This window comes from Epinephelus fuscoguttatus, linkage group LG17 (genome assembly GCF_011397635.1).
Source record: "Epinephelus fuscoguttatus linkage group LG17, E.fuscoguttatus.final_Chr_v1".
NCBI classification, from domain to species: Eukaryota; Metazoa; Chordata; class Actinopteri; order Perciformes; family Serranidae; genus Epinephelus; species Epinephelus fuscoguttatus.
In genome coordinates this window covers 14,256,045-14,544,402 of record NC_064768.1, presented here as the reverse complement: position 1 = coordinate 14,544,402, position 288,358 = coordinate 14,256,045, and the positions used below count along the sequence as shown (strand labels likewise).

The 288,358-nt window shown below is 40.3% G+C and overlaps 8 protein-coding genes and 2 long non-coding RNA genes across 22 annotated transcripts in view; 4 read left to right on the top strand and 6 right to left on the bottom strand.

Annotated features, from left to right (window-relative positions):
- Nucleotides 1–2,628, bottom strand: part of LOC125904948 (uncharacterized) — a 4,617-nt gene extending 1,989 nt beyond the window's left edge. The window contains exons 1-4 of one of the 2 annotated variants that reach the window (XM_049602654.1): nucleotides 2,541–2,628; nucleotides 1,677–1,789; nucleotides 1,096–1,162; nucleotides 1–917 (exon numbers count right to left, since the gene is read on the bottom strand). The exon at nucleotides 1–917 is cut by the window's left edge and continues 1,989 nt beyond it. In XM_049602654.1, the coding sequence (XP_049458611.1) occupies nucleotides 1–917; nucleotides 1,096–1,156 (978 nt within the window). In that variant the 5' untranslated portion in view covers nucleotides 1,157–1,162; nucleotides 1,677–1,789; nucleotides 2,541–2,628. The remainder of the gene's footprint in view (nucleotides 918–1,095; nucleotides 1,163–1,676; nucleotides 1,790–2,540) is intronic. The other variant, XM_049602653.1, reaches the window with a different exon arrangement.
- Nucleotides 2,629–2,708: 80 nt separating this feature from the next.
- On the top strand, nucleotides 2,709–11,245 carry fbxl6 (F-box and leucine-rich repeat protein 6). Of its 2 annotated transcripts, none has more exons than XM_049602657.1 (10): nucleotides 2,709–2,755; nucleotides 5,028–5,644; nucleotides 6,330–6,488; nucleotides 6,612–6,675; nucleotides 6,950–7,081; nucleotides 7,970–8,077; nucleotides 8,200–8,313; nucleotides 8,745–8,976; nucleotides 9,223–9,466; nucleotides 9,662–11,245. In XM_049602657.1, the coding sequence occupies exons 2-10, from the start codon at nucleotides 5,103–5,105 to the stop codon at nucleotides 9,789–9,791; spliced, it is 1,725 nt and encodes a 574-aa protein (XP_049458614.1). In that variant the 5' UTR covers nucleotides 2,709–2,755; nucleotides 5,028–5,102; the 3' UTR covers nucleotides 9,792–11,245. The 2 variants fall into 2 exon arrangements, with proteins under 2 accessions (XP_049458614.1, XP_049458613.1); XM_049602656.1 differs by lacking the exon at nucleotides 2,709–2,755 and adding an exon at nucleotides 2,977–2,998.
- A 337-nt stretch (nucleotides 11,246–11,582) lies between these two features.
- eppk1 (epiplakin 1) lies at nucleotides 11,583–34,564 on the bottom strand. The gene is given in 11 exon segments (XM_049602658.1): nucleotides 11,583–12,521; nucleotides 13,596–14,557; nucleotides 15,629–15,756; nucleotides 18,964–19,128; nucleotides 19,130–19,218; nucleotides 19,221–19,280; nucleotides 19,283–19,362; nucleotides 19,364–19,546; nucleotides 19,654–25,114; nucleotides 27,223–27,353; nucleotides 34,445–34,564. Coding segments are annotated over 9 exon segments (7,278 nt in total). The 5' UTR covers nucleotides 25,101–25,114; nucleotides 27,223–27,353; nucleotides 34,445–34,564; the 3' UTR covers nucleotides 11,583–12,357.
- On the top strand, nucleotides 12,801–17,398 carry LOC125904951 (uncharacterized). The gene is made up of 3 exons (XR_007451601.1): nucleotides 12,801–12,912; nucleotides 13,987–14,091; nucleotides 17,298–17,398. It is a non-coding gene; the product is annotated as an uncharacterized LOC125904951 (long non-coding RNA).
- Nucleotides 34,565–53,505: 18,941 nt separating the features above from the next.
- pleca (plectin a) lies at nucleotides 53,506–195,130 on the bottom strand. 11 transcript variants are annotated; one of them, XM_049602641.1, is made up of 38 exons: nucleotides 194,956–195,130; nucleotides 194,214–194,251; nucleotides 187,505–187,675; nucleotides 177,611–177,824; nucleotides 99,571–99,632; nucleotides 96,588–96,602; nucleotides 94,145–94,234; nucleotides 91,851–91,928; nucleotides 90,480–90,572; nucleotides 86,487–86,653; nucleotides 83,695–83,810; nucleotides 83,444–83,550; nucleotides 82,430–82,549; nucleotides 82,235–82,330; nucleotides 80,837–80,964; nucleotides 80,112–80,205; nucleotides 79,854–80,008; nucleotides 79,120–79,456; nucleotides 78,127–78,204; nucleotides 77,694–77,855; nucleotides 77,495–77,599; nucleotides 76,808–76,903; nucleotides 76,478–76,603; nucleotides 76,244–76,396; nucleotides 75,834–75,988; nucleotides 75,605–75,731; nucleotides 73,941–74,124; nucleotides 73,704–73,724; nucleotides 73,018–73,175; nucleotides 72,655–72,833; nucleotides 72,423–72,561; nucleotides 71,947–72,303; nucleotides 71,617–71,700; nucleotides 71,429–71,533; nucleotides 70,005–70,103; nucleotides 64,053–67,400; nucleotides 55,961–62,991; nucleotides 53,506–54,459 (listed from the first exon to the last, which is right to left on the bottom strand). In XM_049602641.1, exons 1-37 carry the CDS (start codon nucleotides 195,113–195,115, stop codon nucleotides 56,803–56,805), a joined length of 14,106 nt encoding a protein of 4,701 aa, XP_049458598.1. In that variant the 5' UTR covers nucleotides 195,116–195,130; the 3' UTR covers nucleotides 53,506–54,459; nucleotides 55,961–56,802. The 11 variants fall into 11 exon arrangements, with proteins under 11 accessions (XP_049458598.1, XP_049458604.1, XP_049458607.1 ...); XM_049602647.1 differs by lacking the exons at nucleotides 177,611–177,824; nucleotides 187,505–187,675; nucleotides 194,214–194,251; nucleotides 194,956–195,130 and adding an exon at nucleotides 167,093–167,403; XM_049602650.1 differs by lacking the exons at nucleotides 177,611–177,824; nucleotides 187,505–187,675; nucleotides 194,214–194,251; nucleotides 194,956–195,130 and adding an exon at nucleotides 115,906–115,960.
- LOC125904952 (uncharacterized) lies at nucleotides 181,806–194,314 on the top strand. The gene is made up of 3 exons (XR_007451602.1): nucleotides 181,806–182,161; nucleotides 185,344–185,440; nucleotides 193,984–194,314. It is a non-coding gene; the product is annotated as an uncharacterized LOC125904952 (long non-coding RNA).
- Nucleotides 195,131–197,037: 1,907 nt separating the features above from the next.
- Nucleotides 197,038–208,597, bottom strand: eif3eb (eukaryotic translation initiation factor 3, subunit E, b). Its single transcript, XM_049603074.1, has 13 exons — nucleotides 208,470–208,597; nucleotides 207,874–207,991; nucleotides 206,424–206,541; nucleotides 206,224–206,266; nucleotides 205,421–205,525; nucleotides 205,149–205,274; nucleotides 203,367–203,491; nucleotides 202,858–202,984; nucleotides 202,649–202,750; nucleotides 199,433–199,542; nucleotides 199,032–199,134; nucleotides 197,810–197,944; nucleotides 197,038–197,333 (listed from the first exon to the last, which is right to left on the bottom strand). Exons 1-13 carry the CDS (start codon nucleotides 208,557–208,559, stop codon nucleotides 197,295–197,297), a joined length of 1,341 nt encoding a protein of 446 aa, XP_049459031.1. The 5' UTR covers nucleotides 208,560–208,597; the 3' UTR covers nucleotides 197,038–197,294.
- A 30,207-nt stretch (nucleotides 208,598–238,804) lies between these two features.
- Nucleotides 238,805–242,587, bottom strand: LOC125904369 (transmembrane protein 74). Its single transcript, XM_049601722.1, has 3 exons — nucleotides 242,562–242,587; nucleotides 240,628–240,717; nucleotides 238,805–240,249 (listed from the first exon to the last, which is right to left on the bottom strand). Exons 1-3 carry the CDS (start codon nucleotides 242,585–242,587, stop codon nucleotides 239,412–239,414), a joined length of 954 nt encoding a protein of 317 aa, XP_049457679.1. The 3' UTR covers nucleotides 238,805–239,411.
- A 20,049-nt stretch (nucleotides 242,588–262,636) lies between these two features.
- On the top strand, nucleotides 262,637–269,604 carry trhrb (thyrotropin-releasing hormone receptor b). The gene is made up of 2 exons (XM_049603204.1): nucleotides 262,637–263,707; nucleotides 264,481–269,604. The coding sequence occupies exons 1-2, from the start codon at nucleotides 262,925–262,927 to the stop codon at nucleotides 264,904–264,906; spliced, it is 1,209 nt and encodes a 402-aa protein (XP_049459161.1). The 5' UTR covers nucleotides 262,637–262,924; the 3' UTR covers nucleotides 264,907–269,604.
- Nucleotides 269,605–284,237: 14,633 nt separating this feature from the next.
- Nucleotides 284,238–288,358, bottom strand: part of nudcd1 (NudC domain containing 1) — a 68,973-nt gene continuing 64,852 nt past the window's right edge. The window contains exon 10 of the mRNA XM_049602492.1: nucleotides 284,238–284,768. Within this exon, the coding sequence (XP_049458449.1) occupies nucleotides 284,479–284,768 (290 nt within the window). The 3' untranslated portion in view covers nucleotides 284,238–284,478. The remainder of the gene's footprint in view (nucleotides 284,769–288,358) is intronic.

The window sequence follows — 288,358 nt, the reverse complement described above, 5'->3', positions numbered from 1 at the left end:
CAGCTTCTGGACAGACAGCATTGCAATGTCAAGCAGGGTCAGGGCCTCTTGTTGGTTATCTAATGTTTCTTCTTCACTGTTGGATTGATCCGTATCCTCATCACTTTCGTCACGTACAGAGACATGATCTTTCCGTATTATTTTCCTCACAACTCCTCTGTTCGTCCCAGACTGCTCGCCTTGCATGATTTCATAGGTCTCATGTTCCTCCTTGATTGCAACTTTTTCGTAATTTCTGGTGTCGTCTTTTTTCGGGCGTTTCTTCACAAGAAATTTTGGTGTTTTTTTCCTCACCAGTTCAAATGGACTTTGAAGCAGATTTTCCATTGCTGCATTCCTCCTGTGTCTCCTCGTTTCATGATTGCGGTAAAGCTGTTTTAACTTTTTTATCTTGGCTCTAAGGACTTGATATGCCCTTTGAATATTCCCATTCTTACAAAACTCAGGGTTGAAGTTTCTCAGCCACTGAACTAAAAAGACTGGCGTAATTCGTTCCCTGGTGACAAAGTTGCTCAACTCTAGGATCAATCCATTTGTGACTTCAATTGACTGCGCTCGCTCGGAAAAATCTGTCATTTCCAAAAGATCTTGTCGTTCAACTCCGATGCTGTCACATATCGGGCCAACAAAGTTGAAGTTGACATCTGATTCCAGGAAGGTCAGCCTCGCTTCACTTCCAAGACTCAGTGTAGTCGCGATGCCTCTTTCGACCAAACGACGAAAGTCAGCTGACTGGTGACTGGGGAAGATTTTCTTGAGCCAATCTATGATGGCAATCCATGGAAAATTATTGTCCTCTATCATAAGTCCTACTTGAATCAAAAGTCTGTTCTTGCATGATGCCCAGTCAAGCTCTAATCCTTCTCCCGTCTGAGGACCAATGAAGTCTGCAACAAGCTTCCAATAATACTCATCTCCTGAAAAACAGAAAAGTTGGCACGTGAGCAGAAAAGTAGTGCTTGACTAAGAGGTTGCAAACGAATGGGTGGAAATAGGATTGCTAATGCTAGAAAACTCAAGTGATACATGTATTATACAGAGAACTGGGTCACAGTCATCTTAATAACAGCTTTATTATGTGTGCATTTTACTTACTTAGATGAGCTTCAGTGACGACGGCTTTACCACAAAGGGAGAAATCTTGGCCCTCCTCCATTGTCCGCTGTTTCAAAAGAAAGACCATGTAAAAAAAAAAAAAAAAAAGATGCAATCCTCAGCACCTAGATGCATAACCACTTGAAGAAGAAAGAGGATGTGTACAGTATGACTGCAATCATACCTAAAATCTGGGTGAAACTGAATAGTTCAATTGTGATTTGTGTTTTAATGTTCATATCTGGCACCTGGTCACTATCTTTTTATGAAGTCCCAATCTAAACTGAGCGCTGTGAGGGTCACACCCATTACTGTCCCGAACACAGAAAAATAAGAAAATACAGGTAGGGAGTCTCTGCAGTAAAATACATCGCCACTCACTTCTAGTTGGTCATGGGTTACTTCTGTATGAGTCTATCCATTGTTTTTTCTTTTAGTAAAATTCTGCATTGTATATCTTTAAGGACACCCACTCATATATCAGTTTCCATGCCTCTGTGTTCATTCAATCCTAAAAAGCACAGTAAACAAGTCTAAAAGCTATCACTACAAATGAAACAACACAGGAACAAGTTTCATACCTACAGTGTTATCCTGGAGAGTGCACCCCTGCAGAATAATGCCTCCTCTTGGCATTAGCATGCACAGCAAGTCGACACTGAGGCTCTGTGGGAGACGTAACTTCTTTCCTTTCCTGAAAAAGACGATGAGTTGAAAACATTTTACTCAATCTTATGGTTAAATTGGTGCAGTTGAATTGTATTGTGTTATGCTGAGAGGTGTTTCTAACACGACTAATATAAATCTTATTGATCTAAATAGGGTGGACACAATTTTACTAAACGCCCCTCGTCATAACAATACATTACAACAGCAGCGCAGACTACAGAGTTCAAATGACAATAAAGCGAAAAGGGCTATTGTATTAGACTGTGGTGTTTTTTTTTGTTGTTGTTGTTGTTGTTGTTTTTTTAGAAAAGTGTATCTAATAAACTGGTAAAAATGAGTGTGCATCTGTGTTACTTTGTGCCACTTTGTGGAATCCGGGGCTCCATGCTATGCAGTGAATCCCTCCCCACCACACTTGGATATTCCACATTAGCTGTACACATGCAAAAATAACACTGTTTTCTCTCTTTGCCATAAATAAGGATATCAATAACAACCTGAAGACTATCTCTGTGGTTTGCTGGCTCTAACTTAAAACAGAACTCACGCATTACCGCTGCATCTGCAAATCAATGCTAATGTTGCTCTTTCTCTGCATGCTAATGTTAGCCTTGTGAGTGTTAGCACCAACTTTACTTACAGGAAAGTCAGCATACTGTACTACAATCGTCCGTAATTAATACCAGATAGAAGTGCTGTGCTGCGTGCTGTAGCATGCACAAATAATTCGACATTAATAAGTGGTAAAGTATTATTTTAAAAGTGTAAACTCTTACCCCAAAACTAATGTTACATCACCGTGCAGTGTATCTTCGCTCCTCTACACCACAACACAGCGTGGTGGAGTCAAAACAGTAGGTTCGTCGGTGATTGGATAGTTTTACAGAAGGCGGGCTGTTGTCGAAATCTCCACCAATCACAGGGGGACATGAAATGCATTGTGGGTCTACTGCTGAGGTTGTTGTTAGCCGACTTGGTGAACTAGCAGCAGGTACTGTGAGATAACGAAATACTATTTTTTTTATTTGAGAAAATATTTCTGTCAGTAGTAACGTATTTGTTGTCAGCGTTGTAACAGTCGCCATTGTTCTGTTTCGTTATATTGCACGGCGAATCTCTAACTATCTAGTTAATTGTAACAGTAAGGTTAGCTTGGTCAACGTTAACAGACAATATGATCGGTTTGGCGTTAGCTAAGTAACAAATTAACGTCACCATTGATGCTATTGAAGAGGTATAAATGATTAATTTTTAACTAACGCCACAAAAATGTTAAATGTTGTATTTGATTTATTCGATAGTCGTTTCCCCCCTCATTGTATACAAATCTGGGATGAATGTGACTGTCCTTTCCTCCATTTACACATAATCGAGGACGCAGCTTCGAGACGGACAACACATTTTCAAAAACGCAGAAATCGCTGTATTTCTTGTCCTCGTATTTTCTAAACTTTTCCCCACTTCTTACATGTTAATGGACCATTAACAGCACATTATCCATGGATTCATACAGTTTCCTGGCTCACAAATGGGCCACACACGCTTAAAGAGAAACAAACCCCTCACTCTCAGTACTGGCAGATTGCATTAAACTCTTACTGTATATTGTTACAGTTGCACTAACGTAAAGTTTATTCCAACATGATTAGAACCATGAAATAGCATCAATTAGAAAAAACTCATTGGAATAAGTAACTGCACCTCAAATCTGTGCTCATCTAGTGACATTTGAACCACTGGAAAGCACTGTTTGCTAGCAAAATATGCTAGATATGAGATAAATGCCACATGTGACTTGTAGTGCAAAAACTTAAATATCAGAAATGTAGGAATGATAATGATAATGTTTTACTCATACAGCAATGTGCCACAAGAAGTCTCATTGGATGCAGGGAAGTAAATAGAAACTCTATACACCTGCCAGTTACTTTGTGTTTCTGCTTTTCTAAGTCATACCTTTTAAAATCTCAACCATTTATCCACCACTTTCAACAAGCCTCAGCCATTAGCTGTCACACTAACTCTTAGCAATCCTACAAAAGACTTACATATACTTATGCACTTTTTATAAAACCAGCTTTAAAGTTGCAGTAACATTACCTTAAACCTCATATATATTTCTTACCAGTCTATGGGCAAAACCATCCACTGAGTTGCTTAAATTCAGTGCTTTGAATAGATCAAAGCACTGACTGTGCTCTGTGTTGAAAGGGATGTTTCCATATCTAGATTTTGAGCATTTTCCATACATTATTTTGGTAATCTGTGCAGCTAATCACATAACTCATCATCATGGAGCAGTGTAGGATTCTGTTGTCTTATACTGTCCCCTTTAGCAGTGACTTAGTTAAGAAATCTGGACTTTTATGTGTCATTTCCAATATACTTATATAAGAAAATCTGCTTTTAAGGCATCAGTGTGAGATTTAAGTTTTGCGAAAAACATGGAAATTTGTACTGATCTGCTGTACGTAAGGATGCACAATATTGGATTTTTTGCCAATATCCGATATGTTGATATATAACAACTGATAACAGATACCGATGTTGATGTATTCACTTTTTTCCCCCCGCCAAATTTTAGTAATCATCAAGTCTCTTCTGCAGCAGAATTAACATCATGTCATACATGCATACTCCTATCATGATGGCCCACCAGCAGATGGAGACATGAAATACAATACTTTCCACTGTATGTAATATCCATTCATTATGCAAAATAAGAAAAAGCATGTTTGGCAGTTCTGATAGTTAATTTTAAAGCCAATATTGGCTGATACAGATGACATGCCAATATTATTGTGCATCCCCCACTGTAAGTAAGGCCCTGTTTACACGACAACGGTCTCTCTGAAAACGGAAAAGTCTGTCCTTTGCGTTTTAAAAAACTTCTGCATTTATATGTCATTGAAACGATCCCCGTTCACACGGAACCGCAAAATCTACTGGAAACGCTGTAGTATGCACGCCAGGCCAATGGGTGGCAGTGTAAATTTTCAAATGTTTGCGGTTTCAGGTGGCCAGATCGCCGTTCTCATATAAACGGACGGCCAAACCGCAACAAAAGTTTGCCGTTTTATCCAAGAATCGTTGCCGTGTAAACGGCCTCTAAGACACAAGATAAGATTGCAATCTTTATAGTTATTCTGTTATATTTATTTACTTTCTCTCCATCCACTCTGCTACTGTGTACTTAACATCCTTATTCACATTAAATCACCCACACAGATGCAAATTGATCTTATTTTTTATCCTATTTTCAGATGCCAGTTTGTCACTTCTCAGCCAATGTCCAGTTGTCTTTGAATGACGCTCATGATAAGACAAATTAGTAGTGGATGATGGATTCCCCGGAAGCAGAGGCTTCAGCCCACAGTGAGACAAGAGGTGACACCACACCAAGCACATCAAATACATCAGGTCAAGGAGAAGATGGACCAAAGCTGAAGAAGGCAGCTTTAAAGAGGACCACTGGTAACCTTACAGATGCCAAAACCAAGAAGCGTAAAAAGGCCAGAGTCTCCAGGCCTGCCCAGCTTGGCTACACTGTCCATCAAGGGGAAGATATGCTTCTCGTCATTTCAAGTTCTACCTCTCAGTATGATGGTTCCGCCTGGACTCCCCCAAAGAAGGGAAGCAAAAAGAAGAAGAAGCTAACTAAAGGAAAAGTGAAAGCTAGTCAGATTAAGAAAAAAAAGACAGTCCGTGCCAAGCCTAAAGTGGATAATAGTCCTGTTGCCAAGGAAAAAGAGGACGTTGATTTGTTTGTGCCAAAGGGAGCAGCAGACAATAGATGGGGTCAAAGTCTTCCTGAGGAGGTGCTAGTCAATATATTTCAGATGGTTGTCGTACAAGATGGTGCTGTACCATTTCTATGCAGGTAATAAACACATTTTTGATTTGATGTATCTCAGTGAATACTTAAATACCAAACATTTATACTATGACCTGATTGAGATCTAGCATACAGGGCTGGAAGATCCTCTATTTCAATATTATCGTTTGTTAACTTTCAGTGGAAATATAAAATGAGTTTTGTCTGTTTAAATGCGTAACAGTTTCACACATTCCATTGCACTGAACATACATTTCATTGTTTTATGTATGATTCCATATAAATTTACTAAATTTTCTTAACCATATCATCCATAAAGTATCAGAACATAGTGTAAATACAGATAATAATTTCACAACTTCAAGGGGGCATCTGAAGATTGGCCCGAAGAGTCTAAAGTCCACATATGTTCAATTTAATAACGTAGAAGACAAAATAAACCAGCAAATATTCACAATTTATTTCAATGAGTTTTTGACATTTGGGCTTTGGACAGAACAATACTTTACACATCTGTTTCGAAACATGCGTTGCAGAGGGACGTGTAGGAAACATTTTTCAGTCAAACTCCCGTATGCTGTCTAACTTTGAAAAGAAATAAAAGTAATAAATAATAATATAGGTGTCATGAAAATGATTTTGTCATCCAGCTTGTAGTGTTGTGTTTTTTGGGAACCGTAAATTCCCCACTGAACTAAATCCATGCATTTCTACACTGTTTCTGGCGTAGGGTGGCAAGAGTATGTCATCTGTGGAACGCCGCTGCCTCCAGTCCAGTTCTGTGGCGCAAAGTGACTGTAGGTCACTGCTGGATTGCACCAGGGAAAAGCCAGCTACCTAAAACTGAGAAGAAGGTTAAGGACACTTTCAGCTGGCTGGCACAGAACAGGTGTGTGTCGTTAGATTCATGACAAGATTTAAAATACACATAATGGGAACTGTGATTTAATTTGTGCTTAGATTTTTTTTAAAACCTTGAAAAAGAAATAAACTGCACTCTGTTGTTCTGTAGATTCTCTCGCCTACGAGACTTCTCTCTCTGTCACTGGACAAAGAATGTTACCTATGCAGTAGAGGTAAGTCATCAAGACTAGATATCTGTCCACTTAGATGGATAATTAATCAGGCTATGTGAGGACTTGATTGGAATTATATTTTGGCATTTTATAGACAAAACAGTCGAGACGATAATCAGCAGATGAATCATTATGGGCCAGTGTTTAAAGTCAGCAGTTTTTTTGTTTGTTTGTTTTTACAAATTATTGTCTGATACATTATAGGTTGCTGTTTTTATTTACACATTTTGTATTCACCGAATCTTCTTTCTGCTTATGTTATGTTCAACTTTAGGTCGTGTCGCAGTACTGCCCCCACCTTTGCTCCCTCAAGCTCTCCTATTGTACAGGTCTGACAGCGACAGCCTTCCACAGCCTTGGTCTGCACAGCCGGTCTCTGCAGAGCATGAATCTCCAGTATTCAGAGGTACATCACAGACCAGCTCAGTTAACTTTTTTTTTTTTTTTAAGATTATAAGTTATAGAATTAGTTATACAGTAAAAATATTTTGTTGGTGGTGGATGCATCGTCACATGTATCATCTGCTGTCAACTTTAAAGCTGACAGCATCAGGTTAAGAATATTCATTCAGTCAGTCAACCAGGGGTGTAAGGGTACACAGAAGTCACAGTTAGGTTCATATTCTGGTTTATGGGTCACAATTTGGTGCAAGTTCGATATAGTGGGAAAAAAAATACATAAGGATAAGTTTGTTTTCATTTGCTTTGAACAAACAATAGTGCAGGTATCAAAGACAAATACAGTCGTCCTGCTGAGGACAAAAGCAACTTAGGTAAACTCTTTTCATTAATATTTCACAAACAGTGTCCCAAAAGGCAACAGGTCGCTACAAACTGTAAAACTGAAAGTTGTCTTCTATGATATGAAATCGAAAATACATAAAATGATAAAGAATAAAACTTGTGCAGTAGGAGGAGTGTTTTAATTAGTTTGACCTTCCCTGCTAATGTAAATGTCAATTGCTTCAGTAATTGTTCTATCTAGTTCTGCTTTTCGTTCTAAAGCATTATGTGCCGCGGTAAAGCAGTTAACCTTTATTCATACAAGGTGATCCAATGAAAGCAGTTAACACCCTTTTGCACGGGGGCTCTGTGTAGACAAGACAATTAAAACATTTATGTTTGTCTACTTACAAGACTAAATGAAGGATAAGAATACAGTAGGATAGGATGTTTAGTTATGGGAAGCTATTGGCCAATTTGATACACCAGTAATTCCCAGCAGGTGTTCATTTACCCCCTGCTTAGTAACACAGTGAACTGTAAATGTGTCGACAACTTGCTCTTGTTGTAGTTTCAGGTTGAGGGACTCCTGGAGTACCTTGAAAATCATGGGAGCCAGATCAAGCAGATGTTGTACACTCATGGACTAAAGAGTGACAGACTTCTGAATGCCATCACCGTAAGCCCCCCAACTCTCCTTTTCTCTCCAAATCCTGTTTTTTTTTAATGTATACACTCCGCACAGCCCAAGCTACAGAGGTAAGATAAACCTGGTGTACACTCAACATATTGTATTTTCAGAGGGGAAACTGTCCTGATTTGGAGTTGCTGGAGGTCAACACAAAACTCGACAGTAAACATTGCGAACTTCCCATTTGCATCCAGGCACTACAGATGGCATGCCCTAAACTCAAGGTAAAAAAGATGATCTAATATTCCAAGTCTCTATGCCATTGTAAATAAGACAGAATTACTATGGTAATTGTATGATAATTTTTTATGTATCTGGCACAGTAATTTCTTTGCTTTGGAGGTGGATCACTGCTGAATGAAGAAACTAATTCTTATAAATGATTAATTTTGCAATTCTTGTGTACATGTTAGGTTTAACAATTTTAAAGCTGAAACAATTGCAATGTCAGTCAACAACAAAAAAAGAATTGGCATCACTGAGGAAATAATCTACAGATTAATCAATAAGAATAATCATTAGTTGCAGTCCTAAATTTTGTCTTGTCCCTTATCAGTAGTACATTTTGCACTTTGCATGTTATGCGTCAGTGTATATTGTATGTGCATACTGTTTTTACCCATGAAACTTGTACATCTGTTGTTCATCCCATCAGACCTTCCGTATGCTGAATGTCAGACCTCTGCATAAGATGATGCGTAGTGGTGCCGATTCAACTTCAGGCTTCCCGTTACTGGAGGAACTGTGCATTGCAACTGCCTCTTTTTCCTACATGACAGACAAAGATCTGTGGGACATCCTCTTCGGCTCCACCAGGCTGCGGGTTCTGGACCTGCGAGGTTGTTCTCGAATCACACCATCCGGTCTCACAGCTTTACCCTGTCCTGGTAACTTCTGCAATGTATACTTAAACTTTGGTCAATTAGGGTTTATGAAGTCACTTAAATGTGATTTAAAAAGGGCCCATACTGAAAAGTTTAGTTTGATCTTTTCATACTTAATCCACAATGACCTGAACCATTCTTTCCTACATAATACTTTCAAGCTCTTGTACAATAGTAATTATTTTGAATTCCCTAGTAAAATACCCATTTATTAATCAATGCCTCCTTTTGCTGTCTGTGATTTGGCAGAGCTTGAGTGTCTGTTCTGGGGACAGTATTTCAGCAGCAATGTTGGGTTGTCATCAACTAAGAAGGGGCTTCATATGGTGACCCAGAAATGGAGGCGAACACTGCAACAGCTTGACATTGCAAATCAGCTCTTCACTGAGGAGGACTTGGAGATAGCAATGAGTCACCTTGCACATGCCACAGAGCCAGATACCTTACGTTCACTCAACCTGAGTGGGACCAGGATCACACCATCTGCCCTCAGGTACTCCCTCTTAACTCTACTAATCCAAATACTCAAACTATGCACCAGCACTGCAGAGACAATCTTGCATGCAGAACTGAACATGAATCAAACATTCACATTTGTAAATCCTGAGTGCTGCAGGTTTACCATTGTCACTATCTTTCAAAGGAATTCACAGGAAAAAAAATGGTTATCTGTATTGTTTTTTTACAGGCCAGTCATCGTCCATATGACTGCTCTAAACTACCTCAACCTTTCATCCTGCCGTTATCTTCCAAGAGGGCTAAAGAGAATTTACCGGGGCCAGGAAGAGATTCGCCAGCTGCTGGACGGATTGGAGTAGTTGTCATATTCATTTGGTTCAGGAAATTGTAAACTAAATTTGCAAGGCATATGTGGATGTCTTTAAACACACCTCTTTGTGGAATAGCTTCTTTAAGTAATGTTGGTATTCTTACCACAGATGCTTTTGTAAATGTTGTATTATATGTATACAGTTCACAGAAAACAGGCAGTTCATGCAAAAGCCCTCCTTACTGTGCTAGAAGGCAGAAACCAAGGGTTGGGATCCAGTTGAAGAACCTGCTGCTGCTGTATTAAGGGGGGAATGTCACCTAAATTAAGATTTCCAATATGTTGTCTTCATGGTCTAGAAAAGGTTCATCAGTATGTGTGAGCATGAGCTACTCTCTCTCAAAGCCAGAAACCAGAGAAGTAAGTCTCAAACTTGTGATACCATTAAGTAAAAAGCTGCCCATAGACAATGAATGGGAGTCTTATTTTGTCAACCCACAGTTTCTTTTTTATAACCATATAAGCTTTCATCTCTTGTGGTGTTTTCAGTTGTGAAACAGAAATTGTACCCATATACTCAGAACATTCACCTGGGTCCTCAACAGCTGGTCTGCAACCCTTAGGTGGTCCTCGGAGTGACTGAAAGGGGGGTGCCAAATTATTTTATTAGTGTGATCTTTTTTTTTTTTTAATGAAAATATGTCTGAAAATACACATTAATACAAATCCAACAAACTTTGCCTTTTACAAAAACGTACCTTTGTGGAACTTGATTTTCCTTTCTCAACTACCTGAAAATCTAATTCAGATCAAAACAGCAGCCCGGAACTGATATGGCCCTCTGCCCGCCAACCTCCATCCACCCTTGGAAAGACAAGCTGTGCGCCACTAACCAGGGTCAGGCATCTCGCTAAGGTAGTCATCCACAGATATTGCTAAGCTTAAGGATTCACGATGCCTCCACACATGTTTACCATCAAAAAATTATGTATAAATGTATGAATTTGTCAATAATTATTTTAATGGCTTAGTATTGTACTTCAGGCAGATATTTGTTATTGTAGGCCCAATATATGTAGCAGTGGGTCCCCTGCTCTTAAACATCATTCCCAATTCATTTCATGGAGCAGCTATAGACTTTGTAATTGATGACATCAAAAATTTGAGTTTTGGCACTCCAGTTTTCAAATGTGAGTGAGAGTTGTTCATGTTACCAATATTTTTGGACTATCTTAGGCTATAAAAATAATGTATTCATTTTGAGGAAAGAGCAGTGACTACATTGAACTTGAGGGGTGACATTGGCATGTTGGTTGAATCACCTTAACTATAAACCTACAGGGACTTTCAGTTGTGTGTACCAGGATTTATTGGATGCAATTTATAACTCTTTTATATTTTTTACACCATGTTACAGTAATTCAGACAAAACTTTGTAAAGAAATATTTGAAATTGAAAATAAATGTTCAACGTCACTAAAAAGTTGGTTATATACTTTGTCTCCACTAGAGAGTGCTGTACTCTCAAGCAAAATTTACAGAATGAACAAACGTGGTGTGTTTCTCTGCTGAAAATGTACACTTGAATGTTTCCAAATGAGAGACATATTTTACACCCCTGTATGAAAGCACAATGTATGAATTTGACTTTCTTTATTGTTGTTTAACATAAAGTGTTATGGTGCTTTAAGGACTCCTTACGTTTTCCAACCCATGTGAGGAATCAGGACATTCTTTTACAGTATGTGTTGTAAAACTGGTACACATCAAGACCAGTGATAGATCCAAAACTTTCAAAATGTTCAAACCAAATTCTTGAAAGAAAAACGTGATAAAGTACTTAAATCTTAGTTGTTTATTGTGCAGCACCAATTAAACTATTCAAGCAAGAAAGGTTATACAAAAAAAGTGCATGGCTGGCTTCCAGGTGAGGTCAAGTCACAGCACAGTTAGCAAACAAAAAAGATTGCAGAAGGAAAAGCTTTTGCCTAATTGCTAAAAAACACAGCTTAAGTTGAGTTTCTACATAAGTGGTAAAAACTATGTTCAGCAGAACCCTATACTGTTAAATCCATGTTAAAACTATCAACTCCGTAGACCCCACAAATACCATGAAAAACAACATTAAAACAGGAAAATAAGTACATGAATCTGAAGTGTTTGACACTGCAGTTTCTGCCATATATGTAGTTAAAGGACGTCATAATTTGGTTATTACAAAGAGACTAAAAACAAGAACAAATACATGCTGTACTTTTTATGTGTTAATTCTTAAAGTCCAGTGGGTTTTTTTCACAGCAGGCATTTGGCACATCTAACACAGCTTTAACTAAGTTACTATGTGTAGAAGTTTTATGTGATTATTAAAATCTTCAAATGACAATTTTTCAATCACTCTTCTTCAACCTTGAATAACTAACAGTAACACTGTACAATATGCATGTATCCTCTTAAGAGGACAACCTAAAATTCACTTAAAAGGAACATGCAGTAAAAATATGTTCTTCCTAACAGAGAAAATGAAATGAATTACAATTTTGACTCATCTAAAGGTTTTTAAAACATAATGCAAGCTAAACATCAGAGTAAATGCTAGTAGAGATGTTTTCTTTCCTTCACTTGTGCAAAGGGAGTAAAGTGAGGCCTGTCTTGGGATCTGTGATGCACCTTTCGACCAGCTGAAGATAGGTGAGATTTTCTTGAGTGTTTGGATCAAAGAAGCCCTTGGTGTCATCATCAGGGTCAGACAGAATCTGATTCATTTCTTCATTAAAGTAACCTCTCTCGTATGCCACCTGTACAGGTACTCTGTGACTGTGCACTGGGTCAATTATGCCTCCTGTGGCAATTTGTGCTTCCAGGAGACGAATTCCATGATCTTTGACGATAAGATCCTTTTGCAAGGCCTGGAACAAAGAAATTGTGTTTCCAGTGTAGGGATCTTTGTATCCTGTAACTCCTCTTTCTGCTGAAAGCAGTTTGTTTTTCCACTCACTGCCAACCACTCTTTGAGCTACAGCTTCCTCTACAGAAAGTTTCTTGTTGTTCACGGGGTCAATGACAAAGCCAGTGGCAGCTTGGGCCTCCAACAGAATCAGAGAAGTACCAGGGGTCAGCAAGCCTTTGCTTTTGGCTTCATAGATGCTTAAGGTCTCTTTGGTGGACTGCAGGTACACTCCTGCAATGCAATTGGTCCCCTCAAGGTATTTGCGCACTGAGTCCATTTCACTTACTTCTGTCACTGTGACTTTTCCAGCAGTAAGATCTTTGTAAAGGTCCTCATTGATGATTTCTGATTCAAGCAACTCAGTAGCAGTGACATCCTTTCTGATTCCATGGAATTTTTTAACTTCAGTTGTCTCCGTGACTGTAGTGGTGATGGTAGATTTTGTTGTGCTGCTGTCCACTTTTCTTTCTGGTGGTTGACACATGACCATTGATGGTGGTGAGGTTGTGATGGTCTGCAGCTCAATGATTGTCAGGATGATTTCCAAGAAGCGTTCAATGGTGATTGATCCAGACTTGTACTGTTGCACTAGCTCTCTTCTCTTTTCTTCAGTGATGTATTTGGAGTAGAGGAGATCCCACAGAGACACTGTTGTCCCTTGGTATTTCCCTCCTGCCTTGGTTGTTGTTGTAGATTTCAGAATGAGTTTTGTTTTCTCATCAACAAAAAAATAAAACTCGCCTTTCTTTACAATTACCAGTAAGCTAAGGCCTGTGATGGGATCTGTGATACACCTTTCAACCAGCTGAAGATAGGTGAGATTTTCTTGAGTGTTGGGATCAAAGAAGCCCTTGGTGTCATCATCAGGGTCAGACAGAATTTCATTCATTTCTTCATTAAAGTAACCTCTCTCATATGCCACCTGTACAGGCACTCGATGGCTGTGCACTGGGTCAATTATGCCTCCTGTGGCAATTTGCGCTTCCAGGAGACGAATTCCATGATCTTTGACGATAAGATCTTTTTGCAAGGCCTGGAATAAAGAAATTGTGTTTCCAGTGTAGGGATCTTTGTATCCTGTAACTCCTCTTTCTGCTGAAAGCAGTTTGTTTTTCCACTCACTGCCAACCACTCTTTGAGCTACAGCTTCCTCTACAGACAATTTCTTGTTGTTCACAGGGTCAATGACAAAGCCAGTGGCAGCTTGAGCCTCCAGCAAAACCAGAGAAGTACCAGGGGTCAGCAAGCCTTTGCTTTTGGCTTCATAGATGCTTAAGGTCTCTTTGGTGGACTGCAGGTACACTCCTGCAATGCAATTGGTCCCCTCGAGGTATTTGCGCACTGAGTCCATTTCACTTACTTCTGTCACTGTGACTTTTCCAGCAGTAAGATCTTTGTAAAGGTCCTCATTGATGATTTCTGATTCAAGCAATTCAGTAGCAGTGACATCCTTTCTGATTCCATGGAATTTTTCAACTTCAGTTGTCTCCGTGACTGTAGTGGTGATGGTAGATTTTGTTGTGCTGCTGTCCACTTTTCTTTCTGGTGGTTGGCACATGACCATTGATGGTGGTGAGGTTGTGATGGTCTGCAGCTCAATGATTGTCAGGATGATTTCCAAGAAGCGTTCAATGGTGATTGATCCAGACTTGTACTGTTGCACTAGCTCTCTTCTCTTTTCTTCAGTGATGTATTTGGAGTAGAGGAGATCCCACAGAGACACTGTTGTCCCTTGGTATTTCCCTCCTGCCTTGGCTGTTGTTGTAGATTTCAGAATGAGTTTTGTTTTCTCATCAACAAAAAAATAAAACTCGCCTTTCTTTACAATTACCAGTAAGCTAAGGCCTGTGATGGGATCTGTGATACACCTTTCGACCAGCTGAAGATAGGTGAGGTTTTCTTGAGTGTTTGGATCAAAGAAGCCCTTGGTGTCATCATCAGGGTCAGACAGAATTTCATTCATTTCTTCATTAAAGTAACCTCTCTCATATGCCACCTGTACAGGCACTCGATGGCTGTGCACTGGGTCAATTATGCCTCCTGTGGCAATTTGCGCTTCCAGGAGACGAATTCCATGATCTTTGACGATAAGATCCTTTTGCAAGGCCTGGAACAAAGAAATTGTGTTTCCAGTGTAGGGATCTTTGTATCCTGTAACTGCCCGTTCTGCTGAAAGCAGTTTGTTTTTCCACTCACTGCCAACCACTCTTTGAGCTACAGCTTCCTCCACAGACAATTTCTTGTTGTTCACGGGGTCAATGACAAAGCCAGTGGCAGCTTGAGCCTCTAGCAAAACCAGAGAAGTACCAGGGTCAGCAAGCCTTTGCTTTTGGCTTCATAGATGCTTAAGGTCTCTTTGGTGGACTGCAGGTACACTCCTGCAATGCAATTGGTCCTCGAGGTATTTGCGCACTGAGTCCATTTCACTTACTTCTGTCACTGTGACTTTTCCAGCAGTAAGATCTTTGTAAAGGTCCTCATTGATGATTTCTGATTCAAGCAACTCAGTAGCAGTGACATCCTTTCTGATTCCATGGAATTTTTCAACTTCAGTTGTCTCCGTGACTGTAGTGGTGATGGTAGATTTTGTTGTGCTGCTGTCCACTTTTCTTTCTGGTGGTTGGCACATGACCATTGATGGTGGTGAGGTTGTGATGGTCTGCAGCTCAATGATTGTCAGGATGATTTCCAAGAAGCGTTCAATGGTGATTGATCCAGACTTGTACTGTTGCACTAGCTCTCTCCTCTTTTCCTCAGTGATGTATTTGGAGTAGAGGAGATCCCACAGAGACACTGTTGTCCCTTGGTATTTCCCTCCTGCCTTGGTTGTTGTTGTAGATTTCAGCATGAGTTTTGTTTTCTCATCAACAAAAAAATAAAACTCGCCTTTCTTCACAATTACCAGTAAGCTAAGGCCTGTGATGGGATCTGTGACACACCTTTCAACCAGCTGAAGATAGGTGAGATTTTCTTGAGTGTTTGGATCAAAGAAGCCCTTGGTGTCATCATCAGGGTCAGACAGAATTTCATTCATTTCTTTATCAAAGTAACCTCTTTGGTATGCCACCTGTACTGTGACTGTGCACTGGGTCAATTATGCCTCCTGTGGCAATTTGCGCTTCCAGGAGACGAATTCCATGATCTTTGACGATAAGATCTTTTTGCAAGGCCTGGAACAAAGAAATTGTGTTTCCAGTGTAGGGATCTTTGTATCCTGTAACTCCTCTTTCTGCTGAAAGCAGTTTGTTTTTCCACTCACTGCCAACCACTCTTTGAGCTACAGCTTCCTCCACAGACAATTTCTTGTTGTTCACGGGGTCAATGACAAAGCCAGTGGCAGCCTGAGCCTCCAGCAAAACCAGAGAAGTACCAGGGGTCAGCAAGCCTTTGCTTTTGGCTTCATAGATGCTTAAGGTCTCTTTGGTGGACTGCAGGTACACTCCTGCAATGCAATTGGTCCCCTCGAGGTATTTGCGCACTGAGTCCATTTCACTTACTTCTGTCACTGTGACTTTTCCAGCAGTAAGATCTTTGTAAAGGTCCTCATTGATGATTTCTGATTCAAGCAACTCAGTAGCAGTGACATCCTTTCTGATTCCATGAAATTTTTCAACTTCAGTTGTCTCCGTGACTGTAGTGGTGATGGTAGATTTTGTTGTGCTGCTGTCCACTTTTCTTTCTGGTGGTACATGACCATTGATGGTGGTGAGGTTGTGATGGTCTGCAGCTCAATGATTGTCAGGATGATTTCCAAGAAGCGTTCAATGGTGATTGATCCAGACTTGTACTGTTGCACTAGCTCTCTTCTCTTTTCCTCAGTGATATATTTGGAGTAGAGGAGATCCCACAGAGACACTGTTGTCCCTTGGTATTTCCCTCCTGCCTTGGTTGTTGTTGTAGATTTCAGAATGAGTTTTGTTTTCTCATCAACAAAAAAATAAAACTCACCTTTCTTCACAATTACCAGTAAGCTAAGGCCTGTGATGGGATCTGTGATACACCTTTCAACCAGCTGAAGATAGGTGAGATTTTCTTGAGTGTTGGGATCAAAGAAGCCCTTGGTGTCATCATCAGGGTCAGACAGAATTTCATTCATTTCTTCATTAAAGTAACCTCTCTCATATGCCACCTGTACAGGCACTCGATGGCTGTGCACTGGGTCAATTATGCCTCCTGTGGCAATTTGTGCTCCAGGAGACGAATTCCATGATCTTTGACGATAAGATCTTTTTGCAAGGCCTGGAACAAAGAAATTGTGTTTCCAGTGTAGGGATCTTTGTATCCTGTAACTCCTCTTTCTGCTGAAAGCAGTTTGTTTTTCCACTCACTGCCAACCACTCTTTGAGCTACAGCTTCCTCCACAGACAATTTCTTGTTGTTCACGGGGTCAATGACAAAGCCAGTGGCAGCTTGAGCCTCTAGCAAAACCAGAGAAGTACCAGGGGTCAGCAAGCCTTTGCTTTTGGCTTCATAGATGCTTAAGGTCTCTTTGGTGGACTGCAGATACACTCCTGCAATGCAGTTGGTCCCCTCGAGGTATTTGCGTACTGAGTCCATTTCACTTATTTCTGTCACTGTGACTTTTCCAGCAGTAAGATCTTTGTAAAGGTCCTCATTGATGATTTCTGATTCAAGCAACTCAGTAGCAGTGACATCCTTTCTGATTCCATGGAATTTTTCAACTTCAGTTGTCTCCGTGACTGTAGTGGTGATGGTAGATTTTGTTGTGCTGCTGTCCACTTTTCTTTCTGGTGGTTGGCACATGACCATTGATGGTGGTGAGGTTGTGATGGTCTGCAGCTCAATGATTGTCAGGATGATTTCCAAGAAGCGTTCAATGGTGATTGATCCAGACTTGTACTGTTGCACTAGCTCTCCTCTTTTCCTCAGTGATGTATTTGGAGTAGAGGAGATCCACACAGAGACACTGTTGTCCCTTGGTATTTCCCTCCTGCCTTGGTTGTTGTTGTAGATTTCAGAATGAGTTTTGTTTTCTCATCAACAAAAAAATAAAACTCGCCTTTCTTCACAATTACCAGTAAGCTAAGGCCTGTGATGGGATCTGTGATACACCTTTCAACCAGCTGAAGATAGGTGAGATTTTCTTGAGTGTTTGGATCAAAGAAGCCCTTGGTGTCATCATCAGGGTCAGACAGAATTTCATTCATTTCTTTATCAAAGTAACCTCTTTGGTATGCCACCTGTACAGGTACTCTGTGACTGTGCACTGGGTCAATTATGCCTCCTGTGGCAATTTGCGCTTCCAGGAGACGAATTCCATGATCTTTGACGATAAGATCTTTTTGCAAGGCCTGGAACAAAGAAATTGTGTTTCCAGTGTAGGGATCTTTGTATCCTGTAACTGCCCGTTCTGCTGAAAGCAGTTTGTTTTTCCACTCACTGCCAACCACTCTTTGAGCTACAGCTTCCTCCACAGACAATTTCTTGTTGTTCACGGGGTCAATGACAAAGCCAGTGGCAGCTTGAGCCTCCAGCAAAACCAGAGAAGTACCAGGGGTCAGCAAGCCTTTGCTTTTGGCTTCATAGATGCTTAAGGTCTCTTTGGTGGACTGCAGGTACACTCCTGCAATGCAATTGGTTCCCTCGAGGTATTTGCGCACTGAGTCCATTTCACTTACTTCTGTCACTGTGACTTTTCCAGCAGTAAGATCTTTGTAAAGGTCCTCATTGATGATTTCTGATTCAAGCAACTCAGTAGCAGTGACATCCTTTCTGATTCCATGGAATTTTTCAACTTCAGTTGTCTCCGTGACTGTAGTGGTGATGGTAGATTTTGTTGTGCTGCTGTCCACTTTTCTTTCTGGTGGTTGGCACATGACCATTGATGGTGGTGAGGTTGTGATGGTCTGCAGCTCAATGATTGTCAGGATGATTTCAAGAAGCGTTCAATGGTGATTGATCCAGACTTGTACTGTTGCACTAGCTCTCTCCTCTTTTCCTCAGTGATGTATTTGGAGTAGAGGAGATCCCACAGAGACACTGTTGTCCCTTGGTATTTCCCTCCTGCCTTGGTTGTTGTTGTAGATTTCAGAATGAGTTTTGTTTTCTCATCAACAAAAAAATAAAACTCACCTTTCTTCACAATTACCAGTAAGCTAAGGCCTGTGATGGGATCTGTGACACACCTTTCAACCAGCTGAAGATAGGTGAGATTTTCTTGAGTGTTGGATCAAAGAAGCCCTTGGTGTCATCATCAGGGTCAGACAGAATTTCATTCATTTCTTTATCAAAGTAACTCTCTTTGGTATGCCACCTGTACAGGTACTCTGTGACTGTGCACTGGGTCAATTATGCCTCCTGTGGCAATTTGCGCTTCCAGGAGACGAATTCCATGATCTTTGACGATAAGATCTTTTTGCAAGGCCTGGAACAAAGAAATTGTGTTTCCAGTGTAGGGATCTTTGTATCCTGTAACTGCCTCTTTCTGCTGAAAGCAGTTTGTTTTTCCACTCACTGCCAACCACTCTTTGAGCTACAGCTTCCTCCACAGACAATTTCTTGTTGTTCACGGGTCAATGACAAAGCCAGTGGCAGCCTGAGCCTCCAGCAAAACCAGAGAAGTACCAGGGTCAGCAAGCCTTTGCTTTTGGCTTCATAGATGCTTAAGGTCTCTTTGGTGGACTGCAGGTACACTCCTGCAATGCAATTGGTCCTCGAGGTATTTGCGCACTGAGTCCATTTCACTTACTTCTGTCACTGTGACTTTTCCAGCAGTAAGATCTTTGTAAAGGTCCTCATTGATGATTTCTGATTCAAGCAACTCAGTAGCAGTGACATCCTTTCTGATTCCATGAAATTTTTCAACTTCAGTTGTCTCCGTGACTGTAGTGGTGATGGTAGATTTTGTTGTGCTGCTGTCCACTTTTCTTTCTGGTGGTTGGCACATGACCATTGATGGTGGTGAGGTTGTGATGGTCTGCAGCTCAATGATTGTCAGGATGATTTCAAGAAGCGTTCAATGGTGATTGATCCGGACTTGTACTGTTGCACTAGCTCTCTTCTCTTTTCTTCAGTGATGTATTTGGAGTAGAGGAGATCCCACAGAGACACTGTTGTCCCTTGGTATTTCCCTCCTGCCTTGGTTGTTGTTGTAGATTTCAGAATGAGTTTTGTTTTCTCATCAACAAAGAAATAAAACTCACCTTTCTTTACAATAGACAGTAAGTTTAGGCCTGTATTTGGGTCTGTGACACACCTTTCAACCAGCTGAAGATAGGTGAGGTTTTCTTGAGTGTTTGGATCAAAGAAGCCCTTGGTGTCATCATCAGGGTCAGACAGAATTTCATTCATTTCTTTATCAAAGTAACCTCTTTGGTATGCCACCTGTACAGGTACTCTGTGACTGTGCACTGGGTCAATTATGCCTCCTGTGGCAATTTGCGCTTCCAGGAGACGAATTCCATGATCTTTGACGATAAGATCTTTTTGCAAGGCCTGGAACAAAGAAATTGTGTTTCCAGTGTAGGGATCTTTGTATCCTGTAACTGCCCGTTCTGCTGAAAGCAGTTTGTTTTTCCACTCGCTGCCAACCACTCTTTGAGCTACAGCTTCCTCCACAGACAATTTCTTGTTGTTCACGGGGTCAATGACAAAGCCAGTGGCAGCCTGAGCCTCTAGCAGCACGAGAGATGTGCCAGGGGTCAGCAGACTTTTGGTCTTGGCTTCGTAGATGCTCATAACTTTCTTTGTAGATTCAACTCTGACGCCTGCTACACAATTTGTGGCCCCAAGGTACTTCTGAATCGATTCCATTTTGTTAACATTCTCCTCAGTTACTTCACCTTGTATAATTTGTGTAAAAAGCTCCTTTGAGATAATCTTTGACTCATACAGCTCACTAGCTGAGACCTGCTTTCTTAGTCCTTTGAACTTTTTTTCTTTGGATGATACTTCAGTAATGATAACGGTGAGTATTTCAATGATCTCCTCTATTGTCATGGTTCTTGTTTTGTACTGTTGTATGAGCTGCTCCCTTTTTCGTTCTGATATGTATTCAGAGAGCAGCACTTCCCACAGTGTCACCTCTTTGCCTTTAAATTTTCCTGCATCAATAGTGACAGTTTTGTTTTTGAACGCAAGCTCTATTTGCCCATCTGTGTGAAATTCATGGGATTCGTCTTGATACAAGGGTAGCAGAAGTAGCCCAGTTCCAGGATCTTTCTCACATCGCTTTATCAGCTCAAGGTAAGAGAGGTTCTCTTTGGTGTTTGGGTCAAAGAATCCCTTTGCATCATCAGTTGGGTTCACCAGAATTTTGCTCATTTCTTCATCCAGGTATCCCTTTTTAATAGCAACATGAACAGGCAGCCTGTGACTTTGATTTGGGTCAATGATTCCTCCAGTTGCTATCTGTACATCAAGGAGACGAATGCCATTATTTCTTTGAATCAGCTGCTCATCCATGGCTTCAAACAGTGATATTGTTGCATCTGTGTATGGATCTTTGTAGCCAGTGACTGCTCGTTCAGCTGAGAGAAGCTGCTCAAGTACATCTGGTCCGATTACTTTCTCCCTTGCTGCCTCATCAACAACATAGAACTTATTTGTGAGAGGATCAATGACCCATCCTGTTGCAGCCTGTGCTTCAAGCAGTTCAAGTGCAATGCCAGGTGTCAACAGATCCCCCTTTTTTGCTTCATATATGCTCATTACTTTCTGTGACGGATGAACCTTAATTCCAGCAATGCTTCCAGTTCCCTTTAGGTATCGTCTCACAGATTCACGTTGGATCAGTGCTTCAAGGGATAGTTTTCCTTCTTTCACTTGTTCAAATGTATCTGCATCAATGATATCAGAATCAAGGAGTTGTTGTGCAGAAACAGGTTTTCTCAGGCCCATTATTGTTTTGGGAATTTCACTCTCCAGTTTTTCAATGGTGGAAATCACTAATGTGGTTATGGTTTGTGTGGTTATCTTCCTTTTTCTGTATTTTTCAAAGAATTCAAGCTGCTGATCCTCTGTAAAGTACCCAGAGTGGATCAAGTCCCACAGAGAGACAGATTTTCCTGAGAAGCGTCCTACTGATACAGTCACAGCTGTCTTTTGAAACTCTTGCTTTATCTCTGCATCAGTGTACATTTTTGGCTTTGTTTCTGTAGCTTTTGGTTTGTCATTCAGTGGCAGGAGAAACAGTCCTGTTTCCCTATCTTTTACACATTTACCCAACATTTCCATGTATGTCAGATTTTGTTGTGTGTTTGGGTGAAAAAATCCCTTTGTGTCATCAGTTGGGTCTGATAGGATCTGATTAAGTTCTGCATCAAAATACCCTTTCCTGTATGCAACCTCAAGGGGTAAGTGAAGACACTTCACAGGATCAATGATACCACCTGTAGCAAGCTGGGCCTCAAGCAAACGGATGGCGTGCTGCTTAACAATGAGATCCTTTTGCAAGGCTTGAAAGAGTGAGATCTTTTGACCAGTGTATGGATCTCTGTAACCAGTGACAGCCCTCTCTGCACTCAAAAGCTTTTCATGCATCTGTGGACCAATGACCTTCTCTCTGAGAGCTTGTCCCACTGTCAGTTTTTTGTTTTTCAGAGGATCAACAATGAACCCTGTGGCTGCTTGTGCTTCAAGGAGGCAAAGGGCAGTGCCAGGTGTGAGAATGCCAACTCTCTGTGCCTCATAGATGCTTAGCTTCTGGTTAGAGGGTTGCAGTACCACCCCAGCCACACAACTTTTCCCTTTTAGGTAGGCTCTCACATCGTCCATTTCCATCACATCAGCACTTGTCATTGTTCCCTCGAGCAAACAGTTGTATGTTTTTTCATCCACGATTTCAAGATCCAGAAGATCCACAACAGAGACATTTCCTCTAAGACCATCAAATTTTAGCCCTGTTTGCTGTTTTATCTCTTTAGTCTCAATTATCTCTGAAATGGTGACAATGAGCTCCTCAACTGTGATTTTCCTTGACTTGAAGAGCTTGAAAAACTCCTGTCTTTTGTCTTCAGTCAGATACTCTGAATTGATAAGATCCCACAGTGTTGTGTGCTTGCCCTTGAACCTGCCATACTTAACAGTAACTGTTGTTGCTTTGAATGTTTCCCTAATATTGTCATCTATGTTGATTTTTTTACTTTGGCTTTTGAGTGGCAAGAGGCACAGACCTGTACTAGGATCTCTGACACATCTCTCCATAAGCTGCAAGTATGTCAGGTTTTCCTGGGTGTTGGGATCAAAGAATCCTTTGGTGTCATCACTCGGATCACTCAGGATCTCATTCATTTCCTCATTGAAGTATCCCTTCTTGTAAGCCACATGAACAGGAATGCGATGGCTGTTCACTGGGTCAATGACCCCACCAGTGGCAATTTGTGCCTCCAGGAGTCGAATGCCATGGTCTTTTACGATGAGATCTTTTTGCATGGCTTGAAACAAAGAGATTATTTTGCCATCATATGGATCTCTGTATCCAGTGACTGCTCTTTCTGCTGAGCGCAACTTTTGACAAACGTCAGGCCCCACTATTTTTGCTTTAACAGCATCATCCACTGAAAACTTCCTGTTTCCAACAGGGTCTATGATGAACCCTGTTGCTGCCTGTGCCTCCAGTAGAATTAGGGCAGTTCCTGGCATCAGTTTTCCTTTTTGTTTGGCCTGGTAGATGGTCATAATTCGAGAATCAGGAAGCAGAATGCCTGCAATGCTGTCTTTCCCCTGTAAGAACGCATTTACATTTTCATCTTCTATCACTTCCTTCACCGTCATTTTCCCCTTTTTCAGATCCTCCAGAACCTCATTACTAATGATATCTGCCTCCACAAGCTGTTTGGCTGTGACAGTTTCTCTGATGCCCTCAAAGACAACATTAGTTGTTTTCACAGACTTCTCTATGACTTCCAGAACCATTGTGACAATGGTCTTGATATTGAGCTTCCCCTCCCTGTACTTTTGAATGATGTCTCGCCTCTGGTTTTCATCAAAGTATTCTGACATCAGGAGTACCCACAGAGATACTGTCATCCCCTCATATTTCCCACATGTCACGTTCACCTTCTCCTCTTTGAAGATCATTTTAGTTTGGTAGTCAATGAAGTTGAAATTCAGCCCATCTGACTTATCGAGAAGAGGGAGGAGGCACAGTCCAGTAATGGGATCAATGACGCACCTTTCCATCAGCTGAAGGTAAGTTAGATTATCTTCTGTGTTTGGGTCAAAAAACCCTTTTGTGTCATCTCCTGAGTCCTCTAGTATGGCATTCATTTCTTCATTGAAATATCCCCTCTTGAACGCCACTTCTGTTGGTAGTCTGTGACTGTTGATCGGGTCTATTATTCCACCTGTAGCAATTTGTGCCTCAACCAAGCGTATGCCATGTTCCTTTACAATGAGGTCTTTTGACAGTGCTTGAAACAGGGATATAGTTTCACCTGAGTATGGGTCTTTGTATCCAGTTACTGCTCGCTCAGCAGAACGCAGTTTTGCGTGATATTCTGGGCCAACAAGTTTGTTTTTGACGGCCTCATCCACAGTGTATTTTTTGTTTTCTACAGGATCAATCATGAATCCAGTTGCTGCTTGTGCTTCTAGTAGAACTAGTGCTGTTCCAGGCATCAGTATACCTTTCTTCATGGCTTGATAAATGCTCATTCTCTTATTAGAAGAGAGTATAGCAATGCCTGCGATACAGCCTTTGCCCTCCAGGTACTCTTTCACTGTTTCCATCAACATCACATCCTGTGTTGTGGTCTTTCCCTTCTGAAGGTCATTGAATGTTTCTTCATCAATGATCTTTGATTCAAGGAGCTCGGTGGAGGAAATACCTCTACGCAGACCTTTGAAGGTGATGCAAACAGGAAGGAGCAACAGGCCTGTTTCAGGCTCCACAGTGCATTTCTCTAGGAGGCTTTGATAGGTAAGATTTTCTTGCAAACTTGGATTGTAGAACACTTTGAGCTCTGACATCTGTTCATTGAGCAAACCTTTTTCATAGTAGCCCTTTTGAATCGCCGATTCAACCGAAATATTTGTCTTCTCAATAGGATCATACAGGCCTTGTGTAGCGATCTGTGCTTCCAGCAGCCTCAATCCATAATCTCTTGGGACTAAATCTTTTTGCATGGCTTGAAATACAGATATCGTTTGGTTGGTGTAGGGGTCTACATAGCCACTGACAGCTTTCTCTGCTGCTAGGAGTTTCTCTTTCATCTCTGGTCCAACTACTCCTTCCTTAACAGCATCTGCAATTGGAAGTATTTGATTATTTATCGGATCTACGATGCCCACTGTGGCTGCTTGTGCTTCAAGCAGGGCCAATGCTGTTCCTGGCTTAAGCAGGCGTTTCTTCATGGCTTGATATATGGTAATCTTCTCCTTTGTTTTCTCCAGAAATATGCCAGCCACAGGTCCGTGGACTTCTGTGTGGCCATTTTGCTTAGGCTCCATCTTGGCCTAAAGGGCTGTGTAACACAAAAACAGTTGCTTAAATTGGTTTGGATATTGCATGCAACAGAAAAAATGTTTGGGTCCACTTCAACATTTTAAACAAATTTGCTTATAAAGAGACTATTTACAGGATTGAAATTACATGCCTTTTACCAGCTGCACATAATGTTAAGAAATGTTCTCAGTAGCTGAGGCTGGAGTTTATGTTGCTGTTGAATTGCACTGCGTTACACAGAGAAGTAGAGAATGATTTCATTTAGAAATATATGATACCATTACCAATACCAGTGCTCTTGAAGTTATACTGATACCAACAGAGTACTTGTATGGATAACTGTAATGTTAGCAGTGAGTGGTGTGTAGTTTAGCCATACTTTCGAACAGTTTGAATGGTTTGGTGGCATCTCAGCATTTTGAACTGCCAACTGCCAAACATCATGTTTGACTTCATCACACCACAGACTGTATGGGTTGTGGCTGCTGCTGCGGCAGTTGTGTGAGTCCATCTATTTTGTAGAAGAATATACTATTTTGGAAACCTCTCTCTTTGTAACATTATACAGTTCAACAGCACAACTAATTGCAGCCTCCAAAATAACCAAGTTTAATGGTCACCTCTCTAAAACTGTCTCAACAAAAACTGATATATAATTTTGACAAAGGTAGGATTTCTTTTCATCTAAATTTATATTAAATTTATAAAGTGCATATCAATAAGAATTTCTCCAAAAACGATGTAGTAAGAAGTTTTGTAAAATGATTTTTTATTTCACAGTTATGTCTCTGTCTTTCTTGCACTTTAAGTGGACATTAAGGTCCACCTATTTATCTCATTGAAAGTGTAGGGTGTAGACTGCTTTTAAGGTTACTGCGGTATAGAATCTCCCAAAAGCCACAGTGGGAGTTCCCTTTAATACTTTTGCATTATCTTGCAGTTGTTTTTCATTTCTTTTCATTCCCTTGAACTGTGTTCCCTGTGTTGGACACTGTTTATTTCTAATTGTGGACATATTGTAAATCCTGTTTACATTGTTGTGCTGACTTTTATTCCTCCCTATATGTCGGCATACATAAGTTAACATCAAATGCAAAGCTTGCTTGATTTTAACCTTGTATTGTTTGGCTAAGAATGTACAATTTGTACTGTTGGTTATTGGTAGGTTATTGGTAGTATTGGTAGTATTGGTTAGAAGAAGCCAAAGGTAAAGTGTGTTTTTGGTCTAGACCAGGGGTCTGCAACCTTTGCCATTAAAAGAGCCATTTTTGACCAAAAATAATTTGAAAAAATCTGTGTGGGGCGCAAAACATGTTTGAGCCTTATAATCAAGGTAAAGAGCCTAAGTCTAAATTAGCGTATACTTATGGTCTAAATAAGCATTTGTTAATATGTTTTACCACAAGGTGGCCACTGTGCAGGGCACAATTTATGATTATTTGGTACTTAAATTTTGCAGAGCTGGCAGTGAGAGCAAACAAATCTGTTCACGCACTACTACATTCTCTATTTTATTCAATTTACTTTTTGGGATTTGGCATCCATAGCTAACCAGCCACTGCTATTGAGGTTCAGCAACATTTGGATTCATAGAATGAATTTTTATAGACTTCTTTTCTCAAAGGCTCAAGGAGCCACTGGACAGGGGCTAAAGAGACACATGTGGCTCCGGAGCCACAGGTTGCCTACCCCTGGTCTAGACTAATGTGATGTATATACCTAAATTACCTAGAATACCTTGCAAATGCTTCTTGAATGAAGGGAGGAGCCGCTTACATCTTTAAAGCATTTCAAACAGACAAATGTGAACATGATGTTTACTAAAGCTGTCTTATGCTAATTTAGAATTGCAGCATATACATATATATATATATATATATATTTCCCCCAGGTAATGCAAGCACTTTTTCGGGGAATGCAGATGAACTACAAACAAATGTTGCACCTTGGCCCTTGAGTGAATATGGAATATACTGCGGCAAAATACTTTCAGGTACACAGCCTTCAAATCAACAGTGCCTGTGCAAGAACAGAAGGTAAAGTTTTTTTTGTTTGCTTTAAAGTAAGAAGTGAACTTGAATGGATCCCAAAAGATACGTTTTACAATATGTGGTCTGTCTTTCGAACCTTTTAGCTTCCTTATGACTCTGTGGGCAGCCTCAGATCCTTGGATGCTTCTAGCTGTACCAACGTCAGGATGAAGACCAAAGGTACCTCGGCTATTATGGTCTGAGCCCTGAGACTTTGAAACTCCGTCCCTGTAGAGATAAGGCAAGTAAAAAAACTTTTTGTTTACACAATCTCCTCCTCACAAGCATGATTATCATTTGGCTTTGTTGTTATTTAATAACTTTATTTTTTTATTGTAGTTGTAATATATATTGCACCCTTTTATTTACCTAGTTTATTTATTTGGTCCAAAACAACACCATAAAATCATACCAGATATCAGATAAGTTATCAACAAAGACGAAGCGAGATAATAACAAGGGTTATATTCGGGGTAGGAAATCAGCATCAGCCAAATGCTGGTAAAATATGCAAGTGGCTGCTAGATCTGCTTCACTCACCAGCCAAAAAAAACCAATGATAATCTGTTAAGTTGCTGGTTGACTGTTGAATCCAGTGATAGGTGGTCAAAAATGTTAATTTCCAACCCTAGTGACATTTATATTGATGTTGTATACAGTAATCTCAATTGATACAAATGCTCTTTCGCTATTAAAGTAAATTGCCCGGCTAACAGAAAAGAGGAATTAAATGTTTTTGTCACATGAATAGTATTTTCACTTTGACAGTACAGAGGCATTTTGGTGTAGACAATAAGTGTGATGCATATGGGACATGTGAATAAAAGTATTAATTAGTTTAAAATTATTTGAAATACCTTTAATTCAATGAGAAATACATAAAAAGATATTTATCTAGTGAAACATTGTACAGTACTGTCACAGTAACTCAAATTGAGGCCTTTATTCTACATAGCTTGCAGCACCTGTTTTTTTGAATTCGTATTTTAGCTTTCCTTATACATAATCCCTGCATTAGTCAAGGGTGCACATAAATTAAATATAGTAATAGGTATGAACTTTTTCTTCTCATTTCATCACGCCCTGGCACAGATTAGAAATGATTCTCTGACAGGTAATGAACTCGCTTCACAAGAATCATGTATTTGCTTTGGCATTAGTAAACGTAATGCTTTGAAACTGAAACAGCCAGACGTCCTGTGTTGTGACAACATGCATGGAAAAAGCTGAAACACAAACACTGTGCAGGTCTTAAGGCTTCACACCTCATCATTACAATCCTCAATATTCACCCTCCCTTTACCTTTGTGTCTCGTCTCCACCAGCTCCTGCCTGTCTATGTTGTTGTGAAATACTCCACTATGTTGGAGTACTGTAGTGCAGTGGAGTGGCATGTACAGTGGAGTTAATAGAGTTCTTTTTGCTGAAAGCAGCGTTACGAATAGTGAAAATGAACTAGAATGAAGTGAAAGATGCTTAATTGCTTGTTAAGCTGCAGAGTTGGGATAATTTTTGGTGGGATTTCCCTGAGCACTTCCTTTCACAGACAATTAGTCTTGTGATCCATTGGTTATGGCTATAGCCACTTGTGTGTGTGTGTGTGTGTGTGTGTGTGTGTGTGTGTGTGTGTGTGTGTGTGTGTGTGAGAGAGAGAGAGAGAGAGAGACTGTAGATGGCTCAATTCCGCATCAGTTACACAGCCACGTTGCAAATTTTCTACCAGCTTAGTATCATAATGATGTAGATGGTATGTGTGAATCAGCTGCACTGAAGGTGAACCAGAAGGAACTGAAAGATGCTAAATTGCTTGTTAAGCTGCAGAGTTGGGATCATTTTTGGTAAATTTTCCCTGAGAGCACTTCCTTTCACGGACAAGTAGTCTTGTGATCTATTGGCTTTACTGTAGACTGCTTAACCTACAGACTGTACTTTTGCATTTTATTACTCATGCCGCCACTGCGAACACAATGAGTATAGAAGTGGATCAGTAGACAAACCCGCCCCCCTCTCTCTTAAACTCTGATCAAACTGTAAAACTAGGTGGTGCTGATCAAATATAAACCATGATTCTGTTACTGCACTGCCTATTTCTCGCCTAACATGTTTTCAGCTGTAATTGTGAGAGTTTATAAACAGGAAGCAGGCGCCATACTGTTTCCTGAAAATTGAAAATGGAGGCTAAAAAAATGAGATCAAACTGTGAAACTAAGCAGTGCTGATTAAATATGAACCAAGACTCTGTTACTGCATTGCCTGCACCTGAACTGTTAACTGTAATACAAAATTGTTTGTTACCAGCTGGCCGCCATTGTATTAAAGGGACGAGTTTGCATACATCACCTACCAGTGGGAGTGTTTAGTGGTCTGGAGTCACGTTTTGCATTATGGTCATTGTGGGTTTTCTACCTTTCAAGCAAAAGAGAATGCCACAGTCTTTGCTCTCTGTTTCCCTCTTGTCATGTAGCACCAGTTTCAAAATATTTGCATCTGTATTTGCATCTATATGAAAGGGCCATCTTTCCAGTGGCACATTCTTTGAGGATGTTTTTCTGTTCTGGATCCTTCAAAACTAAATAAGAAGATACAGTTATACTGTAAAAGACTAACAGAAATCTCCATCACAGTCAAGTTTGAACACATCCACCTCTTAAATGACCTCACACAAATAAGTGGTGTGAAGAATACAGTTTCATATAAACCAGTGGCATTTTCCACCCCTTTTGTTGATAGGTTAATGACTGTGTTTTATATGATACATGATGTCATTGCCTCCAGTAGGAGTGATGATGTCACTCTCCGAAAAAAAGGGTGTGGAGGGAAACTCAGCCTTAAAGTTCACAAACCTGCTCACTGTTTTAATGCACAACAGAGTGGGTACATCTAGACAAGGCTCCATTCTTTGCTTTATTATTTCCACATGTTACTCACTGTAGGAATTTTGTCAGAAAATCACCTTCATTAGCTTCGGTGCATGGCATGGAAATCACCAACTGTCATTCCAGCATTTTTGCACAAAAACTCATGAGTAAAAATTGGACACTCCTGTCATTCATAATCTCAGTTGACTCAAGGTGTGCACTGGTTTTCATGCCATGCAACACTTGTGAGGTCACCATGCTGCAGTTGCGACATCATGACTATGAGATGCTGCAGGCCAAGTAACACAAATGTCTTCTCAAGTAAAGTGAACTGAAGCCTGCCAATTTGTACAACAACAGCAGTCACACGGTGCAGCAGTATCTCTGTGCTTTGTTTGAGACCGTCACCCACTTTGTAAATGTTTGAATGATTTTAAATATGCGGAACATTTATTTCACATTTATTACACCATGGGAGCTCGCTTATCATATCATAAAGGCAAATACATTATCTGCATTAAGCTAAAGAGTTACCAGAGTGTTAAGATACCGTTGCTTCACTGTATTGAGTCAAATTCACTTTCCTGCCCTGAGGGAGCATCAGTCAAGTGCAGTTAGCATACACCTCTTTTTGGGTCAAGTAAACTCTAAAGTACAAACAATAGTTAAACACTCAGTGGCCACTTTATTAGGTACACCTGTACTATCTAATGCCATAACCTCTATCTTTGCAAACCTCTTAATGTTCTTGTGTTGTTGACATTGTCAGAAATGTGTAAACTCAAGTATGTGTTAAAAATGAAAGATGGTAAGTTTTATAATAAAAATAACCATTTGTCATGTTTGATGAAACGTTCATCAATCCTGACAGTAGTACAGACAGACAGACAGATAATCTGTGAAAAAAAAACAAAACACGTTTATCCTCCTCCTCATAGTATTCCTAATGGCATCTGCAAGAACCTATCGCACCTAAACAGAAACAACCAATCAGAGCTGAGGAGTCTCTAACGCACCTGTCAATCATGTCAGTTGCTCCATGAAATGCATTAAAACTGTCAGACTCGGCAGAGCTAATAAAGTATGAATCAAGATTCGGTTAAGAAAGTTTTTTGACCCAGCCACTGTGTTGGAAGCAGTTGAACAAAGCTCTGAGCACCGTCAGCGGGCTGGGTCACAAACTTTCTCATTTTACAACTAAACAGTACATTAAAATGTTTCTGAAAACAATATAGGTGAGAAATAGTCAATGCAATAACAGAATTTTTATGGATGTTTGGTGGTTTGAGTTCCAACCCAGTCTCCTAGAAATTACATCTGTGTGTAACTAAACTGCTTTCTTTATTACCTTGTTATGGCAATGTAATGGCTGCCTGGATCATGTTCAGGAGACAGTGTTTCTTCAGGGTATAGGTATGGGTAGACAAAGTGTAAGACTTTGACATCAGAACTTCAGGTTTGTGTTCAATCTGTCTCAGGTTTAGACAACACAAGCACTTTGGTTAATATTAAAGACAGGTAGTGTTTTCAGTTAAATGTTAATAAAAAGGTATATCAACAATTCTGTAGTCACTAGGAGTGAATAGGAGTGATTGACATGACTGACAGCTGCGACTCCTCAGCTCCGATTGATTGTTTTAATGATTCTTGCAAATGCCATTAGGGGCACTAAGAGGAGGCAGGGGGGTTATGTGTCTCATGTACTACTGTCAGGATATAATTACAGCTTCAGCAAATATGACAAAAAGTTATTTTTGTAAAAGTTACCAACAGTAGCTTAAAGGTCATGGGTAAAGGTGTTGTACTGGTCTACATTATATTGAGATGTGTTTCTATTTTTTTCCTCCCATTTAAATACATCAGTTGGGGCTAGAAACAGCTCTAAATATACCGCAGTCCATTACAACACCACAGTGCCAAAGCTTATAATTCAATCAACACCTCTGTGACAGTGTCAACAAAAAAACGTACATGTAGGCTTTATGGCAGAACAATTGGTTTGCATTAGATTGTAGGAGTACAGGAGTGTAGACACACCTCATTATCTGTTTGGAATATGTTTATAAAGAAATCCTAATTTGAGCTGCAGCTAATTATTAATTTGCCAGTTATGTTCTTGAGTATTCATGTGATCTCCTGCTCCTTCTGTTTCATAAACTTATTGAACCCATCCCTCTGGACTGCCCCAGCTGCTGTTTCACCATGCTCACCCCCACCAATAAAAACAAGCTCCTAAAATAATTGGCCTCCCCACCTCCAACCTGCCAGCCCTTACTGACACTGCCACCACTTGCAAAGCACTGAGCAGAGCACAAAACCCCTCGAACCCTGCTTCATCCTCCTCCCCTCTGGCTGCAGGTGCAGACAACTACCATGCAAGAAATCTCGCTTTGACTGTGACTGTGAAAGCCAAGTTCCTCTAGAGCAGTGGTTCTCAAATGATGTGCTGTGATGCCAATCTCAGTGTGCCGTAGGATTTTGTGATAACCACACATTATTATTGCAATATTCAACTGAGCCTACACAAGAAGTTATGAATTAATTTTTAATTGACTGTATCAGTATGTTGTGTGCACCCATTTCCTAATAAAGAGGCAAACTCTGGCTAAACAATGTAATGTAATTTAATTTAATATAAAAGACCTTAACGGGGAACCTATTTGTCGCCGTTCTTGTGTGGGAATTTTAAGTGCGTGACACATAAAAAGCCCCAGTTGGCAGCTAGTGTGAGAGATGACAACATTTAAAAGGAGAAAACCGTGAGTGGGACATTGGATCGCTTTATTGTACGGAGAAAATTACAACAAAGCACCAGCAAAGACGACCTATACCATCGAAGGAAAGACAGTATCATGAAAGGTCTTATTTAGTCTTGTCATGTATTGTCTTATGTCGTGATAAGAGTGATAACACATGTTATAGAGGCTGTTGTGCACAGATAAATGCAGGTGTGGCTTGAGATTTTGGCTTGCTCTTTGGTGTGCCTTGGGCACAAAAAGTTTGACAACCACTGCTCTAGAGGACCATAAAGAATGACTGAATCTATAAAACAGCAGACAACATCTTGTGACATCATAAGATATCTTAGTCTGACCTATCAACAGTCCAAAACCAAAATATTTCATTTACAGTAATTTAAACAAGAAAAAGGTAACAAATTCTCACATTAATTTCCTAACAAACATTTAGTCAATTAATCATTAAACTTTACAGTTTTAATTTTGATGGCACCACAGTTACTTTAACGGGTCATGAGACAGCTAAATTACGTTTGCATTCATTCTTTCAATCCAGTTGCCTTTGACTTTGACCAGGTGTTTCATGACATAGACAACTTTTTAAAATACACTTGATACCTGTAGTTTAAAGGGACAGGTCATCCCCAAATCAAAAGTGCATATTTTTCCTCTCACCTGTAGTGCTGTTTATCAATCTAGATTGTTTTGGTGTGAGCTGCAGATTGTTGGAGGTATCAGCTGTAGAGATGTCTGTCTTCTCTCCAGTGTAATGAAACTAGATGGGCACTTGGGGTGGTGTTCTAGGGGCCCAAAAACCAGAAATTTGAAAAACTCAACAGCAATGTCTCATTCCAGAAATCATGACCCGTGACCTAATTTGAGGGTGAACTGTCCCTTTAATAAGAAAAAAGGCATATATTCTTGCACTGAGAGAAAAGTAAAACTGATTCACTGACATTGATTTACTGCAAAAAGTGAAACTTTTCTCATGAACTGCATAATGACTGACATGTTACACCTACTTGTCTGGATGTGTTTCAAGGCTTCTAACTGTAGCTTCTTCTTAGCCAAGAATCTGTCTGAATAAGACATGTATTGCCACGACTCAGTGGACCTGCCACCTTTGTACTTTGAAGAAACAGAAGTTGTAGACCAATCTTAAGATTAACACCTCTCTGCAAATTTCTCCTTCCCTTTGGGTTACACACAGTATAAGTGGCCCGTTGCGTCACATCTTACAACGCTCAAATCTTTATCACGGCATTCTTGACACCCTTGCAGCAATAAAAGACACAAGACTGGATGATGGCATATCATTTGTTGCGTAACAGTTTCTGTAACTGGAAAATGTAGGATTGTCATTATGTGTGTCAACAGCCTTGAGGTGCAGACACAGTGTTCAGACTTGTTAGCGGTGACATGCAGCCTACATTGCATCAAACTTTGTTTTAACAAGTGTGGTCAAAGGTAATTGGTGAGGAATGTTTGCTTTCCCTTTTTATCAGAGGGGTGTTGGCTGACAGTACAAGATATACAAAGTTATTCTTTCACTCTTGGCTGTTTTGACACTATCTCTTTCCCACCAACAAGAAACTAAGCTGCACTTTACTTTCACTGAAAAGGTTAGCTTTTCCTGGTGAAGACTGATCCTTTTCTTTGGAACTCAGAAACAAATAAAACTACTGAATTCTTAATCATCAATATTTATAAAGTCTGCTCTTACCTCAACTCTCACTGTGGTTAGCGCTAGTCAGCAGTTGGTCTCAGCTGGTGTGCGAGACATTGTGAGGTACTCCCAACATCTCTGAGGGAGTCCGCTGTGCTCACTGGTCAGATATACAGCAGGTCAGGCTTTTAAGTCCCTCCCCTTCTGAGGAACACCCTCCTCTCCTCAGACTGTGAGGGAGTAAAGGCTAGAGATCTCTTTGCTCTGAGCTCAGGATGTCAGGAATTCCTGCAGACTTCCTCAGTGTGTCTCCATTGTGCTCTTAAACAATAACAAGCAACTAGATTTAGCTTTTCTTACTGTACTTTAGGTGAGTGATTTATTAAACTGATTATCATTTAACCAGAGCTCAAATAATGGATTGTAAGTAGTGTAAGTCTTAAAGATTATAGGCTCTTCCATCCTCTTTGTCTTTTACTGAAATGATTTTTCTTTTAAAAGTGAGCAGCGATGCAGACACTCATCTTCCTTATCTAATTAGCCAGGCAGTGACGAGGGGAGCCGGATGCCCTGTGGTTACACAAAGCTTTGTCTTTGTGTGTGAACTTCCCACAGGTTTGGCAGGTTTTCAATTTTGAACAGCAGAGACTTGACAGATCAGGAGAGCCAAGGGGCTTTTTCTCCTCATTAAGAAATCAATTGCGTCACTAAACAAGACAACTTGAACAGAAAACATCTGCTATGTGTTGCACAAACCAGATGCAGAGACATAAGTCATGTTATAATGACAATGCTGAAGTCTGACAGTAATCAGTGACTAATGTACAGGTGGAAAAAGGTGTCTACTGCAACAGGTGACAACGAAGTTTGCTCAATCAAGCGTGAGAACACAAGAATGGCACCTAAATGTCATGTCTCACAGTATATCCGCCCTGTGATTGGGATCTGCTTCATAAATTAATGGGTTCTTTCTTAGCCTGTATGCTACGCCCTTTCACCAAGTTCACTGACAGTTGGGTCAGTAGTTTTTCTGCACTCCTGCTGCAAAGGGACAAACAAACCAAAAAGAAAACATGACCTCATTTGCAGAGAAAATTAGTGGCTCATAAGAGCAGGAGTCAGTCTTTTAAAAAAATCCGATTTTCTACAGGTAGGGCTCCACATTTGTTCTTAAAATTTGCTTATTCATGGTCCATAATTGTGTATTTTTATAAAACAAAATGAACCCATTAGCAAATTTATTGTAAATGGCTCAACATATCATTGAAAATATCACTGGAAAAACTCAATAAGCTAGAAAGGCACAGACCTACCCCAATGTTAACGAAAGTGAAAAATAATTAGTGTATCCACCCAGAGATTCAGATCCACTCAAAAATAAGTACCTTCTTGCTCCATGCTGCACCCTTCCACCGAGATTACAGGACATCAGGTCAGTAGTTTTTCTGTAATCCTGCTGACAAACAGACAAACAAAAAAACAGAACAGGAAACATTACCTCCATGGTGAAGGTGAAGAACTCACTCTTTTGAAAAATCTGATTTTCTACAGGATGGGCTCCAAATTTGTCCTTTAAAATTAATTGATTCATGGGCCATGATTGTGTATTTCCAACCCAGTCTTACTGCCAACTCATCAAATAACACCACTTGGTCAGTGGACTGTCGACCTTAAACAGTGACACACAGAAACACATTTAGTGGCGGTATGAAACGACCCAGGTGACGGCATATGTTGACACTCTGGGCAACTACTGCTAATATAAATAGTGAGAAAGTCCACATTGGACTGGTAAAAGGGGAGGTGGATGGGTCAAAGAAACTGGACTTTCACCCGGGAGCCTGTTCTTTGTGTCCAGCATGAAACCAAAAGTCAATCTGGTTGTCTCGATAACGACGACAACTCAGTAAACTAGAAGAGCACCTAGAAAGCGCAGAGGTGAAAAATAATAAGTGTATCCGCCCTGTAATTCAGATCCGTTCCAAAATGTCTGGGTTATTCCATGGCCCGAACTATATCCTTCCACTGAGTTTCATTAAAATCTGTGATTCAACATATTGATCACTGATGGACACTGTTGGAGGGTCACTCTGACTCTGTCCAAGGACAAAGGCATCTAAAGTCTTGTTTGATGATAAACACTGTCCGCATTGCTGCTCTTGATCAGGTCATATCAAATGGGAGTAGCAGAGAGGATCAGGAAGGGTTACTTCATAAGTCTATTGTAATTGGAGGATGGGGTTCCAGCCACCAATGAAATGTGATATAAATTTGTTGAGCACATGCGTAAAATTGTGTCACTTTGCAAACTGATTCCCATCTTGTTGCTGCAAAAAGACCTTTGTTCATCTGCTGACTTTGCCTCCAAAACTGTGATTTCTACCATTAAAGATTTTCCATCAAAAATAGCACTCTTCTAAAACGACAGAACAACCAGTTAAACATTTAATTAACACTTATGTCAAAAACACTAATGATCCTAACCTTTCTGTTACCTGAGAGTTGCTTCATAAAAATGTCAACTCAAGGCAAACATGACATGTATGGTAAAATGTCAAATGGCAGACAAGTGATTAATTCACTCCCTGTGGTAGATTACTTGAGCCAATGCTTTTTTGGCTACCAAGTACATTCCTCACCTGTGCCAAACTCTTTTGCAAGCTGCCTTCTCACATTTATCTCCCTGCATCATTACACTCAATGGGTGCTGTCGTTAAATCTGGGCGCGGTAGCCAAGAACTCCTGAAGAAGTAGTATCTGTGAAAATCACAGGAAGGGGGGTGTTTTGATGACATGTAGGAACACAACTTAGCCTGACTTGGAACTAGATTGATAAATTCTTGAGGGTTCACAGGGCACTTAATTAAGATTTGATTGATTGAATTAAGATTTCTTTTGTAGACCAAAAGGGGATATAAAGGATACGCCCTGACAGCTAATATTTAAATGTTGGCAAAGGCTGATTAGGATGACAGCAAACTTGCCACACTGAACTAGGGCAATTTCGATAATAAGTTCATGCCACTTTTATGGGTTATTAAAGAAATGTCAAGCATATTGTTCTTTGTTGCCACATACTTCAAACAGTAAAAGCACAGATTGTTGCAATTATTGTGACCACCTCTAATCTCACTTTACCAACCTGTAGTTCTATAAATCTTTTCACTGTTAAACTTTGTTATTTGTCAATAACATATTTTAGTGCATTGTGTAACTGAATATGAGATCTTTTGTTACCAGTCTGCTGCCATATTGTTTACAGACAGGCAACTATCATTTCATCACTCCATAGCAGGAGCGTGTATTGGTCTGGTGCGGCGCAGTGCATTCTGGTAGTTGTAGGTTTTCTACCTCTTGAACAAAAACACAGCCCTTTTATTCTGTTTTCTGTGGTCATGTAGCACCAACTTCAAAAGTATTTGCTTCTTTCTTCTGCATAGGCAGCCCAGTTTTATGTGAAAACCATCTTTCCAGCAGTGAAATACTTCTTTAAGTACAATACAAGTTCCTCAAAACTGTACTTGAGTAAATGTACTTGGCAGTACTTAAATACTACTATAGTTCTTGAATTTCAAGACAAATACCTTTTACCGCTTCAACCTTGTTTTTTAATCCTACTTAAAATATGTACTTAGGTGCAGTGCTTTGCTCCTCACATGCTGTTTAAACAATCAGAAACCACACAGGCTGCTGTTTTATGCTTTCACACAAACAGGGACATGAATTACAACTGCAGTGTTTATACAAGTAATTGCCGTTATGAAACTGTAAATAAAACTTCAAAGTGCTGAGCTGCACACTCTGCATCTAAATTAGTGTGCATATTGATAGTTTTATATTACACTATTACAGATCTTTGCATCAAACCAGAACAGACCTGTGCCAATGCTGTGGACCTTTAACAATGAACCATTTGTTTTTCTAACTTCTACTATCTACTTGCCAAACATCCTGCACACTTCCACTGAATTCTATAGAACAGGTTTGGGCAGGTTTTACACGAGTTATTTGTTTCATACACACAAGCTTAATCAGCCTGCTGAATACACAAAACACACAAGCAGAAATACACATAAACACATAGTTCTGTTCGACATTGTGGTCCAGTTTTCTATTTATTTATATATTCAGCAGACAATTAGGATTTATTGAGAATTGTGTTTCTGGCCACCTGGTGAATGTAAGACCAATATTCATTCTGATTTCTGAATAAAATAAAGTGTCAAAAATAAAGTGAGCACATATTAGTAGGTGCTGGGCTACTGGCCCATGTCTGATAAGCCAAATAGCGTAGGAGAAAAGCAGACTCTAAGCGCCATTAAATCCCCCTAAATCTTACACACTGCCCCTTTTATTGCATATTTACTTAAGCTGAATTCTAAAATAAAAACTTTGGGTGTTTATTTTTAACAGTCTGTGTGGGCATTTTCACCTCTGCTAACTTGAAGCTCTCAGACTTGCCACATTAAAATGGCCATTGAAATGAGACATTTGAAATCAAAGCAATAAGAAAAATCCAGCATGCATCTACTGTGTGATTACACTGCAGAATGGAAGTGGCCCTGACATCAGGTGTGTCTTCAAACATTTTTTTCAAGGGAGATCACACCTATCGTGTTAGGTTCTGTGGAAGTTGCCTCATGAACAAACATAAGTCTTAAACAATTGTGGTTAAATCCACTCATCACAAACACTAAAGAGAACTACTTGACCAGATTCTGTTTTGACAGAAGAGAAATCTAATAGAATGCTGAACCTCTTTTTATTTTAGGTTTGAGTTTGTACCTTCAATGTGTTACATTTTGTTCGAATCACAGAGCTAAGTATTTATTTCGGTTAAAAATACATACCTGTTTATTTAACAAGACTTAACGCTATTCTAAAGATATTTTCAGAATGCTCAGAATTAGAAATCTTGTTAGCCAATAAAAGGATTTCATTTAGTTTACATCCTACATATGACCTCTAAGTCATTTACAGCTACCAAATTTATTTGGATTAAGAAAGAGAAAGAGTTGTTACTTGGGCAAGGAGTTAAAAACTGTGGGCTTTTGTGCAGCAATTGGAATATTCTTTTTCTTTATCCAGATGGTCAGAAAAGCTTTTGAGGATTTTGGAAATTCCCCTCAAAGAGAGGTTAGTGTTGTTAAAGCTACTCTTACCTTTCTTGGTAATGCAATGATTGGTTGGAGTTTTCTTAAAACCATATGAGAATGCATTTTAACCTAAACAAAGAAATGCGTAAAATTTCCAGAAAGGTAAATGTCTCTTTAAACCGTATGTTTGGTTGCCATGTTTTTGTTTTTTTCTTTTTCAGAAAAGCAGGTATTTAGCTCTGTGAAAACAATGAGCTAATAGAAGCTAAAAAACATTTATAAAGCTGGACAGAACTGAAGGGTCAGGTGGTGCTTCTCTTTGGGTTCATTACTAAGAGAAACACCTTTTTCCATTACACATATTGATCCATTGCTGATATATGGAATATTCATTAAGGCCTGGCTGCATAGATGCAGAATCAGGAGGTAGATTGAGGAACCCACCTCAGTGATTCTTGGCTTTAGCACAGCACAGATATGCTGTGGCAGTTGGAGGCTGCTGTCATTGCTCTGAAACCGAACCAAGTTTGGGGCTTAAACTATAAGCTGCATTAATCAGACCTTAGATGCCAATTACAAAACTGACCACACCGGGGCAGGTTATCAGACAGAGATGTAAAATGACCCCCCCACCTCTCCTACACAGGAGCAAGACACACATTTTAAAGTTGTTTAGCCTCTTTTTGTGTTGTTTTGCATCTTTTACAGTCCTTATGAATCTTATTGTGTTTTTGTGTCTCTTTGTGCTCATTTTGTGTCTTTTTGGTCACTTTGTGACCCTCTGTGATGGTTTTGTCCCTTTTTTTGTAGTTACTTTATGTCTCTTTGCAGTTCCTTTGCATCTCTTTGTGGTCATTTTGAATTTCTTCCTGGTCAGTAGATGTTAATTTGAGTGACAGTGAGGTGACAGTTTGAATGAAATTTTGCACTTTCCTGAGAATGGAAGTGACCCTCACATAAGGTGTGCCTTATGACAGGCCAGACATTTTTCAGAAGAGATCATGCGTATCTTGTCAGGTTTTGTGGAAGACACCACATGAACCTGACTCATCAGTTCTGATCACTTCCTTTTTGTAACAGCATATGTATTCATATTAAACTGTTCAGTGCGAGGCTTCTGGGTTTTTAGGCTTTGCATTAAGTTATCCTATTACATTTGGAAATAAAATATACAGCTTAAACTGTGTTCAATATGATTTTGTCAGCGTCGCTCTCTCAACAAGGCTGCACATACAACTTAACACGAAACATGTTGCCTGTCCCTTCCACCCTCACACCAGAACATTCTACTCCAGTGAGACATACTGGAAGGCAGCTACGCTAATGCTAGCTCGTTGCAAGATGGTCAGTAATACCATTACCAGATCCTCTGATAACATTCAGGTCTGCTGTTTAGAGCCACTTTGGATTTGCGAACTTGCCGCTGACAGACAGTACGCAGTTTTTCCCCGTTAAAGGGTTTTTTTGGGGGGAGTTTTTCCTTATCCGCTGCAAGGCTCATAAGGACAGAGGGATGTCGTACGCTGTAAAGCCCTGTGAGGCAAATTGTGATTTGTGATATTGGGCTTTATAAATAAAATTGATTGACTGATTGATTGAAATTAAACAACACCGATACTATGCACTCTAATGTCAGCTCTATTGTCAGTAGTAATGGGATTCTCAGGTACAGCTCCATCATTATTAAAAGTAAAAAATGATTATACTTTATGATGTTAGTTTAAATAAATAAACAAATTAAAATAACAGAAAATCAAAAAGTAAAAAAATCAAGGACATTTCTCTGGCCTTTCTACTTTTTTTGCCATATTGAACCAAACCCGGGGCGGCACGGTGGTGTGGTGGTTAGCATTGTCGCCTCACAGCAAGAGGGTTCCCGGTTCGATCCCGGGCGTGGGAGCCCTTCTGTGCGGAGTCTGCATGTTCTCCCCATGACAGTGTGGGTTCTCTCTGGGTACTGCAGCTTCCTCCCACAGTCCAAAGACATGCAGATTGGGGATTAGGTTAATTGATAACTCTAAATTGTCTGGCACCTTATCACATATCTTTATGCAATTAAGTGACTGACCTGCTGATTTTGGAGGAACTTAACATAAAACTGCTGTCACTGTTAGTATCCGCATCTCTTCCCTCATAATCATCTGATATCCTCAGATTGCTGTCTCGTTCCTGCCAACAAATACAGGAAATAACCCTGGCTTTAAGAGAGCAGAGACAATCAAACTCTAGTTGTCATGGAACAGTACAAGTTACCCTCAATCATTGTTATCACCACATCTGCTGTCACTGCAACAGATTCTTCTCCTATCATAACATTGTAGGGAAAGGCAGAAGGGTAGAAACTCTGAGGACAGACAAATCTACTCCCACTCACAGTTTTATGTTTGTACTGACATGCTTCTTTTAGGTGTGTATCTTAAAGGGTATTTTTAAGTGTTCTGGTAAGATGTCAGGCTTTTTCTGGAACAGTTTTGTAAGTTAATACAAACTGCATTACTTTATTGAGGGAGGTGGTGGCCAGGCAGCCTCCCTAACACCCTGGGCCCCTGGGCCTGTGCATCTTAGGCCCATTCAGTAATCTGTCCAGGACCCCACCTACTTCCTGCAGCGATTTGGCAGGAATGAAAATAGGTAGAGCTCCCAAGTTTCATGATGAGAGAAGCAGTTTTCACTTCATCAAGATAAAGAAAGTTTTGAATGACGATAACATTATGGGACATGGAGACATTTTGTTTTGATTCAAATCTACCTAACTGTACTTTTTAAATGACACTAAATTAACACGTGCTATCAACAAAAAAATACTGTGTAAAATCGAGGCTATTACAATATGGATAGATAGTATTTAGACAAATACGTTTTTTATTTGAGTGTACTCTAGTTAGCCGTCCTCATATATCTGTCATTGCCTACTTGAGAGCAAAACATTTCTTACTTAAGGCTCCTGTACTGCAAGATATTGCTCAGTGTGTTCCCAGTCAGCCTGAAACTAATGCAGCAGGCCAGGAATGTTTTTCTATTGTCCGCTCTTGCCAGCACCACGCCCATCTCACTCTGCTCTGAGAGCCCCTGGCTGCCTCACCTCATTAATATCTGTCCTCTGTACTTTAGGAGCATGGAAAAGTAAGTTGCCAGGATTGTATGCTTTTGTGCTGATTATTTAAAATCATAAAGACTCCCTCTATTGACAACATACTCTCTTCACTGCTTGCGTGCAAACCCTGTCCCCCACTAATCCTTGTCCTAACTGTCACTTTAAGTCTATACCACAGGGGCATAGGGGTGGATTGTCCCAAATATCCTAATCTGAAACTCTGAAAGAAGTGAGAACCAGTAGAGATCTGGCTGCGCAATAATGTTGACCTCACACATAGTTTGTTGTCTCAGTTCATTTTTAGTTTTAACTGAAGAATTTCCTGCACTGATTCTTGAAAACACTCATTATCTGTTGACTGTTGAAACGCTTTAATCCAGGCAACGACACGTCCCCAAATGTTCTATGTTCTGCATTCCAGGACCACACTGGACAGGTTGTATCAGCCTGTGTTATCTCAGGCGCACCCAGCCTTTCTCTTCACATGCATCAATAGTTAACAAAAGTCCTGACAGTTTTCCTACTGGCTGGGCGCCCCCTGACAGTGAGCTGTTTGCTCACTCCTTAATTACACATGTCAAAAGCACTCAACTGTGAAACAATGAATAGAAAAGTAATCGTTAACTAATTTGGGGTTATCTACTCATTCTATATTCTATCTTGAATTCATCAAGGTGACACCACCCCGATGGAGGCAAGATAGCTGACAATAGATAAGGGGCATGAAAGTTAAAGGAATAGTTTTACAATTTGAGAAATATTATAAAATAAATACATGTACAGTAACAGCCACTCATTTTGATATGTGCAACTCAGTTCACCCCAAAATCAAAAATACATAATTTTCCTCTTACCTGTAGTGCTATTTATCAATCTAGATTATCTTGATGTGAGTTGCCGAGTGTTGGAGGTATTGGACGTAGACATGTTTGCCTTCTCTCCAATATAATGGAACTAGATGGCACTCGACCTGTGGTGTTCAATGCCTTAGAAAAACAAAAAAAAATAAATAAATAAAACTCAATAGCAATCAGAAATCATGATCCAGTTACTCAAGATAATCCACCGATCTTGTTATGAGCATGCGCGTGCTTATGACAGCACAAGATGTAAATATTAGTGGCATCAGCTGAGCTGCAATGTTAGCTACCTCAGTGGTGCTTGATGTTAGCAGTAGACAGACACCTCCTGACCAGGTTGGCAGGTGCAAAATATTTTCTGCATAAAACTACTCACAACAAGGTCTGTGGATTATTCTGAGTAATCCGGTCATGATTCGTGGAAAGAGACATTGCTGTTGAGATTTTCAAATGTATTTTTGGCTCTTTGAGAACCACAAGCTGAGTGCCATCTAGTTCCATTATATTGGAGTCAAGGCTGACATCTCTACAGCGAATATCTCCAACACTCTGCAACTCACACCAAAACAATCTAGACTGATAAATAGCACTACAGGTAAAAGGAAGAATATGTATTTTTGATTTTTGGATGGACTGTCCCTTTAAGTGACTTATATGAATCCCAGGTAGTATAAAATCTGTTTAACCACTAATACAGGATATCTAAATATTCAGAGTTGAGCTGGAAATATATACAAAAGGATCACTTTTCATTTTTCATAATAAAAAGTTATATTTATCAATAACTTTTAACCATCTAACTTACCACTCATACTGTCATTTTTCTCTTGGCTGCTAGTACTATAATATTTTACTGTAGCATGTTATATAATTGCATATTTTTTGGATTGTGTTAAAATGTTGGGTGTTCATATTTTACAGCCTGCATGCAGCATTTTCATCTCTAGTAACCGAAATGTTTAATTTACAAGTGGCTCATTTCCATGAATCAACTGTTAGATTTTGATCAGAAGCTCTCAGACTGGCAACATCAAAAACGGCAATTGAATGTAGAATTTAATATCAAATCGTCAAAAAAGCGCTTGCATCTATTGTATGGCTGTAGCTGCATGCATTGATGCCAAAAAGGAAGTGACTTTCACATCAGGTGTGTCTTCCAACAGTCCAAAACATTTTTCAGAAGGTAACATGCCTTTCTTATCAGGTTCTGTGGGAGATGCCACATGAACCTGGTTGATCAGTTGTGATAAATATCACTTTCTTTTTCAAGAGGAAGGATGTTTGTTTGTAGTGATCCAGATCAAGCCCAGATTCTGTTTAACAGAAGATAAATCTAATAGAACCTGGAACTCAGATTACAGCCTCATGCCAACACATACAAGAAATAACAAGGAGAAGGAGTTAAGGAGAGCAGAGATAATTAAACTCTAGTTTCTGTGGAACAGCACACATGACTACTTAATGACAATTAATCATGGTTCTCACCACATCGGCTGTCACCATCACACACACACACACATCGCACTTGTGATGAAACTGATCCAACCAGCCCGCATCAACACATACAGTATATTTGGGATCTGCTGATGACAGTGGCTCCTGTGGCAAACTCAGGCTTTTCACAGCATCCAGTGATCTCTGATAACCATCCAACTGTGAACTATGTCCCAAAGACAGATACTTGCACCTTATTTGAACATTTTTAATTTGAATTTTTATTATACCCGTTGGCATTTGATGTTAATATCAAGTGGTAACTTCCTGGATCGGAAAAATTAAGCTAATGCTAAGTGCCAACAACTGCAGTTCCTTCAATGGCCACTTGAGGCGGGCTCCAAGAGTGAATCAGTCTGTGAATGAATATGCTTACAACCTGGTATAATAACAATATAATATTAAGCTAATTTTCCTGTTAATGAGAACTGTACAAGGGATGACTTTTTATATAACTCACCCGTTTGCATTATTACGGCTTAAAGTTGTGCATAACAAGTCACAGGTCACTACCATGGTGAAAACTTTGGTTGGATAACTTAACCATGGTGTAACCCCAGATCCACAGACTATAGGCATAGCCATAACTGTCACTACTTTAGTGTGTCTCCAGTTCATGACAGTTACGTTAAGAGTGTACTAATGCTTTTGTTGCCTAAAAAAGTCTTGTTAGCATTAGCATTTTCACAGTTAATCATAGCTGTAAATGCACCATGCTAGCCAAGCTAGCAGCAAGCAACAGTTATCTCCACCCTCTCGTCCAAATGTTGTCACTTCCGGTTCAACAATTCAAGATGGCAATGGCCAAAATATCAAACTTTAAGGTTGAAAACGGGAGTCCACAACAGGCCCTCAGGAAGTGCACTGAACTTTGAAGCCAATTTTCATATTGTCCAAACAGTGGAATTACAATGTCAGAGTCCATGATGTGAATCAATTGGGCCAAAAAAAAAAACCTTTTTCCCATAGACTTATATTGTAAAAGAGACATCTGTAAATCAGTGGATAAATTTTTTTGAGTGTCACAACCTCTGCAAAATGATTCGTTTCACTATCAGGATTTGTTCCATTCAGTCCAATAACATTTGAAAAGTCTAGAAGAGTTGCAAGAAGCCGGCAGAAGTCTCCAGTGTGCTTGCTCTATGGGTCCAATGATGTGGGCCACTGAGCAACTTTCATATGAACAGGGTATCACCTCCAACCATAGACTGTAAAAATAATGGACGTAGCTACCATGAAGTCTCCCATTGGTTTGTGGGCTGCTGTTTTGAAGCCTCAAGTGCAGAATTTCTGCCATCATGGTCTTGATTTTTTTGGAGCCAGAAGTGACCATATTTGGGCAAGAGGCTGGCACTATGGAGGAGTGAGGGGTGAATCTGACAGAGAAGCTGAGGGCAGTATCAGCAGACAGCCTGTCAATCAAAGCAGCCTGCCCTTAATTATGTATAACTTTAAGCCTTGATAAAATGCAAACAGGTGAGATTTTTAAAACTTCACCCCCTGTACAGTTGCTATGATGAGGGAAATTAGCTGTAGAGACCAAAACTGTGTTTTGTACCAGGCTGTAAACATGTTTAGTTCTGCTGTTACGTTGGAGATTTTCACATGACGATCTATGGGGATTAACCAGCTTCTGGAGCCAGCCTCAACTGGCCATTCAAAGAACTGCAGTTTTTGCAGCTGCAGTTTTTTTTTTTCACCCAGGCCTCACAATGCCACGGCTTCTCACTGACTGTGTTTACAAGGTCTTTAGTATCCCGGTTTTGAGGCTTATCCCGGCTTTGAGCATATCCGGGATATGGTGTTTACATGGAACACAGAGAAACCCGGTTATTCATATCCCTGTATAGATGATAAATACCAGCCACCCATTTTCTGATCACTGCATCCTATCTGCGCAGGTATGTGTTACGTCTTTTACGTCTTTTGTTTACAACAGATTGAGTGGGACATGTGATATATTTATTATATTTAGAAGTAAGACAAAAATGAGACCTCTTCTTGGGGCTTGTAGCGGGCTTAGCGTTAGTAAATACTCACGTCGCATTACAGCTATGGCTCATCCACTTCATCTGTGTCTTCTGCTGTCTAAACACGTCTCTTCGTCACTCCAAAAATGGGAAGCTCTTGTTGCTGCTATGTTGCTTGTATATCTGGTGCGTCACTCTGGCACCTGCGCACACAGCGGGCAGCCATCAGAGACCGGGATAAGGCGTATACATGCTCCAGTATCCCGGCTTCTATCAGAGTACTCCAGGTGGCAAAACCAGGTTCCTTGAAACCAGGAAAAGGGCATAACCAGGTTTCTGAATTCGGGATATGGTGTTTATATGCACAAACACATAAATGGGATACTTAAAAAACCCAATCAAAACTGGGATACTGAAGACCTTGTAAACACACTCACTGATGTCTGGTCTGAAAAGACTTCATGATTGGACAGGAGCTTGTGAGGACTAAAGCTGTGGCTGGCTCAACCTTTACAGAAATAAAGCAGTGAAACATTTGCCAAACATTTTTGGAGTATTCCAGTAGCTTCAGCCATCTGTAAAATAAAAAGCTGCTTATGTGTGCACTGTTACAGAGTTACATAACCGTCTTTAATGGTAGCCTGTCTGAAGTTATGAATTTCCTCAGAACTACTTACACAAGCCAGACAGGCATCTTGGCACTACACACAGAAAACCCACACATACTGGACTGTGTTGGCGTGTCTTTACCAGTTATATTAAATTTAATTCTGGAAACCTTCTGCACAGTATAAATACTAATTATAGCCCTGATTTGGCCATGGCTCATTTTCAAGATTGTGCACTCTGTACTGCTAGTAAAAGCAGACCACAATAGAACATAGGAGTTTTATTGATTGACATCTCTCACCTCCAGGGTGTCAGACCTATGTAATATAATATGTAACATATTATTCACCTGGAATCTGGACAGAGCTGAATGCAGCCCTTATGTTGGAGGTGGTGGAAATCAGTACAAGGTCATATGTGAAGGTCAGGCATTTGCCATAGTTAGTGTTGCTCAGTAACGTAGTAAGAATTTCAAAAGTCTTAAATCTTGAAGACTGATATCTTTTCACTCACATTATGGAGTTTAAACAAGTAAAAAAAACCTACTGAGAGCAATGACAGACATCCTCTTACAGTAAAACTTGATGATCAGGGCTGTGGCAGGCGAGGGTGGGTTTGATGCTTTCATCACCTGCTTCAACAAAGACGTAATGCGCTGGCAGTGTTGAACTCTGTAACCTGTTCTACACATGTGCATTCATACACCAGTGTTGACTTAATGTATGTTGCATTTAGTTTGTGCTGATTGATAGCTGTTCTTTTCTTTGTCCTCCTAAAAAATTCTTTCATCCTAATCCCTAATGTTTATACTAATCCAGTGAAATATCTCAACATTTCATGGCTGCAGCTATGAAGGTAGAACATGTGGTCAAGCACATCAAAGGCAGGTGTGTCTGGGCCTTGCCCAGGCAGAGCCAATCCACCCCACCCTATTTGCAGAACATTGTTTTTTTAAAAACTCACGCAGGTGCCATATTTTTTATTCTAAATGCCTGCAGCAGTAACATTTACCAGATGGATTGGCAGCACTTTGTTTTAGATATTCATAGTTCCCAGATGACTTGGGTAATCATATGACCTTTACTTGAATATCACCATCAGGTTGACACTTGTAGATTTGCAAAAAATGTCTCAGTAATTATTGGTTGCACTGCCATGAAATTTGGTACACACATTTATGTTTCCCTCAGGGTGAACTGTATTTACTATGGGTAATTTCCTAACCTTTTATCTATTATCATCCTCATTTAAAAAAAAAGACAGTCCCATTAGCCTTAGCCGTACTGTGTGTTCATCACAGACAGTGAACATGGTAAACATTATGCCTAAAGTATGCCTTAAGTACAGTCTGTCTTCTTAATATGACTAATTAAAGGTTCAGTGTGGCTTTAGAGGGATACTGTATATAGGCAGAAATACAACATAATATCATAAGATTGTTTTCCCTAGTGTATAATCACCCTAAAATAAGAATCATGTGTTTTCGTTACCTTAGAATGAGTCGTTCTATCTACATAGGAAGCAGTGTTTTTACCAGTTTAAATCCATTCATCCATCGATCCATCCATCTTCTAACCGCTTCATCCTCTTGAGGGTCGCGGGGGGCTGGAGCCTATCCCAGCTGACATTGGGCGAGAGGCAGGGTACACCCTGGACAGGTCACTAGACTATCACAGGGCTGACACATAGAGACAGACAACCATTCACACCTACGGACAATTTAGAGTCACCAATTAACCTGCATGTCTTTGGACTGTGGGAGGAAGCTGGAGTACCCAGGGAGAACCCACGCTGACACGTGGAGAACATGCAAACTCCGCACAGAAGGGCTCCCACACCTGGAATCGAACCAGGAACCCTCTTGCTGTGAGGCGACAGTGCTAACCACCAGACCACTGTGCCACCCCCAGTTTAAATCACCAGGTCCATTTGTTTTGGAGAGGAAGAAACCCTTGTGGATAACTTAGCTCCTGGTTAAAACCTCCCGAACAATGAACACTGACGGAATTCTAATTGGGCGAAGTTTCAGCTGTTTGCAATTTGCAGTCCTTGCCACTAGATGCCAATGAATCCCCCTAAATGTTACACAATGAATCTTGTAGATCTTTCAAAGGTCTTATGTTCTCAGTAATGTTTCTCCCTAGGTCAAATGTTCAGTCTATGTTTGCCTGGGTCAACACATTGAAAGCCTCCACCTATAGTTTATAGCCCTCTAATCTCTGAGAACAGTTATCTGCATATGCCATGTGATGTCATACTCCTTAAAACCTACGCCCTCAAATTTGTGGGACAGACCCTTTACTTGACTTTAGATGTTGGTATCTCCAAAGTAGCTGAATGGATTTTTACCATTCAAACTGCATCAAACATCCATATCCATTTATTCATTTGCAATTTGAACTGTGGAGAAAAACCCTGACTCCGTTTCTTACTCTCTGTCCTATGTTAGTTCAAGAGACATATGGCCCTGAGAACATAGCAATGACCCTCTCAGAGCTGCTTGTGTGGTATGGACAGCAAAATGGCAGCAAATAGTTCATTTAAACTTGCTGTATGAGTTTTTTGGTCATTGGCCTTTCAGACTAATAATGAAACTGAAAATGGTGGCGGTGTGTACAAAAAACAGATGTTTCCACAGTAAAACCCACCAGTGATAGCAGAGGGAGACAGACAAAGACAGAGGACGTGACTCATTTAGTTGAAGAATTCTCAGGAATTCAGAGGCCCGCATAGACACACAATCCTCACCTCCTGGCAGCTGCACTTTAGTGAACTCCTTGTAGTTGCTGATGCCAACATTATTCAGTCTGATGAAAATCCCACCAGCATGGTGAAGCCAGAGGGGCATGGTGTCAAACCGTACGCCTCCTCCTGGAATCCTTCATAAAGCTCCAACAGTATAGTGACAAATATCAGTGACCAGCAATAGACCAGCAGGATCCATATGATAGAAGTAGTAATAAGAAATATGAACATCTTTTACTCAAGTAAACATACTCATAAAAGTAAAAGTACTCCACTACAAGTAAATGTCCTACTTAAATAAAAGGACAGAGGTATTATCAGCTAAATGTAATTACAGTTTCACCAGTAAGAGTACTTTTAGATGTTTTATGTTTTAATATGCAGCTAAACTCAGACAAGACAGAGGTATTAATCTTTGGCCCCGATCACCTAGCAAGGAAATTACAATCCTTTACTGTTCCTCTGGCAACTAATATACTATCTACAGCGAGAAATTTAGGCATCACTTTTGATTCTCAATTGAACTTTGAAGCACATCAATAAATCCTGCTATTTCCACCTAAAAAATATTATATATCTATATATAATATTATATATTATATATATATATATCAAAATCAGATCAGCTGTGTCTTCTCCTGACCTAGACATGCTTATCCATGCTTTTGTATTCTCGCGCCTAGATTACTGTAATGCTCCGTTTACATGCCTCAGTAAATCTTCAGTAGCTCAGTTTCAACTAATACAAAATGCTGCAGCTCGTATTTTAACTGGGACTAATCGTAGGTCACTTATCACACCAATTCTCAATTCTATCCATTAGTTGTCAGTCAACTTCACAATTGATTTTAAGATTCTTTTAAAGCTCAACATGGTTTTGTGCCGAGTTACATAGCTGAGCTTCTGACTACCTATGCTCCAAGTCGTGACCTGAGATCCTCAAGCCTACCCTCACTAGTCGTCCCTAGATCAAGGCTGGTAACTGAAGGTGACTGGGCTTTTGCCATCAAGGCCCCAAGGCTCTGGAATTCTCTGCCTGAGGTGATTAGGCTGGCTAGCACATTCCCCATTTTTAAATTGTTGCTTAAAACCTATTTTTTTATAGGATAGCTTTCCTGTTTAATGCCTGATTTGTACTTTTTGACTTGTAACGTTTGTGTTTTATTTCCTTTTGTTCTATTTTTGCTTCTGTAAACACTATTTTCTTTAGCTCTTAACATTTTTTTTAAATATTGTATTGCTATTGTTATCTTATTTTTATGCATTTTGTGAAGCAGTTTGTAACCTTGTTAAGATAAGTGCTATACAAATTATTATTAATATTCATATTAATATATGTTGTATATACAACAACAAAAACACCTTACACGGCATCTCACAAATTTTCATACTGGACCACCACAAAAGTGCAAGAAATCAAATAACTAAAGCTGTTAAGTAAATATAGGGGAGTAAAAGTATAAAACTGTGTGAAATTAACACACTTCAGTACAAGGACCCTAAAATTGTACTTAGGTACAGTATTACAGTGTTTGACAAGTTTCTTCCCACTGATTGAATATTACAGTAGTGTGGATTTGATGCTTGACCCCTCTTCACTTTGCATAACAGATCTTAAATATCACAGAATAAACCATCTCACCCTAGGTTTGTGCTTCTCGTACTCCTGGACAAGCCAGTGAAGGGGAGTGAAAGATGTTGGGCCAGGAGCTCAAAGTGTGCTGGCTCCCCCTTGTGGACATTATTACAACATGTACAAAACATGAGTGAAAGACAGAGGATGAGAGCAGGAAAGGAGCCAAGGGGGAAAGTGTAGTGTACCATGACTGTTTGATGACATTTTTAATGATGTACTATACTATAACTTTTTAGGAATTTTTGATGACATACTGTTACTATGATTTTATGAGTTGTTTTCATGACATACTATTCTATGACTTTTTTTTTGTTTTAGTTTTTATGACATAGTATACCATGACTTTTTAATGCCCTTTTTTGACAGACTTAACAATGAGTGCTGTATGACATTGTTATGACTTTTAAGATAAGACTTTTAGTTAAGACTTTTTATGATTTTTTAAATGATATACTGTTATGACTTTTTTTTTTTTCACAACATACTATATTATGACTTTTTAAAATGAATGAACTATAACTTTTTTAATTCTTTCATGGCATTTCTTTGTGACATACTACACTATGACTCTTCTGTGAAATTTTTACAACAAACTATTGTTGTATTCATGTCATCCTATACCATTTTTATACTTTTTATGACACTATAAGTATTATACTATACTGTACTATACTATGGCTTTTTACAAATAATTTTTTTGACATACTATGACTCTTATATGAATTCTATAACATACAATACTATGACTTTTAATGATTTTTTGATGACATATTATGAGGACTTTGATTTTTTTCATAGCAGACAGTACTCTGACTTTTTAATGATTTTTTTTATCATTTATTAATTTTTTATTGTTCCTTTCATTGCATACTATAATATGCAATGAAAAATGAAAGGAATACTTTTATGACATACTATAGTGTGACTTTTTAAATAACATTCTATACCCTGACTTCTGATTAATCTTTGTCATGGTGTACTATACTATGACATTTTAATGATTTTTATTTTATGGACAGATGTGAATTTCACCTTGATTTAATAAGTAAGAGTCTTTTAAAGTATGAATTTAGGGGTGATTTTCCCCGCTGATGTAATTACTAACTGATGCTATTCTGCCTAATATGCTCTATTTTAATACTTGGCAGATAAATATTGATGTACTTTCACTTGTACTAGTACTTGTAATGGAGTATTTTCACATGGTGTTATTTTTACTGTTACCTAATAGACCTATCTAAATACATATAATTCTTCCACCTGTGTTTACAGACCATCAGTGGATGGCTGGAGTTGAAATGTACAGCCACTAGATGTTTGTCTTATACTGCCTTTCAAAAAACCCCTTCCCTCATATGTTACATGTATATCATTAAACTGGAGGAGATTCATGTTGTCTTTTTGTGTGCTGTAATTTGTACTTTCTTGAAGGAAGCATCTTTCTAGGCGATTAAAGAATGCAAGGAAACTCTAAACCTCTAAAGTAAAGCTGCATGTACAGCTGTACTGGATAATCGGTGTTGATTCAAATTAATCCATCTAATAGAAACTTAAAGATATATTTGTAAAGCCTAAATATCTGTCGGCATTTAAAAATGAATAAACCCGAGAGAGAACATTTCATTTCCATGTTTATTTACATAGCATAAGGTGTTACAATAAAATTCCATGTCACCATTTTATTATAAATACACCCTTTTCAACAAGGCTTGACAACCCTCATTAAAATACATCCTTCAAACCTTTTGAAACATAATAATAAAACAAACGCTTTAATGGATACTATTTCGTTTTTGCACTTTTTTTAAATGTTAGTAAATCATGCAAAGCAGAAATATAGAGTACGAAAATAAAACGATATAGATCGTATGTGTTGCTTTACAAAGGAGAATTAAAATCAAAACAGTATATGTGGTGGAAAATACAAATACTGGGTCTGGTGGCAAAGCTTAAAGATCTTTCTCAAAGAAATGTTAAGTCATGGCTTTTAGCAATAGTGCTCTACATAATCATCAATATACAATACGTACATTACTTACTGTATCTGTGTAGGGAAAAAAAATATTTAAATCATGTAAATCTTCGCTATTAAACATTCAAACCACACATTTTAGCCCTGTGTAACTGCCAGATTTATGACACTGAAATGAACATTTATTATTTTAAAGTTAGATCATGGCATACTGTTTTGGGACTGTAATAAGGCTTACCTGATAACACAGTAATCATACCATTATGGGTAGCATTGCTCATTCAGTCATGCATCAGTCAGTTTACATTATAACTGCTGTACCGTCTTACAACACTCAACACCCCACTGAAGTGTTCAGAGTATTTTGCAGGCACTTACAAAGCATGGTTTAGGCCTTTAAATGAGTTCAAGATTAAAGTTTCAAAATGGTCCACAGTTAAAAGAATCTGACAAAACGTTGAATGAGCAAGAATGTTTCCGTACTGTTGCATAAAATCATAGATTGCAGTGAAGGTCAAATTCCAAATTAATGACAAGGGACTCTGGAAGACATCTGAGCAAAGAGCTGGAGACAAGATGAACCCTGGAGATGATATCTGAAAAATTCAACATTGAACAACAACATTAGGACATTCAGGACATCAAAGACACTAAGAACCTGTTTACACTTGGAATTAACGTGTATCAGTGATCTGAATACAGGTGAACAGCTGAGGCACATCACTGTTCACACCTGTGTCTATTTTTCGTCTCCAACTGTGTATTCAGATTTCATCATTGCCTATGTCACTAGAAGGTCAAAGGGTCCAGCACAGTTTATACGTCCACGGTCTCTGTAGGCCCTCGCTAGTCATGTTAGCAGTTGTGTCAGTACAGCTGCAAATATCACTGTCAGCAGAATTCAACATGTACTGAGACCCTACATCCTAATGAGGTAAATACATGTTAGGTTTGCTGCACCTTCTCCTTCATTTTGCTTAAATTAGACCTGTTGTCCTTGTTCGTGGACACTTTTTTGTGCCGTCTAGTGATAGTAAAATAACAAAACACGAATCCCGACACTTATGTGGACAAAGTATAAAACCTGATCAAATTTATGGTTGAAACTTATTTATTAATGCTCAATAGTGTTTGTAGCTTGATGTGGCATGCAAATTTAAACAATTTAAGCAATAGTAACAAGCTGAAATGCTGTTAATTAGGAAGTACTTGTTTGAGGACATTGGAAATTAATTATCATCTCGTTTTAGGACATTGTTTGCAGCATTTCACACAAGATAGGTATGGCAGACTTTTCCTACAGCCAAAAAGGACATTCCTGGCTTGGACTACGGAGCAATGAAAGGTCATACAGGGTTACAAGCTGAACAAATCACAGGGCTTTCAGATATGTTGCATTATTTGCAATTCTGTGTTTGCACAGCCATGTTCAGGCACCGAAACAAACAGTTTTGAACAGTTTTAGACATAAACAGTGACCCCTAACCCATAGTTACAAAACATTGAAGAAACGCAACATTGTTAGTAACTGTATTATTGCACAACAATGTTCAGACTATGCTATACCTTTTTACACACTTGTGACTTCGAGGACATCATTTTTTCCCCAAAACTACTTACTGTTCAAAGACAACTCTTAGTTTTTTAAACTTATCAGGTTGTACTAATCCCAAATAACTAGGTAAAATTAAAAATGCATATGAATCGATGAAAGCTCGGGTCTCAGGAGGCTAAAGGGCAAAAGGACAGATGGTCACCCAACAATTCATCAAACTACTCATAAAATGGGCAAATTATAGTGCACCAAAACAACCATCTTATTCTACACTGATGACATAGTCCTTGTTGGAACGCATCAACGTTTACACTATAGTCAAGTGCGTCCCAGACCATCTCCGCAAGTGGTTTGCGTGATCGGATCACAATGCGTCTTGATGGTTGTTAGCACTTGTATTAAGCACTGTCCATCTGAGATCAAATCACCCGATACACGTTAATACTAGGTCAAAGCAGGCTCTAACATGGCACAAACATTTCAAGACACTGAGAAGAGAGAAGAGAAGTGAGACATTACATAAAAGTATTCTCTTAACATACCTTTTTAAAGTGTGCAGAAAGGCAGGGGCTTGTATGTGTTGGTCTTGAGATTGGATGTGTAAAGTCCAGAACTGTCAGATGGTGTTAATGATCATAATAGGCTGCATAATCCTTCCATTTACGCAAGCTTGCACTTGAGGTCCATTTCACAAGGTTAGGATGTTGCTGTAACTCCAGGTTATATGACAAACATTTGGGAATGGTGTAGATATTGGGAGATTATATGTGGCAGTGTAGCCCAGGGGGGAAAGATCTTGAAGCTTGGCATTCTTAAAGCAGACACTTTTAGTGTTTATTCCTCTTAAGGAGAGACTCCTTATTCTGCTCAGCAGAGTGGCATTTATCTTTCTTTAGTTAACTTTTTTCCTCCAATATTCAGAAATATACACATGTACATAATTTTTTTTGTTTTTACACCCAATTTGGTTCTCCTTAACAATCAGACTAATGAACAGTTTACAGTTTACAGTTCGGTTATAGTGTAACACGCACAATATCGTAAATGCTTATGATACTAAATTTTAAAAACCAAAAAAAAAAAAATCATGTACACTTGAAACTTTTGTGATAGATAATACAGCTCTTGCGTATGCTGCTTACAGTACGGTAATCAGAAAGTCTGATAAGATATCATGAACATAACTAAAAGTAAATGTGACACATAACATTAAACAAAATTATTCAACTTGTATAAAATTAAATATTAAAAGTCCTGTAACAACCACATGCAGAGCAGAATGAAGGTAGTCCTTATTCCACTGAGAAGTAGGCATCTGGTGAGCACTGTGGCTTTATAGTGAATCCTTCCCTTAAAAAAACTCATTCGTTAACTTTCAGACTCATCAGAATCGGCGGCCATAGGTCGTTGAACTGTAGACGGTAGAGGAAGAGAAGGTTGCTGTGGCGTCAAAGCTGCCTCTTCTGGATCCTGACCTGGAACCAGATCTGGAGCCAGAACGTGACCCAGAGGCGGAGCCTGACCCGCTGATGCTGTAGGGACTGTAGAGGCCTTTGCTTGATTGGGATGATGCCTCCAGTAGTCGCAGACCAGTCCCCTCCTCTATCATGCTTCTTTCCATAGCATCCTTGTAAGAGATCTTAAGCTTGGTTTTAGGGCATGTGAGGTATTTTGAGTATGCGCTAACATCTCGTAACTTCTGTGCAGTGCGTGCATCTAAGGTGCCCTTCTTCACAGCCTCGTCTATGGAGACTCTGCCCGTAGCATCCGGTTCAATTAATCCACCAGTGAGATACTGGACCTCAAGGAATCGCTGCCCGGCCTCATAGTACAGCCAGCCCTTCTTTAGAGCTTGGGCTGCTGACATTTTGGTTTTGGTTCTGGGATCCTCAAATCCATTGCACGCCTTCTGGGCTAGACTGATGCGGTCCACCATGATTTTATCCACAAGCCCTTTGTTCATTGCATCTGCAACAGCAAATTTCTCTCCGGTATTTGGGTCAATAATACCTCCAGTGCAAGCCTGAGCTTCCAGCAGCCTTTGACCTGTTATATTGTCCACAAGGTTTCTGTGTATGGCCTCTGTGATGGACACCTTCTCCAGTGTTTCTGTGTCTAAGATTCCAGCCACAGGTCCAGTCTCCTCAGTTGGGTCGTTCCATGTGGTTGCTGGTGTTTTTATAGAAGGTACTGGGCTCATGGGGTAAGAGGAAGAGGAGCCAAAGGAGGATGAACGGGATCTGACACCACTCATGTTTCCAGAAAGCATGTCTGCAAACTCTGTGATGGACAGAGTTCCTGCACGGTACTGGTCCAGAGCCGACTTGTCAATCAGGCCCTTTGTGATTGCATCGTCAATGTCGTACTGCCGACCAGACCTTCTGTCAATGATCATAGATTTCACAACCCCATCTGATGAGGTGATGGTAATTTCCTCCCACTCACATTCCTGCTCTGCAAGCTCAAGATAGGTCTGGTGGTCAATTAGCCCTTTCTGGTATGCTTCGTACACGGACATCTCTTTGCCTGTCTCTGGATCAACGATGACAACCCTACGTTTGCGAACGGAGGACTTGGATGATGTCTTCCTCTCACGCTTCTTCTCTTTGAGCAGCAGGAGAGAGAGGCCTGTTTCTGGGTCTGTCATACATCTCTCCATCAGCTGCAGGTAGGTGAGATTTTCCTCAGTGTTGGGGTCAAAGAAGCCCTTTGTGTCATCAGATGGATCAGTGAGGATTTCATTCATTTCCTCATCAAAGAGGCCACGCTCATATGCTGTTTCAACTGGCAAGCGATGGCTCTCCTGTGGATCGATGATCCCACCAGTAGCGATTTGAGCCTCAAGCAGACGAATGCCGTGGTCTTTCAGAATGAGTCCCTTTTTCATAGCCTGGAACAGTGAGATGGTCTTGCCAGAATAAGGGTCCTTGTAGCCTATGACAGCTCGTTCGGCTGAGTGAAGTTTATCTTTAAACTCAGGGCCAACAACACCCATCTTAACAGCTTCAGTGACATTTAGTTTCAGGTTCTTGATAGGATCAATTACATATCCTGTGGCGGCTTGAGCCTCAAGGAGCTCAAAGGCGGTCCCTGGTCTGATCATGTTCTTCTTCATTGCTTGGTAAATAGACAAACGGTCTTTGCTAGATTCTACATACACACCAGCTATACAGCTGGTACCCTCCAGGTATTTTTTCACGTCTCTGCTGACCTCCTCCACTGTGATGACACCATCATTGAGTTCATTGTATGTCTTTTGGCTGATAATCTGAGAACGAAGCAGTTCGTCCACAGTGACTTGCTTTCTGAGACCCTTGAAGAGAAGTCTTCTGTCTGCCAGTGAGAGTAGCCGCAAACCACTTTCTTTATCAACTCTGCATCGTTTCAGTAGCTGGGCGTATGACTGTTTTTCTTCCGTTGTTGGATCAGTGTAACCTCGCACATCGTCAGTAGGTTCAGATATTCTGTCAAGTGTCTCCTTGTTGATGTAGCCACGCTGCATGGCAACATCTGCGGGCAGGCGGAAGTAATATTCTGGATCAATTAATCCACCAGTGGCATTCTGGGCCTCCAAAAGCCTCAAGGCATAATCTTCAGGAACAAGGTCTTTTTTCACTGCCTGGAAGAGAGAAATCACTTTGCCGCTGTACGGATCCTTGTAACCTGTAACTGCTCTTTCAGCAGAAAGTAGTTTATCATGGAGTTCAGGGCCCACAAGCCCTTTGCGTACGGCTTCATCAACTGTTAAAAGTTCATCTTTTATTGGATCGATCATGAATCCTGTTGCTGCTTGGGCCTCAAGGAGATTCAAAGCAACTTCGGGCTTGATCTGTCCATTCTTCATAGCCTGGTAAATGCTGATCTTCGGAGGACTGTCTGACATGATTCCAGCAATGCAACCAGTGCCAAAGAGGTACTGCTTGACTGATGGCATTTCCATTACCTCACGAATTGTCATCTTTTCTTGTTTCAAGAGGTTGTATGTGTGCAAGTCAATTATTCGAGCACTGTAGAGCTCCTCAATAGTAATTCTCCTTCTGATTACATCACATGACATGGCCTGCTCTGACTTTAGAGTCTCTCTTTGTTCAATGATTTCAATGATGATGATTAGCATTCTTTCTTTTGTGATTAGTCCAGAGCGATACTGCTCCATGAGGCGCCGTCTCTCCTCCTCTGGAAGCATATTTGAGTTCATGACTTCCCAAATTGTCATTGTCTTTCCTGCAAAACTCTTATGAGGGATCTCAATTTGAGTGTTGGCCAGATCTGTTTGGGCTTGCTCCTCTGTGTACTGATAGGATTTCTCAACAGGAGCAGGAGCTTCAACCTTTGAAAGAGGCAGGTAACACAGGCCAGAGTTGGGATCTCTTACACATTTCTCCACCAACTGCTTGTAAGTGACACTCTCATTGGTGTTGGGATTGGTGAAGCCTTTAACGTCCCCTGACGGTTCATTGAAGGATTTGGACATTTGTTTACTGCAGTAGCCACGCTGAATGGCCACATCGATGGGAACACGGTGGCTGCTGACTGGATCAATGATCCCTCCTGAGCTGAACTGAGCCTCCAGGAGAGGAATAGCGTGCTCTCTCAGGACAAGCTCTTTCTTCATGGCTTGGAATAGAGAAATCTTATTGCCTGTGTATGGATCTTTGTATCCAGTCACTGCTTTTTCAGCTGAGAGAAGTTTCTCATGAAGCTCTGGGCCAACAACTCCATCCTTCACGGCATCATCCACAGTGTATTTCAGATTTTTGACCGGATCAGTTATGAAACCAGTTCCAGCTTGGGCTTCAAGTAGCGCAAGCCCAGTATTTTGCTGCAGAGCATTCTTCTTCATTGCTTGATATATGCTTAACTTCTCATTTGTGTCTGGCATAGTGATACCGTCAATGCGGTCTGTGCCCTGCAAGTACTTACGGACCTTATCAGTTTCACTCACTTCTTTAGGCGTCTTTTTACCCTGCTGGATTTGGTCAAATGTAGCCTTATCAATGATGTTGGAATCAAGCAAAGAGCTGGCAGTGACTGGTGCCCTAAGGCCTTCAAAACAGGCCTCCTCCTTTGTTTTGTCCTCTTTTTCCTCAACCATTGTTGTCACAATCGTTATCAACCTTTCAATTGTCACGTGCCCCATTCTGTACTGGCGAATCAGCTCTATTCTTTGCTCTTCAGTGATGTATTCAGAGTGTATGATCTCCCAAATTGTGACTTTTCTTCCTTTGAAAGGGCCATACTCCAGCTCCATAGTTGTATGGTTCAATGTCTCTTTTGTCTTAGCCTCTGTAATCTGTTTGTCTTCTTTTGGCTTTGCAGCCTTCTTTGAAAGAGGAAGCAATGGGAGTCCAGTTTCTTTGTCTGTGACACATTTATTCATAAGCTGGGTGTAGGTTGAATCCTCTTGTGAGTTAGGATCATAGAACACCTTTGTGTCCTCAGTGTTTTTGTTCAAGGTCTTGCTGATTTCCTCATCAAAATATCCACGCTTGCAGGCAACCTCATGTGGGATGCGATAGCTTTTCACAGGGTCAATAATCCCTCCTGTTGAGAGTTGTGCCTCAAGCAGACGGATGCCATGATCTTTCTTAATGAGGCCTTTGTTCATTGCTTCAAACAGAGACACCTTCTTTCCAGTATAGGGGTCTTTATAGCCGCTGACGGCTCTCTCTGCTGACAGAAGTCGTTCATGCATTTCTGGGCCCACAAGACCCGACTTAACAGCTTCATCAACAGGGACCCTCTCATTTTTGATGGGATCAATTACAAATCCGGTCGCTGCCTGAGCTTCAAGAAGGTTCACTGCAGTTTCTGGTGACAGTAATTCCTTCTTCATGGCTTGATAGAACGACATTTTCTCCTTGGTTGGTTCATTCAAAAGTCCGGCAATGCTTGGTGTTCCGTGTAGTGCCTTCTTCACGGGCTCCATCTCAGAGATCTCTTTAATGGTTATCTTGCCATTGCTCAACTTGTTGAACAAGTCTTTGTTTATAATCTTAGACTCTAACAGTTCACTGGCAGAGACTGGAGCCCTCAAACCAATAAACACATTTTCATTATCCTTCTCTTTGTCTTCCACAACTGTAATGACAATTTTGATAATCTTCTCTACAGTAATCTTGCCTGTCTTGTACTGACGAATCAATTCTCTTCTTTGCTCTTCAGTGAAATATTCTGAATTTATGACTTCCCAAATAGTGACAGTTTTACCTTTGAATTTTCCAAAAGGTACAACAACATTTGATGTATTGAACACGTCTTTAGTCTCCTGATCTGTGTATGTTCTCTCAGTCTGAGCAGCTTTCTCTGTTACTGGTAATATCAGCAGTCCCGTCTCTGCGTCCTTAGTGCATTTTTCGAGCAACTGTTTGTAAGTGAGTTGGTCCTTAGTGCTGGGGTCAATGAATAATTTACAGTCATCACTGGGATCAGTGAGTCTCTTGTTCATGTCAGCATCAAACTGACCCTGCTTGTATGCAGTCTGAAGTGGCACTCTATGGCTATTGATGGGGTCAACAATCCCACCAGTTGCAAGCTGTACATCAAGGAATTTTGTGGCTTGTTCCTTTTCGATAAGTCCCTTCTTCATTGCCTCAAAGAGGGAGATTCTGGCTCCAGTATAGGGATCTTTGAAGCCAGTGGCTGCTCGCTCTGCAGAGAGCATCCTGTCATGGAGCTCAGGGCCGATTAACTGATCTTTAACAGCTTCATCAACAGTGAGGAGTTTATTTTTCACCGGATCTACGATGTAACCAGAAGCTGCTTGAGCTTCCAGCAGCATGGTAGCAGCGTTAGGAGTGATCTTGTTCTCTGTCATAGCCTGATAGACACTCATTTTCTCTTTGGATGGAGTCAAGATACCTCCAACACAGCTCTGACCCTTAATACAGGACTTAACTTTATCAGTCTTTCCGAGCTCTTGCACAGTGACTTTGCCCTTTTTCAGTTTGTCAAATTCCTTTTTGGTCAGGACACCAATGTCATGAAGCCTTTCAGCAGGAACTTTCTCTCTAATCCCATCAAATGCAAACGGTGATTCTGTGTCTTTCTTTGCTCCATCTGCTTCAACAGAGCCATTAAAAACTTTCTTTGTTGTTCCCACCATTGTCATGGCAACTAACTGCTCCTTAGGAACCTTATCAGTCTGGACTTCAGTTTCGTTCATTTTGGATGCAGTCTGTTTGGAGGCGAGCTCAAGACTCTGAAGTTTCTCTCTGAGCTTTTTGTTTTCCTCTCCCAGGAGTTTTTCTTGTTCAAGCCTTTTCTTTTCAAGCACGTCCATTTCTTTCTGCTTGTTTTTCATCTCTTCCTCAGCCCCCTTTTGTTTCTTTACAGCTTCGTCCATAATGGCCTGAAGCTTCTTCTTCTCCTCTTCCATTACCTTCAGTTGACGTTCTTGTTCATCCTTGAGGGCTTTGGCCTTGTTCACTTCATCCTCAAACCGCTTCTCCAGCTTCTTTTTCTCATCCTCAACAGCCTTTTCTCTTTTCAACAACAGCTCCTTCTCTGTGAGGAAGGACTTCTGAAGAATGGCCTTCTGTTGCTCAATTTGTTCTTGTTGGGCATTTTCCATCTATTTGGAAAAATAAGAACAAAATCAGTCGACAAAATATAATTCAGTCATTACATGTAACAATTCAGCAATTTTGGAAATATCATTGTTTACATGATTCTGTTTAAATCAATCTATAATAAGAACTACAATAACTAGAGCATTCATTCCTTTTTGCAGCAGAAGGATAAGACATCCATCTTTCCTGTCATCATCTTAGGTTACATTACCCTATGTGTTGCGCAAACATGGTATTTTGCCATAATTATGCCAGTATTATCCAGTAATGGCCATGGGAGACTGTCGTATGCGTAACCCTGCATATATTGATCTTAAATCAAAACTTAATAGCTAGAGCGTTCATTCTCTTTGCAGCAGAAAGCTTCAGCTCCTGTCTTAGTTTCATCATGTTTGTTTGCTCATGATGATGTCATTACCCTATGTTATTTGCAGTGTAAAACCATGCAAAAACGCACAGTGCCAGAGGAATGTATGATAAATCTATCACAGTGCCTTTTCACGCTGCTCATAAAAATGAGCATAATTCAAAAACAAAATAATGTACATAGTTCAAATAACTTAAGGAGTTAAGATATGTTTATGTTTATACATTTAGAAATCTTTTGGATCAGTACGTTTGTGTTTCAAAACTTTTAACAATTATTATGCTTTATTGGCTTACATAACCTTTTAGCATAGGTTATGCAGATTTTAGGGATATGAAGCATTTGAGGATACACCAATAAATGACATCACAATAAGCCAAATACTAATCTAGGCACTGGCAACACAGCTAGCTGTTTTCCCGTTTCCAGTCTTCACGATCAGCTTGCGTCTCCTCATGGTAGCTTCATATTGAGCATACAGACATGAGAGCAATATCAACCTTTTCATCTGACCCTTATCATTCCTACAGTGTTGTACATGTGACCAATGAAATACTGCAGTATTGTGTTTTAATGACATCCATATAAATTGCTGGTTGTTACTTTAAGTCTCAGCAATTTACATGAAAAGTTACATGTGCTCTTACTAATACTACTGTTAGTGTTTTGAACAGTACTATGTTTATGTCAAAATACCTCTTTAGATTTTTTCTGAAGCTCCTCTGCCTCTTTTTTCAGTCTCTCCTTCTCTTTCTCGAGGTTAGTGATGGCTCCCTTCAAGTCATCGGCCTCTCTGGTGCTCTGCAGCCTTTGTGTCTCTAACTTCTGCACAACAATTTCTGAGGTCTGTTTTTCTGCTGCCTGAAGACGATCTTTCGCTTCATCAGCTTGTTTCTTGAATTTCTTAGCCTCCTTTTCGGCTTTTGACTGAGCGTCACTGAGCTCTTTCACCCTCAATTTCAGTTTCTCTGCTTCAGCTGAAACTTCGAGTTGCCTCTTTCTCTCAGCTTCCAATGATTTTTGGAAGTCCTCTGTCTCCTTATCAAGGCGCTGCTGAATCTGCTGTTTGTCCTCTAGTAGTTTTTTAGCCTTTTCCTGTGCCTGGTTCTTCTGTTTCTGGAGCTCCTCTGCCTCAGCTTTCAGTTTTGAAGCCTCTTGGATGGCCTGCATTTTCTCCTTGAGCATTTTCTCTGCAAGTGCTCTCTGTTCAGCTAAGTCAGACTCAGCGATCTGTCTCTGTCTGGCTGCTTCCTCAGCTTCTACACTAAGTCTGGCAGCTTCCTCCGCCAGGCTCTTCATTTTCCCTGCTTCCTCTGCAAGCAACTTCTGTGTATTATCTTTGTCTTTCTGCATGAGGCGCCGGTTTTCTTCCTCAAACTTAAGCTTAAGTTTCAGGAGCTCATCCATCTGGATCTTAACTTTGGACAGTTCTTCCTCCACCTGTGCCTTTTGTTTGACGGCATCATTTACTTCCCCTTTAACCCTCTGAAGCTCCTCATCCAACACAGCTTTCTGCTTATCAGTCTCATCAAGCCGCAGTTTAATCACTGTAAGTTCCTTCTCGACCAGAGACTTCTGTTTAAGTGCTTGTTCTGCATCTTTTTTGTGCTTGGCCATGTCTGCATCAGCCTGCTTTTTCTGCTTCAGGGCTGCTGCCTCGGCTGCTGCCCGCTTCGAGGCCTCCTCCTCTGCTTCTTTCTTCAGTTTTTCTGCATCTTTTTGAGCTTTGGCCTGTTTTGCAGCTTCATCCTCTGCAGCTTTTTTCTGCTTTTCAGCCTCTGCAGCTTTTTGTCGGAGCAGGGCAGCCTCTTCCTCTGCTTTCTCTTTGGCTTTCTCAGCTGCTTGTGCAAGTTTCTTAGCATTTTCAAACTCCTCTTTCAGCTTTTCCTGAGCAAGGTTGCCTTCTTTATTCTTGCTGAGAACCTCTTGGGCTTTCTGCTCTGCGGAGCTGCTTTTCTGTGCTGCCTCTTTGGCCAGAAGTGCTTGCTTCTCTGCCTCTTTCTCAGCCTTCTCTTTCTGTTTATTGGCCTCAGCAGCTTTCTTTTTGAGGCGCTCAACTTCCTCCTGAGCGGCTTTGCATTGTCGAGCCGCCTCCTCTTCTGCTGCAGTGATCCTCTTCACCTTCTCCTCAGATTCTTTCCTCTTCTTCTCTTCCTCTGCAGCAAGCTTTTTCAGTTTCTCAGCCTCTGCCTCGGCTTTGAGTTTGCTTTTATGTGTCTCCTCCGCGATGCCCTTCAACTTCTTCAGTTCTGCCTCCAAATCTGACTTGCCTTTTGATGCTTTCTCAAAGTTGATCCTAATGATGTTAATTTCTTCTTCAACCACCTTCTTTTGCTTCAGAGTTTCTTCCACAATATTTTTTTGTCTCTGTAACTCAGAATCAGACGAGCTCTTCAGGTGTGTGATTTTCTCTTGTATGTCTTTTTTATGCAGAGCAGCTTGATCCTCCAGCATCTTTCTCTGATAAGCTTCATCCTCAGCTTGTCTTTTCAGTCTTTCGTTTTCTGCTTCTTTGGCTTTCAAGGCGATCTCAGCTTCAGTCTTCAGACGAGTTGCCTCGTTGATGGCAGCCAATTTTTCTTTCAGTATTTTCTCAGCTTCAGCTCTCTGCCGTGCTGCCTCCTCCTCTGCAGTCTGCCTCTGTTTCTTTGCCTCTTCAGCGACTGATCTTAGTCTCACTGCTTCATCGGCGAGTTGTTTCATTTTCAACGCTTCAGACTCGAGAAGCTGCTTGCTCTTTTCTGTGTTTGACAGCGTCTGCTTCTCAGCTTGAATCTTCATCTGCAGAAGAGCATCCATTTCACTTCTGACTTTAGCCAGCTCATCCTCCAGTTGTTTCCTCTGTTTTTCGGCAGCGTTCACTTCATTTTTTAGACGCTGGAGCTCATTGTCCAGCAGCCCTCTCTGTTGTTCAGCATGGTCAAAGTCAGCCTTGAGTCGTATACATTCCTGTTCTGCAGACAGCTTTTGCTGGGCTACTTGCTCTGCAGTTTTCCTCTGTTTTTCCAACTCCTTCTCTGCATTCTCCTTCTGTTTGAGAGCAGCATCTTCAGCCTTAGCCCTTTTCTTGGCATCACGCTCTGCCTCAACTTTCTGCCTCTCTGCTTCCTCTTGAGCCTGGCTCTTCTTTTGAGCTTCCTCTTCAGCTTGTAGCCTCAAGCGGAGAGCCTCATTGGCTTTCTGTCTCCATGTTTCCAGCTCTCTCTCTGCTTGCTCCCTGGCTTTGTTAGCCTCCTCTTGTTGCTTCCTGAGCTTTTCAGCTTCCTCCTGCAGCTGAAGAACAGTGCCCTGCTCTTTCTTCAGGGATTCTTCCAGTTTTGTTGCCTTTTCAGTGAATGATTTGGAATGGGTTTGCAGCTGTGTGGCAGCAGTCTTTTGAGCCACCTCCTCTGCTACCATAATCTGCCTCAGTTTCTCTTCCTCCGCCTGTTTCATGCGCCTCTCTGCCTCCTCGGCTTGCAGTTTGAATTTCTGCAGGTCATCCAGTGCTTTCTGCTTCTGCTTTGCAGCCTCTTTTTCTGCCTCTGATTTACGTTTCAGCTCATCTTCTGCGTTCTTCTTTTTCTGAGTCTCTTCGGCTACCTGCTTGCGAAGTCTTTCTGCATCATCCTGAGCAGCTTTTCTTAGCTTCTCAGCCTCGGCAGCCTTGTCTCTGAGCTGCTGTAACTCAGCTTCAGCCGTACCCTTCTGTTTTGTTGTTGTCTCTAACTGAAGTCTTATAATATGGATCTCCTCCTCAATTTTGGTCCGACTGATGAGTGCCTCTTCCAGCTGCTGATTCTTGGACTTGATCTCCTGCTCAGACAGACTCTTGAGATGCTGCAGCTCGTGTTGTATGTTTTGCTTCTGTTTCTCAGCATCCACTGCGACATCTTGCCTCTTGCTGGCTTCTTCTTTCATCTTCAGCTTCAGCTCCTGGGCTTCTTGTTCTGCTTTAGCCACAGATTTAGCATGAGCCTCAGCCAACTGTTTCTGTTTGTCTAACTCAGCTTGTATCTCCGCCATCCTCCTCCTCTCCTCTTCTTTTAGTTTTTCTGAAGCTTTCTGTATTAGTAGAAGCAAAGAGTAAAGGGAATTGAGAAAATGTTAGAGGTGTTAGACTACACAATAAAACTTCAATATTAAAGTAGTTATAAAACATGTAGGTACATGAAAATGTAAATACATGACAGCATGTTACAGTTAATTATCTACAACAAATACAGTTTTTTAAGATAGGAGGAAAATGCTGTATTGGGAAATGCTTGTCATGTTTAATTAATGTGTGGCACACAGAATGACACTTTACTTCACAACAGCACAGCACGACACTACACTTTGCTTTCATGCAGTTGAGGTATTTTATTTGACTGATGTTTTTTAAAGTGTGATCACATTTTAGATACTCAGTGTTGTATATTATGGGCTTTTTACAATTAGACATTTAGAGATACTGTGGTGTCTTCTTATCCTAACATTCTCAAAATAAAGCAGCTTTTTGTAAAATGTGAAAAGTCATTAAGAAGAGATCAGCAGGGAATAAATAATTAGCAGCATGCAAAAAGTATAAAGCGCAGTGGGAAAGATACTAAAGACAGTAAGCATGAATTTAACCAGAATACCCCTCACTATGAAGAATAGCATAGTGATGCAGCAAACACAGCAGGATTTAATGTACACAACCTAATCACCAGAAAAAAAAGTGTTGGCATTGTACGTTTCTGCAAACCACAGATATGTTAAATTTGTACATTGTTTTGTGGTGTATACATTGAAACATTGCGTTTCATCAATGCTGTGGTCTATGTGTGGTTAGGTTTAGGCCCAAAAACACTTGTTTATTTGGTTAGGAAAAGTTGTTTAAGGCTTTGGTTCAAAATACCTGTTTCTGTCGCACTATCTGCAGGAAACACAGTTATGTCACGATAAGAAACAACTGTTTTTTGTGCAATATCCCCAATGGAAAAACAGCAATGGGTCGCTAAAAAAACCAATCAGATTTGGTGCCTAAAAAGCTGCTGGAAAATGGCAACAGGTCGCTAGAAACACCCAGGTTTGGTGCCCCCCCCAAAAAAACCCATCTGTAAAACAACCAGGGATCTCTAAAAACACCCATGTATGGTGTCTAAAAAGCTGCAGGAAAAAAAGTAAGGGGTCAATTAAAAACATTCACTTTTGGCCATTCATGCCATAAAATGTACAAACGTAATGTATTCGTGGTTTGCAGAAATGTACAATGCTATGATTTTCCTCTGGTCACAGGACTGAATGTAACACGGAGTAATCTTGGATTAAAATGCAGGTGACGGGACATAAATCCAAGATCAAAGTAACAATAAAAAGGCAAACATCAAGAGATGAGTTGAACTCTTCAGTAACAATGGGTGATTGTGTAATTTGTACAGGTGATTGACACCTAAAAGGAAGGTCCAAAACTTTAGAAACCTGTCATATTGATTTTTATTGGTTTAGGACAGTTATATCTGATATAGTTACATCAGCCTCCTAATTGCTAGTGCAAATCAGTGGTGAAAAAACAGCATTAGAGCTAACCTCAAACTATTTGATAACTGAATTCAAATAGATTATAAGATTATTTGTTGCTCATCTTTGTCATGTATCATTGTAAAGAGAATATCTTTGTTTTTTACATTTAAAGATGCTATTGTCTGCTCTGCAAATTCATTTTTTTTTTACTATTTTTCATTCATACACTAAAAGATCTATTGATTAATCACTGAAAAAGCAAAAAAATAATCAGTAACTGCAGCTCCAAATAATATTTAAAAACACCCCAATAGTTCTTCAAAAAAAAGTGCAGGAGCTTTTAAGTCTCATTATTATTTCAAGACAATAAAAATATGCAACAGTTTGTATATTTCATTAAAAGTTGACATTTACACAAGCAAAGTACAAACATGCTTAAGGAAGCTGATGCAGAGTGATAAAAGACATTTTACTGAACTGAAAACAAACTCAACTATGAAAAGTCTCCAAAAAAAATCCTGAACCTTCCCTTCACTACAGACAAGGGTCTGATGTAGAGACAAAATGACATGAGACTGAGAGGATCTTTTTTAAATACCTGGTGCTTTGGGGTTAATTCATCTCTTAAGCGTGTGATTAATATTCATCATGACAAAGCACTGGCGAGCAGGTCAAAAGGATCAAACACAATAGAAAGTTAGAAAAAAGGAAAAGGGGAGAAAAGTAAAAAAAATAATATATCTGAGAAGGCAGGTAGCCAAAGTGAAGCCTTCAAATCACAAGTCTGGGTGATTTCAAGAGGAAATAAAGAAGCAAATACTGAATTAAGCAGTTTGAAAATGTGACTGAGGTCAGGGTCAGAGTCAAATGTGCAACTACATGACATGATTTGACTAAATACACAGTGTAGGGGAATGAGAGACATATACTGTAGTGGGGATGTGATGTGCTGAAACACTAGGATGAAACAGTTTGCTTCACCACTGTCCGCTGTCCCATCGCTCTACACAGATCTGGACTTAAGAATCATATGTTTTGAGTGCCAACATTTTGGTTATATTTGATGACAAATTATTTCCCATACATCCATCAGTTAACAGGTGAGAGGGGCATTGTTTGTGTTAGTGGGACTTTTTGACAGAAACCTGCTGCAGCATATCTTGAGAGTTTGTGTGTTATTACCTCTTCATCCTCCAGGCGGCGCTGCGTCTCTGTGATGAACTTAATGTACTGGCTGGTGAGAGTCATCAGCTCACTGTAGCGGGTTCTCAGAGTAACATACTGAAAGGAATGCAATTTATTTACTTGACTTTAAAAACATACCATTTTCTATCAATTTCTCTCACTTATTATACACCATTTTTTATTACTGCTCGGTTGCTAGGGCAACAAATTTGGTCGTAAAAGGGTCTATTGCTGCCTTCAAATGGGGTCCATACGAACGCCCCCCTCTTGTGTTATTCTCCACCTTGTACGTGAACATTTTCAGAAAGCTTTGAGTTCTCACGAGTTGTGATGTTTTCAGAAATGGTGGAGGCCATGGATGTTAAAGGCATATTATGCAGGATTGCCGGTTACTGTTTGCAAACACGATTACCAGCAAAAGTAAAAGCCATCTCCAGATTTGCTCTAGTTTGGCAATTCGCCTCATTATATTTGCATTTTTCATTGCTGTGTCACTTGGATGCCTGCTGCTTACAGTCTGGCATCTGGTCGCTACCTTAGCATAAAGCTCCTACCTCGGCTGAACGCTGTCAATTATGAATCATTCATTTAATTTAGCTCCAACAGACAGCGCATCAGAGAGAGAGAGTGAGTTACTGTACTCGAGGATTATAGCATCAGGCATATCAACTCAACATCACTTTATCCTGTTAAAACAATCCCCAAAACTTGGATTAATTTGAATGAAAAATGATCTGAGGACCCTTACGGACTAAAGTAATATGAATAATTTACAGGGTAATCGAGAAATGGACAAATAATTTGTGGTAGCCAACAACCCGATTTTATACATCCGAAGAACTTCTATAATAAAAAAATGAACTGCTTGGCAACCAGACCAGGTGTCTAATTGAGACAGGCCTTTATTGTCAAAAATGTGTAGCCACACTGGGCTAGTAAGAAGGACTGGGCGTTTAATTTGGACGAGGCTTTTAATTGAAGTTTTACGGTATTGTAGTTTAACTCATACAGAGTTGTTCTTTGTAATTTAACAATATGTCTGAGTAAAATGCTGATATACTCAGTGGCCTCATCTTTTTACTTTGTCATAATGCTTTTGCATTTCCTGCTCACTACCTTGCTAAATCATTAGCCTTGGTGGCCTCTAGACACCAACAATAGCGTCCATGTTGCTGCTGCCTAGCTGCCTGCTCTCACAATGTAACCACTTGAACACCAAGCATATTGTGTACACGACTTCCAGTGCCATTACTATGAGCTCAGGAGTTCCAGTTGAAGGCAGCATATAATGCATTTAGCTCCCTGGATTATTTGTATAATAGTTATGATATAACAGTCATGATAAACAGGTAGCAGTCAGTCAAACTAAACTGGATGTATGAATAATTTTGTTTTTCTATGGTGATGTGTGGTCAACGTACCTCTTGAATGATATTATCAGATGCACACTCCATCTTGGGTTTCTTTAAGGGAGATGCTATGGGATCCTGGAGAGCTTTATAAGTCAAAATCTGGAGCTCATAGTCCTAAAGACGAAGAAAATAATCTTAATTCAAGCCAGAAAAATACATCCCTTTCTTACAATTATTTTAAAAATATAAGTACATACCTTGACTGAATCAATGTAAGCCTTTGCATTTTTCTGGCAATTTTCAACCTTGTCCTTGTTTTTCTCGATCTCATCCAGGAGTTTCTGTAAATGAAAACATTAAATCAGACAGTAATTCACTATTCAGTGTATCTTTTTCCAACAAAATTAAAACCCACAGCTTCTACTCTCATTACTATAACAGACAGTAGGTACTTAAATTCAGTAAAGAAAGATTGTTGTTATGAGAATTCAGCACACTTGTACTTTATCTGTACTATCTGTGTGACCAGCAGAGGGCATAGTGACACCTCTTTACCCCACATAGCGCATTATTTTCTGTTACAATACCTTCTCCTCTTCCAGCTGCTCCTTGAGAGCCTTGCTGTCACTGATGGGCACAGCTTGAATCTTCTCCTGCTTCTGCCTCGCCTCTCCAAGCCAGCGCATGAGCCACTCGTAGTTTCCTTGGTAGGAGTTCATGTTGCGCCCGAGGAGGTCAAGCTCCCTCTCCCTCAGGTCAATCTGAGCAAACACAGCTTGCCAGCGCTCCAGGAGGCTGTTGACCAGCAGACGGTAATGCTCCAAATCGGCGTCGCGCTCACTGTGGATCCTCGCCATCTTGTCGTTGATAGCAGTTGCTCTCTTCAGCTCATCCTGCAGGCGGTTGAACACCACCTGGTCGGCCTCGGCTTCAGCACGCATTGCCTATCAGACAAAAAAAGGTATCACTTTGACGCAGTGCAGGTTTAGAATTAAATCATAATAAAATATCAAACAAAAAAATTATAGATATGAGTGAACATCTCTGTAAAAAGAGGAAATACCTTCAGCTGATTACGGTGTTCCTCCACCTCTTTCTCTTCAGCCGGCACTTTGCTGACATCACGCAGGCGAGTCTCATAATTCTTCAGTGTGTCCTCTGCGTCTTTGGTGTTTCTGATCACAACGTCAATGGTCTTCAGCCTGGAATCAAAAGTTTTACACACAATAAACACAATTGCACAATAACAGCTTGGAATTCATCAGGAAGCGCTCAGAGAGTCGCAAAGGCCTCACTTGTCCAGGTAGACGGAGGAGAGGCCGTAGACGTGGTCCATCTTCCTCAGCGTGATGTCCAGTTCGGAGCGCAACATCGGGGCGGAGCTGGACTGCTGAGGAGACGCCAGAACCTCCTCCGTCTTCTCAGTGATGGAGCTCAAGTCTTTCTTTAAGCCTTCCAGCTCAGACTGGACTTTCTGTCATTGAAAAGGAAGATGTTTCAGTGCTGAGTTTAACTTTATAACTAAGTTTATAAAGCACTGCCAAGTTATCAAACTGTTGAACATAGGAAGGAACACTTTGTTTAATTCGGGTAAATCTCTTTCCTTCCTGACTTTGTTTTATGTTTTAAATCTCATTTTTTTATCCTCATGTCGTTACCATTTGCTCTGCGGTCTTCAGGGCACAGGCTTTGAGCGGCTCCTTGTCCACAGGCTGGCGGAGGCGTGTGACTGTTCGATTTTCACAACCCTCCAGCTTCAGACGGAGATCCTTGATCTTGGTCAGGTAAGTCCTGCACATGGACTCGTCTTGCTCTCCTGGTTGGAATGGAAACAAAAATATTATTCGTTTGTAGAGAACACAAACTTGGGATAAATAAAGCGATGATTAGTCCGAGTCAGGATCTTCTTTAACAGTGACCTTGTACAGAATCATTTGTATTTGAGAGCAGTGTTTTTGACTGACTTCAAAACTTAATACTCAATCTCAAACTACAGGTGCTTTTGTACAATTACTGTCTATGATTTGTTAATACATTTGTCACACTGTACACAATAAATTTACATCTTCATGCTTGATTGGTTTCACATTAATTATCCATCACATTGGTTAATTGATCAGTTAATTGTCATTCGGTGATGAAGACTGGAAATCAGCTGCCATTCAACCCATGCACAGAGACAAGAATGCAACGATGAGTGAAGTTAGGAGGGATACCAAAATCAGTGGGGGTGATGAAGCTGATTGAGTTAATGAATGAAACATGGCAACACAACACACACAGTCCTGTTCAGCCAATCACAAGCTTCTACTGCACATCTGGCACTGTAACCGAAGCACCTTACCTGCTCTGGGTGGCACATAGCCTGTAACGTGAATCCAACAGTCAACTTACACACTGATGACCATGAGTGAGTTTCAACACAAATGTCTGAGAAATTATTCAATGAGAAAATGTTTTGTGCAACTTATATAACAAAATAAATGTGCCGTGCAATCCATATCAGGTCCTTTCAGAGCATGTTGGGGTGATAAGAGAACCCACAGTGGGTCATGGAGTGCAATAACCAAACAGTACACACCTTGTTCTGCAGAGCTGACCATTGTGTTGTAGTGCTGGTTGGCCGTGTTGTAGTTGGACTCAACCTGCATACGGTCCTCTGCTCCGAACATCTGGGAGTCCTGGCTGTCTCTCAAGAAGTCCTGGTAGTGCAGCTCCAGGTTCCTCAGTGCCAGACGGTACTCCTCCACCCTCAGGGTCTTAAACTATGAAGGTGCAATTAGAGACAAGCCAGAAAGATGAATATTAATTTTTACAGAACCACGAGTTTAACACAAGCTGTACCTTTAAAGAATGTGGTAAAATATTTCTCCCTCTGTAGTGAGCACCCGCAGAGTTCAAAGCACATGCTTGCCCAGGCCACTACTCGTACGCAGATGCATACAAAAAGCATACTACTCAGCACACGTCACTTTTTTCTTCTTCTGTTTTTACAAATTTCCGATGTCCCCTAAATGACTCATATATTACTGATAGCAACAGACCAGGAATACTCAACTTGCTTTACCCAGGGGCCACTTTTGCAAAATGACAGGAGGCTAGGGGCCAGTCGCAAAAGCCCAGCATGGGTCAGGTATACATAGGGGTATATCTAGGATGTGAGGACATTCAGGGCTTAGCCCGGACCTCTGTCGTGAGTCCAGGGGATTCTCCCTCTGGCACTTTTTTGATTAACAGGCTCTATTTTGATGCTTTATTGTACCTTGGCACCTTATTTCCAATGCAAGTGAAAAAAAATAATTCCAATTATGAATCAACTGTTTTTCATTGTGAATCAGAAAATGGTTGCAGGGCCACCTGACACCCTGTTGCAGGCCAGATTTGGCTGATGGGCTGCTAGTTGAATATCACTATGATGATAGACAACTGTTGTATCCAGCGACTCTACATGGCAGCCTGAAGCAACAACATGAGGCTACTGCTTCAAAATCAAAGAATATATTTATTAATCAGGGCACTTGCATAAGAATGTAGCACAAGCATAACACAAAATATTTTTTGTATTTATAAATGATTCCCTGTCACAATCAGCAGATGGAGGCGCGTAAAAAACAGCTGCAACGGCATCATGTTAAGTGTGGCACATGCACTACCTAAACACAACAAACGTCCATGGTTCTGAAATACCATCTTGTCGCTGTCTAAACAAGTTGGATTAATATTGTAAATTAGCATCGGGAGCTGAAAGTTTACTAGTTCTGTCATTTGCTGTGTGCATCGGGATAGCTACAACTGATAGGCAGCTGCTAGCATAACTTGTGTATTTCATAACTAGGTTCAACTGTTGCCAGTGCTAAAACAGTTTTTGCTAACAGCTACAGTATTTTGTGAATCCACAGATATTTTCTGAGGTGACTATGATTTGATTGTTTGTGCCTGTTTTTGTATGTATTTGATTTGTTCACTCTTAACTGAAGGAATTAATTGTGCTGTTGTTGCTGTGTAACGTTTTAAATTTAGTAATGTCCATTTTAATTATGTAGCCAATTAGCACAGAATCACTGAATCTAGTCTTCCTGTAGTAATGTTGGTATTATTTTTTGTTGTCTGTTGTGTAAAAAAGATTCTGAATATTTAAAAGTAAAATGAGTAATATTTGGTGGCAGGTTACATTCACGGTTGATAATTAATCTGTCACTGTCTGTGTGTTCATTTTTCCTCTGATAGTATGTCCTGTGTTGTTACCATGGTGATGTTCCAAGTCTTAATGATCTGGATGTCTCTCATCAGGTACTGCCAGGACAGCAAGCTCTTCAGGTCCACAAACATCGTCTGCCACATCGTCTGCAGCCTCTGAAGGTTTCCATCCAGCCTGAGGAAGGTCAAGTGGAGATTAGCACTTAAAGAGACACTGTGTGCACGTCAATTTAGATTTTATGTAATCACGGACACCCCGGGGTGATTCTTAGCTCACCCAGCAACGCTGTTCACAGCGTCCTTATTGGTGGGTGGAACAAGGAAGCAGACAGATGGTACAGACGACTCGTTGCCTTTATCATTCAGCACCCTCCACTTGTACGGCTGTGAGTTGTTCAGGAGAGCGCACTCGTCTCCTCTGTGGACTGTGATCTGGAGGAAGGTGAACATAGGTGTCGGGCTGACTCAAAGAATATTTCTCACTTTAGTAGAGTGAACTAAAGTTGGACAGCACTTTTGAACTCCTTGATATTCTACTCATAATTTGGCACCTATAAATATATTTAACAATATTTAAGAATTGAATGATTTCTGGTTTTATGCATGTAGAAATCATGGGTATTTCCACCAATATTTGACAGAATTAATGAGTTTAGAATAATGATTCCAGGCAGATAAGATGCCTACCTCCATCTGTTTGAAGTCGCAGACAGCCTGGATGGGCTGTTTGCCCTTGATGGCGGTAGCAGGGTTACGTGGTTTCAGTTGGACGATGGTCTTGGCCCTTCTCTTCAGGCCTTCCAGGTGAGTTTTGAGCTCAGTCAGTTGCTCTTTCTCATCCTGTGAAGAACACAAAAATTATTTGTACTCTTCCACAGAACACGTTTGGTACGTAAACAACATGATGGTGAGTAAACCCACAGCTGCATCCTGCAGTAGATCTTCCAGCCGTGTGACTGTGATGGAGCGGTCGCAGGTGTACTTCCTCTTCATTGTGTCTTGCATCTTTTTGATCCTCTCTTCCGCTTCCTTCACATCAGAGAAAAACTAGACAGGGAAGACAGTGGAATGAATTAAGTTGCAGTGAGTTGAGAACTTGTCCTGCATATACAGGCACCAACAGCAGGACAAACAAAAAGAGCGAAACATTTGCTGATGGTCAGGTGAGCAAAGAAGAATAACTGCTTTGGTGAAGTTAACTCTTCATGGATTAACATGTACAGAGCACAGAGTGAAGGTTTGTAAATATACCTGGTAGTAGGCAGTGTTTTCTTTCAGGTGGGTTTCGATGCAGCAGCACAGCTGGAGGATCCAACTCCACTGAGTCTGCAGCGCTGCAGTGAAGGCCTGAGGTGGGAGTGAGGAAAAAAAGGTGTTTTGATGAAAAGGACAAACACTCTGATTTTAGCCTGGGAACCAGACAAATCTGTGAGCTCATCCTTTATTTGCTCTGGCAGATGCGTCTGGTTCCCCTCCCACTCAAACAGATTTCAAGCTGACATGCCTCGCTAAGGGCTAATCAAAACCATTTATCTAATATGTGGCAGGTTTGATATGATGACTGACACAAAATACATGATGCTGCCATTTTGTGGCTCACACATTCTGGTGCCAAGGGACACTACTGCCACCATAAACCTAGCTTACTAAAGAGAAGCCCCATTGAGGAATTTTTAGAAACAACCAAGATGGCTGCAGCTGATGAGGAACTTTGTGTCGAAGTACTTTTTTCAAATTCTGATGGCAAAAACTGCGACATTCATTCACAGACATATTGATGCTACACCATCACAGCTCATCTCTACACGCTGTAGTCTCTTTACATCTGTCCATCACTCAGCGCTACGGCACATTTCGTCACTCTGATTGGTTGTAAGTCTATCCAATTGATGTCTACAACCTGATATGGTGTTTACAGACTGTAGTAGTCAATCATACCTCTACAGTCTTCCTGGCTGGGTGTCCGTCCCTCAGCAGTTTGTCTCCTGTGGCCTGGACAGTGTTCATCTTCTTCTCCCTGAGCTCCAAATCTCTCATCAAACCCTGCTCAGACACAATGACAACAATCACACCACTATCATCATCACTAAAAAGCACTGTAGGTAAACACTAAAACAACATCGCACTGTTACTCTACCGAGTAGTTGTCCTTCTTGGCTGCCATGTTGGTGTTTCGTTCACTCCAGTCATAGTTGACCTCCTCTTCCTCTTTCTCGTTCAGCCACATCAGCTCTTTGGTGGCTGCCACGACGAAGGCGTGAAGCTGGTCCAGGTAGTGCAGACGGGCCTTAGAGGCATTCTGCAAGCAGAGCAGATGACAAAAATGTTATGATGCCATTTGACCTATTCAGAAGAAACTGGAGGGGGAGAGACAGCTGCAGAGTGACATCGTGGTTAATTTTCATGTTGTTTTTCACTGTTTCGGCTTCACTGAACCTCCATCAGAGTGCTGGAAGATTGGTGTTGAAATAGCTCAGTCTCGACTCGGTGCCTCAGTTGAAAAATTAAGGTCTTTATCCAGGATTTCTGCCGGTTTGCTTTTTTAATTTCAGTGTCTTTTTGTAACTTACCAGGAGCTTGCCGTACAGCAGCTCCAGTTTTCCCAGATACTCCCGGTAGGCAGCTTTACTGGCAGGTGAGACCTGACTCTGGAGCAGAGGGAGGCAAACAATACAAACAGGTCAGTCAGAAAACAATCCATGGTAATAAATGAAACACTGTTTTGTCTGCTCTAAAGAAATCCCTTCATTCTAATACTGATATATTATTATTTGAGCTGTATTTAATTAGGTTCCTCAGAATCTTTTGAAGTGGGGTTGCTTGATCCAACAGTGACATCACTGCTTTTGCCATCAGACAGCGATTTCCAACAAGAAACAGGAGCCGTTATATTGCTCTCTTCAAAGCCAGATTCCATTGAGAAGAACAGTGGTTTATGATAGCTGAACACAGAAGCTGCTGGTCTACCACTACCTCAATCCGTAAGTTTGTTTGTGTTACTGTGTGACTCTAGCAATTCAAAGGGTTAGTTTTGATTCACTAGAGTCACACAATAACACAAATAAACTAACCGATTGAAGAAGTGGTAGACCAGCAGCTCCTGTGTTCAGTGAGCCAAAATTATTGTTTTTGTCAATGGAGTCTGGTGACTTTGAGGAAAGCATAGATGAGAAACTGAAGCTGTTAATGACTTCAGTTCCCTGTTGGCAGGGTAAAAAATTGAATATATTCTCATAGCGTACACTTAAACTGATATAGATTTTTTTAAGGTGGTCTGTTTTTTAGATGGCTAAAATATGTTTTGCTGCTGCCCGCCGTCCACAGCAGTACTTTGCTTACCATGTCGGACTCTAGCCTGGGTCTTCGAACTGGGGGCGACTGCCAACCCACATCTACTGTATGTAAATGTCTGACTATAGACAAATTGTAAATGTCTTAAAATGCTTGTGAAACACACTGTGGGTGACCATGCTCCACCCAGTAACCTATGTTTCCTTGCAAGATAAAACATCCCTCTGCTCTAGCTGAAATATCTCCTAATGCTTCATGTCAGCTGTTTGTACCTCATCGGCCTTTGCCCTTTCGATCTTTGAGCGGAACTCCTCCACAGACTGGTGAAGGCCACGGTGGCTGCCCAGCTGAGACTCCACAGTGGGCAGGTCGGAACCCCACTCCCCATCGTCCACCCGGCGCTGGTTCTCCTCCACCCAGCCCAGCAGATCTTGGATGTAGCGCATTGTGACTTCATCCAGCTCGGGCCGCACCCTCATGGGGGCCTGCTGCAGGACCTGGGCGGTGTGGATCTGAGTCATGGGGATCTGTGTGGCGGTCACACCGGACTTGAGGCGGAGGTTGTACTCGCTGCGGAGGTTGACCAGCCTCTCGTGGAGACGATACACTCTAGAACCAGATTACAGAACGTCATGTCATGTTGTGTTGACATAATTAGTTGATTAAAGGAATACTTCATCCCTAGAAAATGATCATTTGTATATTACTCACTCTCCCCATGTTACCATCAATATGTAAAGACAACTTTCACATGCCTCCACGGTGAACAACAAATCCAGAAACTGAGAAAATTCTAATAATTCATAATAATAATGAGTTTTTGATCATTTAAGTTTGCCTGCGTTAAATAATAATAGATTATTATCTTTGAGTTTTAGACTGCTGGTCAAAACAATTGTTTAAATAATTAATCAATCAATAAAGAAAGATTATTAGATCAGTTGATAATGAAAATAATCATCAGTTGTCGCCCTAAGGTCAAAGGTTGGTGAGTTTTTTTTTCCACCTGCGATACATCTGCTCAGCTTGAAGGTGGCGTCCATCTTTAAGCAGCTGAACATCATTGAAGAGGAAGCGGATCATTCCTTCTGCTTTTTCCAGATCTGCCTCCATCTCTGCTGAGTGCTGAGCAGGTTTCCCTGAACTCAGCATCCTCACGTCCTGCAGCACACACACACACACACACAGATGTTATAGAATGTGCCTATAGCGATACCTCGTGAAATAGCATCAGTTTGGTCTGTTACAAATGTTTGTGTCTCACCGTCTGCAGCAGAGTCTCCACCTGGTTGAGCTGCTCCTCACACACCCCTGACTCCATCTGGACCTTACTGACGATCCTCTGAAGCCGCTCCAGCCTGTAGAGGGAGAGAGTGGAGGTCAAAGGTCAAAATGCACTTGAGACACGGTAGACTACATGACAGGCAGCTACTTTTTGCTTTGTCTGATGTGATTAACTAAAGTAAAACCTCTTGACAAAGTAAAACTAGTAGACTGATAAGTTAAATGAAAAAAATGAAAGCACTCACTCCGTCTTCTGGCGGAATAAATACTTTAACTCGTATCCCTGATGCATGAAAGCCATGATGAATCTCTATCTGTCCACTGAAGTAGAGAAGATATTTTTTAAAACTCTCCACAACTTTCTAGAGTCGTGGAAGAAACAAAACCAAAAGCTACGCCCTAACAACCCTGTGATTAAATAAACAGTTTGTGACTGACTATCAGAAGATCATATTGTTGTTGCTGTGGCGATGGCACCACTGTCATGTGTTTGCCCTGATACGACTTTTACTTCCCGCTCCACAAAGCCAACCCAGTTCCATTTTATTGCCAAAGTGGACTTCATCATTAGGAAGTGAGTCATCCTCGTGGTCAAACAGTAACCAGTTGTCTGATGATTCATTCTTGATCTTTATTTCTTAATGTCTTGTGTTAGTTTGCTCTGGCAACAGAGCATGTGACGAATTTAGATCGTGGCCTACTTACCGCTCGAATTCTGTCCTGAGGAGGCGCTCTCTCTCCAGTATGGCAACGTGCAAACGACCCCATTCCTTCTCAACATCGAAGGGATGGTATCCTGGCGGCACTTTGACGTGACCCGCTTGAACTGCACCCTGCAAAATAAGAAGTCGATTAGGGCTGCAGCTAGCAATTATTTTCATTATCATTTAGTCTCCCAAATATATGTTATATTTGTATTGTTTTAATGTGTGTAAATGAATTGTCTATGTGTATTTCAGTTTGCATGCTGGCTTGCAATCATTTTGTCTACAAAATATCAGCACAAAAAAAGTAAAAATAACAATTTCTCAAATGCCAGGTTAACACTTTCAGATGTGTTGTTTTGTCTGACCCTGGGGGGGGGCAAACTTTTTTTTAATCAGGGCCATATTAGATAATGTTAAAAACAACTGCAGGCCAGCTGCTTCTCTCATCATATAGCTTGTTTATTGTGGACATGTCCGCTATCTAGCAGGAAATGTTTGCTGCTATGTAACCGTTTGTTCGCTTGTTTACCGTCCTTTTGTGAAAACACATTTGTTCTGCCTGTATAGTTCCTAGGTGATGCATGTCTACAAACTGTATGATAGCCCTGCCATCGTGGGGTAAAAGGCAAAAATGCAAAGTGAAGTTGCTTAATTAACCAGTACTGTGTGTTGGGCCACATAGTATATTTTGAAAGACAAACAGCTCATGGGCCACAATTGGCCTCTGGGCTGGACTAGAAACTGTTACCATGAAATTTTGACTTTTTTTTCTTAAAAATGACTTATCAAAACAGATGCAGTATTCAAATGATTGTTTCAGCTCTAAACTGGAGTTTGACATATCTGTTACAACTCTCTCGAATGATACATATCTCTGGTGACACATCACCAGAATCACTTTCACCTTTAAAGAGACGCTTTTGGGGGTTGGCCTCTTAAAATGAAAACAAAAAACAAACTATTTCTGAACCTCTTTAAAAAGTTGTCAGGTATATTTCACATTATTTAAAAGCCAGAGAGTTCTGAAGACAACAAGACATGACATCATTAAGGTTTCAAGATAAAATGACTAGACTTTAATCTGCTGATGAATATTGCATGTTTTTATTTCTATTTTCAGACCAAAAAAAATTCTAAATTCTAATTCATGCTGTGTCCATTAAGGTTTCACAAAGGGCTACTGCCCCACAGGCATTAGTAGTTGGTGGTTAAAAGTGAATGCTCAGGTTTAAAACTACAATTTGTCTCTGTTATATTCATACAAAGACATATTGATTACTTTAAGTTTTGCACATGTTACAAACATGGCTGTACAGCACAAAAACACCCCTCAAATCCTTCTCCTGACAGCTGTCTCTAATGACTGACCGTGTGTAGATTTATTGGAGCTGCTCACCTCAAACGATTTAAAGATGTGTTTGGAGCGGTTCTTGTCCGCCTCTTTCGCAGGCAGCTCTGTTTCCTTGAACTTCAGAAACTGGCGCCAAAGAACCTGCAGAACAGTGAAAGGGGTGATTAAATGTATCATCACCTTCGACATCATTGTTATTCAGACCTTTTTATTTCTAAGTTATGGCCCAGAACCACTCACCTCGATCTCCTCGTAGCTGGTGGGGAACTTCCTCTCCTCAAAGACCAGGATGTGGTGTCTAATCCACTGCAGCAGCATGGTGACCAGCTCATAATACTCCTGCCAACGCAGCTCCAGCTCCTGAGGCACAGAGACACACACACACAGGGTCAGGTTTAATTAGTACAGCAAAAAGTTTTCTTATAAAGTTTTTTTAAATCTCCAAAGCTGCTGATACTTTGACATTAAGTCATGAGACTCTTCCTTTCTACATTTTTTTTTATTTTGAAACTGGATTACAAATTGAATTTTATATCCTCTTCAGCTTTGTAAATCTCTTATAGCCTTACTTTTATTTCCGATGGACTTTAATCATGCTTTATGGTTTCATGGTGATAATCTTAACACTAAATGGGATTTCCATGCTCATTTTCAGGTTCTTTTATGTATTTTGGGTTTCTACTGGGGCATGTTTACAGGCTTTCATTTTCAAAAACACTTCGTTGATCCTTGTACTGTCTGTGTTGGAACACCTGTATTCACTCCCTGTCTGAGACGCTCTGTTTTAGCAGTCTGTCTCTTTAAGCACCCAAAAAAGCCCAGCCTGTCCTCAATGGTCAGTGTTTCCACTTCTGCTGTAGCTCTGTGCACTGTCATTGGAGCTGGGGTATGACTGTATCGGAGAATAACAGCACTTTGTACCATGAAAAATCACCAGTAAAAGCTTCTTAACACAAACGGACATGTTCCAGCAGGAGTATGATCTGAAATCTGGAAGATATCAACAATATGTCAAGAATGACTCCATGTTTCCCTGACGTTAGCAGTAGCTACATGTAGCAGTGTAGGCTAAGTGATGTAAACACTTGCAGTAGTGTGCCTGGAGCAGATGACCTTATCAAGAAATCCATCATACCTCCAGTATTCAGAACAATCTGCTGCCTGAGGTTTTTGTTCACAGGAATTACTGCGGATATCTTTATAGTGATTTGGAGGAAAGATGAACTGATGATGAGGAAGAGGAGGAGGACTCACATTTGCTTTAACACCATCTTGAACATCTGGTACTCTGGGCATGGCATCGTACAGAGAGGAGACATATGTGATGATGGATTTCTCATCTGGGTGGGGCACGTCCACATCTGCAGAGGGAGGAGAAAAAGATTTTTGAGGAAAATGATGTTACTTTACTAACTGTAATGGTGTGAAATTCACAAAAAGAATGCACAAAAGCTCAGATATTCAGAGTAAACTGTTCAGGGTGCTGAATATGTGACGTGTCTCACCCTCGGGGTCCAGAAGTCTGGTGACGCCCAGGTCTCGCTCTGCCACGCTGAAGGCCTGCTCCAGATTCTCCTGGTTGGACTGTCGGTACACCTGATTAATGTCGATCAGAGTGGGCCTGCGGAGAGCAACCAGCCAGAGAGAACATGGAGTGGAAATGGGTCATTGCGTTGTTATTACTGTTAGTTAAGACTTTCCTTAAATCATGTGTGACGGCTGAAAATGTCAGAGAGAAAGATCCTCTTTAATTAACTCTCAACATTACCCTTACTTTTATGTTTTTGCAGTTTCTTTCAATTTTTCACCTGACAGGCATAATTCCATGACAGCTGCCAGGTAAATTTCATAAACATTTCATATTTTACATTGCTGGAGGCAGTTTGATCTTGAGTAGTATGTGTCTTTCCTGATACCAGAGAGGGCAAGCAATAACAGGAGTCCTCACTGCCAGAGAGGCTTAAAATTCCTCCATCATTTTATACACAAAGCAGACAGACATATCGCCTAAAGTGCACTTTGCCAAGAAGATAACTGTGGTCTGATAACATGTAGGGACAAGCTCAGAGCATAAAGGATAAAAGTGCATCTCATTTCCACAAATACCAAAAAAAAAAAAGAGATAACATTGAGGAGTAAATTCTGCACGTTCAAGCTTTTCAAAACACCAAAGGTATTCATACACTTGCACAACTTTCTGGATGTAGTACTCTTTGGGTGCATGCGATGGTTCTTCCTCCACAAAGCAGGCTTGTCTGTAAGACAGTCTGTCCCTACTCAGGTGGATGATGGGAGGATCCAATCCGTGCTCCTCGCTCTGGGATCCTCGACTGGAGCGACCCCCGGGGCTGGTGGAGCCTCGGCCCGAGTCGAAAGAGTTCTCCGTGGGGAGGTCCTCACACAGCATGACCACCCGGTCCTCCAGGTCGCTGACTGAGCCCACTGTGCTGCTGGAGGCACTGCGCAGACGCCTCTTTGAAGAGTGAAACTTCCTCTTTAAGTTTAACATTGTAGCAACTGTCAAGTTCACTGCAATAACGGTTTCCAACTGGGTGAGGTCGAAAATTCAGCTTTTATTTAGCAAAAAGTTGTTAAAAAATATCACTGATTTAATCCTGGTTGAAGTCCACTAATAATTCCTGATTATATCCATTTCTCTTCTTATTTTGAGGTCAGACTTCTGTTGCAGCTGGGACTCCTCGCTGCAGCTATTAAATCTCTGCACATCCTGTTCTTCCTCCGCCGAGAAGGTATCTATGGCAGAGCGGTTCGCGTACCTGTGTTTTGCTACAACCTGCTGCGCCTCCAGTGAGCACACCTCCAGGGCAACCTTTTCTCAAATGAGTATGATACACCCAGACTGTCAAAGATATCGCTCTCTCTTTTCACACCGAATGATGCCAGCTTGGGTTGTACATGTTATTTTTGTGTCTTGTGGTGAGCCATCCTGCAGGGCTTGTTTGCCTTTGCAAGCACACACACTTAAAGTGGTGCTCCACCCAAAATTGATGGTTTGAGAATAAAACGGTTGCCTGCTGCAGGCTTGACAGGTGGTTGTTTCAGTTTGTAGTTTTTTTGCTGAAAAGGAGCTGCGGTCAGCTAAAATTCATAAACGTTAGAATGTATCTTTATGATAAATGACACGTTTTTACTGCAGGAAAATGTTTTAAAGAAGCTATACAAACTTTTCAAACTTTAGTTCTTTCGCTGTTGATTTGTACACCTCAGTATTTTCACACAGTCATATATTTTTTTCGAATATGGCTGAATAAACTGCTTCTGTCAAAACTGCCCATGTTACCTTATCAGGTCAGAAACCATTTGAGTGAAACTTAATTCACAGAATGTAATGAATGAAGGAGCTGCAGAGTTAAAGTTTGAGTTAACAATTCATCTTGATGTGTGATTGACAATAACTGATCCACATTTTGTCCTGACAAGTCAGGTGTGCTGCTGTAAAACTCAAATATAAATTTGGCATTCCTGCCTCTGAACCAAATGCCATAAATAATAAAAGACACTGTGACATGTGATATGAAAACGTCACAGAGAAGACCTTTAACCTGTTAAACTGTGTGTAAAATTCATGTCCTACGGTGTTATAAAAGATCCCAAGTCCAGGCAAGCTTTCCCAGCCAGGATTTTTTTGTGCATGGTTTGAAAAAAGCTTCAGTGCAACAAGTCTCCATGACATCTTTAGTACATTATTACTGCTGTTCATTGCATCAGATCTATGTTACATTCTATGACTCGTCTTTCTTGCCCTTTTACTTTTAGCTTACCATTTTTATCCAAGACAGGGTTCCCACGAACCCATAAAAAGTCTTAAAAAGGTACTGAATTCAGTTATCTAAAAAGTAGGCCTTATTTGGTATTAAAATATCTTAAATCAATCTTATAGAGGTCTTTAACATCATAGCATTGCTGTCACTCAGACAGGACAGTGGAAACATCAAGACTCATGTTTTGTTTGTGGCTGGGATGCTCAGAGCAGAAGATCCCCTGCCTGTTAGCTAACTGCCACTGCACCCTGGACCACGTGGGGGACTACAAAGTCAATAAAAATTGGGTATTTAAGCAAGATTTAATTTTAAATTTTAAAAATCAAACTTAAATTCCATTCCAAGAGGCATTACAAAGGTCTTAAATACAACTTGTCTTAAGCTGTAGGAACCCTAGAAGACACCTTAAAGTAAAGTACATATGTTTTAATACTACAGTATATGCTTTGACTTGAACCCCTGAACCTTGTCATCTTAGTATTCTAACCTTAATCTACTGAGGATCAGTGTCTCACCTGTGTTTGTGTATGATGGCGTTGAAGAGCTTGCCATCCCTCCAGCTGGTGGTGAAGTTGTCGCAGCGCAGGCCCTGGTATCCCTCTACCATCCTCTGAGACCAGAGCAGCAACTTCTCTTTGGCTGTCATGTCGTCCGACTGGCCATTCACCTGAATGTCGGAGATCTGATGTGGGGAGACGATGCAACTGGTTAATGACAGTAAACTAACTAGCTAAAAAAAAGAGCCCTGAGCACTTGCACTGTGGCTTTTATAGTTGCCTTTTGGGCAGGGTTGCAATAACAATTTTTGATGATATCTAGCAAGTCACACGCAAAAATCGATGTGTGATAGCTGAAATTACAGCCATTGATCCTGTGCAATATAGCTCTGCACTGCCTGTGTATGAGACAGTGCCTCCTCCTTATTCGAGGTGACGGTTTGTGCATGTTTGTGTGTGAGGTGAACCGATAGTGTACAAATATTCTCTCATTTCATCTAAACTGTGTTCAGACTCTTGAAAAGCTGTCACACTAAGCGACCCACAATCAAAGCAGCATCTTTCTTAATCATTATATCTAACGCCTCCATAAACAGTGTTATACTTATTTAAAGGTTTTGATGGTAAAATGACCTTTCTGTTCTGTAATATTCCTGTATTGAATATAATTGAAGTGTTGGTTGAAGGGCAGGAAAACTTTTCCCAGTTTGCCTGCTGATTTCTTCCAGACTTGAAATGAGTCACATTTCAAACATCAAACAACAACCACCAATTTTACTTGGAGGGCAAATCAAACAACTCACTGTTTTGGAGAGAAACACAAAGGCTTTATGATTATACGCCAGCAAAACAGAAATCATAAGAGGGAAAGCGTCTATGAGTCACTGATCTTACAAAGTTACACTGTACGTTTCAAACTCAATTTCTCAATAAATACTCTGGCAGCTGTAAATGAATGTTGGACTGTGTACCAGAACCTCCACAGGCAAATTCCTCTTTTTTAAGGAGCTGCAAGGCTCAGCTATGAGTCACAGGAACTCACTACTGAAAAACTCCCTCAGTAATAAATCTTTTTTTGCATTTAAGATGAGAGACTACAAAATAAACCACAGATTTAATCAATCCCGATGTCCTTCAAGGTAACTGTGTTGTCACAGAGGGACTTAACAGGATTTTTACATTTTGATTTGCAGGCAGTTGACTCACTGTGTCTATTATGCATTAATCCATCACCCAGTAGTTGCTGTCTGTGCCATATCTATAATCAGATACACAAATGGTACTTATGAAAAATCTTTGGTGTTTGTTTGGTCTGCTTGAGGTACCACATGTGCAGGACTCTCTACAAAATATGGCACACATTGTAAAAAGCTGCAACAGTCACTGGAAACCTTTTGAAAATTAACTGTATGTCTTTCTTTTACTTGACTTGGGCTCCAATCAGTTTGAAAGAAATGTTTGCAACCTGTATCAAATATATGGTGTCTGTGTATCACTACTTAGTGATTTTTACTAAAAGAAATGAGAAGTAATGTAAATCTGAATCTGAATGAATGAATTGTGCATTAAATCTATAGTTAGTAACTTATTACAAGTTTTTGTCATACGTAATAAAAATGTCAATACATCCTGACAGCCAAGTTGCCAGAAAAAAATGTTTATATTGCACGTTTCTGCAAGCCATAAATGTGTTACATTTACAGTTACAAACGTGGGTGTTTTGTAGCAACCCATCCTGCTTAGCAGTGGGGATAAAAAGCAGCTGTTTTTTACCAAGACATCTCTGCCTTTCCTGCCGGGATAGTACCCCTAAAATCAGGTATGTAACGTCAAAACATGATCATCTGCTTACCATAACCATGTGGTTTTTTTTCTCCTACACCTAACCACATGTTAGGCACATCCTTGCTGAAATGTAATGCTTTATGATCTGCTATATAATAACGTGCAAATGTAACATACCCGTGGTTTGCAGAAACCTTCAACGCCAACATTTTTTTTCTGGCGATCGGGTTGTTAAAAAAATCATGTCCCTCCTCATAGTGCTCCTGATGGCATTTGCAAGAATCCACCATAGCTGAACAGAAACAGCCAATCACAGCCAAGGAGTCTCTAACACAGCTGTCAATAATGTGAACTGCAGTCAAACTGTCAAACGCTGATCAAATATGAATCAAGACTCTGTTACTGCATTGCCTATTTCTCACCTCAAATGTTTTCAGAGACATATGTCAGTGTACTGTTTAGCTGTAAAATGAGAAAGTCTGCTCCAGCCAGTTGGCTGTGCTTCGTTTATTGCAAATGCGATTAGAAGCACTAGGAGGAGGCAGAGGAACGTGATTTTTGGACACATTATCTGCCCAATGTTTGACTGTCAGGAAAAAGTGACAGTTTCTACAAATATGTCAAAAAGATTTTTTTTTTTATAAAAGTAACCAACTGTAGCTTTAAGTGAAGGTTGCACTTCCAGTCCTGATAAATGTCACGGTCTCTTACTGGAACAGAGCGGTTTTATTACCACAATATACTATTTTCAGTGTTTTTAGGTATGCTGATGAGTCATAGCAGAACTAACAATTTCACTTACAGGCTCTTTTTTCTGCAGGAAAGGGTGGAGGAGGGAAAAAAGAAGGCATCTCTTCCTTCTGCTATTTTCCCTTCAGAAGGGAAACCCCGGTGCTACAGTGTGGACGTGGGCACAACGTGACTCAGAAACCGAATGGAAACTGGACCTCCGCCCCTGCAGCCCCTTTTTTAAAAGTGTTGAGAGAATCCCGACTCCCTCTCTGTCACGAAACAGGCCTGTTATTCATACTGGTCACCTGTGTATTAGTCAACTGTGACCTGCACCTGGGGGGCTCAGAGGAAATTCACCATTGTTTGTGATGATGAGCATGTGCCAAGACAAAGAGATTATGGGTTTGTTTTGAAGAAAATAAGAGCTTTTGTTTTATGACTTGAGGATGCTTGAGGGAATAGTTAATTTTTATAACATTTACAAATGATTGTTTCTCTTCTTTCCACTGCAGTTTTTCGAGTCTTGAGCTTTCACGCCCACGTCTCCTTCGTGCTTTCTCATGGGAATCACTGAGTCACACGGGATAGGGAAAAGAATCCCACATCCACATCCCGACATAACCATCACACCCATTATAGCATCAAAGAATCTCCATGTATTCCCACTGTTATTTTTCCAAAATCTACCAAACCATCTGCTAAATGAATATCCAAACACGCCTCCTCCTAATCAGGAACACATCTGCCCACTGACAAACGCTTTCCTCTAATGTGGTTTTTGCCTCCATAGGTGGTGTAAGCAATCTTATAATGTTTATATTTGTTTGAATAAAACTGATACATTTTGATCTAACGGCACCCAAAAGAGCTGCACAGAACTACAGAAAAGAGTGAAAAAGGCTGATAGCTTGACCGATGTGTGAACATCCCTCTTTAAATATGAATGAATAGCTTTTTTCAGTGTTTAGTCTTTGTGCACTCAAGGACAGGACAGGGGATGGTAGTTGTGTATAAGAGCCTAAGCACTGCCAAATGTCCAATAAAGCCCATTTGGAAATGATTGGCTGTTGGACTCCACTGTACTTGAACTGCTGTGTCAACACCAGGATAAACTCAGGCTGATGATTGAGCCCCAAAGAGGGAACGGCACTCTGATTTTCCTTACCGTGCTGTGGAAGCAAACTAATCGCGATGTAATGAAAGTAAGCTGTATAAAATGCATGTTACTCATACAATGGAAGAATTTGATCTTATGCAGTTCAGTGCCAGTGTGCAGTTTAAAAGATAAATACCACATGTAGTTCAGGAAATGTGAGTCAGCTGTTCCAAGCAGGGCTCACTTTAAATACATGCAAAATGCAAGTAAATGCAATTCAGATAATGGACGACTGAGTTTTTGTGTCCAATATTTTTCGTCCCTGCTTAACTTAACTGCTGTAATTATAGCAATTTATAGCAAAGTTAGCCATTAAAAGTGTCTGACCAGACACTTACCTGGAAGTGAAGGATGATGGTCCATATCAGCCCCAGGGTCAGCTTGGGGTTTCCATCTGCAATGTCATCATTCCTGATGTTGACCAGTTTGACCTGAAAGGTGCACAGATACCATTAAAATGTAATGGTTAGTTTTAGGGTGTTTTTGCAATGTGAAGAGTTGACACAAAGAAACAAAACTCATATATAAAAGTGTACTCAATAGAGTGCAGATCTCAGCTAGACAGTTGCCCGGGCTGATCGCAGTTACTCCAGACAGTTCTTGTAATTTTAGCAGATATGCCGCAGTGTGTCTCACAAGGTTCCAGAAGCTATGAAAAAATACATGCATACATAATACACATACATAATACATGCATGCATACAACTTGTCTATTTCTGAGAAAGCCGCAGTGCGTTGCACAGAGCAGATTAAGTTTTCAAGTTACAATAAAAATATGAGGATGAACATATTTTCAATAACTAAAATACGGGCAAATTTTTTTGATCCATGTCATAAAAACAGGATTTTTAACAATATTAACTTTGTAGGCTATTGCACAACAAAGTAGGAAATAGCAACAATTAATACAACTAAAACAGACACAAAGAAATAAAGAAATTTAATTACATAGCCGACTTGCTTACTAATGGTAGACATACAAATATCAAGAAAAACTCACTAAATCAATTTGCAAGTCTACAAAAACAAGCAGGTAAAATGCCCTGCTTCTGAAAAGCTCCCAGTGTGTATGACGCTATGCGGTGGATGGAACAAAACTGGATCGCATCTGAGCCCTAAGTCATTTTCCCCCTTGGCTCCCTTACAGTCAGATTTCAGAGAAGCTAACAAACACGTAGCTTAATTCCTCTTGTAACATGCTTAACTTTGGTGAATTGTAACATATCAGGTATGGCATTAATCTGCAAAGGCTAATGTTCAAATGAGACCAAACTTTTCTATCAATGTCCATTCTGAGCCATGATGAAGGCCATAACTTGGCCTGTAACAGACGGCAAGGCTTGTTGTTTTTTGCAAATACAATTTACGGAAAAATTGCAGCCGCTATTGCACACGTAAGTAGAAGTGAGGAGTGAGCAGTCAATGGCGGGATAAAACAGTTAATTTAACAGGTTTTTCCAACAATTGTGAGTCACTGCAACCACAACAGATCCTTGAGCATACAGTCATACATGTGCACACAAAATATTAGGCTGAAAGGTCCAGTAGTTTGTGAGATGAGCAGCAGACAGATACACACATGCACACACACTCTGAAACACAACCAGAAGCGTGATCCCCTCCAGGCTTATGTCTGGCAGAAATAACACAAAGGAAGACAGAATAATCTCAATGCTCCTTTGTTGTAAATGTGTATTAAAATATCTTACCTGTCTGTGTTTGAGAAAGTCCAGGGCAATCTGTACATTCTGCAGCTTGTGGAAGCGCATTCGGCCTTTCTCCCGCGGCTGCAAGAGACGAGAGGACACCAGACATCAGTAGGAGGGAACACATTAAGGTCTGAATGATCAACAAACAGCAAGGCCCCATGACTGAGGGACGGGTGTTTTCATTGTCCAGCAACACCCTTTGTGCTTAAAACAAAGATCTATTCTACTTTACAAAAATCATTACAGTCATGGTCTTAACTTAAAATCAAAATGCAGCAGATTTGAAGTGTGACTCAAATTCTGCGTGATTGTGATCAAAGCGTTTGGCCAGACCTTTGACCAGATCTGACCCTACATGACCCTGAAATGCATTAACAAACCAGCCAGGATGTCTGCAGGTGAGAGCATGATAATGAATGACACATGATCTCAGTGATTCCCACAATCGTCAGTAACAATCCTCATTTTCTCTGAGACCTACAATCAACTTCTCTTCTTCTGAAACACCTTTTACATCTTATGCTGTCTAAGATTTTAACTGTAATGCAGTCCAATCAAGCAGAAACCATAAACATATGACTTGTAAACCTGCACAGTGCAGAGTAACTCCAAGTGTGATGGCCATGACATGCATCAGTGCTTCACATTTTAAGCTTGAAGCTGGTAAGAAGCTTTGTTGCAGAATTAGTCAGCACATCAGCTTGCAGTGATGAAACTTTGGCCTTTGCTTTGAACATCGTGAGGGAACCCAATACTTTAACTCTGACAACTCAATTCAACAATTTTAAAGGACCATGCTGGTGGTTTGTATGTGTAACTACAACTTATGTAGACTATCAGAGCATAAAATACCTTAAGATGATTTTATATTTTCTATGACTCCATCTGTGTCTATTCAATAAATTTCAGTTTGGTATTGAACTAGCACAGACAAGAAAATAATAAATATTATCATTAAATAATTATTTTTGACCAATGTTTTTGGTTAAGCACTTAGTGACCTTGCTCTGTGAAAGGTGTGATTCAAATACATGTTACTTACTTACAACAAAATGTACAGGTACAATATATACTTTTTAAGGTAAATTTAAACTGCTACATTTAGCTGCCCCTGCAGTGTTTCCTATACATTTATTTAAATGAGACAAGTTAGCTAGCTCATGCACCTCTAAACCCCCATCTCACTCTGCGCTGCTAGGAGACAATTTGCCAGTAGGAGAGCGGGCAGAGACTCCAGAGACAGACCTTTAGAAGTGGCTGCAGCAACTCGAATTCGGCCAGTGCAAACCCCAGTGCCAGGGTTCACTGTGGGCTGAGCCTAATCTGTGTAATGGCAGCAACAGAAAGTTTGCTGAGCTGGCGGGGAGTTCACGCTGGGCTGGCTGAATTAAAGTTGTTATTCGAGCAGTATAAAGTCCATCCTCGGACTGTCTGCCATTTTCTGCTTTCTCGCTTTAGCTTTGTTTTTCTTTAAACTGATATGACATCACGGTTACTCATAGATTATCACAATAAAACGACATCTTTATTTCTGCATTTAAATTACACTAATTCAGGCATTAAAAAAATCTTTGAAAAAAAAAATCGCAATACTAAAGTGAATGGATTTTTTCCCACCCCTACTAGCTCACTGATATAATGGAAGAGGACGATGTTGACACAGAGAGGGGACAATACAGGGAGTGTGATTGTCATCATGCACAACCCAGCAGCCACCTGGGGTGTTGACACATGCCACGCCCGACGCCCACAGTCCAGGCGCCACTCACCAACCGCACGTTCCTCACAACGTCACGTTCCCTCGGCTACCACAGCAAGAGCATCGCAAGAGAGGAAGGCAGAGGCACAGGGGCAGAGGTCAGGGCAAAGGTCAGCAGGAATTAGATAAAGGAAAAACCAGGGGTCAAACAAGTCAGTGCAGAAAGGTTACGAGATGGAAGCAAAGAATGAAAATTAGTGTTTTAAGGCTACATCACCAGAAGGTGTGTTCCCAATAAAACAAGTAGTGCGCATAACCTCAGCATGTTCTGAAATGTCCAAAAAACCTCCAAAGAATCAAAGTCAACACATGCAGGAGTGGAGACAAGAGACCCAGCAGAATAACAGTTGACTCAGATAAACATGTAGAGCAGTTCATGTTACAACAAGTGGACTGGACATTAGAACAAATATGATGGCAAATTAAGTCAGTAGGACAGGGGAGCAGGGGCAATAAGACAGGTTTGGACAGGACAGGGGGTTACAGCAGAAGCAGATGTCCTAATATCTGAAGGTCAAAGGTTGCCAAAGCTCACCAGTGTCTCTCCAGAGAGCACCTCCAGCAGGGAGATAAGGTTGTGTCCATCTCTGAGGTCCTCGTACAGGTCTGTGATGTGTCTCTGGGCCTGCGGACAAAAGAGAAGAGACAAATATTTAAGTTTTTCAGTGATATAATATTGATTGATACATTTAGTTTTCCATCACGTCAGCAGCAGTGGTGAACCACTGCTTTTGCTTTAACACATAATAATACAAAGAGTGGTGGAACTGCAGACCACCTCAACACTCGGCACAGACACGTCTGACTGAATCCCATAATGGCACCTACAAATAAACAAAGCAACTTAAAGGGAAGGACCTACACACAGCAACAACAACTGTCCACATTCTGCAGTGGCAACTAGGTCCACATTTGGGGCTCTTTTAAAGTAGTTGTCGATTTTTATTTTCATAGTTTTGGCAATCATTCCTATTGGATGAAGCATCGATTGACACACAAGGTTAAGAATGGCAGTAACATGAGTGGTTAGATGATCAGTTTTAAACCCGTTTAACCAGATGTTTTTAAGACACTTACCTATAGTAGGGCTGCTAAATGTACTGATGTTATATCAATATCGTGATATTAGACTAGACAGTGATTGACATTAGATTGACTAGATTCTGGATATTGTAGATTTTGGATATTATATATTATTGGATATCTTAAGTGTTGTCTTTTCCTGGTTTTAAATGCTGCATTACAGTAAAGTGATGTAATTTTCTGCACTTACCAAAATGTTCTAGTCATTGGGCGTTGTCAGGCAAAACATTTCTGGGGACTCCCTGAAAGGAACGGCCCACTGTGGAGCTCCCCGAAGAACTACATACGTTGAAGGGCTATTTTTCTGTTTGCATTCACACCGCAAATAGAAACGCTGAAGTGACATAAGCCGAATGTGGTTTATCAACCATGCAACTTTAGTTTGACGAGACATAATCATGTGAGAGTTCACCCTTTCACACAGGAATACGCTCAGTTAAGCCTAGGCTTCTGTCAGTCTATTTGTGTGTCCTCCCATTCATTTCGTTTTAAGCTTTTGTTTGTACTTTATGTAGGCTGTCATTTACACAGCTAACAGGTTTTTAAAAATGACTGCTGCCAGTGCTGCATTGGCTCATGTTCGACCAATCCCTGCTCACGTCACTCAAAATTCCTCTTGTGCTGGGAGAGTACCTACTCTGAAGTAGGAGCTAAAAAAAAGTCCCTCAAAACAGCCTTCTAAGAACTGTGACCGTCCCAAGTTTTTGCAGTGATAATACAATAAAACTATGTTTGTTAAAAGTTCAAGAACACCTATTATACCCCCATTACTGATGATCATCAAAAAGTTATTTTGTCAAAAATGTTCTATTTTCCTAATTACCTATTACCTAATTTAGAGGTGAAAACTAGGGCTGCCACTAACGATTATTTTCATTGTCGACTAATCTGTCGATTATTTCTTCGATTAGTCGACTAATCATTTCATCGAAAAATGTGTTAAAATGTTGAAAAATGTCGGTCTGTCTTGCCCAAACCCCAAAATTACGTCATCTAATGTCTTGTTTCATACTCACACCAAAGGGATTTAGTTCACTGTCACGGGAGAGTGTGTAAAACTGCCAATATCTGAATGTAAGAAGCTGCAGTAAGAGTATTTTGGGGTACTTTTATAGTACTTTTCTATGAAAAATGACTCAAACCGATTAGTCGACTACTAAAATAGTCACCGATTATTTTAATAGTCGATTAGTCATCAATTAGTCGACTAATCGTGGCAGCCCTAGTGAAAACTAAAGTGAATGCATTAAATTAATCATTGCATTATAGCGTTGTATTCTGTAGAGATAAGTGTTGTAAGTATGACAGGTCAAATCAGGTCAAAGTCAAACCTGAACAATGACATTGGATGTCACCAATGTTTTCAGTACATTTTTGGGTTATCATTTCAATATTTGCCTTCATTTTCTCTTCCTGCGGTTTGTTTGGTGCGTCTGATTATTTGACTGTTTATTTCCTATCATGCTCTAGGACACAGTGATGTTGCCGTGTCTGTGTTGATAAGTAAAATGTTATGTCATAAGCAGCAGAAATGATATGATAACTATGAAAATGAGCCCAAGGTTGCAAATAAAACTTATAAACTTGACAAATACGGATCACACTCCTGAAACTACCTACTACTACATAAACTTTATTCTGTTTCTAATTTGTTGTTTTTTTTAGCTGTTGTAAACAGTTACAGAACATGTAAAGACACACTGCACTGCAAAAAAAAGTCTCTTGCAGCAGTTAGAAAAGAGTCCAAGTGTTAAAAAGAAGTGAAAAAATGTCTAGGGTTAGCAGCTAAGGAGCCCAGGTAACAGATGGGAGTGAGAGAGGACATAAATGTTAACACAGACATGCAGGCTGAAATTAATGTATGTCCACTCAGCACTCTGCTCACTGGCACCTACCTCTGCCTTCCAGTGCTGATGGGAAAGGATGGGAGGACAGGATGAAAGATGGAAAGAAGAAAGAGTTTGATGAGAGGAGATATAAACTGCAGGGACTCGTGAGGGAAAAGAAGAACAAAAGACAAACACGCAGACGCTGGTTTGATTTGACAGACAAAATGTTCTTTATATTTTCAGCGTTTTTTTTATTATTTGATGTGAGTGATTCAGTCCAAAACTATTTACAACTGTTTTTCAGAATTGTTTTTATGAATGTAAGTCTGTTTCTGGTCCGATCTGGATTGCAATGGGATTTATAAAACTTGAAACACAGAATAACATCTGATTTTCATTCTCTGTAATCTGAGGAGATGTAAGACAGTAGATGGCACTTTTGAGACGGCTGACTACTAAAACGGAACGCTCCTGGCCTCACAGTCTAATCCCATGACTCTGTTGTGACCACGAGTCCAATAGCCTCGAGGGCAGCCAGATTGTCGACCCGCTAAAGTTCTTTTGGACCCATATCTGAGGGATTTCCAGACAAAGAAACAACGACTGACGACAAAAGCCTGTGAGCCGTCTCGGACGGGACAGGACGCGCATGGAGGACAGCAGACATTCCTCTCAGTTTAACACACTTCAGTTCCTGTGTGAAAACAAGGATTTGTCAACCTGAACGTGTTGGTGGAGCAAAAGTAAGACAAGTGGAACCCTTCAGGTAGAGCAACGCTGTGCTTTGGTTTAACAGATGCTAAAAACATTCCCTAAAAATATGATCGACAGTTTATAAATGCAATTCAGTAAACAAACTACTGCAATTTTGGTGTTTGAACTATGTAATTTAACTAGTCTGTTATTACTTGAGACCAGAGAGATCCCTATTATACACAAAAATACATGTTGGTTGCAAAATGAGCATTATTTTCTTGTTGTCTTGTCATAACACAACACTACATTACAGGAGCTAGTTTTAAGTACAGTCTTACACTCCCCTCTCCTTTTGAGGATGTCAAAAGATAAGTCATAAATTGTGACCACTTATGAGTATGATTCTGCATTTTTCTTCGCGATGAAGACTTAATCAAGACTAGAGCTGAATCAGTAGGTCAAAATCAGCAACTTATTTGGTTTGATCATATGTCATTTTTCAAGGCAAACATCCTTTGGTTTCAACTTCTCACATAATTCAGGATTTGCTGTTTTTGTTGGCATATATTATAAGTAAATATGTGAATATATTCATGTTTTGGGCTGGGCTATTTTTTTAATATTTCATAGACTAAAACAGTGATACTCAAATCTTGCCTGTAATAGGATGCCCTGTGGCCCACCGACCATTTTCTAATTCACAATGAAAATAAACTGATTCACACTGGGATTTTTTTGTACTTTGAATATGAATAAGGTTCCAGAGTGCATGAAAAACATCAAAATACCTTTTTTGTCTTAAAATTCCACAAACACCTATGCGTACACATGAGCTGCATGGAGCTGCTGCGACTTGATTTGCCTCTTGGCAAAGGTAAGTGAGGTCAACAAAGGTCAAAAGGTTGAAAAAAGGCAATTCATTTATTACATGTACTAATAAATATTACTAACGTTTGTTTATCATCTGGCCCCTGGCCTTCTGTCATTTTACAAAATTGGCCCCCAAGCAAAGTGAGTTAAGTATAGAGACTAGTAGAGACTAAAGGAGTGATTGATGAATCACAAAAGAATGTGGTAAACCACGTTTCTACTCAGGTCTGTGATTAATGAGGCAACAAAACATTACGTGATCATTCTTCTGATGACCAAACACTGACTGATAAGAGTTTAAAATCATTTGTTATTATTTGTGACATGTATTGGACTAAATAATTCATTCATTTAACTAAGAAGAAAAACAGATTTAGTGGAGGAGAAAACAGATTAATTGTGCAGTTGCAAAGAATGACTAGTTTTGTAGTTTTGTTGTTGATTAATCTCTTAGTGGATTCATTCATTCATCTTTTAGTCTATAAAATGAGACATAACAGTAAAAAAAAAAAAAAAAATCAAGAGATCCCAGAGCTATAGGTGATGTCTCCAAATTGTTTGTGTTGTCTAATCAAGAGTAAAATACCAAAAAATATTCAATTAATTTTGGATTAGGAAACATAAAAGCAGCAAATCCTCAAATTTCAGCAGCAGGAAAAAGTGAATGTTTAGTGCTTCTTTGCTTTATTAATCTCTCATATAATAAGTAAATTATTAAAATGGTTTCAGCACTTATTAATCGACATGGAAAACACTTGTTACCGTGGCTGCAGCCCTTTACTCTGCACCTGACTATCTAGATCAGGGGCTTGCACAGAACACACATGATGTGCTTCTGTTTTAAGGGCTCACAGGCCAGAACATTTTGCATGTATTGCCTTACAGTGTCGTGGCTGCAAACACATTTAGCACTGGCTCCCACATTCAGAGCAGGAGTTCAGTCCCGGCGCTTCCTGTTCGCCTGCAGAACCCTGAGAAGCCGCCCAGTCTGGAGTCCAGATGTGAAACCTGACCGAGCCCGGCCCACAACGCTGCTGTTCCTAAAGCGAGGCCAGGTGGTTGTAACTAACTCCCTCACATGCATACACTTAACTTAAATATCACGTGTAGCAATTTGTTTTATGTTTTTCACCTTATCCCAAAGCAGCACTTTCTTTGAAAAGAGGTGTAAGGAATCAAAAATCTGTTTTTGCTTTGTGTTCTGCTTCCAGTTTATAAAAGTTGTTGCTTTCAGGTAACTATTTCCAGCAGTGAGACTCTGTTAGATCAGACAGTCTAATATCTCCAAAGGCAACATTTCTGTGTAATTTAAGCTGGGTGGGATCTGAATTAAACAAAACAACCTTTAGGGTCGTTTAAGGACAGCTGGAGTCCTTCTTATTGAGGTCTGTGCTCCCAATGAGCTGATGTGAACATATTTTTGAGTTTCTTAATACATCATTAAGTATCAGTATTAGTGAGTGTTGTTGAAGTGGGATCTTACCTTCATCAGGTGCTTGTTGACCCATTTTGTGAAGGTCTTTTTCTGAACTCGATCCCGTTCATCTGTGGAGGGACAAATCAAACAGAAGCTCGGGTTAATCGGCTGTAACCATGTAAGAGTTTTTGCATGCTTTAACCTATTAACTACAAATTGTGTACCTGACATTACTCTGGAATATTTTTCCAAAATGATTTTACAGAGACATACTGTAAAACTTACTTCAGATTATGATGATCTATAAATGTAAATATTTTGTCATCTCTATTTCTTTCAAAGTCAAGTTACTGTTGCACATAATCTAACTGCTTTAAAGTGGTCTGCTTAGAAAAAACATTGCAATGCAAAGAGACTATCAATAATGTATAGTCAATCCAATCACCAGAATAAATATTGGGGTTGTACGTTTCTACAAACCACAGATAATTTACATTTGTACATGTACGTATGTAGCAGATACATTGAAATTTTACGTTTCAACAGCATTGTGGTTAACATGTGGTTATGTTTCAGCACAAAAACAACTTGGTTATGGTTAGGAAAAGATCAGGTTTTTATCTGGTTTTGGGGGCACAATCCCCACTGGAAAGGCAGCGATGTCTCAATGAAAACAACTGCTTGGTGGTACTATGCCCGCCGGAAAAAGAGCCATGGGTCGCTAAAAAAACACCCACGTTTGGTGCCTAAAAAGCTGCTGGAAGAGGCAGCAATGACTTCGTAAAAAACTATGTTTTTTTTGGTTTGTTGGTTGTGAACAATATTTTGCAGTTGCAACTTGCCCATCTGTCCCGCCATCCACCATCCCCTCCAACTTCCAACAACAAAGTCTGCTGTCCTCTGGTGTTGCATCACTTAAGAAACATTGATATGATGCGTGTGAAACATGTAAATGTAAAGCAGTCGTGGTTTGCAGAAATATACAATGACAACATTTTCATCTGGAGACTGAGCTGTGAAATTAATGGAAACACACAAACTGTTCGGTCTATGACTTCTTCATAGAAAGGAAAGTCAACTTGTTTCCCATCATTATAGTAAAAAAATAGCCAAAGGGTAACTTTGACTTTATAGTTCTTAGAGGCCTGAGGCAGTACAATTATCTGGTAATCCACAAGAGAAAAAGAATAAATTGGAGCACAGTCATAGAAAATAAACATAATTTTGTGTTGCAGAAATAATAAAATATCTATTTCTGCTTCTTCATCATCCCACAACCCCTGAGATTTACTTTGTGACCCCATAGAAAGGTCCTGACCCATGAGTTGGGAACCACTGCTTCAGAAGATAGTTGGATGTAAACAGAATTTCTATTTAATGAGCTGAAACATCTACAACCACAGTAATGGTCCCACATGGAATCATCACTTAGATTAAAAAAAAGTTTTCCCAGAGTTACAGACAATAAATATTTGTGCTCCCCAAAGCCTGAAACTAGAGCGCTGAGCATCTGACGTCAACACAGACTGCAGAGGACGCTCCAGGTGACACAGAAAGTGACTGCATTCCCTCTTATGTTGGTCTGAAACTAGCCCATCAAAGCAAAACAAAGAAAGGTATCGTGCTTGTCAGGTGAAACATGAGTAAATTACCTCCGACATCCCTCAGATTAGCACCTCTACTGGAACATGTTTCACCTTGTACGACTGGTGCTGTTTTGGTTTTGATTTTACAGTCTGATTATCCCAAACACCACTCACATACCAGCAGGTACTGTACATGTTATGTAACGTTTTCCCTAAATTCTTTCCACCCCATGCAGCAACTCCACCACCAAAGCAACACTTTCACGTCTTCACTGAAGTGCTTCAGCAACTGATGAGGGAGGCTGTCGACACAGAGTGCGGCATGATGTAAGGAAACAAGCCTGTCTTTGAATACATGTGATCAGGATTCAAAACAATGTGACTTTATTGTTATGAACTTTAAAATCTGATGAAACAATGAAACCATTATGTTCTGATTACTTATTAGTCACATCAGTCACACAGTGTTTAAGAGCTTCATCACCTTATCTGGATAAGAACTTTTATCAAAGCTTGTGCAACAGAAGATGTGATCAGATAACGAGAGAACAGAGACACCGAAGAAGACAATATCTCATGGTGCCAACGCCCATTTCAGGGTGGCATTCAGTCAGTGAGTCACAAACACGCTTGTGACTGTCTCTGAACAGAGAAGTGAAATAAAACCACAAAAGCAGAGAAATTCTACTTCGTCATTTCATCATGAGTGCATGACTTTGCATCTAGATTGAACAGAAGATGGATTGTTCTGCAGAAACGTTATTCCTGCCACTCAGGGCAATGTTGTTTCTTCTTGCCATGAAATACAACGAAAGGAATAAAGGTCAAACAGACACTTAACATTCCAAAACCAAAAGGAATGACACAGAAAAGCAAACTTCACTGATCCCTCTTACAAATAATGTGTTTGCTTGGCTGAGGTTTGTAGCCCGGAGCGGCACGCTGAGCTCTGGATGTTTCCTTTCATCTGCTCGGTCAAAGAAACTTTAAAGATGAGGTGTGAGATATCAGGTCGCATGAATGAACATTATTGTTCGTTCACCGTAGTACAGCTGTGTGATATCGGCAACTCATGCTGTCACTCTGTAACTGAATAATACAGCTGTAATGTGGAGTGTCACACAGAAGGAGACAACATGGTGTTTTAGCACTTGAAGAAAAATACATCTGGTTGGAGTGGTGAGTTTTGAAATTCTTTGAAGATAAAAAAACAGATTTACAACTGTTGTTGATTGAGAAAACAAAAAGTCACTTTGCAAGTTATAACAGGCTTTCTGCTAAGCTGCAAGATGCAGAACCAAACTAGTAACATGAAACAGAACGTATCCAATATTCTCACTGCTCAGTCTGTCTTTCGTCTCAAAATGGATGTCAGCACAGTCGACCAATAAAAAGAGGAAAAGCCATGACACATGAAGGGGCGTGGCTCGTTTGATTAAAGGGAGGCAGAAGACCCCCACAGACAAAAGTAGATTCTACACATTAGACATTGAAGAAAACTGAGAAAAAAAAATCTCAATTCACAATTGACCTATTTCTACATCAAAGAATTAAAAATACACACAGATACATACACACTTACAGTCCAGTACTGCTGAAGCAATGTAAAGACGACAAACTCTACCTTTCCTGTGATCCATGGCCTTGAGCATCCCCTGATAGTAGGAGTCCTCTAGGAAGACCCCGTCACTCCCCACACTGTCAGAGGAGTAGTTTCTAAATCTCCGCTCCACTGCCATGCTGGCCTTATCTCAGTGATCAAAAACAAATCAGAAGCCTCTGCAGGTTGAGAGGCAACGCTGTCTACTTTATAAGACTTCTCCTTATTGCCTGAAACACTGCTTCACAGTGTGGGATCCTGTAGTTAAGTGGGAGTGTTCGAGCCACTGAATCAGTTCCTGAACACAAGTCTTACTCCCTTTTTTCCTCCCTTTCTCCCCTTGCCGTCTCTGACATTCTACAGTATGCTCCTCTTTTTTTTTTTCGTCAGCTCTTGCAAAATGCCTGCCTGCGGGCTGCAATGTCAGAAGTTGTCATTCATCATACAGTGATCTGTGGAAAGAGAGGGAAGAATCTCCCCCTTGGCCCGGCCCTCTTATGCACACGCCCTGACCCCACCCACCAAACCACACCTCACCAGAGACCCTCGCTGAGCACCCAACCAAAACAGACCTCTGCACTGATTACATCCAAATGCACAGGCTTTAATTAACATCTGTGAGTCTCTATGTTTATTTTACAGTTGCACTGAAGAGGTATCACAAACCTAACACTGTGTTACTGAGGTGTACTGAGATTTTCTCACACCCCTACGTATATTAGGAGATTCAGGGAGAGGTCAGAGGTCAAGCTAATGTGCTTAAAGACAGTGTTCAAAAACAGGAGCTTTAATTCAGGTCATCTTTGGAAGGATGGTACTAAACACAAAGTGTCTTAACTTGCTTTTCAGAAAGATTGCACAGATCACTAATCAAGAAAAGGGGGCATTCTCTCATTTAGAGCGAGCTGTACTCAAACGGCCCACTGGAGCTTGTTAACCCCAGCTGGACTCCAAGTGCTCAGCCTAGCAGTCACCAGTGTGTGGTCGGAGGCGGGAAGGCTGGACGTGCCACACACAACACCACAGACCCTCAATGAAAAGCCTGTTGCTGAACACAGAGGAGATGGGGCAGTGGAAACAACGCCATTTCTCGACATGGTGCAAGAAAACCTTGAGCATGAGAATCTCTACGTCCATCAGGACACAATTAGGGGAAACTGGCGCTGAGGGGTTTGTTTCCGTACATTAGGAGACAGCAGATGTTTGTTTTGGGTGCGTGGGTGGTGGGGGGTCTACAGGAGCGAATCCAACAGTAGGAAGAATAGAAGCATTTAAAGGTCTCTAATGAGAACAACCTGTGAGACTAACATTTTATTTGAAGCATTTGTTTTGGACTATTTTTCTTAGATGAATTTCCAATGTTGAATAAAGGCTTCAGTGAAGCCAGTAACCAGTGGGTTTCCAAAAACTCTTAATGGAGTAACCACACTGCTGCAGAAAATTATCCCAGACACAAAGCAGCTATTGTGGCTCTCTGTGGATTGACTGGACAGAGTGTCTATGTGCATGGGTGGTAAAAGAAGATTTTTGCATCTTTTTTATGCAATAAAACTTATGTTCAGCTGCACAAATAATCTCTGACAAAAACGGCATTGCTTTTTTGCAAGTGAGGCGTTCAGGTGCTCTAAACAAACACCTCCGCATTTTTCACATTCATGTCCCATAGCACCTAAATACCTGTAACACCTTTCACCCTTGGAAGCATCAGTTTTCCGTGCAGATACATAAGACTGCAAAGGAGAAAGATTTTTTCGATGCCTACACGCAGAGGTGGCTTGTCAGGACTTGAGGAATGAAAGCTGCAGATATCACACCTCTGCCAGAATGCAACTCCATAGGCTGTGTAAGTGGCTCTAGAATCAACAAAGTATACTGTGTGTAAAAAAGAACGTGTGAAAAATAAAGTTTGTCCAAACTACAAATTTTACAGTGTTCTCTTGTAATTGTTTTTCCTTGTCTAACTAGATTTCAACTGTTGCCCAACACTACAGCAACAGTTGTAATTGTTTTTCCTTGTCTAACTAGATTTCAACTGTTGCTGTAGTGTTGGGCAGCTCCCCAAACACTGGATGCAAACTCTTGAATGTGTGCTTAATTCAAAAGGCTCTTGACACAATCACATACAGTAAAATTGGTTTTGAGTTACTGACTTAAAATCCAATTAACAAAGAGCCACAAGCCCTTTTTATGTGATGCAAGATATGACTTTAACAAAAAGGTCTCCTATCAGCAACATGTTGGTGTGTACATACAGTGCAGTACTGTGTGGGTATTTCTGCTTTCCCTGTTACTGATAAGATGCAGTGATAAACCCGAGCACTGAGAGCTGATAGGAGTTTTATGATGACAGTTCTGGCGTGAGAAGCATGCGAGTCTATGCATTCCTGAGGGCGCGCCCACCCTCCTCACAGACAGGGGGAGCCGCCTCTCTGCGATAACAGCACCCCAGCCCGAAAAACTGTCTGCCTGTTCATTTGTGCAAGTGACAGCATGCGATGCCAGTCCCACTGAGGACAGGAATGTTAACTAACACTGAGTATCATCTGGCTTGCAGGTACTGATGGGGTTTGTGATGGAGGAATGATGGTATGAAAGTTGGATAGTTCAGGGAGGATCTCTGCCAAGGTGAGGAATGAAAGCCCCAGGGCATTGTGGGGCAGATCCAACCCAGAGTTGGCAATGAGGAAGGCATGAAAGCATGCACTACAACAGTATAAGATAGAGCTCTGTCTGTTTTTATAACTGTGAGGAATGTATTCCTCTTCACAACAAACTCAGGTGCTGTCAGATGGTGGGAAAAAAAAGCTTTGTGAGATGTGGATGGACAATAAACCTAATGAAAGCAAAAAGCAACAACGCTGAGGCATTTTGCTCTCCGCATTGTGTCTTCTCTCTGTAATTACAAAAGACTAATGACTCCAAGTCACTTTTGCAACAGTGAGTTTTACTGTCAGGGAGTATGCATTCAGAAACGCATGTAATTAGCCACAGGTGGTTTTTACAATCTTGCGGTTATGAATTATGCGAATTAGATAATTACTGAATTTATGATCAGACATGACAGCCAAGGCCAATTAAAGACATGAGCTTATCGCTCAGCACGATTTGTCTCCCTCTTCTGTTGGATAAGCTGCACTACAAAAGATGAGAGAAGTCTGTATATGTAAAACTCTACTATAATAATTTAAAGTGTAAGTAGTAGCTGACAACCCTCTTTGCTCTAAGTCCCAAATCAGATGGTTCAGACTACTGTTAAGAAAGTCCAAGGTCACTTGGGGCCCTGCAGTGTTGACTTATGCTCATGGACACTCACTTTCAAATGTGGAAAGAGTGATTTGTTGGGAGAGTGGTTGCCGTGACAACACAGCACAAACACACAGACACTAAGAGTCCATCAGCGTACTGTTTATAGAGGAGTGGTTTTGGCCTCAAAACTCTGCAGAACTCTTAGTTTCAGAGGAAAAAAACATTTCTCATATATCAAAGTCCATTAAATCAACAGACATTTACAGGACACATTTTCTTTGTGACACATTCAGTGGCTATGATCATTAGGTAAACAAACATTTGGTAAAATTTCCATCAGGTTGAGCCTCTGTCACTGACGGTTATTCAAATGCCAACAGTGATCATGTCATGATGAGAGGTGGGGCATTAATGACATACAGGAAATTGTGGAAAAAGTTCCCAGAGCCAAGGCTGGTATGTTTAAATGGCTTGTTTTGTCCAACCAGCTGTCCAAAGCCCAACAATTTTTACCCTGGTATTATTACCACAAAATATTTGCATTTAGGAACCTGGAAACAGAACTGTTGGCCCTTTTGCTTCATAAAGTACTTACACAATTTGATTATTAAAATTGTTGTCACTTAAAGGGATACTTCCCCTACAAATGACAATTTGTACATCAATTTGTTATGCCTTGAATTTGTAAACTCTGTTTTTCTTACATGCCTCCACACAATAAAGGGCAAACATTGGAGTTACTGAAAGACCATGTTTAGCAACAGCAAAACTGTATCGAAGGATCTGTTGACGCACTCTCTGCAACTCGTCCAGCATAATCCAAGTCTCGTTTATCCAGTCGTATGTTCAGTACTTTCCAAACAAATGCATTTTTGTTAAAACCTTACTATTTAATGGGTGAAATATTCCTTTAATTTTCTGTACTTGAATAACTAGTCATTTCAGCTCTACTTTACAACACAGTGCTCTGTGGGAGGAAAGTTGACCAGGATATTGTCATTATTAATAATGCTCACATACATCTTTGTGCCATCTTTTATAAAAGTGCAACAAAGGTTAATAAACAACGATAAAATTACGTAAATATCAACAACGGGACGACATAAACAAAGCTTTACTCAAAGATCTCCTCAATGCCCACTGTTTTGACCCTCCGGGCTTGTTGTATTGTGGGTGGAGGCATGGAAAAGGTTAACACATCACCATCAGCACCCCGGCAGCCCCTCCCAACCAGAACCTCCTCTTATTACAGACGCTGGGAGATGAGACCGCGGCTGAGCGCCCACACCTACCTGCGCAGCACATTCGGCTGTACAGATGCGACCCCACTTCTCCACAGCTCATTTCATGGATGTAATCATGTCGTCGGTATATCAGTCCCTGCTCCAGCCCGACACACCAGGACGGCACAGCAGCGCGCATCGTATCCTCCACCCCGGCCATCCTGCTGTGTGTTTGTGCCGCGCGTAAACCAACGGCGCGCTGGACTTTTTCTGAAAACGCCCCCTGACTCGCGTGTTTATTGTAAGTGATCCCAGCCCTCAAAACTTTTCTCTATCCGCGCCACATGAAGGAGAAAAAACACAGGGTCGTGTCAGGTTGCAGACACTTTGTCACAAGCCCAGCCCACTTTTGTTCCGTGTGGTGAGATGAACTGGAGAGCTCTCCGCTGCTCCATCCTCCTCTGTTGTCGCTTTCGTGCGTAGCGCGTTATAAACATTTGTGCCATTAAAGCGCGCCTGGGAGGGACATCCCCGAAATAAACACACCGGAGGGTTGTATATACTACGGAGGACTCCACGCTACATCCTTATTTTAGCATGTGCCTCTCCCCAGATTACATAACCCTGCAGGCCCCTTAATGCAAAGCAGAAACTAGAATCAGTTCTGGAAAGTCACATTTGGTGCGATCATTACAAGCAGTGAGAGTCGCTCCTTTCTTTTGTCTCACTGCAGAGAGAGACCTGACAAAGGGCAGAGTGCAGGTTACACATGCAACGTTTGCCTGGGGGTCATAAATTATCACTCCCCCCACATGTACAACAGCTGTGGGTCATAAATATCTCAGTATAGGAGTCTTGTTTTCTGTCCTTACGTAACATTAAGAAATACTGCACATTCACAGCCTTATTACACTGGCTTTTTTTTAAGTTAAGGCAGCATACAAATCACTGAGGCAGTTACCACATTTTATGTCATGCCATAGGACTGTAATTTAAACAGATAAAGAATAACAGTAGAGCTTTTCACGCCAATGAATAATTACCTGTAAATTTCAACTTAGAACATGAAAAGAACATATATATATATGTGTGTGTGTGTGTGTGTGTAAATTGTAGCTTTGTATTTTAAGAAATATTTAGCAAGAGTAAAGATCTCTGTTGCTACACATACTATTGCATCTGTGCACATACAATACCAACACATGCTTTTTGCCTTTAACTGTTTGGCACAAAATATTTAAAAGTCTGGGAAAACAGAATCAATAGCATTCATTAAGTTTTATTAGTATAAGCCAGATTTGGAACCAGTTCATTGTTTTGCAAAACAAATTTTAATTCTTTGCACTAAAGTCCCCGGGGCTAAACTTTGAGCTTTGATTCCTAAACAAATTATATTGCGCTCTTCACCAAATGTAATGTCATTTTAACAAAGATGTAATAATATCTTAAAGGTACAAATATCATGACTGCTTTATAGATTTTGTATTTGTTTGTTAAACAATTGCAACTGCACTTAATTTGTAGGATAACAGAACGAATTTTGTATGTTGCTGTCCTGTCTTGTCCTATAATATAAATGTTGTAAAATAATAAATAGAGTACTTTCATGTTGTATAATGTACTTTTTAATCTTTTGACTTGGGAAATGGTATCAAGTATTTTCAAGTCTAAAGGCTCAAGTCGAGTCTTAAGTCATCAAATTTGTGACTCAAGTCCAAGTCCTGTGACTCGAGTTTACTCCTCTTATAAGCTATAGACTAAATCACAATATTTGTTTACAATAACTTCCAGGCAGAAAACCCATGTCAAATACATACATACATACATACATACATACATGTGGACCTAAAAAAGATCCACCTAAAAAGATCAATATCAGTGTAAGTGTAAGCTATATTTATACTCTACTGACAAAAACAGTAATTTTACTTTGCAGAACATGGAGTTGCTAGTTTAGTGCTGCCTTGATTGGTTCGTGTATAAAGTAAAGCAGTATAAATATTCTACATAGCGTACACTTAAACTGATATTCATGTTTTTAGGATGCTAAAATACACTTTGCTGCGGCCCCATTCACAGCAGTACATTGTTAAACTTATTCTGTGCGGGTACATTTGGTTCATTAAAGATGCTAGCAAAGCAACACTGTACATAAAATTTCAGATAGGTTTCACCATTGTGTTTAACTTTATATCTTTACACGTTACAGCTGAAAATGACAGCAGAAATGATTTTACATATCTGTGATCAAAATCGATTGCAACTGTCTACCTACGTAGAAGTGATTGTTGTTGTCTGCACAGCATCACAGTGATTCAGTCCATTGCCTTTTATGCAATTTCAAATTCTGCTGTGGGTGTAGTCAGTTTTTAAAAAAACGGGTTTGCATTTCTGACAGTGATACATAGAGCAGGAATTTTAGCTATCCATCTGCGTAGTTCTCTGGATCACAGCTGTATTATTAAATGGCACTCAAATGTTGCAGCAAACCACAGTTTGTGTTTAAGAGCGAGAAAACTGATTTCAGTATCACCAATATATAAAATCAATACGTAATTGAGAGGGTTTTCGCAGCTATACCGTCACACCACCTGGATGGCATTACTAGCGACAATCACAGAATGACTGCTGCAGCGAGCTAACTCCCACTCGCAGTGGCCATGATGCATGTTATCATGGCTAGAAGTTGTTCTGACAGCAAAGCCAACACTGTATAACATCAAAGGCGAGACAACTACATCGCAAAATATTAAAATTTCACCACCTCTAAATTGACCCTGATATGAAATGCTGTACTAAAGCTCACTGAGTCAATGGAGTGTTCGACTAAAACACAAGTACCTCTTGTATTTCACGTAATGTTGCATTTTTTTCTTAAATTTTTCTCAGTTAGTTACCAGTCAATGGGTGTTGGCTTTCAAAAGCAAAATTAACCAAAACTGCCATCCCTTGCTCAGAATTTTCTGAGTTGGTGCCAATTTTCCTAAAAGGAGGGATCCAGACTTTATCCCAAAGCGTGTCGAGGAGACACGGTCACTGGTCCTTCACCCCCTGAAACATAAACACAGATCAGGGCCGAGCTTGTGCCCCAACATGGGCACACGGAGTACTGTGTGACACAGTGATAAGCCTCGTTACTATGGTTTACCACTCATGTGTTTCATGTTTCGTTGGTTATTGTAAAGGGCATGTCGGGACATAGTGGGCGTGCATTGTTTTCAACACTTGGCATCCTTCAAGGTTTTTTACTGTTAAGTTAAAGCAGAGTAGGCTGTCCTCCCTCCTCAAGTCTGTTATTACTGCCACAGTGAATGGAGACAGGAAAGTGAGTCACAGCTGCACACCACCGGCCAAAATCTAAACCCAATCTTACAATGTGCTGTATGCGGCATGTGGTTTTGCAGACACAGCCGCCAGTCTAGTGGGTCCTCCATGAACACTGCTGTAGATTTGGGTGTGGCTTCCTAAATGGATTAGACATATTCAGTGTTGTGAAGTGAATAGAGCTTCCTAATCTTTTTGAATCTTCAAAGAACCTTGTGCAAAATCATTGACGGAAATCTCCCGAAGCGTCAGACACAACAAGAGACGGCATTACAGAGTGTTGAGGAAAAGATCAACAGAAGCCTTGGGCAGAACTCGTAACGGTTTATGATTTATAGAAACACATAATCACTTAGTACAAATGACTCTCATTATCTAGGCACCAACAGAGTGCTCAGATTCTCTTAAAGGTCCCGAGGATCAGTGTGAGGCCCTGTGAAGGAAAACCATAGACCTCCTCCTCAAGTTTGTTATGACTGTATCCAGGATACACAGTCCGCTGTCCCCAGTGTTGAGTTTACTACCATTTGCCGGCCGCCATGTGTGACGCTCTGTGAGCTTTTTTTAAACCTGGCCCTGGGTAAAATCCCTTTTACCTACTTTCACCTTCCCACTGTGTCAAAGGCACCTTGATGCTCCTGCAAACTATAACCCTGACTTACGTGACTGGACAAGCATTACATCAAGCATGTGACATTGCAGATGTTTGGAAGTGTTGTCATTATTTACATTACAGGTCCGGTACAAATCAAACAGCCAGAAATCGATCGCAACACCTCCCCCTCTACTGAAAATACATCATTGAAGTGCAGGCAAGTGCTGGGAAGAGGGAATATGACCGTTGCTGATGTACAGGGTGTAGACTTATTGTCTGCACTGCGGCAAATACATGGCTGAAAGCAGAGCTCTTCAAATGCAAATCGGCCGGATATTGACAGAAGGTAGAGATAGCATGCAACCTTGTTTTGCAATGCAATGTTTGCCCTCAATTTACCAGTCAAACCTCTCTTCTAGGCAACCTTTATTTGATCAGTGCTTCAGCTGTGCACTTAACAGAATAATGTATTTTTCATTTTTGCTTTTTTTCCTATATGATTTGTATATTAAGCCCCCTCATTTTCCTTTTAGGAGAAAGTTCTTGGGTCTACTTCTTCCTTTTGTTGCTACTATCAAAGCCACTCATCCTGTCATAACAAACTCGTCAAATCATTGTTGTAAAAATGACTTATCTACTCAAGGTGTGTCCTCCTTGACTTCCTTTAAGGGAAAAGTACTGGCTTCAGTTTAGCAAAACAGCTAGCCATGTCAGGGTGGTGTGCATCCTGTTACGAACAGTTTTAAATGCCAGCTCTGTGCAGGTAGAGGAGTTATGATGTGCCTGTGGGCTACTTTATCGATTTTAGGCTGCTTCATTGTCCAAAGTTAATTTCAGAGTGTCTGTAAGCCAAACTGGTTTCTCCCCATACTTTTAGGTGGTAAAAAACACAACTGCCCTTTATCTTCACCTGCACACCGTCAGTCAGTCATCCTTTAATTTGCCTAAGGGTTTGTCGTCTGCAGAGGTGTGTTTGACAGCCACCATTGTGCCAAGCTGTGTCAACAGTAAAACAGGCCTGTGCGGGGTGTGTCTGGTAACATTAAAAGTCACACATGCCTGCAGGTAACCTTCAGGCTATTCAGTGAAGCGAAAAGAGAGTACCTCTGGCAGCACATGTTTGGTATGTAAAGAGGATATGCTTAGCTTTTAGCAATGGGAGCTTTCCAAAAAAAAAACTGGCTGAACAAGTCTACTAAACAATACATGAGTAAATATTTATGAAGATAGATAGTCAAGGGCTAAATCACCTTAAAGGAGCCACACAAATAAAGCCAGATCTCTACCAATACACAGCTTGGATGAAATGATGGAGCATTTCTTTAAAGGCACTATTCAAGAAAAAAAAAAACCCAAGAGGGAGAGCAGAGCTGATGCTGAGGTGTGCACATCTGAGCTCTGACAAAGCCAAAAAAAACCCTCCGGTCGACCAGAATACTCCACCTCTGACGTCATCACATCACAGCCAGCACTTACAGGGTTAACTGCAACATCTCCATACCACAGGAAACTGAGACGTGTGAGGGAAAAAGAGGGGGGAGTGAGGAAGAGAGAGTGTGTGTGCCACAAAAACACACAGTACAGGAGAGAGCAGTGACGATGGACGTGAACAGCCGGCAAGAAACTATTTCTACAGAAAAAGCTTTGAGCTACCTTCCTCTTAAGGCACTACCACAACCTCTCCTGAAGTAAGCCTCGTATAGCGATGAGTTCTCAGCTTTTCTTACCTTGCTTCTTCCGCACTCTCCACTGCCAGGCAAGGATTAAGGTAACAATGTGTCCCACAACCACCAGGGCTGGGAACGCATTTCCAGGGGGGCTTGCCGGCATCTGGCCTGGTACAAAGTGGACAGTCCCAGGCTCTGAAGACAGACGGGAGGGCTGGGGAGGCGGAGGAGGGGGGGCTGAAAGGTGAGGGGGGAGTGGAGGGGGGTGTGCGCCTAGGCGTGTGGTGCCATCCCGGACTTTAAAACCAGCGCTGCAGCCAAGTTGTCCGTGACTTTTTACGACAGAGAGAAGAACGAAACAGCACCCCTCCCTCTCCTCTCTTCCCTGTGACTCAGTCCTCTGGCAGAAGTGGCTGGTCTCCCTCCCTCCCTCTCTCCCTCCCCCTTTTCCTGGTACTTTACTCTAACAATTCTGCTCTTTCTCTTCTACACACTCTTCTTTGTCATTTTAAGTTGTACTTATTTTAAGATTAGTTCTAATTCTCCCAGCACGAGCAACTTTGCAGCCTTGAAGTAGTTAGAAAGAAGTTTTGTCCTCCATGGCTCAAGTGACTCCGCTGGTTTTGCCCAACAGGAACTGGCTCAGTGCTTTCCTCGCTCGCTGCAGCCTATCTGCAGGAGTTAATAATATATGAGGCCGTTTTGTGTGGCACACACACACACACACACACACACACACACACACTCAGACCAGTCAGCCTTGATAAGAAGCAAAACTAAGCACGAGTGAGATCCACCTTGGGCCAGTGTCAAAGTTTCCAACTCATTCACTCCATAGGATTTTCTTCTACCCATTGAAGCCCCTTCAGTTATTTTCCACCATGCTTTATGAGTCACAGATCATCCAGGGCCAACCCCTTCCTCCTTTTCCATAATGTTTATACTGAAACCATGCCTCCCACGTTTATTTTTCCCCTATGCAGAATAATCCACTCGCTATCAATCCATTCTCATTATGCAACTTCACTATGTTTCCCCCGATGTTAATTGCTTCCTTATGCTTGGACTGCACTGCCAGTGCATATAAACTTCCCAGAAACCTATTTAACTGGATACTGTTTTACCACTAACTGTTTCAAATCTCCCTTATTTTTAACCCTTAAATCGGAAAGTGCTTTTCATTTTTCCTCTAGACAAGCCCTGTTATTAAAACACTGGGGAGCCTTGGAGAAAAATATATGCTTTAACTAGAGTGAGCCCCTCCTGACAACGTCACTTTAAATACAGAGATTCTGAACATTTTCAAACCTGCCAGTCAGCTGGAACTACAACCTCTATGTCACTGTGTGCTCACCAGTAAATTCCTCTTTGAGCATCTCACCTGGCTGTAAGCTGTTGACACTTGGCAGATCTTCTCTAATAAGCCTAACTATAACAGCACACAACACACCTGCTTGCATCACTCTTGAGACATCAAAACCATATTGCTGCGGGCAAAACGACATCTCTGTCAGAGTTTGTGTTGCCAGAACATCACAGAGGGAACATTAGTTGGTGTGCACTGGAAACAGTGTCACGCAGAAACCCAACACCAAGACTAGTGATCACGCACTGACTGCAATGCCACACGCCAATCGTGCTCCATAAAACAAGCAGAAATAGACGTTAAGCCGCCTGGACCTCAAGCTGCCTTTGGGATGAGCACAGCATCAACTTATGTACGGAGGAGAATTCAGAACAGTCTTTTGATGTACAGGCCTTTGACATAACAAAAAGCACAGAGTATGCCCTGACAGAATTAAGTTAATACATTTAAAGGCATACTTCACATGCAAAATTATCATTTGTGTATCAATTACTCCCCATGTGTTACGTTATATTCGTGAAGAAAACTTTGTGAACGGAGAATCCAAAAAAGTCGAACATTCTTCATGAATTGAAGTCACTGGGGTCCGCGTTTAACAACAGCAAAAGTATATCAGAACATTTGTTTACAAACTCTCACACAACCCATGCAGTATAATCCAAGTCTCAGTTATCCAGTCGTACACATCATTTGCATTTTCACTAAAATTTTCACAATATAAAACACTCCCACCTGGAAGCAGCATACCTTGAGTGTGTGCGAGCACACAGAGTTCAAACACATGCACATGCTAAGGGACATGTGCATGAGACTGTTTGTACTGACGTGTTTAAAATCATATTGTTTTAACCGAAATGCATGTGCTTGGGGAAGTACTGAGCTTTAAACTGTATAAATGAACTTGGATTATACTGCGTGAGTTGTTTGTAAACTGATGTTTTCTATTTGTATTGTTAGATGTGTTCCCCGACTACTTAAATTTATTAAGAATGTTGAGCATTTCTGGTTTGTCAGGTGAGCATGGAGGCACACGAGAAAAATAGTTTTCTTCATGAATTAAGGTAACGTAGTGCATAGTTGTTATACAAATGGTCATTTTGTGGTTGAAGTATTCCTTTAAAGTCTCCTCAAAAGTAGTGCAGTAGGGAACAGAGGCTAAAGTACACTCTTAACAAAAGAAAGGGTGATTGTATGAGTGATTTTCATCTGGCAGTTAATTCTGGGTGAGACCTCATATGATCCCAGTTTCAAAATGTCAACCAAATCCCCAAAGCTTTAGAAAACTGGCAGCATAATTTGGCAATTACTAACAGTGAAGACTGAGTAAAGGGAATAAAACCAAGGCAGCAGTACAAACGTCTGGAATAAATTCATTCCAGCACTCCTTTATGGGAGGAGTCAGCCCCCTCCCACTCTCTTCACATGGTATGTGTTTGCTCAATGATTCCCATATTGTGATGCATACTCTGCATACCCACACGGAGGCAATAAAGCCAAACTTCACATCCATACACAGTCTGTTAAGTAAAAAGTTCTTTTGATTTGACTTAAAATGCCTCAATCACTAATGACAAAGATTTCCCAAAGAGCACAGGTAAGTGAGCAATGATAGGAATGTCAGAGATGTTTTTAATCTTCTAACAAGATACTGATGCCGGGAGTGGCACTATCCTCAGATGACATGCATAATAATGCAGGAAATTCAACTCTGCTTAGTTTTCTTCCTGTCACAGCATCCCCTAATGCACTGATATAGAGTTTAAAATGAAAAGTTTCTACAAAAAGCAAACCTACCATCTCGTGGTCCTGGACAAAAACAGCAGCATAAGTCCATCTTTGCTCAGCGTCTTCACAACTTTTAGAGAAAATACTGAACTGCCAAGGAGTCAAATCTGACCTCACGACATTGTGTTCTGATGAAAACCAGGGGGGCGTGCTAAAAAAGCACGGAGAAAAAATAAAAAAGAGAACCAGAGGCTCGGCTGGGAAGTGAAAACTAGACAGCGTTGCGAGTTTGACTTAATTTGTGAGGCTTTCCTCAGTGGAAACAGCATATCATGCGTGGTGGTTTCTGACGAGCGCCACTGGATGGAATCCATGTGCAGAGCTGCAGAAACTCCCAGGGACACATTTTCTTACAGGATTTAGACAAAGAGCGGAAAACATGATTTATGCCAGCAAGCTACTATAACAAAGGCTTCTCTGTGGAAAAACTGGAGACAGTTAAAACATGCCCCCACATCCACAGGATATGGATCATACTGTTTGACTATAACAGCAATGACTTTGATTTAAAACTAAAACGTGAGAGCTGGACCAGCTTACTGATATTAGAAAACAAATCATATTAACATATTGGCTTTATTAGCACACATCTGTACAGCTCTGTCTTTGTACAAATATAAAGCTTTATGTTGGCCGTATTTCTTGTTATGGTTTAGTTACTGTGATTTAAGAACATTAACTGAATACTATTCCTCGTACCACCCAGTTACAGTTAGTTTTATGATACATTAAAGATAGACAGTGTTAAATTATTAATCAAATGAAGAAAATGATCATTCACAAGCAAAAATGCAAAAAATATTTACTACAATTCAAGTTTCTCAAATATTATTATTTACTGCTTTCTTTGTTTTATATAACTGCATCATGAATATCTTTAATTTGGGACTCTCAGTCAAACAAAACAAATTAAAATAAATATGTGTTCTTGGGCTCTCATCTTGGGGCTTCACTATTCTTTTACATTTTATCAACAAAATGATTTATCCCTTCAGTATTGGAAGAAAAAAAATCATCACTTGCACGCAGATAAATAATAATACCAAGCAAAACTAAAATGTTTTATCTACTCAAGGCAGCATACAGTCTGTGCATCTTTAGGGCGTGTTATCTATGCAGCTGTGCATAATTTCTGAGCCCACCCAGGCCTGGTGCTTCACTCTGATGCCCTGTATTCACCCGTAAGAATCTTAATCGGGGGCGAGACGCGGAGCAGCCAGTCAGGGGCTCTCCTTGCTGCCCACACCCCCTGGATTAAACACCAGGGAACATGATCCCAGACAGTGCCAGGCGGCGTGGGTGGTGTCTACCTCAAGGTTTATGGTGTAAAGTTATGAACTATAATTTGCTTCAGTCTTATTCTCTACATAAACACTTGCTGTACGCCTGAGCTCAAAATAAACCAGACACAGTGTGCAATTCCGGTGAAAAATAAATAAATACAATCTTAGGTACACTTAAAACAATGTGTTGTCACTTCAACACAAAGGCCTGTCCCAGACTGTTATCTGATACAGTGAGAGACACACCCATACCTGCTTCATCCTCTTTGGTCCTCTACACAAGCTCAGACTCACCATTAAGTATTTCTGTGCTGACACCTTTTGGTAAGAAGACAGAACTGTTCCCTACCTTGGCCGTGTTGAATCAAAGCCTCCATGAAGTCTCTAGTATAACTCACTTCCATCGTAGCTCAGTGGTTTCTTGTTGATTTCTCTTATATCACGTAATAAATGCCACACATAGTACTATGAGACAGCGGGTTAGTGACTGTGTGCTGCTGTGGCTGCTCCATTCAAATACAGTATGGTCTTTTTAAATGTTGGAGTTTACTTTCATTGCAGGCTGGGCTAAAACACAGGAGGGCAGATGAAAGGTGGCAACTGCCACATGTTCTCATCTGGACTGCTTCTGCTGCTTCGCCCTTCTTGCGGAGGCACAGGCAGGAAAAGCTGAGTGTGGCTTAATTGGACTCACATTTCCCAGTCTCTCTGCTTAGTCATATATCAGCCTCAACAATGGAAAATTCTCAGGCAGGCTGCATATTAAGGTAAAGCCTGGAACTTAAATATGTGGCTTCTGTACAGGCACTGATCATCATCAAGCTGTGTGAGGCTTCATAAATATTTATATGGGAATTCTGGCAAATGCTGCACGTTCTGCAAGATGAAGAGAAAACCACTGTACGATCTGTGCACGTAAATAATGTGCAATTCAGTAGCAGGACAGTATTTAAAGCAGATCACTTTTCCCCCAGCAGGTGGCAGAATGAACTCCATCAGTCATTTATGTGCAAACATAACTCAGTATCAACAATATCTACATAAACGTACAGGATACTAAAGTTAAGTCCCAAAATTCCAGTTGTTTAAAATCTGCAAATTTGTTCATGGATTTAATTCTGCACAAGCCATGAAAAACAAACTAAAGGCTTGACTAATACCTAATATAGGCCCAACTTCCTTGAACTAAACTGTATGTGTATATGCATGTATATCTATTTACATGCCTTGATTTTGTTAAAGTTGGTCTGACTGGGTGCATGCGTTCATGTGTCAGTATAGACTATAAATAAACACTCTAGGATAACTGCCTACGTCTGTACTTGTATGGAACAAGCATGTATCAGCATTACTAAACTGATGATCTGCTACCTTGGCCTAAATAAGCATGAACTAAGTCACAGCTTCCGGTTTTATTTCACCCCTAAACATATCTTAGGAAGCACTTATAAATATTTGCCGTGTAGATAAAACAGAGGAGGCCTGAAGCATCACAGGCAACACTAATTGCAGGCAAAGGACACTGGCTCAGTGACCAGTGCTGTTGCCAAAAAAAAAAAAAAAAATAAAAAATTTAAAGGGTAACTTTTGTATTTTCCAACTTGGACCCTATTTTCCTATGTTTTTGTTTCTAAGTGACTGATGTAGGGTTGCTGTGATATACCGGTTTCAAGGTATATATATAAAAGCTGACAGTTATCATATCGTGTACATTTGCTTATCTATGATATTTAAAAAAAAAAATGTTTAACTGGATGGAGAATCTCCCCTTTATTTTTGTTATTTTCACAGGGGAGACTTTACACATACTGATTCTCATTAGTCACTTAGACAAAAAAATATAAGAAAACAGGGTTCATGTTGAAAAATATTTCAGTTACCCTTTAAATTATGGAAATCTAAATCCAAATCTGTGATATTTAGTAAATTAAAAAACCTTGATATCTCAATATGCAAATAGGTATGTGCTTTGTTTAAAAATCTTGCCTAGACACATGGCCCTTTTTTTTAGCATTGTGCAGATGTCTACATAAAAACAATTATGGGATTTATATTATATGAGATTCAAATTTAGATATAAAACTACACTTCATAACTTGTCATGCAAGTGAGCCACAGGCTGGCACAATTCCGTATGCATCCAGTAAAATGACACCTAATTGGCAGTCTGGTTGTTGTTTAGCTGTATGGAAAATGACAAGAGCATTACTTGTATTGCTAGATGATCAAATTATCTCTCTCTCTCAACCTCCCAAACAGAAGCAGTGCCCATAGCAACACCAAGATAGCCTTTATTGCAGACAAGAGGAAAGAGGAGGAAACAGAGCAGGAAGAACTAAGGCAAGCTCAAACCTTCTAAGAAGTCAGGCCAGACCCTCTGATCATCCTGTTCCTCCTCAGGGTCCTCTGTGAGGAAGCTCTGGTCTCCCTGATGCAGATTGCTCTTTAGAACAACAACTGGACACTCTGAAGGGACAACAGGGCTGGGACAGTCTGCCTTAAAGGCTGCACTGGTGGAGATCTTGGAGATTTTGATATGAATGTACTTCTCTGTGACTTTCTGGGTGTCCTCTATATCAACGTTGTCATCATCCACCACTTTTTCTGAGGCTGTTGATGGACAGGTTGCTGAGTCATGGCCAGGATCAGACATGTCAGTTTGCCGGTCAACCATCGCATATTCACCAGGCTCAGCTTCAGGCAATACCTCTCCAGGTACATCCAAGGCTAGATTAGCGGTTTCTCGTCTTGTTAGTTCTGTGGGCTCCTGCATCTTCACACATTCAGAATCCTCAAAAGCTTCAATCGAGTGAGCAGCAGTCAGCTTAACAACTTCCCTCACTTGGGCACAAGGACCCATATGAACAGTCGGCATCTCTTTGGAGAACTCTGGTACATTTAAAGAAGAGGGAACTGAAGAAATGGCTAGCTTGGCCTCCTTGAGTGAATCAGAACATCTGGTGGCTCTGTCGTCAGTTGGGAGACAAGAAGCTCTAAAACTTTTCCTGTTACCCTTCTTAGCCAAATGTTCCTCTCCTCTGTAGAAATCCTTGTCTCTCTTAAAAAAGGGTTGGGTCTGAACACCAGGCTGGCCAAGTGATGCATCAAACTGGTAGGTGCCTCTAAAGTTTATTGGAGGCCTCTCAGATTGTTTGCTCTCTTCAGCTCTCTTGTGGCGGTAAATGTACCTGTCCATCATGGTTTCTTGGCTTCCTCTTCCAGGCTTGGGTTTTGGGATGTACGATGGGGGGCCTTTCACCATATGGACTCGTGTTGGGGATGCATGGCGACGAACACGTTGAAGGGGGGCTGGCACGATCTCCGGTGGCAGGTGCAAGTAATCTCGCAAGTATGCAATCCCTTCATTGGTAAGGTAGTAATAGGCATGTTTCCAAGCAAAAGTCTCCCTTACACAGCCCTTAGATTTCAGAGAGCCCATTGCGCAGATCACCTTTAGGTTGGTAACCCCCTTGACATCAGGGTGCATGGAATGTGGACGCTTATCCTTCTTGGCTACAATGACACCATCTCGAAAGAGAAGCTCATAGATTGCCCTCAGGTCGGCTAAGGGCATTACCATTCCAGCCACCATTTTGACTTCAAGTTTTCTTTAAGATCTTCAAGGAATTTCTTCTTGAAATATCTCTGACTACCACCGCTTCAGTATATAGTGTTTGCATGCGGTAACATCACACGAACAAGACAAAAATCTCTCATCTGCATCAGTTTTACCTCACTGTAATGAAGGTTCTATCTACCAATTTGCCATCATGAGTCAGCATGAAAAAACAACGATGCTCACAACCCCTCCTACCTTTTTCTGTCCCCAGTCGAAGGAGAAACTGTGTGGACGAGAGGCGAGAGGCAAGAAAGGAGGAGAATTCAAGGGGGTGTGTGCACACAGAAAGAAAACAGAAACCAAAGGGATCAGAGTGCGTAGAGAAGCTTTGTACCCTGTGGGACTGATGGGCATTACTGCTACAAACCCAGCACCATCTCATTAACCAGTTTTAAGCCAAATATGAGATAATCTAACATAAATACAAGTCAAACAAAACCTCATCTAAGATTTTCTTATACATAGCTCATAAATAGGCAAAATTGCTTGTTTTAGCAAATACAAATTTCCTTTATGTATTTGGAAAGGATAAATGAAATAAATATTGTAGTTTTAGTACTCATAGTCTCATTGTTCTGTATTTCTTACAAATCAACAATCTCAGTATTTTCTAGAAACTGGATATTATTAGTCTCTTCATCTTTTGCATTTTATCTTGAGATATTGACAATAATTTTACAAAAAAGAAAATCAGAAAAATGAATTTAAATTTGGTAAATCACTTGCAAACAAGTAGAGTTATCTCTCCAATGGTAGAACTTTGTCTAGTTTCCTAAATAATGTATAAGAGTTTAAATACAAATACATAGACATATGATACAACAATTTAGGACAAATTCCTGAAACAATGTACAGGTCTGTGTTTCAGGCCTGAAATGAGTCAAAAACATTATTTTCCAACTGACGAAATTAAACCACACTCAAAAAGCATGCTGTTATACAGATGCACATTAAAGGCTTTGCTCCTCTCTTTCATTTAGTTGTGCTAGACAGCACTCAGAAACTTTACATCTTTCATTGGTGTAAAGATTTATATTAGAAAACTAACAGTGTATACTGAGACAGTTGGTCTACAACTGATGCTCTGTTTGTATAGGGAGGTCAAGTGTGTCTCTGGGAGGAAGAGAGCTGACAGATAAAAGGTTTATCTTATGACATCAGAGATGACTCACAACCAGCTATCAACAGGTCTGAGGGGAAAACCACCATCAACACAAAACACAACAATACAACACAATTGTAGCCAGTCTACAACTTTTAAGAACAACAGATTGGTGGTATTTAACATGTCACTTTGACAAAAAACAAGGGTAAAAATGTACAGCACTCTTTGTATATTAAACCACTGAAGGTGCTTAATGTAACATACTGTCAACACTACTCATTTTCAAAGGAAAACTCTGACATGACTCCCAACCTTTGAAAATGAGTAGTAGTGTTGAAAGACCAAACCTAAGACTCAACCGCTGAGAGAATCCATGATCTCTGGTCTCCCTATTTTTTCCTGAGCAGTCATAGCCCACATCCCCAACCAGCCAACTCTGCAAACCTAAATGGAAAAGCCATCAAGTCATTTCTTTCCCTTAAGAGAGGACAATTGTGCCTGTGTTTAATCCTGTTACTCAGCCTCCTCTGTGACTGATCGCCACTGGAAAGCAAAATGGAGTCCAGGATAACCACTGTTGCCAGTGGGGCTAAAAATACAAGGAGGAGGTTGGAAAATGTTTGCAGGGGATGGTGGTTTTTCCCATTTGCCTTTATTTAAGTGGTACAACTGTGCCCTCCTCTGACAGATCCATTTCTTGACTGTCATCCCGTAATTAATATCAGAATAAAGCATACACTACAGTATCCTCTGCAGACCCTCTTAAAGGGACAATTCACCCCCAAGTCATAAATAGATATTATTCCTCATATCTCTGGTGGTATTTATCTATCTAGATTGTTTTAGTGGGAGTTGAAGAGAGTTGGAGATATTAGCCGTAGAGATGTCTGCCTTTTCTTGAATATAATGGAAGTAGATGGCACTGGGCTTGCGGCATTCAAAGCGCCAAAAAAAAAAGTGGCAACATTTGGAAACTTAACAACAAAGGCTCTCTCCAGAAATCATGACTCGTATACTCAAGATAATCCACATATTTTGTTGTGAGCAGTTTCATGTTTGAACTATTTTATTTTTACTGAACTACGTCTGCCAACCATATCACTGTGCAGAAGGAGGTGTGCATGTACTCTGCATGAGGTGTAAAACTTAATGGCATCCTCCTTGGCTGGGCTGTTATGTCAGGTACCTTGGTGGATGCTACGCTAGCTAGCAGTAGATGCATGCTACTAAGAGATAGTGCTGTTGAGCACCACAAGTCAAGTGCCATCTAGTTCCATTATAATGGACAGAAGGCAAACATCTCTGAGTTGATATCAGCAACACTCTGCAACCCACACCAAAACAATCTAGACTACTAAATAGCACTACAGGTAAGGGGGAAAATACATAGTTTTGATTTTGGGATAATTTTCCCTTTTAGAGTCCCAGACAGTGCACAGCACCTGATACAGGGAAAAGTGATGAGCTTACTGAGAAGCTTCAAGTTCTGCAAGTACCAGAGAACATCTGTTAGCACTGTTTATGGTAGTTTGGAGGAGTCACCATTTGAATAATTCATTTCTTGCAACCATCTTGTAATCCCCTTAATGAAAATCACCTTTGGCCTGTTTGTTTGTCACTCTATTTGTCAAGAAAATGAATGTGAAACAGATTCCTGCTCCACTGGGAGCTATGTTTCATAACAAATGTCTGGGAGTAAAAGCATGCAGAAGAGGCGATAAGCTTAGTAAGGACTCCAGGAGGTCTGGGTTTAACAGTATTAGTCAGTAATTCTTACAGTTAAATGGGGGCTTTCTTCAGTATTTAGTGTAGGCCACATAAAATGCCAAATACAATAGGATATTTTTAAAAGTCCTGTTAGTCACACTGAACACCGCAGATAGAGATAACCCCACCCTTTTGGGGCAAGACAATATTAAAACAATCACTGCAAATAATTTGTGCGCCAGACAAGAAAAGGCTCCACTGCTGATCATACCAGGCAAGGCAAATGATGTGCTGCCAGTTCCCTGGTATTTTGATAGCCAAGAACGATAAACTGAAGCAGTAAGTGAAGATATTTGGAAGAAAGAATCACAAATCATAAACACAGCTGAACTGCTGCTTTGCTAGCACGGGCAAAGTCTTGATATATGGCACAGCAGATAAAATCACTTATGGTAGAAGAAAACAGATCTTTCTCACAGTGCAAGAAATCAGCAGTATTTTGATTCATCTAAAGCCTTGAGACCTGTGTTATGTTGATTCATTGGATGCAGAGACTTTATCACCATGTGCTCTTCATTACCTGTCCTTTGGCTCTAAATCAAACAAACCAACAGACGTTTGTTTGGTTATTTCTACCAAACTGCAGATGGAGAGAAATGAAACAGTCTGTACCTGCGTCAAACCTCCTCTAGCTTCACCTCTCAACTAAAGCCTTTCTTATGAAACACAGTACACAAAGTATTGGCTATAATAAAACTACAGATGTATAAACTAGAAAAGTCGAGTGCAGATCTCCGCCAGGTGGCTGCGTTGCAGCTGGAAATAAAAATACAAGTGGCTGCTAAATTTGCTTTACTCACCAGCCCAAAAAAATAATTGTAATCTACTGAATAGATGATGTTGCAAGTGAACAAAGATGTAATTTGTGCAGTGTAGTATGACACCGTGCAGGGGACAGAGCAAAATCGGGTTGCAGCCATGGAAGTCGGACCATGGAGAGCTGCAACTGGTAGAATTTTCCCTCCCAGCTCTGTTACAGTCAAAATGGCGATGAAGGTTACAAAATCAGGGGCTCGTTATCCCGGTATTTTACCTTACTTTGGTGGATCATAATATAACAGGTACCTACCCACTTCAGAGGAGTGAGGAGTCAGCAGTCAATGACAGTATGAAACAGTCAGTAAACCAGGTGTTTCAGCAATTATGAATCAACGCAACCACAAGATCCTTAGCATACAGTCATAAATGTGAACACAAAATATGAGGCTGATTGGCCCAGTAGTATGCGAGATCAGCTGCAGACAGACAGGTACACCGATGCACACACACATGACCAAACGCATGATCCCCTCCAGGCTTATGCCTGATGGAGACAATAATAAAAGCTTAGAATGAGTCATGAATTAATTATCCACCCAACGGGAATTAATACAGTATGTGGAAACTTTCCAAAATGAAGACAGGATGGGAAAATCACCAATACATGGTGGTTATTCTGAGCAGCTACCCCATGAGAATATGTGTAACCAGGAGGAAACCCTAGCATGCTTAACCTTTGCCTGGATATAAATAAATAAGGTGGTTTTATTGTGTCCCTCTTTAAACCGTGATGAAAGCTCATTGCCATGGTGGAAGCGACGGACGACGAGAGAATGGAAACAAGTCAAGATGACAGTGGCTGCTTTAAAACCAAACCCATTCAACTCCTCTGGCAGTTGAACTGGTCTCTGCATTCCAGTACAGACTTTATAGCGAGTAATTTAAGCTGTATGGTTGTCTTCCAAGTCATTAAATGCAACTTTGCATTTTGACATTGGAAACAGAGTGGTGAGAAAAATGCTTGAAGACACACACACACACACACATCTGCTGATAAGCTAAATGTCTATTCTGCAATGATCACAATCTAGCATGCACCCAATATGCTGATCAATAAACACCAAAGGCCGTTCTGTTTTCTAAACTGTCTGCAGTGAAATAAAAGCCAATTTCCCTGCATATCGAAGTATCAGAGGGTGCCACTTGATCTGTCTTCGTCTATGTTCAATCTGTTCTCTCTGCTCTGGGGTTGGATCTTACATCTGTCCACCTCATGTCCACTAAATTTAAAAAACCCTTTTACTGACTGGAAGAACATATTTTTCCAAGGAAGACTGATGATCACCTGATGTGCCTTAAAAAAAGGTTTAAAGATTCAAAAACAACAAGCAGTAATGCAAAACACCTATTTCATGATGACTTGTTGGAAATCACAGATAAAAACACCATTATTAATTAAGCCAGGGTCTCACTCTCTCTATTTATTTATTTAGGAAGACAAAGAGTCAAAGACAAAGAGAATATAAGAGAGAATGGATGAGCATAAAATACAACTGAATCTTAATATTTCATCATGTTTTCTTACTGAATAAAAAAATAGAAATATCAAAATATAAATATAAAACTCTTGGCAACACAGACTCACGCAGACTTCATGTATTACTGGATTCTAAAATGATGTTGTCGCTCAACAGAAATTTAACAGACACACATCATTTTTAATTTATGTTTTAGCAAATGGTTTTAAGTCATCTCCATGATTACCAGAGACCTATTTTCCTAAATACGAAAATATAGAGACATTGAACAACATTTCCCATTTGTGACATTCACACTGAGGCAGTACTTTTAGTTAACTGGTGAACAACGTTTCACCTTTCAAATGGGGAAGAACTTTCCTTTTCTACATGTGGAAGCAATAATTGTCCACCAGCAATTATAGCTGGCTTTTACAATTGTGTTTTCCATTACTGCGCTTGTGTTTTTCAAATTTGCAAAGCATTTTGGATATGCAGTTCCTTCAAAAGATCTCAGCTACTGTAAATAAGACCCTGTCAGAAAAGTATGATGACGATTTGATTTTGTCCCATCTGAGACTGACACAAACCAGCTGTGTCTGTAAAGGAACGAGCAGATGGGGCGAGGTAGGCCAGTGAAGCCACCCAGGTTTTCCCTGGTTTTATACGTTCATAACCAACAATTGTCCAAGAGCGAGATGCTGAACTCACCTGCAGGGTGTTGTTCTGTTGCTGACAAGTGAAGACAGACTGGAACTCAAATCAAAGTCTAAAGGATGACAAGTCATATCAGCCAGGTGGTGGTGCAATGTATGAAATGTCTGACTGCAAAAAACTGATGTATCAGTTAATTTGCTACACCCATGAGATGTTTTTAATTTGGGTATGAGGAAAGTACATCATAAATTCAGTCTTCAACAGGATGTTGACATGACAAAGCAGAGCATAAAGTTTCAGCTGGTATTGCACAAACCACCCAGGCTATAAATATTGTTCAGCATAAAAGCATTGAGTTGTCTAGAGGGCAATTGAGGTAAAATGGCTGTCAGTATGAGCAGCTAATGGATGCTCAGAGGACTGTGCATCATGAGTTTGGCTGAACCACTGTAACTTTATGAGAAAACCCCGGGAGGCATCTCAGGGAGGCATGGAGCAGCTGCGGTGTCGACAGAACGATATAAAGCATTTAAAGTGGAAATGCTGCTCAGTGCAAAGGTGACAGGATTTTGTTTGTCTGAAAGATCACTGAGCTAAAATGGCCGACTTGGAGAACGGTTAATGGATGACTGCACTTTGCCAGAGTTGCCATTTTGCCAAATCAGATCATAAGAGCATCTTGTGATTAAGAAGAACAAATCCATAGCAACAGAAGAGTAGGAAATATGGGAGTTTCCGTGTGTGTGTGTGCTAGAGACTGGCTACTGCAGTGAGTCATCAAAAGCCCATGGCGGGGTGTGGTCGGCCAGGAATGCCTGTAACCATAGAAACATGACACACCATAGAAATATGAGTAAATATATGGGGCCAGAGCAGCGGTCAGAGGAGATAGCATTGCTACTGGCAACACACAAAACAGACAGACTCTTCCTGGAAGTGAAAGTCACTCAGTGGTTTTATCACCACTCAACCATAACTGACCATCCAAAAGTTTCAGATGATAAAAACATCAAAAGACGGGCAAACTGGCAGCGTGGATGCGGGATGAGGTGAGCACAGGCTGGTTTTGACATTATTTTGGAGAGGGTGTTTTCCATGTTTCCATGCACACACATTCCATCTCCAGTCCATAAAACCTAAACTCAAAATATAAATCTGACCACAGACACCCCCAGTTACATTATTAAAAGAATACTTAACTGTATCTGAACTGTTTCCTATCTTCCAAACACTCATAGCTTCTCTCACAATATAGCTATTTACACCACTCACATCAGTGCCTCCTTCAGAAGCTCTGCTGGAAACAACATTTTGAGTTATTCATTGGCAAAACGAGGTTTGTTTACGACATACTGAACATACTGATCAAGAGAAGGGAGTTGATCACACTGCAGGAGTGGTGTGAAATATTTTCATTTTGTTTTTTTACTCTCTGACATGCATTTTGTGTGACTCTGGGTCACCACTGGAATCTACTGTAATTGCTGTTAATCCAAACTGACAATAGCCATATTTTATGCTCACAAGGAATGAAAATCCAAAGATATGTGGGAGTATTCCTTAAACTTTAAGCTGTTTTGGCTTTCAGATTCAAAACCAAACTGATAAATAGTGATTAGCGCTGTAACAGTGTGTGCAAATGTGCCTAACTGTCCTGTGCACACTACCGCATGCAGGATAAACAATCTGTAGATTGATGCACACAACATGGACCGTAAGTACACAATCATAATTTCCACCCAGGAACTTCTACAGGAGTTGCAAATTGTTAGCAACAAGCTGATCGGTGTGCGAGTCATTTCACACTTTGGCCAGCGCAAATAAACCCACATGCGGGTCCCCAGTCAGCTATAACAACAATGGAGAGAGAGCTGTGAAAAAGATGAGGACCATGTGTCAGCTTTGCTCCACAGTTGTAGGGTCTGTGAATGGAAACAGATCCAACATGCTAACGCACATTTAACGGTATCACCCAGATGTGCCAATCACCAGAATGATAAATGTTTGGTTGCTCTGAATGTTTGAATATAGCCAGCGTGGAACTAATGAAAATACTGTTCCTGATGCACAAGTTTTATTTCTTATTTTTCTATGTCTCTTGCATTTTCATTTTCATTGCATAAGAGATGCTTTTCATTTTTATAGCCTGTTGTGACCTGTCGCATCTCAGGAGAGTGTTTGTTTTTACAGTGCAATATATAAGTGTTTAAAATGTTCCTAATTTTCATAATGAAAATAATTTACCAAAGTAGTCAGTGGGCAAAATGTTATGGTCAGTCCCCAGCAGGAGGAATGTGTCTGTCTTTGACACTTGCACCACTGTCTGTTAAAAATAAATGAAAAGAAACTGATCCTTGTGTAATGGAGTTGTTTTCCACTGTGCCGAACATGCACCAAACCGTGATTTCTAAACCAGGGTCGTACCATTATGCACTTAACAGTTCTTGCTTGAATTTTAACAACAGAACATATAAGTTGCACAGAAACTGGGAGCACTACACTGAACTTCACAGCCACATCGACAAGTCTGGCATGTGGCAAAAGGAGACTGGCTCTACATCCTGAGGAGAGAGTGTATATATGTAGGTTTGGTAATGGCTGAAGCTGTTATATAACTCTAGGATGCTAATGAAGATGCAGGCTGATTGAAACTGGTCTGTTCTCATCATAATTAAAAAAAAAATATATTGAACATCAGTGAGAAATTAGTGTAGCATGTTGGCTCTGAGAAACCTAATTAAAGGGAAATTTTGGTTTATTTCAGCCTGTTTCCTATCGTCCTAAATTTGTTTCAAGTGACTAGTGACATAAAAATAATAGTTAGCATGTTAGCCGTTAGCCTAGATACAGCCGGGGTGCATAGTAGCGTCAGACCTGTTAAAACGTAAGTGAAAGGGCAACCTTCAAGTGCAAAGTTAGTCCACTAAACAAGCTTTTTTTCCCACAAAGACTGCCTCATATCGTTAGGATAAATGTCAGAGAACATATAGAAAACGACATGTAAACGTGTTGTCTTACCTTACCGGTGTGGTGCCATGTTTGTTTACCATTTAGCTTTGCTTTCCAAAGCGCGGCCAAAATATCGCGAGAACAAGCAGCAATCTCATACCGTGGACTAACTTTGCACTTGAAGGTTGCCCTTTCACTGATGCTACTATGCGCCCCGGCTGTATCTAGGCTAATGGCTAACATGCTAACTATTATTTTTATGGCACTAGTCACTTGAAACAAATTTAGGACGATAGGAGACAGGTTGAAATAAACCGAAATTTCCCTTTAAGCAGCACTTTTTCACCACGGAGGCTTTAAGGGAGTTCCAGGGCTCATTAAAATACCCTTATTTTCAGACTTTGAGCACAGTCTTCTTAGATGCTAACTAAACTTTGTCTACACTGCAGTCACTGTGAGGATATCCCCCAAAGGGAATTTGGGGTAATGGGTAATATATCCACTGTGACAACAATGATGTTTTTCACTGCCAGATAAGCAAGAACAAAACCTAAAGGCACTTTGGCAAAGCCCATCACGACACTCCCATAGATACAAACCTCCTTAGGCCAGGAAAGACTCTAAGGCCACTTTGTCAGCATGATATGTGTGCGGTGCCATTAGTGGAGTCCTATATATCCGTTTTGCCCTCCTCATAAACCCAACCGTGACAGTATGAAAGGGGCTACTTGAAAATAAACCCTTTCCACTGAGTGCTTCACTTCCCCTCTGTCAAGCTCCATCGCCCTCTCATCTGTCCTCTTCCAGGTCACTCCCAGACTTTGCATAGCCATGACAAAAATGCATGATAGTAACTATGAGGTGCCTGGAGGACGAGTGGCAAAGGAGAGGTCTCATGAGGAAAGAGCAGATTTTTTCATATGCTGGGGCGCCTTGCTGGCTGTTGTCGGCTGTTTTGCCTGCGGTGAGGGTTGGCAAACAAACAGCCCCTGCAGCTTTTATAACTTCGTCTCATGCCAGGCAAGTTCTGGAAACGGCACAAGGACGATGGCTTTATAACTTACAATTACTGACAAACTTAAATGTCAGTCGAAGGGTTGCCTGAATATAACCTACTCTGGAAAGTTACATAAGCAAAATATAGTATATGTCTCATGTGTAGGAAACTTTAAGTACTTGGAGCTTTGCAACACAAATCTAAGAAGGCATCAAAGTCATTCAACAAGTTAATTAATGCCAAAACAATCATCTTCTTGTTCAAGTAATTTAGGAGGGAAAAGGCCAAATGCAAGGATTTACTGATGAGGATTATTGATTTTCTTTATTATCATAAATTGAATATCTTAGGGTTTGGACTGTTGGGGCATGTGTCCATATAAGCACTAAGCATTTTTTAAGGAAGCGCTGCGTGTTTCTGTGACACCAACATCTTAACATTAATGTTAGCTATGTAGATAACGGAATGCTATATTAATAGAGGGTTGACTACACAGCTAACAACAAGTGCATAATGTGTATGGTGATAAAAGCACAACATTCACCAGCAAGGGTGCATCATCAAGAGAGGCAAACAAGGCAAATGTTTGGGGGGGCTCCAAAAGAAATTTGGAAAAAGGGACCCTGGTGGCTCTATCGGCATTATGTGGACAGTACAGATGGGCCTATTTTTCAGTAAATAAATGCTACAACTCCTCAAGACCCAAGCCAAGTTCCTGTGTCTCGCTTGTCACCTGCTGACTAAAGTGAAGGGGGTTAGCCCCCTTGGGCTTCTTTGCCTGGAGTGCCCCAGAGTCTAGGTTTGCCACTACCCAGGGTCATTCAGTGTCTGGCCGAGCTGCTCCCACACATGGGCTTTTCTGTCGTGTTGTCATAGTTCTAACTGCATATGCGGCCTCATATGCTCTCTCCTCATAGGAACAATTGAAAAAAGACGCTGAGAGCAGCACCTTTCCTCTAGGCAGCCTCATGCAGCCACATATGCTCTCTCCGCACTTGGAACAACCGAAAAACGGTACTAGCCAGTTATCATAAATAAGATGTCACCTTGGGCTCTGAGAAGTTGTGATGATCATTTATCACTTTTTTTGTATATACTTAATGACAGATTGTGCAAGCCATTACAAAGAATAGATTAAAAGAAAATAACAATTAGTTTCAGCCCTAATATCACACATGAAGTAGACACTTTTGTAAAAATGACTGTGCATCACATGTGATTCCATCCTTTCACCAAGAGGTTAAAGATTTCATTTGAGATACAAAAGTACAGAAGGAAAGACAGGGGCAAAGACATAGACACCCTCGAGCTGCAGATCAGATACAGATGCAGTTGATTCAACTTGGCATCAGAGCAAAGAGTATGTCAGACATGATGACGAACATCCTGCAGCCTCTCATGCCACCAACAACCGCAGCACAGGCTGCCCGGTCACTATCATCATTATGCCGAATGAAAAGCTGTATTCATTTGAAAGCCAGGGCACATACAAAGCTGGTGTGTAACAAGTGGAAAATGAATTGGATCAATGGTGAGGGGATATTATGACATAGACAGAGACCTCATTTTTTAATAACACTGTTGTCTGAGAGGATCATTGCATTAGGAGCTCACCCTTTCTGTGCCACCTGACAGCCTCCACTGGCCCTCACTGGAGCCATGGCACAACCCCACAATCAGTTTTAAAGCCAGGAATCGCCACTTACCTAAAAGAAAATAAAAACAAGAAAGAAGCAAACACAGTTAGAAAAAAGTAGTTGGTTCCAAAGTGAAATATCCACTGTTTCAAAAACATACTCTTTAAAATTTAACAGCCTGTAAAAATGGAGAAAAGGTATTTTTAAAACAGAAGTGGTCCTGAATCACAAACATCAAGTGTTGCTGCAGTGGTTAATGGATTGAGCAGTGCCAGGGCTAATGGAGAAAATGCTTTTAATGGCATGAGATAGAGATTAATGTGCAGACCACAGGACCATTCTAGGCAACAGTAAAGACAGGAAAATAAAGCCAAATATCATGATAAAAGCGATGGAAATAGCAGCTGTCTTTATAGCACTTAACTCAATGCAATCTCATTAAGGCCCCCACCAATTTGTTTTAGCCTGCAGTAGCTTCACTAACAGTGCCACCTTCTGGCCACATAAGAGACAGCTCAAAACTCAGAAGCAGCTGTGTTTTAAAACTTGTCTTACAAGTGGTTTCAGTGGTCACCTGGTTTCAATCCCGCAGCTGATTCCCCTTTCACTGACAAAACAAAGCATGAAGAGTGTAATCATGTCTCACCAAGGGGAGGATTAGAGCAAGGAGTGGATGATTAGGCAGATGTGTCAAATTACGGAGGCAGTTGCCGTTCTGAATTACAGGAAACCTGGGGTTAATGAGATTATGTAATCATATCAGCTAAGTTAGAAGGCCACTCTGCTGGGATCGCAGCCAGATGCATCAACCAGCATGACTGACAGACTCACTGACAGCTCTAACACGATTACACTGATGATTACTGAGGAATACAAACCCAAAGAGGACCACTCACTCACACACACACACACACACACACACACACACACACACACACACACTCAGAAATCAAACTCTTCATTATACAAAGAACTCAATTAAGACGAATTGCACTGATTTCATTGGACTCTGTGAAAGGTTTTTATTTTTTTATTTAACCTTTATTTAACCAAGCAAGTCATTAAGAACAAATTCTTATTTACAATGGCGGCCTGGCAAAAGGCAAGTGCCTCTTGAGGAGAAGGGGACAGGGATTAGAGGGGTATCAAAAGATAAAAGAAACAGCAACACATACAACGTGCACCACATAAAAGACAAACAGCATAAAGTGGCTAACAGAGAGCAGCATCACGCAGCATAGCAACAACAAAAATAGTGCACACATGCAGCAGGACGGACAATGCAACATCAGCAAAAAACAACAAGCAATGCAACAAACAACAAACATACAAACAGACAAACAACAAATAGCAAGACAGGCTGGCAGAGCAGTAACAAGTTCATGTTTCTGGTACTGGTTACCTTTTTTATGTCATGAATTGCTAAAATTATTCCATTCCATTACTTTACACAATCACTGGACAAATCTGAGATGTGAGTGGCAGTTCAAAGGTCTAGAAGCAGGCTATACTAATCCTGTTGTGACCCATGATACACACACTGCATTCAAGAGCTCACATCAAGTTAAAATGTAAACAAAGCAACTGTGGCATTCATTATTTTAGATGTTTGTTTACTAAAATGCTTTACTCCATCCCTTTTTTTCTTTCAAGGTGTAAATCTTGGTTTGACAGTTTTGTGTTGTGTGTAAAAAAAATCAATTTGTAATCTGTTGTCCATAGTATGAGTGTGAGTATGTGAATACCTAATGCAGTGATGACTGCCCAGTGTTGCTATTTATTAGCAAGATTAGCAAAAATATTTGAGTTTTGGCACAGTGTTTTAAAGGAATACTTCAACCTCCAAATGATCATTTGTATATCAAACAATCACCCTGTGTTACCTTGAATTCAGAAAGAAAACTTTGTTTTTTTCTTATGTTTCCAGTGAATGAAGAATCCAAAAAACAGAGAAAAATTGAAGTCGTAGAGGTCTGCATTTAACAATGCAAAATTGCATAAAAACATCGGTTTACAAACTCTAACACAACTCATGCAGTATGATCAAAGATCATCCAAAGTTCAAAGTTATCCAGTCATATGCTCAGTAGTTCCCACGCAGACAGCCCTTTCTAATAGGGAACTGAACAGAGAGCAAAACCTTTCTATGTTCTCTTAAAAGCCAGACTCCACTCACAAACACAGTAATTTTACCTCACTGAACACAGGAGCTGCTGGTCACCTCTGCTGTAGTTTGTTTGTGTTAGTGTGTGACTTTGGTGTTTCTAAATGGTTCATTTGGACTCATCATGGCAGTAGAAGACCAGAAGCTCCCATGTTCAGTGAGGTAAAATTGCTATTTTTGTAAATGTAGTCCAGCTTTGAGGAAAACAGACATAAGTTTCACATTCAGTTCAGTTTTTAGCAAAAATGCATGTGTTTGGAAAGTACTAAGCATGCAACTGGCTAAATCTTCTTGGATTCTCTTGGATGACACAGCACAAGTTGTGTGAGAGTTTGTAAACTGATGTTTTGATAAAGTTTTTCTGTTGTTAAATGTGGTCACCTATGATTTCAATTCATGAAGAATTTTCTCCATTTTTGAATTTTTCATTTATCATGGAGGCATACAAGAAACACTAAGTCTTCTCACAAAATGAACATAACGGGTGAGTAATTGATACACAAATGGTCATTTGGGGGTAGAAGTATTCCTCTAAAGGAATAATTTTAGGGGCATTTCAGTAGTGTTTACTATTTAAAGCTATAATACCTGATTTTTTTGGTCACTTCGGTTGCTTCAAAAACAGTGGTGGTGATTCACTGTACTTTTAGCTCTGTTTTGGTTCCCCCAACTCCTAGGAGAATTATGTAGCTATTAGGCCGTTAAATGTTAGGTGCTAACTTTGTCTGCAGTTTGGTGCTTGCAGTGATTCTCTGTGTTTGTCACCTTAAAGCCCCTTCCCTTTCGCATGCAAGTAGTCACGTGATCCATTGTTAAAAGTATACTACGCAGGAACTGTCAGTTACTGTTTGTAAATAATATTGTCGGCAAAAGTGAAAGCCGACCCCAGATTCACTCTCATTCGCTGATTTCAGTGTAGTGTCCACCATTTTTGTAGCTGCTTACAGTCTGGCACTTGGTTGCTACCTTTTTATTAAGTCCTAAACCCACTCGCACGCTGTCCCTAGAAACATCCCCGGGGTCTTGGCAGATAGATACACTGCTACCCACTTATATTGGGTCATATGTGATGATTGAGAGGGATTACTTACTTATTTACTTACTTACTTATACATTATTTTACAGGAAAATCCTTAACAGTGCACCTTTAATGTAAAGATAGTTAAACCACTTTGAATAGGTTGATATAAACTCTTGTGTCTTTTTATCTCTCCGCATGCAATATACACTTTGCAAAACGTGACTCCAGTTTTCCCATCTGGAGTGAATCATACCCCTGGCTGGACAGAAACAGGTGAGGAATCTGAAACATGGCTGTCCACCAATTCCTGCGGCTCAAATAGCAACTGAAGCATCTCAGAGCTACCGAATACTGCTGCTACTGAAACTGCAAGGGCGACATATGAGCCCTTCGTCTCTGAGTGTTAAAATACAGACAGGATGTATGCCTCAGCAACATTCAACAGACACGCCTCATGAATGAAACCACTTGACACATGATACTTACAACTGTACAGAAATATGACGATAAACATCCAGATTTCACACACATATTAAGTGCATTCGTGAGTGTCTCTTACTTCTAACTACAACTCCCTCTGCTCTGTCCAAATGACAGCAGCCGTTTTTTTTATCCCCTGCATTGTCCCTGTGGATCATCTTGTGCTGGGAAATTCTTGGCGAGCAGAAAGTGCAGCAGTGGACGAAAGAGAAAACGCTGCTGTACTGGACTGTTATCTGCAGACCAAACAGAACACGACTGCACATGCACATGTACAGGTCACTGTGGGAAATAAGCCAGTCATACAGGGATACTTATTTATTTCCAGACTGCAGATTCAAATCTAAACTATACACTTACAGGTCCTTAGGGAGCCACATAATAACCCTGTCATAACTTTAACCATGCTGTCTTTTTACTTTATGAATGTGGTTATGGAGAGTCCACATATTGTTGATTCATCCAACTCGAAGCTGCCATCAGGCCTGTGAATCAATCATTAGAAGAGGGAGTTTCACCAACTGATCATTAAGGAGTCTTGATACTATAAAAAATATACAAAAAACAATATCCTGTTTTTGGACAAGTAATATCTAAAGTTAATCAATTAAACAATAGAAAATATCACCACAAATACATGAATTTACTTTAGTTTTCTTCAAAAGTGAGCATGTGTTAAAGATGTGTCTCGCTGATACTGCAATAACAGGCAATGTCAAAACAATGTCACATGTATCCATGACAATAGAAGGCACTTCCTGTTCGCCTCTGTTCGTGTTAGACACAATGGTCCGCCCGCAGGGCTGCAAGAGTGAAAAAGACAGCTGATGACCCAGGATCACCTGCAGGGCTTATTGGCAAACATGCTGTCAGCTGCTGCCTGTTCAGCACTCTGTATACAATACATAACTCGTAATACAGTAAAAACAATGGCTGATCCTGCCTGAGCAACAGTCACTGTTGTTATGAAAAGGAAATGAAGTGAAAGCGCCCAGCAAAGACTGCTGCCATCAGTAAACAAACCAACACTTGATTCGCCAAATACACGTAATATGAAAAGCAGTACTGCCAGTATCAGGTAATATCTATTATATATGTATTGTTATGTGTGCTGTATGTTTGTTTCCTCCTGAACACAAGTGCATGTTCATACCAATAACTGTAAATGAAGACGGACGATATGACAGCTCCCCAAAACAGTTATAGGCTGCATTATAGGTCATAAACCCTGCCCACTCCATGTTAGCGGATAGCACATGTACCAAACTAAAAACTTAAAGTTAACATCAAAAAGATGGTTTCTGTCATTTTCGATGGTTCTCATCATGCTGGTGTTTGTTTTTCTGATAAGTTTGGTTTTAATTCATTATTCATGCTATGAAAAGGGGGTTTGACGTCACGACTGACAACTGTGTGTGTCAACTGTGTGCTTGCTATCAATGATGCAGCTTGTGATTGGGTCGGACGGGTGTATCGACGGGACCTCAATACTGGGGCTCCACTTCTCCATTGCTACTGCGCAGACTCTGGCTCCAAATGTTTAAAATGGCAGCAGAAATATCCGTAATATTCTGGCTTCATTTTTGCACAGTGGGAGGGAGTGAAGTCATGTTATCAATCTTGATATAAAGTCTATGGTATGTACAGAAAATGACTTGTGACCGTTTCTGATGGACTTGAAAGTTTCTCACTTTGCCCCATTTCCAATACAACCCGTGCCTCTACCAGCTAAAGCTTACTCCTCCATTTTGCATGTTCACATCTAGGGGTAGGGTGTGTGATTTCTGTTGGGATAGAGAGGTCGGCTGAAGCGTAGGGGCTACATGGTCCTCCAAATGAAGGATTTCAAGAAGCACGTTTCAAGTATTATGAGAAATCATCGGCAAGATGATTGTACTGTACGAGCAAAAAAAAACACAAAAAAAAGCTTTTTCTTTGTCAATAAAGATTAAACAATATGATATCCACTGCATTATTTCATATTGTTTCAATGTACTATGGTCCTTCTCTCAATAACAAGCGTAACAAAAGAAATAGTTTGTATGCTGGTGCCTCAGCAGCATAGCAAGCTAACATTACATTACTATTGCTGATTTGTGCACGACAGTGCTGCATTTTGACATATTTCCATGTCACGTTCCCCCCTTTTGATGGCATATGACTCCCAAAACTAAACAAAAGCCAGCAGCAACATTGCTGCACGTGTTACCACTCCTCTAATATCAGTGCAGACTGGCAGGTAGGAGCACATGTTGCTAATGTCAGCCTACAGAGCACTGCTAGAGGCCTGAAGAGTGTTCTTTTTTTATTTGACGACTTGTTTGATCGATTGATACCATGAACCCTAAGTTGTGAACAAACTGTGAACGTCCTGACAACTGACAAAAGGATGCTTATTCTCAATGTGCAGCAACACATGCGGCATTTGTTTATGTAATCACCAGCATTGATGACTATTGACGACATGTCAGGGTCTGGAAGGATTGTCCCATTTCATAGGGGAATATTTTAACCACTAACCCTTCTAACTGTGTTCCAAGAGATAAGGTGACACTGGAAAGCAAGGGGTAGTGGTTGAATATTTTTAAGGGACTGGGCCTGCAACTTTAAACGTTTTCCAAAACAATTTTTCTATAATATTTTTATGACATTTAAATCCCCCTTTTTTTAACCAAAAAAAAACAGTTTATATGGTAATGTTACAATCTGTTACTATTTATATCTGTGGGCAATATTGAAGTAGCTCTGCAAAATTCAAGAGTGAACTTGTCAGGCGAACCTTTCAGGAAGCTAATTTGCCTCTTTGCGACATACATCTGAAACACTAAGCTGCTCAGAAGTCAAGTGTGCTGACCCCTGCCCTGACCTTCCTTTTAACTAGATATCCCTGGTTTGAACCTGCCCTGCTTAAAAGCCCTGCCATCCTCCTTTTACCGGCACATAACCTTCAGAACGCATCATTCACAACAGTGCACTGTTTGTGAAAACATGCTGACAAGGGCGAGACAGAAACCCTGAAGTTGAGGGAGTATCGAAACACACAGAGCTACAGACACAACTAATGGTAGAGCTCCACAAAGGCCAAAGGTTAAAACAGGTTAAGTGTGCCAACAGCCTGGTAGATTGGCTCATAGTTAAACAGCAGGTCTTGTGTTCACATTGTTCTCACAACTGAAAAGGCAAGGATCACTTATTTAAACTGGTAAGCCTGTGTGAAGCTGGAAGCCTCTTTTGTAAGGGAGACCTGGCCAAGATTCTCAGCATAAACAGTTGCAAAAAAAACAATACAAAATCCAGCATTAGACAAAATAACACTTGAAAAGATATAACAGAATAAAGTAAGAACATAAAGCAGAAGGAATGGCTTTAATATCGTTTTGCAGTCTAAGTGAAGTCTCATTCAGTCATCCAGCAATGTAGTTAAATACACCTTTTTAAAAGTCTTCCTCAGTCCTCGTTCAGAAACATGCATGAGACTGAAATAAGCTCAAAATATCTGGGTCAAGACTCAGAGCAAGCTGGTAAAAGAGTGGAATATTAGGGTATTTCAATGAGTGAAATCTACTGTTAGTGATAAGTCACCAAGGCCATGTGTCACTAGTGGCCTTGCTTGTCTCAACACATACCGGAGATAATCAACAGGCTCTTATGTTAAAGAGCTGATTCTGTACCAAGTGCCTGGAAATAGCTGACAAGAATGCACAATGGGAGCAATGGTGTTGAGGTGACGACATGCTTACAAATGAACTGAGCTGCACTGAGTAAGCAGCAGCAGTGTTCAACATATTAAGTAACTCCATTGGGAGTGCTCAATGAAGCGAAGGAGCTTTTGTTGTGGGAGCCCTGGGGAAAACATTCTCAGCCCGTCCCATTGGGCAGGACTCCTTCAGATCTCTCTCCAGGATCATTTAAATGGCACTGCCACCCTGAAAACTCTTCCAAAGTGTTACCACATTTCGCCAGAATACTCCAGACAAACCTCAGCTCCACACAGAACAACCTTTAAAAAGGCTCCTCTTTGGGCTGAGCCAGTTTCACCAGTCTGGTTTGGTTCTGTCCTTAAATTGGAGGCTTAAAGTCCCTATAAATGTCAGTCAGTCTGCTGTTAATCATTTACTTAGTGAGATGTAGATGGTGCACATTGATTCAAAGATTGGTGTAAAAGTAGCACACTCTCCATGGCCTGAATACCTGGTAAACTTAGTCTGGAAATACCAACCACACAGACAGTGGTGTCTGCAGGGTGTGGGAGACACATGGGAGGAGAGAAGTAGCATCTGAATATATTAAGATGCCTCGGGGACACAGGCTGCTCAGAATATCCATTTAGTTGGGCGCATGCCAATAATAGTTAAGTTTGTGTTTCTTTTTTTAAGTGAAATACATAATGGAAAAAAGACTTTGTTTTACTTTGCAAGTTGAGCAAATAAAAATGGTGAAGTCTTATTGGGTAATCTATTTAATGTGTTGTCACATGCAACAATGTGTCAGCAAACTTTTACCACACCTGGTTTATATCAAATACAATAACAGAGTTACTGTACTGATAACAAAGAACCTTCTCTCTTCAGTGCCTCACTAACAAACTTGTTTTTCACCACAACCCATTTTGTGATTTAACAATGCCAAAGGTCTAAAATATAAAATGGCAAACAATAGAACTTTCCCAAAATAAATGAAACAGTCTGAATTTGGCAAAGTTTCATTTAAATTAGGAAATATCCTAATATTTTTTAATTTTTGACATTTTCTAATTAATCTAGTAAATAATTGCCAAAGTTATTGATAATGAAAGAAATTATCAGATGCTGTCGTAATCCAATTAAAGAACAGGCAAACAAGATTATGAAACTAATCAGATTATGGATGTCAACAGAATGTTTTATGCATGTTGATCTATAGGTTAATTTTGCCGCGCTTCAGTTTACTACACTGCCTACAACCCCAAGTCTAGTGGGAGGAAGCTAGCGGCACCGCTGATTCAGCGATAACTGCTTGTAATGCCGTCCTGCACCATCACCATTGCTGTAGAAACATTGTGCCCATTCTCTGATCTCCTACCAGGTGGCTCTGGTAAGTCAGTGGCTCAGTTTTGAGCCTTAAAACCCCTGTGTTATCTATCACTGTTTGCTCTGTTAGCACCATTAGCTGTGTCAGCACGGCCAGTGGTGCTAACAGAGTTAACAATTTTAAAGGGGTTTTGTGGTTAAAAATGAAGCCGCTAACTCACCATGGCTGCCAGAGGGGAGAACGGAGGTTGGCCACCATGTTTTGTAGCATTCCTGTCATAGTGGCAGGACAGCATTACCAGTGCTAATGACAAATGAGTGGCTCCACTGTCAAGCTTTCAACCAACCCCGGTAGTGCACAGTGCAGAGTAGCCAATGCTATCACTAGCTAACCAGTGGAGACTGGAGGGTGGGCAGTGGGCGCTATGTTAGCTGGCCGCTAGCTGTCTGTCAGCAGAGCCAACAGAAAATAAAATAAAAGACAAGATATTTATATTGCAAGACATTAAAATTTCGCCACTTCTAAATGTAGAGCTCTGAGATGCAGCGCAAAAGCTCACTGAGTCAATGGAGAGCCAAACTAAAAGAAAAGACCTCTTGTATTTAATGTCACATCGTGGTTTTCTTAAAAAATGAACCTGTTACCTACCGGTTAGTGAGTGTCGGACTATCGCAAGCAAAATTAACTAAAACTGACATCCCTAGACCAGACACTGGAAAGTTTGTGTTAAGTGTTACAAATACAATTTGATCCATGCCAAAAAGGTACTGGGGTTTAATAACCAGCCTTAATAGAGAAATAATATATAGGAAAAAAGACATTTAAACTACATCACTATATTTGTTATTCTGTGACAATCAAACAGTAAGACACCTGTCAGTGATATAGGTGGGAGGAGCAAGCTTTGCTGATGTAATGGTAAGAAGAGACATCTGACCATGCTGCAGCTTAAACAGAGAAGATGACATGTTTCCTTCACAGCTACAGATGCTACAGATGTTCACTACTGACCATGTTAAACAGTCCCATCCCTGACTGAGGGGCAGGGCAACTTGGCCGTATCACTGCTGTTACCGCGGCGATGCAGCAGCAGCCCCTCTGCACCAGCCGACCTGCTCTGCATCTCTCGGCGCAGACGCATTCAACGTGCCGCATGCAGCAGCAGCAGCCTCCCACAGCTTGTAAAACACACCATCTCAGCACAATCATTACCCCTGACCCCTGCTCCAACCCCTCTGGTCACGCCTGAACACAAAGGGGAACAAAAGCATTCATTTCCTTTTATCCACAAAAACATGCAGGGAGAGAGGGAGAGCAGCGGATTATAATCCCGCTGTTTAACTCAAGTACCATGAAGCCTTCAAAACTGAACTTTTTCTTTAACCTGCATCTATACGATGAGGAAGTCCTCACCAGAGAGGGATTGTGGGAAAATAAGGCGGTCCTGCAAAGCATATGACGGTGATGATGACAACAGTCTGAGGAAACAAAACGTTAAAAAGGCAAGAGGAGTACCTTTGAGAGAGCTGATCTCATGCTGGATAGACCTGGCAGGATCCATGCTCACAGTCTCCCTGCTCGCGACTGCCTGAGGCTCCACACAGTCGAGTCTGAGCTCTGCAAGGTCAGCTCAGCACTGAAACACCACGCTGAAGGATGTAAGCGTCTCTCTGCTAACTGCGGGCTGTTTCTATCCCTCTCTCCCCTCTCTCTGCTCCACTGCTGCCACAGGAGTTGGCAGCTTAGTGTTTTTGTTCACTCCCTCTCTCTTGCTCTCTCTCTCTCTCTGCCTCTCTCTCCTGCCGGCTCGCACATAATTCCTGTCAGCAGAGAAAATGTTAAAGAAAGGAGCACATATCCCTCTGTTCCACCTCTCACCCCTCCCTGATGTCCCGTCTCATCCTTGTGGTATTCAGGGAGGTGCCTCCACCAATACCAGTCACGCTCTACCATCACATCACAACAATGCGTATAGCTGACCAAAAGCCGCCAATGCAGAAAGTGTGATATGATGACTGTTTTGACAGAGGGGTAGGAAGTGACAGGAAAAAATACTGCTGAATGAGATACAACCCACTAAAGACATAAATACCCTGATAAAATATCACTCTAACAGTCTAAGAGATAAAATAATCCATCTACTTTGAAATATGGTGTTATGAAAGTATGAAGTCTGATGAAGTAAAAAATATAAAATTTAGGTAAACGTGACCAAAAGTCACTGGGTGGTTTATTTCTCCATCCTCAGGACAACAGCGTCAGTGACTCAGCATAATCTCCCCCTAAAATACTGTGGACTGAAGGAGCCTCTCTATTTCTCATGAAAAGTGCTGCAGAGGGGACCTTGGACCTCGGAGGGTTTTAGATGACAGTGCACATTTAAGGAAACTAAATTTTGCAATCGAAACAAAATTAAATTACTTCGCTCTGCAATAGTTGTGTTTACACTACATTCACTAATTACAACTGCAAAACAAATTCCCAACAAATTACCCTAAATTAAAATCAGGTTTATGACTGTGAGATGTGAGTTCACCAGTTGCTGTACATGCAATTGAATCACATCTATAATCATTTAATAAAACATTCAATCTATTAATCATAGCCAATACACCAAGAGTCCTAACGGTTTACATATTTAGATCATTGACAGCATTGTTTTAGAAGATGACAGACAAGGTTATGCTGACTTTGACTCAGCATTCTCCTCAAGCCTCCAGTGACTGGCTGGCACTCTGCTGTGTCGTGCATGAAGTCAGCAACACTGAAATTGATATTCTGTCTAAGTATGAAGAGCATGACAGCGGGGATATGCCGCTACAGTTAAGACTGTGACCAAAAGTGGAAAACAAAAACATACACTACTGTATTGTGTGCAGTATGTGAATCTTTAGAGTAGTATGGGGCAACTTTCCCAGTTGGCAGCTCCAAATGAAGAGAGGATTTAAACATATTGACCAAGAGGTCAAATAAGATTCTATGAGGTTTTTGCAGATAAAGTCTAGAGGGCGTTTTCATATTAGCTACGCCAGATTCATACCATGCCCAAGTATGATTGCCTCCCATAAATTCCTCTGCCTCCCAGCTTTCATATTAGTAATTTTGTTCTGTACCAGAGTACATTTGCGTCATTACCTATGTGACATTTGTTTATGTTGTTGCTACAGTGTAGAAAAGAGTGCCAATTACAAGATATCAAGCCCATACGAGGGAGTCCACCTTGACATTATGCCTACTTTTGTTATTTTGAGGAAAATATCAACAGCAATCTTCTGGCCCACCTTCCCACTTTATCACACATGCACAGCACACATGAAACATACTTGAGATCACCTTTCAAGTCGGGCACAGATAAATGTAACATGCACAGTAGAGTACACAGTGTTCCCACTAATCAAACAAACTGGACTTTGTGGTCAAGTCCACTCAACTCCAGGCCCTGGTCCTTGATGTGAAAGCCTCCTTGAGATCAGCACAAAAGTGTCCAATGTAATCTTCTCTTGTCTAATTTTAACAGCAAAACTGTGATGATCTATTTTGTTCCTGTCATAAAGCCAAGCTCAACATAATGAAGACGTTGGAGAGAATGAGAAGAAAATACCATTTTTTTTTCATCCTTAAAGCTCTACTTTTGGAAACTGACATGTCAAAACAGGATGACAACAACAGACTGGTAACTATTATGAAGAAAGGGAGCTCAGCTACAGGTGAAATCTATGGGCCACTGAAACACACAATCAAGAGAGTGTTGCCTAAACCTCAGAGCATCCTGGAAAGCTCAGATCATCCACTTCACAATGTTCTGAGTCAGCATGATTTAGTAATAGGATTATACTTTGTAAGCTTGAAGTTGTTTGGTGTGTATATGACATATTCATGTGTAGGCCTGTGCCCTCTTGTGTTGCTTCTGTTGTTACTGGGTCAAAGACAGAGTCCCAAGGTACCTACAACTGCTACTTCTATCAACATCATATCATGTGATTACACAGCTCTATAGAACAGATGGTCATGTGGTCCCATCATGCATCAGGGCCACGGGATCGCACTGGTTCAGATTTCAGAGTCAATGCCATCTCCTGCTGAGGGCTTGTCTCCTCCTAATTAAGTGTTCACTGGCCAGACTACTTAAATGCAAAGCTTTTAAAAAAGCATCTATTACAATACAATGAACATTATAATGTTCTCAGTGCTGCATGCCTGAAATATTCTCCTGATCCAAAGAGAACAGCCCTGACAGCTGCTTTTTATTATAAAAGATAAATAGCTGAAATATCTAACATTGCCCGCAAACCCACCAAACATACTAAATCATGAAACCAGGATTTAGAAATGTCTGAAACAAAACAAGGCTTCTTTTATGAGGTAAATCAAAAACATGAAACAAGTATTACACTAAATGATTGGGGACATATGAGGATATTTGTCCCAAAATCCTTCTGAAATAGGAAGTTATTTGGCCCATGTGATCAGACATGAGCAGATAAATAGATGTTTTAAGGGCAAACTCAGCTCTTGTTTTTTTAACTTAAAGGACAACTTCTGTATTTTTCAACCTGGGCCCTATTTCCCCATGTGTATGTGTGCGTATGATTGATGGGTACAACTTATACTAAAATTGGTTCAGTATTGAGGGAGGAGGATGCAGCTGGAGCCGCGAAACAAGCTAAAACAGTAATGGGGGCAAATGCGTCCCGTATAAGTTTGCGCATTAAAAGTGCTTTTTTTCACCACTGACCGGTTCAGATCGCCAGTGCTATGAGTGCTATGAGTGGAGTCAGCTGTCAGTCAGTGTTGGAGCAGAGAGGGGGAGGGCTGCCCCGCTGGGTACTGTAAGTGAGTATGTGTGTACGAAGTGTGCGTTTTTTTTTGCCACTGACCGGTTCAGATCGCCAGTGTTATCTCTGTAAATAGCATACTAGCTTTTCCCTTACCTCTGGGCTGTGTGATGTCACGAGCTTTGCTCCACTGTGTCTGTAGCTCTCTCTACTCGTGGGACAGCCGTTTTCTTGAGGAAGAGGTGTTTCAGGATTGGATGTCTTCTCTTCTTCGGCTGGCAGTAGTCATCTTGGGAGAAGGCGCAGTGTCTGGACAGGAGTGTTAGCATCCATTTGTAGCACAACTAGCAACAACTTCAGCATGTCGCCGTCCGACAAAGGCAGCCTATGAAAGCTGTATGGGGTGTTGCGCGACATCCTGTTCTTGCGTTCGGGAAAAAGGCCCGTTTATTTGAGCACTCCAAAAACTCTGGTAACATTCCAGGGGGTAGCATGTAAAAGACTCCGTCCTCTGACTCGTCTAGCGTAACACACACACACACATCCACCTCCCTCAATACTGAACCAATTTTAGAACGAATTGTACCCATGAATCATACGCACACATACACATGGGGAAATAGAGACCAGGTTGAAAAATACCGAAGTTGTCCTTTAACAGGAGCCATCTGGTTAAGGAAAACCTATATTCTCTTCTAACAGACTGCTGCTGAATTAAACAGCCTGCCTTTGACCTTGCACTCTCTCACACACACTGTATTTGTGCCCAACTGAGCTGCCAAATGATTGTGTCTCGCGTGAGAAAACATTAGTAAGACACTTGCAACAGTGTAAAACACCTGTATAGCAAGTTGCATTACACTGTTGGTATATTTTCAGCCATGGGTTTGCTACAACTTTGTGCTATAGCTGAGAAATTATTCAGGAGGGCTGTAATGACCCCTTTCCCAATCAATATACAATCAATGAATGCTTGTCAGACTGGAGGTAAAGCACAGATCACATTTCAGCCAGCTTCAGCAGCAGCAGCAAAGAGCGGTACAGTATCTGTGGGAGATGGGGGATACTGGAGAGATTAACCCTTCACATGATGACAACATAAGCGCAGATTTCAATATCAAGTTTGGGATTGATTCATAAACACTTACTGTAACAGAGAACAAAATGGGACATTTAGTCTAACTCTATTCAATTATCCAAATGCTTCTTTTTAAGGACAACAACCCAAAAAGGACAACAACACAATTATACAACAAGACATGCAGTCTCTTCCTTGTTACTGAGTTCAGTCCTGTTTAATCAAATATTTCACTTTGTTGTGACTCACCGAGGACTTTTAATCCCCAAATTGAGGCTCTCAGGCAGAACATTCTTAGACTTTTACTCTTGAGACCAGCAGTTCCTATAATGGCCCAAACACCAGACTTAGCCATCTTGAGCTTAAAGCACTTTATTTGCAGACCTCTTTGGGGGCGGTAAACAACCTGGCAGTGCCTGCACACATGATTATCTGAAGATCTTGAGCAAATTTAAAATACCGCGATGCAATGATGGGGTGCATGAACAACCTTTCTGACAGAAGACATTTTGTTCATATGGGGTGGCATAGCTGTAACTGATAACTGATGGACCTGCTCCATTTTTGGGTGTGGCTGTAAGCTATGCCAGTGAGCCAGCATGAACAATACCAGAGCCCTGGAACTGGCACAACTAAATGGAATTCAGCTATCATTGGTGTTATCAGTTACAGCTGTTTGACAAGTCAAATGTCTGCACTAGGAAGGGTTTTATGTCAGTGACACCTGGGATATTGTGCACAACAGTGAAACACACGTTCACATGATAACATTATATTTCATATGCCATACTGCAGTATAGTGGTGAGTCTTACGTGGAGTTAAGTTGCCAGATACAGATGTGAAAAAATAACAAACATATGGTAATGTGGGTATAAGCAGTCTACCCCACACAGCTCCCTATTGTTCCACACCACCCACATTTTATCACAGTGCTGGAGCACTCCTTTCAGATCAGTGCCATGTGAAGATATGTTTAAAAAAAACACAGCCTGCACAGACGTAGCAGCCTCAGCACTGCAGTCAAGTCAAGCAAAGGGCTTCGCACCAAAGGCCCCAGGTGATGAAAGGCAATAAACATTAAGCACCAACTGGCAGGCCACACCTGAAACATTATCTTAATGAGGATATCCTACTCTGTAATTACAAATAACATTACACTACACTACAGTCCCTTTCTCTACTGAGCATCTGAGATTTAACAAATGTGACCTCAAAAATGCATTAATTTAAAGATCCCCCTACAATGAAAATAAGTTTTTAACCTTGTTAATATGTTAATATGTGTTTTATAAACTACAAGACACATCATGGGCGAAATAAGCAGTAAATGCCATGGCTGAGCATTTTTGCCTTGGAAATGAAGTGTAACAGTGACAGTCTCAAGTAAAGGGAGTCAGACTTCCCAGGTTTGTTACATCACAAACCTAAGGAACCAATCCTGTCAACATGCAGGGCGGGGCTTTCCATAACGCTAAAGCATAATGAGGAGAAGCCAGGTTTGGCTACCTATGTCAAGTTTCACTTTCACTTCAACCTGTCGGAGCTGGCAATCAGGTTTGGATTTATCTATCATTAGCAACACATTATTAGCTATTTAACAACGTAGTCAAGCCATAGGCTCATGTTATCTAGTTCTGTATATAAGCAGAGGTTTGTGTGTTTGGTGAGCAGAGTCAGAGGTGAGCAGGTACGCTTGAGTTGCAGGCAAGCAGCTGAGGGGCGGGGCTTATTTGCATATTCAGTGATTCACAAATACTAAGTGAAGCAAAAGTGTAGAGTTACATCTAAGCCATTTTAAGGCACAAAGACATTTTTTTGTTATACTTCTAAATATTGAATTTTAATGAACAGAGCTAGCAAAAACAATCCTTAATAATAAATTAAGTTGTGCATACATTTTCCACTTGAAGTGATGCATATTTATAAAGTGAAGAGATTAAGGCAGGGGTCAGCAACCTTGGGAACACATGCCACCACTAACACAATGTAGCTTAACTAACAGCACACTAGCAGTAAGTATGCCAGAGAGTTTTTTCTAAATGTTTAAGTGCACGGTTTGCCAAACTTATATATTTGTGGCAGCCTGTCGCAATAACAACATCTGCCGACATGTATTGCATCTATTTTTGTAGCTGGACTGTTCATGAGAAGCACTGTCGGAATACATAAAGCCTACCATACAGTTATTCATTGTACATGTGCACTGGGCAAAGACGGCGCAGCAGAACACCAGGCGCAACCAAGGTGAAACTTAACAGTTTATTGTGTTGGGTCCAACATTTTGCCTTTACTCACACATAGCTGCTTCTCTCATCACTGATCTGGTCTGATCAGCTCTGATTGGATCGACTGATCAATTAATCAACCTGCGACTCAAACTCCACAAACTGCTAGTGATGAAAAACAAGAACTCATGAAGAGTTTCATACAGTGTTCACGGACACACAAAAACCTCCAAATTTAGAGAGGAGACACAAAATGATACAAACAGACACACACACACACACACACACACACACACACACACACACTGCAACTTTAGAACTGCACTTGATGACAGCATGGATGTGAATGAAATACCACAATTAGCAGTCATAGCAAGATACTGTGATGTGACTGTGAGGGAGGAGTGCTGCTGCTAATTAGAACCAATGCCTCAAACAATAAAAGGTGAGGAAATAGCACAAGTTTTTATGCAGCATTTTCAGGAGCAAGGGATTAACATTATATTGATATGGCACACTAATTATCAAGAATGTTGAAATGGCACTTCATATCAAAAAGGTTGCCAGCCTTGGATTAAGGCACAATATTCATATCTTCATAGGTTCAGAATACTAATGCTGATATAAATAATCAGAGAGGAGGTGTAAGATATCTGATACATCTGCAATCAATTACTTTATACTTTGTTCATTCTTATCTGACACTGTTAAATTCAATTTTTGTGCTGATTTTGTTCCTAGAAATGGTTTCGAAAATAAAAGCTTTTCAAAGATGCCACATGACAAATGCCATTGTTCATGATGTAATTGAAGTATCTGAGAAGACGCAGAAAATTGAGTTTCCTTGTTAAATGTCACTGCGTGACACAGTAGGCCACCTGATTCCACACCCGGGTGAGTCGATGTTTCTCTTTCCATGCAGCTGTTCAGTACTACGGTGTCAAAACTCAGTCTAAAACACAGCCAAAAGTCTCATGTCCCTCTTATTCAGAGGTGGAAGACCTGATACACCCCCTCCACCCCTCTCAGGGATGTGGCTCTTCCCACCATGGAGTTCAGCCATGAGAAGTTGGAGTTGGACCAGGACACTCTGTGGTGAGGGGTGAGGGTGTGTACTGGGTCAGCTAAAGGGCCAAACAAATCTCAGGCCTGATATACACCATCAGAGGGGGCCCGGGGAGGAGCTGATAATGTGGGTGCCATCCCATGTGTGCTGTCTGGAATCATTAAAGTGATATCAGACTCCAGGTGCAGTTGTTGCAGCTCATCTGCACACACATATACAAACAGACAACACACCAGTCAGTGAGTCAACTGTCAGAAGCTAAAAATAATCTGTTTACTATTGCCACACCCTGCTTCTCTCACACATTAAAAAAGGGCAAATTTAACTGTTTATGTCAGCAGTAACACAAACAAATATTACCATATACAAAAACAACAGAAAGAGTGGTGTTTTTTCTTTAACCCTATGGGCCCTAGGCGTTTTTGGGGTATTTTTACTGCCTTTACTTTTAAGCTCATATCACAGTCATTATAAAGGCTACATACACATGCTATATCTTGTTTTTTTCAGGACAATCTGGGCTAACCAGATTTGCCATCATTTCATGTCCTCCCATGTGCCTGTATTTTATATTAATTTTTATATCAATGAAAAAAACAAATCCGTGTGACTAAATTCTTACATTTTTACATGTATCTCACCATAGCAAGTTGGAAAATGACACATTCTGCCATATATGAAGAGGGGAGACTCTCTGGAATCTGACAATATAAGAACCATGATGGTGGGACATTATGTCACTTCACAGCTGTCCAAAACATGTGGTTTGTGCCAGGCGGAAAATAATTGTCAGTATTTTTTCATTATTGCAAGAAATTCCATTGACTCATTCACAAGTCAAAAATGTGTTTTATCTGAAAGAAACATGCAATATTTACATCTAAGATCATAGAAAAATAGTCAACCAAGTGCAATGATGTCCTCCAAGATAATATTGGCCACTTTGCAGTAAACAAAAATTTGGGCATTGGGGGGGGCACGTGTCCCCCTCAACTACAAATGTGGATAGACAGGGAGAAACACATGCAAGCCTAAGACGTGGTAAGATACGATATTCCTCACTATATGAAGTGACTGATAACAAGATCTGTATAATGGGTTGTAAAGAAATTTGTCAGGTTATTATTTTGTAGACAATTAATCTGGATTTATAGCGTGATGGGATGGCAGCATAAACATGTGTGTGGTATCAATGGAAAGCTCTAGTCCAGCGCTTTCATGTGATATGCGTGGCATTTCTGTGTGGCCCTGCATTCGTGAGTAATCCATCCAAGAGTAATGTGTGCGCAGAGCTGTATGAAAGCTCTGTTATACATAATTTTAGTGTAACTTTATCATTTTTTTCGCTGTGAAAACATTGGACTACCAACAAGTGCTTGGTCTTGTCGGAAAGCTAAGTGGCTTCTTGCTATGACGCACGGTCACGGAGAAAATCCACAGAGAAGAACAGGTGTGAATTTGGACACACTATGCGTCGTTCGGGCCCATAGGGTTAATCTATATAAAAGTGGGTCAGTGGTGAACCCATCCGTCATCACCTCCTCTGAGCATTTACCAACACATGAAGTCTGTGAGAGGGAAACAGTGGTTCTGAGTTCTGAATTTAGTAAGTTACCACACTAAAGTACAGAGCATATTTACTTAAGTTTCTGTTTGTCTCTGTTTCATTTTTAGGCTCTCCCTGTCTTGCTCTTGTGTACTCTCTTTTCTCTGTTTGATGAGGTACTGAGGTATGGAGAATAATTATGCTCAACAATTAACTCAGCCACAACATTAAAATGACTAACAGGTGAAGTGATTAAAATTTATCATCTTGTTACAATGCAATGTTCTGCTTGGAAACCTTTGGTCCTGGCATTCAAGTGGATGCCACTTGACACACTCCACCAACCCAAACACCACTGCAGACCAAGGACATCCCCTCATAGCAATAGCACTCCCTGATGGCAGTGCCCCCCCAGCAGGGCAATGTACCATGTCACATCACAAAAACTGCTCAGGAATGGCCTGACAAATGTGACAAAGAGCTCAAGGAGTCGACCTGGCCTCCAAATTTCCCAGATCCCAATCCGATCAAGCATCCATGGGAAGTGCTGGTACCCCAGCTCACAACCAACAGGACTCAAAGGATCTGCCAGGTCCATGTTTCGAAAGGTCAGAGCCAAGTCTGATCCAAGGATGCCCCACCATGGATCAGGGGAACCTCTGGGGTACCGGCACATCCCACAGATGTTCGATCAGAGTGGGATCTGAGAAATCTGGAGGCCAGGTCGATGTCTTGAGCTATCTGCCACATTCCTCTAGCCTTTCCTGATTAGCTTTTATGCTGTCATGTGATGCACTGTCCAGCTGGGGGGATGGCTACCATCACAGTGTCTTTGCCATGAGGGGGTGTGCTTGGTCTTCACAAGTGTTTGGGTGGTGGGAGTGTGTCAAGTAGCATCCACATGAAAACCAGGACCAAAGGTTTCCAAGTAGGATACTGCATTGTAACAAGATGATCATCAATGATATTCACTTCACCAGCCAGTGGTTTTAATGTTTTAGCTAATCAGTGTATGTTCCACATTAACTTTAAACTGTGGTTATTGCTGACCAGAACAATGTCAAAGGCATTCTGCAATTAAAATTCAACACTCACCTGTCAGCCAATCAGATACAAGTATTTTCCATGTTCCATGTTAAAATACCTAATGCTGCAAACCTGGAAAACATGCCATTATTACAACTTGAGAGTATTTACACATTATGCCAAGATAATTAGCCCCACTGCTAGCCTTGTAGTCTTGTCATTTAAATGACCTAAATTTGCTATTTTTGAAGTGTAACATACTTGTAGCACAAGTAAAACCCGATAGAAACAAACTAGCTCCTTAAAAATAGCAGAATTTAATGAATAAGTGACTTGATGTACATGCAGCTGCCGGTTATGTTTAGGGCTGGGTATCAGTATGTGATACCTTTAAGGTATAGACTGAAATAACCCAGCCCCAGGTAGTATCAAAACTTCTAATTTCAAAAGATACCTGAATTTGATCATTTTTTGAGCCAGGAGTCTGATCCCTGACCGTTCTGCAGCAACTCTCTGTTGCTGCCATCTCTGGAGCGCAGCTCTCCTCCCAGCAAATGGACAGTACTATGTCTGCTTGGTAGGCACAAGCCAACACAGCAGCAGCAGCAGCAGCAGCTAACATCCAACACCGGGTCATGAAATGGTCCCAACAAACTCACACCAGCACCTAAATGGCTCAACTCTGTTGTCATTAAACCGGTAAATAACTGTTAGGTAACATTAGCAGTGTATGCTAACACTGTGTCCTTTCACTGTGTGTGTTGGCCAACTCTCACCAACTGTTCTCTGCAAGAAGCTCACACTTCCGCAGCAGAATGTATTTGACAGAGTTGGCAGTTCAGCATACGAAGATGCCAACAAAATGTTCGAAAGTACGGCTATACACTACGCACCACTCCATTCACATGATACGTATAGAATGATGGAGACATAGAGGTATCACATTAAGTACTCTATAGGTGTCAGTATCAGTTTACGGATGCTGGTATTGGTATCGCAATTTTTAAGCGATACCCAACCCATCTGATGTTGGCTTCGTAGGCATGTTGTCACAGGTTTGTTGACACTTCTGTTGTCCTTTCACTAAGTGGGAGATATCATCAGCATCTAATTTCTGATACTCAAATTTGTAATAATAAACAGACGGCTGATATATACTACACAGTGTGAATGAGGCATAGTAGACACAGACGGTGTCTTACACTACAGAGGAACATGGTTTGTGTGTGGTGTGTTCTCGGAAGCACTGTCAGACAGAAGAAAGAAAGCACTTAACAGGAAAACACCAACACAGGAGGAATTCACAGCATGTGTCAAGATGAAAAATGTATTCTGAGGCCCGCTATCCTTCAGATCTACAACTGTGAAAGAGACACATTCAGGCTGTCTTTTTGCCTTTTGTGTAGCACTGACAGAGGTCCACTAGAGGCTGTTCTAGGGCCAGCCGAAGGAACAGTTTATCACCACAGAACAAATCCCTTCTGTGTGGACAGTGTTACTGATCACTGTGACCTTCAAAAGACATGCATGAAGATGATAATGATGCTGTAACATTTTGAAATACTTTGCTGTGCTCTCGCCAAAACAAGCACCAGGAAATCCATGTGTACAGTGCTTTGTGTGTAGAGTGAAAACCTTGTTTGTCTGACAGCTTGTCAGTGTTTCAACTTTGACCACCATGAACTTGTGACTTATAAACCTTCAAACAGTAGAATCTTTAGCTAAAGATAAAACATGATTCAGAGTATTTAGATGACAACATTTTGAAGAGCTTTCAAGACAAAGATTAACCATTTTGATTACGATCTCATCTCCAATACTCAATCACATGTTTCACACCTATAAGCTCATTCTTTCTCAACTTTGAAACTTCGATCAAAAGGTGAAACAAAATCAATGCAAATGTTATTACTGTTGAATTTCCCCTCTGGGATTAATAAAGTATATAAAATTAAAAAAATTAAAATTAAATTGAATCACTGCTCCAGAACTATTGCTCATAGCTATCACCAAAATGTGAAAGGGTTTCAGCAGTAGCTGGGCGTGGACTCGTGGAAAAGCCAGCAGTGGTTCCCAAACTCAGGCACCCTGCTGAAAAATAGAGTGCGTGCCAGTCAGCTCACTACTGACATTCCTGGCATTAGTCTGGCTTACTGTAGCATGCCAGCACCACAGTGTTAGTGCTATTGTTCCACACGCCAGGACCAGAGTGAGGCCAGGATCTCCATGTACCCTCACATAGCCATACACAAGTTAGACCGAGGGATGAACCGTAAACACATGGTGACACTCAAACAGGGATGTATATTCAAGCAAAGCTGAAGGTGGCACTAAGCGGCTGAAAAATGATGCCAATGCACAAGTGCCAAAAACTGCAGTTCCTTGAATGGCCACTTCATACAGTCTGTGGGCAGCACTTAAAGACAGAGGGATGACTGGTTGTACTGAGGTAATTAATCAACACCCAAAATGGACATACATAGGGATACAAAACTCCTATATGCAATGCAGCAGGGTGCAATCACTATTCAGAATGATATTCTGGTCTATTTTTATATCCACTCACAATCTTTTATAGCTCCACCGTACAGAGCACTCAGGCAGGATAAGATGACAGTTTATATTTGACTGTATCCTGGAAACAGAAATCTCCCTGCGACCAGACCAATTTCCCTGCCGCTGACATCATCCTCACAGGCAGATTAGAAAGACATCCTGTCATAGTGTCACTGCTATCGGTCAATATCTGACCAGACACACCGTGGACGTCGTATAGCATGTGTATCAACACACACTGTGGGAAAGTAGGAAAGTCTTGTTAAGTCACCTGAGGTTAATTGTTAAAACTTCATTGATTCTTTTTTACTTTTAACAGATAGAGCAACAGTTAAAGCAGAAGTGCAGTATGCAGGAAGTGAAGGTTATAATGTCCATCTCCTTATTATGTAGTCAGTGTTTTTGTTATCAGTCTCCTGATTTGATCATTTGCATGTCTAAAATTAGGACAAATGTCAGTCTTAATCATGGCTTCAAAGTTTGACCGTTAGTAAAACTTCATTTTACATAATGTGGATAGGCAAATTCTTAGCATTTTAATCTGTATTTGTCTGTGTGTGTTTGTTCTTGAACAATGATAAACAATTAACCTTTTATTACTATTACCTTTTATTTATTTATTTTTCTTTTTTTTTTTTTTTTTTTTGGTTAGTGTAAAGGGTAACGTCGGTATTTTCTAACTGAAACCTAATTGTTTTTAATGTTTTGTGTCTGACTCCTGGGAACAACTTTTTTTTTTTTTTTTTTAAATCAGTCGGTATTAAGCAAGGCTGCTGCAGCTGGCAGCGGCAAAACAGGCTCTAATGAACCACTGAGGGCATATTGACACCATCAGTTTATGTCCACTCAAAGTACTTGTGTTTGCCACTGTCAGGCTCAGACTATCATTTTAAGTGTCTGGCAATTTATTACTATATTGTTTACCAGAAAAAGCCCCAAAATCGGCATCACCGATTCCACCAGACGCCATATAAATAAACAGTCATTTTGGCGTCTATATGGCCAGCATATTTTCACATCTAAGTAGATTAATTAAGTGTTTATTTGAATCAAACCACAGCTGTTGATTGCTGGAACAGTGGAAAGATGAACCAAGATGACTTTTGTGAATTTTATTTTGTTTTTGTCGACTTTAAATGAAGTGTGTCTTACGATGATAAAATTACTGTTTATTTAAATGGAGTCTGGTGGGTTTGGCAATAGCGATTTCGAGGCTGTTTCTGGTTTAACAAAAAGGTCTGTCTTTAGGGATCCTTTCCATAATGTTGTCACAATCTTAGAATAATAATCTGAATGTGTCATAACTTGTAAGTGACAAAAACAAGCACTTTTAGTGAACATAAAGTGACAGCTTGAACATACCCCGAATGGTTTAGTTTTAGTCCATTTTGCAGTTGCAGTTTCACTCAATACTGGACCAGTTTCAGAAATGTTTGTACTCATTTGTCACTTAGAAACAAAACTATGGGAAAATAGGGTCCAGGTTAAAAAAAACTTAACATACTCTTTAAGATTTCTGCAACAGACCTAATTTATTCAATTTCAAAAATTTTGTTAAAAGCAGAGAAATATTCCCAAAAAATGGGCTTAAGCATTTAAGATAAGTTTTTTGGGGGTCTTTCCATCACATCACAGGCTATGAAGAACACCACGAGATGTAGCTGAAAACTTCCTGATTCAGTTTGAGATTAAAATCACTTGTTAGGGTTAATATCTTGCGGTCTGGTTACATAATTAATGTCAGCTGTTATTGACTCCCTGGGTTTGAGAAGACACTAATCCCTTGCTCTAACAGAAATCCCATCTCTATTACAGCAGCTCTGCTCCATCCGCTCCAGGCTGAGTTCACTTTACGGTGGTCCATGGTTGGGACTTGCATTTCTCTGCAGACTTGAAACTGTTCCGCAGAAGAAACCAGAGACAGTAAAGAAACCAATTACATCTTGATGTCATTTATGATCAAAGGGGATTTTGGCTCAGTGAAAGAATGTGAACTCATCTAATACTGCCAGATAAAGTGGTATGACCAGTAAGGACTCTGCTGGCAAACTGCAGAGCAGTGCTGTCTGAGACCCAATAGGATACGGTCACTATATCTTCTGAAATGTAAAAGCTTCTTGCATTTGGCACCATAACAGCTGTTTTAGGCTTTTGGTGGCTTCAGTGTGATGTTTAATGTGTTTATTGGACCTTACCAATCATAATCAAGTAGGCCTTTATTTTATTTTAGTTTATTTCCATGGTTATTTGCTTTCATTCAGGGTGTTTTCACAGTGTTTGCGGCATAAAGGCTTATAAGTGTGTCTATCAGCTCTAAACAAAAGTATTCTTTTTGTGCAAGTCTTTGTGTGGCTCTCTAGTTTAGCACTTAACTTGAAGACCAAGAAATAATCATATAAAGTGTGTATCTGTTCTATAATTTCCAGCATAATGCCCTTTTAAGAACAAATGATGAGAGTACTGTAATAATAAATTGATAAATTAAGCAACAAGTTGCAGACATTTATTGGTCACAAGATCTACATCGTGAGGATTTGCTGTTTTTTTTGCCATCGACTGTAAAATGAATGGATGCAGCCACCGTGATGTCACCTATTGGCTTGTGGACTCCCATTTGAAGTTTCAAGTTCAGCATTTCTGCTGTTGCCACGTTGTTGTTTTTGGAGGCAGAGTTGACCCTATTTGGACAAGAGGGTGGAGCTGTGAGGCGCAGGAACCTTAGTTTTTGGTACTTCCAAGTTGGATTCATTTTTCAGCCACGGAGGTTGCCGCTTGTTTTTTCCCCATTCTATATTGTTATGATTTGATCTGTCATGGGTTGGCTGTTCGGACAAAATCAGGTGTTTGAAGACGTTATCTGTGGTTCTGGGAACCATTGTGATAGGCATTTCTTATGGCATTCATTGGTGGCAGTGGCCCAACTTCTTCTGTTTTGCGCAGGCTAAAAAGCCACGCTCAAGACTAACGACCACAAATCAAAATTAATGAGCAGGTACAAGAAGAACAAAATGACTCTTTGGCAAATGGACTGAGTGATCTCACTGTTGTGTGATGAAATGGCTGGTAGCAGTGGGCGTCCCAGTGTCTGGGGGACAACAGAGAACATGTTTAGGACCTACAGAGGTCAGGTATTCAGTAAATCTGAGTATTGGTCATAGGCAAATTATAATATTCACATAATGTGCTCAATGTAATCTTGTAAAATGTAGTTTTTGGTGAGAAACTTCAATGAATATAGCCTTTTGAAGGAGAATTTTGTTGATGATTTTGCAGTAATGTAAAATGATGCTTTTGCAGTAGTGTTAAATACATACATATCTATATATATGTGTGTATATATACATATATATATATATATATATATATATATATAGCAGGAAGGCTTTTAAAGCGTTTTTTTTTTCCCAAGATTTTTTCATGTGAAAGGTTATATGAAAGATTCTTTCATAAATTTGTATTATTGAATTTGTGCTCATTCAAGGACAGTGTAAAGAAGGGCTTCATTTCTCTAAAATAGTTCAGTTATGTGTATAGTGTAGATTTCTTTGTTTCCCTGGCACAAAAGGGGGGGAAAATAACAACAAAAACAAAACAATCAACACTATAAAAACATCAGTATCAGCTATCAGCCAAATTGTTGTTTTAAACATCAGTATTGGTATTGGCCCGGAATTTCAAAATCAGTGCATCCCTACTTTTAAAGCACTTGATTGGTTAATTAATAGTTAAAAGCAAGACTTTTTCTTAGTTCAAGGAAAGCTAAATTTATAGAGATACATTTTTACTGGACAGTCCTGATACGGTCATGTCCAATCACTCACGTACACACACACAAGATCATACATCATGTACTCAGTATGTTTGAGCTGTACATGTGAACACACAGAGACCAAGCAGGTCATCTTACAAGCTCATGTGAAGTAGCAAACAGGTGAGAAGATTCTGCTGCAGCAGAGACTCCTGGGTAATCTACAGTACACTGAGCCATCATGTTGACACAGCACTGTGGGATTGAGTGTATGTGTGAACATATGTGGAGATAATATATGAGTATGTCCTCTGTCAGTGGAGGTCATCACACTGAGGCGCTTCGAAACAATGCACAAATGACCTAACCTGCATCTGTTATTCTCTTGTCCAGTGTTTCACATTTGCAGAATGAGGTTTGCAGGTGCAGAATACATAACTAATTTTCATGTTTTCAACAAACAAAAAAAAAAAGAAACCCTGTAGTCAAGTCTATTTTTCTGAGTCATTATTTTAAGGTTTTCTTAGATAGTAACGATAATCTGACAGTCAGAAGACACAGAGACACCCTCGGGGAACGAGCTTTCTCTCTGAAATAACTCTCTGTTCGTGTCTCAGTTCCTGCATGCAGACTAAATCATATTCCATGACTGAAACTTTCCTCTGGACCAACCGTACACACAGCCTGCCTTCCAACAGCAGGGCAAAAAAACTGAAGAATTGATGGATGAAAGAAAAACTGCTGCTTAAAAATCACAAATCCACACTTTCCACGAATACATCCAACAGCTACAATCTGATTTATTTGTCCGACTGGTTTAAACTGCCATGAACGCTGGATTAATGTGTCATTAAATTGCTGTTTCTTGTTCTGCGTATGGATACAAATCAGATTGTGTCAGCAGGTGACTGACAGCTCCTAGAATGTCAACAGCAGACGTAGGAGGCCTTTTAATTAACTTAAAGTCATTTCACTTTAAGAGCCTCTTTTAGGGTTAAAGACAAGCAGAGTCCATTGAAATACGAGTTCACACAGTGAACCAAACTGCACTAACAAACTCGGATTACTGAGCTGTCAGGACACGTATGGACATACAAACTTACAATCGCACACAAAAACAGGATACTAGAGTTCTTAGACACCATTTTAAATGTAAGTGTAATCTACCATTGTAAAAAGAATATGTGATATTGATTAATATCAAACATAGAACATTTACATGAATATTACTGTAGTCCCATGGCTCTTATATCTTCACTAATATTGTAAATAAAATAAAATCCCTGCAGCCTGATTTTGTTACAGCTTCCAATGATGCCTCCAAATCCCCAACCGTCTTCCTGCGAAAAGTTTACAGGTCCAGCTTAAGTGTTGTGATTATGTGTGCGTATAAGTGATTTTCTATTTTCCAACATGTGTGTATAACTTGAGGACTATTGCTATTTTTGAATTTGAGATCGAGTTGCATGAAACCGATCTGAGGCAAGTACTGGAAGTGAAGTGTGGAGGGTGATCCGTGTGGACACTCCAGCTCAACAGTGATTCACAAGACAAACTTATCTCAACCCTTTTAGAAGTGAGCCCTTTTGGTATTTACACACACACACACACACACACACACACACACACACACACACACACACACAAACACACACACACACAGACACACACATGGGCAGAATGCAAAAACAGGGTCTGTTGTAGCTGCAGGGTTTCCAGTGCGCATGCTTATTGAAGACTGTTTGAGAAATGGGAGTGGGACACCGAATACATTTAAAATCCACCTTGCGGGCTGGATTTAATCACAGACCTCCACTTTACAAGGCAAACACAAAGAAGAGCTCATAAAAACAAAGACCATTGTCACTGCCTTATGAAACCTGCCACAGTTTACCTAAAAGCTCAAAAGAGCAAAGGGGGAAAATAAACGGGAAAATTCATCTATATTTAAAGCTACAGTTGGTAACTTTTATAAAAATAACTTTTTGTCATAGTTGTTCAAACTGTCACTATATTCACATAAGAACTGAGGAGTCTCTAACGCAGCAGTCAATCATGTCAATCACTGCTCCTGCACTAAGGTCAACATGTCAAACTTGATACTGTATTGCCTATTTTTTGCCTCAAATGTTCTCAGAAACATATTTTAGTGTACTGTTTACCTGTAAAATGAGAAAGTTTTGCTCCAGTTGGTGAGCGTTGCTCCGTTTTGGCTCAACATGGCAGCCAGGTCCCAAACTTTCTCATTTTAAAGCTACACTAAAATGTGTTTGTGAAAACATTCTGGGTGATAAAAAGGTATGCAGTAAATGCAGAATGTTGACTCAGATTTTATTTCCGCTACCAGTTGCCAATTGACCTCAGTTCACAAGCAGTGATTGACATGACTGACACCTGCAGTAGAGACTCGGCTCTGATTGGTTGTTTCTGATTACGTACGGTGGATTCTTGCAAATGTCATTTGATGCACTATGAGGAGGCAAAGAGTCGTGATTTTTTGTCACAGATTATTTGCCTCATGTACTACTGTGTGGATACAGTAGCAGTTTCAGCAAATATGAAAAAAGATCACGTTTATATAAGTTACCAACAACAGCTTTTAAATCCAAAGGTTTCTCTTAACTATCCTATTTCACAGTAGTAACTTACAAAAGGTATTATGTTTACAGCAGGTGTTATGTGTCATTTGCAAATTTGTTTGCTTAAACTTCCATGATAACCTTAACAGAGTCGCAAATTTTCCTCTTTTCTTTTTGATTTTCTATGTCTCATATTTATATTTATTTCAGTTTATTGTATAAAAAAAAGTTTTAAACTCTCGTTTTCTCTTAGATTTAGTTTACAATATTGATCTTTGCAGCTTATTAATCATAAACCTTAAAGTTTGAGAAAGAAATTCCTTTTTTCCAAAATAACTGATTCTTGGTTATTTGACATGAAACCACCAACTGACCTTGAATACATAGTTGAGGCTAAGATCAGTAAGATGTTCAGAAAATTCCTCTGAGGATCACCTGAGTCTGAGGCAAGGTCAGTTGAGTTGTTATTAAGTGTAGGTACTTAGTTAGTGTTGAGGGACTCAATATTGAAGTTCATCCACCCTGCACTGTTCCTGCCTCAGTATTTCAGATTTTCCAAGCACTTCTACAGGGAGTTTGAACACTCCACCCAAAGTTTTATGATGGCATAATCATAGGAGCTTTGTTCCAAAAACAGACAACATTGGTCAAATGTGATTTGTATTTTGAAGGTACTAAATAGGCTTTGACGCTGCAAGACAAGTAACAGTAGTAGAAAGAAAAACTGTTTTTCTTTGCATATGTTATTGCAACCTTCCTAAGCAACAGCTCATTGAGCTAAATGTCAGAAGTCTTTTTAGTTTGTCTTTCAACCAGAATAACTTGAAGACTGACAGAGTAAACTCCTGGGATATATGTGCGGTGAGTATTTAAAGCAGAGCTGCATGTTTTACACTAATAGATCTGTTCAGTTGCTATTATAAACACAGAGCTCCACTCAACCACACTTGATCATTCCCAGGAGAATTTCACCTGTTGCAATAACTTATGCAAATCTGCCTCACAAGACAGCTTGTACAAGAATGACAACTTAATTTATGTGAGATAAAGCTATTAAATTCAGGAAAAACATCTCCATTCAGTCTCTCAGTGGTAATACAAGTTGTTCATGCAGAATACTTTTTTTAGGGTCTGGTATCTCTCACCAGTGTTATGAATTTTGAACCAGCATCAACACAAGTGGTAAAAATAGAAGAGAATCCATCACTGTCAGCAGAGCAAGGCAATAAGAATTTAAGTTATTCATCCAATAACATTTTGCTTATAATAAGTAATGAAAATCAGCTGCAGGTTAGAAATTGCTGATTTTAAATTCATTAATGAAACTCCATTGGGAAGTCTTTCAACTAATAAAAAAAAGGTGTTTAAGGTGTCAGCCTGTTCCACTGCTCCTTCCAGTATGATCCAATATGAACACAGCATTAAAGGGACAGTTCGGATCTTGTGAAGAAGGGTTCTATGAGGTACTTACTTTAGTCAGTCTATTACCTTCAGTAGATGGCGGTTGGCAAGCACCCAGTTTGGAAAAGCAGGCAGGAGTACCTGCACGGATGCTAAGCAATGTACTGCCGTGGATGCAGCATGGATACCTGGATACCTCTGCCTCGTTCAGTTAGTTAGTTTGTGTTACAGTGTGACTTTGGTAAATCCAGCTAACCCTTTCAAAGTCACATAATAACATGAACAAACTACCTGATTGAGGCAGCTGTAGACCACCAAATCCAGCTATGTTAAGTTACTGTTTTTCTCAATGGAGTCTGGCTTTAAAGAGAGCATAGAAAACAGATTCAGCTCCCCATCGGAAAATGCTGTCTGACAGCAAGGTAAAGTAATGAAAATATTATATAGTGCACACCTAAATTGATAGCTTTTTTAGGTGGGACTTTTTTTAGTTGGTTAATAAAGTTTTGCTGCAGCCCCATCTACAGCAGTATTTGCTTAGCTTCTCTGTCGGTCCCTGCCTGGTTTTCCAAACTGGGGGCTTGCCGACCGCCATCTACTGTACGTAATACACTGACTATGGATAAGTACCTCATACAGCCCCACTTCAAAAGATCCAAACTATCCCTTGAAGTGGACCATACTTGAGTTATTCAGTTCACAGACATATGCACAGACTCAAGCAATGGAAAGCACTGACATCTCGTGACAAACCCCAAAACAATAAACCCACTTTTAGCTCAAAAACTAGTTCAGCTTCATACCACAAGATCAAACAACTTTCACCCTCTTTAAACTCCACCTCCCTTTTTCTCCCAGATATTTGTCCAGACTGAATTATCTAAAACAAATAGCATCAAGTCAAAAACCAACAATAAGAAAGAGTAACAGGAAGTGAGATTTTGGCAGAGGGACTGGAGGTTATAACAGGGGCGTGGAGTACCAGACTGGTGCCAGAGCAACACAGCAGGAACGCTGCCCACAGTGACATGCACAGTAGGCAACCGCATGGGAAGAAAATGACTAGACTGTTGTGACTGGATGGAATGATACTGTTCCCAACACAGACACCAGGACTAGGCCCATTTGTCCTTATTGACAGCCCTTTGTGCGTGGGTTGGACATTGTGCCCAGTAATAATTTCTGCTTTTAGTTCCGACCTATTTTTAACCAGAGATTTTGCTAAACATCCATGCTGCCTCTCAGCAACAATGCCTTACTTTAAGGCATTGTTATACTTACATACTTACATACTTACACAAACAGACACTATAAGGCCTGCACAATACAAACTACTTTAGGCCCAACAAATAAAGAGCTCCTTCTTCACTTATGTTCCACTGTATGTGGATGGCAGGTGGAATCCACACAGCTGTTCCTGTCAGCCTGTGTCCGAGCCTAAACCAGATGTTGCTGTAATTCACCTGCCTTTCCTTGCACATTGAGCCTGAGAGTGGCCCTTACAGGCAAGAGGCAGCTGGACAAAAACTCAATATGACACCTCAGATGTCCTCAGACTAAGAGCGTAACGGTACACAGAAGTCACGGACTGGTTCATACCCTGGTTTAGGAGCCACAGTCACAGTTCAGCTCGAATTTGGTACAGCGCAAATAAATCCCTAAAGGCAAAGGACACGTTTGTTTTCATTTATTTTACAGAAAGTTGTACAAGTGTCAAAGACAGACAAAATCCTCTTGTTAGGGACTAGGGTAGCATTTTTCCCACTGGAAACTTCTGGTGAACTATTTTCATTATAAAAAATAAGGAACCTTTTAAACACTTCCGTATTACACTGTGCGAACACTGAACACTTTCCTAAAAGGCAACAGGTCACAACAGGCTATAAAACTGAAAAGCATCTCTTAAACCATGAAATTGAGAATGACGAAATACATGAAATAATAAAAATAAAAATAAGACTTCTACCATGGCTATAAATCTAAACATTCAAAGCACCCAAACACTTATCATCTTGGTGACTGACACATCTGGGTGATGCTGCCAAATGTGCCATTGCATGCTAGATGTGTCTCCATTCACAGACCCTAAAACAGCAGAGCAACGCAGACACATCAGATACACCACCCATGTCATATACACAACTCTCTCATGGCTGCTGTTGTAGCTGATCAGCAGTGGTGGGTAAACAAATCAGCGCTCAAGTAAAAGTATTGTTACTTTATAATTATATTGACTCATGTAGTAAAAATACTAATTAAAATAACTACTTGAGTAAGAATAAGAAATTATCGTGTACAAAAACTACTTGAGTAGTGAGTAACTTCATTAGATGCAATTTATTACATCAGTGTATGACATTTAAACAGGTGTTCAACAAGTAATAACTAACTGTTGTTAAAGTGCCATATCCAGATACAGAGAAATTACAAAATGCATGCTGTCAATGTCGAATTCTTGAAGGTTGACATGTCCACCATTTTGGGCTGACAAAGTAGGCAGTGCATAATATTACTGTTGCTAATTGTCATTTTGAGGACAAAAAGGATATGTATGTATGGCCAGGGATGTGTATGTGCCTCCTCTGAAAGAGACGGAGGCATTTTATCTTCTGCCATGATTTTGAACTGAAGTCTAATGAAAGGGGGTCGTTGAGGTTGTAGGGCCACATGTCCATTTCATCTGCTATGCCATGATTGGCTAGTAGGCTTCTCTTATTTCTCGCTGATGCTGTCGCAATCGCTGTTGTGCGTGTAAGCTCGGCTGAATGTAAAACTTATTCATAGCTAAATTAATCAGTAAAGGTAGTAGTTCATTTGCGCTCATCAACCAATCAACTTGTTATGCTAACTTCAGCATATGCTGCTAATAGCGAATGGCTAAATGTTTCCAGACAGAACTCAAGCTTGTGAACTTTGGTGCCATGGTACATGCATCAATCTACATATCATGTATTCTGCATGCTGCTGCAATCATCGGACCATGACTCCCATACCGTGACGGTTTAGAACAAATATAGGTACTGTTACAGCCCTACCTCCAACATAATACAAATTTAATTCAACATGTGAACTAAAACAGGAAGTTTTAGTGCTCTAAGCAAGTTAGTCTGGATTAGAACGTAATATCATCAAGATGGGCAAACAGCTTTCAAATTCAAATTCTCAAACAAGAGTGACACACAGACTCTCACTATCATGCATACACCATAATGGTGCATCATGTAAGGCTCTTCTTTTGATGTTTGGTCTTGGAGTGCTACAAGGTCAAGAAGGTCAGTGTTGAGCATCAGTTAGGCAGTACACTTTGACATCAAATAACAACTTTGGATCAGTTTTTTAACTATTCAAGCTTTATTTTGTTATGCGTAAACCAGTAGAACGGTGTATAAATCCAGCATTAACCTGCTGCCTCTTGCAGCACAGAGGTCATGATTCCCTCCCAGGTTTTGCATTGGTCAAATTCAGACTCATGAACCAAGTAAGCAAATGACCTACAGGAACATCTTGAGGTTGATCCTGCTTCCTGTGTCTGCTTTCTGAAATGAAAAAGACTATTTAGTCATTGCAGTGTTTACCCAGACATAATCAGGTGTATGTCCTTCTCATGTGCAGCCTTGTTGGCATGTAGCTCTTATCCCTCATGTTGCACTGTTGGACCTGTGCCATTTAATCAAGGGCCAAATGTCTCACCTTTCTGTACCCACACTGTCACAGTGACTCCCCTGTATGCAAAGAAAGCAGCCAGCTCAGACAAGAGGACACAGACTAGGACTTCTTTGTGTTTTATTGATATTTAATTGCTTAACATGAAGGCCACAGCTCTGCTTCCTGCATCTCAGAGACAAATCTTTCCTTTAAATTCTCCAAAATCACCACAGAGGAAACCAGTTGCTTCTTTGAATGACTTCCACTGGTCTCACACTATATTAATAACAAATATTTGACACTGAACTTTATGATATCTCTCTAGAAGCTCTGTGCAAAGGTGTCAGACCACATTTGAGTCTCATTTCTACAGTAGAAATATTCCACTTCCTGTTTCTAGATCCCACAGAGAGCCCTCTTGAACCAACTTCCATCTGTCCAAATCAATATGAAACCAATTAATGCTGGTAAGTCAGTCAACATGAAGCATGCACTCACTCACCCCAAACCTCCTATTCAAACATGCTCTAAACATCACCTGTACAGTGACAGCCACTGAAGAAGAGAAGAGGGGGGAGCTGTTACCTTTATACTTCTCTCTGACGTTCTCATAGGCTTGCACATAGTCCTGCTCCTCTGACAGCCGCTGACCTGGGTCAAACATGGGCATGGACATGGCCTGGCAGATACTGGGTCGGAGTTAGGGCACCTTCCTCTCTCTTGAAACTTCCCTTTAAACTTTCCACTGGCACTGCTCACCTCTCTTTGACTCTCTGTCCCCTCAGTGCTGATAAAAGCCCTCCTGGCTGGCTGTCCACCACCTATCTGTCTGTCCCCACCTTCTTCCTCACCAACACTCAGTCACAGAATTCCCTCTAAAGCTCTAGGTTTCATTCCAGACCACCACCACTCCCCTCCTCAGCTTGAGAAATACCCATACACACACACACACACACATCAGACCCTCCTCTTAAAGGCACAGAGACAAACACACACCACAAAGATAGATACCAGTTGAGGCAGACCAGCAGGTCCCGCAAACACACACACGGCACAGGCCAACTCCACCCCAGATACAGGGACACACATGGCTACCTCCATGAAAAAACAAATGACGAGGCTGCGTGGGGTTATTTGAGTTCTGCTGCTGGAGAAACTGGGACAAGGCACGTCAAGTGGATCCTGTACTATTCACAGCTTTAAAAAAAACTCCTAGAGCACTTACATGGTTCTCCTCAAAGTCACGTCATATTCCCAAAACTGAATGACGGCACATTTTTACACATTAATGCCAGAGGACCACACCTCTTCAGTGCAGGCCTAAACACTGGGTCAGTGCTGGATCACACAGCTGAACAATTCTGATTATGTGTGAAATTTACAACCACAGTAAAGGAGAACGAAGTTAAAACTTTAAACAGTACTTTTAATTCCTTTAGAAGAAAATATCTGTGTTTGTTATGTTTCCAAAAGCCACCCTGCTCTGATTTAGCTGTGGGAAACTCTAAATGAAGCAGATTCCAGTCATTTACAGTGTAAGATATGAACAGAGTCCAACTCTTAGAGCCTGCACTTGAAGGAGTGTTAATGTTATCAAATGTCAAAGTGCCAAGAAAATAGCAAACATCTACTTCACTATTATATCCAGAGACATCACAGACCCTCTCAGATGAAGCAGTGACAATAGTGTGTCAGGACGCCAAGATAAACTATGGCTGCACTTGAACCTTCCTACAAGGAAGTGGTGCTTGGACGAAGCACTGAGAACTTTAATCTAACAGAAAAATTTCAGAGGAAATTTACTGTGATGAATCATTCAAAGAGTATTCCTCTCCAAAAAGCTGTGTGTCCACCTAGATAAAGTTCAACAGTTGATAAGAGCAAATCATTAGCCTATTCTTTGGAGGATTTTGCAATTAAGTTATTAGATTATTATAATAATAACCAGGGATGTCAAGAATGTCACGCATGTCAGTCTATAGATTTATTTATTAGTCGGCAATAATGCCACCCCTACCCGACAGCGTTACAGTGGAAACATGGTGGCCATCTTCCGGCTTCCCCCCAGGTTGCCCCAGATGTAAACCACCTTTAGCATTGTTAACTATGTTATCACTGTTAGCTCTGTCAGCCCCAATAGCAATATTAGTACAGCTGGTGGTATTTACATAGTGCACACTGTCAAAGGGGTTTTGGGGCTCAAAATGAAGCCATTGACTCACCGAGGCAAACTGGGGGTGAACAGAGGGTGGCCACCATGTTCCTGATGCAACATCACCCCACCACCAGGATGGCGTTACTTGAAGCAATCGCAAATAAGCGGCACCACAAGCTAGCTGGAAGGTTAACAGTGGGCACTACGTTAATGCAGCTAGCCAACTGTCTGTCAATAAGGCTGACAGAAAATGAAAGGCAAGTCATTTACATCACAAAACATTAAAATTTCACTACCTCTTAATGGATTACGCTTGAAAATGCAGTGGTGAAGTTCACACTGACTCAATGGAGTGCCAGGAAAAAAAAGAAATGCATCTTGTATTTCACAACATTTTGCGCGTCTTTTCTTGAAAATGAACTGGCTAGTTAACGGCTAATGGGTGTCGGGCTATCGAAAGCAAAATTAACTGAAACTGACACCCTAAGTTGAGTCATCATAAGGGATGCACGATATTGGAATTTTTTTGCCAATATCCGATATGCCGATGAATAATAACTTACTTGGCTGACCACTACTGATATTGATATATCCACTTTTTTCCTACCTATTTTTAAGAGATCAAGTCTCTTCTATAGTGGAATTAACGTCGTATTATGCATGTAATGTATGTAATATTCATTCATTGTGCAAATACAAAAAAGCATGTTGACCAATCCTGAATTTAAAGCCGATATTGGCTGATACCGATAACGTGCCGATATTATCAGCATGTTGGCCCATTCCAGTAGTTCATTTCATTTTAATGCCAATATCGGCCAGTACTGACGAGGTGCCAATATTATCGTGCATCCCTAGTTATCATAGATGGTGTGGCATATATGTTGACAGTTAAATCAGATAAGATCACTATATTTACTTTTAATATGACTATTTATTGTCTAAATTCTAATTGTGTCCATAGCATGTAGCTACACTACTTGCTAAAAACCACACAATATGATGCTTCACTTTTAAAAGAAAATTACACCTGTCAGTGTCAGTGATGGTGGTAAATATTGATGACTCATAAGTGTCCAAAATTATAACTTACTGTTCACTCAGGGTAATCTACTAACTATGGATTGTAACTGAGTGAACGAGGGAGTTATTCTATACTTCCCATAACAATGAAAAGCACAGATGGAACAAATAACATTAATGTCCGCTCCATTCCAATGCAGTTTCCCAACAAGCCATGACAGCTTGACAGTGAGCCAGCATGCACAATATCAAGACCCTGAGGCTGAAGCAGCTGAATTCAGCAATTATTCAGCCATCACGGCATGTTAAGATTTATACTCTAAAAAGTTATTTAATTTATTGTTTTCATTATATTATTATGCAGCAAGTACTTACCTAACAGTTAGTGAATTGATTTTGCACACAAACTTACTCATGCATTAACAAATGCCAACAGAAATAGACCGCCTTATTTGTTGTTGATAGGTTGAAAATGTTACAGAATCTCAGTGTCTAAATGTCATCTCATCATGGGCTTGTAATTATGTGTGTGCATCTGTATGAGCCGCACAGCTTGAGTACTATCTAAAAATTCTCTACTCTGTCCTACAAATTAATGTTTGACAAAAAATAAAAGAAATAGCAATGCCTCTACACTCTGACTTGTAAAAGGAACAAAATATGGCAGGTATCCTCGCAGCCAGAGCACATATGTCTGTGTTATCACTTTCTCATACAGCTGGGAGTTTTTGTTTACTCAGCTATCAGAAAGAAATCGGAGGATTTCAACAGCATGAAACTGCAAATTGCAAAATGAACATAAATAAATCCATCAAGTCAGGAATGTGAAAACTATTTCAACACCCTGAGTCAACTGAATGAAGTACAGCATTGCAACTTTGAGCGTCGAAACTAAGTGCAGTGTTTCTCAACCAGTGAGTTATGACCTAAAATTGAGTTGCAAAAGAGTTCTTACACTTATAATGTTTATCAGTGATGAGTTCCAGCACCTACGGCACTTTGAATGGAGGTGTTTAAAACTCCATCAATCTTCAAAATGCATGCAAAAAATGAACATATGTCTAAATCCAGCCAACTTTACTGAATCTAATAAACACTTGAGGATCTACCTACGACATCCAGATCATTTATATAGCAGCAAACAGCTGTCAGCACCATTACCGCGCTGTTAGCACTATTATCCATTAGCCACTGTCTCTCAGTCACCTCCATGCTGAGAGCTGTGTGTAGACAATCATGGCTCAGACTCAAAATCATATGTGCTCTGAGTGTCGCATACAGCTACTGACTAAATTAACTGGGAGAAACTGATTTTTCAGATAAAAAGATCTTTCATTTTTTCCAGATCAAATCGTTAACATCAGGGATACAGTTGAAATTCAAGATTATGGCTGTAATGATAATAGAGTATTTTATATAGTATACACACCTCTTTAGGCACAAATTCCTGTTATCAGACTTTTTGAACAGAATTTAAAACATCTCCAACAGTAGCACTTAACTTGATTTGATACAACAGAGCAGGCAATCTGACTACAGATCATCATCATCATGGTACCTGATAAAGTATGATTGTGCGCATCATACAGCTGCATGTTCAGCCACAAGAGTGTAACTTAAGTATCACATTTCATATTTGCCTGAAGAAACATTATCAGTCAGACTCAGACTAAAAAAAGTAACAGCAGAGGCTTGTTTGGAATAAAAGGCAGAGAACCTTGCAGTTTATCTGAGAGGCACCATGAAAAGAAGTCAGAGAAAAGAGAACCACCTATAGAAAGTCAAAATTTTATCAACAGAAGATCAAGGAAAACATTGTCACTACTCAGCAAAAACTGAGTGACAAGTCACCTCTGAGAAGTGCGGTGCAAACCACCACATTACTGACAGCTCAGCTCATCAAAGAAAAACAATGATGGTTTCACAGATTACCAATCTAAAATTGAGGGCTCAATGATGTATTGAATGATTTCTTGCTTAGAGGACAAGTTGGCTCTGATATTTCTCTTTGATGGGGAAATGTATGAATCTCTCTTTGCCACAGTATGTGTGTAAAAAAAAAACCATCCCACTGTTTTCTCATCACTGGCCAGCGGATGGTGTCTCTCAGAGAGAAAGTGTCACTTTTGTCTCTCTGTCTACTTGTCTGACTTTGGCTCAAGTGAATGACTGCAGTGCCAACCAGCCCTCCCACACATCACCAAACTAAAGACTCTCTGCCACGGCTGTGCCACTAATTTATGTTCTCTGCTAAGAGAAAAGAGAGCAGCAACCCATCTAAGGAAGGATACGACCGCCAGCTCACTATTCATGGATTGTTTTTTGTGTATTTACTGACTTGTGTTTGGGAGACCTTGCCTAGTTACTTGCTTACAGGTCTGCAGCCTGAATACTAATCACTATTTGAATACAATCCTTGTAGCAATAATGTGTTCTCAAGTCATATATAACAGTAATCACATTAGCATTACTGTTCCAGTGTCAGTAATTAAAGTCACTGAGACGACATACAGGTCACCTTTAACCTCTTCAGTGATAAAATCCAGTGCATTTATTTTTGACACATGCTGTAAATGTTTTGTGAAGCACTTTTTAAATTATAAAAATAAATAATTTCAAATAAGATTAGAGTTAAATAAGATCAAATTAAACATGATAATAGCTAAATAAATAAAACTTACAGTGCATGCAGTGCAACAATAAACAGCCATGAATCTGATAAATACAGATGGGAATCGAGAACCTGCTCCAGATGAGAACCAGTTCCAAACTTTCCAATCCTATGCTTACAAGCTTATCAATTCCTTTTATTGATGTCAGCATGTTTATATGACAGTTGTGCATTGAAAAACAATGACATCAAATTCATGGTCATGCAGAAAATGAATCAAAGGCACAAAGTTTTTAATTTACGTTTATACTCAAAATAAAGTATGTCCTGTAGGAACATCTACATAACAAGTAAAGCACACATGAACGAGTAAATGTTTATGTTTGCATTCAGCGGTTAAAGTTGTAATAAAACACAGACAGACTGTCTTTTTAAAAAACCTAGAGATTTTTGATGAGATATTTGAATACATTTATTGACCGAGTGAACATAAATAGCCTTGCAAAGTAGTTTTAGAGGACATAAAGTACAGTGATGTAATGCAATTATTCCCTTGGTGAAGTCGAGGCAAAGTGTAATTCACAACCTTGTTTGGCCAATGACCCTGACAAGGCATATAATTTTCTGTTTTTTCCTGCAGTCTGAGCCTTGGCTCTATTCACTGACGCAGCTCAACATGTTATTACTGTGCACACATGTAGTTTTAGAAGATTCTACATGTAGAAAATGAATTAAGAACTTGAATTAAGTGGAATTAAATAAATGGTTTATAGAAGAAGATACAAAGTATACTATGAGCAGGAACACCGCACAGTCAGTGAAGGGACTGAAAAGCATGCAGACACGCTCCAGTGCACTTTATTTTTGAATACTGTCCTCTAGTGTCCAGCATGTGTACTGCACAAACCATATGCATGTGTCTGATCACAGTACTCACATGCAAACAAAAACAAACAAAACTTTGCACTTGTCAGCTGCACAGGAGTCCCAAAGATATCCTTACACACTGCTGATGCTAGCAGCCACGGTGAAGACTGTAAAATGTAAAATCAATAACAGATCCACAAGTCAATATTCTGACAAAAACTGCAAAAATCCAATACTGAAAGCAGCTCTGAATAATTTATCTGACTCTGTTACAACCAGACCCCTTGACATTTTCTCAACTCAGTGTTCCTTGAAAACAGGTCAAAGTAAGAAACTACAGCATGACATTTTAAGACATATCTGTGGTGTACAGTTTTAACATGGATGTCTCTCTTAAACAGCTCAGAATTGAGCATGAGATGTAACTTTGGGATAATCTGAAATAAAAGAGTAAGTAAGGATATCTAATTCAGAAGGAAAAAACAGGAGTACTCTCACAGAAAACAATAAAGAAAAGCCAATTCTGTATTTCCTCCTCATTCTGTCTCATATCCTTGTTCTTGTTCTGTGTTAGGTTAAGTTAAACACCCTTCAGCAATGTTCCTGGATGAAATATGGAACAATTCACTGGTACTGGTACTGCAATAACTCTGTACTCTTCTCCCACACTGTGGGGCATGACACAGCCTGAGTCATTGTGTATCTCTCACTGAGAAACAGGATTACAGGTTATAAATTCAGAACATTTAAAAAAAGATCTAAAAATGTTGATGTTATTTTGTATATTCAGGAACCGAACACAGACCAAAAAAGAAGCCAATCTTTATGGACACCATGTTCATACACTATCACCAGAACTTTGTCAATTCACATGTACTGATGCTTGAATACAGTAAAGAAGACGATAACCTGCACTTTCAAACTATTCAAAGACCAACTGACAGACCAAAATACTCATCCTTAGAGCCAGGATGCGAGAACGGCTAAAAACCTTAACCTCAGTAAGATTTTAACCCAGCTATGACTATTACCCAGTCAGACCCCAGGTCAGAGGCAAATCGCTGTTGGCGTGGCACTCACAAATCAGGGCTCAAGCACTATGTGTAAACTGTTGAAATACATGAGCCAAGAGGTAGGGTTGGATAACATTCACATCTAAACTGATACGGGTACTGGTTCCAGTACCTGAAATTTGGTACAGTGTGTGTGTGTTTGAGAGGGAGGGATAAAGTGACAGATAGAGGGGGAGAGAAGGTGGAAGGTGGACTATTCTACACAATGTTTCTGTCAGCTATTAACCAAATAACTTATTCAGAATGCTGCTTTGTCACTTTTGGACTTTAATATTCTCTAGTAAGTGATATGGTGTGAAATTATATGAAGGTAAACAAAAATATTAATGAAATTATACTACTTTTTTCTACTTTTGGTTAATAGTCATGTTGTATTTGTGCAACACTATCACTTAGTACACTGATTTTTTTTTTATTTTTTTTTCCAGTTGATTACAGTTTTTTGGGCTGTGACAGCCTGGCACTTGTAGTAGGAAATGAGTGTTTTTACATGTGCCTTGATGTAAAGCACCTCAAGTGTCCAGCAAATAACCCACTTACACATTTATTCATTTAATCATTTTAGGCCTTTCAGCCCCTGGTGGACATTATAAGCCATGACTATAACAACACCTGACATGATAAATCAGGATTATTCACTACCCTCCTTTCTATAATTCTGCTGACTTATTCTGTATCACTGTATTCTTTTCATTAGTTTCATCAGCACTTTATTGTGTTATATTTATCATTATTACTGTACAGACATCAGCAGAGCAACTGTCAAGAGTCACAGTTATCTGATCAATAAACTAGCATGTTCTAACCTTGATGTTGTCTCACTGACATCTTATTTAGTATCAGCCAACACTGTCTGCCTCTCAGACTGTCTGCAGCTTGATAACAAATGGTCCTGTCTCCATTTGTTGTGAGATAAAGCTGCAGCTCCAGCCTTGTATGTGTTTCACAAGGCTAATGAATCAGGCGAGGGCCATTATGGCAGCAATCCAATGAGACAACATTGATACAGTCACCTTTATCTAATATATTTCATCAGCCGACGGCATCCTGGTCTGGAGGCAGTACAGTTACTACAGTAAGTCATGAGAAGGACATTAAAGTGAAAATTCCACACTCCAGAAATAAATCAATCACATATCCCAGTATCTCCTGAAACTCCAGCTCGTCAACCAGCTCTGCAGAAGTACTTGGAGTCATACAATCCTGCTGCTGCTATTGTGTGTTCAGAGACAATAACTCCCAGCCGAAGTGCTGCAGTACCCCACCCCACCAAATCAATATCAGAGACAACGAAGGAGGGGGGAGAAAGTAGTCGTGTTGCTGTTTGTGTTCCGAAGAGACTGTATGGACTCAATACCCACAACAGGAAGTGCTGAGGCAGCGAGTCACATCATCTGAACCATACCTCAGTGTTCAGACAGTTAACAGAGGTGGAGGAGCTGCAAACCTCCCAAGCAATCTAAAACTCCCCGAGGGGAATAAATGAGCATAATGAGAGATGGCAATAATGTTGTTACACTACCTATCTCTTTCAACTTCCTCAAAGAGTCTCTGAGGTGTAAAGTATGTATGCAAATTTGGACCAGTAGATCTTGACATTTCAAGGAATATAATGTCTAGTGCAGGGGTAGGCAACCTATGGCTCCAGAGCCACATGTGGCTCTTTAGCCCCTGTCCAGTGGCTCCTTGAACCTTTGAGAAAAGAATTCTATGGAAATTCATTCTATGAATCCAAATGTTGCTGAACCTCGATAGCAGTGGCTGGTTAGCTATGGATGCCAAATCCAAAAAAGTAAATTGAATAAAATAGAGAATGTACTAGTGCGTGGACAGATTTGTTTGCTCTCACTGCCAGCTCTGCAAAATTTAAGTACCAAATAATCATAAATAGTGCCCTGCACAGTGGCCACCTTGTGGTAAAACATATTAACAAATGCTTATTTAGACCATAAGTATACGCTAATTTAGACTTAATAGGCTATTTACCTTGATTATAAGGCTCAAACATGTTTTGCAGCTCCACACAGATTTTTTCAAATTATTTTTGGTCAAAAATGGCTCTTTTAATGGCAAAGGTTGCAGACCCCTGGTCTAGTGAATTAAGATGGATATATTCAAACCCAACAATTGACCTTATAAGCAGCCACAGTGTGATACATACAAGCTGTGCAGCAGATGGTTATCAAAATAAAATCCCATAAAATTTATGGTATAAAGCAGACAACATTTCTTATTAAATGTTGTTGTGCTATTAATAGGCAACAGATGATCATCAGTAAATGGGAGCCGGTTTAAGGCTGGTAGTGAGAGCGGCTCAGTGTGGCAGCCATGTAAATTACAGAGCATGACTTCAACAGTTAAGCTGTATTTGTGATATTAAGAGTAGTAAACAAGCTGTCACATAAACCCATTACTTTTATGTAATGTATTTGGCTGAATACAAAGTGTGCAGACAAAATGTAAATAACACTTCCTTTTTGTGTGGGACAAAAGCCACGAAGCCAACATTACAGGGAATTAATTATATGAATGGGCTGAGCACACGGCCACGGTTATGTTTACATCAATAAACACAAAGAGCAAATGTGCCCACAGGCAACAACAGCAACAACCAATTCAGTCCATAATACTTAGAAAAATCACCTTTACCAAAGTCAGCAGCAGGAGAGCATCAGAATGCACATACCAAACAACAACCAAGGGAAACATAGGTCTGTCACTGTCAGACATCTAATCACAAATGGCAGTGCTTCTGTATATAGGTAAACAGCATTAAGCATAAGAGTAGAAACAAACAGAGCTGAACAGAACCAAGACATCAACTCACAATACAACTGTCAGCATATGCAAAGGATGCTCAGCTCTGTAATATAAAGCCCTGAGTCTATTGCCAACAGCACTGACAGAAAACTTGAAGTGCACATTTTAGACAACAGCTAATATAATGATGATACAACAAACAGAGTCACAACTTGTCAGCAGTCTCAGTGAGGACAGTTATCACAAAGACACCCCAAAGTGAAAGTAGCAGCTGGTGAGAGGTGAGCTTCATCGTAAAATACTACATGAGTTGCAGCAGAGTTTATGAAAAAGCACTACAGCAGGAATCTTAAGAAAAAGAGAATGCAGGACTTAAAAATAATGTCTTTTGACACATGCATGTAGCTGCCCAATCTGTACAGGAAACCCAATTTGTTCTATGCATGTGCAGAGATGTTTGGGGGATGAGGCATTGACCTTGACTAGTTAAGGTCAGGACAGTTCATTGGTCAGGGGATAGGTTATGACAAGATCAGGTTTCTGGTAATGAACTGATAATGACAATACATTCCCCTCACTTCTACCTCCATTTTGTTTCTATGTGAACATCATACCTGCGATGCGGATGACGGCCCTCTCTGCTGGATCCAGCACATCTCCTGAGGCTGACTTGGAGCGCTTGATGCGATGGTGTTTGGGCAGGTTCCAGGGCAGAGTGTCTCCAGGAGATGGAGAGTAACTTATTGAACTCAGATCACTGGAGCTCTCCTCTGATGCAGCCCTGACCAGAGGCCTCCTCTTGGGCTTCTCCTTCACCTCCTCCATAGTCTGGATGGACACAGTGAGAAGAAAACAATATACGTGGAGGAACACAAACCTCTCAGAACAAAACAGAGACAGTCCCTGTAATTACTGTAATTTATTATGGATTGTAGGGCTGGGTAAAATATCAATATGATATTGATACCATAACATAAGCCTAGATATCATCCCAGATTTTGGATACAGCCTTTTCTTGGTTTTGAAGGCTGTATTACAGTAAAGTGGTGTAATTTTTCTTCTGACTGTTCTATTATTTGCCTTTAACCACTCAGTCATTATATCCACATCACTGAGGATTATTTATCAAAAATCTTATTGCGTAAATATCATGTGAAACCACCAATAGTCAACCCTACATTATTGTTGCTGCATCAATATCGAGGTAATTGATCAAAAATATTGTGATATTTGATTTTCTCCATATCACCCTTACTGGTATCACCCTGCAATCACCACATATTAGACGTACCAGACCACCAGGTAGTTTTCGTGTTTTTCACAATTTCAAGCAGACAAAAGGAACTACTGAGGAGTTGACTGTTTTCAGAAATAAAGTTGTTTGACCTTCATGCCTGAGAACAAAGCTCTACAAAATATTTGGCTCAAATATAAGACATGCATGCTTTTGTTTTTGGATGAAGACCTTTCTTTTAAAGACAAGACAAACTTTGAATAAAACAAGGTCGCCCTTAGACAGCTCCTACATTTACATTCTAGACTTAATTTATTCAGTTTAGATTAAACCACAGTAAACCGATACTAAGGGTATATAGATAAGTTAATTGCATGAAAATAGAATTAAAAAAATAGAGTAAACATCACAAACTAGAGAGGGTCAACATGCTTACGTTAACCATTGAATTCAGTCATTTGTTGAATTTAATGGCTTTCAATTAAAAACACGTCTCTGTTAACTTTTAACAGAGTTTCCTTTATTGTAGTTTTAGTAATATTTTTCACCAAATTGCCCATGGTCAAACCTTTGGAAGGAGTCCATTTTGAGACCTCCTCTGACTGTTAGCGGGCTAACTTTACCGCTAACTATCTCTGTGTACTCACCGTTTTCTATTGACATCTTATTTTTTAGCCGCCTGACAGACATTCCTGTAAAGTCCATTCCGCGATTATTTCAACAGTGGGACTCGGGTTGTTAGTTAACAAGTTAATGTCCTAACGTACATTAGTCAGCAGAAAATTAAACTGGACTAATATAATAAGGCTAACCTGAAATATTTTGGGCTGACTAACTAACATCATCTCTAGAAACACCTGCTAACGGTTGTGTATAAAGTTGCTAACATTAACTCGAAGCTAAAAGCAACCCATAATGCAAAGCTCTCTTTAGTAAAAAGGTTGTAAGCCTAAAGGTAAGCCCAGGTGTCCTCATCCATGAATGAAAATATTACTGGCTGTGAATAAAAATGTAGCCTTTAGTCTTCAAATATTATATGCCTTTTTCTAATGCTAATTTTCAGTGATCTTATATTTTGGCTGGAGACAAAAAGGTCTTATTTAACAATATTCTGGAGCAGGACTAGGGAATATGGTTGAAATCTATATCATAATATGAATTTGTTTCAAGTAAAATTTTTGCTTGCAATCAATATACAGTATATATCTAATTTATAGCCTATATCAAATTAAAGCTGTACATTTGTTTTTTAAAAGGAGCTGAATGCGGCATATCTATGATTCCTTTGGGATTGGGGTGAACTGGAGGATGGGAGCTATGCTTCAGCAACAACACCATCCTGATATCAGCACTATTGGACAGAGCTTGCATTACAACGCACACTGAGCATGACTTCATTCTGTGCTCAGGAATGAAGGAATGTACCTGCATTAGTCTATGCACATCAGATAATCAGTAACAGTTATCAACAATTAACATTTGCTATAAAATAAGAAACTAAAGTATATCTACATGTGATTCCTTAACTCCCATACTGACATAGTTTTCAACTAGCCTATATAGGCCTACTACAACAATATCATAGAATTCCTGACACTCAGTCATGGCTTTCTTTTTTGTGTGCCACCTTGAGATTCTCAGTGGTCCCATTTGGCCACCCCTGTGAAAAACGTATGGGGATGGCTCTTTGCAGTACATAATATATGTAAAACAAAAACCCCAACAACTCATTTTGTTATTAATTACAGTTTTCTGAGAATGATTAAAATGTTGCAACACCATGCAATCATATTACCACAAAATGATTCCACAAAAAGTTAGGATTTCCCAGCACTATTTTGGAGCATCTATATTTAGACCTAATGTGCAGCAACCAGGACAAAAGTTTACTCTTGCAGCCCAATACTCAGACTGCTGTCTGATGAGGAAGTATTTTTTACCAAAATGCTTGAGACCTGACCCACTCAGGGAGCTGCTGTGAGGAGCAGGGACGGTGCTGCTGATGCACTGTACAACGTCACCACGCTCCCACCTTCTTTTTCAGCTGAGTCACCATCCAGCACTCAGGATGCTCCCCACAGGGGCGCTGGCTGCACCGACACAGCCTCTCTGATTGGACAGGAGCAGACAGGACCAAAGTCCCAGGAGTAATGTCTACATGCATTAGATACAGTTCACATTCAGGTTATGATTTAGCTCAATGCTATTCCTGGCTACTTGCTGTTTGTTGTTAGGGCTGCAGTACTGCAACACTATTTATTTCTTATATTATCATTAGGAGAAGTGATACTGACATTACACATTATTAATCAACCTATGTGGAAGTTTCCTTTTCAGGAAAACTCATGTTCTGCCAGTCAGCCTATCACACCATACCCCAATATTTCATGAGCAAACTAACAGTGTTTGCCTCTGAAAGTAGAGCGGTAACACACAATACTTTCCTGTGGCAGTTCATTGATGTAACCTAATGGAGACATGGGCACTTTGCCACTATCTGACCAGTCAGCTAATACTGGGGTTTTACAGGTTCAGCTTGGCTTCCAGGATTCAGTCTTTCATATGCAATAAAAGATACTTCAAGAAAATGCAGAATAAGTTTCATGAAAGACTAGAGCTGCATCTAGTCAAAGAGTTATGTTAAAAATTCATAACTTTAAAAATAGCCCACACACAGCAGATAAGTCTGCCTAGAGGCACCACTGAAAGTTGTTACATATGCATGTGTATAGCATATGTGCATATGTATAGCCTCAATATACAGAATCCCTCAGGATTCAGGCAGCAGAGTGTGAGCCCTTTTCATGTTTGAAGCTGTAAATGGATCATCACTGTACTGCAGAGCACTGATCTACTCAATAATCACAGGCAATCATCTGCTGCTTTGACTTTGAGACAATATTACACATGAATGGGCAGCTGAAGGGTCCTACCAGGCACAAGCCCAGGGGCCCGAAGTGACAGGGAGCCCTGTGGCCATCACTTGCAAAATGTCATTCAATTGAATACGTATTGACCACGAAGAGACTCAAAATGAACACAAAGAGATGCACATGACCACAAAGAGATGCAAAGGAACTGCAAAGAGACACAAACTAATTAAAAAAGTGTGCAAAACAACCGCAAGAAGACACCAGACGACAACAAGGAGACATAACATGACTTCATTGGGACACAAAACAACCACGAAGAGACACAAAATGACTTCACTGAGACACAACATAATCACAGTGACACAAAACAAACACACAGAGACACAAAATGACTACAATGAGATACAAAACAACCACAAAGAGACATAACATGACTTCATCGAGACACAAAACAACAACAAACAGATGTGAAATGACTACAAAGAGATTCAAATCCACTTTAAAGTCTGTGGTTCTTGTTCCTGTGTAGGAGACCTGGTGGGGCCCTTTGCATATCTGTGCCCAGTGGCCCATTGTCTCATAATCCGCCCATGACTACACATTTCTGATGAAAACATTAGTTTTATCCTCCTGGAACACACTGCTATTCAGAGCGGCTTTGCCTTCTTGTATGGCCTTTGCCCAAGCAAGCTGAAAGCATCAGGGTGAACCGTAGTTACCAGGCAACCCTGAGGAGCTGTAGGGAGTATGCTCCTGTAACTCCCCGGACTTGGAAGTGGAAGAAAGTTAAGTGGTGTGTGCTGGTATGAATAGAGTCTGACAGAGGCTGAATCACACTGACAGCTGACTGAGGCTCCCCCCTCTCTCTCGCTCTCTGTCTTCGCCCCTTGAAGCTGATGGACTTCATTAGGACTGGATCTGTTAATCATCAGGTGACAGATAAAGCTGTCAAGTCTGGATCCTTCCCAGAAAAACTCACCCCTTCAGGCACTGCATCGCCACACCTGAATTCAGCTGCAGTGATGGGAGACCTGAGAGGAGCACCTGCTGGCTGACAGGTTAGCATGATGCAAAAAAAACCACCCTCGCATTTTCTGACAGTGGTGACAGGTCGAGTTATGTCTAATCTGCGGGGGGGGGGTAATGACACTAAATCATGTGATGAACAGCGTCGGCGATGCGACAAAACATGAATTATGAATAATCTGTATCCCTGGTTTACTCACGCCAAAAATATCCAGGATGGCAGCTGTTTGTGGTCCCAGATGAACAATCGCAATAATCTGGTTATCGCAGCAGCACCGTCGGCGGATAGGTCCCAGTTAGATCCGCTCAAAGTTACAGGAGCATCTTCCTCAGCCGCAGCGAGAGTCGCGCCTGCGTCCTGCGGTATCCTGGCTGTCCTGGCTGTGTGGTGGGATGTTGAGCCGCTCAGACCTGGACTGATCCGAGCTGCAGGGTGAGCCGAGAGGACGAATCTGCTCCCTCAGCCTGCAGCCTGCATACCTCCCTGCTAGTACAACGACACGGGCGAAGTTGTCGCTCAACAGCAGGCACGCATTAGGATGAAGATGAGAGGAGAGATCTGATTTCATGCTCGGCCGGTGCGCATGTGAGAACTGAGCTCAGATCAGGTCGATTGCAGCGTGCGGAGGCAGGGGCTTCTTCACACGTTACACCCAAGTGATTTCACGTAAAGTTCGCTGGAGAAATATTCAAACAGTCGTATCAACCTACTGTATTTCATATTGTGCTCATGTTAGGTGAATAAACGAGCATAAATCCATAATATTTTATGGAGACCTCATGCCTCCACTCTGGGGGTTCTTCTCTTTCCTTAAACTTTTCACCTTCAGCTGTTACAACAGAGGACACTACTGCTGAGCTCAGCATATTTTCTGTATGTGGAAACAGATGGCTGCTGTGATAGTAAACATATAACTGAATACACTGATTCCATTTACACTTACATATGAGATCTGTCATCTACGTGTATGCTCTGGCCATACCTGGGTATAGTTTTTCACTTAAGCTTGAAGTCAACAGTAAAAAAAATGGGGCACAAAACAAAAATGACAATAATTATGCAGGCTGGTTTTGGACAAATGCAGAAACTTGTTATCCAAGTTCAAAGTTGGTTGTCCTAAAGGTCCAGTGTGTAGGATTTAGCGTCATCTAGCGTTGAAGTTGTAGATCTGAAATTGTCCTTTGTGCCAAGCATGTAGAACTACGGTGGCCAACGCGAAAATGTGAATGGCTCTATCTGGAGCCAGAGCTTGATTTGTCCATTCTGGACTGCTGTAGAAAGAACATGGCATATTCTGTGGAAGATCAAGCTCCCAGGAACAACACAGCAACCTCCGGGACTGAAAAATGAAGCTAACACGGAAGTGCCAAAAATTGCAAGTCCTTCTACTGGCCACTTCAGGCTGGCTCCAGAAACAAGTCAGTCCCCATAGACCCCATGTTAAAATGCCCAACTTTACAGCAGAAAGAAACATGTATACAGCCTGGTACAAAAAACAAATGTGGTCTCAATATCTAATTTCCCTGTTCATGACAACTGTATGGGGTTGATTTTTTTTATATAACTCATCCTTTAAAATTTTATCAAGCCTCACAGTAATGCATAATTAAGGGCGTACTGCTCTGAGTGACAGGCTGTCTGCTGACAGTGTCCTCGGTTTCTCAGTCAGATCCACCCCTTACTCCTTCACAGCTCCAGCGTCTACCCCAAATATGGTCACTTCTGGCTCCAAAAAGACAAGACAGCCAAAATGCCAAACTTAGGGAATGCAAGCTGCGATTAGACCATCCTGAGACTGGTTAGTTTTAACCTACTGATGATGTGTTGTTGCAGTAGTAATTCAAATGCCAGTTTGACAGTGTGGCCAAATATGGAAATACAGTTTCTGGGTTCATCACATAATGCCAATGAGCCCAAAAACACTTTATCCCATGGACTTACGTTGTGAAAAAGATGACTGTTAATCAGTGGATATATTTTTTGACCCCTCACAACCCCATGAAAGGATTCATTTCACTATCAGGATTTGATTGATTCAGCTCCTGACAGTTAGAAAGTCTAGAAAAGATGCACAATGAAATAATTTTATCCCCATTCAAGTTAGCGGAGGGCTAAACTGAAAGTTTCGTACCATGGAAATTGAGGGTTTTTTTGGCCTCATGCACTACTGAGCAAAGTTCATAGAAATGACCAGGGCCCTGCCTCCAAAGCTGTATCCAGTTCTCTTTGTAAATGCATGAAGAGGACTTGCTCCATATTTAGATCTCAATGGCTCATTCTAAGGTAAAAAAAAATATACAATGATCGTTTCAGGTGATTATAAACTAATAAAAATAGTTTTGAATATTATATAACATTTCTGCCAATAGATGCCCCTAATTCCTACACACTGGACCTTTAAAGTATAACAAGATAATAAGTAAAGTTAAGACAAATAAACCATCTCCATATCAACTGAGTAACTCCATCCAGTGAAAAAGGCCATGAAATGGTAAAAGCTCTGGAATATACACTGTGATTTGACCTTACGTTGAGGTTTTTTTATGTTATGTCATTATGATGTATGAAAACAAACCAGAAAAAGTAAAAAACAAACAAACAAAACAAAATTGAAAGTTCTCCCTAAAAGTCTTGGCTCACCAAATTCTTCCTAAATAATTCCAGTTGTTAATTTAATGATTACATACCTATTAGCATTCAATTTCTCTTGTGACTCTTAAATGTATAATGAAGTCTAACTGCAGTCTAACGTTTACGAAATCCAGCTCATCACATCTACTGTACACTGTATGTGTTCGCTGTGTCTGCTAACTGACCTCTGCCTGCACTTTAAAGTCATAAAAATGCAAACGATGCCTGATACAAATGCTTTTAATCAGGAAAACTGTTCCATTTACTCTTCTGTTGCCTTGTGAGTTGTTTGTTCTGCATCATTTTTTTCAAGTTTCTTTTCACTCCAAATGGGGCCAAGTTGTACTGAGCCGAATTAAAAACTATCATGCTGAGCAATTACGTAACTACAACACCATGAATGATAGACTGCTTGTTTGTGTGGCCCTACTACATTATTAGTTCTTGTAGAATGAATCAATGGGCATGGAGGAGTCGGGGGCAGGGGGAGGGGAAGCGCTGGCTCAGTCCCGCTCTGAGCCCATTCTTGTATTCATAAACGATGCGTGCTATCAGTTCTGAATGCCAGTGTCTCTTTGCCAGCTCTGTAGCCATTGTGCTGACGGGTCAACGTGATCAACCAAGTGCTCCATGAAGCCAGAGAGCAGAGGAGCTCAGGAGAAGGCGAAGGATGCTCCAGGTCAGTTTAAATGTGTTATAATTATTGTGATAAATCATTCAGTCATGAACAAGCCAGGTGACTAATTAAGGCTTTTATCTTATTCCCAAATACTCCTACTTCTCTGTGTGAGTGCCTGAAGTTTGCTCTTGCAGTATTTTAGTAACATACAACTAATGAGCTGATATTTTGTTGTAAGTGTCCATAGGACACATTTATATGGTGCTTGAGATGTATTAAAGGTCCAGTGTGTTGGATTTAGTGGGATATATTGGCAGAAATAAAATATAACATAATACGTATGTTTTTTTTAGCGTATAATTACCTGAAAATAAGAATCATTGTGTTTTCATTGCCTAAGAATGAGCTGTTTATATCTACATAGACATCCAGTCCTTATGGAGATCACCATGTTGCACCACCATGTTTCTACAGTAGCCTGGAACAGACAAAACAAACACTGGCTCTAGATAGGGCCATTCACATTTTTTGAGGTTTTCACGTTGGCTAGTGTAGCACAGCCCCTTCGTTACGAAAACATGGGAAAAACACAGATTTTTTAAATGTGAAACAACTTCATTTAGTGTTTTTAGTGGATTAAGTCACTGGGACTGGTTGTTTCGGAGAGGAGATGTCTGCAGATAATTCAGCTCCTGGTAAAAACCTCCTGAACAATGGACACTGAAGGATTCCTAACCGAGAGAAGTTTCAGCTGGTTTCAATCTGCAGTCCACACCATGAGAAGCCACACTGGACATTTAAGTGTGTATCTTAAAGGGACAGTTCACCCCAAAATCAAAACTACATATTTTTTCTCTTACCTGTTGTGCTGTTTATCAGTCTAGATTGTTTTGGAGTAAGTTGCAGAGTGTTGGAGATATCGGCGATAGAGATGTCTGCCTTCTCCCCAATATAATGGAACTAGATGGCACTCAGCTTGTGGTGCTCAAGAAAAAAAATTCAACAGCAATGTCCCTTTCCATAAATCATGACCTGATTACTCAAGTTAATCCACAGAACTTGTTGTGAGCAGTTTCATGTCAGAACTTTTTTCTTGCAACTGACCTACATCCACAAACAGAAACATGGTGCAGAAAGAAGCATCATCTACTTATGAACAATAGGTTTATGCTTGTGGTAATGCAAGATGTTAACATTAATGGTGTTCTCCTCAGCTGAGCTGTAACGTTAGCTAGCTCAGTGGTGCTAGGTGAGCTAGCACACTTCCTTCTGTGTGGTGACACGGTTGGCGGGTCAAGTTAAGTATTTCCCACAGCAAGGTCTGTGGATTAACCGGGTCATGATTTCTGGAAAGAGATATTGCTGTTGAGTTTTTTAAATGTATTTTTTGGCACTTTAAGCACCACAAACAGAGTTCCATCTAGTTCCATTATATTGGAGAGAAGGCAGACATCTCTACGGCTAATATCTCCACCAATTCAGTCCAGACTGGTAAACAGCACTATGGTTAAGAGGAAAAATATGTAGTTTTGATTTGGGGGTTAACTGCTCCCTCAAATACAACTTAAAAAGAATTTAAATAAATTTTAAATAGTACATTTTAATGACAATAAAGGCACTTGAAGATTCAATATGATGTAGTGCACAAAAATGTATTGTAATCACCTTTAAACTGAGCTGAAATATCTAAAAAAAAATCACTTAAACCTAAGGTTGTTCCAAAGTATTCATTTAGTATGCTATAATTCACATATGTCGCATACGTATATTATCTTTCAACTGGGTAAAAATCAATATTATAGTCCACTGCCTTCATAGTCACATTAACATCTGACAGAGGAAACAGTCATTTGTGTTTCCTCAGGCATCCACTGATACAATGCAAAGCAACACTGTTAGTCAGACTAAAAGGATTAAAATGAACATGCATTAATTGTTTCTGTACTTCAAGTGTAGAGCAGCTGACTCAGAGAGCACAGTGAACAGACAGCTCAAATCCAAATCATTGTTTTAGAAAGGTCCAAAGACTGACTTATTAAACCAAACACAGTGGATGGAGAGAGTGATTCTGAAATGCCAGGAAACAAGGCCTTTGATGACACACAGTGGAGAAACATTCCTCACCTTCTGTGATCTCACTGCAGTCACAGTTTCCATGTGTACTTTAAGAGGTCGTCTCTTCCTTTTCCTGACTGCCGGACACGGTGGCTCCTGTCCAAGGGCCACAGACTCCTTCACCACAACTTCCTCTGACTGGACAGAAGCAGCTGGCTTCTCTTTGGGCTTTTTCTTCCTCTGAAATTACAAGATGCATTTATTTTTTTTTTAAACATGATTATCTACCTGATTATCAGAGCAGAGTTGTCCCTACTATATCAGCTGCTGCTGCCTCTCTGACATACAGATTTTAATTTGTCAGGGTTTCAGTTTAGACTTTTGGCTACAACATGATGTTTCAGAGGCAAACACACAGTTTAGGGACAAAAACCTCAAATCACTGTAACATAACATCTGACATAGAGCCAAGTTCAGTTTTTATTTCCAAATTAAGGCTTGTTTTTAATGTTTGCTTTGAGGAAAGTCCACTCTCCAATTATAGATCTCACCATTGGAAAACAGCAGCTCTTGATATTTGGCATGCCTCGACTGAGCCGGACAAAAGACTTCTTATTCAGAGCCCATTGATTGTGATTAATGCTGTCAGGTAAACAAATGGGGTTTTGTTTTTCCTGCTGCTGAAATTCCCTGAAGAGGAATAAAACTACACTGAATGAGAGTTTTCATCCAAGTGAAAAATCATATAGAGTAATTAAATGGAAACTGTGCAACATTTGAAAGTGAAGTAAGTTACGTTTTTACTTGACATCATGATAACAGCTTCTACAGCGTGGATAAATAAGACACTATAGTCCACTCTAGTATTTGTCAAATCACCTTTGCTCTTTTATCCATAGCTGTTTGTGTTGGTCATCTGCCAGCAGGCTTTTGGAGGAGTTATAAATTTTGATTCTGTCTAACTCCTGCAATAATCTTTAGTTAAGAGTTTTGAGGCATGCAGCATTTTGGTAACTGGTCATTTTATAGCTCTTCCTGTATTGTGGCCCTGAGAGCTCAACACACTGCATCTTAAAAAAACACATGGAAATAGAAAGAACACAATAAAATGTAGAAAACATCATCATTAATTTGAAAATGCGTGCAAAGTAGTTGAGTATTTCAAGTGTGAAAGTGAGAAAACAACCTAACACAGAAATGCTGCAACTGGTACAGAGCACAACAGACCATTTTCCAGACTTTCACATATTTTGCTGGTAGTCTACGATGCGTTCTCAGCCCAGGTCGTCTCGTGCCGTTGGTGTAGATACCAATGTCTAAGGCACCCTTTGGTGTCTCTAGAAGATGCACTTATGTGAAGCACAGTTGTGTCCTAAGTGAAACTTGTACCATGTGGTTGAAGTTGTTGTGGTTAGGTTTTGGCAACAAAATTACTTGGTTAAGTTTAGAAAAAACCTCATGTTTTGGGTTGGCATAAATCTGTAAGAGACAAACATGTCACAGGGCTTTCGTCAGTTCATGACAGACGAACACAAGTTACATAAGATCACGTTAAAACAGCACTGACTTCATACAAGCAGTGGTGTCCTGGGTGTTTGTTAGACCCATCCACCTCCCCTCCCACCCACCGTAGACAAACTTTCTCACCCTTAATACTATGGCAGTTGTTCTGAGTTGTTCTTGCTGCAATCTGAGTTTATACCGGAGTTACTTAAGAGCCTGTGCGTCCAACACGTTCTCATCCCAACTTGTCAAATATCACCACTTTGTCAGTGGACTTTCACCTCTAAATATGATGTGTCAGCTGCCCTCCTGCATCTGTTGTTGACGTTCCAGGAGGGCATGTCAATTTACGCTTGTCACATGTATTGCCTTTTAAAAATACACTTATATTTTCCCAGGAAATGTAAGCACCTTGTTGTTTTTACATTTATTTCCTTGTGCAACAAAAGCAAGTGGTTAGGTTTAGAAAAAAACATCTTGGTTTGGTTTAACATTCACACAGGAAGAGAACAGCAGGCTCATGAGTGAAAGGCTGCGGTTCATCGGACCCATCCACCTCCCCTCCTGCCCACCCTATTGAGAATTTCCAGCTCTTTATAGTACGTTGTTGCCTGCCTTACAAACTTACACTGCCTGGCGGAGTATCATAACGCTGTGAAAGGTGCCTTTTTTTCTAAATGCTGCGCATGTGCTGTCAGATTAATGAAGATGTTTTCTTCATATTTTGTGTTATGTGTTTTCAAGTTGCAGTGTGCTGAGCTCTCAGGACCACTGTACCCTTCTTGCTGTTAATTAAATCAACAGAATGCGTGAGTGACATTTCCATTGTCGAACAATGAACAAGCCTTTCTTTCATTCACTCGCTGGAAATCACATGCAGTCCTCATGAAATCATTCACATATTGCATATATTGTAGAAATGAAGCTCTGCTGTAACCTCTGACTCACCAGCAGATACAGATCATGATGGAATATTCATGGACCCCCTCCACAGCTTCATATTCGTCGTTTTGAGATGTTTTTGCAATAAATAGATTACCTTTAACACCCTTGGCACTTTTCTAAGACATACAGAACATGTTTATACAGTATTTAGCTTTTGCCACAATGGGGCCATGTGTTCTCCATAGCTGTATTTTTTTTTTTTTATTTGATTCAAGACAGAGACTGACAGCCTAATATTTTATGGTCACACTACATTCGTTGCTGTGTGTAGCTCTGTTCTTTAGACAGAGACCTCACATGCCTCTTTGTTCATACACTGGCTGCTACAGAAGGAAACGGACCTCTGTTGGCGTGTTAGTGCCAAACAGACAAAGGGCTTCACTCATGGAGCCGTTTCAGAGAGCCTCTCAAACTTATCGCACACAATGACTGCACAGTGCTTCTCCACTCTGTAACAACACTCATATTGACTGCGCCAAAACACACTGAGCGAGGTCAGGTACAGTTGCAGATCTCTCAGTATAACATGAGCCCACTTACAGGACACTTAATGGAATTGCTGCGTGATAAAGCTGCAGCAGCTGAGAGGCTTTATTACAGTACACAGATTACATAGGAATGATATAAACAGTAAGGTGGGATAAGAGAGGGTTAAAGTTTAAGAGGGTCCTTTAAATAAGTGTATTGCATTCATGTTGTATGACTTGTAACAACACAGACTGTCATAGATGCACCATTGTTGTATGTCTTTCAAAAGTCTTTGAGGGAGAACAATGTACTTTGTTTTGTGGTTCAGCAAATGCCAGTTCCCCTTATATTTATAGAGGAACTGGCTCATGCTGGAAACATTAAATCCATCACTTCCCCTTATTACAGAGACATAATATCAAATGTAAAAACAGGACATGCTGCAGGCTGAATCACTACAGAGTAACATAAATGTTTTTAGCCCAGCTAGTTAGCAGTGTGATTCTCAGTCAGTACAGACTGACATGACTTGATACAAACTTTGGTATAGTCTCCAGAGGATGAATCCTCATGAGTCTGGTGATCCCCTGATTTTTCATGTAACACCACTATGAAATTGATATTTGTGATTTTGGGTGAAATAGCTCCACAGCTATTGGATGGATCACCATGAAATTGGGTTCATGTTCCCCAGAGGATGAACTGTAGTAACTTTGGTGACCCCCTGACTTCTCCTCTATTCGCAATTATTGGATTGGCATAATATTTGGTTCATACATTTGTCTTCACCTCATAATGACTTGTAATAACTTTGCTTATTCCTTAAATTTTCATCCAGTGCCATCATCAGGTCAGAGTTTTTATTGTTTACCTCCAAAACTGGCATTCCCAGCAGCCTCAGCTGTACTTTGCTTATACTGTTAGCATGCTAATACGTACTAAGATGATGACCATGGCAAACACTACAGACCTAAACATCAACACGTTAGCAATTAGCACACAGCCATAAGAGAGGGTCACTCCTATGTTCCCAGGGTCCTGTGTTCCCCAGATTTATACAGCACATAATGGGAACCCAGTCTCACTCCCAACTTGTCAAATTCTGACACGTCAGAGGCCTTCAGCATCAGACACCAACCCACGGAGGCACCCCTTAGTGGCAGTACAAGAAACACTGGGCAGCAGTATTTTTTAAAGCGTCAGGCAACTACTGTAGTATAAAGAGCATGGAAATCCACATAGGGTGGGCAGGAGGGGAGGTGGATGGGACAAACAAACTCCAGACTTGGAAGCCCATTTGAAACCAGAAGAAGATGGACTTTTCTTATAACAATGTAGTGAGCTAATATGTGTAGCATACTATGCTATTAACATGTGTAATGTGACAATATATTACATTAGTAACAACTGTACTTATTTTAAGCCAAACTATAATGGGGTTTTTTCTAAACTTAATCAAGTGCTTTTGTTGCCTAAACCTACGAAAGTAAAACTAAAAACAAAGTTCTATGTTGCTAGCTTTGTAAGTTTATTTTGAAGAAGACTTTATGTATTTAACGAGCAGAGGCCATTCATTTCCTGTGAAAAAGGAAGTTTGTTTTGAAAAGAGACAATGCATGAAACTAGTGTAAATTGACACGCTGCACCGAGCATCCAAAACTGATGCAGGAGGGGTAGCTAGAGCGTCATATTTTGACATGTAGGACCACTGACTGAGCATCACTATTTGATGAGTTGAGAGTGAGCGTGTCTGAGAGTAGCTAATGAAATTGTAATGGGACATGTCTTTATCTAAATAAGGTTGCTCCTCTTTAAGGAGAACAGTTCCAAAATTATTGCAGCCTAAGGGGGAAAAACTAATATAAGAATGAATTAACTGAGGAAAAAAACCCGGCCAATTTAGGAATGAAAAAAGGGGCAAACTATAGGATAGTAAAGAGGTCTGGAGTCAGGTTTAATTCCCATTTCTAAACAGGTTAAGGTTAGGAAAGAGGTCAAAGGTCAGGTCAAGGTAAGATATCCATAACAACTAACTATTCCCTATAACAAAGAGGGTAAGATTAGGGAAGAAGACCTGGAAAGGAGGTTCAAAACCTTCACAAGTAAACTTTCGTGTCAATTTTAATTAAATTAACATTTACATCTATTTGTGGCTCTTTGTTACGTCTTCATCTCATGTCTATCAATATGCAGAGCAAACAGAAGCTACTTTAGGGACAGAGAGTGATAAGAAAGTGGTACGCACACAATAAGAGGATTGATGCGTGTTCACAGAATACTGAACAGAGGAGCATGCGATAATATAAATAACCTCCCCCAAGGGCGTAGATTTCATTTTAATAGTACATATGAAATTCAGTTCAATTCAATTTTATTTATAAAGCCCAATATCACAAATCACAGTTTGCCTCACAGGGCTTTACACCATACGACATCCCTCTGTCCTGTGGACCCTCACAGTGGATTAGGAAAAACTCCCCAAAAAAAACCCTTTAACGGGGAAAAAAAACCGGTAGAAACCTCAGGAAGAGCAACTGAGGAGGGATCCCTCTTCCAGGACGGACAGATGTGCAATAGATGTCGTACAGAACAGATCAGCATAATAAATCAACAGTAAACCGTATGACACAATGAGACAGAGACAGAGAGAGATGCAGGATAGACGGTAATGGCAGTAGCTTACAACAACATTAATGAAAGTAATAATATTATAATTAATAATATGGGTCCTCACCCCGGAAACGCTTAATTTAATAATTAACAATTTTAATAATTGTGATTTTAATGCATTTTCTTGTTCTGTAAAGCACTTTGAATTACTTTGTGTACGAATTGTGCTCTACAAATAAACTTGCCTTGCCTTAATTTCCTGTATTTTGGTGAATTTTCATGCACCAGTTTCTGCTTTTCCTGCATCAGTTTAGGGTGGAAATATCTTAGATTTCATCAAAATGAAAGGGGAGGTGGGCAAATATATATGTTCTAAATATTAGGGGGGCATATTTCCCCTGCGTCCCCCCTCCAACATCTACACCTACAGTATGTGCTCCCTATTGTCAGTGCTTGACAATGATGGCAGTCTACCAATTGAAATGCTGCTGATTGCCTTTAAGAACTCATTCCAGGCTGTGTGTTTATTTCAAAGCATCAGACCCAGTTAAAAGGGGGTATCCCTGATGGACTATTTAAATGCTGCAAGGTAGGTTTATTGAAAACTGAAGCATGCAACACTTGTTTCCAAAAAGGTACCAATCAAGGCCAGATCCAGCAGTGCTTTGTTGGTTTGATCTTTGTTTTTAGAAACCTACGAGGCCTCTCAAAAGATGTTAATTTTAAGTTTAGATGCTCAAACTAAAATATTTGACAGTGACTTAATTAAAAGCCTTGATGAAACCCTGTTAAACTCCTCCACTATGATCTCTCTGATGCATTGAGGCACACAAACATGACATTTAAACTACTCACACTGCATAATGTTGGAGCAACAATTGTGACAAACTTGAAGTGTCTGTCAGACATTCGCAGAGACATATAATCATGTCATACCTCTACATAATAATAGTACAGCACACTGAATAAGTAGTAATGAACTTGTCAGTCTTGCTGGTCTCATGTGTTCCTCTCCTGTGCAGGCTGGTTGTATGAAACTGAGCAAACTGCAAGTGAACGAGGACCTCTGAAGTCTGAAGGAGGCATTACAAGCTGACACACTACTGTGATAATGAAGGCAGGCGCCACTTTGAGGACTTCATCGTGATTATGCAGGAATGTAAGGCATGAGGTGCTCACATTGTTGGTGCAAACGAGGAAGGTGTTCATTAAAACAGACAACAACGTTGCTCTTATGAGAGATTTTTCTCACCTGAGTTGCAGCTTTAGATTTGGAGTGCTTTGCCAACACTGTATGGAAAAGAAACAACAAATATTACCTTGGATGGAACAAAAAAATGTTGGTCAATCATTATTTCAGCTACGATAATGAAGTGACTTTGCTTTAAATATCTGTAGTACAGTAGAAAGACAGAAAAGTCCTGAGTCATTGTTTGCTGCAAGTATTCACATGGTGCTTGCAGTGGCATGCAGGTTATCATGACTCTGCAGATCACTGTAGGCTTTAGCTGCATGCTGACCCATTGCCTTACATCATGTCAACTTTATACTGTATCATTAGGCTCACATTCTGGAGTGTGGTACAACACTAAAGTGTAGTTTCACATTCCCAGCTAAAAGAAAAGTATGCATGTGATGGCTCACAGCAGTGTCCTAAAAATAAACATATTTTATTGTACTAAAAAGTATGAAAGACCCATTGTGTCCTCTCTCACATGGCGTACGAGCACATTTAAACAGTAATCAGAACAGCTCCAACCACAAAATGGAGGCAGAGCCAACACGAGCTGGCGATTTATGGAAAATGTGGATACTGCAGTCTTGGAAAGGAATCACTAACAATTTACAATTACCAGGCTTGGAAAAAAATGTGCTCCTCCTCGTAAAATCGAGCCTGACTTGAGAAGTGCAAATTTCACAGTAAGCAGCATCAGTTCGGTTGTAAGCCTGTCACAGGCCTCCACACACCTACTGAGAAGGGGGGGGGCACCTACCTGCCAGGTACCTCTCCAGGTTGGGCGAGGATCTCTGGTTCCAACTGTAGCAGCAGAAGAAGAAGAGCCAGACAAGGAGGGTGGCCAGCACCAGAACTAGGACCCAGAGGAGCCGGGCCACAGCTGGATTAGTGACAGCCCAGGCTGTTGGGATATCCATCCTGACGACTGTTTAACACACTGCACACTGTCACCAGTTGAGCCTCACTATCTACTCAGTCTGATTCCCCGAGTGTGACTGCAGCAGAGCTCATGAATGGGTTGCAGTGGGCCGGTTTGTGTCCTCTCGGGGCAGCCACAGTGCCTACAGCAGCAGGAAGAAGCAGCAGCCAGAGCAACGGCAACCACAGATGGATACCAGCTGTTCCAGAAGGAGCCGTGCACAGACCTCAGCCCACGTCAGCTCTGAGTTAGTGTGTGTGTGTGTGTGTGTGTACAAGCATGTGTGTGTTAGCTCGAGTGTGTGTCTGTTGTGTTTTACTGAGTCCTGGAAATGTGCGAGTGTGTGCACAAGGAAAACAGTTTGGAGGAGTGGCTAGGGGTTACAGCAGCAGGCGTAACTGTCAGCCACTCCCAGGCTGAACATCAGAAGGAGTTCTCACATGGACCAAGAGGGTTGTAAAGCTGAGGGGCGACTCTGAAATGCACCTGGGGTATTTTCCACTCTCTACCTGAACACCTGCCAGCATGTTTTATACAATGACAGAGCAGAGGTGTGATTGTCTCCTAACACATAACTGCATTCATACGGTGATCTGGTGCTGGAGCTGTCATGTCTTTACAGTCATTAACCATGTTAGAAGATTAAAGTGACAAACACACCAATTGCACATTCAGGTCCTGATTACTCTTGTTAAGAGTTAACAAAGAGTGCACACTTTAATTGACCAAAGCTATTCACCTACAAGGTTTTAAATAAGCCCTGTTCCATTATGCTGCATGTTAATGTATTAAAGTGTACTGAAGACTGGTTTTACAGTACATTTACACAAGTCAAATATTTGTTTAGATATGCTGAAGTGGAGTAAGCTTGGCAGCGTTATTCAATATTCAGAAATAAGGTGTGGTTAAACATTTACTGAATGGGCAGAAACAACCGACTGTAACCGACAATAAACAAAGGAGCTTTTAGAAGAAGTGTGACTGATGCTTTATCTGTCTTGTGAGCTGCTGTTGCTGTGCTTCCAATCAAATTTGATCTCCACACCAACAGCATCTCCCAATTTTTTCTATTTAAGTACCAAATTAAGGCTGGCTGCAGGAGTGTTATCAATTTAATTTACGTCAATGTTGCATCTGTCTGTTATTAATGTTATTATAAATCATACAAATATTAAATTCAGACACAGAAGTAGAAACTTGAGTCTGGCAGAGTGTCTGTCTGCAGAGAGCAAGAAACAAAAATGAGCCAACTGTGCCATCTAGTGGCCAAATATTAACAGAGGAAGGAAAACAAATGTTTAATGTTAATTCTCTGGTTGGGTTGGGTTGTTACTTCCAAAGTCGGGTGAATAATTGAGAGACTCAGATATAGTATGCAGGACTTTCCTAAAAATCAGTGTATAGACTCATACATAAGTAATCCCTCTCAATTGTTATTTATGAACCCCTAGAAGTTTTTTATTTCCCCGTGCAAATATAGCAAGGTGAAACACCAAATGACAATGAACCTAGAATTGGCATTTATTTCCATTGGTGAGTGTGTTTGCAAATAGTACCTGACAATCCTTCATAGTATACCTTAAAACTTCAAGTGGAACTACGCCCATTTTCAAAATGCATTCATGTTATTCCTATAGTCTAAGTCAGTCCAAGAATATAAGTAAACACAACAACTCTCACTAGTGATTGGTTAGGGAAAATTAAATCCCCCTCCCCGACGAAAATCAGTTAAAATGGATGAAATGCGCGACTGAAGATGGAGCAGAGTGTAAAAAGTTAACAATTCTGTCTGATTTCAGCCAACTGTCTATGAACATCACAAGTTTGAGACTTCCATCTCTGGTTTCTGGCATTAACAGAGTAGCTTATGTTTATAAATATTGGCCGAGACCATGAAAATAACACACTGTAATTCATAACTTAGGTAGTGTTCCTCTTTAATACCAGATTTCAATTAAGTTCTGATGAAGAGAGTATCCACTTAATAAATAACACCTCAAATGACAATGTCTTCATCAAGACTTGCTGCCTTCTCTTGGATATTTTTTTTTTTACCTCAGAAGTTAAGCAGCCAGTTCCATAACAATAGTAGCAAAAATGATAGATTAATGATTTCAATAAAAAGCCCAAATAATGTTGTGAGAGCCATCTGCATCCTCTTGAAGCTGATTTCCATTTTAATAGAAGCCAGAGTCTTGAGCAGCCCAATTCGGTGTCTGAGAAAAGAGCACAAACACAAACACAAAAAAAAAAACATTAAAGAAATGCTCCAACTATTTTCCAAAAAGGCGATGAAGATTTGTTCCAAAATTAGATATCCCTCAACTGAAAACACCTGCCAGCTTCTTTCTCAAAATGACTGACAGGACAAACACAAACTTTGTTGTGACAAAATAATGACAGACTACCTCCTCTTTTGCTGAAGTCATTTGAGATGCCAAAAAAAATATAGTTTTTTTTAAACCCACAATGAAATGATGTGTTGCACAATCAACTAAGAGGAAAGATTCAGAGTTATGTGACAATGTAGTTCTTTTGCATACATTCTTAAGAACAGAGGAAAGTGGTCTGCACATATCAACATGACAGGTGAACAATAAGAATGTGAGTGATGTGACATTTAAAGCAAGCAAGCATGCTAACATGATAAATTACCCCTTTATCCCTACACAATGTTTAGTGCTCAGTCTACCTCATTCCTGTTGCTGTGGGCCACCTTCTTCTCTATGTTCATAGCCAGCATCTGGCTACGGAAGGACAGGCTCTTGGTCTTCTCGATCACCTGCTGGTACGGCGACACTGCGTTGTTGCCCATCACCACATGACCCTGAGAAACAGATTCACAAAAAATTATATCTCTGAAGAACTGATTTCAAATGCAATAACAATAGAGATTTAGATGACTTTGTGAGGTAGCATGGGATCATGGGAGTTGTCTTTATTGTTGAATAACCACCACTGCCAATAAAAAATCTATCTGACGTGGCTCGGGCAGAAATCGTTGTTGTTTTACTTTTAGTCATGTTGTTATTTCATTACAATGAAATAGCTGCAAGTAACATTAGCTAACATAACATTAACTTGCTAACTTACCGCTAGCATTAGATAAGTCGACTACACATGCAGCTACTGTAGCTAACGATAGGTGTTGAATTCAATCAGTGGGTGGCGCTGTTAGCCGTGGTCAGAACAAGCTTCCTAAAAATAGCTTTATGGACATGTAAAAGGTTGTTGTAATATTATAACGTTACGGTACGCGTTAGCTTTGAATCTGGCAAGAGCCAACTGTCATAGTAACACATTGTAGTAAACTATATTGACATTGAGACGCCATATTAATAAATGAGGTCTTTACTGGATCACTGCTTAGTAAAACGGCATGAAATTAATTTAAAAAAATATGCTATGTTTCAAAAAAAGCTGTATAACTGTTACTGAGTATAATTCTGTTACATTGTTTTATTCCGTCCTCACTCTCTGATGTATCATCTACTGTTCAATCTGGAAGTTAGAGCTACTAGAGGGGGTGAAGGGAATATGACGCCACTGACAGGCGATTAAACGACATGCACCATTACCTTAAATACAAATACAGATTTATTTGGGTTTTATTGTTGGAAACACCTGGAATAATGTAAGTACACAACTCAACAAAATATATATAACAGAGGTCTAGTCACTTTTAGACATTTTACTGTGGAAATGTTCCACGTTTTTCTTTTAAGTACTACAAAAGCGGTAAGAGCACCACCAGTTAAATCCTTCGATGCTGCCTTCAGTCAAGAGCAAAAATAAATAAAAAGTTGTCATGATATTGCTACCTAAATTAGTAGTCTAGACAAGGCTGTTTGTGCTGGGCTCAGTGATTTGAAGCTCATCTGGCTGAAGGTGGATCAGTGAATGCAGAGCCTCACCAGTTTGGAGTCGATCTTGGCATCAAGTCTGGCATTACGGATGAGGTTGACGATCCACCTCTCCGCCTCCTCCGGCGTCATGTTGAGCTTGTCTGCCAGCATGCTGAGTGGAGAGAGTGAAGGAGGAGGGGGCATTTCAGTTAAATAAATACCCCTTGGGGGAATGAAAAGTCCTCACATTTTCCTCTCCACAGTTTACTGTTGGATATACTTGAAAAACTAGCAGGACATGAATAATGGCTACAATTTGGGAACACTGAAAAAAGAAATTACTGCAGAAAATCAATCACCTGGGTACAGATGTTGAAAAGATCTTTTCATCGTTTTTTTCTCAGCGACACAGATAAAAGGCCCTGCACACACTGTTTCTGACAAGTACGCCTATTTCAAAGACAGCGTACCTGATGCTGATACACTGATGGATCCGACAAAAAGTCTCAAAGATGAAGAGACGGGCATTCTCAATAAAATCCTCAAGGCAAGCGACCAGGAAGAAGTCATTCACCAGAACCTGAAAGAAAAAGACCACAGAGCTGTAAGCATAGATCACTGTATACGCATACAAAGCATTCATGTATAGAAAGAATCTGAAAAGGACCAAATGTTCCTTAAGTTAGGAAATTATTGTATGTCGGCCAGCACATTTCAAAATATATGCATATATGCAGAGTCATATTTAAAACGTGATGATATAACAGTCTACGTTTCTACATCAGAGGGTGCAGCTATAATTTCTAATTGTACAACTGCTTTAGTTTATGATAAGTATACTTAAAGTACCCTAAAGTGCATCATAGCCCCACAGGACAACCACATATGGAGTGCTGGAAACTATTTCCTGTGGTCTGGCTGTTTTGGCAGAATTTCCAGCTGTTGGTTTATCCACCCATACATTAAAATATCCTGTTCAAAACTTTTCCAACCTCACAATGTAGACAACATATATGTTGTCTACATTACACCATGTATATATATATATATATATATATATATACATATACACACATATGACAGTGTTGTATTGGGCATCTGTTTTGGATAATGAGAATTTTTTTTAAATCCAAACTACTAATTCCAAAACAAAAAGAAGATGATATCACACCTTTTAAAAAAATCAAAAAGTAATATATAATCTTCCTTACTAAAATGCACATTAATGCATTTTGAGTTATACTACTGTTCAATAGAGAAAATCGCAAGACAATGGCCCTGTTTACACCAGGTACTAACATGCATCTTGGGTGACTGGATCACAAGTGGACAGCTCTAACTAAAAGTGTGAATGCACCCCATGCATCCTCAATTAGATCTGATCACTTAGACCACTGTTGGAGGTGGTCTGGGCCGCATAAGACCACAGTGTTTCAGCAGTGTGTATGCTAATATGTCCTAGACCAGGCTGAAGGACCAGCTTTTCAACTGACATCCTCTGCATAGGCAGAATTAAGTACTCTTTCGTGTAACAATGGTGTCGTTTTAAAGGGCAACCACATGAGTTAAGCCACAACAATAGTAGAAGAAGAAGAAAAAGAGAAAGGTGAAGAAGTATTACAAGTAGATGAAAAATTAGTAGAAGAAAAATAATAGTTTTTAATTTTAATTTAATTTAACCTTTATTTAACCAGGAAAAGAAAAGGTTAAATTAAATTAAAATTAAAAACTGCTATTTTAGAAGGAATAGTAGTAAAAGAAGATGTAGTTGAAGTAGAAGAAGTAGTCGGAAAGGTAGTAGTAGAAGTATAAAATGTAGAAGTAGATGAAGTAGAAAAAATAGAAGAAAAAGAAGTACTAGAGAAAGAGGAGGAAGAAGGAGTAAGAGAAGAAGAAGAAGACGAAGAATTAGAAGCAGGAGTAGAAAAAGAGAAGAACAAGCAGTAGAAGAAGAAGCAGAAAAAGAAGAGAAATTAGAAGTAGAGCAATAGGCAGAAGCAAAAAAAAGTAGAACTACAAGAAGTATTAGTAAATGTAGTAGAGGAAGAAGTAGAAGTTTAAGGAAAAAGAAGTAGATTAAGAAGATGCAGAAGTAGAAGAAAAAGTAGCAGAAAAAGAAGTTATAGAGGAAGTAGCGGAAGAAGAAAAGGAAGAAGCCACAACAACAGGCAAAATGGATTCTTGTGGATGGAGTACATAAAAAACACACTTTCTGATTTCCATTTGGGCCGAAGAATCTTCACGGGAAGTGCACGTCTTCCTCTCCTTTTGATTTCTAGCACACTTGCTACAGGAAGTGCATTCATGCCTACTGCCAGTTAAAAACAACTACGCATTTGGCCTTTGCAAATGGAAATGATGTATGTGTTAATGTGCATGCAAAGAATGGAAGCTGGATCCAATCACTCAAAACAAATGTGGAGACGCAATCTAACAGACCACTTGTGATCTGATCACCTAAGACACGTGTAAACAGGGCCGATGTTCTGCCAATATGAAAAAGTAACCAAATTCTAATGCTCACACCTTTAAATATTTAATGTATATGCCAGGCATGTTCATTAAGGTGATAGATCTACTGTTACATAACAAGATGTTAACACATTCCTCCATCATTGTCGCCAAGTTTGTTTTAAAGAAAACATGGAACCAGCCCTGTCACCCAAAATGAGCCGTACAGAGTGTTTCGTAGGAGATTATGTTGTGACGTCTCTATCTGTGGTTTTAAAGCAACGATCACAGAAACATCAAATGGGATGTTTGGCCACCTCACATCTCCAGAGGAGCTTAAATTTATGAATATATTAGTGTCTGGGATTTTGAAAGGGGATGTGGCACCATTATTTCACACGGAGCCGTTATTGTGTGACAAATCCAATTATTCAATGCTTTGCTTAAGTAAACAACAACTAAGGTGCCCTAGTCCACCATAAATATTCAATTAGATTACCAATTCTCTGATTCTTATCTTGTGATTGAGACAATCCAGGTCGACTGCTAACATTAATATTTGACATCAATCAAAAAGTTCCCCTGCACAATAGAAAACCTTAATTCTAAAAAAAAACTGCAAATAGCAAAACAAAAACACCATGTGATGTTTAGACAGTAATTAAGAAGATCTCGAGAGGGAAAATTAATATAAGCATTTCAATTTTAATTCCCCTGACCATTACAAGACAGCAGAATCCATGACAACAGAATGACTTAATGAACTATCTTCATTCTTCTGTCACAATGCTCACACTCCGTATCTAACGCAATAGTTGAGGCCTTCACAATCACTGCATAATTTATTCAACAGGGGTGAAAGCCAACTGATGAGAGTGCTTAGAGAATGTGCAAAGTGGTCCCTCAACACAACTACAAAACCGCAGTCAAGGGTTTCTAAAGAGAAGGCAACCGAGCCCCAAATCTGACAGCTGTTCCGCTTTGAAAATCAAACTGAATAAAAGTAAGAGCCAGCAAATCAGGCCAGACATGGATTTGCTGAGGCTGAATAGCTGCAAAGTTAAATGTCTGGGACTCAGGAGATCAGAGCACCATAGCTAAGGGGAAGCTTCATATTACCCCTCAGTCCCAGCAGACAGCTGACTTTAACAGGCCGATTTAGGCCTGTGCACCGTGGCAAACACACACTGTCAAGCAGGAGAAGTGAAGGAGAAACTTTGGGAAACCATCCTTACCGACTCGCACTCCCGCAGCTTCTTCTGGGCGCTGTCAAAGTCAAAATTCACATAGAGACACTCCACAAACTCTGTGATTGGGTCTTTATATGTGTACGACTCCTGTGGGAGTGAGAGAGAAAGCACCATTCAAATAAATCCTTGACTAAATCCTTGAGCCATATTAGATTAAAAAAAAAAAATCTATCTAAAACATTTATCGACCTAACCTGTTGAATGACTTTCACCAAGTCCTTGAGCACTTGTCTGCGCTTTCGCACGTCTTTGTTGGTGATGACTGCAGTTGTAAGGTATCTTAGAATATGTGGGCACATTGTCTGGATGGCATTCAGGTACCTGAAAAACACAGAGGCAACACAAGTTATTGTATCACTAGTTGCCATCACAACAAACTTTACTCTGAAAGTGACAGGAACAACACATTTTTGTGCACAAAAGCTGTGCCGACATAGCTTTAATTCATGTTATGAATTATATTTAAGTGGAGAAAATACACTGACAATACAACTGTAAGGTGGCCTTCAAGCTAAAAAGACCTTTTCATCAAGGGTCTCAGGTTTAAGCTATGAAAAAGAGTGTGTCCCTCAGTCATATGTTTCTGAGCAAAATAAATATTTCAATATAAAGCCTCGATGACAGCAACATCAATTTTATGTACAGTATATGTCTTGTCTACAAGGTGACAGTTCTTTGCTATATTGAAAATACACAGACTCACTGAGGCTGATAGAGGAAGAGCTCGATTATGTTGTCCCTGCCTTTAGGGTGGTTGAAGAACACAAAGAGGGACCAGTGGATGAGCCAGGTTCTCTGCTGGAGTGACTGCAGAGGAGAGCTCACAGACTAAAAGGACACAAATGGAAGATGTTATGAAATGTCCTATCAGGCAACAAGAACCCAATTCAGACCAATGTTTAATGGCATTCCTGCCAAAGTGCAGAAAAAATGGTTCACGTAGTAAGTATTGCGTTAAATGGCTTATAAATAGCAGGTTTTCAGCATTCTTTATGTTCCAACATCTGAATATCCCCAGTGTTATTTTATCAAAAGCAGTAAACACAGTGAGGTCTGGTGGTTTCTAAAATGTAAAGCAGCCCTTCAAGACTGGCTGAAACACCACAACACCGGGTGTCGCAAACACTCATTTAACACAAGTAGATTTTTAGGAGCTCTGTTGAAATATATATGCCACTCAGTTATTTATAGTACCATACTGTCGGATGGCAAAGCAAAGCTTAGGTACAGATGAAGCCACAGAATGTCAGACGTATTGAAAGTGAAACTTTGGGTCATTCTGCTCGATCTAAACTGGGTCTAAAGCCTAGTTCACATTACACGATTTTCACTACGATTTTGACGTCGCAGGGGATCTTGAGAGCCACCTTGGGTCGGAGGTAAGTCGGCAGATAGTCTGCCACGACGAGTCCTCATGTGTAAGCAAGCCTACGAGCAAGTCGCCCCCTCGTCTGGGACTGGATATCTGGCATGCTAGAAAACTGGAGAAGTGTGACACTACTGACAAAGAGCATCAGCCAATGAGAGGCGGGATACGTCCCACGTCAGCACGCAGGAGAACGGAAGAAATGTGAGGTGGACAAGCCGCGGGGTTGCCAGGTCTGCATATTAGCTGCGACTTTGGGCTTGTTTCTAAAGTGGAGTTGCTTATTTGGGCTTGCTCTCTAAACGTAACCTTTCTCTATATATATCTGTCTAATACGTTATTTTAACGCATGATAATCGCTTCTTTTGGACTTGTTTCCATAGCCCTGGTTGCTTGTTTCTTTCCCAAGATCTGGCAACACTGTCAAGCCAGCAAGCAACAACAACAATAGCGGCGTCCACAGGATCACGGGGAGCACGTTGTGTTTGGACCCAGGCCCTGGAGGCAGATCTGATTCAACACTGGGAAGAATATCCATGCCTTTACGATGTGTCGTCTCCAAGTTTGGTGACGTCACCACATTATCTGGGGCTCTGTTGACGAGGGCTCAGTGGAGAAATCTTGTGGTGTGCACACACAGGTCGTAACGTAGTTGCCCAGACTCCCGCTGACGGAAACACACGTCGCCAGGTATGAACACTCAAAAGATTACGATAGTCTCCGCGACGCAAAATCAGGGTGAAAATCGTGTAATGTGAACTAGCCTTAACTTGCCTCTGAAGCAGCTCCTCCACTCCATCGACATGTTCTCATACTTGTGATTATGTCTTTCTGGCGTACATTGCCATATTTCTATGTTATTCTCCTTAGCATAGTAACAAAGTTTAGCTGCAAACATTGCAAAGCTGTCAAACTGAATGAAACATTTCCTTAAGCATCAGTGACGCTTGAAGCTTGAGAAGACATAAATTATGTGGCATTCCTCATTTGATACAAGCTTCCTCACAATGTATTGAAACAAGGCACTTCACAGGAGTGAAACAAGCTTCGGAGCGTCGATATTAGTTGCCCGTCTCTAGATAACATGAAACATTAAATGGCGTTTCATTATCCACTTACATTGTTATCAATCGTCTCTCTTAGTCGCGTGAGATCCTCCATGGCTGCCTCCCAGTTCTGCATAAGGATCTCAGAGGCCAGTTTGCCCCACAGAGAGCTTAATGCATTCCTGTCTGTTGATGGAACCTGAGCAGAGAGCACATTATCAGTGTATCACAATCAAAACAAATTGAGCAGCATTTTACAAATAATAATAATGATGACAAAAATAACTATTTAATCTGCTTTGGCTTGTACTTAACTTTTATTTATTCTTATGCGTTTATTCTTACCAGAACACGGAAGAAGTAGAGGTACTCTGCAGCCCCAGAGTAGTTACCGCACTCGTACTGGAATTTGGCGTACCTGTAAAGTGTGTCCAGGTATTCTTGTCGAAACTGAGAAATTATAAAACAAGGGATAAATAAACTTAAAGCCCATTGAACTAGGTTGAAAACTGACAAGAAACCAATTACATGGAAGTATGCAGTTCGGCTTTAGCTGAAAGGTTTGCCATTACGACTTGTAATTTAGCTGGTAAAGACTCATTATAAAGGCAAAACTATTAAGGCTATAATGAATGTGGCTTTAAACGGTCTCTGGCCCTCGAGTGCAGTCATGCTAATCCACTGTTTTTCAAACATCTAGTGCCTTCGCTTTTTTGTTCTCTCAAAGAAAGCTAATTGTAAGAGTCAGCAAGGCTGATTAGAGAATGTGCCGGCTTCTTTCATCTTTTCAGCCAAAACAAAGCCTCTTCTTTTTCACACTGACAAAAAGTCCTGCACATGATGTCGACAATATTTTTATGTAAGTGTATTTTATCTGTAGATGATATAAAAAAGGTAAAACAAAGACACGACTGGAAGAAAAGTTGCAAGCAGTGACTCTGATCACTGAGTAAATAATGAGCACATTGGTGGGTGGTGTTGGATGTTTGAAGATTCTGAGATTTGGATAATAGTCCTGTTGGCTCGCAGTGGCAGCTTGTTGTTATGGAAACAAAAACACATTGTGCAACCCACCGTAAAAGATTTGCACTGCACTCCTTATACAACAAGAGGTGTGTGAATGCACCGTTTAAGGTTTCAAAACTTACATTGTGTTTCTCTGAAAGATAGTCAAAGAGCATCCTTCCGTCTCTGATGAAGAATTTAACAAAATAGATTAGTGGATGTTAGATGAGCCTCTTACAGTCTTCAGACAAACTTTCATCAGTATTATAATGCTTTCAGTACTACAGTTTAGAATGACTAAAGTATTTAAGAGGGATTTATTTCTTTGGCATGATGATCTGACCTTGTGGACTGCATCTGCCGAGTTGTCTCTGGGTCTTCAAACATCTTGACAATTGGCTCCGTCTCTGACTGCAGCTGCTTCAATTGGGCGACCACAGTACTCCTCTTCTCCCTCAGAGCTGAAGCAAAAAAAGTTCTCACATTAACCCAATGTTGTTACATCGGTGGTGGCTAAGGGTTAATTAAGTCAATAACAATGATGCTAACCCCAGTGACTTCATGTTTACGCATCTGATTGTAAAATTAACAGTACAAAACAGAAAAACACAAGCAAGATGTTTTCTATCAAACATTTCTGACAAGTAACCAAACACATTCCAGATTAAAGTACTGTTATGTTATGATGTATATGATCAATGAACAGGGATGGGAATTGGTTAGATTTTATTGATACCAGTGCCAGTACTGATGCTACCTTTAGGTTAGATTCTTTCTCTATTCTTGATCAATATACTGTGTGTGTGTGTGTGTACACCTGTACACAGGTTTTCAGCATCAATGCAAATGTTTTATTATCTCTGAGTCTGAACACAGTGTGGATGAAATGAAAGAATATTTGTACAGCATTTGTTTTCATTTGAGTTTTCTTAGTCAAAGAAAAAAAACAGATAATCCTGCCTGTGTGGCGCTAACAGGTTTTTTTACTCTCCGTAGCGGATGTGCTGCTCAGCTGAGAAGCCGTGGCACTCGTGCGTTTAGTGTCAGATACATGACATTCCTGGAATTTAAGGCCATGTTGTCTAGAAACAGGTTTTAGCATGTTACTGGAGTTTCCACTCTTATTTGACATTATCATTTTACAGACTTTACAAGGATCTGTTATCATCTTTCTTTGTAAAATAAAACCACACTCTGGAGTGTTACCTCCCCTCTACCATAATTATTTCTAGCTGCAAATGTTCAGCAGCGTAGACACAAGTTTTTTGTCATTGTTTTGAAATATGCAACTGTCGGAATAACACGCCGGCATAAATAAAAGGAAATGATAAGCTTGTAATTGATCAGGCAATTTGGAACCAGTTCTCCATTCCCATTCCTATCAATACACCATTTAGGAGGCTGGTCAGCATTGGGGCATTACAGTCACTGTGGCTACACACCAAGCGGTCTTATATTATTCCCTTTGACGGTGTGGTTTCATACATGACTTATCATCTGTGTGCACTTGAATATTAGGTTAACACAATGTATTAAACAAACCATTGCCATCTATGAGCTGAGTTGAAAAATAACCTTTGTGTTCACCAGTAACTGTGGCTAGTGGACTCCAAAGTCTACCAAACACTGAAGAGACTATCATTCATTCTGGGCAGCAGGGTTAATTTCCAAACCTACCTAAAAGCTCTTCTATATTGTTAGTGCCCAATATGAATCTTGAACTGTGCTAGATATTATGACGGGATAAAATGCTATGGAATCAGAACAAAATATTAAAATGTGGTGTTTCTTACAGTGTGGGATTTCCTTGTCCGGGTACAGGTTTTTGTACACATCCATGGCGAAATCCACCATGTTTGTGTCGCTGAGGAGGTCCAGCTTTCCCTGAAGAAGTTCCTTTTCATTGTAGATCTGTTAAAAACCAAAATATTTAGTTTATGTTGGGACACCGCATCGCATTTACACACAACGGTACAAAAGAGAAAGAGGAGACAACGCCAGGACAACGCCATCATGGATGCTGACCATCCCACTCAGCCGGTTGTAGCCAACGTTAATCCGCTGTAATAGTTAAACTAAAGGCTAACAAGCCACGTAACGATGATAAGCTCGTTAGCCAAAAGCCCCAAACAACAACAACTGCAGTTTCCAGATCCGTAGCAATACTGCTATTACAACTAGCAATACAGCATCCGCCTAGCTTTAGCAGACTAAGATAAATTTGTAGTTTAGCTGTTAGCCGATAAGCTATCTATCAGACGTGAATGCTAGCCAGCTTGCCGGTTCGGGGTGAGTCGGTGCTCGCTATAACCGTGTTCTCATGTATAAATAGCCGCCAATAAACAGCCACATCACATGTCGGCGTTTTCAGATGCAAACTCTGTTGTACCTCTTTCACAGACAGGAATTCCAACAGAGGAAAAACCAAATGCCGATCCAGAAAATGAGCTATCTTGGTTGTCAAGTCGTAGTCCGCCATCTTGGCTAGCTGAAAAAATACTTTATTGACAAACACTACACACACGGAAACTGGCAAAACTACGTCATAGTATTTTCCCGACTTCACTGAAAAGGAAAAAAAAACAATATATTAGGAATACAACAAACATGACAAGGCAAATTGCACAGACAATATAAAATGATATAATAAAGGATAAGTGATAAAATAAAAAGGGAAAGGAGAATCACAAACAAACAAAATGCTTGGACAACTTAAACTTGCAAGAAAGATACAAAGCTTGTAATATCAGTTTACTACAATGTTTTGGCCTCTCTGTCAATAGCATCCCAACTGATGCAACTAAAAGCAAATGCTAAAAAGACAAATAAATTGATCTAGCTTCTTCTTCTTCTTCTTCTTCTTTTCATAATGTCAATATATACCCACAATAATGTTGAGTGATTTACATCAGATTCATCACAGATAAAACGGTTTTCACATTTAACATCAAACTAGTACAGCTAGGTCTATTTGAACGGATTAGGATCCTTTCTAGATAGGTAGACAGATAGATGAATCACCAGTGGCTGTTTTATTGGATTCAAGTCCTTGCTGACCCTTTCTGGTAAACTGATTTTTTTTTATTTGGAAATTGGAAAATCTTTTTAAGAACCACTACCATCAAAGCATGAAACTCAAAAAGCTCTGAAAATGTCAGCATGCCTCTGTAATTGCTTGAGCCCCATGAATGTAACAATTGGTATTTGAGCTCAAGCTGTGGTTTTGTCCACATTAGAACAGATTTAGATAATTATCCCCTGCAGCTATTACAAGAGCTCCAGACAGCCAGGAACTGGGTGCAAAAAATATATCTATCTTGGCACAATGGCATACGAATATACCACACAAATAAGTAGAAATACATAGATAGTAAGACACATAAATGTATGAATGGATTCATTGTTATTATAATTGTCTTACAAGTTGTTAGACAGGCATCTCACATCCAAGAAAGGCTTCATAAATCACCACATGATAGTATTAATGTCTCAAAAATAATTTAACATATGGGCAGAGGGATACTCTGGGCTCTGAGACCAACCTAAATGAGACAATATGCTGTTTAAATGACCTCCTTTAGGTCAGACAAGAGACCGGTCAGACAAGTGGCAGCTGTCACCACAGCAGGGACTGTGATCAGGGGTATGGGACACTCATCAGTCCATGAAGAGGAAAAAGCACTCCTCAGCCTGCCAGGGATGTTACCAGCTCGAATCACGTCACAGAGTCAATGGGAAAGATCCATTCTGTTTAGGGAGGAAAGCTCGGTTGTATCCTGAGTCTAATTTTTTATTGGCACAGGAAGGAATGATCAAACACCTCTAAGCTTTTGTGGCTGCCAGAAAGTCAATGCTAAGAGAAATATACAGTACCAGTGGTTCAGTGGGAAATTTGTTTCTACGATATTTCATGACTAAAGCCAGAAGAATCTAAAAGACTTAAAGAGTGGAAGTTGGCTATAAGTCAAATCTACCCAGTCAATAATTGATCAAAAACAAATAATACAATAAGCTACTGTACGCTACAAGCTATGCTACCATCCAGTCTTGACTTCTCACTATGAAACTCTTAGATAAGACTCCCAATACCAGCTTGCAAGAAGAAACAACAACACCTCTGTGAGGCTGTGCTCAAGCACAGTGGTGCCTTGAGCTATAAATGCTAAAGTTTGCATGATATAATGTTTACAGTGACAATAGTGACATACTGATGTTTAGCAGACATTGCTCACCATATTAATGTAGCATCTTAGCCACAGGGCTAAGTGGTCTGGTGGTTAGCACTGTCGCCTCACAGCAAGAGGGTTCCTGGTTCAATCCCAGGTGTGAGAGCCCTTCTGTGCAGAGTTTGCATGTTCTCCCTGTGTCAGCATGGGTTTTATCCAGGTACTACAGCTTCCTCCCAAAGTCCAAAGACATGGTTCATTGGTGACACTAAATTGGCTGTAGGTGTGAATGGTTGTCTTTCTCTATGTGATAGTCTGGCGACCTGTCCAGGATGTACCCTGCCTCTCGCCCAATGTCAGCTAGGATAGGCTCCAGGCTACATTTGCTAATTAGCGCTAAACACAGTGTACATGAGAAAGATGCAGATATTTGATCATAAATCAGTTGCACAAATTGGAATTTTTAACCTTCTTGTGTCAGTAGAGGAAAAGTCAGAGAATTGCCAGAGTTGGATTCCAACACATTCTCACTCTGACCATATTGACATTTTGGTCATGGACATTCCACGTCCATATATGACATGCAAGGTACCCTGGGTGCGTTGGTTGTTGACATTCTGGGACACCGTGTCAAGTTCAGCCTGTTACATGCACTGTCTTCTTTCAATATACACCTGTTTTCACAGGAAATAAATGCACTATGAGTGCAAACAAAAACAATGATGTTTTTGTTCCTTCAACAGCAAACACACATGGTTGGGTTTAAGTGACAAAAACATGTGGTTAGGTTTAGGCAACAAAAGCATGTGGTTAAGTTTGGGAAAAAAGAACAGGGTTTTGCTTTAAAATCTTATGGGACATGAACGCCACTCTCTTGGGTGAAGGTCGGTATTCATAAGCAGTCTCTGTAGCCCTCCCACCACTCCTCTTTTGACCCATGTCTCTCTCACACATCTTTCAAATTTTTATATTTTTTTACAAGGTCAGTTTGCTATCTTTCACTCTCCTGTCTTTTTTTCCTTTTTTTGGAACCCAAATTTCCCTTTCTTGAGGGAAGACATTAGAGTGTACTTCAGCGTTCCAGCATCATAAGCGGTTACTCACTCGGCTCTGGTTGAATAGTGACAAATCCTGAGGACTGGCAAAGGTCAGTCTTTCATCTGATTTATTCAGCCCATTTCTGTTTAATTATTGCACTCATAGACATAAAAAAGTGAAAGTAAACTAAACTTTTCATTCCATGCCTTTTGACGGCCCCTCCCATTGCGGCCCTAGGTAATCAATCCCATGCTTCCCCGTCCTACGATGCCCCTGTGTATAACACACCTACGATAACATATGCAACATCCAAACCATACACACTCCTCAACTTGATCTGAAAGATCCACATTTCCATATAACCACCCACAAAGAACAAATGATGATTCCTCTTCATTCACCTCTTTTATTGCCATATATACTGTATGTGTGTACCATGAGAAATGTCTTGATAAAATATTAAAAGGCACTGCAGATGAAGGAGATGGATTTTATGTGAGAGAACTTTCCTTTGCTTTCTATGAGCAAACAACAAGGAGCTGACATCAATGTAACCAGCTTTATTTGATGCTCCTTTTTCTGCAGGCATTTTAGAAATACCTCCACAGTTGTGGTCTTGACCAGGCTTTATAAGTAGAATCCAGACGGCTCTTTGTCAGAGTCCGAGACAAGACAGAGTAAAAATGCAGTTGAGTGAGAGGAGATTGAGGCTAAAAAGTGGTCTTGAGAATGGTCTTAAGACTAAAAATGAGTCTTGAGCACTACAACATTGGGTTCTTAACCTTAGCAGCAACCACATTGCCAAAGTGGTTAAGATGCTGGGGGTAAATGTGTCTCTGATCAACTTCAGCTACCAGGGAATAACGTCTTGGCGCTCCTTCAAGGTCCAAGGTTAGCTTTGTTCTCCCATGTGAGAGGCTGGTTCATAGGAATCTGCAATCAAAATGAGTCTAATTTGCTCATCATACAGGAAGCATCATGGTCATGGAGGTGATCCTCCTGGCCTGCAGTACATGACTGTGAGCTGTATCATTTCTCGGTGTGTCTGTACAGAAGCATTTAAGAGTTAAATAAAAGCAGTAGCTTATACAAGGACTGCATAGTGTAACTTAAAAAAACTGCTCTCTCATCACTTTGCAGTTCTCTCTGTTCTCTCAAAGGCTGCAGTTGAGCGCAGACACTGAGACAATGAATTCTCACATGAAATCTCCATGGAAGAGCTCACTCGTGCCTTCCCATCACACAAAGAAACCTCGACTTGAGTAAGTGTAATGTTGTTCTGGCTGGCACACATCCCCATCCCTCCCCATTTCCCTCTCTCTCTCTCTCCTTGTCCATCCTCGAGGCCAGGACATATCCTGGACTCAATCTCAGCGGCTGGCTGCTTTCCACTTCTACTTCTTTTTTATGAGAACAAGAGCCAGCTGGATGTGAAGCGCTTTAGAGAGGAAGCCAAGGATTTAATAAAGACATAAGAGCAAGAGATACAAATTAAACTGATTAATTACGGACAAAGAATGGCATACTATAAAAAATGTAATACTGCATGTGATATCCTCCCTTGGATGATTATTCATATCCTGTGCCTTCTTGTGATATTGCTATGCTTTCTACCAGGTGGTATGCTGTGCCACTGCTCTCTGGAGCCACCGAGGATCACGTGTCAAAGCAAATGAATTTCTAAGCTATGACTGTAAAGTGAAGGAAATAAAACAGCGGGAACAACAGCATATCCTGGGGACTCCTACCCTTCCCTGAACATCAACTTCCAATGCAGTTTCCACACAGTTTCCCTGCTCTCACAGTCTGCTGGGCGATGTTTACTTGTGCATTGGTAGAAAACAAGACCAGCGGTGGTTTGTGGCTTGTTAGGTGTGCTGGCTGTGCTGCAGTCACCAGGCAACGGTGGCGAGACACTTTCTCACACTGCCCAGCCCTGTGAATACATGTGACACTAAAGATAAAATGGTGTCACATGTTATGTTATGTTGAATTGCGAAGAAACCGAGGTTTTTCTCAGATGCCTCCATGGTAAACAAAGAATCCACAAACAGAGAAATTCTTAAAGAACTGAAGTCAAAGGGGTCCACATTTAACAACAGCAAAGCTATATTAAAACATCCTTGTGTTACTTGTGCACTAAAACCCAAGCCTCATTTATCCAGTCATATGCTCAGTACTTCCCAAACAGACAGCTCTCTGATGAGGAACTGAACTGAAAGTGAAACTTACTTATTCTCTCTTCAAAGCGAGACTCCACTGATAAAAAATTACATTTTGCCTCGCTGAACGTGAGGGCCGCTGCTCTAACACTGACTCGATTGGTAGATTGTTTGTATTTCTGTGTGACTTAACTGAATCCAAATTCACCCTTCAAGTCACACAATAAGACAAACTAACTGATCAAGGCAGCAGTAAACTCTGTGTCCAGTGAGGTAAAATTACCGCTTTTGATAATGGAATCTGGCTTTGAAGAGACAACACATTCTCATCCCAACTCATCAAATGCCAACAGGTAGTCAGTGGTCCTTCATGTAGGGATCTTCCAGCATCAGTTTTGGAAGTTCAGGGCGGGAGTGTCAATTTATGTTAATTACTGTACATGCATTGTCTCTTTTCAAAGTGCACTTCCACTGTCACAGGAAATATACAGTTTCTGCTCGTTAAATGCGTACAGTCTCTCTTACAATAAACTTACAACGCAAGTACACCACTTCATTGTTAGGTTTACTTCTTAACTTTAGGCAACAAAAGCATGTGGTTATTTAAAAAAAACATCATAGTTGAGTAAAAAACAAGTAAGGTTGCTATGAATGTAATGTCATGTCATGTGAAATATTTAACTAGCGTAGCATGCTACACATACTATCACACAACATTGCTGTTAAATAACTCCACTGAGTTTGGTTTCACATTGGAAACAAACAGCAGGCCTCCAGGTGAATGTCTGGACGAATGGTGAATGTTTGTCCCATCCACCTTAACTCCCACCTACTCTATGTGGACTTTCATGCTCTTCATACTACGATAGTTGCCCATTGCATCAGAAAAAGCTGCCGCCCAGTGCAAATAATATCACTGCTAAGGGTGCCTCTTTGCATCAGTGTCTGTCGCCAAGGTCCTCTGACAGAGCGGAGACTTGGATTATACTGCACGAGTTGCGTGAGAGTTTGTAAACAGATGTTTTTATATAGTTTTGCTGTTGTTAAAGCCGGACCAGTACGAGTTCAGTTTTTGAATCTTTCGTTCACCAGAGGTTTTCTTCATGAATTCAACGGAACACAGGGTAAGTAACTGATATACAAATAGTCATTTGCATATGATTCCTGCAGTGATTAAAGAATTTCCCCATGACATACCAAATATATACCAAAACTGATCTGAGAGACAATAATGATGAACTAAACTGTGAATTGCAATAAGTCCAATAAATAGGCAAATAAATAAATAATTTGCTCCAACTGCCTGCTAAATTCACTCTAGATGAGATTCTGTCTATCAAAGCTGCGCTTAAGATGAAGCTTTGAACTTTGCAGAGCATCCGTCTGCTATGCTGCCACGCACAGCACTTATAAAATGAGTCTGAGGGAGGCTGTAGTCACAAGCCTGACTAACACATGGCCATACCATTTTGTAAACATGAATAAAAACTGTATATCTCAAGTGTCACTCAGTTTTGATTACTGTATACCTCAGATCCACAGGGCTTTGAGCCAGGACTTTGTGCTTGTAAAATCATAATTTTGACTGGTGGATTGAGTGTGTGATAGTCTTCCTCCTCTGTTGCTTTTTTACAAGATTCCTTCAGCCAAAGTCCAAACAAAGTCATTGATGTAAGAGTCATATAGCAATTCTTTTTTTTAATTTGTCAAGTCATCAGATTGATGAGACCTTCTATTAAACTGTACCCTATCAGGAATCCCACAGTGTCGAAATACAAGTGAAGGTTTTGCATTCTAAATTTGACCTAAGTTAAAGTACACAAGTATTAATATAAAAATATACTTAAAGTAAAAAATAAAAAATAAAAATACACATTACGCAGAATGGCCCATTTCAGAACAATGTGTATTACTGAATTATGATTATCAATGCAATGACACAGTATTTCAATTTTGCAGCTGGTGGAGGTGCGGCTTATTTTACTACATATACTGCTGGGTGGCTAGTGATTTTCACCATGGGATCAATACAGTTTTTTTCCATGACAGCAGGCTACATTATATTTTATTCGTTGATTATTAATCTGAATCCACAAAGTAATAAATGCAGTGGAGGAAAAAAAACTACAAACTACAAACATTTACTTGAGTAAATGTTTGTAGTTACTTTCCATCACTGTCAACAGCATATGTGATATATAATTCTATTATCATATGTAGATATAAGCTGACCGTAGTATATACTATACAAACTCCCGCAATATATGCACATAAAAATGCTGACTGCATACAGAGTAAATTATTATCTATATCTTATTCTATTTATTCCTAGCATTCTTTGCACTGCCATCTGTAATGACTCTGCAGCAATCTGACCTTGTATATACTGTTTGTTGTCTAGCTCCCGCCTGTATATACAGTATCTTTGTTTGGCTGTCTGTGTTTATGTCCTGCAAATTTGTTGACAGCACTGTGTATATACTGTCAGCATAGGGAGAGCTATATTCCTGTATGTGATAAGATCCTCAGCAAATAAAGTTGATTCAGATTCTTTAAATGTATAAGCTGTATTTAAATAGATAGTCAATTGAGAATTAAACCTCTTTTACAAGTGAGACCTGGCCAAGACAGGGCCAAACAGCAGCATCCAAAACAAGCACGACAACAACATCAAATCCCAGCAGCACCAACAGGTATAGATACAGCAAAAAATATTTAGCCCTTTGCTAAGTTTAAAATCACTTAAAGAAATTGACCTGCCTATTGTTCCAGGATCAAGGACGGAAGTATAGAAAGAGGCTTGTTTTGCCAGCCTCTGTGCTGATAAAAGGCACTTTCACTGAAGCCATTTGTGCCACCTCAGATTATGATTGCTTTGCAAAAATAAAAACGTCTGACTTATGTAAGTTGGAAATTTGCCTGAGATGCTCCTAAAGACAAAAAAATGCACCAGTGTTGTATGCATTAGGTAAGGGGGGTATGTGGGGTTATACAGTAGGCCTACATGGGCGGATTATGAGACAGACGTGAAAGGCCCCACCACCTCTGGAAAATCATATACACACTCTGAGGGGATTGTGCCTTTCTTTTTTTCATTTGAGTGTCTTCATTTTGTGTCTCTGTTTAGTTGTTTTGTCCCTTTTTGTAGTTATTTTGAGTCTCTCTGAGGTCATTTTATGTCTTTATGTTCATTCTTTGTCCCCTTGTAGTCATTTTGATCCTCTTTTTGATTGTTTTGCCCCATTTTTTATATTAATTTGGGGTCTCTTTGTATTTGTTCTGTTTGATGTTATTTTTGTCTTCTTTGTTTGTTCTGTCTCTTTGTAATGAGTTTGTGTCTATTTAGTTTTTTTTTTGTTCCTTTATGTAGGTTTTTTTGAGTGTCTTTGAGGTCATTTTGTGTCTTTTTTGGTTGTTTTGTGTCTCCTTGCAATCATTTTATGCTACATTGTGGTTGTTTTGCCCATTTTGTAGTTATTTTCTGTCTCTTAGAGGTAACTTTTTGTCTTTCTTGGTTGTCTTACATCTCTTTGTAATGAGTGTGTGTCTCTTTTTGGTTGTTTTGTACCTTTATGTAGTTATTTGGAGTCTCTCTGAGATCTGTGTCTGTGTCTTTACTCGTGTTTTGTGTCTCCCTGTAATCATTTTGGGTCTCTTTGTGGTTGTATTCCCCTTTTTGTACTTATTTTGTGTATTGTTGCTGTTCCTTTACATCTTTTTGTGGTCTTTGTGTGTCTCCTCCTGATCAGTACATGATCATTCGAGTAACATTTTATAGGTGAAGGGCGGGGGGACGCCCTGACATTTTGAGCCCCTGGGCCTGTGCCCAGTAATCTATCCATGATACAGTAACCTCTATATGTGGACATTGTCATATTGTTACAAATGAAACTATGGCTGAGGCAGCTGGTCGCAGCAAAGTGCAAACATTTCACATAATTAAATTTTCTCCTGTCACAAAGACAATGTTGCTAGTTGTTGTTGCTTCTTGTCAGCTCAAACACAAAGCTGCTACTTTACTGTCGTTTTCTCTTTTCCTTCACTGAAGAAGACAAACACACTGGTAGTGAATCTTACTCTGAGAACCTTGTGAACTCTGACAGCTTTGACTTCATTGTGTTAGAAGAAAATTTTCCTGTAAAATCTGAACCAGATGGAGACAAAGTAGACTGCAGTGTAGAGGCCATAAAAGGCTGCCAGTCTTCTCATTGATGGACAGTTTGTTAATTACGCTGATATGCAAAATCAATACGGTAATGCTAATGTACTGTATGTAGACATTTACTGTGCATGTCCATACTATATGTATGAATATTGCATGTACATATATGCACAAGTGTGGTATGAAAGGCATTAAACCTTAGACGGTTGGTGCTCTCACTTACAATCATACATTATCACCATCAGAGCCCAGGAGACAGAAAAGGCACAATGAAGATACAGTCTATGGTGTGAAAGAAAAAAGCGAAAGAGAAATGAAAGAGAAAACATAAATAAAGAAGACAGAATGAAATTCTCACTCTATGAATCTGTCTGGCTGTGTAGAAGTGTGTCACAGTTAGAGATTTACTGCAAAACAAGGACATTCAAATGAATCTCCAAGTTCATTTGTAACACTAAACTCGACAGAAATACACACATTTAGACAAAATGAGTGTATGTGCATTTCCATAGGAGCATGTGTAGATGAGTGTGTCAGCACAGAACAAAACACTGAATATAATATCTGTACTGGCTTCAGAGGAATTGATTGAGATCATATCATTGGTTTTGGCTGAACGAAAGAGTTATGTATAGACTAGAAACCAACACACATGTCTGAAGTTGCAATGGTTTTAGCATTTATAAAGAAGGCTGACTGGCCATATTCAACACCGCCAGCGTGTGTAGAAAAGAGAGCAGAGAATGTTATTAGACTTGAGAAAGAGAAGACACAGCTGACATGTTTTTATGTGCCCTGGGCCGAGACATTTTGCCCTCACATATTCTAAGCTGAATTACGTGAACTGAGCTCCTTGAGGTGTCTGCACACACACACACACACACACACACACAGTGAGACTGGAGTTCAGGCACTTTGTCATTTTCTAAGTAATTTATCTGTAAGGTTGAGTGTTACTGCAGTGGGAAAACAAGTCCTCACTGCTTTGATCCCAAACACTCTACCAACCTGGTGACTTTGCTCTGCCACCAAACACACACACACACACACACACACACACAACTCCAGATTCGATTAAATGTTTGCTTTCTATTACAAAACATGCAAAGGGGAGGGCGGTGTTGACCCAAGGGGAGTCTATATGCATATAGTCAAATAAAAGTAACTCTGTGTTGCCGACAGTAGGGAAAATGCAAATTAACTTGTGGTCTTGACTGTAAATGAACTGCAGTCACTGAGAGTGACAGCTACAGAATATGTTGTACTGTAAAATGGGCGTACAATCTATGAATGTTATTTGCATGCTAGTAGTTAGATGCTTATGTACGGTGGAGAAACATATAGCTTATTCATTCCACTCACTATTGTGCTGTCCATCCCACTGCAATTTTCTGAAAAATGTGAACATGGTAATGTGCAGCGCTAGCCTGAGGTGCAGAGCATTTTGCACTGAACACAAAAATTGAAATTGCTCCTACATCGCCAATTGCAAACAGAAAACTCAGCTCAGCATGCAGAATCATCAGATCACAGAGATCACAGCCGCATTCTCAAATTACTTCTTTGCTTTAATGACTTTAAAGCAGTAGCAATCTTCTTTTTTACTGCAGAGCAAGCCGTAAACACAACAATGTAGGGTGTGAAGCTGATGCATGTTAGCAAACAGTTTACACATTTAGCAGACATGGAGCAACATCAGGGTTTTTATGGGGCCATGTTTCTGGCCACCCAACAAATATAAGGCCTAGTCCACATGAATTTTTAAGAACAAGTTTTTTCCCTCTTTGCTTTTGTGAAAAAAAAAAAAAAAATCTTGTCTTCAATAAGCAGCAACCTCTAGAGCTGAAAAATGAAGCCAACACACAGTGCCAAAAACTGCAGTGCCTTGAATGGCCACTTGGGGCAGGCTCCAGAAGCCAGTCAATCCCCACAGACCCCCATGCTAAAATGCCCAACCTTACAGCAGAAATAAACATGTTTGCAGACTGGTACAAAAATGATTTTGTCTCTAAAGCCAATTTTCCCCTTCATGACAACTGTACATAACTTACTCTTTTACGTAAAGGCTGGGCCACTTTGACTGACAGGCTGTCTGGGAGGAGTTGCTACAGTCTGTGAGTCAGATCCCCCCTCACTCCGCCAGCCTCTCATGGCGGTTGAAATGCTAAATTCGAGGCCTAAAAATGAGCGTCGACAAACCATTGGATGACATCACAGTAGCTACGTATGTCCAGTATTTTTACAGTCTATGGTCCACACAAGCACTGTTTTAAAAACATGTTTGTTCACATAATACACAGTTGAGGCATTGTCAATGGAATTCCATATCAACGGCTGGCAATAAAACCCCAAACCTGAGTCCATGCAAAGAGGAAGATTTTGGCCAATCAAAAGCCTGATTAAAAAGGTATTATGGGAAGGCTACCCATAGATCTTCATAGTGCATTCTGATGCCTTTGTTCCTCTATGTAGTGGAGGAGTAACTGTACATTTATGTGTTAACATGCCAGAAAAGTTAGAACAAGCACTATTTTAGTCACATCTGCCATTGCATGAAAAGTCACCTCATTTGGGATGCTTCGCAAAGGAAATAAGAGCACACACTCTGACATCCCGAACCAAAATCTCACTTTTCCCTTTTGACACGTTAACACTGAAAACAGAGTTTCTGAAATTTTTTAACCTGGATGAGGTTTATAAAAGTGCTGTTTTCAATAACTTAAAACACAGTTCAGTCAGGACAACTTTTGTCAAAGAAAACTTCATTTCATTCATCTTCTAACCACTTCATCCTCTTGAGGGTCGCGGGGGGGCTGGAGCCTATCCCAGCTGACATCGGGCGAGAGGCAGGGTACATCCTGGACAGGTCGCCAGACTATCGCAAGGCTGACACATAGAGACAGACAACCATTCACGCTCACATTCACACCTATGGACAATTTAGAGTTACCAATTAACTCCCACTCCCGGGATCGAACCGGCAATCCTCTTGCTGTGAGGCGAGAGTGCTAACCACCACACCACCATGCCGCCCAAAAACTTCATTCAACACGCAGAAAGCCAAGGGCAGAGAAAGCATGCTTACCTGCCCTTCCACGTGCATACGAGGAAAGCCTGAGGCAAAGAGAGCAAACCTCCCTGCCTTTCCATGCTCTTAAATGGAAAGCCTAAAGCATGGAGAGCATTTGTAAAGACCCCCCAGGAACAGAGCAGAGCGAGCATCAATGACAAACTGAACAGAACAAAACAGAAATGACATTGATGAATCAGACGCAAAATGAAAAGGAGGAGCTGGGGTGTAGGCGGTTTGCAAAGCAGCTTGCAGAGGAAGCAGCAAGCAGCAGTTTAAAAATCCATTCTCACTGAGGGCGAATATCCGTGCGGATTATTCTTGCGGAAAAATATAAAAGTTGATTTCATGGGTTCTTATGGAAGTTTGCACACCGGGGCGGAACTTTCATGCGGTGAAAAAAGTTTCTGCCCAGACTTTGACCCCCCGCAGAATTCGCCGGTGCAACTACACAGCTGGGCCAATGAAATTGTTTGTTTATAGTCGCGCAGAGCCGGGAAGGTCCAAAATCCAGTCAGGCAGGACAGCATGGGAGAAAGGTTGATAAACCTCGTTTCACAGCACCCTGTCCTTTTTGATAAAAGACGGGATGATTTTATGATCAATGAATTAAAGGACGTCTGGCAGTCCATTGTCCAGCTTAGTGGCTGCGGTGAGAGTGGTAAGTGCTAAAGAAAGTTGATGTTGACGCTTGCTAAATGTTAGCTTGCTAGCTCGCTGCTGCTGCGGCTACTCTCGTCCATGTTCACCCACACCCGTTCATGCAGCGCGGACTTGGAACACAACAACGGGAAATTTCGCACTGCGTCCGTACCGCGCCTGTGTGTATGGAGCACGGAAAAGCGCTGCGCAAATATTCCGCAAATCTGTCCCGCATTTCCGTATTGCGGCAGTGAGAATGACCCTTAAATAGGGCGCCTCTTATGTTATATTCATCTGTGGGTTTGTCTCATTTTCCCTCTATACCTACCTATTTAATCCAGTGTTTTAAATATTACAGTGTAGTAAAAATGTTGTTTAGTAGTACTGCTTTGATTTTACAGCACGAGTTGTGTGAGAATTTGTAAACAGATATGTTAATATAGTTTTGCTTCTCCTATATTCATCAAGAATTCATCTATGCATTTTTCGTTCACTGTAGAGGCATGCAAGAAAAATAAAGTTTTCTTCCTGAATTCAGCGTCACACAGGGTAAGTAATTATAATCATTTGGGAGTGGGTGAAGTATTTCATTATTTAAAAACATTATTTATGGCACTTTATAAGTAGGCTAATGTCAGATTTCACTATTTCTACCAAACATAAATCAGTTTAAAAAGTTATTTCCCCCTCAAGTCTGCCCCCAGCTTCTTTCCCTGTTTAAAGTTGTTGCATCAAGATTGCAATGTAGAAATGTGTTTCGTTCCGAGTGAAAGCACAAGTGCTTAATGAAGGTTTTAATGAATGGAGCTTTTAATGAATTTGGGCTTCAGACCCTTAAAAAGTAAAGGCTTACTCATCCCATTTTAAGACCCCATTCTTTTTTGTCTCACAACCCTCTGAGATGTTTAGAGGTCTCTTTTAACATTTAAAAAATCTAAAACACACAAACAAGCTTTGGCTTCATTATGAATAAGTGTGAGATTTGTGTGTGTGTGTGTGTGTGTGTGTGTGTGTGTGTGTGTGTGTGTGTGTGTGTGTGTCTTTTTCCAAGAATAACCTTCAACTTAAAGGATATTTTTCTGACTCACATGACATGTGTCACCATTTACATGGCAGAGTGACTGTGTCAATGACTAAGACAAAATAACAACCTAAAATTAACCCTTCAGTGAGAGAAAGAATATTGATTTCTCCATCAGAATACGACCTGAAGGAGGCAACAAAAACCAAAACACAGCTTGCTGACATATCTGAAATAAATAACTCTATTCAGCTAATGGCTAATTATTCTGATAAACTTGACAGAAATCATTATCGAGAATACTTAATATATGCAGAGGAGAAATTCATGTTGCCTGGGTTGTAAAAATATATATTTTGCAATTATGCAGCTGCAGGATGCACATCAGAGTGAAGAGGCGAGCGATGTCATCTCCATTACAAGGGATTTAAAGGCAGGAACCTTCGACTGAATGAGGTCTGTGAAGTTCCCTGCTCGGTGTGCAGGCTCATTATTTTTTGTGCGTAAAGGAGGAGAAACAGAGTGTAGTGTTTGTAAGCACGTGTATCTTCGCATCACTTGCCATGTGTTTGCTCACATTACAGATGTGAATCACTTCAGTTTGATGTGGTTTGAATGACAGGCAGCATAAATCACCCAGGGGATAAGATGAGGTCGGGTGTACCAGCTGAAAAAGAACAAAGAATCATTGTTTGTGAATTTGCAATTTGAAACATTTCATCAGGACTCGCATTCTTCAGAGAGTGCCATCGCTGCCTGCATGTGGCCAGTAAAACATAAAGTCAGAGATGAGAAGGATTTTAATAGTGTGCATCATTTCATCGTGTTTTTTTAAGGTAAAAACCAAACCAGTATTGTAGAGATTGTGCAAGAGATTTCTCTTAAATAAAAGCGATCCCATATCATGTGTTCTATTTTGTCTCCGGCACAGTGATGGATATGTTGTCACGACGAGTCACTGACAAGCTCATGAGTCAGTTGACACATCCTGAACTCCGCAGAGCTGCACTGCTCAGCAAACATCTGCCAGCATGTAAAGAAAAATCATGCACATATAAAATAGTATTTTGAGTACTGCTTGTTAAATATTGGTTCACCTGAATAATAAAAAAAAAAGATAGTTTTGGTTTTATTTGACATATATGCCTCCACCCCCGATACAGTGGAGGTGTAAGGAATTTCATTTAAAAAAGAAAAAGAGAGACTCAGAGACTGACATGTCAGTGCAGTGAAGGAAATATAGATCCTTTACTGAAGTACCACACTGTAAAAATACAAGTAAAAGCCCTGCATTTAAAATGTTAAGAAAGTATAAATTAAAATGTTCCCAAAATGTACTTGTAAAAGTAAAAGCAAAAATGTAAAAGTAAAATTATAGCTGCTGTGCAGCAATGGTTGGTCCAGGCAATTTTAGGCAAAATTAGGCAATTCTGAGCAACACACACACTAAAACAAAGCATATCACAACATAGAAGTTACATCATATAATTATGGCATGCCCTTCAAATTGTGGATGAGTGGCTGAAGTGATCAGACTCATGATATACAAAGGAAAGAAAAAACTCAAGAACAAGAAAGTAAGAATAACATTAACTGCTAGCAATTATGAACAAACTGGCCTGATCTAGCTTAAAGCTAAACATTATCCATGGTGACAAAGATGAAAACATTTTTTAAAATGTTAAAGTAGCTATGGGATAGACTCTGTATATTGACTGATAGCTAAGCCAAATAAACAGGGAAAAGAGACAAGGGATAACAGGGAAAAGTGTTGATAAAGAGAATTTGTCTCTCCGCAAAAGTGCCTGGATCATAATTATTTTAACCTTGGTAGTCTCTAATCCACATAGCATGACGCCTGAACATAGGACTTTCACATTAGAATGTCGTTCTGCCTTAGCTGAGGCTTGAACTCACAACTTCTGAGACTGAGGTCTGGCTTCTATCTCACTGAGCTAATTGGCAAGTGACAGTTCATGTGTGGCTTCACAAACTGACTAAGCCAAGCATCAGGGTGCCAGACAGTAGCCATCCATGCCATGGAAAAGCAAATTTCAAAGTGAAAGTTTCAAAGCTGTAGCACTAGCCTGAGTGTCAGACTGAAGCTCCCAGAACCTTCATTCTGACATGGCTTCCATTGAAGGCGATTTACAAGGGGGAGGGAATTTGATTTTTTCCCTAACCAATCAGTAGAGATCAACGACTCACCCAGAATCTGACGTCATTAGTATCCATGCCTCGGGGGTGCCGAAAACAAGCGAGCATTGCCCGTTTAAAATGTCTCCGTCGTCGTGCACGCCCAGCTGCATCGCCGTTAAATCCAGTTTAGCAGCTTCCTTAATTTGGTCCTCCATTAACGTGAGTAGTGGCGAAATACCTCGATAGCATCATCAGTGTGGTCTGTAGGATCTGTAGCGGTCGCCATTGTTGCTATCCTCACCAGTTACCCACCGGCGTACAGCTTGACATCAGCGTGGCGCTGATTGGCTAATTGCTAGACCCCCAGCGTTCATTGGTCCGTCCATCGTTTGGACGAGATAAATTGCAAATTCATTGAAGTATGCCCCACCAGAGATGCAAGCCTACTCAGTTGAGTGGGCGGGGTCTATGGTCTGGAACCAGGCTACTGTAGCACGTATGGTTGATTTGTTATGAATTTTCAAAGTTTTTAACTTTAGAGGCTTGCTGTAGCGCCACCATCAGGACTATTGTCTTGTGTTTCCAGTTGAGGACATCTGGCATGAGACTGGACATTTGTGCAAAGGTTGGGTAGATTTCTCATATGGAAATATTGCACGAGCCGAGGCTTGAACTCACAATCTTCAACACCAAGAACCATCCTCTATCTCATTGAGCTAAGTGGCAAACAGAAATGTCACATGTCGCTTCATAAATTGACTAAGCCAGTCACCTGTGTGCAAGACAGCAGCTATTAGTGTGTAAAGGCAGAATTCAAACGGCTGTCATTAAGACAAAAATCCAAAAATACACAAATTGCATCTAGACAGCATGGAGATGTTGGTAATTTGTTTTTAACAATGATTTATTGGCTCCATAAGTGAAAAACTGATGTTTAAAAATGCATTGACTCCAATTGTTCACATGAGAGCGAAATTCAAAATGCTGTAAAAAATTCAGTTTTTGAGATAAAATTCTGATATTTTCCAAACATCATCTACCATGACTCCAAAATTTTGTCATTTTTTTCAATGAACATTGAAAATGTATTTAGCAATAATTTGCAAGTTTATGTTTACAATACTGTTTACAGTCAAACATTTTGATGCACTGTAGGCTCAGTTTTCGATAATCAAAAATCTGTGTGGATGGTTTGTGTAGGACAGTCTGAAGATGCTCTGTAGCAAGTTTGGTGTCAATTGAACAAAAATTGTGGGAGGAGATAGGTTTAATAAGTTTTACAGTTTTTGAAAAAAACAGAGCGATGGACTTCATAATTTGCAATAGGTTTAAACGTACAAAAGTTTTTTCAGTATTGGGGCTACATTTTGGTGAAAGTTGCAAATCTGCACATATGGTTGATTTGTTGTGAATTTTCAGAACTGAACTTTAGAGGCTTGCTGTAGCGCCACCATCAGGACTATTGGCGTGTTTTTGCAGCTGAGGCAATCTGGCATGGGACTGGACCTTTGTGCAAAGTTTGGTGATTTTACGCGCATGGGAAGTAGGATTTCCTCGGAAGAAGAAGAAGAAGAAGAAAGAAGAAGAAGAAGAAGAAGAACATGCAGCAAAACAATAGGGTCCTGGCAGCATAGGCTGCCTGGCCCCTAATTAGCCATGTGAGTGTTATAAAATATATCACTGAATTACTATTACTAATGTATCAACATAGCAATAATTTTAATATTTCTTAGAGTTGGGACCAAGTCATTGATTTGTAAGTCCCAAATAAGCCGCAAGTCAAGTCCCCAAGTCTTAAACATTGAGTTTTAAATCCTAACCAAGTCATAATGTGCTCTTCATTAAATGTAATGCAATTTTAATGACAGAGTAATAATGTATTAAATTTGCAAAAGTCATGGATGTTTTTTATAATTTGTAGCCTATTTATTTCTTAAAGGTCCAGTGTGTAAGAATTTGGGGAGTTCAGTGGAATCTAGCAGTGAGGATTCAGATTGCAACCAGCTGAAACATCTTCGGGTTAGAAATCCTTGAGTGTTTATTGTTCAGAAGGTCTCTGTTGGGAGCCGAGTTATGCACAGAGGTCTCTTCCTCTACAAAACAAATGAACCACACGAATAAAACAAAAGAAAAAAAACACTCAGTAAAGAGGTTCCACATCATAAAGTAATGTTTCTCCCACCCTGTTCGGCCCGCTTGCTCGGCACCTGCAAATGTGTGCTCACGTGTTTTCTCATTTAAGAGGTTTTTGCTTAATTATCCACAGGAGTCTCTTCCTCTCCATAACAAATGAACCAAAAATACAAAAAAAACCAAACCCTGAATAAAACAGTTTCATGTCAAAAAAATTCAATTTTTTCTGACGCTGCTCGTCTTGGAGGGGCTGCTAACTACAGTGGCCGACACAAAAAGGTGAATAGCCCTGCCCTTTTTTCAACTACCGCTAAGTAACACTTGGTTATATTGTAACCTTGGTTCTCTGAGTGAGGAGATTATCTCCCCACCCAGTAGTTATAATGTAATTGACATGGAAATTAATAATCTTTAAGACACACCACTTTATGTTGCCTGCATGCGCCAGGCTATAAAAGCCCCACCTCGTGCATGCACCCACTGATGAACATTGACTGGAATGGGTACCGAGCGGCCTTTAGCCTGAGGAGATAATCTCCTCACTCAGAGAACCAAGGTCACAATGCAACCGGACATTATCTATCTTTTCGAGATTTTCTCCCCACCCAATGGTTATATCATAACTATGGGAACCCTTTAAGACACACCCCGAGGGGCCCCAGGAGACAGAGCACTGGTGCCCCTGCCCACATGGAGTGCGCCCCACCCCTCCAGGAATGCATCTGTAGAGAGCATCTGGTGACGCAGTGCTGGACCAAGCATACTTCCTCTCAAGATGTTGACTGGGTCCTGCCACCGCCTGAGGTCCTGCCTGCACTTGTCTCTGTGGACAGAGCTCCAGGCTGAGAGAGAGACGCCTCTGGACTGGATGCATGTGTAGAAGAGCCAAAGGCACCACCCATACCAAGGCTGCCATAAGACCCAAAAGGCATAGACATAGCCGCCACGTGACCCTCGCACCCAGCCAAAAATGAGAGAGGCAGGTCCTGACTGAAACCTGCCTTTCCTGTGACAAGATCACCAACCCAGCTCTGGCATCCAGCCACATGCCTAGAAACTGGGTGACCTGAGCAGGCTGGAGACTGCACTTTTTGTTGTGAATGTGATCCAACAGCACAGACACATGTAGCGGCACTGCTCCTCTGTCTGTGCACATATTAGCCAGTCCTCCAAATAATTCAGTATCCTGAGACCCTGCTGCCGCAGAGGCCCCAAGACCGCATCCATGCACCTGGTGAAGGTGCGGGGTGCCAGTGAGATGCCGGAAGGGAGGACACAGAACTCAAAGGTTTTTCCCTTGAAGGCAAACCTGAGAAATCTCCTGTGCTCCTCCCAGAATGGAATTTGAAAATAGATGGCCTTGAGGTCGATGGTTGCAAACCAGTCGCCTACCCGAACAGCCTGCTTGATCCTAGGCACGGTCAACATTCTGCACTTCACAGGGATGAGAGAAGAAATGGTGTTGAGCTATCCTCAAGAGGGACCTGCGAAGGCCAGCTCTTCAACCTAAACCAAGGTAAATGGATAAAAACACTAAACTCGTCTCTCCTTTTCTTTCTGCTCTCACGTCGACTCCAACAGGTGGAAATCAATAAATCGTTGGGTGCATGCGCAAGGTGGGGCTTTTATAGCCTGGTGCATGCCAGCCACGTATAGTGGTGTGTCTTAAAGATTATTGATTTCCATGTTGATTACCCCAGATGGGGATAATTCCCAAAGTTATGATATGACTACTGGGTGGGGAAATATTCTCGATACGATAGAGAACATAACGCTAGTTCTTCATGGCTCTCTCCTGCAACTTGTGAGGATGCTGTCATGTTGGTTCAAACAAAGTGGATCTGGGGAATTATGCTGAGAATGAATAGTGTTATTGTTAGTTCATTCAGGAAATGAAGGGAAATGAATTGATTTGTGGCACACTTTTTTTTAAAACAGATTTTTAAATCTTTGGACTTGGGGGAGGGTACCAAGTATTTTCATGTCCAAAGTCTCAAGTCCAAGTTAAGTCACGGGTCACTGGTGTTTAGGTCCAAGTTGAGTTGCAAGTCTTTTTTGATTTTGTGAAATCAAGTTAAAGTCATCAAATCTGTGAGTCTAGCTTCAAGTTCAAGTCATTTGACTCAAGTCCACACCTTTAGTATGTTTTGCTTTCTATAGCTGTAACAATGCATCATATCCTCATAAGCTCATCCCATTATCATATCATGTAGTATTTAAATTCCTCATTTGTATGTAACCAGTAATGCCTAACAAATGTAGTGAAGTAAAAAGTACAATATGTCACTCTTAGTTTTATTAGCAAAAAAAGCAGAAAATAGAAATAGCCAAATCAACAAGTACTGCAAAACTGTACAAAAGTAAAGTACTTGAGTAAATGTTCTTTATTGAATTCCACCACTATCTATGGTTCAGTTATGCCAGGGCAGAGTGAGAAACCACAACCACTGATCTTTTTGAAATTAAGTGATGTTAGAAGATAGTTCATTTTTGCACATTTCTGTAACGAATTACCTCTTGCAGGCATGGAACTAAACTGCGAAGCCAGCATTTCCAAATTACAGATTAATTTAAGTTTTAGACACAAATGTAGCTTCCTGGCAGTGCACTTTTAAAAGCACAAATCAAAGCACCAGAGAGAGAGCAGACTTTTAAACTTCCACGTAATTGTACAGTGTTGCATCAGATGACAAGAAAAGCCACAACTCAGACGCTGTGGCCTCCTCAGTCAGAAATATAAAAATATTGATTCTGATAGAGCAGCACAAAAAAAGAATCGATGTTACAAAAAAAACACTCTTGTAGCGTTTGATACAGAAAGATTGCACTCAATTGATTCACTCCAAATAAAGCCATCCAAGGCTTTTGTCCTACTGAGCCCGCTTCTGAGAAAAACCACCTCTGAGTCAGTCAGAGCCAGGAGTGTGACGTCAAACCCTCCTAAAGATTTAGATTCAATGTTATAGAAAAACTTAAATAGAATTAGTATTCTGTAGAAACATTTAACGTTCTCGCTCAGGTACGATTTGTACAGATACAAAAACCTGGCACACAGGATAAATTGCAGCATAAATCAGAGACAAGGTGAGCAAAACTGTCCTGCTGCGAGATTAATTTACCCTCCTCCCTTCACTTCACCCCCCAAAGTGCTGAAATATCTATTCAGTGGAATTACACAAAGGCTTCATCATTTCTTTACTCTGTGAGATACTTGTAAAAGCTCACATGTCACGTTGATGCATCTGAATTTGATGGACCAGTGTTTTTCTAAGACCAATTGATCTATCTTATACTGTGAAACTTGTGAATAACACTGGCCTTAATTTAAACATTAACATCCAGTGTCCTCTATCATTTTGATTCATAGTTTAATCAGTTATTTCAACAGTATTTAAAACATTTTATCCTTTTTATTGCACATTCTTCCACATAGTTCATCTATGTCAGCAGTACCCCTGTGGACATTTTATGCTTCTGAGCTTTTTTATGATTCTTCACTCTATAGCAAACTCTATCTCATACATGCAACTTCAATATTAGAGCAAGCCATCACCTAACAAATTTGTCACAGTTTGCATTTTTGCATATACTGCACAGTGTACGCTATGTATATTGCAGAAATTATTCTATCACTTAAAGGTTTTATATGTACCTTTTTTCATGTATTAATGTGAACAGATTGTGACATGACATAAAAACTTAACTTTAAAGACTTTCTTGACTTTCTCAGTTGCCTATAATAGTTTGTGGACTGCCTTCTACGTTAAGAACTCTCTTAAGGACAAACTTTCCATGAAAATTCAAATGGTGTGATCTTTTGTGGGCTCCAGAGCGCCTTGCTTCTCTTCAGCTCTGCTACAGCACTAAAAGTATATAACAGTAGCTAACGTTAGTTTAGAAATCAAGTCCACTTAAGTCAACAAACAACCAGTATCCACCCCAGCAGAGTCTCCACATGCTGTGTTTCCATTCTATACATTTTGCAGAGGCTATTCGGGGACAGACATTCATTTATGGCATTTGCACTGACTGAATTGGAGCTGCTACGGTTGCCCGAACTGACTGAAGGTCTGTCTCCGGAGCTGCAGTTTGCTCTCCTCCTGCCGAAGTGAGCTGGAAGGGCCGCAGGATGTGCTGGCTAAATCTTGTCTCATTTATTGTGTGATAAACAGTAACTTCATAAAAAGGTAGTGCCCCCTAGACACTGAAAAAATTCTTACTGCCGTCAACAGAGTACAAACACGGGCAACAGGATGCTGACTGCAGTTCACTAACTGCCTCAGAGAGAGGTGTCAATAATAACAAGGATTTGGTTAAAGTGACATGCAGAACCTTTAGTGGATTGACTTTCTAAAATCACCTCTGTGTGAAAATTCATTCTTGATCATAGAAACTGCAGTTATTCCTCAGCGGAAGTTGTCATCATGGTCCATAATGAAGTCACATCATAACGACTGGGTTGTCTAAAGAGAAAATTCTGTCTAGACAAACCCAAACCCTGACCCTCAACACTCACTGACAGCTGCAAAAGTCAGTCAGGGGACCTTGAGATAAGATTTTGGTAAAATCCTACTGCCTGTTGTTTTCTTAACCACTGTTATATAGGTGCAAGTGTGAGCAGTGTGATCTTCCTAAGGCAGCTGCATAGGGCGCCACCTGGGAAGGTGGGGGTATAGTGTGTGTGTGTGTGTGTGTGTGAGAGAGAGAGAGAGAGAGATAGAGAGAGAGGAAAGAGAGATGAAAAGGGGGGAAGCTTGCCCAGGGTGCCAAATGTGCCATAGGTGTGGCACTGAGTATGAAATTTCATATTACAGTATGTGTTAAAAAAAATGCCACAGTACATGTCAGAAAATGAATGATGTTTTATATTATTTGGAAATATTTTTAAGAATTCCAATTTTTGTATTTATCTTTCTTTTGGTTAATTATAAGTTAAATTGCTGTTCAGTGTTTTGGAAATCAAAATTACTTCGGTCCCCCAATTCCTCATTTTGTTCTAATGGCAAAGCCAGGAACATTTCATACATGGGAATCTTCTGGTTAGGCAAACAGTATTTTCTTGCACACAATGCTGCATTGTATTTTTATTCTGAATTTCTTTCACTTGCAATGTGTCTGTATGTATTAATTTGTGTTCCTGATACTCGTCTTCACTTGTTTTGACTAAACATTGGAGACGGAGAGTATATATAAGGGAATGTGCATTATTGGTGTGACGATGTACTGTTGTGGAACAAAAGGAGACATTCTGCTCTGTTTTAAAATAAAAAAAATCTTAATTTAAAAAGAAAGTGTATTGAAGGTTTCGCTTCATTTCACTAAACAAAGGAAACCTGGCTGATTGGTTGACTCCACCATTTTGCAGACAAACACAACAAAAGCTTTTCTGCAAGATCAAGCTCAAATTAGATACACCCAGAGCTGCAAATAAGTCAGAAATGATTCTGAAGGCTGTTGGTGGTTTCATATCATTTTGTTGTTCAACAGCAGGAAACAATGTTAACACAAGATCAGGCATCGGGCTCTAATTCTTCCCTACATACCAACAATGACCCACATACCCAGGGAGGAGACACACAACCAAGCAGATAAATAAATACCCAATGTACATCAGCGTACAATAAAAGTGAAGAATAAGAAGGTAAGAGACTCTGTGCAGTTCTCTACTCTTAAGAGTCCTGACCCAGGTCTACTATGTCTGTATTCATAAAAAAAAATCTATAGCTGAAAATGCTGTGCTACAGTGAAACACCACTGTAAGTCGTCTATTCAGCAATCCAGACTCCAGCTTCATGTTTGATCTAAACAGAGTGCAGGTTTTGCAGAGGAAGTATTTTTTTTTCATGTCTGAAGCAGGGGATGTTTGACAGGAGACAAACGGTGACAGCACCTGACACGCCTACTCAAACGAGGTGTGTAGTTCAAAAAGCCTCTGTATACCGCATAGTATAATGGGGAGAATGTGTCAGTTTCCACACACCACCACAGCTGGCATTAGAGTGGCAAATCAAAAGAAGAGCATCTTTAACTCCCTTATACTGAGCCACCATGGCACACAGGCATTTCTCCGTAGCAACAGGCTGACCCCGTTTCTATGGTTATGGTGTCCCTTCTACATTTCTTCCAGGACAACGATGGCAAAAGAAGAAAAAAAAAAAGGCACATGAGTATGTGGGCGCAACCTACGGCAGGAGGTTCATTTAATCACCACAAACAAAGGAAAAGAAGACACTTGTAGTTAATAAATCTGAGTCCAGAGTGGATCCTGCACCTACAGTACAGTTCACATCTCCTCTAACTGAGTTAAGAGGTCATAGTAAGTTAAAATGATTCAGCTTTTGAACTGATCACTGAACAGCTCCTGGTAGTTGACTTTTCTTTCTCCCCCAGAGTGCCAAGTTAAGATGCAGCCTACAGGTATATCCGCATCAACGGCTTTCAGCTCTGAAAACCTCCTGAAAGACAGCTTGAAAGGGGGGATGTCAGTCTGTGCAGGATTTTGGTTTTAAAACCTCTGAGCTGAATGAATAAAGCTGATAAATGATGTGGATGGTGATTTTATTTCCAACTTGTTCCTCTACTTCCCCTCCTCTTTTTTTCTTCTCTCTTCTTAGCCGAAGCTCTGCTCAGTCCCTTCTTTCTCGGAGCTGTGACTGCCTGCCGTTGCTATGCAACAATCAGTGTAACGAGAATCATTATTGAATAAGTCATTAACTTAAGGCAATAGTTCAAGAGAGGCATTTCAGACCTGGAGGCATGATCTTACTCCTAATTCATCAAGCCCATGGAACAAAGTATGCAAGATTGTGTGACAGAGATTTTCCATGCAGTGTGCAGTTGGTACTCTGTCACTCAGTGTGATGAGTGGTTATGACAGCTGATAATAAGTGGCTGCCAGACGCTGATGTAAAGCACCGCTGCAAAGGCTTTTCTTCTTCCAGGTCCCCGGTGTCCACAGCCACACCCAAGCTCTTGACCCTGAGTGACCCCTTCAGCAATCCAATTCCATTTCCTGCTGCCAGCTGCCCTGAATGATTACTCTGACTAACTCCATTCATGGAAGAGAGGGGGGAAGAGGTGGGGGCCGCCAGCTATGAGTGTGCATGTGTGTGTGTCAGCTGAGAGAGTGTTTGAGTGTGTGACCGTCCGTCTGTCGAGGTGCAAGAGACACACAATTTGTGCACAAGCCTAAGCGATTTGCGGTGAGCTCGTATGCGTGGGATTCTGTTGGGTGTTTTGGCAGTGTGTGTGTGTGTGTGTGTGTGTGTGTTTATTACAGGTTTTGATTTTGTGTCTGGGACGAGTCCCCTGGCAAAACAAACACAGACACCAATTAAAGCTGCTGCAGTGTCCCAGCCCCCTTTACATTACTAACAATGTGCCTGTAGAAGAAACAAGGCGCCCTAACCCCTCTCATCCACACCTCTATTTTTTTCCTCAATCAGCTACAAACAATGAGGCCTTACACGAACACACTGTTATCTGCCAAAATCTAACCAGACTGGAGATTTCACATGAGAGGGGTCTGTATTTGAGCTTTGATTTTAGCAATATAAGAAAGGATCAGAATCTGATAACAACTGTTGGATTGTTTGCTCTCGTTACCATGGAAACGCTTCTGTTAATCACACCCAGTCCTTCCAGCTGCTACAGCTCTTCATACGTTTAAACTTAGCCTTGTTAAAATGTTTGCTAAATGTAGATTTACACAATCCAATTATCCAACCTAACACAACTCAGAATTAATGTTGGCTTTGTACATTTCTGCAAATGCATACATTTGTATTCATATTTAGCAGATATGTTACAACATTACATTTTAATTTTCAATTTTATATTCTGACAGCACTGTGGTTAACATTTGGTTGTGTTCAGACACAAAAGCCACTTGGTTAAGGTGAGAAAAAGATCATGTTAAAGACTGTGTCATTAAAAATACCTGCTGCTGTCTGCTGCTTGGCAGCTGTCTCGCCTGGTGTCACACCAACCACCATCGCCTCCACCTCCTGCTGCTGAGACACTCACCTCATACATGTGATCTAAACTACATCACTTTAGAAATATTTTGGCTATATGATAGATATGAAATGTACAAATGTTACATATCCATGGTTTGCAGAAATGTACAATGCCAACATTTTATTCAGGTGACTGGGCTGGATTTACATTTCACTAACTTTAAACAAGTTGCACAACACAAACTAGCTCCTATTTAGCTGTGACTAAATATTTACACCTCCTAACTGCCAGGTGTTACTGATGCAGTGCTAAAATGAAGCTTGCTAATATACAACCCCTATAAAATGAAGGGAAAAAGAGATAATGTCCACCTCTTCTCACTCCTGACTCATCAAATACTGCCGCTTTGTCAGTGATCTCTGTGCCAGATACCGACACACAGAGGCATCTTCTATGGTGGTATGATACATTCTAGGCGGGGCCATTTCTGACACTGTAGGCAACAACCAAACCCATCATGTACTATCACTTTATCAGTGGATGTTGGTGTCAGCTATTTCTGACGCCACCAGAAACTACAATAGTATATAGAGCAAGAAAGTCCGTATAGGGTGGGCAGGAGGCAAATTTGCGTTTCCTAGGATTAGGAAGGAATGAACTGCCCTACTCTCCCTATGACTGGCTAGGCTCATAGCCTTCATTGGTTGGATTGGTTAGGTTTAGACAGGAAGAGTGAGCTTGACTAGGGTTAGGGTAAGGATGTCAGGGTAAGCCAGTCAGAGGCAGAGCAAGGTGGCCCATTCTTCCGCTATCCTAGGAAACGGCAATTCATGGGTGGGAGGAAAGGGGGTCAAACAAACTCCAGACTTTCATCTGGGAGCCCACAGTTCATATCCAAACTGAGATTTTAAGTTACACCACCCACACTCCCGGAATGGCAACAGAATACACAATACTGAAGTCTTTGCTAGCCAGCTGGAAATTAACTAGTTTGAAACATGCGGCAACAAGCCGGCTGAAAACTGAAGCCAACATTGAGGTACCAAAAACTGCAGTTTTTTGAATGGCCATTTAAGGCTGGCTCCTGAAGCCAGTCAATCCCTTAACACACCCATGTTCAACTTAACAGCACAAATAAACATGTTTACAGCCTGGCAAAAAAATGGATTTGGTCTATATAGCTAATGTCTCCCTTCATGACAGCTGTATGGGGGGAGGTTCATTTTTATTTAACTCACCCATTTACATTCTATGAAGGTTAAGGCCACAGTGAGTGACAGATTGTCTGCCAGTAGTGCCCCCGACTTCTCAGTCAAATCCACCCCTCGCTCCTCCATAGCTAGCAAAACAAATTAACAAATTTAAATGAAATTTAATTTTTTTGTTGTTCAGTAGCTGGAGCAACCAAGCAGAATAGCCAACATGATGTTTTCCTAACCATGGTGTTTTTTGTCCAAACATAAAACTGAAAATGGAAATGTAAAGGAACATAAAGTGTCAACATATCTGCTACATATGAAATGTACAAATGTTACATTTTCATGGTTTGCAGACGTTTTAGACTATAATTATTCTATATAAAGGGATGATTTTCCCCCCTGATCTTAACCTTTTCTTTTGCTTACAGAGTCACAAATTATTTGATTTGAAACCTGGGTTGAAAATAAAATTGATTGTTGACCTTGGAAACAGAATTTGTGGGGAAAAAAAACAGTCTCAGCACAAAAAAGTGAGATTAAATGGACTTTAAACCACCTCATACCAAGTTTTTAGTTGCTTTAATAAAGAAAATAGACCTTGAAACTATGCCATGTTGTTAAAAAGTCATTATTTTATTTTCAGGGCCATTATGTTGGCACTAATCCCCATAAACGTGATGTCAAAATTAGACATTTCCAGGATGGTTACAGACAAATCTCCAATTATGTAACTCCTCAGCAGTAAATGTCAAGTGTTGGTGTCAATGCCTCAGAGCTGAAGAGTAACATTTTCTCTCTGGACTGAATAATTTTGAATTAAAATCAACTGAGAGAAATCTGAACAAGAGTTGAGGACACTGGTATCCCCGCAGACAGTAACCTCAATAGGCCAGAGTGCACTGCAGGTTGTGTTTTGAGTTAGAAGTCTGACTTTCATGTTAGCCACTTTCCTGCTCTTACTATGCCACACCACCCTCTCCAATCCCACATGCTTAATGCAACAAGCTCACAGCCGTTCTCTCTGACAGCTGTTGAAAAAGTCAATCTGGGAAATGTAGGAAATCACTGACTGAAGCAGATGAGTCAGGCTGGAGAGAAGTGGGTAATTCTCAACACTTCACAAAATAACTTTTCCTCTCACACAAGCAGAGGAAAACACCAGGCACCTGTGATGTAAACTGTTATTCCATGACATTAAATGAGGGCGGATTAGCATTAGAAATCAACTTAATATTTCATCAAGAGGTCAGCCGATTCCTACCTATTTAATTACATTAACGAGGCAGGAGTGAGCGAAGGTCATGTGGAGGATAATGTGATCCTGCTGGCCGTAAGCACTTCCAATTACAGAGGCTGCACAACACAGCTCTCTGCACACCGTAAGCAGGGGATACAATTGTTCATTCACAGCATCTTCTGTCAGAGCAGGCAATCCATTACTTCCCACCCCCTTGAATGCAATGCAACATTTCACTCCAGTATTGCAGCTGCAACACTTTGGGTTTTGATAAGCAAGTTAAGTGAGCTTGATTGAGGCAGTTGTTAAAATGCTCTGGGATTTTTTTTTTTCACTGATTCACAACCCTCCCACGAGCAATTAAGTATAACACCAATTACCAGGAGAGCTTCCCCCCCAGGGGTTTGTTGAGTCTCTCCCTGTCTCTCTCTGTGTATGCTTTTGAACATCTGCAGTCAAAACCCCCGAGTGTATTTGGCGTAAACTGAGCTTCCCCGACATCGGTACTCAACCACAAAATCTAATTACACCTCCTGTGGTATTTCTATTTGCGTTTCAACAAGCAAACACCAAGCATCTCTTCAGCATGTCACAATTATATTAAACAGAATTTTTCTGGAGTTCAATACAATTTCATGCAATTGTTGTTTTTTTTTTCTTTCTTTTTTTTTGTAAACCACATCTGCACAGCTTTGTTAGTTGCAATTCTGTGAAGTGATGTTTCTAACAAGGTGGAAAATGAAGGCATTAACAATGACACCGCTCCCGGTTCAGGTTTGATTTCCCTCGCAGCCACAGTATACACACAGGCCTTCAAACATATGATTCTGCACCAGCACAAAGACACAAATTCACTGAAGTAGCAGCATCATTAGAAGCAGTGACGCTGGGGTAAACAAAAAGCTGGGTCAGAGATCATCATAAGGCAAACCACCATCCAACCATGTAAACAAAATATAGATTTCAAGAAAGCATATTTCATGTTTTACCTTTGAAAGAAAAAAACTTCTAATAATTTTGTACAGGTCATCATCATGTGAGGTTTACCATGAACTGAATGTAGCTTAAAATCTTAATACCATACTAACATGCTCATTTGTGCAAACAAGAGGTTGGGTCGCTGTAACAGCTCCTCTTGTCCATTCTAGCTGGAAAGAGATATATGTAAGTGATGCGGAACAAAAGCCACAGTCCTCTTTCTGTGTAAGTAATGTATTTCTGCATTTATCTGAAGTTAACATGAAGCTTTTGGAGTCTGAGTTAGTCATATCAGTTGGTATCTCCCAAAATGACAGTATTTTTAGAACAAAATTACCTCCTTGTGTTTTCCCAGATGGTGTTTGTACCAAATCTTGTACTGAAAAGACTGTAACTGTCATGACTGAGGACGCATGCAGACTGACTTAAGTCTTGCGTAGAAAAATATTAATGAGTGTACTTCTGTTTCCTTACAATGGGCACAACAAATGATAAATTATGACCGAGATAATCTTCCAGTGTTGTAAAATTCTGTCTCTGAGTATTATAAACCTCTCTGCAGGGATCTGCATCTGATAAACCTTCAAACTCAGAAATCTGTTACTCCAACCTCATCTTACTCCCAACTCGTCAAATACCAGCGCTTGGTCAGAGGTCCTCAGCATCAGATACTGATGCACCAAGGCATCCTTAAGCAGTGATATGAGACCCACCAGGCGGCAGCTTTTTTTTGACACTCAGAACTAATGCTGTAGTATGAAGAGCAAGAAAGTCCACACAGTGTCTAGACTTTCACCTGGGAGATGGCTGTTCTTTTGTTGTGTAAAACCAAAAGTCAATCAAGCTATTTTAATAACCAGAGCATTATAATTTGACATGTAGGGCTACTGACCAAGTGTCAGTATTTGGGAGTAAGAATGTGTTGGTTACCCGATCTGGGTTGTATTTTTCATTGGTACCTGAAACAACAAACCCCCACTGATGCAGCCCTTTGTGTTGTATTATTACAGGTCTGTTTTTCACTGAACCCCTGCAAATCCAAATGCTAAACCCTCATATTAGTTTCAGCTGCACTTTAAAATGCATTTTGACTCAAAAGAGGGCTGTGGATTTTGTCCCGGGTCACTTACATTGGAATTGGATTAGGACTGGATCTTATCAGGGCCAATATGGACAGAGGGGGAAATTATAGCAACAAAAAAACTCTGTCAGTGTACTTAAGGGCATGTGAGTATTGTATTAGGACAGAGAGAGACAAAAGTGAAACGATCCTTTAAAACATGTCGACATCAACCAAAAACGTAGCCTCAGCTGTTGGAAATAAAAAGAGCATTAAACCCCCACTACATCCCCGATTATAGGACAGCACTAGTAGGATTTCCTAAGCACTTTTCTGAGTATTTTCCGCTTGTCCCGTCCATAAATTCAGCTGAGCACTTCTAAATCCTCATCAGCCACTGACAAATGTGAGCAGGATTCCCGAGTCGGGCTGGAGCCTGCTCTCAAATTGATCGAGCCGTACAACTTTGCTGCGTGTTTGGAATAAGCAAAAGCTTTCCTTCTCATCATCTCCCCTTTCCACATGGAGATCATGAGCAGGGTGGAGAGCAGCACGCCCCCGAGGGTGAGCAAGCACAGTCCCGCTATGACACACCGGTCTAGATGGGCCCCCACCCTGGCTTTCTCCCTCTCCAGCCGCTCCATCTCCCGGGCGGACACGCTGTCCGGGTCCACCCGGACATCCCTGGGGACGGTGTAGGATATGGCGACCAAAGAGATGCCAGTCACCAGGCATGTCACGGCGATGATGAAGCCGTAATCCACAGACTTTCCCGAGCCGTCAGAGGAGAGGTCGTCGTCGGACAGCAAGTAAAGTTCCGGGATGTCCTCCTCCTCCTCCTCCTCCACCACCACCTCCTCCTCATATAGTTCACTTGAGGAGCTCTGACTCAGTCTGCAGGTTTGTGGACTTGTCCCTATGAGATGGTCATCATCATCTTCTTCATCATCTTGGTGCTTGCAGGTGAAAGATGTTTCTGTTTCCTCCTCCGGCCGCGCAGCTCTCCGGGTCTCTGTCCATGGTGCTGAACCATCTCCTCCGCCGGGATGAAGTGACTTTGCGCCGCTGATCTCGCTGATACTGTGCTTATTTAAAACCAGGGAGGTGTCTCTCGGATCGGAGTGATCAAAGTAAAACAGTTCTAAATCAGCCATTTGAGCACAGGGCTGGGTTTCCCTTTCTGTTAAGCCCATGCGTCCGTCTCTGTCGGTGCAAAAACACAGAAAATAAGATGTTTAAACTACCTGGAATGAATATTTCTTGCATTCCTTGTCGCTGCAAGCCACTTTATATCTGCGCCTCAAGTATTTGCACAAGCAAGACCTACACGCATCTTTCTCCTGGGTGCACCGCAAGCATTTTAAAGTACAGCGAAGCAAGTCTTAAATTAATTCCCAATGCCATAATGCCATTTCCTCTGCTCAGTAACACTTTATCTTTTGCCTTTTCTGGCTTCCGCAAAGCTCTCAAATCGCAGCTTCAAAAACACTTAGTAACCATGCGACACGCTAATGAATCTTATTCCACCTAATGTGTTTCAGTAATCGGTTATTAAGCAACAAAATGCGGTTTGCTGAGTACCTCTCTCTCCGTCTGTGGCTGCTCGCATCCCCGGCTGCTTCTGCTCCCTGGTCAATTAGAGGGAAAGGTTTGGCAGACCCCTCCCACGGACTGAGCTCCGGCAGACCGCCTTATAATGCTTATTACCGAGCCAACTTCAGTGTTCCTCGGCACATGCACACTAATCAGATGAGAGCCTGCAGGCGGCAGACTCTGTGGGCAAATGAGTGGGGATATTTCACATTAGTGTACCACCTCCTCACAAGACACTTTATATAAAGAGGTTACTAATGGCTTAGTTAATACCTAATAAATGTTATATACATCAGCTATAAGCCATAGAAAGAGCAATTTGGGTTGTCTGGTCGTGAGAAATACGTCCTGCCAGAGTGAAGTCATGATTTTTTTTTCACTAAACAGCAAGACAACAGTTAAATACAAGTAAGTTGTACAGGTTTAAAAAATGAATTCTGCAGCTACTCATGTTAAAGGGGATCTTTTATGCTCATTTCCAGGTTCATACCTTTATTTTGGGTCTCTGGGAACATGTTTACATGCTTAACTATTCAATAAAACACTGTATTTTTCTTCATATTGTCTGTGTTGTCTGTATTCATTCTCTGTCTAAAATACTCGATTTTAGCACCTGTCTCTTGAAGCTCCCCTTCAAAAAAGCCTGGACTGGTCAGTGTACCCGGGTCTTCCACGGTAATTATAACAGAGAATAGCAGAACTTTCTACTGTGAAAAATCACCAATAAAAGCTTCTAAACACAACCGAACATGTTCCAGCAGGAATATGATGCGACATCAGGCAGAAATTAACAACATCAACAACCAAGATTACATGTTTCCCTGACATTAGCATGTAGCTACATGTAGCAATGTAGGCTAGTGGCAACCTGGGAATGACTGTGTATGGAGACACTTTCTCTCATTAATAATGACTAATAAAAGCTTCTGAATACAACCAGACATGTTTCAGCAGGAATATGATCCGAAATCGGGGAGAAATGAACAACATCAGCAACCAAGTTTATGTGTTTCCCCAACATTAGCATGTAGCGACATGTAGCAATGTAGGCTAGTGGCAACCTGGGAATGACTGTGTATGGCGACACTTTCTCTCATTAATAATGACCAATAAAAGCCTCTTAACACAATCGGACATGTTCCAGCAGGAATATGATCCGACATCAGGCAGAAATTAACAACACCAACAACCAAAATTACATGTTTCCCTGACATTAGCATGTAGCTACATGTAGCAATGTAGGCTAGTGCCAACCTGGGAATGACTGTGTATGGCGACACTTTCTCTCATTAATAATGAACAATAAAAGCTTCTAAACATAACTAGACATGTTCCAGCAGGAATATGATCCAAAATCAGGCAGAAATTAATAACATCAACAAACAAGATTATATGTTTCCTCGATCTAGTTACATGTAGCACTGCACATAATGTAAAAACGTGTCTGGAGCAGTTGACCATATAAAGAAATCCAACACAAGCTGATGTCAGCTTGTCTCATTGGAAACAGAGTGTACAGAACAGTCTGAAGCCTGCAGTTTCTCCTCACAGGGATTACTTTTACATACATTCACCTCATTATTTGAAACTTTGGCCATGTTTAATACAAATCTCTCTCACTATGATATTAATATATGACAGAAAATGAGGAAAAGCATAATAGTTCCCCTGTAATAGCACCATTAATAAATTATTACAAGTTTCTTACTTTCTAATAAACCTCCAGCAAAAGTATTTTGTAATGAGCCTGTAAAACTAATAGTCTACAGCCATGTCAGCAGCTCTGTGCTGTAAAAACAGGGGTATAAAGGGGCTCTTACCCCAGTTTAGCTAATGTCCCATCCACTAACATGGAGGAGGCAGGGATTATGACCTATTCTGCAGCCAGCCACTACAGGGCAATCAAGACGTTTTGGCTTTACTTTTGGGGGGCTGTCATGCTGTCCATCTTCATACACAGTCACTGCTCTCAGACAGTGGTCTGTTGCTTGGCAGCTGTCTCTGTGACCCAGAGTCTGTGCAGTGGCAGTTGGAAGGTGGAGCTTGAGTCCATCCAGGCCCCCAGAAAAAGCAATGCAGCCTTGCCTCTAATTTTTCCCCAGTGGCCACTTGGGGTATTGCAGCAAAAAATAAATTAAAATAAGATTGTAAAGCTTTTCTGGAGTTGAGAAAAAGTGATTTAAAATTCTGTGACATCTTCACAAGTTAAAGTCTATGAGCTGAGTGGGAACTTGGGGGCAAAGCCAGCAGTATCTAGTTATTTTCATACATCTATGGTTCCCACCAATATTGAATATTATTGAACATTTTAAAACTCAAAATTATTTTTTCATTATTTTTACATTGTGAAGTTTATTTTCTACAACATTTATAATGAAAAGCTGGAACATACATAGTCCATGAAATGAATGTATTCAGTAAGGTTTAATTTATTAAAAAAAAAAAAAAACAACTGAAGAAAGATAAAGTTCCAGCTCTTACACCTGTCCTACCCAATCGCAAGTAGCACAATTGATTGCCAGCACAGCCATGCTTGGCAGTTCTCTGGCCTAGGTGTCATGCTATTCACCATCCTCTCTACCTCCTGATGACAATGTTGGCTCATGTACATGCGATCAAAACTACATCACTTTAGAAATACTGATGTGATACATATGAAACGTACAAATGTAATGTGTCTGTGGTTTGCAGAAACATACAATACCAACATTTTCCTCCGGTGACCTGGCTGAACAAAAACAGTGTCTTGCCCTATAGCTGCAGACAGGATTTTAGAAATACCAAAGTCATAGGACCAAGTCTCCCTTAATGCACCCACCTCCACAACTTATCTTTATTTATTTATTTATTTTTGAAGTTACTCACTTTTTTTGCTCAGTTAAATGTTTGAAATTATATTTAACAACACAAATTTGTAAATGCAGTTTCAAATTCTTGTGAGAAAGACTGAATCCTTTCTTCCTTTCTTGCATTTATGAAAATAAATACACCTATTTGTTTTCTTGCCAAGAGGTCGACAAGAGGATTGATGCAGCACTCATGTCTCTACAGTAAATACTAAGCTACACCCAGCAGCTAGTTAGCTAAGCTTGCACAAAAACTGGAAACAGCTAGCCTGGCTCTGTCCAAAGCTCTCTAGCTGACATATTATATCTCATTTGTTTTAATGGTACAAAAAAAAATGCTGCTGGTAAGTTGATTTTGTTTCCTTTGGACAGAGCCAGGCTAGCAGTTTCCCCCATTTTCATTCTTAATGCTAAGCTAAGAAAACCAGCTGCTGGCTCCAGCTTTTAATGAACAGAAACAAGAGTGGTATCAACCTCAGCATTTCCCAAGCTGTCTATTACTACTCATTCATTTAAATATATAATGGGTATACAATAGAAGAATCACTCCACCACCAGTTTGTTACCCTCTCCCTGATTCCCAGAAAAATAACTAAATAAATGAGTACAGATGATGTGATCTCAATATCCTTGATGTGCTCAACAGCACTTAAGTAAGACAGTTATCTCTAGTCGATGAACAGTCTCATTAATCACTAGAGCAGCCCTCCTCCTGGGAGCATATTCAACATCATTATCAGTATAATATGCATTCAAACAATATTATTGCAACAAAGAAACTGATCTAAGTCCAGAAAAAGGGATTCTCCTCCTTTGAAACGAGCAAATCATTTTCCTGACTGGCCCATTTTCAGAGGAGCACTGTGCAGCCAGAAGAAAACTCTACTTTGATATTCAATCAAAACCATGTCAAATCCTGTACAGTCAGTGCAGAGTGAAAAGCTCATATCTCCAAACTGGTATCTTTTCAGGAACTAACACACACATCAGCTTCACCGACACCATCACCATGTACTGACAGAGGGAAACATTAAGGACCTTTTATTTTATGGATTTAAAAGATTGAAATAAGACAAAAGTGGAGTCGCAAGGTTTTTAAATGACAGCCACAATATGCAGGAGAAGAGATTACCCACTTCCCGAGCCCCTTATAGAAATCCTTCAGCTTGCACTTGTCTCTGCATGCAGAGCACTGGAGCATATGAAGGCTATAGGTAGCCAAAGGTTATGATTACAAAGCGCTTCAATGCTCCACCATTCAAAGTCAGTTCTTCTGTTTGCTAGGATCAACCCCCCTGATGCTTGTGGGTACTCAACACATACTGTATACTCCACTTGCTGTACATTTAGCGGTCAGGACCTTTTCAGAGGAAGAAGAATCTGAAGGCAACACGCTTCAGGGTGACTTTAACATTTCTGATGGACAAAGAGGAAGAGAGGCATTTGTAAAGCACCAGATTTCACAGCTGTTCAACACAACATATAGACATATAGACACATAGACCTACAGTCTGCAGAGAGTCCAAGCTGGGAATGTTCAGAAACCTCTGCAGAAGAATTGTATGAGAGGCACTTATATTATTATATTTGGCATGTAGATAGTCAGGTTAAGTTAATTGGTGACTCTAAATTGATTGTATAGTGTGATAGTCTGGCGACCTGTCCAGGGTGTACCATGCCTCTCACCTAATGTCAGCTGGGATAATCTCCAGCCCCCCCCACAACCCTCTAAAAGGATAAACAGTTACGGAAAATGAATGAATGAATGAATGAATGAATGAATGAGTCAGTTTACTACTCTAAATAAGACTTTTTGGTAGAAAGAACACACTGTTCTCCACATCAGACATGCAAAAATGTCTCCTTCGGTCATTGTGGAGGCACACGAATCAACTACGGGCCTCACACTCCTCTCATTTGCAAACACTAAAATTTTAATGGCTTTTCATATTTTCAAATCAAAGCTCCAGCACCACAAATACACCTCAAGTAAGCAAACCAGGAAAAAAAAGGTAAGAAAAAAGGAAGACAGCATTTTCTTTGGCTAATGTCAGTATCATTGCACTGCAGGGAAAATGCATTACATCGATGAAAGTATGTGGACACCCCTGTCCATATGCTTTTGGTCATGGGCTGTGTTAGGACATTTGATTCATCAAAGGGAAATCTTAATTCTAAATAGCTTAAATGTTTATACTGCTTATACTGTATATATCTAGCATGTTCATATCTATCTCCTGTTCTTTATCATGTATTATTTATATTGAAACCCAACAGGCAGAATAAATGGTGACATTGTACACTTATGCAAACTACGGCTACATTACAATTGTACATTATCATTAAATAGCAGATAGGTTGAAACTATATTTCTTTGTGGTTATATTTTGGTACAAAACCCACTTAATTACTACGTCACTTTAGAAATGTTGATATAATACATGTGAGAGGTATCCATGGTTTGCAGAAATGTACAATGCCAACATTTTCCTCTGGTGACTGAGCTGTAAATTACCACTATAAAATTGTACATTACTCCGCACTTTACTGCTTTTTGCACTCCTAATTTGACTGCATTTTGTTGTCTCACTATCTGTGCTCTATGTAATGACAAAGATGAATCTAATTCAGTATTAAACAAAAGATGCTAAATTGAGACTTTTGCAGGAGCACTTTAATGCCCATAGTTTTGAATGAATGGTTCTTTATCCCCTAACATATTTTCCATTCTCTCCACCTTTGGGTCCTGTAGAAAAGTTCTTCTCAGCCCAGCAATGGAGGGTGTACGACCTTCAGCTCCATGCACCCTTCTCTGCAGGGAGTGCAGGAGACATGGTCATACTGATGTGGGCGATAACCAAGGTTTGATACGCCACTCTAGGCAGTATTTCACTGATACGGTTAAAGTTTCTCTCACTCTCTTTGCTGTACTGTACACGCAGCCTACAGTCTGTTTATTGTTTACAATACATTTGTCCTACAGCATTGTGTGTGGTACAGTAGGTGTAAGTCTTTACGATGCAGTGTTTGGAAAAATAAACTGTTTTATAGTTGTGTGTTAAAGGCAAACCTCTAGCAGTCTGTGTATATTTCAGCAAATAATTCTGCATACAGAACAGTGTGGTGCAACACTGATAACCTACTGAAGACAGTCCTCACTGTAAGTGTTAAGTTGTATTAGTTGTGTTTGTGTTGCAAAAAGTCAGTGTTGAGATTTCATGATGTACTTCTTAAAGGCTCTCTAAGTCTTCCTAAGCCTGAAAAGTTTTTGTCACATACAGTAAACTTCTCCTCACGATCCGCTAGCTACATGTCCTCTGAATATGCTGTGAAAAAGTCTGGTCTCTGTAGGCAGCCCAGGCTGCGCAAATGGCAACAAAAACATTGTGGTCCAGGCTGCACCAACCAGCCAGAGCGAGACCAGCGAAAGCAAGTACACACACATGAACGCGGTGCCCATGTCTCATGGTCTTGCACAAGCATGCACACGTGAACGCGGTGCCCAGAGAGGCAGTTGGAGCTACAGACTACAATGAGGCTAAAAGGCGAGCTAGCTCCGTTGTGTTTGATAACATTGTTGAACGTAAACAGAAGTGTTTTTGTGGTTAACGCACTTCCTTTATGCTTGAAACTATGGCTTCATTTTCCCAGGAGATTGTACAGTGCAGACAAAACTGCGTAGTTAAAAGTGAGGCTAATAGGGAACCAATCTAAAAGCCGTTGGTGACATTATTGTATAACCATTACACTGTGCAATCAACATTTACTTCATAATGATAAGTTGAATCAAAAGAAAAACTATTTCCACTTCAAATTTGAAACACTGACTCATAATATGAACACAATGCTGCAGCATTAATGCCACCATAGTTTCTGCTGTTCTGCCTATAGCAGCCTTTAATATACGACCATGATTGTGCCATGTCAGAAAGAGTCACGCATACTTTCATAACCTCTACACACAAGCACACACACACACACACACACACACACATGCGCGCACACTCACACAGAAGAGCCTGAGGGGGCCGCTGTCATCAGTCCAATGCTAAGCATGGCACGTAACATGGTCCACATGTCAAACTGCAGCTGGAGGTTGAGGACAAAATAATGGTTCATTAGACTAATGTGAAACCAGAGTTGTAGAAAGGTAGGTATATGTTGGATTGTACTTATTATAATTATGCATCAGTTTTGAGCATATACATGTTTGTATACTGTAGTTATCTGATTTAAAAGAAAACAAACTGAGAGGGGGGATAAAGACAAACTGCCATCGGTGCCTTTGAGCAAAGCAGCAAACGGTTATTTAACAGGAGCCTCTCAGCATCTGACAGCATGGTGGTGGTGATGTGTTCTCCTGAGACGTGAGTGTGTGTTACCTAATCTCCCCCTGCAACCACAGTCCCCCGGGCAGTAAACAGAAAAAGGGAAAATTCATCTGTCTAACTACGACTTTAAGTGCAGCACTGCAGTGAAATAAAAACTAACCATGTAGAGAGATGTACTGAGATGAGCGCCTGCAAATATTCTGCTCCATCACAGTCGGAGGAAACCACCAGACTATTCTCATGAGATGTTTTTTCTAGTAACACTGCTGCTCTGTTGTTTATGATCTAAAGTGATTTGTCATTTCCTCCAGAGATGCTCCCAACCAGCAGGGCCCGTTTTATTTACGCCATCCGGCGATGTGTGGCATTTTACACTGACGGATCCACTGTGAAGCCGGAGCTCAAGTAAAGCTAAGAATAGCTGATGGGAAGCCAGAAGCAGCGGAGGCAAAGACGCAGGTCCAAGGTTAGACTAGGACACAACGAAGCAGGCGCTCAGGAAGACACAACTGAGTCAGACGGCCTTTCAGCAGGGGAGGGAGGACGTCTTTGACTGTAGTGATGAACACACGCATACACACACTTATATCTGCTGGATGGTTTGTGTCCTGTGGTCACTAATCATAAGAGCTGAGTCAAGCTGCAATGCAAAGCTGAGCTGAGTGGTCTCATTTCTCTTTATGGTGTCACTCAGCACAACTTAAAGGAGTTTTTGGATGAGGTTCAAACAGTAAATCATAAAACAACATCAAACCAACATTTGCCCTGACAGCAGAAGTGCAGCTAAAGGGGAGACACCACACATAGTTTTTTATACACTGGTCAATTTTGAATTTTAGCTTTTTCTTTCAGACTAGTGGAAAGACAACGTCAGAGAAACACGTTAAGGTTTTCCAGGGACGTAAATATACACAGTGCAGGCAGTGCGGTTGCACGGGGGCCCATGAGGTGGGGGCCCATAGGGAGTGAAGGATGGGCCCTTATGAATGATTGCCACCTTGGAAATATGCCTGTGTTCAAATAAGAACTCTCATGAAATTAATAATTTCTTAATTTGACATACAGATATGCAATGATGATTGCTGGGTAATATGTATGTTGATGTTATCCAATGTCAGGTCTCTGATCATGTGATGAGACGATATGTGCACGACAGCTTGCACTGGGGCCCGTTGTAACTACCTTACGCCACTGAGGTGTTTCATTTATTTATTTTTTTCCTGGATTTTCATGCAAAATGTGCATATTTATTATAAAATGCCTCATTTTTATATTGAAACATGAATTTAAATAACTTGTGAAACAAAATATATAAATAAACATAAATTAAAAAAACTTCTGATACAAAACTAATTGTCTTAAAAGTCCAGTGTGAAGGATTTAGGGGGACATATTGGCAGAAATGGAATATAATATTCATAACTATGCTTTCATTAGTTTATAATGACCTGAAAATAAGTATTGTTGTGTTTTTGTTATCTCAGAGTGAGCAACTTATATCTACATATGGTAAACTCCTCTTGCACAGAGTTTGTCATGTGTCTACAGTGGCCCAGAACAGACAAACCAAACTCTGGCTCTTGATAGCACCACTCACATTTTCATGCTTTTGTGTTGGCTGCTGAAGTTCTCCTACCAACATGGCACACAGGAGAAGTTTGACTTCTGCAACCACACCACTAGATGGCACTAAATCCTAGACACACTGGACCTTTAATGTAAGAGATGAACTTGGGAAGTTTCATGGTGATATCTATTAGTTTAGATGTCTCCCTGTGAGCACGAGGAGACTGAATGTTCCCGTTCACTTCTTCTCATTCACACTTCACTGACAATCCATTGAGAACACACATCTCCATCCTCAAACAAACAAACAAACAAACACATATGAGGTCAAGCATCAATTATTGGACACATTCCCAATTCAAATTCTGGGTTTTTGGAGCAACATAACTGAACTTTCTGCTGCAGTTGCTTGTTCAAAATTTGTCGAGGGAGGTAAGTTTTGTTTCAGCTTGCACAGGAGAAACAGGTTGTGTGTGTGTGTGTGTGTGTGTGTGTGTGTGTGTGTGTGTGTGTGTGTGTGTTTTCTTGCGCCAGATTGTCTAAACAGTTGCTGCTTCACATTTCTGAGAAGTTTTTATTGGCTTGCAGTTTTTGTAGAATTCAGACAAATCCTGTTTTAAAACCAGGACGGTGTGAAATTAAAGTGTTAGTAACTGCTTACAGTGGGTTATGATGAGTGTGAAACATGTCAAAACGGGTCGTTTTAAGAATGGATAACAAATCAATTATTATTTTTCCACTACAAATTATGCATTCAAAACCATACATATGTAAAAATATGTAAGTATTATCAGCAAAATGTACTTTATTGCAGCAATAAGTATCAAAAGTAAAAGAACTCATTGTGCAGTAAAATGATCCCTGTGTCAGTGTTTTACAATTACATATGATATATGTGGATTAATGTTACTACTGCAGTAATGTGTATGTTGCCTTTTACTGCTGTAGATGTTTAAGATTATGTTAATTTTAACTCTTTTATATACTGTTGGGTAGTTTAATCTATATCAGTGCATCATATTCTATAAGGTCATCATACATTTATAGCGTGACTGTCCTGTGAGAACCAAGGATCTCTAAAAAGTCAACTTCTCAAACCAGCCCTGTTATCAGCTTTGTGCAGTGCATTTTCCTGCTGATCCAAGAAGGTTTTTAAAGAGTTTATTTAGTTTAAGAAGGAAGAGAATTTCCTGCCAGACAAGTGTATTGCATCAAAAAGTACATTTAATGAAGTAGAGATATAACATTGCATAAAATGGAATACTCGGATAAATTTAACACATTCTTTTTCCCAACATTAACTACCAACCCATTGCCCGTGCAACAAAATATGATGCACACAGTGCCCCTCCTATGTCCAGTTTGGACGCCCAGAGACGGCCTGGCAAATTATACTCGTTACATGGATAGTCTCTTTTCAAAATAAACTTCAGTTTTCACAGGAACTATACAGTTTCTGCTCATTCTGTTCAAATGCATGCAGTCTTTTTCAAAATAAACTTAAAATGCATGTTAGAAAAAAACCCTTCATGCATTTATATGGAAAGTGCAGACTGGGCACCCCAGTGACAGTCGGGGTTTGTTGTACCCATCAACTGCCATGACAAGTGCATGAACTTACACCGCTCGTTCATGTATCATCCTACTACAACAGTTGCTGTCCGGTCAACTGGCGGCGTATCATAACACCACAAAAGGCCACATTATTAACTGATGCCGCCTATTGATGCATCATACTGCTGTGAAAGATGGCTTCTGATAGACAAGAATATTCATAGTTTTTGGATTTGTCGAACACTGTGGAGGCCTGTGTGATAAATACAGTTTTCTTCACAAACCAATGTGACACAAGGTGAATAACTGATATACAGTGATTGTTTTGTGGATGAAGTATTCCATTAATCTCGTAGGTTTATGACATTTTGTTTCATATTGAAATTTACATTAACCCTGTATTCACATTGTCATCTACAATATGTTATGAAAAATAATGTGAAAGTTTTACTGTAACCTCTTTTTTTTCTCCAGAAAAGTGTGAAGTGTCTAAAACAACACAACAACTTTACTGTGCTTCACCATCCCCAAATAATACATCAACCAAAGGAAAACTATTCCAGCTGATTTTTGTCTTTTGGCAGTCCTTCAAACTTGTGGAGAGCGACTGTAACATTACAACCAAGACAGTCAAATGCAATGCCCGGAGTCTTTTTTGTGTCCAAGTTTTATGTTCCATAAGTCTCATTCCGAAGTCTCACATTCTTTTTCACATTGTCACAATCAGCTAAATAATTAAGCATGACATTGAAAATCATGCAGATAAGAGTAAGATACACTCTCTGTACTCCGATACAGCAATCTCCAACACTTAGTTGCATTGACACCATTTTATTCCTGCAACAAGTCACTCTTGTGAGATTTCAGAGCAAGACTTTGTTTGGGTGCAAATGTCAAACCCTGTTGATCTGGATGTGAGCCGGCAGTTCTGAGAGGTTTTTGAGAACCACAGCGAGCACAACAGTACAGGAGCTTGCTTCAGAGCTCTGTTTGTTACTTTTCTCAACACCAGTATACATAAAATACATGTCATCAATACAAGAACAAGGTGAAGGAGGGGTCCACAGCCCACAGACAATATGTGAAATGAATCAAATAAGTGCTTGTCCCTGCAGACTTTTGCTGCTAGCATAGGCCAAATTAAACAGACAATTAAAGCTATTACTAATATTACTAACATTAGTCTTTAGTGTTAATTTTACTTAGGTTGATAAGTAACAAAATACAAATAGAAAGCACATCCCTTCCTCCCCAAGGTCCCACTTTGTAGAGTCCACATTATCAAATCCCGGTGGATCAAATGGCCTTCATGTGTGGGCATACATAAGAGCACCATCCTCAACCAGAGAGTGGGTCTCAGAAAGAACAATAATTAGAAATGAAACACTGAACAATAAAACAAGTACTTGAATGAAAACACACTCAGTGAAGCAAATGCATTAATCAAATTAATTAACCAAAATAAAATATTCTGCTAAACTAAAAAATAAAGGAACTCTTCGCCTGACCGAGTGAAACTTGAATCCAAAATAGACTGGAACACACCTTTCACTTCTTTGTAGGGTCTTTTTTGTCATGTTGAAAGACACTCATAATAACATTATAACCACCTTTAGTGGTAAAAAAAAAAAAAAAAAAAAAAAGACACTTACTGGATGTAAAGTGACAGGCCACACCTGCCCTAAGTGGTTATATTGCAGCACTGTCTCTCAAAACTGGACCAGTATCAAAAAATATTGTTCCCACGAGTCACTTACACAACATAGGACACCAGGATCCAAGAAAAATACCAGATTCCTCCTTTAAGTAGCTGTTCTGGAACTTACAATCATATTTGCATATTTTTGTTTGTTCTCATTCATATTCTTCTAAAAGCTGCAGTTTCAAAGTTCTAACCTTGAAAACAGCAGATGAAAACTTGTAAATGACTTAAAATAATTACCTTGATGTAAAGTGTTACAGAATTCTAAGATAGTTACAGACACTCCAAGTTGACCTCAGATATCTGAATTTGAATCCACTCATAACAGTAACAATTAGAGTTCCCTCTCACAGGTCAAAGCACCACATTTCTGCACCGTGGCACCTCAGCCTGGCAGTGACTGAAGGCTGCACACAGAAAAGAAAAGGTGTCTCTGTCTGTTTTCTGTCTTCCATCTTTTTCAATGGGAAGAAAAATAAAACTCTCAAGTTCCGTTTAAATCAAGCTTTCCACAGCCATATGTCTTTTCATGACTCTGTCCTTTGAAGGTGAACTTCTACTGATTCAGTTTCCATCTAACAAAGTAACACATTGTGTTTCCATTGAACACACACCATTGTATTCTGTATTTTTTTTGTTTTGTTTTGTTTTCTCCTGTGAAAACAGTGGTAGGAACACAAAGCAGACTTACAGAGGAAAACAGACTTTAAATTCTGAACCTTTCTGAAAGGAATTTCTGCAAGTCACGTTCTCATGATGTGTTTCTGCAAACAGTGAGCATGAAACACTAAAACAGTGAAAACAAATCTTAGTTTTAAATGTTCTCTTCTGGTTACATTTCAGTACATAGTACTGTTTTTTATTAATTATGAACGTGAATTTCACATATAAATTCACCTTCACGCCTCCACACCGTTACACCTAGAAATGGAAGCTGCCCTGAACAAACTCAGCCTTCTGCTGTTGTTGTGAACACAATCAGGCTTCCCTAATGTTTGTGCAGCGGCCGTCGGTGTGTGTCAATGTGCAGGAACACCCTGCAAGAGTGTGAGGAAACAGGCGGTGGGCGGTGAAGGAGACAGAGAGCTGTCTTATCAGCAGGAGTGATGCTTTCTGTCAGTGGAGGTTATAGACTGGACCCCACAGTGTACTTAGCATTAATAGAAGGAGGTCAGGGTCGGAGCAGTGGGCAGCTTCTTTATGACCGACACTGAGTCATGGGTCTGTAGTGTGTGTGTGTGTGTGTGTGTGTGTGTGTGTGTGAGGTTATTGACAGCCATATGGGTCTCAGTTGACTTGGACTGACTTCCTGTAAAATGACCTGCCACCGTCGCAGTAAATCAGAGTGGCCAAAGGTCCTTTCTCATTCTAAAGTCCTGTTATGCTTCTGGTGAGTTATTATGCATAACAGTAAATGTCTAGAGACATGCGAAACCAATCTTTTTTTCAAACAAATAATTATTTTTTGATTTACCGCACAGTGTAGAAGTAAGCTTATGTGTTCAATTGCTGTGCACATTGTGTAACAGCAGTATAACTCAAAGGAAGTGACACATTTTACGGTTTAAAGCTCTTTGGGAAGAGATACACGCACGCTGATATATATGTTATGGGCATAAATGGAGCACAATATCATCAGGCTCAGTCTATCCATATTCATGAAGTACCTGCAGAGGGTATCATAATCTTTCCTCTGCTGCCATCTTTTATGGTGTTGTTTTCTTTATTTGTCACAGCTAAGCAGTACTTGTGTTGAATGTTAGTGAACCACAGCAGAAACATGGCACTGACTGTTTTTGTTATTGTCAGAAGGTAATGGTCTGTGGGGCGCAGGCATCATCCAGTCCTCCTGCTCTGAAGTGACACATGTTCCCCCTGCTGGCTTCAGGTTGAAACCAGGCGCAGCTTAATCTGCAGATTTGTCTCCCCTGTTTATTTCCCTCTTTCTAAATGTAAATCTGACAGAAACAAAATTATGCACATACAGAAAGCAGACTTGGGAAGTGCAGTGCGAAAGACCAAACAGAAAGGGCCTCATTTTCAGAGGCTGATTCATACTAGTGACCAAAAATCATGATATATCGCCCTCTGCTGCATTGATTTCGGCCATTCTTTTTTTTTTCTTTTTTTTCTAAGATCTGTCTCTCACAGGTCCTCCAGTATAAGTGCTACACTAATTCACTGGAATATCCCTTTAACAGGGCAGTTCACCCCAAAAATAATCAAAATTTATCCTCTTACCTGTTGTGCTGTTTATCAGTCTTTTTTGTTTTGGTGAAGTAGAGCTTTGGTCAGGCCCAAAAAAATCAGTCCTGACCTGTCAAAAACCAGCACGGTTTCTGTCCAAGCCCAACCCACACTCGAACCACAGTAGCAGTTTTAAACCACAGTCTTATTAAAAAAAATAATTTCTACTGTAAAAAAAAAAAAATATATATATATATATATATATATATATATATATATACAGTACAGGCCAAAAGTTTGGACACACCTTCTCATTCAATGCGTTTTCTTTATTTTCATGACTATTTACATTGTAGATTCTCACTGAAGGCATCAAAACTATGAATGAACACATGTGGAGTTATGTACTTAACAAAAAAAGGTGAAATAACTGAAAACATGTTTTATATTCTAGTTTCTTCAAAATATACACCCTTTGCTCTGATTACTGCTTTGCACACTCTTGGCATTCTCTCCATGAGCTTCAAGAGGTAGTCACCTGAAATGGTTTTCCAACAGTCTTGAAGGAGTTCCCAGAGGTGTTTAGCACTTGTTGGCCCCTTTGCCTTCACTCTGCGGTCCAGCTCACCCCAAACCATCTCGATTGGGTTCAGGTCCGGTGACTGTGGAGGCCAGGTCATCTGCCGCAGCACTCCATCACTCTCCTTCTTGGTCAAATAGCCCTTACACAGCCTGGAGGTGTGTTTGGGGTCATTGTCCTGTTGAAAAATAAATCATCGTCCAACTTAACGCAAACCAGGATGGGATGGCATGTCGCTGCAGGATGCTGTGGTAGCCATGCTGGTTCAGTGGGCCTTCAATTTTGAATAAATCCCCAACAGTGTCACCAGCAAAACACCCCCACACCATCACACCTCCTCCTCCATGCTTCACAGTGGGAACCAGGCATGTGGAATCCATCCGTTCACCTTTTCTGCGTCTCACAAAGACACGGCGGTTGGAACCAAAGATCTCAAATTTGGACTCATCAGACCAAAGCACAGATTTCCACTGGTCTAATGTCCATTCCTTGTGTTTCTTGGCCCAAACAAATCTCTTCTGCTTGTTGCCTCGCCTTAGCAGTGGTTTCCTAGCAGCTATTTGACCATGAAGGCCTGATTCGCGCAGTCTCCTCTTAACAGTTGTTCTAGAGATGGGTCTGCTGCTAGAACTCTGTGTGGCATTCATCTGGTCTCTGATCTGAGCTGCTGTTAACTTGCGATTTCTGAGGCTGGTGACTCGGATGAACTTGTTTTTTTTGCAATTTTCCGGACTGACTGACCTTCATTTCTTAAAGTAATGATGGCCACTCGTTTTTCTTTAGTTAGCTGATTGGTTCTTGCCATAATATGAATTTTAACAGTTGTCCAATAGGGCTGTCGGCTGTGTATGAACCTGACTTCTGCACAACACAACTGATGGTCCCAACCCCATTGATAAAGCAAGAAATTCCACTAATGAACCCTGATAAGGCACACCTGTGAAGTGGAAACCATTTCAGGTGACTACCTCTTGAAGCTCATGGAGAGAATGCCAAGAGTGTGCAAAGCAGTAATCAGAGCAAAGGGTGGCTATTTTGAAGAAACTAGAATATAAAACATGTTTTCAGTTATTTCACCTTTTTTGTTAAGTACATAACTCCACATGTGTTCATTCATAGTTTTGATGCCTTCAGTGAGAATCTACAATGTAAATAGTCATGAAAATAAAGAAAACGCATTGAATGAGAAGGTGTGTCCAAACTTTTGGCCTGTACTGTATATAAATATATATTTACAATTTGAAGTCAACTAAAGTCTTTTCAGAGTGGTAACAGAAGTTTTGTGACATAGAGTTTGTTGGCAGACATTCTGAGTGCTAGAGCACACCCAGAGCATGTTATTCAGAGCAACAGTAGCTCTGGGCCCTCTATCTGAGGAGAGGGAGCAGCAGAGGGCCAATCATAGGGAGAGTGACACTTAAGAGTTCGTTATTTCATATAAAAAATAGAGACATGAGCGCCAACCCTACTACATTCATGTCTGCATGAGTGTTGAGAAATTACAGCCTGGCCAAACGCAGTGGGTGGGTTCAGGTCCAATTGGGTTTGGGCAGAGAATAACAGCTCTATTTGGGTGTGAGTTTCCAAGTGATCAGCCATAGAGAAGTCTGCTTTCTCTCCAATATAATAGAACTAGACAGCACTTGGTTTGTGGTGTCTAGCACCGAAAGAAATAAAAAAACTCAACTGCAATGTCTCCTTACAGAAATCATGACCCTGTTACTCAAGATAATCCACAGACCTTGTTGTGAGCCAACCATATCACTGCGCAGAAGGAGGCGTGCATCTACTCATGGATGAGAGGCTCATGCTCATGACAGCACAAAATGTAAACGTGAAAATGGAACCTACCTCAGCTGAGCTGTAACGTTAGCTAGCTCAGTGATGCTAGGTGAGCTAGCAGTAGATGCATGCTTCCATGTGAGCGGTGATACAGTTGGTGGGTGTAGTTTGGTAGAAAGAAAATAGTTCCCACATGAAACTGCTCACAACACGGTCTGTGGATTATCTTGAGTAACCAGGTTATGATGTCTGGAAAGAGATATATGTATAATAGTAATCTCAATCAGTTTGTAACATGCAATCTTTATTTGTCTGCATGCCTTTCCTAATGTTAGTTTATGGCCAAACAGAGTCAGAAGTTGTAAACATTTAACATTTGCTCCTCTGTAGAGATTTCTTTTATGACAGCTATATGAAATATTTTTCAAGCCCAGTGGTGTAGTGGACGGTATGCACTGGTATACAGGGTTTACCCACCTCTTTTTCTGGCCATTTACGGAATACCCACCTACCAAAAAGCCATTGGAATATATTAGAGTGTATCCACTTCCTTCTTTGTAACTTACCCATCTACAAAGTAGTACACCCACCTCATCACCTACCACTACACCACTAGTCAAGCTATTTGAGATTACAGAATGCCAAAGAAATTGGACATTGTGTCAAAAAACTAGTGTAATTGTTCTCCAGCTGTCTTCATCAATCAGAAACCATAACACAACAAATGTTGAGGATGACTAATTTTCACTCCTGCCACCTAAAATGAGGTAAAAATTGACTGATGTTATTATTTTTGAGTTACATAACATAAGTAGGGTAGGGATTCAGTGTAAACAGCATTACTAATCTTGAAATGTATTTTTGTCACACTGTTCTGGAGTTCACAGGATGAATGTTTAGCTGACAAATCTGCTACATATCAGCCCATCCTATAATAATCTCAGCTATACTCTACTTGTAAATCAAGGATCTCCAACAATGTAAAGTAAATGTGGTCTTCAAAACTCTAAATATTAGGCCAACAACAGTACATTTACACAACTATATCAGATTTATTTAGGGAATAGCAAAGTAGGATTAACAACATGGGCATATATTTAATATGTGAATGACACAGAGTTGAAAATATTTTAAAATCTCAAAAGATTCAAAGCTTTTGAGAGAACATGCGGGGCCACATTCCCCTCTGCACACAGCATGTTTGTGGAGCTGCTCGCTCAATAATGATGTCGCATTACAGCTGTAATCAACAAGATCATTGATCTATATGGCAATGCATGTCTTTCATTATCCCTCTCCCCTCATTTTTGAAAATGGTTCTTTGGGTTCAAGGTTATGGACTGAACATTAGAAATATAAATTTAGGATGAAGTGACTAAGGTACTAAAAATGTCTCTGGTTCCTCTGAATCTTGGGTGCTGGTCAGGTGTGTCCTTTGGGTGGCAGTAAAACTCTTTCAATTATTTTCCTCTGCTTGCTCTTTCTGCTCTGCTGTGATTTTAATTCTGTAATCAAGCAAAATTATTGTATATGATGGCCCAATTGAACTGTATATGTAAACCATAATAATGAGTGTCTGACAATTACCAGTGATTTCAGCATTACGCCTAAAGTCCTAATTTGTGTCATTTTACTTCACAAGTTGGCACAAAAACAGCTTCTTAAATTCACACTGTTAACCTTTCTACTCTGAAGTAGAGACAGCAGACTCTTAATTAGGAATAATTTGGGAATAAGAACCCCATAAAATCGTGCCACAGTAAACAAATCAGCCTAATTAACCACAGCAACTTTGTGTCTGCTAACTTCACCCAGGATGAAAAAGCAGATGAACAAAGATGGAAACAAGAAACCGAACTACAACTAACTCTTTCTTCATGGCTGAGAGATAATGGGAATCATGGGAGAACATGGGGGGCGTAACTATTATGTAATTCCCCGTTGTCCCGGTCCACCTGTTGCTCGGGATGGATGGCTAGCAGCTTCAGTGCTCGCAGCTCAATCGCGTGATCAAAGTGTGTGCGTGTGTGTGTTTGTGTGTTTTTGCATTTGTGTACGTGTATGTGTGTGTGTGTGTGTGTGTGTTTGTGTGCGTGGTCGTCACCGTTCTCAGCTCCGAGAATGTGCACAGTTGGTGTGGAGGAGAGATTCCCACCTCCACACTGTTGTGCAGAGAACAAGCAACTGCAGATTCCCATGTTGTTGGACAGCTTTGCAGCTAATACAGGTCACTGCAGATCTGTCTTTCTGTGCTTCTCATGTTGGCTGCACAATAGAGTACTGCTTTATATCTCAGCTTTAAGACCTCACGCATAAAAAAGACACTGTATCAGCTTCCTGTTTAGAGAAATAAGCTGATGAAGTGTGCAGTATAGCAGGCAGTGTTGGCATGTCGTGAAGTGGTGAAACTCTAATTAGTACTTAAATAAACCAAACCTGTCGGTTCAGTGTCTTGAGGGTTCACACTTTAGCAGCAGTTAGTACACAAAGTTGCTTTGAAGGAACTCCTCACCCCACAAATGATCATTTGTATATCACTTACTCGACTCGTGTTACGTTACGTAATGGAGAAAACTTTGTTTTTCTTGCATGCCTTCACGGTAAATGAAGAATCTAAAAATGGGGAAAATTCTTATAGGGGTCCACGTTTAATAACGGCAAAACATTATCAAGACATCCATTTACAAACCCTCACACAACTCCTGTAGTATAATCCAAGTCTCATTTATCCAGTCTGAGAAAAAGACTGAACTTTTTGTCTGATATCCGTTTCCATCCTCAGTCTGATATTGCATCCACTGTGATTTTTATGGGGGAGGAGATTCAATTTTCCCTAACCAATCACTAGAGACCAGTGTAACCATCTCAATCAATCAATCAATCAATTTTATTTATAAAGCCCAATATCACAAATCACAATTTGCCTCGGAGGTTTTTACAGCATACAACATCCCTCTGTCCTTAGGACCCTCGCAGCGGATAAGGAAAAACTCCCTGAAAAAAAAACCCCTTTAACGAGGAAAAAAAATGGTAGAAACCTCAGGAAGAGCAACTGAGGAGGGATCCCTCTTCCAGGATGGACAGACGTGCAATAGATGATGTACAGAACAGATCAACATGATAAATTAACAGTAATCCATATGACAAAATGATACATTAAGAGAGACAGAGACAAAGAGAGACGCAGGACAGACAATAATGACAAAAGCTTACAACAACATTAATTTGAGATCATCTGAATCTAACATCATTTTACATCCACACTTATGTGTAGCCATGACAACATACTAGTTTTGCTGGGGTTTTATTAGTGGAGCAGAGTGAAGTAAAATAAAATAAGATGTCGGGCGATATTGAAAATACATGTAGATTTCAAACACCCTTGACAGTCTATCTTGTTTACAGCACTCGTCAATGTTGTTATTACTTCAGCTAAGAAACTGCTATTTTCATCACGTTGTGATGCCAGAAGAATTTGCCAACTGAGACTCAGTGGAAGGATTCAAAGGTCTGGTGTTTTAAAAGGTTCATTCAGATTCATCAAAGTCACGCAATAACAAAAAATTTACTGACTGAGGCAGTGGCAGACCAGCAGCTCCCACATTCAGGGAGGTAAAATGACTGCTTTTGTCAACGGAGTCTGGCTTTGAAGAGAGCAAAGAAAAATTTCACTCTCAGGTCAGTAATAAATAGAAAAGTTTTAGTAAAAATGCATGCATTTGGGAAGTACTGAGCATACAACTGGAGAAGAATTTGTGAACTGATGTTTTGATATAGTTGACAATGACTTCAGTTCATCAAGAATTTTCTTCATTTTTCTATTCCTTGTTCACAGGGGCATGTGAGAAAAACTTTTTTTTTTTCATATATAAACTTAACATACTGTTAATCATTTATATTCAAATGGTCTTTGGGGTGCTGAAGTATTCCTTTAAGTACATTATGCATCTGATCTTTGTTTTCTAGATCAGGGCTGTAGTATTATTGACGTCACTGAGGTCATATCCTCTGTCATTTTCAGGGAATCTGAGTCTTTGAACTTGTACATGTCAAACACTTGTACATTGATGGTATTTTATAGGCTTAATCCAGTATTTTTAGGCCCCATATGTTTAGAATACTGTTAACACTGTGTTTACTTGAAACTATATGTCTTATAATACAAACATACAGTATGCAGAAGAGTATATTGTCTTACCAGCAGAGAAAAAGAAATAATTAATTTTAAAAAATGGTAAGAACTGATACAGAATAAAATAAAGAGTAAATGAAAATAAAAAGAGGTGGATTTCTATAACCCTTTTTTACTGAGGCCACTGGTGTATCTATAGAGGGTCTGTTTGAGCTCTTTCTATAGTCAAATATAATCAGTGTGATCAAGTGTACTAAAGTGTAAGTGGGAAACTAAAAGGTAAGATAGTAGTATTCCTATTCGCTAATATCTCAGTTTCTGGTCTAGTGGAAGTAACTTTGTAGGCACTTTTTTTTTCTCTAACTCTAAAGGTGTTATCACTTCTCACGTCCAGATTGCATGTGTAGGGGGTGTTGCCTGCTTCCAGTTAAGTAGTATTAATCTGCGTGCCCATATGTTTAAATCAGAGTGCTTTTAAGACAGTGGCTTGGATGATAATGATTCAATATTCCTCCAGCAGAATGTGTTTTCTTTAGAGTCCATTTTAAGGAAACTTTAAACCTTTAATAGAATGAAATGATTAAATATAAAAACTTTTTTGGTGTCTGGTCACAAGCACCGGCTAAGGTCATGACGACCAGATGTGACTGGAAAGAAAAAAAGGTTTTATAGTGATGATGTAGACACTTTGCTTAAAGGCTGGTCAGCATTTTCTAGCTAAATCCCAGATTAATGCCAAACATCCATCCATCAGCTTGGAAACATACCTAAGATCAAGCCAAATTAATAGTAAGTAATTTAAGATTCCAGTCCTGCAAAGAGTGTGCACAGGCACAGGCAGGTGGATTTAAAAAAAAATGCCTGTAGGTTTGCCTAAAGCATGCAACTGATCTGCTCCATCTTACAGAGACTGTAGTTCATGCGTGCTTGAGCCTGTTGAGCTGAGCTGGTCATCATAGGTGATCTGCCCTACAAAAACACACAAATTTTACAAACTGAATTCTGATTTTAAGGTTCAAATTGCTTTTAAGATTCAGATCAATAGTCCAGAGACTACATCCATGAAGAGTGACAGAGTAAGAGAATGTTTAAATCAGCAGCACTAACAGTGATTTCCGCAGCCTTCTTTGTGTCATAAACTCTTCACATCAGATGAACAGAAAGACACAAATATGTTGCTGCATTTTTTGGCACTGAACAGCTTTGCTGATGGGGGAAGTCTGGTGTCGAAAATGTAATGATGGGCTAATCCCCTCGCATGCGTAATGAGAGCTCGTGCCAAGAGCAGGGCTCAAAACCAAACCGCCATCTGCCCGACAGACAGTTTGCTCTGACAGGAACACGGAGGCGCATCGCTTTTTACGCACGACACTACCGACCGCGGAATTACACTAAGGTCCGAGCAGCTCTTTGGCACATTATGACGATTTCATGTGCAGCACGCGGCTGGGTGCAATCTTAAGCTGTCTGAGATCGATACACATTTCTCCGGAGCTGCAGAGTTGATTCATCTCTTGCTTCTGTCGCGCGTAAAACCTCTTTGGCGCGTCAGGGAGAAACAATCCCGCCGCAAAGTCTCTCGGATATTTGAGCTAAAACAACACGATGGAAAACTTTACAGCGGCTCCGGAGCTCAACCACACTTTGGGTGTTTGGACGGACTACAGTATCCAGTACAAAGTGCTAAGTAGTTTGCTGCTTTTCCTGATTTGCGCTTTAGGAATCGTTGGCAACGTGATGGTGATCCTGGTAGTGCTCACAACCAAACACATGAGGACTCCGACAAACTGCTATCTGGTAAGTTTGGCAGTAGCTGATTTGATGGTTCTGACAGCAGCTGGTTTACCCACAATTACCGACAGTATCTTTGGATCTTGGGTGTTTGGCCGCTATGGGTGCCTGTGCATCACCTACTTCCAGTACCTTGGGATCAACGCCTCGTCTTGCTCTATAACAGCGTTCACCATAGAGAGATACATCGCCATCTGTCATCCGATTAAAGCTCAGTTCCTGTGCACCCTCTCCAGGGCCAAAAAGATCATTTTGTTCGTTTGGGCTTTTACTTCTCTGTACTGTGTGATGTGGTTCTACCTGTCAGACATCCAGGAGCAGGTGTACGACAACATTACCATCATCACGTGCGGCTACAGAGTCCCCAGGAAGTTTTATTTACCCATTTACTTCTTTGATTTCGGCGTTTTCTTCGTGCTGCCGCTGCTGCTCTCCGCGGTCCTGTACGGACTCATCGCAAGGATCCTCTTCCTCAACCCGCTGCCCTCCGACCCTAAGGACAAGAAGAAGAACGGACAAAACAACCACACCAACAATAAGAGGACGAGCTGCAAAAACTCCCGTCACTCCAGCTCCACCGCGACCTCCCGCAGGCAGGTGGGTGGTGTGTGTGAGCCCGAGCTGTCACTCCAACGTGTTATGTTCTGTTTGCACCGCAATTTACAAATTCATTCTGTTCAGTCGAACTCTATACTTAAGTTCAAATATGTCGTTCTTTACTCAAGTTTTTTCATTTTATGCCACTTGATAGCTATAAGCTTGACAAATTAAGATTTCACATACACAACATATGAGACTATAGAATTTATTACCAGTTTCCCAACAGTATATACTGTTCACACGCGAATGCATCACCAAAGTGTGAAGGCCAGTGGGCAGAGCTTCCCTATTGTCAACTTTAAAAAAAAATATGCCTCTTCACAAATGTCTAGGAACTCAAAATCCTGTAGGCTAGAGAAATACTGAAATGGTAGAAAATATTCATGTGCTATTTTTATTTTTTTATCGACAGTTTGGATTAGTAGTGTTGTCACAATACTGGAAGTTTTAATTTCGATACAATACCTTGAAAACCTTAGATAGTCGATACTATTTTTGGTACCGGGGGCAAAATTGACCTACAGGGCACACAAGTTGAAATTTTTATAAAAAGATAAATAAAGCATTGCTATAACATGACAACAACAGCATTTCTTTCCTTGGTTAGTAGCTGAGAACCACAGAGTGGCTGCAGTGAACATTAACAAGAGAGGGCAAGAGCCCAAAGCTGGTACCAGTCAATCAATACTGCAGAAAATGGGTATTGGAACAAAATAATTAGGTTACTCTTCTGGCAGAGTTAATATATTCCTTCTTCTCACCCACTACAGGTGACTAAGATGCTGGCTGTGGTGGTGATCCTGTTTGCTGCGCTCTGGATGCCATACCGCACTCTGGTGGTGGTCAACTCCTTCCTGGACCGGGCCTACCTGGACAGCTGGTTTCTGCTTTTCTGCCGTATCTGCATCTACCTCAACAGTGCCATCAACCCAGTCATCTACAATGCCATGTCTCAGAAGTTTCGTGCCGCTTTCCGCAAGATCTGCGGCTGTGGGAGGAAAGGCTCGGATAAACCTGCTGCCTACAGCGTGGCCCTCACATACAGCGCAGTCAAGGATACGTCAATGGTGGAGAGCACCGATCACTTCACGACAGAGCTGGAGGAACTCACCGTCACAGACGAGCTGCTGTCTGATCAGAAAATGATGTTCCCAGACCCTTGTGTGTATGGAAAGGTGAACTTTAGCGAAGCCTGAGGTTGGTGGTCTGAGGCCGGCTGGACGGTTCTGTATGCCAGCGAGGATGAAAGAGTTTGACAGTGTTGTTTATTGCAGACTGTGAAGTGGGAATATTGTTTCCTGAGTGCATGCTGACCTTTCTAAAACCAGGCGGTTTTAGCTTGAGATGTAAACACAGATTACAGCCACTGATGCGTAATGACAGTCTTTGAGGCACAAAGCCGAGACTGATCTCAGACATTGTAAAGCAACAAACATTGTCAGATAAGCACTCTAGCTGTCATCTTATCTTGGACCTACCCACGTATATTACAGTGTATGAGTCAACAAAACATGAATGTGAACAAAGACACCGTTCCTACTTCAGATGTATAATTGTTGTGCCACAATCCAGATCAGCACAGACTCACTTCAGATCATTAAAGCTGCGAGAGGTAATTGTCTGAGGAGAGGTGAACTCCCTGGACATATTCCTGTTTATTTAAGGATACCAAAGAGATGACAAAAGCAAACAGAATTCACCCTGTTCTTTGCCTGAACTAGGGCCTGCTGCATTGCATGATTTTGTGCTCTTGCCTCTGTGTAAGAGCGTACGTGCAATTACTTTGCTTAGCGTAGCTTAGTCTCATCCTTTTCTCGGCAAAAGCTTTTTTAACTAAAAAAAAGCTGGTATTGAGTTTTAAATGTTTTTCAGATGACATAACCATTTAGATTCCCAATATCTGATCAGTGTATCCAAATTCCAAATCAAATTTTTGGAAATTTGCACTAACATTGTCGGCGGAGCTGCCTATGTGAGACCAGCCAGTCAGCTTAATGTCACAAAGCAAATGTCGACAGTGTTTTCATTATCAGTGTTTCCAACTAACTAGCAACAAACTTAGTGACTTAAGCAGACCATTGGGGAAAAGGCAAGAAATATATTACATCGTAATTCATTGCAATGCGTGCTGCTCTTAGTAATCACACCACTGCTCTACCGGTATCAGCACAGGGTCTCCCCCCGTCTCCTCTTGTGCTGTGCAGTCGGTGTGGGACAGGCAGCAGAAGAAGAGACGCTGTTCACTGTGGGAGTTCAGATGTAGTGTGTTTCTATGGTTATGTTGATGCTCTCAGGATTGGAAGTGTAAGAAAGCGGTGAACTATCCAAGCGCCACAGCTCTCATGCTATTTAAATGTTTTGTTGAGGATTTTTCTAATTAATCTAATTTAGTTTTAAGGCTTCCATTAATACATAATGATGTCACCAATATGCAAATAAGCATGTGATATCATCTGTTTACTTTTAGAGCTAGTGTTAGCTACTTTCATTAGAGTTCATGATTACTATCACTGTCGGCAAAAAAATTCTTAACACTGAATGTTAATACAAATGATGATGATGATGATGATGATGCTCTATAGCTAGTCCCTTAACTAATGCAAAAGAAGGCTTAGTTAATGCTAGTTAAGTGCTTGGTGTTAACATATGGTAGTTAGCTGTATGGGGGCAGTAACAGTAGTGTAACACTTCTCCTTGAAACCCTCAGTTTCTATGGTGAAGAAATCTAGATTTTATGCACAACGTAGAAAAACTAGCACCCCACAACTGGTTGGTCAGCTTCATCTGTTGATAGTTAGCCCTTTAAAGGTCCAGTGTGTAGCATTTAGGGGGATATATTGGCAGAAATAGAATATAATATGATGAGTATGTTTTCTTCAGTGTATAATTAACTGAAAAAAAGAATCATTGTTTTTGTTTGTTACCTTAGAATGATCTGTTCATATCTACATAGGGAATGGGTCCCTGTCTACAGATATTGCAATGTTGTACCGCCATGTTTTTATCATAGCCCAGAATGGAAAACCAAACACTGGCTCTAGAAAGAACCATTAGCATTTTTGTATTTTCGTGTCTGCCACTGTAGTTAGCAGCCCCTCCATGACAAAAGTGACAGAAAAACACAGATTTATATTGTTTTTTTGTTTTGTTTTTTTTTTACATAAAACTGCTTTATTTGGGAGGTTTTTACTGGTTTAACTCACTGGGTCTGTTTGTTTTGGAGAGGAAGAATTCAGCTCCCAATAAAAATCTCCTGACTGTCTGAATCTTAAGTTATCAGAGAGAACTGATGAGCACACATTAGCAAGTGCTAGGGTAGCAGCCAGTATTTGAGATGAGGCTGATTTAGGCTGAGAAAAAGGATAGATTCTCACACCAAAAAAAGCCTCAACCTGTGCAGCTTTAATAACTGTATGCCATCCTGCCCCCCTGATGTTTTCTGGGCAGGCGGTCCATTAAAGGGTGAGTCACACCTGAACCTTCACAGAGAAAACAGGCTCTATTTTTATTGTGAAGGACACGTATGCGGCCTCGAGCACAATGTGAGAACCAAGACAGACTGTGCTGAGTGTGTTCTGGAGGCCGGGGTTCAGTCTTTATAAAGACCTCTTGATGGCATGTTGAGTGTCTCCACTGCAAAGTGTTCGCTGACAGACTGTACATAAGGACAGCACTTTTTTAATTCAAGAAGGGCCATAATGAAATGTATTATGTGCTGTTGCAGCACCCCCAGCATCACCCCGTTTCTAATAAGGCATATTTATAACTGGTCACTAACTGCTATATTTATAGGCAAGAAATCATTTTATAACCCTTTACAGATTAATAAGATATGTTTTGGGTTGTCAGGTGTCCCTTTTGGTTGCCATTTACAAGCAAAAATGAATATGTCTTTTTATGTTGCTCTTTCAAAGAATATTCTTTATGATTTTCATGGAATCAAACCCTGTTTTCAATACTATTTATGTATCGGCATTCAGTAATTCACATTTTATGTTAGTTTTCATTGTGTCCTCCTGCACACAAGGGATTCACAGGAAACGACGCATGTATGAAAGCTTTTAATAACAGTTGATATCAGCCTGGAAAAACAACCAACGCTCTGCAAGTGGGATTGAGAACAGAGATGCAATTTTCCTGCAACAGTGCCAGAATCTATAAAAAAAATTGGCACTGTAGGCGTGAATAAGATGGATGCAACTGGGTTGGTGTAAGCCGACCCACAGATAAAATAACTTTGTATTGACTGATTGATTAAGGGCTGCCCCCTATAAGTTGCAGTTTGAATCATCAGTCGGACACACCTCAGTCAGCTTAAATACTTCAGTCAAGCAGTTGTTTTTTTTGTTTGTTTTTTGGTAGTCAGTGTGCTGTGCAGTGTTTTCTAGGGACGTTTTGGTCTCCAGATTTTGCTGTAGAGTAAGCACTCTTGACTTTCATCTAACACTTCACAGACAGCTGCAGACGAGATGCAGCAGCAAAGAGGAGGAGAGACTTTGCACCGTAAGGATCCCAAATGACATTATCTTCTCACAGCTCACAGGAGCTTAATACAACACAGTGTCAGGCTTTTGTTTGATATCAAGTGTTGGAAAAATGTTGCACATTTCAGATCCGTCTTTTGCACAGATAGCTTGGTTACTATATCCATGAATGTCACAGTCACCCCAAAAATCCCACTGAAACCTATTCAAACTCCCAAAGTCTATATGGAAAAACAATCACTACTAATTGGTTAGAGGAAAAAACAATATTGCCAAACAAAAAAAAGAAAGGCAATCTGACCTTTCCATCGGGAAAGGGGCCTTTGAGAGTTTGCCATTTCTTACCATTAGTACAGTTTGTAATTGTCATCTTTTGTTATGGAGCATGTTTGCTGGAACCAGTACACTCCAACATCACAGCAGTGAGGTGAGAGATGACAAGTGAAACCACAACCAAGACTTTTCCTGCTGTTAACGACTTTATTTAGAAAGGACCGAAGTTGCGACCTTTTCTTGACGATTTTCTGAGTTTTCAAATAGTCTACAGTTCTAAATGTTCATTAACTAAACACATTATAATACAGACTTGTCACAGCTTATAAACCCTTTATAAAATATGCCTTGTAGACAATGGTACCTTCTTCCCTCTTTAATTATTATTCTACGACTCTCTTATACATTCAAAAAAGGTTTCTCTTTTTTGTTTGAGCAGAGGTTGTAACCCGGAATGTTTCACACTGTAAAAGACTGTATATAGTGTTACAGAGATTGAATGTAAGAACATGTTGATATATTTCAGCTGCAGCACTAAAACGTCCATCCAAGCATCAGTGTTTGAGTGAAAGCATAGTGAAGTGAATGTGTTCGTCCGTGTTTCGTATCATTTGAACTGTGGATGTGTAAAACCTGTCGCTTTGCTCGTCTCGCTCTGTAGTTGTGGAAGCCGTCAGCAAGCCGGTGAACATGGCTGGATGGATGTGTGATGTTTCGACTTGCTGTTGTTGTGTGGCGTTTTCTGCAAGATCAGTGGCTGTTTATGAATTTCCAAGCACAGTCTGCCAAACAGGGGAATATAATTGGGCAGCAGCAGAAGAAGACGATGAAGCTCTCACTCTCAAACAGTGGTTTCATTCACTACTGTGTGAGGGAAATGTCAAATAATAGCTACAGCTTCTCTTTAATGATTGTACCAATACTGTACATGTATTGTGTATCAGTAGATTCATGCCCTCGTGTATGTTCCCTGTGTATTTAAAGTGATTGTTATTTATGGTGACTTCTGTTTGTCAGGCAGAAGTTATCTGTATATCTTTATGCCACTCTTGCTTTCACAATTGCCCATTAAAACATTATAAATATTATTTTGTGATGTGCAACTTGGAAGCTGCTGCCTTGGTCTTGCTTTTTAGAATAACGTGATCCTGTGAGTATGTTTGATGGTTGTGTAGAAATTGCTAATTTGTACGTTTTATCTTTATGCTGCAAATAAAGTTGGTTCTAAAATCACAGTAGATGAATTTTTTTTATTTAATTTTTGCTCTGTTTAAAGTTCAGAAATGCACATTAGGGGGCGTCAATCCTTCTTTAGTTTTCAGTTTGCAACATTTTTCTAAAAAATCTTGTCATCAGTGTCATTTCTTTTAACCATTCCTCCTGTTCATAACATCTTCTCACTCGCCTCCCACACTTAGCAGGATAGGGCTATAGTCAAAGGACAGCAGGGAAATTAAATGTCTGTCTTGAAAATTCAGTGGATCAAAGAAGTCCTAGAAACCAAGAAGAGCCATCCTGCTCATTATATCCTACTGGAAGGTTAAACCGACCTTAGATCTGTCACTCCAAACTTGTTTTTCTTGGGGTTTATATAAAGCCCTAAAAATCATAATGCACATGTTAAAGAAGTGATAAAACATTCTATCTCTTTCAAATTAAAAGCTGAATACATAAATCACACCCTTGCTTAAAGGATAACTTCGGTATTTTTCAACCTGCGCCCTATTTCCCCATGTGTATGTGTGCGTATGATTCATAGGTACAGCTCGTTTTAAAATTGGTTCAGTATTGAGGGAGGCGGATGCAGCTGCTAGCCGCGAAACGAGTTAAAACGGTAACAGGGGCAAATGCATCCTGTATAAGTTTGCACATTAAAAGTGCTTTTTTCGCCACTCACCGGTTCAGATCGCCAGTGCTATCTCTGTAAATAGCATACTAAGCGTTTCCCTTACCTCTGGGCTGTGACGTCATCTCGCGAGAGCTTTGCTTGTTGCCGGAAGAAAACAGAGCCATGCTGAGCGCCGCTCTGAGTGGCGCTGGTTGTCCCGGAGTACAGTTGAGAGTTTTACTGTATCGATTGAAAACAATGGTTCGTGTTTGTGCTTATCCGAATTGCAAGAACAGGATGTCACGCAACACCCCGTACAGCTTTCATAGGCTGCCTTTGTCGGACGGTGAGATGCTGAAGTTGTGGCTAGTTGTGCTACAAATGGATGCTAACACTCCTGTCCAGACACTGCGCCTTGCAGACCATCGGGTCTGCAGTGCTCACTTCTCCCAAGATGACTACAGCCAGCCAAAGAAGAGAAGACATCCAATCCCGAAACACCTCTTCCTCAAGAAAACGGCTGTCCCACGAGTAGAGAGAGCTACAGACACAGTGGAGCAAAGCAAAGCTCTCATGAGATGACGTCACACACAGCCCAGAGGTAAGGGAAACGCTTAGTATGCTATTTACAGAGATAGCACTGGCGATCTGAACTGGTCAGTGGCGAAAAAAAAGCACTTTTAATGTGTAAACTTATACAGGACGCATTTGCCCCGTTACCGTTTTAGCTCATTTTGCGGCTCCCGGCTCCATCCGCCTCCCTCAATACTGAGCCAATTTTATAACGAGTTGTACCTATGAATCATACGCACACATACACATGGGGAAATAGGGCCCAGGTTGAAAAATACCGAAGTTATCCTTTAATGAAACCCTATGCTGCTACAGCCTTACTCAGCTTCATGTGACTAATTGTAGGGCCTTTCCAAAACTGTACCCTACCCACCCCCTCTCTGTCACAAAGTGTTACTCCATTTGTAATCACCTACACAGGTAAAGGAAGCACCCTTCATTAAGGTATGGGGGTAAATACACAAGCAGGCTTTGGGACAAACTTCAGTCTCTGCGGCGGAAAGAGCAACTGTTGTTACTTTTCATAACCATAGAGAAAAAAATAAAGCTTAATCCCATTTAATGTTCTTCATTTATATATGTGGCACTTAAATTTGATTTGTATGTGTGGCTATTGTTTACCTGTGTTTTTGTATATTATCCTTTTATCATTAAAAGTAATAAATAACTTGATAAATTGATTAGAATGAATAGCAATAAAACTTGCTCCTAAGCTTCTCTGGGTTACTTTTTTTTGTAAACATTTTCTCATTTTTCACTCTGATGAAAAGCTGCTTGGTTTAAATACACAATAGCCTATATAACAATTTACAATTACACAACTTACACAACTGTTTCCTAGAGACTAGAGGAAGGTATATCTTATCCTAAATACCATGTAATCTTTAAAATGTCAGCGTCTGTAATGACAATAAACTTTAAATGTCTATCTTAGATTGAGAGGTTTTCATTTGTATGGCTAGCAGTGGAACTTTGTACAGAGCATTTTCCATGACAAATACAATACGGCGCTGCATATGGTCAGTTAGTCCACACTGATGCAAGCTCACTGTTGGAGGATTTTATAGCCCACTTCCACTCTCCACTAGTTGGTTTGGGATGGCACTCAATGAACATAGTGACCACAGACATGGAGTGGAAGCAGGTATAGGGAGAGGGAGTCGTTTGGGAAAGGCCCATTGTTAATGTTAGCAAACTGTCACTAAATATTTTTTGGTTGACTGACATTACTGAGTTTTGATTGTTCTGTATTTTTACCACTGTTACTGTTTAGATTAGTGTAGTCATCATTTGTGGCCCAAGTGACCACTATGTAAAAGTAACAAAAGGGTTACATTACGACTGCAGGCAGGAGTAGCCAAATCTGATTTTTTTACTCACGAGTGACTCAGGCTTTTTTTGTTTTTTGTTTTTTTTTAATTGTTTGATTGTTTTTTGTTTTTTTTTTCATGAAAAGCGTGACCAGCACAAATCACATGGAATGTGGTTTTTTTTTTTTGTTTTTTTTTACAATTTCAACATAGCCCACTCACATGTGGTCCTTAATCAGATACAGGTCTGATTTCCTGCAATGCAACCTCAGTCAGAACAGTCATATTGGAATTCATGTGACTGTTACGTCCCTTTAGATTGACACTCATCACAATTCTCTGCTGGCAGGGATCTCTCAGTGGAGGGACGCTAACAAATGTAGTCAAAAGTTGCCCTTGACATCCTGAAACTGTGGATGAAATCAGTTTCAGTGAAGCCACGCATGTCACGACTCCACCACTCTTGGCTCCTACTCCACTTCCACACACACCTCTGTACAGAAGTAGCAGCCATTGCTCCACGAAAAAAACACAATAAAAATTTGTTATCATCTTATCCTTGTCATTATTGCTTAGGACTTTAGTGGCTTCAACTGCACATGAAACCATAAATGCTCAATTTAGTGGTCTCTATGTTTAACTCAACAGTGTGCTACATGTGAAGTCTGCTAGATGGCATTAGTTAACAAAAAAAAAGTAATATAAGGAGCTGGAAAGTTCCCATAGGGCAGGCAGGAGGGGGGTGGATGGGACCAAGAACACAGTACTTTTACCCAGGAGCCCCGTGTTTGCTTCCCGTATGAATGCTGAGCCCAACCATGATGTTTTGTTAAAAACCTTACTACGTGCGTTTGTTGCACAAAGAAATAAACATAAGTATGAGGTGTTTTACCAATGATCTAAGTTTATTTTGAAAAAGACTGTATGCATCTAACAAACAGGGACTGTACATTTCCTGTGAAAATGGAAAATTTTATTTTGAAAAAACACAATGCAGACACACCCAGGATACCTTTGTAGATGTCTCAGCCTACTAACCATGTGGTGAAATGTGACAAGTTAGGAATGAGAATATGTTCATAATCTTGCTTTAAATCTGCACTAATTAATATCTTTGTATCAACAATAGTTTAAATGACTGTAATGTGAAAGTCGTCACTCATAGTGACAGACCTTCATTATCACTCAACTCTGCAGTTCCCCTCAGCTCAACACAGCGGTTTAACAGCTGAAGAGCCAGGTGTTTCCCTCAGGAGTTGGTGTAGACCAAAATAGAGTGAATAGATTCATCACAGATACCACTTAGATTCATCAGGTGGTCAGACACACGACTCCAAATAAATGCTAATGTTGCTCAATATCTGCTGTATGATGTTACAAGTGGTATTATGTAATAACATGTCAGTGTGTTGTATTGACAGATTGTTGTGCTGCCCCCAAATGACCAAAAAATAATAATTAATACTGCCTTAAAGAATAATATATGTAATGGTTATTTTATCTTTCATGTATATCCCTAAACTATGCATAATTTCATTGTAGATTTAATCATTTTTACAGTTTGTTTTTTTATTTTACAGACAACAAATCATACTCATGTAGTGTTTTGTTGACAGACAGCTCCTTTGACATCTAACTTTGACACAACGGAAATTTACTGATGTTTAATATGTAAATGTGTCAAAACACAGCTGGTATCCAATCCATCACTTTAAATGAGACGCAACAGTAACACTCATTTGCATTCAAATCGAAACGGTATGGCATTTACCTTAAAAGGAATATGTGAAGACACTTCCAGAATCATCTACTACTCAGATCAACCTGAGAGCAGTTTCAGTTCATTTCTAAATTACTGCCATTGCCAGGACTAAAATGCCTGAGTGGAATTTCAAAAGGCTCCATAGAATATCTCTGGAGTGTAAATAACGCTCCCTGATGTAGACAGTTTTTGGTTTCCTTTGGGTTAGAGGTCCAGTGTGTAGGATTTAGTCAAGCAGCAACCTCCAGGGCTGAAAAATGAAGCCAACACGGAGTTGCCAAAAACTACAGTTTTTTGAATGGCTGCTTGAGGCTGGATCCAGAAGGCAGCCAATCCCCATAGACCCCCATGTTAAAATGGCCAACTTTACAGCAGAAATGAACATGTTTACAGCCTAGTACAGAAATAGTTTTGGTCTGTGTAGCTAATTTCAACATTCATGACAATTGTACAATGGGTGAATTTTTAGTCAACTCATCCATTTACATTTTATTGTAAGACTTAAAGTTATGCATAATTAAGGGCAGGGCCATTTTCAATGACAGTCTCAGTCTGTCTCAGTCAGACGTGCCTCTCACTCCTCCGCATCGCCAGCCTCTCGCCTAAATATGGTCACTCCTTGCTCCAAAAAAATAAGATGGCAAAAGCCTAAATGCCAAACTTGAGGCTTCAAAACAGGAGTCCATAAATAAATGGGTGTTTTCATGGAAGCTACGTCCATTATTTTTGCAGTCTTTGTATTTAGTAGCATCTACTGAAACTAAGCATGGAGGAGAGCTACAACGGCCAACGCAAAAACATGCCCTGTCACGTATGATGTGTGACTACCTCAGTCAAGATTTTCCAGTCAACAGAAGAAATATAAACCACTGAAATGTATATGTGAAGCTATAAGCAAATATTTTCAATGCTGTTTAACTTGTGTGTTTTTTAACATATTCTACTACTAATACCCCTCTCTCTCTTTCGACTCCTCACTCCTGCTCGCCCTCCCTCCCACATACAAGAAAATGGCTTTTAAATAACTGCCCACTGTAGTGACCACTATGCCAGTGCTTGGTTTGTCCATCCTGGGCTACTGTAGAACAACATGGCCATCTCAGAGGATCTTCTCAGTGTGTAGATATATACAGCTCATTCCAAGCTAACAAAAACACAAGGAATCTTATTTTCAGGTAGTTATACACTAATTAAAACCTGTGAATATTTTATACAATTTCTGCCAATAGATGCCTCTAAACCTTAAACTCTGGACCTTTAACTAAACCCTCTTCAGCTTAAACGGTACTCATTACTTACAGAAAACTTCATCTTAAAAAAAGAAAAGAATATAAAAGACACAGCTGTGCTACCAACACTGTTTGATTGACAGGTGATTTCTGGCAATTGCAGAGCAGAAACACCACAGCAATTATCCATTAACAACAAGGACAAAATCAAAAAACAAAAAAAACTGTAGATTACCATTTAAAATTATGTTCCTGTACGACAGGCTGTAATTAGCAGAGAGTCTGCAGGATGCAGGCCTTGAATTAGATGAATCACATTACTGCCTCTCTGGAGGTTAAATAACAGGGCATCCTCGCTATAATATTAATAGTCAGAATTAGGCTTAATAAAGTGTCAAAACAGACAAGGAGCAAGCCAGGCTCTGATGAAGTGAGAGCAAAGTTGAGAGAGAGGAGTACAGTACAAGTAGGTAGACAAAAAAAGAAAATGAGGGAGAAATTATTCAGGTAGATGCAGAGAAGCAGAGATAAGAAACTTTCTGGCTCATTAACTCTGAAATAAAAGTGTTTCAGCACAATGAAAAGAGGGTTGTTCTCTGATAATGGGACTGTAATGTTCGTTATGACACCCTGGACAGAGACAGCAACAAAGACAAAGGGTGGTGTAATTACAGCTCTCCTGTGACAAGAGAGCAGCCTCAGCTTTTATGAATAATTACACGTGGAAGAAAATGCACCGTGTCCGTCGAGTGGCTGTTGGAGAGAAGTCACTTCTCCTAAACAACAGTTTTTCATTTCATATCCAGCCACAGTAATCAACCATGAGCTGTAAAGCCTTCAGTCAGGGGTGTATGTGGCTGTATGTTTGAAGGATAAGGCTGGCAATATTCTGTATTTCTATTATTGACAAAAAAATCCATTTAGAGAACAACAGTGAAGTGAGTTTACTGCTAAGTACTGTCTGTGTGTCTAAAGCCTGATATACTGTGCTGTTGTACTGACAACACAAACATGAGCCACACTGTGTGACATGTTCCTTCATAACAATGAAGGTGGCTACTGGAGTCTATTTTGAGTCCATCATACATTCACTGTAGCCATAAAAACGCACCACAGCCCTAAACGTATTAATCCACAGATCAAAGTAGTTCCTATTAACTTTGTGAAAAACTACAGTTCCCAGCTTTTTTCAAAAATTACTTGTTTTTTTAAAAGAAATGTAATTACATAGTTTTGTCAAAACATTATGAGAGACCGACGCCTGGTTTGTTTTGGTGTTTCCATGTTGTTGGCAGTAAGAAAAATATAAAGTATCATCAGCCTTATTCTTTAAAGCTGTTGGAGACCGACATCTCCAGAGTTTAAAGGAGCTGCATGCGACATTCAGAGTCTTAAAGCTCAGGCGCACCAAACCGACTTCAGAGGACTAGCGCTGAAAAAAGCCCTCTGCTGCTTCCCCTCTCATCACCTGTGCTTTGGCCAAAAAGTTGCACATGAGCACTCAGCAAAGACTACAGCCGATGACCAACCAGCACATGTGTTCTGTGGCATGAGAGAAGATAACTCTCCAAACTGCAGACGGCAGTTGTCTGTATGCATCTTTCAAAAAGAGAAAACGGACGACCATCTTGATGCTTGTTAGCAAATTAGCACATAATCAACATGACCCAATATTGAAAGAACAAAGCATATCTATTGTGCGCCAGTGAACAACAACAGAAAGAAATGACACAATAACACAGAAAACATTTCTCCTGGTTAAATGTAACAAGTTTGTTTTGATCTCACTTCCTGTTGATTTAAGCTCTGTGTACTTTACTTACGTTTCTCTTCTCGTGCCAATCAGACTGACTACATTCACCAATGTGCTCCACAGTCGAACGCCACTTCCATATACCAAATCTGGCATAAGCTGGCAGTAGACTGTGAATTTTCTGTAATGTATTATGAACAATATATAGCCTAACCTGAAAACATGAAAACACTGGCAACATGAATCTGTCACTTAAAATAAAGTTTCAAAACCTGCCTTGTTTCAAAGTTGCCACTTTCCATGATGTCCTAACCTTTACCGCCTGTAGTGGGACAGCTGTGCATGTATGACATCTATTACATCTAATTACTTTCCCTCCTTCTACTGATGCATCCCTATTCATTAACAAAGAATGTGCAATCAACTCAATAATGATTCTCTTACTAGAGAAATATGTGGGTTTGTTTACTTTAATAGTTTTAATCACTTAAAAAGGTGCTAATTACAACCTGCAGAGAAAAGTAGTCTCATCATGAGGAGTGGAGCTTTAATCACAAACCAGTTGTTTTTTAAGGCCACTCTTCTCCTTACAGTTGACACAATTATATACAGCTACTGCATTTGATAAAGATATTCCAACACTAAACTAAAGTATTATTCATGACCAGTCCTTATTTTAACAAGAATAAAACACCAATCTGAGCAACACACTGAATAAAATGAATAATTAATGTACTATGTTAAATCTGACTTCATGTTTTTACTCCACCATGCACGCTTGTATCCCAGTTTTCATCATATTCAACATTTATTATATTTTCATGTATATGGAACACAGAGAAACCTGGTTATTCAGCTTTCTGTACACATGATTTAGAAACTGTTGTCTACATCCACTCCTGTACTCAGCAGAACAATCATACAATATTTGTCCTCTGCTTCCTCCCCATTACTGCAGTCACTTCCATGTCAGCATAATGACACTGTTTATCATTATATCAGTTGCTTTACTGATTAACTACAATATCATTTGAGTTTAGGAAATGCCCTGATCCGCTGAAAAACACTGATCACGAACATTGTTAAAGATAAAAGATGTTCACACGTCACAACATCCCAGTTTCTATTAGGGATACATCAATCCACCTTTTCCTCTCCTGAAACAGGAGAGAGACTGTAAATGAGGGTATTTGCTATTTTATCAAATTAACTACATGCTTCACTGTGCGGAAATTTTTCGAAATAAAATGCATAAATGTAACTGAAAATATTGAATTTTATGACAAAGAGAAAAGAAATGTACTGTAAAGAAATATTAATTGTTATGTGGTCACGACATTGCAATACCCAATCTGCTATATAAAGTTGGTACAGTATGGACAGCAGGATTGTTTGGGCAGAGGATCCCTATAGTAACAAAATATTCCATCTAAACTATCCAGGTTTCTGAAACCAGGATATGATTATTTACATGTGAGTACACATAATTGGGATAACCCAAATTCCAGTAGGCTGTGATTTTGACCCAATCACCAGAAAATATGTTGCCATTATATATTTTCATGTTTGTACCTTATTATGTAGCAGACACATAAACTTGATGACTCAACAACACTGTGGTAAACATGTGGTTCGGTTTGGGCACAAAAACAACTTGGTTATAGTTAGGAGAGGAAAATGTTTTGGCTTAAAATACCTTGTTTGGGAGGCAGAGTGCTTGATGGAAAAGCAGTGACACCACTCACAGACGACATACTGAAACCCGACCAGAAACAACCGAGCATTCAAAGGCAACATATAAGGAAACACCACAGCACAACATGTGAATAAATGTTTTGCAATTTGAGTAGTGTATACTGTTTGAATAAAGTAAAGTAATAAAGTAAGTATATTTTTAATGACAATTGCAATGACAATTTTTTAAAAGATTTTTCTGGATACACACCCACCTTGTGCTGATGAGGCTTTCAGGGGGTCTCAAGTTTCAATTTTTGGGTCTTGGACCCCTCGCAACCAAACCATGTTTTGCACCCTGAATAAAGGTAAGATGTATAGAGCACTGGTTCCTAACCTGGTGGTCTGGACCCCCACTCCGGGTCGTCAAAGCTTCACGGGGGTCACAAGGTCATTCTGATATTAAGGTGTAAGAAAACTTTTAATAAAATATTCACAGTAGGCATATATTCAAGCATGCTGTTCATTTCTGTCAAGAAAACCATATGAAATTGTTGTTTTTTTTTGTGAAATGTCTTAATTTAGATCATTGATGAGAGCCTTCACTCTCAAACAACCTCTTCCTGCATTAGAAAAGTATGCAGTTAAAATAGCCAAAGAGCTAATAGAACAATGGTTGAGCCAAAGGAAGAGGAAACAACAGACTATCTCAAAAAGAAGATTTTTCAGTATGTAAGATTGTTTAAAAAAAAAAAAAAAAAACCTTAACAGAGAATCCTATAAAAAGTTCCTGCAAATATCTGGAAACTAATCTCTGATGAAAATAATCTGCTTTAAATTCATCCAGATTCCTCATTTCACACAAACTTCCTGCAGTTTTTGCAGTTACCGTTTGGGTTAAGTTGTTCTATATAGATATTGTTATAAATTAAATATAATGTGAAATATCCATAAAATATGTCACTTGGTCAGGGGTCGTCAGTTTACCCAATGATAATAAAGGGGTACCTCAAGGAAAACAGTTAGGAACCACTGATATAGAGCATGCAGAGCTGACCCCTCATTACATCAGCTTTTAACTGTGAGAAATAGTATTTTGCCTCCTTTGTCTCTTCCCTTGTCTTGAATTCTTAATGTGATAAAACTCCAAAAATCACTTGGTCCTTGTATTGTTTAATTATTTTATTGTGCTGTCCTTGTGATGAACTGTACCTCTTGATATAAAATAAACAGAATAAACATCAGGGTTCCTACAACTTAAAGCAAGTTACATTTGGGCTTTCAAAGACTTTTTTAATGCCACTCAAAATTAAACTTAAGATCAATTTTTACAATAATTAAAAATAGAGATGAAGAGAAAAGAAAACATGAAATGACATCAGTGATCAGGGTGAGGGAAGATGTTACTGTTTGTATTTTAGAATACAGAATATAGATCCACTCAAATCTCCTCTTTGATGGTGGCATTATCTTCTGCCATATGCAATGTTTTAAAATATGCAGCACATGGGCATAAATCTTCATCAGCCAGACTCTAATTATATTTAACACATTTATAAAAGTAAATTAACGGAATTTAATCAGCTTAATCAAAAATGCTTTTTTATTTTTTATTAAATGTCATGACTTACTTGGTTGCCTGAGTCAGCATTGCATCATCAATACTTTCATTATCTTATTATGATTCATGCATCAGTTAAAGTACTCCACTGTCTGAGACTGAATACGTGACTGTGTACCTGTATTACATGCTGTTATTGAAACATTGGAGGTGAAATGGGAGCCAGCTGCATGTCGCCATCATCTCATGAAACTAGATTTTGATGTAGAGCCAGATCAAGTTTCCTGACCCTGCAGCCAATAAAACTCACTCACAGAGGCTGATTAGAAAAAAAAACATGACTGTCAATCTTGAAAATGCTCTTTTAATAAAGTCCTCAAAAAGCCAGCTTTTAAAAGGCATGTGGTGTTTACCTGATCGCAGCAATATGGAGGTTTGGGAAATGCAGACGGCGAGCGGTAACTATCTTCCATTACTCAATTCTCTGTGGTCAGATGGCTTGATAAAGTGGTTTTTTTTTGTGTGTCAGAGTAAAGACAGAGGCCATCCTCAGAGACATTAGTGGTTTTGACAGGCTGCCTTCAAGTACTCAAGGGATGTTGGTTCAGCTAATAAAAACAAGTGGGGCAATCTAATTCAGTTGCACACCGATAATTAAATAAAGAAACTGAGTAAAAGTGGATTTTCCCGAGCAAAACAATGACAGAGAAAAGAGAAAAGGGTGATTACCCGCGGCCTATAGTGTGGCTTAGCTGAGGAAAACAAATCGCCTCGGAAACTGGCAGCACTCGGGGGAGCTGAGGACACAAATTGCAGATAGTCTTCAGAAAATTGCTCCTCCTGATGAAGACTATTGAATTGTGAAGCCAAACTGCTTTTCACACTGATGCACTGTTCCCTGGTTGTTACAGTCCACACAACACAGGCAATTTCAAGCTTGATCAATAAATTGGTTAAAGAACTTCTACTCTAATTTCTGAATATCTGCAAGTTTCACCTGAGAGCAAACACAGACTGGCTGGATTCTGTTTATTGTTGCCTCAAGCCGAACATGAAAAGACACTGATATGGATCTATTTCTAGCAGGAGTCGAAGGTGATGTTGTGTTTAAGCCTCTTGCTTTTTGGATCTAATCCTATGAAAAAACCTTCATCCCTGCATCTCCCCTGCGTGTGTCCCTCTCGCCTTTTTTTCTTGCATTGCAATCAAAGAAAACATAACAAAAAAGAAGAAGTGGACCCTCTTTTCTTTTTGCAAAAAAGCCCATTAGTGTCTCTCTTGAATCTATTCGTTTCTAGTTGGTCGATTGGATGAGTGTGTTTCCTCTGGGTTTTTTGAAATGGAAAAAGAAAATGTCTGCTGACCATCAAGACAGAAATGTTTGTTTACTTGCAGGATTTGGCACAAAGATGTGAAAATGTAGCCAATGCAAGATGCAGCTCTTCCCGTGTTTAATGCTAGAAGAAATGTTCAAAAGTAGTATGAACTTTTCCCCATTATCTGGTTCCTAGGAAACATGTATGCTAGTTTAATAGGACAGAGGAAAAATGCGTCTGTATTTATAAACATACCTCTAGCAAGTATGAGAAGTGTAGTGTTTCCATTTCAACCTTCACAACCCAAAAAGAAGGAAAAAAAACCAAAACAAAATTAGACGTTAGACGTGATTGAATTTTAGGCTTCAAGTCCATCTAATCTGTCGATGATTGAAGCAAATGCAACAGGAGCCAGTGTGATGTGAGAAACATGTTTATGTAAATTTATGGAAATGGCTCTCTTCTTTCATATCTCTGCAGTACTGATGGCAAAATGAGCCAAGGAGAGTGATTTCCTCAGTGCCCTCCTCCCCACTGACCATCGGACAAAATACAACTATTAGTACAACACAGCCAGCAATCAGCAAATCAGCCATTAATTAAAGGAGCTGTATGAGACATTCGGAGCAGCAAACAGCTATTTGCCATGTAAAAGCATAGTAGAGAAAATGCATCCTCATCAGACACACTCCCTCTGTGTTTGTTGTAATCCAAGCTTCTCTGTTTGTTGTTGTGATAGACGGTTCATGCATGTTAGTCCCTGTGTGTGTATCCCAATGGCTAGCTAATTGCTGCCACTCTGTACAGCACTCGTGGTCATTACTGCCAGGGTCAGATCTTCCTATTGGCCACTGGCAACTGAAAAGGAAAAAAAAATCTTCTAATCTTATATTTGACAGTCAAAAAAAAAAAAGAAAATCAAACATAATGGTAATGGTAGAATGGAGTGTATGAGGAGAGCATTAGAAGAGAAAATATACATAATGTATTCTCTTATTGTTTGTTGTTTATCATTATTGTTTGTTAACAACAAACAAGTTACCAATGCCCCCTTTTACACTGCCTGTTCAAGGCAGGAATATCACTTCTTTATTCCGCCTCACCGTTCTTTACAAAACACATGATCACTGACTGGGGGGACAGAGTTGTCTTGACTTTGAGCCGACAGATGAGGTAGAAACAGCGCCAAATTGATGTCTGTGTGAAAGGGACAGCCAGTAAGAAGGGACCACGGATGGGATGGGTGCAGAGTTTTCACGACATGTTATGTGTGTGACCCATTGCTGGGAGATTTAAAAACAGCAATCTCAAAAAAGAAAAACTACGGCTGACAAAGTTCTCAAGGCAATGAAATCAAGGAGCTCCTTACCTTTCAGAGCAGAGGATGAGATCAACCGCCATATTACAAGGACTTTAAAATACTGTTATTGCCCTGTTTTGCCTTTGTTATTGTTTAGAAGGAGCTCCCGTTGCACAAGAGGCTGACGATGCTGTGTTACACATCACAACTGTCATGCCTTGTTTGCTTCCAGGATGCCAGCAAGCTCCTAAAATTACACAGTGATGCAGCAGGATGCTGCTGTTATTTTCTTCTGTATAAACATGCAAAGGCGGAATAACTAAGGGACTTTGTAGCTGCCCTGTAGTGGGATCTCTGTTCCTAAAGGAAAAAAGTTAGCTCTGTCAGCACTGTTGCTGTTGTTCACACTGTCTGCGCTGTTACTGTGCATTCACACCAAAAGCGTCATGAGCGCCAGCGGTCGCTCAGGTCGCTGGCATTGCACTGCCTGGCAGCAGCTCCAGCAGGCGCTTACAGCGGCCAAAGGGACGGGGCCGGCTGCTGCAGATGTGTCCATCAAGGCTGACACGGCTGTTCACTTTACAAGGATGACCAAATATATCATTTATGTCTTCACTTTGTATTATCCATGACTTTCATTGCACAATTAAAATAACGCTAATAAACACAGTCAATATAGAGTCCTTTATCATTACGATTTTACCCTGCTGTTGGCACATAGGACCACTGAGAAATGTAATCGGTGGTAAATAAGCGGGAGCTCATTAATCACACTTTCGGAAGCCTCCTTTGTACTGCATCGGCATATTTGCTGAGGAAACACAGGGACCGGAGCCGTCGGGCCGTCTGGGTCCACAGAGTCCTGCAAACCCGGCAACTCCACGGTGAATTTCACCGGCTCGTACAGCTCCGGGAGAGCCCAGACCTCTACCCGAATCCCGGTCTACAATTGGCTGCTGCTTCGGCAGCGGCGCTGCTCATTTGCATAAAGTTCAGCTTCTCTCAACTTCTACTTGACGCTCTGATAGCTTGCATCGCGCCGCTCGCTGCAGCTGACGCCCCTGACGCCCTTCGTAGCAAGCGTACATTGAAAATGAATGGCTGCTGGCCGCTTATGACGCTTTTGGTGTGAATGCACAGTGAGCTACTAGCTGCCGGTCGGCCTCAACTTCTATATTAAGAGCGGTAATTAGACAATCCCTACCTAGACTCCGAATCATCGATATGCTCTGAATGTCGCAGCTCCTTCAAGAGAAATGTATAACATTTTATTTATGAATTGGAATTTATGGCATTACAAATATCTCTAACTATGCAGCAAGCATTGACAGGGCACCACAGATATGAAATTTATCTTCATGTAACATCCAGTATCATGAAGACAACTGTTCAATTAAAGCATTCAAAGATGTGATGATTATTAAATGACTTACATTCATTTTCTTAATGAATATCCTGGAAACATTCAGCTCTAGAGAATGTTTATTATTATAATTTGTCTTTCAGAGCATGGTTCCTTACTTTTTGACACTTTACAACACAAAAGACATGTGGGAGTTGAAACATGAGGAGGACTGAACAACAGAATTCAGTACAGACACATGAAGCACAAGTTTACACATGAGGATGTTTTTGACAGATCCTCAGTTTGGAATGATGGTGCTCTGAGGGGGAAATAGGATAAAAATACCAAAGAGTCCCAAATCTAATTATTATTGACCTTTAGAACAAAGAGGTTACTGGAGGTCAAGATGTAAAGTCTCTCATTGGTTGCTCTGAAGCCCAGGATTGGTTTATCAGAGTCCAGGCTGGCCACCTGTTGCTTGGCAACCTGTCCCACCTGACGCCCCTGCTTCCTGTTGAAGAGGACGGTCTCCACCGGTGTCGGCTGTCGATAGATGAACGCTCTGCGAAGACACTCGCACAGTGAAGCATAGGAGAAGTTTGGAGCACAGGTCGCAAACTTTTTATCCCGTTTGGATGCCTGGACGTAGCCTGTGAAAACAGAGTGGTGAGATCAGAGACATGCACAGAGCAGAGAGGACCTTCAACAGGATCAACCTGTTCATACTTTCACTTATATACACATCCACAATTAAAAGCTGCCTAGAAGAGTAATGATGCAGTTCCACTAGATAAGTTGGCGTTAGGGATGTTGGTACTCACTTTTGTTCACAGAACAGGAGGAGTCATCTAATACACCTGATTCAAGATCAATTAATCGCATAGAGAAGAAACCTATCCAACTGGTCCTGATTATCAACATAAAAGTACAACAACAAATAATGCCATTAAAGCATTAAGTATATCAGACATTTTTGTAGCCTGTCTATGAGTAACATACTCACACATCCTCCAGTCAGGCTCTTTGAAGTGGTAATCATGGCCGTTTGACAGCTGACCATCTCAGGTTTGTTTCTGCAGTAAAGATGTTGTAAATGTGCTTGCCATTTGTTTTTGCTGCTGAATTTATTTCCTCCAGGGCAGTAAAATTAATAGCACAAAGTGCCGTACTCTCCAGTAGGTTGAACTGGGCTTCCAAAATTATTATACCTGACTGACTCCAACAGAGACACTTTAAAACTACAGTAGGTAAATTTTAAAAAGTTTTTGTTATTTCCTGAAACTGTCACTATATTCTAATAGGAGTACATGAGACAGGTAACATTTGAAAAAATCTGGTTCCTCTGACTCCTTTTAGTACTCCTAATTGCATTTGCAAGAATCCACTGCACCTCAACAAAAACAACGTTTCAGAGCTTTACAAACACAACCGGTAAGAAAAAACAACAACCCACCAGCAATGAAAAAAAAAACTGCCCATCCCTCCGTTGCCAACATCAACTAAAGGCCTTGACACACCAAGCCAATGTTGGGCTGTTGTTAAGTGTGTGTCACGCCAGGCTTTGCAATATGTCCTGCACCTTTGGCCCCGTTGGCCCTTGTCTACTATTCAGCATGACCACTTTAAGTAAAGGGCTGTCTGCTGTGTCCTCTTCTTCTCAGTCAGATCCGCCCCTCGCTCCTCCACAGCATCAACCTCTCACCCACATATAGTCAATTCTGGCTCCAAAAAAGCGAGATGGCGACAGCATAGACAAAACGGGAGTCCACAAACCAATGGGTGACTTCACAGTTGTTATGTCCATTACTTATACAGTCTATGATTTGTGTACACATGCTACCAAGGTAATAAAAGGTCAGTCATGTGTGTGTCTGATTAGTAATCAATTAATCTATTACTTGTAATCATGCCTAGCTGGGGACTGGCTCATGGGCCCCTTAATGGTAATGAGACAAGGGGAAACAGTGCTCTTTTGCACCAATATATCCTACCAATCCAGTAACTAAAGTTCGATTGTTATTGGAGCAACTGGAGCAACTGTCCGGTAACAAGTTCATTTCTGGAATCTTTGGGTTCCTTCTGATTGGTTGAACAAGTGTACAATGTGATATCTGGTGCATAGTTACAGTGGAAGCCTTGAATTACAGTACTTAAAACAGAGTGGGTACCATGTTAACAGATTCATATCCCTTGTCTTTGGTGCACAGGAAAGAGAAGATTTGAACTACTGAAAGCTACCCAGGCAGCTAAAATGCTCTAAAAAAAAAATAAAAAAAGCCAAGTGGCTGAAATAAAAAAAAGCTTTAGCACACACGAACGAGTGAGTTAGTGTAGTAAAGATGGGGTTAAAATCAGCAGCAAATGCTTCAATCCCTCAAAATCATTAGTGTTTACGGATTTACGATTTTAGGAGCTTTAAATACAGAAGGCCCATTAAAGAGACAGTAAATTCAGTTAGACAGCAGAAGTGCTAAGGTAGCTGAAATATATTCATATATACTAAAAATTGCTCTATTAATGTTACACAACAACAAGGTAAAAACAACTGGCAAGAATGCTGTTTCCAGTTCTGCAGACCTGAGGATGTGATTTTTTTCTGTTTCACATCAGTGTGAATTAATTATTTTTTGTTTTTTGACTTAAAGCTACTCTTACCTTTCTTGCATTTCACACAGCATTTAGAAAAAATTTGAACATCCACAACTCACGCCTCCCTCCAACATGGGTGTCGGCAAGGCAACGTTAGATACACGGAAGAGGAGAGCGAGTGTAACACGCCAAGAGAAGAGTAGAAGAGAAGAGTAAAATACGCTGCTGATTGCTGAACGAAAGATAGTCAAACGCAACCCCGGAGTTTTAAAACTCAACTGGAGTCACTGATGACTGATGAGTTTTAGAATAAGGTTACAGTGCTAACGTTAGATAGTAGCGTTAACGTTACTAGTAAGTGGAAACACACAAGGATCATAACGTTAATGTTTCAGAGGCTACGCTACAGTAGGCTAACATTAGCCATTAGCATTAGGGGAAGAGATGTTACGCCGGTGGTTATGTCAGTCAGAGGCCTCCATGTGGGGAAGACAGACATGACGCTCAGCCAATCATTGCATTCGGTCGGAGTTTTCTTAGAACCATATGAGAATGGTACAGTTATGAGTTTTTATCTCTGGTGGAATTCTATTTTTAGTGTGCCATCAGCTTATTAATAGCATTTTAGCCTAAACAAAGAAAAGCATAAAATTTCCAGAAAGGTAAGTGTTGCTTTAACAACTGACAAAACAAGTTATTTGACGACGTCACCTTAGGCTCTGGATAATTAAACAATAACCATTAGTTTAACTTTCGCCCTAAAAAAAAAAATCACATTAAAATCTGCAACACTGACATAGTCTTTCAATCTTTTTGTTCAGTTCTTCAGGTTAAAGGGACAGTTCACCCTATACCTGAAATGCGTTCAATTAGGGCGGCCCCTTGAAAGTCGGAGATTTGAGTCATCAGTTAGAGTCTGCTCAGTAAACTGACATTGCTTCAAGGTTTTTTTTCCCACTAGTCTGTGTGCTGTGCAGTGTACTTCTGAGGATGTTTTGGTCCCAGATTTTGCTGCAGAGTGAGCACTCTTGACTTTCACAATACTCTTTGGTACATTCAGCAACGGACAAGATGCAGCAGCACAGAGAAGGAGAGACTTTGCACTGTAAGGCTCAGACTAATGTTATCTCCTCTCTTTTGCCTAGAAGTGGTAAATTTACAGCTTATAGATACTGAATACAACACAGTTTCTGGCTTTTGTTTTTTGATTAATAAATAATAATCTAGATTGTAGATAATCTAAATTAATAAATAGCACGACAGGTAAGAGGGAAAAAATATGTAATTCTTATTTTAGGGTGAACTGTCCCTTTAAGGTATTTGAAAATCCCTTAAACTTCAATCATTTGCCTTCAGTGAGATGCGCACAACACGTTGGTATTTGCTAAATCTGAAGGTGACTTCACACCATGACAACCAGAGAGAGGACAAAAGACTTGAGGTTGGTGAACTTGTTGGATGAAGGTCTCCATCACTGCTGAAAGACAAACTATCTTTCACTCTACTGATCTGATAAGCTATACTTCTTGTGCAATGAGATTTCCCATCTGACATTAGAGTTTTTCAATAACAGAAGAAAAGACATTTTTCTCTACAGTTGCTGAACTCTGTCATTAAGACTGATAAGGTTAGTTTCACAAAATAATGTCGC

What these genes read in the sequence shown, in the direction of transcription:
- LOC125904369 (XM_049601722.1), bottom strand. Translation starts at nt 242,587, where the DNA reads ATGGACAGCATGACAGCCCCCCAAAA. An exon ending in AGCATGACAGCCCCCCAAAA is followed by an intron (nt 240,718 to 242,561) that starts GTAAAGCCAAAA and finishes GCCGGAGCTCAG; the next exon opens with TCCGTGGGAGGGGTCTGCCA. An exon ending in AGCCACAGACGGAGAGAGAG is followed by an intron (nt 240,250 to 240,627) that starts GTACTCAGCAAA and finishes TTGCACCGACAG; the next exon opens with AGACGGACGCATGGGCTTAA.
- trhrb (XM_049603204.1), top strand. Translation starts at nt 262,925, where the DNA reads ATGGAAAACTTTACAGCGGCTCCGGAGCTCAACCACACTTTGGGTGTT. An exon ending in CCGCGACCTCCCGCAGGCAG is followed by an intron (nt 263,708 to 264,480) that starts GTGGGTGGTGTG and finishes CACCCACTACAG; the next exon opens with GTGACTAAGATGCTGGCTGT.
- eif3eb (XM_049603074.1), bottom strand. Translation starts at nt 208,559, where the DNA reads ATGGCGGACTACGACTTGACAACCAAGATAGCTCATTTTCTGGATCGG. An exon ending in TCTACTTCTTCCGTGTTCTG is followed by an intron (nt 205,275 to 205,420) that starts GTAAGAATAAAC and finishes CTCTCTGCTCAG; the next exon opens with GTTCCATCAACAGACAGGAA. An exon ending in CCAAGATCGACTCCAAACTG is followed by an intron (nt 197,945 to 199,031) that starts GTGAGGCTCTGC and finishes TCTGTTTCTCAG; the next exon opens with GGTCATGTGGTGATGGGCAA.
- pleca (XM_049602641.1), bottom strand. Translation starts at nt 195,115, where the DNA reads ATGGATATCCCAACAGCCTGGGCTGTCACTAATCCAGCTGTGGCCCGG. An exon ending in GCTGAGCAGATGTATCGCAG is followed by an intron (nt 79,457 to 79,853) that starts GTGGAAAAAAAA and finishes ATCTGGTTCTAG; the next exon opens with AGTGTATCGTCTCCACGAGA. An exon ending in GGTCAGCTCTGCAGAACAAG is followed by an intron (nt 73,725 to 73,940) that starts GTGTGTACTGTT and finishes TTCACGTTACAG; the next exon opens with GCTATGTGCCACCCAGAGCA.
- fbxl6 (XM_049602657.1), top strand. Translation starts at nt 5,103, where the DNA reads ATGATGGATTCCCCGGAAGCAGAGGCTTCAGCCCACAGTGAGACAAGA. An exon ending in AGCTGGCTGGCACAGAACAG is followed by an intron (nt 6,489 to 6,611) that starts GTGTGTGTCGTT and finishes GTTGTTCTGTAG; the next exon opens with ATTCTCTCGCCTACGAGACT. An exon ending in GACTTCTGAATGCCATCACC is followed by an intron (nt 8,078 to 8,199) that starts GTAAGCCCCCCA and finishes TTGTATTTTCAG; the next exon opens with AGGGGAAACTGTCCTGATTT.